The 288358-nt window shown below is 37.5% G+C and overlaps 7 protein-coding genes across 7 annotated transcripts in view; 5 read left to right on the forward strand and 2 right to left on the reverse strand.

Moving 5' to 3' along the window:
- The first annotated feature begins 1650 nt into the window (after positions 1-1650).
- Positions 1651-4967, forward strand: LOC125488817. The gene is made up of 4 exons (XM_048622308.1): positions 1651-1777; positions 2105-2779; positions 3184-3382; positions 3686-4967. The coding sequence occupies exons 1-4, from the start codon at positions 1651-1653 to the stop codon at positions 4782-4784; spliced, it is 2100 nt and encodes a 699-aa protein (XP_048478265.1). The 3' UTR covers positions 4785-4967.
- Positions 4968-5900: 933 nt separating this feature from the next.
- LOC105387629 (inverted formin-2) lies at positions 5901-107633 on the forward strand. The gene is made up of 26 exons (XM_048622330.1): positions 5901-6056; positions 14064-14189; positions 36387-36408; positions 65813-65843; positions 85397-85505; positions 86075-86155; positions 86517-86676; positions 87694-87727; positions 89263-89401; positions 89897-90076; positions 91002-91110; positions 91996-92219; positions 92604-92708; positions 98085-98245; positions 98583-98771; positions 99219-99345; positions 99882-100034; positions 100867-101064; positions 101407-101529; positions 101893-102019; positions 102921-103046; positions 103656-103796; positions 104093-104225; positions 104752-104876; positions 105187-105294; positions 105445-107633. Exons 5-26 carry the CDS (start codon positions 85404-85406, stop codon positions 106866-106868), a joined length of 4269 nt encoding a protein of 1422 aa, XP_048478287.1. The 5' UTR covers positions 5901-6056; positions 14064-14189; positions 36387-36408; positions 65813-65843; positions 85397-85403; the 3' UTR covers positions 106869-107633.
- LOC125488818 lies at positions 58265-59200 on the forward strand. The gene has a single exon (XM_048622309.1). It carries the CDS (start codon positions 58265-58267, stop codon positions 59198-59200), a length of 936 nt encoding a protein of 311 aa, XP_048478266.1.
- A 33-nt stretch (positions 107634-107666) lies between the features above and the next one.
- Positions 107667-110140, reverse strand: LOC105382979. Its single transcript, XM_011552977.3, has 7 exons — positions 109978-110140; positions 109124-109628; positions 108940-109046; positions 108701-108862; positions 108258-108472; positions 107996-108107; positions 107667-107806 (listed from the first exon to the last, which is right to left on the reverse strand). The coding sequence occupies exons 1-7, from the start codon at positions 110053-110055 to the stop codon at positions 107693-107695; spliced, it is 1293 nt and encodes a 430-aa protein (XP_011551279.3). The 5' UTR covers positions 110056-110140; the 3' UTR covers positions 107667-107692.
- A 1163-nt stretch (positions 110141-111303) lies between these two features.
- Positions 111304-117695, forward strand: LOC105382967 (trimethyllysine dioxygenase, mitochondrial). The gene is made up of 8 exons (XM_038106518.2): positions 111304-111386; positions 111819-111930; positions 112665-112777; positions 112961-113181; positions 113465-113640; positions 114028-114255; positions 114566-114699; positions 117516-117695. Exons 1-8 carry the CDS (start codon positions 111371-111373, stop codon positions 117650-117652), a joined length of 1137 nt encoding a protein of 378 aa, XP_037962446.2. The 5' UTR covers positions 111304-111370; the 3' UTR covers positions 117653-117695.
- An 8549-nt stretch (positions 117696-126244) lies between these two features.
- On the forward strand, positions 126245-128165 carry LOC105391647 (cyclin-dependent kinases regulatory subunit). The gene is made up of 2 exons (XM_011563158.3): positions 126245-126495; positions 126694-128165. The coding sequence occupies exons 1-2, from the start codon at positions 126437-126439 to the stop codon at positions 126917-126919; spliced, it is 285 nt and encodes a 94-aa protein (XP_011561460.2). The 5' UTR covers positions 126245-126436; the 3' UTR covers positions 126920-128165.
- A 2722-nt stretch (positions 128166-130887) lies between these two features.
- LOC105383499 (dystrophin) overlaps positions 130888-288358 on the reverse strand; it is a 401823-nt gene continuing 244352 nt past the window's right edge. The window contains exons 16-36 of the mRNA XM_048622310.1: positions 208872-209044; positions 201757-201901; positions 198861-198984; positions 196444-196610; positions 140277-140536; positions 139661-139819; positions 139099-139235; positions 137926-138044; positions 137533-137702; positions 137333-137414; positions 137112-137244; positions 136770-136992; positions 136523-136634; positions 136233-136353; positions 135768-135912; positions 134645-134785; positions 134082-134208; positions 133585-133713; positions 132963-133086; positions 131676-131771; positions 130888-131179 (exon numbers count right to left, since the gene is read on the reverse strand). Of these exons, the coding sequence (XP_048478267.1) occupies positions 131055-131179; positions 131676-131771; positions 132963-133086; positions 133585-133713; positions 134082-134208; positions 134645-134785; positions 135768-135912; positions 136233-136353; positions 136523-136634; positions 136770-136992; positions 137112-137244; positions 137333-137414; positions 137533-137702; positions 137926-138044; positions 139099-139235; positions 139661-139819; positions 140277-140536; positions 196444-196610; positions 198861-198984; positions 201757-201901; positions 208872-209044 (3012 nt within the window). The 3' untranslated portion in view covers positions 130888-131054. The remainder of the gene's footprint in view (positions 131180-131675; positions 131772-132962; positions 133087-133584; positions 133714-134081; positions 134209-134644; positions 134786-135767; positions 135913-136232; positions 136354-136522; positions 136635-136769; positions 136993-137111; positions 137245-137332; positions 137415-137532; positions 137703-137925; positions 138045-139098; positions 139236-139660; positions 139820-140276; positions 140537-196443; positions 196611-198860; positions 198985-201756; positions 201902-208871; positions 209045-288358) is intronic.

Raw genomic sequence — 288358 nt, forward strand, 5'->3', positions numbered from 1 at the left:
AAAAAATTACCAACATTAGCAATTTCACCCCGTTGAAGTGGTCGGACAGATTTGTGGTATATGGCGCATTTGTGTAGATAAATACAAACAATTATTATTTAAAATAAAAACTCCCCACTTTTAGGGAAAAAAATATTTTTTCCTAAAAACATACAAAATGTAAGTCAACTTTACTACAGTTTAAGTGCAGTTTGAGGCCATAGTCCTTCTACAAGCTATACCAAAATAAAACCAGCCGAGCGCAGCGAGGCATGCGACATGTAATCCTGCCTGAAAGAAAAAAAAATCCGAGCGAAGCGAGGCACTACGTATCATAATAATAAATATATTTAAGAAAAACTACGGGAAAAGTCACGTTTAAGAAGTGGAAAGCCGAGCGAAGCGAGGCAAAACAACCTAAACCTCAATCCAAAAACCCGAAGAGCCGAGCGAAGCGAGGCTAAAGCGCAATAAACAGCAAATGCCTCTGTTACTGCAAAACCGAGCGAAGCGAGGTAAAACAATCGAAACTATCATTCCGAGACCTAGAGAGGAGCCGAGCGAAGCGAGGCTAAACTTCTTTAATCACCAACTGCCTGTTTAACTGGAGAGCCGTGCGCAGCGAGGCAAAACAATCCAAACCATCATACCTCAAACCTTGGTGAGCCGAGCGCAGCGAGGCAAAACATTTCAAAACATCATACCACAACCACTGAAGAGCCGAGCGCAGCGAGGCAATACAACTTAAGTATAACCTTACCGTAAAAGAGGAGCCAAGCGAAGCGAGGCAAAACAAGGCGAACCACCAAACGATTTGTACACAAAACGATGTCGGCTCGACACTAGGTAAAGTTTACGAAACCAATTTTTTTTATATAGATTAGTTTCTCTACCGTATTTGTGTGAGACAATCCGTAACAGGAACCAATTCTTTTGAGTACGAGTACGGGATGGAGAGTTGGGATATGGTCCGAAAATTTGGATGCGTCTTTGACTTGAACACCAGAAAGATCCGCTACGTCATTGTAAAGTATACCTACCTGAATTTTCCTACTGGTATTTTTAAGGCGAAATGAATACCACTAAAGTAATTATAATAGCAACATTTCATAATAAGAAAATCATAAGCATAAAGCCATAAGTATTCTTCACTCAAATTTGAATACAAAGGAAAACGCCAGAAATTTGGTATATTATAAGTAAAGCCAGCTGACCGATTATTATACTTAAAAAACTGTTTTGAAAACAAAAACAAAAGCATCAATACCGACATGATATCGAAATTCATAATGAAAATAGTTTTTAAGGCCTTACAAAACGCAAGAAAGATTTGCTACAGTATGTTCAAGTCAATACCCTGCTGAAACCAATATTCATACTGAAAACGTATAACTACCTAAAACGAAATCATCAGTAGGTACCCCTTTAATATAGAAATTCATAGGGAAAACAGTTTTGAAGGCATAACAAAACGCAAGAAAGATTAGCTACGGTATGTTCAAGTCAATAGCTTGCTGAAACTGAAATTCATACTAAAAACTGTTTCCCACGTCAAACAAAATCGTTAGTACCCCTTTAATTTAAAAAAAATCATAGTGAACACAGTTTTTAAGGCGTAACAAAACGCAAGAAAGATTTGCTACGGTATATTCAAGCCAATACCCTGCTGAAATGGAAATTCATACTGAAAACAGACACCAACCTAAACCGAAAGCATCAAAGCACCGCGCGGCTGCTTGCAGCCCGCGCCACAACGCAACCTCTAGTTTGTTTATACAAGTGTTGGAAAAAGGGTCTAGTAAGCCAAAGGGTCTAGAAGAAAGACTTAGGGGGTCATTTTGAAAAACTTTAGTTTTCGACTTAAAATAATTCGCGAGAAAAAAGTTTTGTTGACCAATAAAGTTTTATTTAACTTTCAATCCTTTATCTTCTAGGTAGATTGACAAAAGTGTGGGTAATATTACTATTGTATAATGATTGAATTTCGAAATTTCATATCAACAAACATATTTAGATTATATCTTAGATTCGGCATTGTAATTATTTCATAATTTATTCATTAGTAATCTTATCACTTTTATCAATACGAACCTAACTGATAATTAACCGTTTCATTCTATTTCAGGAACATCGTTTAAAATGGGTCATGTCCCAATGATATGGCTGATCCTAGCGTTATGGTTTCATAAATGTTACGGTATTACTGATGTTACATCCAGGAATGACCATGAACATCAGTTAAATGATGCAAATGAGACTAACTCAACTATTACACCAAGAAAAGCTGGTTATGGCCTCGTTACGTTTGAAGACCAAAAGAATCCGGTCCATTTCGAAGATGAACAGCCAGGTGCTTACGGATTAATATCTTTCAAAGATCAGCCAGCGAACCACCACAGAGATGAACCTTCAAAACTACCATTTAGATTTGAAAATCAAGGACTAGACAACAATGAAAACGCAAATTCAGATCTATATCAAGATCCGTCAATAAACGCCGGCAGCTATGGATTGCTCAATCCTAACCATCAAGAACTAGATAACCAAAACCCTGTAGACCAACCGGGGGGTGGTATAACTTTTCAAGATGATAACAGAATAGAAAATAATCCGGGGCAGAATTCTGGACAGAAAAAGAAGAAGCGAAGAAGACGCAGAAGGAAACCGCGTTTGCAGCAATATCCGGGACAAAGCTACGGGTTTGCAGGTCAACCTCCAGTTGGAAATATTCCTGGTTATCCTGGAGGACCAGCCCCTGTGTATCCTGGACCTGCAATTGGACCAGCTGGACAGTATTACAGTAAGTTGAAGAATCTTTGTATTGGTTATAGAAAGCTGACTAGTTGCTCCTGAATTATGGATGTGTATTCTGAAGCAAACTAACTTAATTTAAGGCATATTTTTGCAGAAGTAAACTGTGTAGAATGTCTTATTCCCATGTGTAAGGGCCCGCATAATTCTGAGTGCATACTGCATATAAACCACCAGTTGATAATCAAACCCAGAATATTGAATCTAACGAACATAAAACCCACCAGAACAAAATTAACTTGACCGCCAAAATCTAAAGGCTATAACCACAACAACTTACGACACTGCTAAACAGATGTTTAGCGCTATCAAATCTGTCAAATACGGTCCTAAAACCGTTAAAATATTGTTTAGACTTTTTACCAGTAATATAGTAAATTTCCTTAAACGCAGGACCACCCCGGCGGCCGCGGCCCTCGTACGCCGAAGAAGCCCTATCATCCATCACGCACGCGCTGACGTCCATCGCCCGCCACGACGACCACCAGTGCGTGCCGAGACTCCTGTGCGAGGTGGCGGGGGGCAGGGCGCCGGCGGAGGGCGCGGGGGCGGGGGTCTTGCAGACCATTGCGAACCTGCAGCCGTTGTTGACGTGAGTATTGCGTATTTTGGGTCCTTTTTAACAATTAAAAAAAAAATAGGTTGTCAATTCGTGTGTATAGCTATATGGTGTTTTTGTTAGCCATGGACACAGGACAGGACTAGGCCTAAAACCCTTCCTTCATTAGAAGGAGACCCGTCCCAGCAGTGGGGACGTGATAGGTCGTGATGATGATGATGATGATTGTACAGTGGTTACATGTTATGTTACGTAGATGGTGGATAGCCCCATAACACTTACACTTTTCATTTTATGTAGGCAACACAACTAATTGTACTTTACTATCTGTTTCAGCCTATTAGCAGCCTACAACGGCATCAGCACGTCCCCTCTCTTCGTCTTCGGCCGAGCCGCCATTTTAGGCATGACATCTAAAGGCAACGCCGGCACCTGCAGATACGCCTACCCACAGTGTCCCACTGACCCTGAGAAGCTGGTCGAATACCTCAACAACCACAACGGGGGCTTCTTCAGATTCTTCAACGCCCCTCAGCAATACCCTGGACAGCTCGGCCAGCAGAACCTCGAGCAGTTTTACAATCATCTGTCTAATATTCCTGGCCAGTATGGTTTGCTACAAAATCAGCAATATCCAGGACAGTATCCAAACCAACCTGTTCCTTCTTATCCAAATGGGCTTGTGCCTCAGCCACATATTCAAGATCAACAAAATTATGGGTTGCATCCTATTGGGACAGGATACGGTCTGCAAAATCCAAATCAAGTGTATTCAGGGTATAGTCAACAAAATCCAAATTTACCTAATCAAGGTTTTGGATTCCAAAATCAACCAGGATTGTATTCTACTAGCCAAAACTATGGAAACCGATATCCTTATCATAACAACAATGGCTATGGTTTTGGAAACCAAAATCGTTATAAAAACCATGTCAAAGATGAAATCGGAACTAACAAAATAGAGAAACGAATTCAAAACCGCCCTGATTTGACTTATGTTGATAAGGTCCAGAATGAAAATATGGAATTCAAGTTTCCAAGAGATTCAAGATATGAAATAGACCCTGAAAAGCAAAGGTTTGGAAGAACTATTAAGTTTCCTCAAAACGACCAGACTGTGCATAAACCTAGTATAAATACGTCTGTTCCTCAAATCAATAATAAAAAAGCGAAAGGTTTCAATTTTCCTGAATCGCAAAGCAATAGACAATACATCGACTATTATGACTACCCGCCATACACTCAAGTCTTTAACACAAACAACTTCAAGCTGGATGAAAATGGATTTTATGTGGAAAGCAATAATGACTATGATTTTAATACCAACATGGAAGAGAAAGAAGAGGGGGTTGAAATAGTTTACGTGGTAAGAGGAAACAGCGATCCTAACCACCCTGAAATCGTTAAACTGAGGCCGGGGCAGAAACTACAATAATGCTCATGTTAACAAGTAAATTAGGTATGTTTCTATTGTGTGTATTAAAATTGAAAATTATTAATAACATAATAAAGAACTAAACTACCTTATCGGAAGTAAAATTATAGAGCAAAAGTATGTTAGTGTTAATAGTAAGTAAATAAGTTATTAATAAAAATAAGATCATTTTGGTTTTATTAATTCACCCGTTTCAGTAATTTTATCCATAATGTCTCCGAGTAGATATAAAACAATTTGTTATGTTGGGCATAAAACAAGAAAATCAAAACATTTATTGCTGCGCGGACGCACTAACAGCTTCATAAATTCGTCGTTATTACTTTTAATTATTCTTAAATTGATTGTGTCTTATCTGAGTGCATAAATTCATTTAATAACCGCGTCGCGCCGACGCCATCTTGTTTTGAACGTCCTTTCCGGTAGCCATGTTGGTCGTGACATTTTCCATTTTTGGGAAAAGCAACAATTTTCTTGATCACCACACTGCCAGTGCCTTGAACTTAAAGTTCAACCAGATTTTACCTTCATCTTTAAAAATAGCACCCTTTAAGAATGCCATTCTGAAAAGTGTCGGGTGGACACGTAAAATATCGTAGGTAAGCTATAGGTATATCGTATCGTAGGTATATAGGTATACTGAATAACTTACTAGGTTAAAATGTCTTCCAATTTTAAAATGATCATCATTCACTCTAGAAAAATATATTTAACAAAGCATGAAGCAGAAGAAAGGAATATTACTTTTTTATAATACCCACCTAGTTGACACCGCATGATCTAAGTGACGATAGCTAGTTATAATAAGTACTTAAGTATACCTTATTGTTAAAACTAGAAGCTAGATTCTCTATTAATATTAAACATGCACGCCTAGTTACTTAATCCATACTTGCAGTTATATAAACAAAGGAAGGATATGCAAAACAATACAAAAACAATCGACATTATGCAAGCCTACCCCGCCCTTAGACCAAAGGACTAAACACTACAAAACGTCAAACCTTATTAACCGACCATTTTCGAACTAACCTATTTAAGCGTGCGTTCCAAAGCCACAGAGGATATCGAAATAGGTTGTATATGACAATATTATCATTCTCAGTGAAAGTAGAAGGACGCTGGCTGCCAGCAGTGCGTCCCGAGCGCGCGCAACGCGTGAACGTTTCCGAACGGCGACAAAAAGGCGCGAACGACGCGCCTTGAAAATAAAAAAGTTTGACAATCCGAAACGGACGCGTTCAGGATTTGTGCGTGAAAATGCTGTTTTAAGTATGTATTTTTTTAAAGTGAGCTCTTACATAATGAGGAGCGTCTCTAGAGAATCTTCTTGCAAATCACGGAAGTTGTGTTCGTCCATAATAGCGCATTGTGTGTGACATTTGAATTTAACGGCTATTTTCGTATATTTTTCTTGAAATACTCATTGGAGTTCGGACTCCAGGTAAATTTTATTATAATTATTACGGAAGTTAATCTCTATTCCAAACAATTTTAAATTGAAGTTTGGCTAGTCTAAAATTGAAGTTTGTTCATTTAATGCTAATTAACGCGGCAATTTTTATTTAAATACTCACGTAGGCAATATTTTATTTATAATCGATAATCTATAATCGTAATTAACGAATCATTATCATCTGAATTAAGTAAATGCCTATCAGTTTTTATCAATGTTGACTTTGATCTATTCAATTTGTTTTTTCATAAAGTTGGAGAAATAAGGGTATCTTCTTAAAATTTGACCTAGAGGAGGCGTTCTATTCAAATCCTAAAACTTTCATATTTTTTTTACAAATTAAGACCTACTGGTAAGTAGTACATGTTACAAAATATTTATAAGTACATAAATTAAGTTAGTTTTATTTGTTTCTTTATTATAAACTATAACTGACATTGAGTCTTGTGCCGCAGCCCCAGGATTTAAGAGTTTGAATAATAAAATTGTTCTATAAATGATACTGTTTCATAATAAAATTTTGGATGTTACCTAAATAAGTATTTATTTGTTTTGTAGTTATATATTTTAATTAAACCTAAGTCTTAATGCAAACGTCTATTTATGGTAAGATAGTTTTAATTATGATGTCGTTCTTTTTAGATTTGTGTTAAGTACTCATATTGTTTATTTACAAATAATGCTTAAATTATTCAAGAAATTTGACTGACAGATGGCAATTTATACCACATTAGTTTGCACAGTTGCGATAACTTGTTCTAGCTATTAATATATTATGTATCTGTAGGTAGGTACATACTGGTCGCATTATTTCTATGTAAAAGGATAACTATTGTAATTCCAAAGAGGAAACTTTCTATGCCTTTTAAACCCTAATATCTTTTATAAATGAATCTTCTCAGAGGTCAAATTAAGTTCCTTTTGTGACCAATAAAAATATCAGAAAAGAGAGACTTACTTTTGGATTAAAATCGCAAGCAATGAAAAAGTTCCATCTAGAAAAGACTTACAGCGAATCCTAACTTAATATTATAAATGCGAAAGTAACTTTCTGTGTCTGTCTGTTACTCCTTCACGCCAAAACTAATGAACGGATTTGAATGAATTTTGGTATACATATGGTCTACTAGACCCTGAAAAAGAACTTTTTATCCCGGTATTCCCACGGAAAACTTTTTAAGGCGAAGGAACAGCTAGTCCATTATATTTTTTAAACATTCAATTTAAAATTTGAACACAATATAGGTATTACGTTTTTAGTTGTTACGTAGTATTTTGATTAGCTGTTAAATGCAATTCAATAATACGGCGGCGTTACATAGTTATTTTCGTTTAGGAGCTGGTTATTTAGGTTATTAGACAATTTTGTGGAGTATTTTGGTGCTATGTTACTGGAACTTTTTCATTGCTCGCGAGTGTAAAAGTGTTTTAATCCAAAAGTAATTCTCTCGAGTTCTAATATTTTTTAAAATTTTAAATTCTGTTCGATTTTCCATAGATACTCTGAAACAGAAAAAAACCTTTCGATTTGCCTCATAAATACAGTCAACAAGATAAACCTTTTTAAAATTCCACTTAGGTATATCAAGTGAAAAGCAAGATAGGTATATTAAAAATAAATAAGTACAAATTAAATCCATTACAAAACCTTTATCTAATTTAAAACCTTTAGTTAGATAACTTTTTAAAAGGAAAATTCTATAGATAGGTATTTGAATTAATCTAAATGTTGTAACTGGTCATATATTATCTTATGCTGAACATAATTATACAAATATCATAATAATGTATAGGTTAATAAAACCTTATTAGGTTGGTTTGTAATGATTGCGTTTTTTGGGGTTGCACTTAGAATATAAGTAGTATGACACAAATTTAAAAATAAATAATTACTCGAAAAGTAGAAAAAATAAAGCTTAAAATAATAAATAAATTATTATGAAACACACAAATTTTTCAGGGTGTAGGCATGCATCCACTCCAAAAGTCATTGACCAAAATGTAAACACTACTAATTTACTATATAATCGATATTCTGTAGTTACTATTGGTATTTGGCTAGTCGATCCGTCCCCTAGGCCCTTAGTGACATCTACAGAACCCGGTTAAAGAACCTGTTCCGAGTATAACCCTACCGATCGGAGATTCCATCGGATTGTTAGTAAAATGGAAAGTTGATTCAGTTAGCTATTTAGGAAAATGTTGTCCCTATAGATACCCAAGTTTGAAGACTCGACATTTCTCATGATGTTGTTTACCTAACCTGTATTATATGGAACAAATGCATTAAAAATCATTCTATGTAGATACCTACTTTGATAGTTATGTGTTATGTTATATTAATTTTATGGTTTGGTGAGTGGTCAATGAAGTTGCGAGTGCGGAAATTATTTCTGGAACCAAATTAGGGGTCAAATCATATTGTTTTACCGATTGTTCAAGTATTTTTACTGTAGTAAATAAATAACATCAAATCAACATAGATCAAACTATTTTAACTATACCTAGCTATAATAAATACAGTTATTAAAATTAATTAATCAAAACCAATGTCTCCATTTAATTAATGTTTTTAGTTTAAATATACGGTCGAATGGCGTAGTGGTTAGTGACCCTGACTACTGAGCCGAAGGTCCCGGGTTCGATTCCCGGCTGGGGCAGATATTTGTTTAAACACAGATATTTGTACTCGGGTCTTGGGTGTTGAAATTTATATTTAATATCTATCTATCTATGTATTTGTGTAGATATATCAGCTGTCCGATACCCATAACACAGGCTCTGCCTAGCTTGGGGGTCGGATTTTATTTATTTATTTATACTACATACGAATTTTATATCACTGATCGAATGCCTTAGCTTTCAAATCAAATACTAACCCTAAATAAAATTGTAGGGCACAAGCCACTCTCAACTTGGTCGGATAACCTCAGGTTCCGATATCGGCCAATCCGATCGGGCGTGGTGAATTAAACATAAGACTGTTTTTATCACCGGTTGGTGTTAATCGACTTAGAGCCTCGGATGGTGGTGTGACCGGGTCTTTTTGAGTTATATGTTGTTTGCGGGTAAACCACTTGGGTAGAATCGGATGTGGAGGCTGAAAATAGGTTGGTGGGGAAATAGGACTATAATATGTAGGTGCATAGAACTGCAGTAATTATAGAAACAACGAATTTTAACTCTATGGTCGATTTGTGGAGATATTGTTAATTCTTGAAAACTGACTCTAAGTTCTCAGAGTTCTAGAGAGTTCGGCAAATATCCAAAGTGCTCCGAACTGCTAACCGCAGTGTTTTGACTTCCTCCATGCCAGCTGCCATCCTCTCCATGTTAAAAACACCCATAATGCCATAATTAAACTAATCCAAGTGACACAATTAACTTAAAAAATGCGTTTCAAAATGTGTTTAACGAATTAAAATTCCCGCTAGAACCGCTGGCCGTGCCGGGAAGCTGGGAAAATGGAACTTTTGCGACGAAAAGAGACAAAAAATATGTTCACGAAAATAGTTCCAGGTCAACTGTTAATGAAGGGCCATCGCTTCCTCCTCGGGAATAGATCAAAGATGCGCCGGCGCAGGCTTACATTCGTTTTAGCTATAATTATGCTTTAATAACTCTAATATCGGCTTCTTCATGTTTTTATATGGATTTTCGTAATGCATTTTATTTTGGCGCCATGCAGCCCATGCAGCGGTGGCGGTTTATAGCGATGCGTATTTTTATGTGATTCGTTTGATGCGTGTGTGTAAGTTCTAATGAATTTGTGTTATTCATATTGGATAGTTATTTTACACTTTTTTTTTATAAACTTTAGTATTTGTTGAAAATATTATTACTTACTTAGGTATGTCATTTATGTGCAATGTGCATGCCGAGAGAAGCTAATTACGATTGAAAAATATATGTATGTAATAATATAGTATTTAAACAAAATAATTATTTATTAATGTTTTTAGGTTTGTAAGAACATCTGTAAACGTCGCGAAAAAAAAGAAAACAATAAGTATATACTTATTAATTATTAAATTATTTTTATATTGGTATTTTTGGACTCCTCGGCCATTCTGTATGTGTCCCTAAATAAATTATTTATTTCAGCTAGCCACTAAAAACATATTCCACAAACGGTTCATTGTCATAGATGATTCATACAATAATCCAAAAAGTTCATCAGCCCACACCACTTCACCTAATTTCGCGCCGTATGCATTCCTATTCACGCTTTACAACTTGCCTCTTATTCCCGTCCGTTACGATCCAGTTTCGTACCATGTCCTGAACGAAACGGGGATTCTATATTCGAATTGCTGTCATGCGTTTCCTGGGCGCCCCGTGTGTGCGTCGCTGATGGAACGTGCTTCGAATGGAAAGAATTTTTTCTTCTTTTTAAGGGCTGCGACTTGGGCTGCGTTTATAATGTGCCAGCTATGTAGAGAGTTTGTTGTTCGTTAGCATTGTTCTATGGTTTGCTATTTTATTGGTTTGTATCATGGTTGATGATGATCCTACGTCAGTTTTCCACCTTTTGGTCTAGGTTTTTGACAAACTTAGCGATAATCAAGTCTGACCCTTCCTACAACCTCATTCATTATATTAGTTTCCTCAGGGATTAGCACAAATTTCAATAGAAAATTCCTGAAATTCAATGGGACTCAGTCAAAAGTACGTGTTCTTAACCATGTTTCATAACATTGTTATGTATTTACTCATATTTGGGTTACAATTTTGTCATTTCTATCTTTGACCTAGCTCATCTAAAGAAATGGACCCTATCCATTTGTTTGTAGCCAAAACATCCCAGATCATTCTTCCGAGGTTCTCCACACTTCCCAGAGCGTGCAGTAAACAAGCTGGCCACATGAACGCGTAAGGTCAGTCCCAGCATTACTCACCTCACAGCCATAAGCTGTCATGGCCGCCACCATATAGGGATGCTTTTATATACAGACTGACTAGCTATTTTATACAATATGTTATAGTTTAGTACAATATGCTGTGTCCTCAGTGGTGCATTGATTGAAGTGGAAGGTTCAAATTCATTGGGTGTGAGAGTAAAAAAAAATATAGCTCGTAATTTACGGGAATTTCTTCCGTTCCAAATTGGAATATGCTTAGTTTAATATATACTTAGAATAGAATAGAATAAATCTTTATTCAAAGAAAACAACTTATGCTATTACATACCTACATCCCACAAAACCACTTGGTACAATACAATCGCTCATGCGCAAACGCTTTTGCGCACTAAATCAATAAGAGATTTTTCATTTTGTGAAAATATATATTTTTTGTTAGCAAAATAGCAACAGCTTGCTCCTTGTACCTACATAATATTTTTAACTAAACTAATCTCTTGCTACGAAGTAAATAGTATAAAATAACAAATAACGCCAAAAAAATATAGAATAGTTCCCTTTTTAAGTGAAAGTGTCACATACAATGGCGACCTTGCAAACAGCAAGCTACAGACAAACACACATTGGTATACTGCATTAGTACTTCCACTTTCCCTGGTGGTACACTCAAGGGTAGATCAAGGAATGAAAACACCTTTAAATCTTCGAGATTGGTTGGATATATCTATTTAGGTACTACTGTGGGGCCACCACCACCGAACAGTAGCAATTAACCACCCTTAAGCAGCGTTGCTTGCTTATTAAATCTGACGTAACTTGTATGGACCTGACAGATGTTTGACAGGCGTGCGTCGCTGCTAATGTGTCGGTGCCTGTTCGTGTGTGCAGTATGATATATGAGCAGTGACTGATTTCTTTACGTAACTTGATCGAAGCTGAAAATCTGTCCGCGACTGTCCAGCGCAATGTACACAAATACAGAAGTCTGAAAACCGGCATTTCCAGCCCTTTTCGAGGTCACTCCAAATAGTTACTAATGTCGGTAATTTGTTATATTTACTTTCACTAGAAATTGGTTAAAGAATCAACTGTGTGAGACATGTTTTGTTGCTTTTATTGTTTTACACACGAATGGGAGGTTTTCAACCATAGACAACGTCCATAGACAAAACCCGACAATAGATGGCGCTAGTAAATCTTCATACTGAACAGGACTGCATATTTTTTTATAACTGGCATGGATTCGAGTCCTTTCAGCCAATACAAAAATCCATGTTTATTCCACAGAATAATACTATGATTAAATAGTTTGCCTACAAGTTGCCTATTAGGCAAATATTGCCAAATACAAATGATTTCGTAGCATAACTGGTATTTGTTGAGAACGTGCAAACTACATAATATTAAGTGTGAACTAGTTGAGATCATCTGCATCCTCTGTCCATGTCCGAGGCGCGACCGCCGTGTGTAAGTATCATAATTATTCTGAGGCACGTTGGAAGTAATGATTTCTCTATGGTAGAGCAGACATTAGTAGGTGGGTACTTAGTTTTCTCTACCCACACCACAAAACTAAAGTTTTCCGACTCTCTGAATAGCATTTATAGTAGATATGTCGTCGTGTTGTATTGTAGCTTACTGTAGAGAAAGGGGGGTGCACAAAAATCCACAAAACGAAACAAGACGGGCAAAATGGATGCAAGCATTAAAAGAATTAAAGCCTGGATTAAACATAAAAAAGCATTCAAGAATATGCCCCGGCCACTTCAAACCATCAGACTACCTCTTAGGTAATACTTACTTATTCTTGCCCATTCAGTAGGTAGGTAATTAAAACAAACTTTTTAATAATAGGTAAAGTAAATCGTAATGGCAAGCAAGGGTCCAGGGGGAGTGCAAAGGTCGGTCGGGTATAGAAGTCACAAAAGTCCAAAAGAATAGCCAGAGTCGTCGAAATTATCACAAAACACAGCACCGGAGACATTCGCGTAGCTACCATAGAGAAAAAATAAACAATTGTGTAAAGAGTGCCATCTGGAGGAGTTTTTTGTCATACTCTATACGTCATACTGAGCCTACAACGCAATCTCTTTATATTGCTCAACCTCATTGTACATACATACAGGGTGCCCTGTTGGGACACCCTGTATATATAGAGATTGTTATCACAAGTTAATAGCCGGATCTCCACCAAACGATCCAATGCGATCCGATCGCCCGATAGGATATAATAATATATCTCCAACTTGGAAATTGTAATAAATACTGACGATCTAAGGCTTAATACTATGTACATAAGGAAGGCTGAGTATTCCCTGAGGGGTCACTCTATAAGACGAAAAACTAAGTTTCGGAGCTGCTGCGAGCCACGAGTCTATCCACGAGAGCTCTCGTTCGTTCGTTTTTCGTCAGTATAGAATAACCCTCCTGGCGCTCCTTGGCAGCTGTACAGTCAGCGAAATAGACAAAAATCTAGCAGCAAGCACAAATCTAACTTGCCTATCTCTATAAACGCACAACACATGTAATCTTCCACAAACGGGTTCCCGCTGAGGACGGTGTATTTTTAACCCAGATACAGATGATAAGAAGAAGGTTGCACCAACAGTGTAACTGTGATCAGTTAGTGGCTACGGTTAATTTTTGCAATTATGTTATTGAAATACCTTGTTAAGCATAATTTTAGCTTTTTTAAAATTAATGTTACTAATCAAAAACAATTGCGAGGAATAATTTTGATTAATTAGACTAAATTAAAACAATATTAGGCGAGTGGTATGTCACACACAATACAGCTTTATTTTTCAGTTTGTATTTCGTTTTTGTTTTATCCTATGTTCTAGCCATTATATTTATTTCCATTGAATGAAATAAACTAATATTGAGATAAATATACGATGTTTGTCACAATAGGCCTTTAAACATTAGACAGTGTATTTAATCCCAATCCTATTGTTTCAGGTTTTCATGGAACTTAAACTCAGTGGAGTTTCGAGATAAACGACTTTAGTTAGGTCTGAAATGTGTTCATGTGAGTGAGTGTCCCGTGTGTGAGTGAACTGTGACCGGACAAGGAGATTTCAATTGGTAAGTTTTTTAAATATATATTATGTTTGATACTTTATCATACTATCTACATGTTTGTCTGCTTTTCGCATCGCCTTAATAACTTCTCCTGTCTGGAATCCGAGATACTTACCTATAGGTATATGATAAACGGTAAACAATCTAAGTGTCTCTGTTTAATCAAAATATTAACCTAATTTTTAAATGAATACAATTAAAAATACACACTAAGATTATTAACCTTTTATGACACGTCAAAAATATAGGTATAAAACTTTATAATATTAAGTAAGGATGTAAGTGGTTGCCAACCCGGCGCCCAATAAAATATTAAACAAGCGCATATTACATTGACAGCATGTTTAGCCTTTTGACACACTAAATTGTAATCGATTTTACATTAATATAATTTTTGACAGCGAAGCAATGTCAAACCACTTTATACAATTTAACAGTATCGCAGTAATGTAATCATTTTGTGTTGTTGCTGTGGCAATATCTTGATCTCAAAGTAATTGATAGTATAATTTGTTTATAAGTATTTTTTATAGGTAACTTCTTTTGGGACGTTCGATCTTGCATCGGTTGGCAATAATTGAAACATCTTACAAAAAAATATGTAAGAATAGTTTGAATATGAAATTAATTACATATACGATAGATCTTATGTATGTATATTTTCCATGATAAATCAGGGGTGTTGATATTTATATTTAGTATGTATCTATCTATGTTTTTGTGTTGTAGATATATCAGCTGTCCGACACTCATAACACAGGTTCTGAATAGCTTGGGGTCGGATGGCCGTGTGTGAGATGTCCCCACATATTTATTATTATTATTATTATTCAAATTGGTATACTAATACCAACCGTAATCTACAATGCCAAACTCATAAGAAATTATACGATAGATAGGCAAGTTAAAATATTGTGAAAGCATATAAAGTGGTCGGGTTTAAATTGATTATAATAATGCCATAAGGTATCGATTTAAAAATTACCCGCCGGCGCTATATTCTGGTCTGTGTGGTAACAACAGTAGCTAAAACAGCCTTATTGTACAGGGTGTTGCAAAAAGGGAAGTAAGCCAAAAGAGAGTAACATGAGGGGTCATTTTATACAAGTTTTAAAAGTGGTAGAAGAAAATTTGTTCAGAACGGCAATCCCTTTACGGCTTACTATACCACTTTTGTTGCATCTTGTATACTTAAACTAAACTTTTTACGAATAATCTTGATATTATACAGGTTTGGTTCCCTCTATGTATGAAATAATGTAGCATTATTATTGTATTAAAGGTTTTGAAATTATTTAATTATTATGTTTATTTGTTGCAAACAAAGTAATTTATTATATCAGTATGCATTCGGGAATTTTTCTACTTTAGACGAGATTTTTTTAATTTTAAGCTATCATTTCTTGAGGTAGCTACGGCTCAATTTCCATTTCATTTTAATCAAAGTTATTGCGATAGATATAAGCATTGTACAATAAAGCAGTGGCTAGTTGCTACCTCAAGTTATTGATATTCATTAATCACTTTTACATTGAGACATTACGAGTTTATGCCGCGATGCCTCCCACTCGCACACAGTAATTAATTGAAGGGACTAATATTCATCATCAATCTAACTATAAGAACTTTAAGATTACTTGCAAAAGATATCTAATGTTGATGAGTTATGCTCACCTTGATTTTATTTACATTACACCACCTGAGACGACCGAATGGCGTAGTGGTTAGTGACCCTGACTACTGAGCCGATGGTCCTGGGTTCGATTCCCGGCTGTGGCAGATATTTGTTTAAACACAGATATTTGTTCTCAGGTCTTGGATGTGCCCGTAAAATGGCAATAGGCCCGCCCCCTATCACATTGGGACTAACATGACACTCTGGCGAAAAGTGGGTGCAGCAATGCACCTCTGCCTACCCCGCAAGGGAGTACATTAGTACAAGGCGTGAGTGCGTGTTTTTTTTTTTTTTTTTTTTTTTTACACCTGCTGGGTTGAATTTTATCAATGATGGAGCTGAAAACACAAGTCCACTGCTAGGCATATAGGGACCTGCTATGGAGCGTCTCATAACTGTGTGTGCGTCTAGTACGGGTTTGATAATTTGTCGAAAACTATAAAAGTTTACGTTTTCTCGCATACAAAGTGAATGTCATGAAACTTTTAACAGATACCTACTGTATGCAGGTGACAGAAAGCATAATTTTTTTTATTGTTTACTTACGTAAATTGAAAAACCCCTTGACGTACTGTGTCTTCGGCCTTCCTCGTCCAGTCTCCTTCGCTGTCTCAAGCAATGCGTTAAAGGACTACTGTAAAGTATTCCCTCTACTTGAGAATTCAACGCAAATCCTCAACTGCAGTACCTAACGCAGGTCAAACAGCCGGCCACTCAGCCTACAAACCTAACCTCAAACGCTTCTATGTAAATCAATAAAAAAAACGCATAGTACTCGAGCAGTGAGGCCGTAGCAATGACCCGTATCGCCATATCGGGCGAGTTGCGAAACCGACATTCCCGCCAACAGATGTTCTCGGCAGAAGGTCCTTGCCTGCCTACTGGCAGCAAGAGCTGAGTGTGACGGCTTTGCAGGGTTCCGATAACGAAAAGGTTAGAATGGAACCCTATAATGTCACTTTGGTGGCGTCCGTATTTCGGTCTGTCTGTCAAAAATAGGGCGACGGGTGGGGGGGGGGTTAGGGGAAATATGCCAGGCATCAAAATATGCAATACACACAATGGTATACCAAAAAGGTCGAAACAAAACGTAGTTGAGTAAAAGTTTCAAAATTGAGTAAAAGATCCATATACCCAAGACTATAATTACCTTTTTATATGCTAAGAATTACCAGAGGTAGTTCCAATATAGTACAACCCTGGCGGGATACTCTATACTGACAAAAAAGGAACGAACGAAAGCTGTCGTGCACTCAAAACGTTTAATACAACAAGATAGAGTCGTGGCTTGCGCACCAGCGCTCTGAAACTTAGTTTTTCATCATATAGAATGACCCCGAGCCTTGTCGACATCCAAGACCTGAGAAAATATAGCTAAATACTAACATCACACGTAATTTATGGAGCCCCCTGCGTTCGCCGCTGCGAGCTGCCAGCTTGACGCAAAAACTACATCAATGACATAGCAATGACATAACCAGATGACATTGACATTCCCGTGAAATGCTCCGAGTAATCAAAGTCATAAATTCATAAGTAGTCATAACAACGTAACAGCTTTTTCCTGACTGCGAATTATACTTGACATTGGGACTCTCGTTTTAATTTATGTGATGCTGGAGGCTTGTTGGTTGAACGCTGGTATGCTGACGGGGGGAACTGGATTTGATTGGAGAAAACCGAATGGAGTAGTGGTTAGTGACCCTGACTGATCTACATAATATGTAGATAGATACTGCCGAAGCCAGCATGGGCAGCATGGTATATCTAAGCCCGAAACTAGAATCAAAATTTCAAAATTCGCAAAAGAAAAACATTCTCTACAGTAAAAAGTCACGTGAGTCAAGACGCGAGTACAAATATCTGGCTTTAAACAAAATATTTGTTCCGACCGGGAATAGCAGTGACGGCCACTAACCACTACATCATTCAGTAGTCAATTATTCAACATTATTCTCCAGAACTACCTGTAAATAAGTATATTTCATTGGCTTGTTTCTTAGATACATCATGCTATAGTATAATAACATTAATAACCTACTCATTACTTCAAAATTCATGACCATCCTCAACCTACGCTGAGGATGAGACAATAAACGCAGAAATTTCCTCAAATAAATAACTATATTTAACTTAAAGCCGCCCATGCTGGGGGATCACTCTACTACTGCTGCGCGAACCACGACTCTATCTGGTTGTATGAAACGTGCCGTTTTTCGTCAGTATAGAGTAACCCCGCTGCTTACGTGTTTACTCACTGAGATCGGGTCAAGGCTCTCGCAAATTGAACATGATGTATACGTTATTGTTGACTAGCTGTGGTGGCTGTAGGTAAATATTATTTATTAATATAATTTCCATCGCTGTCAGTGATCTATCTTATCTATCTAGTTGTATCTAGCCTTTAAAAGGCGCCCAAGACAAAAAATATGCAAAGAGGAAATGCTAAAATCGGAAAAACAAAATTTTGTCCGATACAATATATTTATCAAAGGAATTATCTATATCTGGACAAGGTGTTGTTACATAGTACGTAAACCATTTCGCAAACTGACTAGGTAATCCGCGGATTTAGACCCCAAGCGCTAGATAAACCTACTTGGCATTTAAGTGGGAACCTAAGACCTAAGTAATTAATCTTGACTTTACTAAGTGTATTTTGATGTAAGGTGTTGAAGATTAGATACGTTCTGTGGTTCCCAGACTCAGGTGGTTTTCTCCTACGCCCGATATTCTCAAATGTTGCGATAATTCACAGTCTAACAATACCTAGAAACAGAAACTAAATGAACGAACAAACGAACGAAATTTTGCGAAACACAGGGTGGCTTGCACCAAACATTTACTGTGCTACCACAAAAAACTTTAAACACTGTTTAACAAGTGTTTAAAACGAAATTTGACAGATTTTGTAGGCGTTTAACAGCGCTAAACATCTGTTAAATACTGTCTAAGTTTTTGTGGTAAGGCCCTTATAATTTCATCTATGGCCAGCTTGCTCTGACACTATACTGTCAAAGCAAGCCAGCAATAGATTTAATAACATTTAAATGTTTGGTGCAAGTCACCGACAGTAATTATGGAACTTTCAGAAATTAAGGAAAAAAGACAAATTAGATTCCTGTAATGCCTCAATTAGATCTGCAGTCACGTAGCGTCGATGACATTATCCGTTTCCCGTTAAAATAACCTACAATTCTGTGCAAATTGAACAAATCATGAGTCATTATATTTTTAAACATGTAGCCTTAGCCCAGCCTTGCGGACGCGCGTAGGTAGGTAGCTGTCACCTGAGTCAGACGTATACTTACCATAACGGGCCAGTGACGCAGGCACCTAGCCCGACTGTCGTGAGCTGAGGCTGTTTTAAGTATTTCACGATCATTTCAATGTTTATTTTAAACTCATGTTGTTAAAAAAGATCAGGCAACTACCTTTAAGCCCTGTAAGTATAGCTCAGTATTTTAAGTCACTACTAATCTTGCTATTTATAAATATATATAATGAATCGATCTACGATAGCTACCTATATGCTTACGATAAACATTATGCATTTAATTTACAATCTCATAAATGTACCCAGCGAGCGGCAGACACAATAATTCTAAAAGAACATCGCCATCTATGTTCAGAAATAAAGAACTGCCTGAGCCACTCAATAAATCCGCTCTCCTACCCCAAGAGCAATAGACCGATTAGTTAAAATTAACCGGGAACGTACACTTGCTTAACAAATTAAGTGCTGTAATAAATCCACCTACAATTGGTATTGCCGGTTTCTCCGGTGACAGTCAACAGTTTTATTTCTGTCAAGAATGCGCGGGCTGTCAATCAAGCTCGCTCGTGATTGGCCAACGCGTTTTTAACAGCTTTTCCCGCGTGATTTAAAGGGGAAAAGTGTGTTTGGTTGTTTGTCTGTCGACGAGTTGTTTTGGAAAGCCATTTCCATGTGCACATGACGGCTTTTTACCGGAGAGTTGCGGAAGAGACTTGTAACTATGAATAGTTTGAGTTGTTTTTTTAAGGAAATTAATTACTTATTATATCACGGATGGATAAGTGTATATCGGATGAGACGTCACATGGTGGGAAGGTTGCATTTAGGCAAGCTACTTTCAGTTAACTTAACAGTATTTCCGTTTGTAAGTTCGTTTCTCTAGCGTTTGAAGAAGTAACTTTTTATTGTTTATGCTTTACGGGTACGAATAGGTGTACGGTGTCATGAATTACACATATCTGACAATACAATAATAGCTACCTAGTAATAAAATGATTTAAATAACACTAACACAACATAACACTAATAGCTCAAGTTGAAATGGAGTAGGTATATCTACTTAAAGTGCTCTATCCAAGTTTAAAAATAGAATAAATAGAAATTAAAATAAAAACTCTATATCCCGACCTGCCTCAAGTCACGGCTGGATGGACAGCATCACGGGATTAACAAGGATTAGGAAGTTATTTCCGATCTCGATACCAACGTCTCACTGTCAGTCATGTACGAGCAGCCATACCCAGTTAGAGTGGAAATGTAAGGACGAATAGTTTATAAATTTACATCCATAAAGTTACTAATATTACTACTATCCCCTTATTCATAGAAAAGTTACAGAACGTTTTAGCTAATGAAGTGTTTTTCCCTCTCTGACAGAGATCATTTGTTCTTTGAAAGAGAGGGACAAACCGTTAATTAGCTAAAACGTTCCGTAACTTTTCTATGAATGAAGGGGTATGTTTGTAAAACTTCGAAAATAAAACTTCCAGCTAGCTACCGCATTACCACCACTTTGGCAATAAACAATCCTTCAGCAGAATTCCTTATTTTATTAATCTGACATATTTTTATGGATGTTTGACAGATAAGCGATGCTAAGGATTGTTGATTGTTGAAGTGTCGGTGCTGGTAAGCCAATTGGAATCAAAAAACAACTTTAAAAATCCACAGCCGAACTACCAACCACAGCACCAATATTTATGACTCAATCGATAAGGCCAGTAACTATCTCTGACTAACCGACCCCTTAGTAAGCTATCCGAAGGAATTCACAGATAGTTCCCCATAAAGCAACCGTTTAACACTTCGCCACCTTATCGCAGTAAATTTACTTAACACGTCAGCGTGAAGTCTCAGTAGCTAAGTTTGAATTTGGAGCGATAAGGTTCCAACTGGGGGTCGCTGAGTGTACAAATTCCTTGGCTTACGGGCAATTGTTCAAATACGTTGGTTCGTAGAATGCTGCGCCCGCGCATAATGTAGCGACAGATTGTGGTGTGTTCGTGTACAGTGAAGGATGATGTAGTTTAAAATAGTTGAACTTCAACTTTAACTAGAGTACTGTGAGTAAGGAGCGAAAAGCATTACAACAGTCAGATAAGCATCCATCGGCCATCATTGTTTCAAATACTTATAACTCATAGACTTAGTTTAACTGATTCTATAAATCCTAGTATACCAAACCTTGCAATAGATAACAGAAGTAAGTAGGTACGAAGTCCGAATTTATTACGTCTAAATAGAGAGAACTCTTAAAAATATGTTTTGTGCTTTCCGTGTAATGTTGTACTAATATTTTTTTTCATACACGGTTTGACTGGTAGAAAATGCTTTTAGTTTTTAATCGACCTGATTGAACATTACTTTATTACATGTAAATTGTGCATCAATCATCATGAATCCATAATTAATAATTCTGCATTCGTAGCACGGAGCACGGGCAGCAAAACGCGCTAAAAAAGACGTGACAAAAATCTTGCGGCGCGCTCTCTCACTTCGCGCAAGAGTGAACGCGACGAAAAACTGTTTTGCACGTCTTGCGGCCCGTGCTAGGTATACAGTTAGTTTATCAATGTGCGAAGTCGCAAGAAATTTGTTTACAAACATTTCGTTCTCAGAAGTGAGAACGCTCACATATCGAATAATTCTTAGAAAACGATAGTTATTGTGTGAGATGATTGATATTAAGTTTATTATGTACTTAGATGATAGATAGTGCACTTAATCGATGAGATAATATATTATGAACATTGCTTATTCGATGAATTAGCTATTGGAAATGAATTTCTATAATATTACTTAAAGAGAACCCGTAAATATTTTCACTTAAATTACGATCACTTCATCATTTTATACCGACGAATGAGAATTATCACGCAATCGGCCCGTTTGATACAAATACATATTATAGAGTCGTGGTTAGCGCTGCAGTTTTGTTTTTCTTAAGCTTCGGAGCTTCGATTTAGAGAGTGAATCCTAGCCTGCGAAACTTCATGTTTAATTTTTCGTCACGTACCATAGCGAGCCTTGCTTTAAACGATTTTACTTACGTCGACAAACATACCATGCCACGGCAGCTAAACCATCTACTTTCATTCAATCATAGAGAGTAAGTAATCCCTCAATGAGTAAGCAGTCCCTACTAAGGGCGTCCAATAATGCCCTATTCCATATTGCCGTTCTATTGAGATTTATGTGACAAATACTCCGCTGGGTACAGCTAGTGAATTGGATAATCATATCGTTTACGAATCGCTTTTAGGACGGCTTTATTGTTTACTATTGCTTGTGGATGTTTCGCAAGTGGACGCTTTTCGTAATGGGTGTAGTGCACTTAGTGCATGGTTTAGGTTTACTTGTTTATGTATTATCCACGGCTGGTAAATACAGGGTGAGTCTTTCGTAGGTGCATATCCGGAAGTATGTTTACGTGACACACGTTTTTTTTTCGGGAATATCCCAAGGTCATCATAACAAAAGTTGTTCAGAAGGGCTAGTACGAGGTGCATTTAAGACGTGACAAGAGTTTTGCATCGCGCTCACTCACATCGCGCAGCCTCAAGAGCGAGCGCGACGGAGAACTTTTGTCACGTCTTATTAGCGCCCTGTGCTACATGGCCAGAATGAAAAGCTTTGTGACATACTTCCGGATGTGCACCTGGGAAAGACTCACCTGTATATTTTTGTATAATGGTAGATCTGTGTGTCTGCGTTGAGGTCGCAAAATACGGATAATATTGTCACAAAATTTATAAAAATCAGGGTACATTTCAAACTTACCTACATTAATCAAAATGCGTTTTCTGTTTTTTTTTTTACTACATTATTGGTGAAATAGCGCGCCTTTTTTCAAATTCCCAAAAAAGAAATTAATAGTGTTGCTCTAACAATTCAACAAAACACCACATTCCGATCCTCGGCGACAGAAGAACTCCAATCGAAAATAACTTTTATTACGGGACATAAAATTAATTTCCCTAAAGCTTAATCAATGGGAGATAAATTCGGCTCGACCACTGAAAAGTAGCAACTTACATGTGGTGTTAAGGTTTAATTTTCTGTGGTTGGCGTTGTTAATTGCTGACAAGTCCTGAATGAGGTTATATTTGTCGCGACAAAAAGGTGCACTCCTGAAATAGGTCGCGACAGAGCGCATTCTTGACGGTGTTGCCAGATTAAAGCTTTCACCTGAAAGTCGTGACAAATTTTATATAAGAAATAGTGACATTATTGAATGCGCGATTGTAATTGAAAGTTAAGCACGTTTTCAACTGCAGAAAAGTAAGTGTAGCTAATACTTATCTAGAAATCTGCAATGACTTTTTTATACACAGGTCACACTGTTATAAGGTAAAAGTAACATTTTCTGTGAATCTCAGTCCAGTGCTGGATCCCCAGTATGGAAAGATCGAAGAAAGGAAGCTTTAAGCTGTGAAACATCTAGAACAAAAATTTAACATACACGTAAAAGAATATTGTACCTATGTGTTACAAAATAATATTTGATACCTGTACAATGTTTCCTGAAGCCACCGTTTAGTTTTCATATTTTTCTCCACTGGCAACAATGAATGTCCGATTTTCAACTCAGAGACGGCACCTGCCCGACGCCATTCATCTTGTTTAACTTTTTTTTAAATTCCGTGCTCCACAATAACCGATTTTAATTATTGTCGTCCGCTCGGACTTCCGCGAGACTTTTTACATGATGCATTGAGGGGTATTATAGCGTTCCAATTATTAAGTATACTTAATTGTTTTGTCCTGCGTTTAGAGTTCAAAACATATTCGGACGGGAAGAATCGTAAAGTTTTTCGAAAAAAATAAACAAAACAAAATAGTTTTATGTGTAATAATAATAGTATTCTAAATTTTACATGGTAGCTTATTAAAATGTTTGTATTTAAAAATGTATAAAGTTAAATGAACTTATTATATACTTAATACATAATAACAGCATTAAATTATACTAACATATTGCTTATGTAAATTGTATCAAAAGATTTCACTGAGTATCATAAAATGTAATCATAAAATGAATGTAAATTAAATGGTTCCACTGAGAAAAGCACATAATTATTCCTAAACGGAAAAGGCTAGCTTAATAACACCTTCTGCAACATTAAAGTAAATTTAACTAAGCATCAGGATATAACCAACTAAAATCGATAATGTTTTGTTAAAATTTTAAATAAGAACTTTGAAAAAATTGGGTTCTTCTGGTGTTGGAATTTTGTGAATGTTTTCATTGCCCGTGAGTGTATAATCTAACCTGGCGCATACGTTATATTTACTTCGGTAGGTATTAATTAATTTTATATAGTTTTTAGGATGGTATAATATTTGTTTATGAGATGTTTAGAATAAATACCTATATTAATAAAAAAAAACCTGATAATAACCAACCAGATTTTGAAGTCTACGTAGTCTTATCTTGAACAGATTAACACATTTTCTTCATAAACAATAATAAAAAGCTAACTCCTATTACGGCTGTAGTAAAGTGTTATTCTCCGGAGTCTATTAGCTGTTAATTGCGCGTGTAATATTGTTACACATGTGTTATTATGTGTTTAAAGGCTATGGACAGGGCGATTATCATATACGATATATACTTGGTGAATTATTATTATTGTATACATGCTGTAAAAAACGCTATAGACATATGGTCTTTTCTGGCGGAAATGACATTAAACTTTGACGTTTTAGGTACTGGGTGTTGGGAGGTAGGTTCTAAAAATGGAATTAGCATGGAAAGGGCGTTTCAAATGTATTTTTTTCAATTGGCGGCGCTAATTTGCCATTCACCTCGGGGTTATTCTTACGATGAAATACAATGATAGTCACGTCGATCCAAGACGGCATCCAATACTATAATCACACAATATCCCGAACAAAACTTACAGCATTTTCATTCCGCTGGTGTCTCAGTTCCGTGGCACCCTGCGCAGGCGCCGGTCGCAAAAAACGTCCCACTTTCAGCTCAATGCCACCGGCCGGTATGAATGGCAACAAGTGGACATCGGCCAATTAGGAGATAGGCATCGCGCATCCGTGTTGGGCTGGCTAGCTTTGCTGGATTTAGGTCTAAGCTTTTTGTGAGCTTATTTATTTATTATTTTTGTGCTGTGTATAAATGGCTAATACTTGCTATGTAAAGTAGCAAATTTGATATATTAAACACTCACAGTGCAGTAATATGCGAGGTACCTACCATTATTCTATTCTATTCTCTGCGGGGGTGTATGTCCCTGCACCTGGCTCGCTCGAAGACCTTGGGGTTTTGCACAAAGCTTCCACATACATAAAACCGGCTATAAATGAGTGGCATTTTCTTCCATAACGTAACGTACCTAAGTACTGTAACTGTATCGAACATGATAGGACAGGGTCCGCTGTTTAAAGTATTCATCGTTATAATTTTATTTTAGTTATTTATACACACCAAAATGTAAAAGATAATAATATAATAATAATAATAATATAATAACGTTTATTTATTGTTTCAATAGCCATATTACAACGATATAATTATTATATAGTTTCACACAACTTAAAAATAACTTATAACTAACATGCAGAGCTGAATATAAACTAAACTTATAAAATTAAGAAATGTTGGGTTGTTGCAACGATAAGATACAATACAATAGATTGGCTAATCAAAGTGTACAAGTAAAGTGCTAGCGCCTAAAATAGGATAAATCCTGAGCTATAGACACTAGCGAACGCCCCTGGTGATTGTAGCCCAGTCAGTGTTAACGTTCGTAAAATAAATCATCTGTATAAAATAAGAGTGACAAAAACCACTCGTGGGATAATAAAATTTAAATATTGAATACAAGACACATATAATATGCATTATTTTTAAAACACCAATACATATAAAATATATAAAAAGGAAATATACTGTGCGTGGGGCAAGAGCGCAGAGGTGGCTAGAGCACTATACAGCGGGGTGTAAAAAGCTTTCAGTGTCAGCAAAGTTAAGCTGTTGTAGCCATTTACTTATGGTCAGTTTAGCTATGAATTTAGGGAGATGATAAATGTTCAATAATTTATGTACTCTATTATATAGAGAGGCGCCAAGATAGCAGAAAAAGTTACGAGATAGAGTAAGTTTAAAGTTCTTAGTAGGTACAATTATATGGTTTCTTTTTTGTGCATCTGATCTTATGACTAAAGTATTGTGTTTCTCACTTGAACTCACATGACCTTGCTTCAGGGATCATCCCTTGAAACTTGATCCTATTTTCCTTTCTCTGTGACCTTTTAGGTCCACTTCAGACGAATATTAACAACGATCATTATTATAAGTACTTATAGATATCTGAACATATAAAGCGATGGCTGTTATTCATATCCATAGAAAAAACTTTTAATTTATTTAAAAAAACCGTTTTATTTAAAACCCATGTGGGGTTATTCGTATACTCCGCATCTTTCAATAGGATGATCTTAGATAGGGTTTTTGTTTACCCGTAGGTACCTACTATCATAATTTTCATCTTTGATTTGGTATTGCCAACTAGTAGGTAGCAACACACCTTACATAACTTCTAAATTAATTATAAATTAGAAAAACTCAATAAACTACAACCTTTAGTAACTTTCTTTTTTCGCGAAAACCGTATGTTAACTATAATTTTTTTCTTTCTAAACTTTCCTTAGCTTGTTTCAACTATAACATTACTTAACAAGGTATCATATACGACACGTTTATGTAAAGTTAGAATGAGACTCTCCTATGTTACCGTAACTCGCAGTAATAAGGTGGGTGGGTCGCCATATTTGATATTTTAATGGGTCCACTTACCGCCATTGTGACTTTTTGCTGGCAACTTAATAAAAAATACCATAAAGTGAGGTTGATTGCAACATAGATAGTGCCTAATACATATGTATGTATGCGAGTAAAAAGTAAGTACAAGTCCCATGCAAGTACTGCTTAGAATTATGGAGATTCGGTAGGGAAAGAAAAAAGTTGTAGAGTTGAGTTTTTTTAATTTAGTAAAATAATCAATAAAATTGAAATTTACGATGTTGAGACAAATTATTTTCAGTATAATTTTAACAGTTTTAGCTGATGTATTCCAAATGACATAAAGTTATACTGAATACAATCAAAGATTTTATAAACAAGTACTAGTTAGGTACTTAAAAGTATGCAATTAAACTCCTGGAAGAATAGGTCCCGTGTGCACAATATCAATCATAAATACACTCACGAAATCACAAGCAAAGAAAAATTTGCAGTTACATATGGAACAGCAATGGCAGGTGGAACTGTTTGATTGCTCTCTAGTGCATCATGTATCATAATAGCATTAGTATCGGAGCCGGACGCCGCTCTAATTGTAATGTATGACGAATCCATCCACCGCCGCCGCTGCATGGACTCGCTATCATAATCTGTAGGGAACGTGGAGCGCGATACATGGAGAAGGCTTATTTTTAGTTGTGTAGATTTACGGTTGGCTTCAGGAGCTATATTTTTTGTGACTTGAACTGACAAACCCTTGCATTGCTTGTTTCCATGGAATGTTATTGTAGCTGATTGTGAAGTTACGGCTCACTATACAATAAAGCAAATTTTCCACAACCAAAAGAAACTTTAATTAAAAAAAAAAAACACACACACACGCACTCACGCCTTGTACTACTGTACTCCCTTGCGGGGTAGGCAGAGGTGTATTGCTGCACCCACTTTTCGCCAGAGTATTATGTTAGTCCCAATGTAATAGGGGGCGGGCCTATTGCCATTTTACGGGCACATCCCAGACCCGAGAACAAATATCTGTGTTTAAACAAATATCTGCCCCAGCCGGGAATCGAACCCGGGACCATCGGCTCAGTAGTCAGGGTCACTAACCACTACGCCATTCGGTCGTCTTTAACTTTAATTTAATAGCTCTGAATTCATCAATTAAACTTGTATTTGATTGTTTTCTAGCTCTAATTTAGGACTAGGATCACAAGGCTTTGATTCAACCCAGCGACCCACGATGAGATTTTCAAAATCGCGTCTAGATAAATTTTGCACGTTTGCAAAACCCAATTTTTTAGCAGTTGATCAACATAATCATCTTAAAAAATAGCCTTCTCTTCTACCTCCTACTCTCAGCTGATCTACTTGACTCAGGCTGATGAACTCCTCAAAGAGGAGAGCGGGCTAATTCCGGACCACACTCAGCCATGTGGGTCACATATCCCCAGTCAATTGGACACCCTATATATATGTTTGTATATAAATATGCAGGATTAGTGCTTCCGGGTATGAAACTAGGTGTAGTTTAATTTGCAGTGTAATTAATATTAAAAAACCGGTGGCTCCCAAACGGCTGAACCTATTTTTCGATACAAAAAATGCCTATGAGGCATAGGTAATGTTCCTCTGAGTGTTCTTAGCCATATTTTAACAAAATCAGCGAAGCCGGTCAAAAGTTATGCTACTTTTAGTGATAACTATCTGGGGTTTTTAACGTTGGTTAGGTTATTCAATATTCTGTTCTGTCTTGAGCTTCTTCCGATCTTTATCAAAGACACTCACCATCACCACTCCATTATTGAGGCTTACTACGCGTGAATATCGATATCATATCAGATTAATCATCTGATACCGACACCGATACGTTCTGATATCGCAGCATTGACAGATAACAGACGGCCTTGCCTCACCTTGCGCGTATTTATGATCTGTTAGTACAACATGTTTCTGTAAATCAGTTTGCCTTGGACACGACTTCGCTTCGCCATTTCTGGATTCAAATATGTCGTGTGTCTTGTATTTGTATGAGACTGGTGTGAGACAAATAAGCAGTTGATATGACTTGGCCAGTGTCGATGTGAGTGATGATTGTGCAGTTAAGTATATCAGTTTAAATTAAGCCGCGTGCCTAAAATAAAAAGTATAAGGTCAGGTGGGGTAAGCGGGACGCTGGGGGAAGAGTAACAGTAACTAGTAAAAAGAAAACTATAATACGCAGCTCTATGGTCACTACGTGGATATAACATTATTAGGCGTAGTTCAAATATTCTTGGATATACGGCGCTGGAACACGGCGACTAAGCGAGTAAAAGAGGTTTTTTTTAACTTAGTGCAAAACTGTAAAGTAAAAATTGCTTAATAACTAATAATGTAAGTAGGTACAAATGCAATAAAATAACAGGAATATTATCTAATATTTAGTCAATCTAGATTTGCCCTTAAATTACAAGTAAGTAGGTACTTAATTTTCCATTTCATAAAATTAATAATAAATCATCTCTTCAATGAGTATAAACGCATTAACTAAATCTAAAGGCAAAGCTAATCCTAGGTCTGTTCGTTTTCGAGTTCTTAGCAAATACTTCATAGAAACTAACAACTTATAGAATTGTCAGTTATTCTGACAGCATCTCATGTCACACCTCTACCCTAACCGGTTTAACGATTGAAACACAATTTATAACAAAACTATCATATATCTTAATGGTTAAATTTTATTACAACAAATCTATTAGGTTGCACGATTTAATCACATTTCTGGATTAAATATCAATCTATTTAATATTGCGTAGGAATTCCAGATTAGATTACCTGTGCTTACTGGATTACCGTGTAGTAAAATTCGCAATAGTAATCGTATTTCTGCCATAATTTTGCAATTGGTAGCCTGTCCAGTAATATGACAGGTCGGTACAGTCCGAAATAGGTAAAAGATTATTCCTACGTCTACAAGATGGAAGAATAGGTAAACGATACATAGAATCCATAGCTCTTCTGATTCTGAGGGTATAGGTACTCAAATCTTTAGCTGACTTTACTTACCGTACGTGTCAAAATCAACATGCATTTATTATTCCGTGATGCCTCGGCCATGCCACCTGCATCCCAGGAATGTGTCGGTCGCACGTCACGTCACGAATACCCTCAAACAAGGCAACAAGGAGGGTTACTCTATACTGACGAAAAACTAACGAACTAGAGCTGTCGTGCAATCGGCACACGTACGAGATAAGAGTCGTGGTTCGATACTTCGAGAGAGTGACCCCCCTGATGCTCATCAAAGCAGGAAGCTCCAACGATTAGTTACACCGTAACCACCATTCAGAGAATCCTCACGACTGCATTCTAGAGCTCCACACGTAAACAGCCAGCGCATGAAGAGCTGTGCAAAGTAAAGTGCTAGAGGGTTTAAAAGCTATTGTGGAGGTCAGCCAAGAGTGGCTGGTAAGGATTCCGTTTTGTGCAATATGCGCATAAGTGACAAAGCATTAATAGCAAGCAACCCTTCGACAAACGGCATGAATATGTAGAAGTGATGAATGGCGTCGTGTGTCGTGCCGCAATCGGAACAGAAGGAATTGTTTTGAAGGAGTTGAAATGAAAATATTATTGTTCTTTTTACCTCTGTAGACTATAGATACTTACTAGATTCATAGAATGTACTAGATGAATTAGCTGAAATATTGATGGCATCTCCATAAAGTTCAATTGAAAGCCCTTAGTTTCCCCTGAGCGCCTTTAAAGGGTTTCCCGCAAAAATTCTAGATAAATAGCCTGTTTTTAGGGTTCCGTAGCCAAAATGGCAAAAACGGAACCCTTATAGTTTCGTCATGTCCGTCTGTCCGTCTGTCCGTCTGTCCGTCTGTCACAGCCGATTTACTCGGAAACTATAAGTACTACAGTGATGAAATTTGATGGGAATATGTGTTGTATGAACCGCTACAAAAATATGACACTAAATAGTAAAAAAAAGAATTGGGGGTGGGGCCCCCCATACATGTAACTGAGGGATGAAATTTTTTTTTTCGATGTACATACCCGTGTGGGGTATCAATGGAAAGGTCTTTTAAAATGATATAAAGTTTTCTAAAAAACATTTTTCTTAAAGTGAACGGTTTTTGAGATATCAGCTCTCAAAGTCGTAAAAAGTATGTCCCCCCCCCTCTATTTTTATAACTACGGGGTATAAAATTCTAAAAAAAAATAGAGGTGATGCATGCTAATTAACTCTTTCAACGATTTTTGGTTTGATCAAAGTATCTCTTATAGTTTTTGAGATAGGTTGATTTAACTGTAATATTATATTTGCTGCTACGGAACCCTTTGTGCGCGAGCCCGACTCGCACTTGGCCGGTTTTTTAAATGTCTACCTGTGGGATAAAATACATGCTGTCACTGTCTAAAACTTAATTACAGAGAGTGTCAGCATGATTTTTTATCCTACAGCTATTATCCAGACATTGTGAAACGGGCCCTAACCTAAGTATAGGTACTAATAAGTGATTTTTTTTATTATATTATGTACTTACCTAGTTATACATATTCAAACATGTAGGCGCCGATCACATACCAGACCTGTCGGAAAGGATTAAAAATATGTTATAACAACTATATTCGTTTTATTCCATCCTTATATGAAAAGATATGCGCCGTAAAAGGGCGTCAAGATATAATAAATAACTCTGCAATTGATATATAAAATAAAAATTCATGTGATGCTAGAATACGTTATCCTTGGGGCCGTTAAGGATTAAAACTTTTTATATATGTAGGCAGTTTTATATGTGACCACCTACTTGTGCAAATTTTATTCATATAAACTGTTTTTATCACTCATAGGATTATTTCTATAATTTAAGGGGATCCCTAAAGCTAAAATGCTAAAGTCGGCTTGATATACTTGATTAGATTGGAAAAACGGTGGCTTCTATCACATTGATAAAAATATATTTTGTAGCAGAGGGTATACTGAACATGTTAGTTGCTTATAAATTGGTGCAGGATTATAATAAGTATGTTAAAAAAAATTGCAAACACACCATGTCTTTTGCCATTTTTTGACTTATTATGAAAAAACCCTCGAAATCAGAGGGCCCATTTTCGTGGAATCTTATATGTATGTGTAGGTAATTAAATTCTTAACAAAGTTACCTTAAAGAGTTGGATTTAATGGACCAGAAGTCAACTTTTTTTGCAAAAAACTAATAAATTCCGGTTTAAAAATGATGACACCGTGACAGATTTCAGATTTCTTCAGTCGTCGCCCTGGTGGCGGCCTGTTAGGAGCGATACCCACGCCATTTTATTTTTTATCAAATATTTCACAAAAACTGATTAAATCAACAAATTATGACTACAAGTATTATAATACATATGCATTTGCTATGGAAAGTTAATTTTCTAATCATTTTAGATGCAGAAAAGCCGAAAATTCTTAGAAAACATTTCGCCTTTTCGATTTGTTTACATTTTTTACTATAGAGTTACAGATGCATAGATAAAGGTAAACATTGCACATAATGACACTTATTAGATTCTCCGAATAAGAACTATACGGTCAATGCAGTATGCCAAAGCGCGAGCCTGTTTATATTCTGAGGGGTAATTTATTTTATTTTAACGGTTGTGTATGGTAGGTAAGCTACACAATATACAGGGTGTTGAAAAGTAAGTTCATAATTTGTTTTATTTGAAAACAAAAACCGTAGTTAATTAAAAATATATATATTTTAAGATGTGGTAGTCTGTACACTACAGGTTGTTAAAAATAAGTAAGTATTTTTAAAAATTGAAGATCTAAAATTTACATAATTTTTTAAATCTATTTAACAAGCTTTGCAAAAAAGCGGTTAAGTGCGACTGTATCTCGCCATGAAAAAAATGAAATGTTTACTTTAGCTATGAATTTTATGCGTTACAAGTGGAATAAAATACCGCATAATATTATGTACAACTATGTAAGAGCCTAGTTTTTTAAAAAAAACTCATAAGAAAATATTAAATACACAGGTTTTTTAACCCCTGAAGGAAATAGAGGGGTGTTATAAGTTTAAAGTAAGGGCTGAATTTTTTTTTTAAATTAGGGTGATAGGTAATGTATATTTTTTATGATTTTTTCAAATAGATAAATGTTATACCATTTTTAAATTGCCATAAAATTACCTATAGTTATAGTTATAGAAAAGGGCAGGGCTACCAGTGCCCATTCGCCACTGCAACCTAAAACACACACACACACACACGCACTCACGCCTTGTACATATGTACTCCCTTGCGGGGTAGGCAGAGGTGCATTGCTGCACCCACTTTTCGCCAGAGTGTTATGTTAGTCCCAATGTAATAGGGGGCGGGCCTATTGCCATTTTACGGGCACATCCAAGACCTGAGAACAAATATTTGTGTTTAAACAAATATCTGCCCCAGCCGGGAATCGAACCCGGGACCATCGGCTCAGTATTCAGGGTCACTAACCACTACGCCATTCGGTCGTCTGCAACCTAAAAGATCTATAAATTATGACTCCCCATGCCGAGTCTCACTCTACAGGCCCAGGTCTTTTATAAACCTGATATTACCTATACAGGATGTTGCAAAAAGGGTATACTGTGCCGAAAGGGTTTGACTCAGGGGTTATTCTGAACAACTTTTGTTCTCCAAGTTTTGGAAATTCTCGAAAAATAAATTCGGTCTCTATATAGTAAAAAGTCACGTGATCGAATAAGTTTCTATGTAAAAGGTTTTGTTACGTGAATTTTCAAAATTGTAGAAGAAAAGTGGATCAGAATGGCACCTAAATCCACTTTTGGCTAAGCTTTATACCCTTTTTTCAATACCTTGTATAAAATATCGTCAGCGTCACCTTAGATCGTAATCATCGTAACTCCTCGTGACCAAATTTTAGAGGAGACAAAAATACTGTTTTATTTGTAGTTCTAGTTGGCATACTACCCACCTAAAGTTTTTTTTAACTAGCCTAAAAATGATTTGTGTAGACAGTCTATCTTCCTGTTCAACCGCAGCCTGAGTGCCAGTGACTCAATGACTGAAAGGAGGCCATTAGTGCTCCTAAATAAATAAAGCAGGCCTGTAGATTATCTTTCAGTGTACCGACACATCTGATTGCTGTAAGAGCCTGATAAGCTCTTCGAACGAGTCATACCTCTGTGGTGGTACGGTTTCGACCTTTCGGACAGTCAGTTTGGCATCCGAAATGCGGATTCGAATAGTGGGTACAATACTTTGCGTTCGTTCACTGTCGGAGCAGGATAAGAACCACGGGCGAGTTGTTGCGCTGGCTGTTTGCTTAAAAATAGTAACCGCGTTCAACTCTATCCCCTAGAGGGCGAACCTTTAGGGCGGCTCTTGTATACCATCACTTGTCTTCTTATCTGCAGAAAATTGACAGAGGTCATACGTGTCTAACAAGTACATTAAGGATGCGAAAAGAGAGGGTTTGGTTTTCACTGAAGAAGTTCAGTTGCGGAGTTCCACAGCGGTAGGTCTTGGACCCCTCTGCTGTGGAACTTGGCATACAACGCGGTCCTGCAAATCAAGCTCGCAAACGGCGTTAGCACAGTGCATTTTTCTAATGTCACACAGGTCGTGAGGTAGGCTGAGAGCCTCCTTCGGGGATGACATCCCAATGATTCATTACGAAAAAATTGCTGCAGCTGTGCTCGCCATGCAGTGCATGGGCTACTTCCGAATCTGGGGGGCTGTTGCAAAGGAGTCCGTTGCCTCTATACGGTACGGGTTCCGTGCGATCTATGATCCTTCCGGGAGCACCTGTCTTGTCAAGTCGAAGAGAATGGCTCGTATTCGACGCAACCTGCAGTACTGGTGGGATTGGTTGGAGGACAGGACAGCAGGAAGCTGCAGCAGCCGTCATGCTGTGATTCGACGCATAGATGCAAAAAAAAGTTGAAAGTAACTTCATGTTAATAAAATATTAGATCTTAATTTAACAACATAACATTGCAAAAAAAAATTAACATTGTTGAGTATGTTATTGTAATTTACTAAAGTAGTAATAAAAACAAAGACTTATTGAATAGTTTTCGTTCACGTTCGCCTACATCGCACGTTGTATATGAGAATAAAGGGTATAATTACTAAGTTTTCTTGTTTAAAAATCACGGTTTGGGGTTTAGAGGAAAACAAATGGTAAAATGCGGAATACAGTTTTTTTTTTTCGAATAAAGAGGAAAACATGTGAATTCAAAAAACGTTTCTATTGACACCAAAGAGTACTTTTCGCCGAGAAAAGTGGAGTTACAATGTTTGCGATCTAAAGTGATGATAGAACTAGAACGTATTTTTTCAGTTCACCTGCTGTTGAGTGAAATCGTAATTAGGTAAATGACTCCTTGACATGAAAATAACCTTTTTTTATAATCGTTATAACAAAACCGTTTTTTTTAATACAGCAATATTTGTAGGTGTACTTACAGTGAGCAAAAGAGCGCAGCAAGGTGTAAATTTTTTGGTTTTTAAGAAACAAAAATATTATTTCTATCATATCCCAAATACACATAAGTACTTAAAAAAAAAAATACACACTCTCGCCTTGTACTAATGTACTCCCTTGCGGGGGTACTTACATGTTATTATTTTTCTGGTGACCTCCCCATATCCCTTTGCCAGCTACGTAACCTTTTGTGACACCCTGTATATGCAGAGTTCTGCAAACTACTGTTCTGCTTTTGAAACACCAAAAAAAACAGGTCGTCTAACTAAAAGGTCACGTGACCAAAAAAAAATTATATGAAGAAGCGTTTTTTTCATGAATATAAAAAATTACGTAGGATAAAAGTTTTTCAGAGTGACGCCTGAGTAACGCCCTTTCGGCTAACTATACTTTTTTTACTACACGGGGGCAGAGTTTAATACAACACCCTGAACTATTAAACTCTGATAATATTTTCGCGATTTTTTTACATTCTGATTTCATTTCCTGGCTTAGAAATAACATCAATAACATGCTGCACACGTAGGTTTCGGCATAGTATTAAACCCTTTTTGCAACAACCTGTATAAATATCGGCACGGGTACGACTTTATATATAATTAATTATTAAATATTAAAAATACTTTCAAATAAAAATAAATATTTTCGTATCACAAAACAATATTACTTACTTAGTATATTTTTAACAAAGTGGCATGTCTTCACTTTTATGTTTTCGAGTACTATGTTAAAATTTCATGTCATTGTCCGTAGAACGCCCCGCATACCTCAACCCCCCCTCACTAGATTTGACAGATTCTGATTTTCTTCCAGCTTTAGTGACAGCCTTAAGATATCATTGATGTGACCACTGTCAATACAGAGCTGTGGGTAGGATAGGAGTTAAGGAGACAGCTAGTACTCTGCTCTAAAATGGATTATTATCATACAAACGAGCCGATTTAAAACATAAAGCTCTTTTTAACGAAAATATTTAGAAACATTAAAGTCATCGTTCTTTATTTTTGTTACAGATGAAACTTTTGGATGATCCGGGTAAGTTACCTTTACAAATGTCATTAGGTATATTTTGCATCATTAAAATATATACATAATAATTTAGATATTATGTCCGTGATAAACCCTAGCACCCTCAAGTGCCCCTTAAAAGGCCATGGAAAGCGAAAACTAACAACAAACAAACAGACAGTATTTGTGAAGTACACAATCATGACCTCTTTCCCCACATGACCTTAACCGACGACGCTAAACAAGTGAAATGCGAGTTTGCCCACTACAAATATGGGTATAATGGTTTGTTCTATAAATTGTCTGGAATACTCGGTTTGACGAGATGTTGTCAAATTGTTTAGGTGGATGAGTCTTTATTGGAATCTGCAGCTAGACTGGACAATCTGGACACAGGCCTCTCCCCAGCCTCAACAATATGTCAAATATACAATGTTTAAAAATATGTCAAATATCTATTATAAACTTCCTACCTACTAAAACTTTGATTAATATTTTTATGGTTCGATATATTAGCTAGGTAAGTCCTTTTCGTATACTCGCATACGTTATATCTTTTCACCCAGTCACACACACATCACAATCTGTGCCTAACTCAAGTTTCAGTCAATACTGTAAAACAAAGTTTGAACCTACATAACTGAAACTTATACTTTTGTTATGTATCTGGGTACAAGAGGTTACACAACACGGCCATACATAGATAAATATGTAAATAAGTTGCGAGTAGCTAGTGAAAATAACATGTCTTGACGATGCAATGTTTACCCACTAATCCCACTATTGACAGAATTCCTAACGAAAAATTGCAACATTTTCCACCCAACTGTACCCACCTAATTTACATGCTATATTGTGCTTTATTAACATGGAATAAGAGTGGTAGTGTGTGGGAGAAAAGCCGAGGCTTTTTTGGTATTCATATTTTGATTAAGTATAGAGAAGTGTGGATCGAGCAGTGTTTCAAGGACTGTCGTGATTGTTTACATAAGATCGGACATCGTGAACAGAGGCAGATCTGTTAACTTATGCAAGTCGGCAGGGTTATTATATTTAAGAGAATCCAATGTTGTTAGCAAATATGATTAAGATTCCTTCTAGTCATTATTCGTTAAGTATACCTCGAACTTCGTATAATCTAAAATCCTGTATTGCAAATAGGTAGCTAGATACAGTAAATCCATCAGAACCCTCTACAGGGGTTCGCAAAAATCATAAAATCATAAGGATTCAGATCAATTTTCTAAAGACTGTATGTATAAGTGCCGAATTCTCACGGTGTTATGTAGGCGTTTAAAATAAGTAATATTTACACTTTGTTAAATGTCAAGAGGGCCATACTTACCAACCAAATATTCCGATATACCTAGCAACTTTCGTGAGTTACTTGAAAATAAGAAAATTGCATTATTTGTCATAATTTAATAATCGCCCTACTATTTCTTCTTCTCAGACCTAAGATATTTTCAAACAATACTTCAGCTCTACACAACATAATGTTATATTGGTGAACGAAGAAGATTACAATAGTAACAAAAAATAATTTACCTTACATAAGATTTCTTTGGGTCAAGGTTATTTAGTGACTTTGCGGTTTTAACATAAAATGCGATTACATCCTGATTTAAATTCAAACCACATTTTATTGTTATCTTAATGTTATGTAAAAACGGAATAAATGTAAAACTACATACTACAGATGTTTACTAATCAATTTGCTATCGGTACTTACTTTAAGTAAATTGTGGATAGGGTAGAATTTTATCAGTAATCCTCAGGGGTCCAGACCAATGGACTAATTCTGATCAAAAACAGTATTGAATTTGACACTAATTATTATTTGCTGTGACAAATGCACTCACAGGCAATGAAAAAGTTCCGCTCACAAAATGCTGACACCATAGGACCCTATTTTTAAAAATGTTTAATTAACCGACTTCAAAAAAAGGAGGAGGTTCTCAATTCGTCGGGATATTTTTTTTTTTTTTTTTATTTTTTTTTATGTATGTTCACCGATAACTCCGCCGTTTATGAACCGATTTTGAAAATTCTTTTTTTGTTGTATTGGGTTGAGCTTCCGGGTGGTCCCATTTTTTTTTCAGAATTTTATCTCACCCCTAAGGGTGGGTAAAGGGGTAAAAACAGGGTATGAATTTCCATTTTGGACACATATTAACCGATTCTAATGAAATTAAGAACGTAAATATAGTTCTTATAACAATAAAATATGATGGTGACCTTGAGCTGATCTGATGATGGAAACGGAAGGCAGTCAGGGGAACTCCTCAACGGTATATAGCAACTACCTCGTGTTTAGGCTTGAATGATTCGTATTGATTAGTAGGACTTTTTGGTATCATTTGCATCTTACTTTTGATTAAAAATTATTGCAAATAAACTAAAAACTATAAAATAAAATAATAATTTAAAAAAATAAAAAACCGACTTCAAAAAACCACTAAAATGTAAGTAATAATTAATGACGCCTTCTGCAACATTGAAGTTCATTTAACAGAGCATCAGGATCTTAGCAACTAAAAACAGTAATAATTATATTTAACATATTCAAATTTTTAAAAATAATAATTTAAAGAAATAAAAAACCGACTTCAAAAAACCACTAAAATGTAAGTAATAATTTAAGGTTTACACAAATTATATGTGACAGTACAAATATACCTAAGCAGGAACTGTTCTTTTTTGAAGTTGGTGCCATATTTCTTCAGATTACTTTGTCACTGCACCAACATCAAAAAAGAACAGTTCCTGCTTAGGTATATTTGTACTGTCACATATAATTTGTGTAAACCTTAAATTATTACTTACATTTTAGTGGTTTTTTGAAGTCGGTTTTTTATTTCTTTAAATTATTATTTTTAAAAATTTGAATATGTTAAATATAATTATTACTGTTTTTAGTTGCTAAGATCCTGATGCTCTGTTAAATGAACTTCAATGTTGCAGAAGGCGTCATTAAGCTAGCCTTTTCAGTTTAGTGTTTTTTGGTGTTTTTCTCAGTGGAACCTTTTCATTTCGTGAGTGTATAAATTTTACTGCCAAAAATAGCACTCGTCAATTTTATTACACACTATAATAATAATGTTCAGTACTCGCATCGAAGTTACTTGTAAATTCATGGCTTGTTTGTCTCGTAACAATGAAGGTACAGTATGATGTCATTACTTTGTTATTGGCAGTTTACGCACAATCAGGCAGAGACCACCTGTGGTGCAGCGGCGTCATCCGTGATTCCTCTGTGGGAATTTATTGAATAGAATCCTAATCCTGACTATTATTAATATTATAAATGCGAAAGTAACTGTGTCTGTCTGTCTGTTACTCGTTCACGCCAAAACTACTGAACGGATTTGAATGAAATTTGGTAAACATATGGTCTAGAGCCTGAGAAAGAACATAGGCTACTTTTTATCCCGGAATTCCCACGGGAAAACTTTTTAAGGCGAAGCGAAGCTCGCGGGAACATCTAGTAATAAATAATTTATTTCATAGCCAAACTTAAGTGCAAAAATCAAAGTTAACAAACATAGATTAGGCCATTAGGCTGTAAGCAATAGTGTATCAATAATGTGTCCCCATCTTCTCAAACTAGGTAAAAACCTGTAAGAATTGTATATAACTTTATCGGGGTGCATGAAAGGAGCCTCCTCGAGTGATATATCACCTGAAAGCCTAGCATGGAATGTGAGACGGGCACGTCAAGATGTACTAAGTCTTGCTCTCGAGGCTACGCGATGTTAATGAGCGAAATGCAAAACTTTTGTCACGTCTTGGCGTGCGCGTCTTGCACCCCGTGCTAGGACTTTTGTTCCTGATACCTACCTAAGTTTAAGAATCATTAAAATTTGTTATGTGTCTAATTTCCTTATTCTGATAAATTCGTTACTCATATTAGAGTCACAACCACAACTCACAGCACAGTAGATTCAAACCCGTCACGCTTCATACGACTTTGTTGTACTTATGTTCAAAAGGTAGCGATGTAAATATTGTATCACATTTCACGTTGCATGTCACGATGTCAGTGTCATCGCCCCTCGGGAGCGATCAAGCGCGCTGGGGACATCACTAGCAGCCTCGCTAGGGTTGGGAACTCGTGAGTTTAAAATATAACAATACTTAATTGTTATATTTGTTGATATAAAAAGCAAACGAAAGCGCCGTAGTGGCAGTTAAAAACCATCTCCACGTTTGTACAGGTTCATAAAACTATGAAACTTACCCAATTCCTCGTGAGTGGCCTAATAAAGAAAACTAAAGGAAATGTAAGTATGTAGTTAATTATTTATATTATCTGCTAGATATTACCCTTCTCGGAAGTGCAAACTCGATTTTTAAATAAAGGAGCGGTTGGCAACCCTAGATAGATGTAGGTAATCCTAATTTAAAAACGTATTATTGTTCTATGCCGAGTGAGTGACGTGCATCATGCTACTGCGATGCAATGACACGCAACAGTGCCCGATGACCCTATGTTTGAACTTTACTCGATAATGTAAACGAGCTTTGTCAAAGCTTCCAATGAGCTTTACAGCGAAGCTTATTCAAGCGTTTTCTGTATTATTTATAAACTTATGTGCTCGAAAATTGTGTGACCATGAAAAACTGTTATTTTTTTCACTATAAAATATTAGCCACATGCATCTCAATATCTCTCTCTCTCTCAGCCTTCTATAGTCCACTGTTGGACATAGGCCTCTCCTAACGATCGCCACCCCAAACGGTCACCAGCCATCTGCATCCAGCGGCTTCCCGCTACCTTCCGCAGATCATCAGACCAACGGGTTGGGGGGCGACCGACACGCCGTTTGCCGACACAGGGTCTCCACTCCAGTACCCGTATCACGAAAATTCGAGCTAACGAATAGAATCGAATCCGAGTGCGACTATTGTCAACTTGACAGCACTTTCGAACACTTTTTACCTTTCGAATGAGTTTCGAAAAGAATGACCACAGAGTACATAATATTATTCTGACAATGACCTATGGAATGATAGCTGTCAAACTTTCGCAAATCTATACCTACACCGCCATTTTGTTGATGACAGGATGACAGCACTTTCGAATAGACTATCGAATAGAATGTGCTGCGTTTTTTCCGGATCGCTCTACAGAACCCTTGTACTCTAGCGGTCGTCGGTTTTGCGGGCTACGTGGTCAGCCCATTGCCACTTCAGCGTGCTAATCCTTTGGCTATGTCGGTAACTTTAGTTCTCCTTCGGATTTCTTCATTACGATCAATGATTTCAAAAGGAAGGATACGCCCTTCAGAACATTTTACTCAAACCTTCTTCATACAAGCAAAATAACTGCCATCTGTCATAATTTGTTGGAACTATTTCAGAGCCGAGCTACTTCGTCGCAGTCGTAGAACAATGACGGATCTGCAAAACAGCAACTTTACAGGAGAGCCAGTTAAAGTTTTTAAACAACGTTTTGTTCGATAAAATGAAAACGGCTGAAGCAATTCATTTGAAATTTGGTCACATTATTATACGAATGGTCTTTTGTAATATAGCCTGTATAATTAGTCTGTAATAAGTCTAGGTTTCCTGAAAAATCAGATAGGTCATTGTTCTATGTATCCTACTATATCGCATTATATGATACGTCATTTTTTTACGGACTTTTATTGCGTATCTAATGGCGTATTATACTTTTCATCGTTGTTTTAGGGAATATATGGAAAAATTCAAAGACGGATCTTTAAATAACCTATTTAGGATGGTGCTGATTGCGCTATATTATTTTTTGTTTAGGTCCCATTTTTGGTCCCAAAATACAATTATTTTATAAAATGTTTTTTGAAGACCCCATTGTGTCCAAGCATCAGTCAATAATCATCCAATGCTAAACATAGGTCTCTCCCAAGGAGCTCCACAACACTCGGTCCTCGGGCTTCCTCATCCAGCCACTACTGGCTACCAGCCTACGGCTGTCCTTATTTGTGACTCGAGAATTCGTCGACCCCAACGGTTATCGGTTCTTCGGCAGATATAGCCAGCCCACTGCCACATCAGCTTGCACATTTTGACATTTATGTCGGTAACCTTAGTCCTCTGTCGGATACCCTCATTTCTGATACGATCCAGCAGAGAAACCCCAAGCATAGCTCGCTAAGCGACTTTAAATCGGTGGACCAGTACTACCGTCAGTGCCCACCTATCTGCCCCATACGTCATCACTAGCAAAATGCACTGGCTTAAGAAGACTTTTGTCTTCAGGCTCTAATGATAGAAGTCTTCTTCTCTGATCAGGGATGGCCGAGTAGAATATGTGACGGAGTTTCCCAACTCAATTGTGATATTTGTGACCCTTTGCTGGGCAAAGGTCTCTTCCTGGGTCTTCCAGCTATCCCTGTTCATGGCCTCTTCATTCCAGTTCCTACTAAACACGTCTAGGTCATCCCGTTCGTCTGTCTTCTTCTGGGTCTGCCCCTGTGCCGGCGGCCGTTATCGGCTACCCATTTGGTAGCATTTTTACCCTACCTATCCGGCTGCATGACACGACATACTACTCACTTCAGTTTGGCGGTCTTAGCACCCACGACGAAGGACGCTATCTCGCCCAAATAAATTACTCATTGACATATTGTATTTCCTGCCTATCTACCTCAACCCTACGTTTCGTGCTGTTGGTCATGTCTGTTGTCTTCGAACGGTTCACCTTTAGGGGTGCGTATTGCGACGTATAAAAACGAAATGTATAATTTTAACATTAATAACGTTCACAACATATAATGAACGTTGCGTATAACAACAAAATCTATATTTTCATAAGGTATAAGATTCAATTGGTATAACATACATTTTATATAATATCAAAATATATAGTACTTACGAGGACTAATATCAATTCGTATAACATACATTACGTATATCGTTTAAAATATATACTATCATTTAGTATAAAGTTCATAAAACATACTAACATACAATAACATAATCTGTGTTTAATTACCCAACACCGTCAAACCCCTTAGCACCAAAACCTAAAGATAGGTGCGACGACGAGCAAAGCGAGGAGGAGCGTGTTAGGTGCACATGTTCGTCGAAACCAAAGCGGAGCGCAGCGAAGCGGAGCGGAGCGTCTCCCCACATAGCGACAATAATAATAATAATGTCAAAACCCCTAGTACCAAAACCTAAAGATAGGTGCGACGACGAGCAAAGCCGCATTCAATACCCATCTCGACAAAAAACTCAACAGCCAATAAATCGCTATCAATTTGTTTGATTCGTATCCGAGACAATGGCAATTTCCTTGTTAACAGACTTATGTCACTTGTTCCAGTCACGGCCGCAGCCTGGCCTTGACTCGTGGTGATGGACGTCCAAACCTGATATCAACTTTTGCCAATCATGGTTCCTTTGTGTAGTAAAACATGCGTTAAAAACCGTTATTATATTACATATGTAAAATTAAGGATTAACGGGTCATTTTGTATTGGCTAGTTTTTTTTATTTTATATTGATTGAACTTACCATGATATTCGTAATCTTTCGAAATTTTTAAACAGTGTTTTTTTCGAAGTTATTAGACCGAAAGTCACGGCCAACCGGCAGCCTTGACTCCTTCGCCATGTGTTTACGTCACAACTGTCAAACTGCAAGCTGTCAAACGTCATTGTTGTCGGAATGAAAGTCGGTCAAGTGCAAGTAGCTGTTATGGTGTTACACAATCAGTTATGTATTTTCAAGCCCTCTCTTAGGGCATGCCGTGAATTTCCACTAAGGGGTTTTCGAGTATACTTGGGTCTAAATACCTACTTGTAGATTACGAAATTAAGTTGTTAGTCTGTGGATTGGGGTATTACCTAAGTAACAGTGATGGTTGTACATGTCTTTTATTTTTTTATGCGGATTTGAATTTTTTGAATTAGTAGGTGAATAATTCTTCATAATATTTTCTATATGTACCTATAACTAATCACAAGATTTAACAAACCACCCTTATCTCAAGATTGATTGGGCACTACACCCACTGAATGAGTCACTAACACATTCTAAAAATATCTTATTCACTTTTTAATGACTCGTGTCTTTAAGTTGAAGTAACATTGATAGTTTGACAGCCACAACGCTGAAGATGGATGCGCTAAGGAAATCGATGCTTTTAGTTTTTGAAGCTAAAAATAGTAAACAAATGGATTGGTACTTTATTATATGCAGTAAGATTGATGAGGTGCTACTGGTTAAAACAAAAAATATATTTGTAAACACACTGTTGATCAAATGGTGTTTTATTCCTTAAATTGTTTTTTTTGCTACCGTTTGTTTAAGGTTATTATAATAATAATTCAGAGATACATGAAATATTTGGAACGGACTGTCTGGCTGCAGAGGTTGCAAACTTATTGTATGTTAATATAAGATTTGTTTTAGCAGTTTCTAAACGTAGGTGTGAAGACAAAAAATTAAATCAGGAGACTGTTTTGTAATACATAATACGAGTAAACTAACAAATGCATGTAGAAGTCCTTAATATGGTATATAAGAAGGCATGTATGAGGTAGGTATCATGTTGAAGGGATGAATAGATGTTTATAGAGATTTAGTTACATAACTTGTTTATGTATTTTGATTGAATACTTCCTAAAATAGCACTGATTTTGAGAAAAGTTAACGGATACGTAGACTTAATTAAAGTAGGTAGTTTCATGTTGGTTGCCAATCTTTATAATTTACGATTGTCAGCAGTTACGACCGGTGTTTAAATTAATTGATTGTAAAATTAAAGTTTAGTCTGTGGTAGGTCGTTACGTAAATAAATAAGATTTATTGTTCTAATACGACCATAATAATCCCGCACGAAAACAAATATCTTAATGAGTTTATTAGTTTTTCTACCAAAAGAACTTACTCTTCACTCCTAGGGTTTTGGTCTCAATTTAATGCAATATATACTACTCTGTGTAAAAAGTATCGGGACTGGATCAATAAAACACAAATTTTTGTTATTGATCCAAATTTATTTTATCACCTTCAAGGTATGCTCCTTCAGAAACGATACACATACGCCAACGAAAAATCCAATCACAACATTTTTTTAAACGCTGTTTCATGAGTTGTGTTTGAGCCTCGAAGGTTAGGTAGCATAGATTAAACAAACCGAAGCGTTTAAGTTAAAACCTTTTAAATGTGTAATTGGACGAGCAATCAGTAGTCACCGAGACAACTTCAATATGTCGTAACATACACCGTGGTGGACTTGGTACTGACTGCAATAATGATTAACGAAAATGTCTGTCTGATAGTTGTTATTTGAAAGGAAATAAAAAAATATTTTTTGAAATTAATTTTATTTATTTACCTACTATAAATGTACTTATATTTCCTATCTCGATTAATAAAAATGACAACACTGTAGAGTTTGTAAATTTTGTTTAAATGGAAAAGTGTCCAGACGGATCATCCCTTGTGTATGTTTTGTGATCACATGGTACTAATATTTAAAGTAAAGTATGACTATAAAGGATCATTATATTATATTTGAATAATTTTATACATAATATACCTATAGAATCGCAGGCACCATGGTGCCTATTCCAAAATACACCAAAGAATATACAGGATCAAAATTATGTCTTAATCTTGATAAAATGAAGGCATTTCTTAGTATAATGTAAAAAATATAGGTAAGTATACTTGCATTGCTGACCCTCCACGAATATACACAACGCCCCATCATTAGAGCAGTAAACTACTTAGAGGCTTTAGAACAAAGCGCGTCTGATAACTGTTTGTCTAAGAACTTCCTGTGAGCTCGATACAAACTTGACTTCAACTGAGCCGCGAGCACAGGATTCGAAACCTCCGTTTACGTTGCGTATAGACAAATGTCACTGTCAAAATGTAAGGCAAATTTGTTAGTTCCAAAAGTGCATGGCATTTTTTCCATAATATATGTTTGTGTAGATTCGAAAATAGTATCGAATCCTGTGTGTGGTTTCTTCTTCATGGAGAAATCTCGGGTGACTCACTGGTGTATTCGGAAGGTTGGATGCTATGAATATGGCATCCTTGTGATCCTTGTCAGCTTTGGTGACGAATTCACATCTCAGAATTCAGAGCCGCGAGCACAGGATTCGATACTATTTTCGAATCTACACAAACATATGGAAAAAACACATGCCACTTTTGGAACTTTCATTTATTTATTAAAACCATAACTACGCTACTCTTACAGCTAAACCAACACAGTAGTGTAGATAAATAATATTAACAATTTAAGTTACAACTTAGAACATATCCTAATAACAATTAAAAACATAACAGACTATAAATTATAAATAACAAATTACATATAATGCCGTTCGTGTGAATTCACTCAGCGAGCAGTGGAAGAGGTCTACGTGATCGTGGATCCTATTGAGCAACCCCATCGCTCGCGTCAATGGCGCCTGCTGTTGGAGATTAGTCCTTCCGCTGTCAACGAGGAACAGTCGGCCCTCGCGCTTCCGGAGCGAGTCATTGGGCACCCGCAGTTGGAACCTCATGAGTAATACCATGTTATCAGCCTTACCTCGCCACACTCGAAACAAGTACGATACCAGAGATAGTTCACGCCTAACTCTTAACTGGTTATACCCCACCATACCCAGGACAAACAAAGTGGGGTACATCAACGGGTACTTAGGATATGTAGTGCCCTATGGCCTACTTATTCAATTTATTAAAATAGATACCTAAATACCTAAGTACCTAACATCTTTTGCATTAACTTAAATTCAAAATATTTTGTTAACTTACATTGTATAAAATATAAAAATAACTAGTTACAATATTTACAGTTAGTAGTAATTGTTTAATATCATAATAATATAATGTATAAAAGTAAAAATTATTATAATATAGTAAACATTAAAATAAGTGACAAACAGACAGACAAGACTAAACGTATTTTATATAGATAATTCTGTCGAGTCGTGCGCCGGCCAGCGGTAGCGCATGCGGTGACGTAGAATCCTTATCGCAGATCTACGCGCGAGCGAGATCGCATGATATTGTTCATATACTCGCACGCGGCTACCTGAGCCGGCCCGCGGCCGGCAGTCCGCTTTCGCACTCCGCCGCTAGTAGATTATTTTATTCGCTAATTATTTGCTTGCGTCGAGAATACCTACTCCGCTTATTCTTAAATCTATTGTATGTGCTATCATTTCTAAGCTATTTCTTCTACTATACTTTCTACTCCTTCTTGCTTCTTTCTAAAAGACTTTTGTGTGTGTACTTTGTGCAATAAACTTTACTTTCATTATTGTGCACTTGGGACTTTAATTGCTTATCCTGCCTACACACGCCACTATAATACTATAATACGCCACTATAATACTACCACCCCATGGAGTTTCATGTAGAGAAATCTAGTAAATTTATTTTGGATTTTCTCTAGCATGAGATTATACTTTGCTTCATGGGGTGCCCAGACCACTGCATTACACTCTAGTTTGCTGCGGACCAACGCATTGTACAGTGTTCTAGCAGCCGCAGTACTTGTAAAATTGTTGGTTGTCCTGAGAACGAACCCCACGAACGAACTAACAAACTTTCTTGGATTTAGGCCTATCCAGCGAGCGCACCAACACTTGGTCACCAGCCTTCCTCATCCAACCATCAACCATGTCTTAATGTAATTCGTATTTATTATAAAAAAAGTTTTACAACCAACATTTGTGTGTTCAATTTCGCTGAGTCTAGAGAGTCCAAACCGTGTCAAGAAACTCAAACTACAGTATCAACCCAAATGCAACATAAACACTAGTAGCTACAAAACACAACAAAACGCCATCGATATAGCCAATACCCGAGAGCATGCCATGAGACACTTCGCCCACGCATAGAAATCTCTCCAGCCACACTGACCCAGTGCGGAGCCCTACTGGACGCTGCCTGGCATAAATTACTACGGTTTGACACTTCTGCTTTTGGGATGACTTCAGTGTCAAGTTGAATTTTACCACAAATTGTGGACGGTTAATAACTACCTACTTCCATGGTCTCATAACTCTAGGTATGTATACCTAATTATAATAATATCTATCGATTAGTGACAAATTGGTAATTGCTTTTATAAAAGTTTGATGTATAAAGAAAGCTAAAGTTTGTCACAATCGTATAACCGTAGTGTTTAAACATAATGTAGAGTTATTTTAGTAGCTCTATCTACATATGCGAGTTTTTAACTGGCCGGTAACTGGTAATGTATCAGAACCTTTGAACCTGTACCTAATGCTAACGGAACATGGAAATTAAATGGAACATCGTCTGAGGGTACAGTAGGTAATAGGTCCGCCACCAAAAATAACTTTCTTTAGAAACCTATCTGTCCCGGCTTGAACAAACCTGGCAATGTCAGCGCGACAACAAGCGTGACTAACCACTCCACCGTCCGCTCTTCCTAAAACATATTAAATGTGTTTCTCTGAAACTGGCCTCAACAGTTAAATCCAGCATTTATGTAGATTTGGCCCTCCCATAGAGGCCATTTGACCGCCTTCCGACGTGCCCGAATATCACACGTGGCTCATGATAATATCTTTAGTGCCTCCCATCGATGTGAGAGGAAGTAGTATTGCATTCAGAAATATAGTCTCAGATTTCATTGGTCATTGTTATGGTTTTGTATTGCTGATTTGGTTGATGCTACCATAGTCCTACAATTTAGATGCATGCAAATCAAATAGGGCGGTGGACTCACTTCGCTTCTCTCAGCTTACAGTTGGTTTGAAATTGGGAAGTTGATTAGTAAAACATACGTCTCACCTGATTGGTTCATCACTGGCCCACATACTGATGACATTAAAATAAGTAATATAAAATTGGTAGATGCTTGAACATGCTTCTCTGCACCTAAGGATGTACCTAGTTTAGATGTCTTCAATGCATGGGCGTACCCAGGTAGGGGCAGGGGGGGGCAGCTGCCCCCCCCTAGAAGATAAAAAAACTAAAATTTTCCAGCCAAGTGCGAATTAAAAACGCTGCGCAAAATGAAGTGTTGGAAAAACAAAATATATTTTCTTTTCGGTCAGATATTTTGAGTTACTTAATATTATTTTTATCTAAGGTAAACGCAGCGATCACCGCCACCCAAAAAAATTGAACATGTCACCGCCACCTTAAAGAAAGATCAATTAACTGAGCTAACCAGTTGGTTTTAGTCATAGAACGTATTCAAATTACCTGTGTTTGTGTGATATGCATCTAATAAGACAGTAATTGGTATGCGTAGAAGAAATATTTCAGTAGTTTCCCGCTCAGCGGGGTTTACCTACCAGGTTTTTTGACAGAGTTGCAAGATCGGACCCGTAAGAACATTGGTTTCTTACGAAATAGTTTTTATATAAAATTATTGATAATTTTCTTGACTTAATACTAAAATAACTTATTTTTATTTTTCGTAAAAAATTTAGATTAGGTGATATTAACTTATTTTATGTGCCTTTTTAGCAGTTGAGGATATTTTTATTGGATAGAAATGACTATTTGCGGATAAAATCATTTTTTTTTCATGTATGTCCGTAAGGCGTTTAAATCTCGAGATATGATTTTTATGACGAAGAAGAAAAACTAAGTACCTAAAACTTTAAAATGGCCGCCATTTCTAGAAAATTGAGATTTTACCACATATGGGGGTGTTTTCTCGATGAAATTACTCGTAGAATTCATGCTTAAAGTTTGTCGGGTCCGAAAAACAACACACTGTATATCGTATACAAAAATACATTATAATATTTAATAAAACAAGGGTTTTGGTTGTTTTCGATCTTCATAGTCAAAAAATGGCTTAAGAATGGCGGTAATACCTGCGTTTACGTTATACTTAATTAAATATTGTACAACATTCGTTTCATGATTTTTTGTTTCAATATACCTGACCGACCATCATCTCGAAATAGGTATGAGCTGCCCCCCCCTAGCTGATATCCTGGGTACGCCCTTGCTTCAATGACTGCAATTAATTGCTTGATCCTTACCATGAAGCTTATCATTTTATAACAAGTTCCTCTAATGAATAAAGAATGATTCGCTACGCTTCAACGGGTCAACGACCTTGTGTTATCTAAGTTTTATCCACAAGCGCCGGCTCCCAAAACTACACTCAGATCAAATATTTGTACTGAGAGCAAGATAGACGAGACTGCGGTTCATTCATTATGTCATCTTAAAAAATATGTAGATAATCATTGACCAAAAATTGCCTGCTGTTGGGTGTATGGATCAGGGTTCCGCTCATCTCACATAATCTTTATTGACCAAAACTCATTTCGCATAACTCGTATGGTATAAACTTTTTTGGCCGAACCATCACTTTGCCAAGACTTATGTAGCATAAGGCTCGTTTCGTCTAAAACTCTTTAGGCACAATCTTTAAACACCTAAGTTTCGTTTGCTCAAATTTATGTTCGTCTATATACCTATGTGTAATCTTGTTTCTCCTAATGTTATCTTAATAAATAATATATTAAGTATGTAGTAAATGTACAAATTGTGGTATTTTTCTCCTACATCCCGAAAATCACGATATTGTATGATCAAAAAATCGAAAGTTAAAGACCAATATAATTATTACAAACCCCATGAGATCGAAACCTAAAAATAGGTGCGACAACGAGCAAAGCGAGGAGGAGCGTGTTAGGTGCACATGTTCATCAAAACCAAAGCGGAGCGCAGCGAAGCGGAGCGGAACGTTTTCCAAACAGCGGAAACAATACAAGGCACCAGTTTGCGCTATGTAGGGAGACGCTCCGTCAAAGTTAAAGCCAAACGAATATTATTACTTTGTATAAACCTATGCCATAGCATTATTAGGCTATTCAAGATTTGGCAATACCATTATTAGGCTAAACAATGTTATGCGAAATAACTTTTTACTAAGAGATCTATGCCATACGATTTTCGGCGTAACGAGACTTTGACCAAACGTTACTATGCAATACGAGATTAGGCAAATAAATCTTATGCCAAAAAAGGTAGAACCGTATGGATCATAAAAGCTCAGTTCTTTTACAATCTGCAAGAGGAAGGCAGGATGATGAAAGATGAGGATCTAAACCAAAATAAACTGAATGCGAAAGAAGCATTGTTTTTAGTTTACTTTTGCGTTTATTTCATCCCGCATATTCCTTGGGAACCCGTGGGTAAATTGCATACCTACTTCCTAAACGAATTAAGATAACTACATACCTTATGATTCTTGAGTATGTAAATATCTACATTATGCAATCAGTAGGTATACATAACTTGAACTAAGTATGTCACAGTGAGTATGTATAAATATGTAATTCTTCAAAGATGGCCGTGAAAATCGCACGCGCAGGACACTTGTGTTTTTGACCTACTTGTCCGGCCTGTGGACCCATCCGGCCGATGATTGAACCCTGTTGAAGATTGTAACAAACCACCGATTGTATGTATTGGACCTTAAAATTATTATTGATTTTACTCGAAACCGTAAAAATGTACTTGTTATTAAATATCCGTAAATTTTTTAAAGATACTAAATGATGTTTTAGTTTAGATCATTATAATTTTAAAATTGAAATTTTACATCGTTTTAAATGAAGGTAGTGAAATTTCAACTCCATCGATTCAACAATTTGCGATGAGAGATTACTTAGTCAGCCTTCAACCTACCTATATCTATTCTGTAAATTTTCAAAGTTCAGTTCGTTAAAATAAATCTTTACAGTCAGATACTATTATTTTAATGTTAGAGGCCCAAGTTCTTGGTCAAATTAAAACCGCACCAAAAGAGACATGTCCATATTACGACGCCGCCAGTACACACAATACGAGTACTTGGAGGCTCCTCAGTTTAATTATGACAAATTACTGTTCTGTTCTCGATATGCAGATGGCATGGTGTATGGCGTTGTAGGTTTTTTTAATGGGCGACGAAGGTTATGGTTATACGGTGTCAATACTTAATTATTTCTTAGAGCAGACCGTAAAGCAGTCTTGTCGAAAAAAAAAGTCATTTAACTAAAGTTGTTCAGATTGAATCCGTGAATCCCCTTTCCGTTGGTCCATTATTTGCGGGACATCCTGTATACCTGCATAGTGGTGGTGGAGTTTTATGAGTGTGGTTCCATTTAGTTGACATTCTGAGGAACTTTTAATATGGAAATCAATCTGTAATCGAGAAAACATAACAGCTGCTATATAGGTACTTTATAAGTATGTAAATTACACTAGAAGCAGCCGAGTATTTTGTTTGTGGCGCACATCTTTAAATAAACGAATTCGATTGACATTGTTTGAAATAGACTTGATAAGGTTTAGATTTAATAGTTACTGAGAAAATGTTAACTTTCTAAGAAAATAACTGTTTGATAACAAATAGTAGCTAAAACTAATATGCATATGACACTATTTACCAAACATAAGCACTAAATTTGGCAAAATAACCGTATTAATGCATTAGAACGAGGGCATGCAATACCGGAACAATTTTCAATACCGGTATTGAGTTCCGGTATTACAACTCAATACCGGGATCCCGGTATTAAAACCGGTATTAGACTTCCTTGTCATAAATGGCATATACTGTGTTTAAAGGTCGTATACGTCAAAATAAAACAATAAAATGCAATCATATTCTGTATTTTGTTGTAGATTTTTACGAGAATTAAGTTTTAGAGTTTAAATTTTAGAATAAATTATTTTTTTACATCCGGTGTCGGTGCACGCATGGTCAACAGTAGATTTCTAGCAGCCGAAAACTGCATTAAACAGTTGGGAACAAGTGCGCTTTCACAGTATATAGGAACACAAGGCTAACTAAATCTTAATCGCTTTATTTATAGCCTAAAAAAGTCCGATTCCGGTATTACTTCAATACCGGTATTAACTTTCAATACCGGTATTGAAAAAAGCGGGAATTTAGTCCGGAATACCGGTATTACGGATACCGGTATTGCGGTATTGCATGCCCTAAGAACCGTGAAAACCGATACAGCGAGGACAAACGAACATTCACGGTCGCCGCCAATTACCATTATCAGACATTCATGAAAACATTCGCTACTTTCAGACATTTTCCGGCTTTACCGGAAAACCTTTGGTAGTATTAGTGCCAATTTCTCCATAGTCGGTTAGAGCATAACCAGGTACTAGTGACGTATAGTTTATAAACCAATTCCGGTCGGTTGGATAACCGACTATGGAGAAATTGGCACTTAGTATGACAAATACACGGTATATCGTATATCTCAGCGGTTAGACTGAACAAAATGATAACAATGGCCCAGGTTCGATTCCTGGCTAGATATTTATTTATTTATTTATTTGATACTTTATTGCACAAATATGAAATATAAGTGTACAAAAGGTGGACTTAATGCTAAAAGCATTTTCTACCAGCCAACCTACAGGTGGTGATATTTGTGGTGGTAGGTACTCCGTGGTACAACAAAATAATAATATGAGTGTTTAAATCCATACGAGTTTTTATTATAGAAATACGAAGTCATCTTCTATAGAAACTCACCTAAAAATCTAGTTTAAAAAAATAAAAGACTACTTAATTATAAATCAAATTTCTAAATTTGCAATCTATAGTAAAAATTTAACTCCATTTACGTAAACGATAATTTCAGTGTCAATCTTTCAGCAATATCGGAAGTGATAATAAATCCTTGAAGCACAGAGTACTTAGTTATTTGTGTACAACCTCCCAAGAAGGGCAACCATTTTGCATATCTACATTTAATTTGGTACAGAAATGAAGCGATTACTCTCGAGTGTCGATATATTATAACCTAAGTAGGTAATCGACAAAAAATTATTAACTTTAAATTCGATTATTGTTGTCAAAATGAGTTCAAGGCAGTTGAAACAGTTTCAAGATGTCCCGATAAAAGTTACATCTGTAACATTCTGTAATAAAGAATAAAAAAATATCCTGTAAGAAATGAGATAAACTTTTTATCCCGACATTTGATACAGGCACTGTACACTTTGTACATTGAACAGTAATAATAATGTCCTCCTAGCCGAATTTCGACCACGGCGGCCAATCTCAATTGAGATCAGCCATCTACGCAGGAGTAGATTATAGTGCCCAAGTGTGTGCGCAGTACACAGGAGCACTCTCTGTTCCATCACTCTCATAGCCCAATGGGACGGATTGACCGACACGACTGGAGAGAGCTAGGCGCAGGACCGATTGCTATACATGCCCATCCGACAGCATGGATCGTTTCTGGTAATATATGTATAGGCACACAAACTAAAATATATTTTCAAACATACCAACTTACTTATCAACGACAGACACCTTTGGTCTGCTCATACTCACAGCAACTTATTCATATAAAACAGCAAACAATGCCTGAATCAGCTACTCAGAACTAAGTATGGCAACACCACTTAGGCATGCTAGAAATAGACTCTAACAGCTAGAAAGTGTTGCCATATCGATCGCGGACGGAGAAATGTTGCCAATGTTTTTATTTCCTGATTCATTTTGTAATTGAAAATTACCTTAGAGCTGTTAAGTTATTGTTCCAACTTGGGCGGTAGCGATGCTATGCGATAGTGTGTTACCTCGGAATATTCACTTAAAATTGACTTTACTCTTATTTATAATCTGAAAGTTGAAGAGGCAATTTGCAGGTTATACAGGTATACCACTGGTAGGGTAAAGTTCTGGACCTCTGGAGTGGAGACTCTTAGCGTCCCCCGGCCCTCTGCCTAGCTGACGACTTTAGACAAGTATCGGTAGTGGCTGGATGAGATACTGAGGCTATCTCTGATGGTGATGAAATTGAACTATAATGTGACACAAGTCTCTCATAAATCTAACTAAGTACTGGGCGCGAGCTAAAACTTTCTACTGGTTATTGCAAAAAGGGCATACTAAGCCGAAACCTACATGTGCAGCATGGCATATCATGCTGCACTTGTAGGTTTCGGCTTAGTATACCCTTTTTGCAACACCCTGTTTATGCAGCCTTTCCTATCCTTAAATTTTAAAGTCGCAGCAGTGAGATTGAAGTAAAGAATTATATGCCACTAAATCTGCCACTCTGGCTACTTTTGGTCTCTACTATATTATACCACCAGACCTGTCTGTTGGTGTTGGTCCGCCGGCGGTGGTCTTAAGGGCGTACCATGCTGTCATGTCAGTACCGTAGCTAAGGCGGTAGTGAAGCTGCTTCCGAAGCTGGGGGCCGCGGGTTTGAATCCCGCTCAGGGCAAACATTTGTGTGATGAGCATTAAATTTGTGTTTGCCTTGTGTCTGGTTGTCGTTTATATATTCAATATTTATCTATCTATGTATTTGTGTAGATATATCAGCTGTCCGACACCCATAACACAGGTTCTGCCTAGCTTGTGGTCGGATGGTCGTGTGTGAGATGTCCCCACATAGGTATTTATTATTATTATTTATGTATGTGTACCTGCTTATCGTTTCTCAATGTTAGTAGTGATTAGTGCTGCGATATATTTTCTATATCATATCTGTATCTGCAGCGTCACCATGACATTAAGGATACGAGCAATCTCCGCACTCCTGTCCCGCCATATAAAGTATCTCTTTGATGTCGCCGCCAGCGCGCGAGCCATTCGGTAATGCACCGTATTTGATTAGAAATAAAGTCTTAAGGGGATTACGAAACCTAAAATGCTAAAGTCGGTTTGATATACTTGATTGGATTGGAAAAACGGTAGCTTCTATCACTTTGAGAAAAATATATATTGTACCAGAGGGTATACTCAACATGATATTTGCTTAGAAATTGGTGCAGGATTATAATAAGTATGTTAAAAAAAATTGCAAACAGACCATGTCTTTTGCCATTTTTCGACTTATTATGAAAAAACCCTCGAAATCAGAGGGCCCATTTTCATGGAATCTTATATGTATGTGTAGGTAATTAAATTCTTAACAAAGTTACCTTAAAGAGTTGGATTTAATGGACCAGAAGTCAACTTTTTTTGCAAAAAACTAATAAATTCCGGTTTAAAAATGATGACGCCGTGACAGATTTCAGATTTCTTCAGTCGTCGCCCTGGTGGCGGCCTGTTAGGAGCGATACCCACGCCATTTTATTTTTAATCAAATATTTCACAAAAACTGATTAAATCAACAAATGATGACTGCAAATATTATAATACATATGCATTTGCTATGAAAAGTTAATTTTCTAAACATTTTAGATGGAGAAAAGCCGAAAATTCTTAGAAAACATTTCGCCTTTTCGATTTGTTTACATTTTTTACTATAGAGTTACAGATGCATAGATAAAGGTAAACATTACACATAATGACACTTATTAGATTCTCCGAATAAGAACTATACGGTCAATACAGTATGCCAAAGCGCGAGCCTGTTTATATTCTGAGGGGTAATAATTTAACTTTATTTTATTTTAACGGTTGTGTATGCTAGGTAAGCTACACAATATACAGGGTGTTGAAAATTAAGTTCTCAATTTGTATTATTTGAAACCAAAAACCGTAATTTTTTATAATATATATTTTAAGATGTGGTAGTCTGTACACTAAAGGGTGTTCAAAAGTATAAGTACTTTTAAAAATTGAAGAACTAAAATGTACATATTTTTTTAAATCTATGAAGGTATTTAACAAGCTTTGCAAAAAAAGCGGTTAAGTGCGACTTTATCTACATATCTACACACATACATACACTCTCACGCCTTGTACTAATGAACTCCCTTGCGGGGTAGGCAGAGGTGCATTGCTGCACCCACTACCTCTGTAGTACGTGGTGGTACGGTCTCGACCTTTCGGACAGTCAGTTTGGCATCCGAAATGCGTGATCGTTCGTTCACTGTCGGAGCAGGATGAGAACTAGCTCTTAGCTTAAAAATAGTAACCGCGTTCCTAGAGGGCTGACATCCCAAGGATTGGACAACATTTCATTTTTTTTACCCTACATTTTTATTAGCTATTCGGAAAATTTATTAATTAAAATTAAATTAGAGGACCCGTATTTTTTTATTTTTCATGTACATTTCTTTTTCCATGTTATTTTTAACTTTAAAGTTTATTATTTTAAAACCGGAAGTGACGTCACATATTAGGCTCAATTTTGATATAAGTCCTTTGCCTTAGTCTCGAAAAAAAAAAAACATAAATGACACTGACAACTGACAGGTGACATAAACTTTGTTTACGTGCCAACCAGCAAATGGGTCATTTTCAAATGACAAAAAAAGTGTGACATTGATAATTCTGATGATACAAAATACTTATCATGAAAAAATAATTTTACTAAGCATTCCAGTCAAGCATAATTGAAACACATGAATGCATAATATATTACTATTTTAAAATAAATATAATGTACTTACCCCAATTTTTTTTGCTATGTAGGCGGTGGCATGCTCTGGGACATATTATATAGCGGGTCATTCCCCCCGCTACCCGCGCCGAGTGTACAAGTAACTTCCTAACGCTCCGTTTTAAAAAATCAAAACATAAGAAGTACGCATATTTAACGCGTAAAAACAAGTGCAAACCTAAGTTTCTATCAATATGTATTAAAAGTGAACTAAAACTTACGTGAAATAGTGCTAAAAGTGAAGAAAATGAGCAAAGTTATTTTTAAAGAGTGAGGGTCAGTGTACAAAACGTAATACGCAAGAATAGTAACTGATTTCGAACTTGGTCACGTCTTGATATCATATATTTGAGAAATTCGACTTCTTTGTCAACTGTCGCAGTGGTCTAGCCGCGAACGCACCGTCCGCTCAAGACGTTAACTCGAGTTCGATCCCAGGCTCGACGTTTCTTTCTTTTGTGATTTTTCTAATGCCTCTGCAGCGTTCACCACCAACGACGCCTCAACCTCAAGGTGATATGGAGTTAAACGAAAAATCAGACGAATCAAAAATGGCTAACAGCGACACGCTTGATACTGCATCAACCCCGTTTGACCAACATAACATTGCTTATAGGAATAGGATGAAGAGAAAACATGAAGATAGCCTAAATATGGAAATGGGAATGAATGCGTTCATGTCGGAAATGAGAAATCTATTTGAAGTACAAAACAATAAAATTCAATCACTACAAGAATCATTAAATACCAACTCCGCTAAACACAAGGAAGTCATAGAGGACATGCACGCAATTATAAGTGAGATCAAATCACAAAACATATTGCTTAAAAAATCTACTGATTCAATTGAAAAGTGCGTGGATAATTTATCTACTAAACTAGATGATGTATCAATTAAAGTAAGCACACTTGAAGAGAATTGTTCTGCAAACGACAAGCAAATAAGTCTTATTGAGAGTAAAATTGAAGAACTAGACAGACAAGCCTCTCTTACGCTATTAGAAATTCGGAATGTACCTACGAAACCTAAAGAAAACCTTGATGACCTGTTGAAAATAGCAATAGACACAGCCAAAACTGCCAACGTTGAAATAAGCAATAAAGACATCAAAGACATTCGGCGCCTTCCTGGTAAACCAGAGGCGAACAAACCAATCGTCGTCAATCTTAATTCTGCCATAGACAAGAAAAACTTAATAAAAGGAATAAAGGCTTTTAACTCAAGTAATAAAAACGACAAATTTAATTCAACTCATCTTGGCCTTGAAGGGCCCTCTAAGGCGGTATATGTTGGAGAGCATTTGACAGCCAAAGCAAAAAGATTATTTTATCTCTCACGTGAATATGCAAAATCCAAAGACTACAAATACTGCTGGACATCGAGCGGAAGAGTGTTTCTCAGAAAAGATGACAATGCACCATACATATTAATCGCTAATGAGAAACAATTGGAAGATATCAATAATTTAGCACCCAATTCCAAATGACTATGCAAAAATGAATTGATTACTTGTTTGTTTTATGTAATTTTGTCTTTAATAACCTATTTTGTAAGCATGCACTACTATTGTTACACACACTCAACATCTCCATCATCCAGTACTGCTCACACAAATCATTCACACACTTTAAATCACCCACACATACTACCTTTTACACACCGTATTCTTAATATCCAATTCCAATCCAAAAAAAATTCTATGTATGTTCAACTCCAACACAGAGCACTTGCCGGGTTCAAATCTTACAAGATAACATGCTCCTGGAAACAAGTTCGTTCCAGGTTCTTTATAAATCATATTAAAAATCATGAACAATCTCAGGGATATAGGACCGAGCATTGACGAAGTCAATGTGTCTCGATCCTTCTACTTATCCGAACCCGAGCAGTGCAAGACATACATAAAGCTTAATAATAGGACAGTTACAGCATTATCTTTAAACATTCGTAGTATTTATTGTAATAAAAATTTTGACAACTTTGTGTTACTTTTGAATCAAATAAACTCAGACTTCGATATCATTATTCTTACCGAATGCTGGCTTTCACAACAACAAAATAATATTCCTCAAATTCCGGGATATGATATCTTTACTTCTAGCAATTACATTAACCAAAATGATGGCATAGTTATTTTTATTAAACATTCCCTACAAAATTACAAAGTCATTGAAGAGAAAATTCCAAACACTAATTGCCTGGCTATCACACTTGGTAAGGAATATGCATTCATAGCTATATATAGACCACCATTTAATAGGAAACTATCCGAATTCTGTGACGAACTGGACCTTATCCTTGATAAATACAAAATGTTTCCTAACGTATTCATTCTTGGAGACGTAAACCTTGACATAAAACATAATAACAATAATGAAATTGATGCCTCTTACTATCTCAATATGCTGGCCACGCATGGTTTGCTCCCAGGTCACCAATTTCCAACTCGGGATCCTAGCAATACTTGTCTTGACCACTGCATGATCAAGTCCATGAATGAGTCTACAGTAGTAGTTCTGCCACCCTCGATTACAGACCATTCACCTGTCATCCTCTGCACTGAATCCCGCACTATATGTATTGCCCATAAAAATAAAACTAAAACAAAAATTAATTATAACGCCATCTGTCAGGAGTTGGAAACAATACAATGGGACGAGGTACTCAACTCTGAGAACGTAAATGAAATAACTGATAAATTTATAACCATCGTATCCAATTTAATATCACACAATACTACAATAACTCCTATACCACGATCAAGGCAAAATATATGCCCATGGGTAACAGTTGGGCTAATGAAATCTATAGCTAAGCGAGATAAACTGCACAATAAAGTAAGAAATAATCCCAAAGATGCCACTCTCAGAAAAACCTATCTAGATTATAGAAATATATGCAAAGCAGCCATAAGAAAATCTAAAAACTTATACGACCAGGCCGAGTTAAAGAAACAAGGAGGTGATAGTAAAGGAGTTTGGAAACAAGTTAAGAGAATATGCAACACCAATAATAAGTCTAATAACTCTGATGGATTATTAAAAAAGGGAATGGATGTGAACGATTCACTAAACAAAACGAATGAATACTTTTCGACTATTGGATCTACATTAGCACACAACATCTTGTCCAATACAAAATGCACAGAAACTGAGTTGGCCCACAAAATTAAATCGGATGGATGTGCCTTGGACTCGTTCTTGCTCCTACCACCTGATGAATTCGAAATTAGCTCAATGATAAAATCCCTTAAGAGTGACTCGGCTCCTGGAGTGGACAGGATATCAAATAGGCTGATTAAACTTGCTCATGACTCATTGCTGATGCCTATAACTAAAATATGTACCCTCAGCATTGATACTGGAGTAGTGCCTGATGCTTTAAAGGTATCTGCTATCCGTCCTATTCACAAGGGCGGGGATGGAGATGACGTATCAAACTACAGGCCTATATCTCTTTTACCGGCACTTTCTAAAATATTGGAGAAACTGGTAAATAAAAGGCTGAAAAACTTCCTGGAGTCCAGAAATATCTTATCCAACAACCAATTTGGGTTCAGGATGAAACGGTCAACTGAAGATGCAGTTACTCAACTCACCAGTTTTGTTACCAGTAAACTCGACAGGGGGGAGAGGTGTTTAGGCGTTTTCTTGGACTTTGCCAAAGCGTTTGATACCGTGTCCATCCCCATACTGTTGGCAAAACTGGAAAGTATTGGAATCCGTGGTCTGCCCTTGCTGTGGTTTCAGAGTTACCTCTCAAACAGAAAACAGAAAGTGAAGATTGGTAATGACGAGGGTGACTATGCTGTTGTTAATTTTGGAGTGCCACAGGGAAGTATACTGGGCCCCACACTGTTCCTCGTGTACATTAATGAACTGTGTAAGATGACCATCACAAATGGCCAAGTAATTACCTTTGCTGACGACACAGTTCTCTTGTTTCATGGGCCATCTTGGGCAGATGTTCAGCAACACTCTAACGAAGGTTTGCGAAAAGTTTCTGCTTGGCTCCAAGATAACTTACTGACTGCAAACACAACTAAGACAAAATACATCACCTTTGCAATCACTGCACGTTCGCTCCCATCAAGTAACCTAGACCTGGTGTTGCACGGGTGCAGTAACACACTGAGCTGTAGTTGCCCTGTATTAGAGCGGAAATCTTCAATAAAATATCTTGGTGTAATCATCGATGAAAAACTTAACTGGTCTGAGCATATCCGAATCCTCTGTGGCAGAACTCGCAAATTGATCCGCATCTTTAAAAAGCTCAGGCATGTGGCAGATCGTGATGTATTAATGATGGTCTACTACGCTCTCGCCCAGTCCATACTTGGCTACTGCATCACAGCATGGGGTGCCGCAGCTCAGACGCATATGCTCCCGCTGGAGCGCGCTCAGCGCCTCCTTCTAAAAGTGATGTTTTTTAAACCCAGACGTTACGCCACAACTCAACTATACAATGACTGCTCAGTGTTATCAGTTCGCCAACTATATATAAAACATTTAATAATAAAACAACACTGTACCATTAACCTTGATGAAATGAAAGTTAAAATGAATACTCAAAGAAGAACAGATCGTATCTTTATTATGCCATCGACTCACACTGTTTTTGCCCAAAAAAAACACTCCTTCCTAGGACCTTTCATTTACAACCAACTGAGTAAAACATTAAATCTATTAAATCTAACACGTACCCATTGTGCCAAACAAATCCACAACTTCCTTTCAGAAAAGAACTACCTAGAGACAGAGGAATTCCTTAAAACAAGTTACTAGCACGAGCCATACACGCATTGGTACACACACACACACACACACACACTCATACACACACACACACACACACACACACACACACACAACACTCACACTCACACACACACACACACACACACTCACACACACACACACACACACACACACACACACACACACACACACACGCACACACGCACGCAAACACTCATAATATAGTTACTCTCCACTCAACAATGCATGTATTTAAATTATTCTCTTTTAATATTATTTATAATTTTGTGTCTATTACTAAAATTGAATTGCATATTTTTATTTAAATTATATTAATGAATGAATGAGTGTATTTGCACAAAAAACGCATGATAAGTTTATATTCAAATTTAACATACTTACCTCTTACCTAAAAGAGCTATGTTATGATAGAAGTTATCGATGTTAACATAATTTAAGTTAATTCAGTTTATAATTAAAGTTAACTGTTACTTGTCACACCATTGTAAACCGCTGTGACCCTACAATACAGGATTACCTAGTGTAGGGAACAGAGACGAATAGAATGTATATACAGACCACATTCAATATAGCCTAATTAATATTTAAATTTTTATATTATATACTGTACCTCTGTAAATGAAAATGAAATAAATTATGATTATGATTATTATGATTATCTCTTAATGCGTACTAACCATTTTATATACGATCAATAAAAAAAAAAGTCAAAAAGTGTCGGAACAGAATTTATGAAAATGACCCAAATAAACAACAAAACGTCACGATAAAACGTCAACGTCAATCAAAAATGACAGTGACAGTTACTTTTTTTTTTCATCGATAGGCTTTGAGCAACAAAATTCATCGCACCTAATGCATGACGTCATCAACACTTTTTGACTATTTTATGAATTTCTCCAAAATGATACATCCAAAAAATTCAAAAATATTTTTTTCGTGGCCTTTATAGCTAAATCTCGAAATGGTTTCCGATTTATAGCAGCTTTAGTTTTTTGAAATGTTGTCCATTGCTGGAGCTGTGCTCGCCATGCAGTGCATGGGCTACTTAGGAATCTGGGAGGCTGTTGCAAAGGAGTCTGTTGCCTCTATACGGTACGGGTGCCGTGCGATTTATGGCCCTTCCAGGAGCACCTGTTTTGTCAAGTCGAAGAGAATGGCTCGTATTCGACGCAACCTGCAGTACTGGTGGGATTGGTTGGAGGTCTGGACAGCACGTAGCTGCAGCAGCCGTCATGCCGTCATTCGACGCATAGATGCAAAAAAAAGTTGAAATTCATGTTAATAATTAGATTTAAATTTTACAATATTGCAAAAAAAAAATATTAACATTGTTGAGTATGTTATTTTATTTTAGTAAAGTAGTAATAAAAACAAAGGCTTATTGCATAGTTTTCGTTCACGCTCGCCTACATCGCACGTTGTATATGAGAATAAAGGGAATTACTAAATTTTCTTGTTTAAAAATCACGGTTTCTGGTTTAGAGGAAAACAAATTGTAAAATGCGGAATACAGTTTTTTTTTCGAATAAAGAGTAAAACAAAACATGTAAATTCAAAAAACGTTTCTATTGACACTAGGGCATACAATACCGGGAACCCGGAAAAAAAATAAGTATTTTTCAATACCAGTATTGAAGTAATACCGGAATCGGACTTTTTAGGCTATAAATAAAGCGATTAAGGTATAGTTAGCCTTGTGTTCTTATATACTATGAAAGCGCACTTGTTTCCAATAGTTTAATGTAGTTTTTGGCCGTTGGAAATCTACTGTTGCCCATGCGTAAACCGACACCAAATATTTTTTTTCAAATCTATCATTTTAACTCTAATACTCAATTGTCGTAGAAATCTATATCTATAATTATAGAATTTGATTGCCTTTTCTTGTTTAATTTTGGCCTATAGTCCTTTAAACACAATATTTGCCATTTATAAATAACAACAAGAAAGTCTAATACCGGTATTAGTACCGGAATCCCGAAGTAGTAATACCGAAACTCAATACCGGTATTGAAAATTATTCCGGTATTGCATGCCCTAATTGACACCAACTGACACTAATTGACTTTTCGCCGAGAAAAGTGGAGTTACAATGTTTGCGATCTAAAGTGATTATAGAATAATTAGAACTATCTATTTTTTTTCAGTTCACCTGGTGTTGACTGAAATTGTAATTAGGTACTGACTCCTTGACTTGAAAATAACTTTTTTTATAATCGTTATTACAAAACCGCAATTTTTTTTATACAGCAATATTTGTAGGTACTTACAGTGAGCAAGAGAGCGCAACAAGGTTTTATTTTTTTTTGGTTTTAAGAAACAAAAATATTATTTCTATCATATCCAAAATACACATACTTAAGTACATATTATACCTCACCCAGACCACCCCATATCACCACCTTTGCCAGCTACGTAACCTTTTGGGACACCCTGTATATGCAGAGTTCTGCAAACTACTGTTCCGCTTTTAAAACACCAAAATAAAACAGGTCGTCTAACTAAAAGGTCACGTGACCAAAAAAAATATATGGAGAAGCGTTTTTTTTTTTAAGAATATAAAAAAATACGTAGGATAAAAGTTATTCAGAGTAACGCCCTTTCGGCTAACTATACTTTTTTTAATACAACACCCTGTAGTCCCTCTTATATTAAAATCTGCCCCCAAGTGAGGCTATACTTAATTCGCGAAAAAAAAAAACGCGAATTTTTACATTCTGATTTCATTTCCAGGGTTTTAGACATAACATCAATAACATGCTGCACACGTAGGTTTCGGCTTAGTTTAGTATACCCTTTTTGCAACAACCTGTATAAATATCGGCACGGGCACGACTTTTTATAATTAATGATTAAATATTAAAAATACTTTCAAATAAAAATAAATATTTTCGTATCACTTACAAAACAAAGTGGCATGTCTTCACTTTAATGTTTTCGAGTACTATGTTAAAATTTCATGTCATTGTCCGGAGAACGCCCCGCATACCTCAACCCCCCCTCACTAGATTTGACAGATTCTGATTTTCTTCTAGCTTTAGTGACAGCCTTAAGTCGTTTGGGTTATTCTTCAGGTAGTCGCGTGTGTTATGTTATGTATTATGTCAGAGTGTGGAGTTAGATTTAGAATTAGTATTAAAGAGTCTTTGTCTGTCATTTTAATTAAGTACTAAGTTTAATTAAAACTTATTAAAATTCAATTTTTCACTTGGTACTTAATCTTTTAAGGCACCTTTTTCGATGTATAATATTGTGTGTTGTGCCTCTATCCACGAGAATATAAGAAGATCACTAATCAACTGTTTGAATTGTTACAGATTTCCTAATGACTGAAACTGAAAGATAAACGTAAGTACATACACTTTAGATTTCTATAAAAGTATTTCCCGTTGCCGGAAAACTTAATCATACGATTACCCAGAGGTTTAGCTCTGTTAAATGTTTCGGTTAAACCTGTATTTTATTGTAATGCAGATAAATTCTGAACGATTTCTTCCTGAAAACTCAATTTACTGTATAGAAACCCTCGTAAATGAAATTGAAGGGAACATGGTTTTAAAAGCCTTAGTTTTGCGTCTATTTACTGTCTCAGCAATAATAATTTAGTCCTAAACCTTTAGCTAAACTGATTTGAACGAAACAGAAAGCTTAGAGAATTTAAATAGGTAACATGACTCCACAATTCACCTATATTTACTCCATTTATATCAAAATTATAACACAAGACGTATAATTTACACTTAATACCCTTTTTCTCCCCAACAAGGCAATTTGCTACACATTTAGCATTTTACACATAAAAGTGCCCGTGTAATGTAGTAAACAAGATGGTTATGTGCCGTATATAGCGATATTACACTCCGTATATAGGCCGTTATATGCTTCCTACATTACTGGTGATACCCTCACGTGTACCACCGATATGGAAGAAACTTATTATGTTCTGTTTTAGATTGTGTGATAACACTGTTTACTTATGTAAAGTGTAAATTATATGTGTCGTGTTATAATTTTTACTCGACTACCTATCATATGCATAATAATATGCATATACAGGGTGTTTTAAGTTCGTTTTGTTTATCAATATTGGTCTTAGGCCTTTCAAACTATCTCAACATCTGGGTCAAACACAACACGCTCGGGCATACAAACATACATTTATATTAATATTTACACATTGGTCCTGAGGTAAGGTCATTGATATTATATCCGTTTGTCTGACTGTCACAGTTAAGTTGACATTTCCGGTGACCATCTAGGGTTGTCACTATTTGTATCTATACTACATCGTCTCAAAATTCAAATCCTTTTTTGTGAAAAAATCGTTTCGTAAGCCTAAGGAGTATTATTCAATGTGTAGTAGATAGTAAGAAAAGTTTACTTTTACCTTCTTCTACTTTCACAGTGGGTGGCCAGAGGTTTAACCTATACAATTATGTGTAAAGTGAGGTGATGTTAATACTTAACAAGTATAAGACATGTATTAATTAACTTAACACTTACTAACCACAGGCAAACCACCCATGTAAGAGCTAAAACCACATGAAAACCAACTCAGCCATACTTACACACATCACACTATTCATTACCCGACCCTTAATACGGGTGGGGTACGCGTCTAACTATGTATGCAAGTGTCACCACTGAACTAGTTAGAAACTGGTACATAATTATTGATTTAAACGTGTAAACTATGATTTAAACCAATTAGTAAGCTCTAGTTAGAGATTTTTAATCAATATAGACGGAAGGGGCCGATTTCACTGGATTTTCTTATCTCGTTCTCGCGTCGGTCGGGTGAATTTAATGAGGGCTAGTTGGTATTAATTTGTAAGTGGTGTCAAAACTTTGGTTGTCAACGATCTGACGGGCGAGAACGTCTGGTACGTCTAGTACAGGTTTGACAGTTTGTCGAAAACTATAAAACTTTACGTTTTCTCGCATACTAAGTGGCGCCTCTAATGGAAACTAATAGAAACTTTTGACAGATAATGTATGCAGATGACTGGAGAAAACGTAAACTTTTTTCGTTTTCATAAATAGCAAAACCCGTACTAGAGGGTCTGTTTGAATGTTTTTTATAATATTTAATATCGCCAATATTTTACGTAAATATCTTACTTTTTATAGAAATTTATTGTGTGTTCCTCTTGGAATTAAAATATACACAACAAAACAGCAGGTATTATTAACGATATTATTTATTCGTAATTTGTCAACCCTAGCTCAATGGGTGCGCGTGTCAACTCATAAGTGTGAAATGAAACAAAGATTCATTGTGCCGGGACCGTTACCCCGCCGGCGCATCACTCCAGAATAAGTAGTAGGGTAAATGTGGTTATAGTCGGACAGTTATAGACGCCCTCTCGAATTGTTATACATTTTGGTGCAGTTGTTTTATATGATGACGACCGAATGGCGTAGTGGTTAGTGAGTGACCTGACTACTGAGCCGATTGTCCCGGGTTCGATTCCCGGCTGGGGCAGATATTTGTTTAAACACATATATTTGTTCTCGGGTCTTGGATGTGCCCGTAAAATGGCAATAGGCCCGCCCCCTATTACATTGGGACTAACATAACACTCTGGCGAAAAGTGGGTGCAGCAATGCAGCTCTGCCTACCCCGCAAGGGAGTACATTAGTACAAGGCGTGAGTGCGTGTTTTGTTTTATATGATTAGAACCATTTCGTACAGGTAAATAGCATTGACTAATGGCCCTTTTTATAACGGTATCGATATATTTTTAGAGTAGGGATATTTGAAATAGGTTAGGCACTTTTATCTCGGAAGTCTGTTTCCAATGTGCAGTTAACATTAGTATTAAAGAGCTTACGAAACAAAATGTAAAACAGATATTCATTCAAAATTGCTGAGTGAGTATGACTGTCGGAATATAGATGAATGGTGTCCATCTTAAAACGATTTGTTACCATTATTTAGTATTATAAGTGAGTACAGTGAGACTCTCAAACACATGTTTGTACTTCGCAGCCCTCAATCAAGATGCGCCCACGCGGTACAGGCGGCGCCACTATCTAATAATCCAGTAGAATATTTAGAATAGAATAGAATTCTCTTTTTTACACCATGAAATAAAATATTACAAAAATACAACTTATAAATAAAATTGAAATATATGTATTATTTAATAAAATTGTACAATAACGCGGCCTTATTGTGTAAAGCAATCTCTACCAGACAAACTTTGGATAGAAGACACAATTTTAAAATAATTTACCCTATCCTTGGCCAAGTTAAAAATCCCATTTTATTATATTATTTTAAAAAATATACTAATTTGATTTTAAACTTATCTTTATAATATGAGATAGGTAGATAATATGAAAACTAGGTTTACGGACAGCTGTGGACTGTTCAAGTGTTCAATAGTAGAATAGAATAGAATAGAATACTCTTTATTTTGCACCATTAAAGACACATTACAATTCACAACTTATATACATAAAATAGTACAAAAAAGGCGGCCTTATTGCTTAAAGCAATCTCTACCAGACAACCTTTGGATGGAAGAGACAATTTTAACATAATTAATGGGAGTAGAGGTGCAAGGTATACTACTAACTAAACTATTAAAAATCTGTATGAAAATAACTATTGTACCAGTGTATCACGGGTTCGTTATCGACGAAGATAAACGTATATATCTCTATTCGCCATAAATACAGCGCTTTTATTGGTAGAACGGGCATTAAATAAGTGTATCGACGTCGATAACGAACCCGTGTAACGGCCGCTGGATGTCCGGGATACTGAATAAATGGTTCTACCTTTTTTGGCATAAGATTTTTTTGCCTAATCTCGTATTGCATAGTAACGTTTGGTCAAAGTCTCGTTACGCCGAAAATCGTATGGCATAAATCTCGTTTAGTAAAAAGTTATTTCGCATAACATTGTTTAGCCTAATAATGGTATGGCCAAATCTTGAATAGCCTAATAATGCTATGGCATAGGTTTATACAAAGTAATAATATTCGTTTGGCTTTAACTTTGACGGAGCGTCTCCCTACATAGCGCAAACTGGTGCCTTGTATTGTTTCCGCTGTTTGGAAAACGCTCCACTCCGCTTCGCTGCGCTCCGCTTTGGTTTTGATGAACATGTGCACCTAACACGCTCCTCCTCGCTTTGCTCGTCGTCGCACCTATTTTTAGGTTTCGATCTCATGGGGTTTGTAATAATTATATTGGTCGTTAACTTTCGATTTTTTGATCATACAATATCGTGATTTTCGGGATGTAGGAGAAAAATACCACAATTTGTACATTTACTACATACTTAATATATTATTTATTAAGATAACATTAGGAGAAACAAGATTATACATAGGTATAGACGAACATAAAGGAGAACGGCAGTGGGCGTACCGCCTTTTTTTTGGCGCGTTTCAGAACCATGTTTTCACCATTTATTAATACTGTGTAGATAAGGTATTTTCAGTAATTACAATATTTTTAGAAGTCGGGGGAAAAGAAAAAATGATAAATGAAGAATATTTAAATCTAAGCATAGTGGAACGTAAAAACAAACATATAGAGAAAGGAACGTAACAACAGTGGTGCCAGACCTCGGAATATTACCAGCAAATCCGAGCAAAAAAGTAATCGAATAGAAATATCGATACATTCTTAAATACAAAAAATATTTTATTTATCAATAAATTACATGTTCTGGTACTATTTGTGCCACAACTAGTACATTTGGTTTATAAAATATCATTATATTTAAGTCTTGAAGACTTTTATCTATAGTAAACCATTTTCTTTTTCTCTTTATTCGATTCACTATAATCGATATTTTTTGAATATTTAAATCTAATAACACTGAATCTTGCTTGTCAATCTTGTCATAGTACTTGTTATTTCATTTTCCATTACCTAACCTAATTATTTAATATTTTGAATACCGCTGAAACTGCTGAAGATATAGAACAAATGTGACAAAGGGGAGAACCAGACCCGGTTCCTGTTCCACCTCCCCGGCAGGCTCCCGTCCCACTTCTTCATCAGGAACCTGCAGAAGCAGCAGAACAAGAACACGCAAAATCCTGACAATATTTTCTATGAACCATAGGATGATAAATACCTAAGTCAAATATGAGAAGAGCAACTGCGTTCTGCAGTTCGAATCCCGGCGCTGACATGTACCAATGTGTTATTTGAATTTAATTAAAATGTATACCATCACACTTACAGTGAAGGAAACCTGCGTACCTATCTAGATTTAGCACATCTAGAGAGCCAGGTGCAGGTACTTACACCCCAACAGAGAATAGAATAGAGTAGGTAATAGGAACATAAAATTCCTAAAGTTGATTCCAGGCAAATTATTATGTTATGTAAATAAAACAATGATCTTTTAAACAGTATATTTTATTTCATTACATTACTCGCCAAATGCATACCCATATAGGTAGTAGAACCTTTACAAATAGCATTTCGAAATGGCATAGCAGATCCCTGTTGCGGAATGGCAATTTAAAACTTCAGAAGTTGGATAAGTATAACATTATTCCATGATGAAAGTAGTAGCCTGATCTAGTCGATAATATTAATAAAATCATTATATTTATTATGTACGTTGCACGTCCCGTATTTATTAAACGTAAACATATAACTTAATATACCTAACATATTATTATCAAATTATTATTCACGTTGTTCGTCTTGTGTTGTTCAAGTGTTGACATGACATGGTGTTGACGTTTAGTTGTTGACATGACACATTTTTTTATCATTTCAATTTTTCTGCTCTGGTTTGTCAATTTTTATCATTATACTGAGATCCAACCTAGACATTTATGACGTAAATCATAGAGTACTTGGCATAAACATTACTTCACTTGACGTTCCATTCTTCCTGTATGAATGTTTACGTTCCATTGCGACTACATTTTAAAGATTATTTTTTTCCGTTTTTCTCTTTTCTCCCAGCTTCTAAAAATCTAGTAATTAATTGACTTGTGTACCTGTACAGTGTCTCTCTAATCATGGTACTTTCATTACGGAACCCGTCATTTCCATAGTGGTACAAATCGTCCTTAGAACCCTGCCTTTGTCCTTTGAGCAAACGAAACTTAGGAGTTTAAAGATTGTGCCTAAAGAGTTTTAGACGAAACGAGCCTTATGCCACATAAGTCTTGGCAAAGTGATGGTTTGGCCCAAAAAGTTTAGACCATACGAGTTATGCGAAATGAGTTTTGGTCAATAAAGATTATGCCAGATGAGCGGAACCCTGAATAAATATACCCCCTTATTCATAGAGAAGTTACAGAACGTTTTAGCAACTTAACTGTTTTGTCCCTCTCTGTAAAGAGTGTTAAGAAACAATTTGTTCTCTGACAGAGAGGGACAAACAGTTCATAAGCTAAAACGATTTGTAACTTTTCTATGAATAAGGGGGATAGTGTCGCCGCCTGTACCCCGGGTTCATTAGAGGCGCTCCACAAACACGGGCAGTGGGCGATTGCATCACGGACCGGTCGGCGGATCGCTCGCCCGATCGGTCGCGCGACTGATCAAGGTCAATGTGTTGGGGCGACCATTGGTCGCGTGTGGAGGCTGCAAGGTTTAGGAGATGGCGGGCCATCATTTATTTTTACATTTAATTACACGAAATAAAAGATTAAATTGGCTTTCTTAAAAAAATTCGTTTTTATCTACATTCCATATTAAAGTTGGTCCAATACAGAAAGTTGTTGAGTTTGTAATCCATTTATCCATTTCCTAGCTAAGTGGCTGTGTGAGTTGTGACAGACCCATAGGTCAAACCTCTATCAAACTTATAACCTTTCCTTTATTTACATCAAGTTAACACGAGGAATGTATTTAAACATACCTGCCCTATCATCATCATCAGCCTATAGCAGTCCACTGCTGGACGTAGGCCTCTGCCAAAGCACGCCACTGGATGCGATCTTTAGCTTTCCGCATCCAATCATAACCAGCCACCTTTCACAAGTCGTCACCCCATCTAGCCGGAGGGCGTCCCACACTGCGTTTGCCTAGTCGCGGCCTCCACTCCAGAACACGTTTACCCCATCGGTCATCGGTTCTTCGACAGATGTGACCAGCCCACTGCCAGTTAAGCTTACTAACTCGGTGAGCTATGTCGGTGACTTTAGTTCTCTGTCGGATTACTTCGTTCCGGATGCGATCTTTCAGAGAGACTCCAAGCATAGCTATTTCCATAGCTCGCTGAGTGACCTTCAGTTTGTGAACCAGTCCCACTGTAAGTGTACATTTCAATACAAAAAGAACAAAATATCGCTGTGTCCTGTGTCTCAGACCACAGCGTGGCTGCATCGAGCATTCCGGTATTTCCGGAGTCCGCTGTGTCACTCACATACAGACGTTTATGGAGAATGACACTCATATTATATGCAGGATAAGTAACTTTACTTATCTGAAATCTGTCTCATGTGGACACACTATGTACGAGTAAGATTTGAATATAAATCTACATTATACAAACGCAAAACAAACTACTTTAGGGGGAGCCTGTTGTATTTGATTATGTCTATAGTCCTAATGTCGAATGTCCGAAAATAATTTAAGTATCTTATATTAGAAAGCTGTTCCCGCGAGCTTCGCTTTGCCTTAAAAAGTTTTCCCGTGGGAATCAAAAGTAGCCTATGTTCTTTCTCAGGGTCTAGACTATATGTATAACAAATTTCATTCAAATCCGTCCAGTAGTTTTGGCGTGAAAGAGTAACAGTCAGACAGACAGACAGACAGACTGTGAGACCTCGGCCCAGTCAGAGTCAGAGTATCTAACCACTGCACCATCCGGTCGGTACCTTTACACAGAGTGCTATTTAAATCGTTATCGAATTCAATAACATGTCATACCACTAATTCTTATTAAAAATTTAACCAATCTTTGATCAACAGTTTAACCTCCTTAAGTCCATTTACGCATCCTGATGGCCCCATACTTAGCTACAACTTAGTCACAATTTAGATAAAACACCTATTTTAAACGAATAAATAATGGTGATAAGGTCCTTTTGTGTTTAAGTGAAGGTAACGCAATGGTGATAAGAGAAAAAGGTGGTTTTGTGTCCGTCAAACCATATAATATTATGTGAGTCAATACACACTTACAATGTTTTTTGGAAATCCTTATTAAACTGGCTTTAGTTTGCCGATTATGATACCGAGCTTTCAGTGAATATAAGGCATAAATCACCCCAGAATTCTGCAGGACAAATTTCAGTCTCCCAAACAACAAAATTACCACATTTCGACCAATCCGTTTCAGTACTGCACATACACACGGGTTCCGCTCATCTGGCATAATCTTTATTGACCAAAACTCATTTCGCATAACTCGTATGGTCTAAACTTTTTTGGCCGAACCATCATTTTGCCAAGACTTATGTGGCATAAGGCTCGTTTCGTCTAAAACTCTTTAGGCACAATCTTTAAACACCTAAGTTTCGTTTGCTCAAATTTATGTTCGTCTATACCTATGTATAATCTTGTTTCTCCTAATGTTATCTTAATAAATAATATATTAAGTATGTAGTAAATGTACAAATTGTGGTATTTTTTCTCCTACATCCCGAAAATCACGATATTGTATGATCAAAAAATCGAAAGTTAACGACCAATATAATTATTACAAACCCCATGAATCGAAACCTAAAAATAGGTGCGACGACGAGCAAAGCGAGGAGGAGCGTGTTAGGTGCACATGTTCATCAAAACCAAAGCGGAGCGCAGCGAAGCGGAGCGGAGCGTTTTCCAAACAGCGGAAACAATACAAGGCACCAGTTTGCGCTATGTAGGGAGACGCTCCGTCAAAGTTAAAGCCAAACGAATATTATTACTTTGTATAAACCTATGCCATAGCATTATTAGGCTATTCAAGATTTGGCCATACCATTATTAGGCTAAACAATGTTATGCGAAATAACTTTTTACTAAACGAGATTTATGCCATACGATTTTCGGCGTAACGAGACTTTGACCAAACGTTACTATGCAATACGAGATTAGGCAAAAAAATCTTATGCCAAAAAAGGTAGAACCCATACACACACAACAAACTTTAAGTCTATCACCTCTTACAGTCCCGAGTGGTATTCATAAGTAACCTATTATTCCCACACGAGTATTGCGCAGCTCTGGGTGCAGGCGATGACAAAAGCGGCATTCGCCTGCCCGAGTGAAAGTGACCTGTGACCTAGCCTTTTAGGTCCCACTGTACTGTCGCGACGAACATGTGGGATAAAAGACATGAAAGACATGAATAAAACACAATTACAGGGAGCTTGTCTTTTATCCCACAGGTGGCCATTATCCAGACATTGCCAAAAGGCCCTAGGCCTGTTCCGCCGCCGTAGACATCGCCGTATCAGTCTGTGAAAGGGCTGCTAGATCAAGTACAAGTTACATATTTTATGTCAGATTGGAGTTGATGAGCACCTTTCTAAATAAAATGTAATTTTATACTAAATAAAATAAAATAAACGTTGTTTACATCCATCAGGGAGGGATTACAAGTTACAGTGTTATACAAAAGTGATTTATTATGTAATGCATATTAAGTCCTATGTAATAATAATGTTTTGTAGCTAAACCCATTCATGGATAAATAAATTAATTCATACAAGAGTGTGTTTTCCTCCATTATAATTACACGCCATATTTCATACCGATTTGGTTTGAGCATGTTTTAACCTATACACGGATAAGGATACTGCGATTACAAGTTACAAGTTATTTCGTTTGATTATAATTGTTAGTTATTTAAATACGTACCAAGTAATAAATAAGTTGCTATTCTGATACATTTCGAAAAAAATACAAACCGTTTTCAACTTACTGTGGACTATTCCGACTTTGTATTTATTATTTTATTACAATAAGTTATAATGACCAAAATAACGATTTTGATAAAATTTAAATGAGCACATTCTCAATCAAATCTTACAACCACTCCTTAAAAACGAATATTTCATTTAGGTACATATTGTGGCAACAGACCGAAGCACACTTCAAATTTATAATATCCCTCTTTTTCGATCACGGTGTGTAGATCTTTGCGCGCGACTGTACGCAGCCCGGGGCGCTGATTGGCTAACTCGAGCGATTTTCTTGCTCGTATCTCCCAGACTGCACCAATCCATATTTTTCCATATCCATACTAATGTTCTGAATGCGAAAGTGAATGAGTTTCATCAGTGAACCTCCCGAAGGCAGGGCAATGTACCCGACCTATTGAACGACGTTCACTATTACTGCGACCAACTCTGAAATTGCGAAAAAAACGGTGGTTTCAAAAGGATAAAAAGCATCAAACAAAATGTTGCATGGAATACTTACGATGCATTTGAAAAAAGGTTAATACGAGTATACCTGATAAGCCGAAGAGATGAGACTGGATGACTATATAGTAATATCAGAAACTCATAATATAATTCTATGTGAAATATACTGTACCTATATATTTTTTGCTTTAACTAAAACAACTTTTTAAAACTAAATTGAAGAAACTGAATCACCCCATTTCGTGTAAGTAACTATACCACTTTTGTAACGATTGATTGATGAAAGTATAAGGGAGTGATTCTTCCAGCTCTGTAAAAATATGGAAAGTACTTTAAAAGTGGGTTATCGTCTCAGTAAGACTAACTGACCAGTTAAAGGGGTATTGGGTTACAATGAACAATTACTTACAGGATCTGCCAGGTTTAGGGACAGACGCGCAGAGTAGAATAAATAGCTTCCTCTAGCCTATTTAGTTAACTAGTTGCAACTTCACTTTGAGGTAGGCAGATCGCATTATTAGTAGGTGGTGCCATTGTGCGTTGAGTATTTTAGGCATTAGGTACATTGTGTCTGTTAGTCCTGAAAAGTTTAAATAGACTATGAAGAGGAGCTTTTCCTACCCAGTCATTCAGGAAACTTGCCGCTTTGGTATTACAGAGTTGAAATCATTATGAGAAACAGTCTTTCTGCTTTCTTGTATGTGGATTTTTTGGATATTTACTTATCTTATGCACAAATATACTTAGTAACGGATATGGTGGACTCCAATTTAGCCATAACTGGATCGATTTAATCAAATGACTCAATTAACGAACAGTCTTTGTCCGTCTTATTTTGCTTTTTTATTATTTGGTCAGCAGAAATTTAAGGATCAGGCAATTTGGTACCAATCAGCTTTAACTGATCGAATTAGGTTTAATTTTCTGTAATTGGAATCTAAAATAAAGAAAAAATATTTCGATTTCAATGGAAACATTACGGATCCATTTAATTATGCTTTCAATGTGTGTATTTTTTCAGAAAAAAAAACTAGGCAGTTACAAACGTTTACTGGTAACAGCAAGCAAATTCTTGTGGCCAATTGATTGGTAGAGATTGAGAGAAAACAACTGACATTCGGTGGCAAAAAACTCATAATAAAAATGAACATACAATTTCTCTACACTCAACATCCCAGGCGCTGCCGGAACGGGTTTCAACGAAAATATTGTAATGTTTTTAAAAACAAACCTGCGACCAGTTTCCGATGACCTTTCCACTGGCAAGGTCGGCCTGCTCCCGATATGGGCAGCGCGGGTCAACCACTGTAAGCACACTGTTTGGGGTAGATAACCAGGTAGCTGACTCGTACCACACGCCTTTGAAAGCTTACACGAAAAAAGGTATACGATCACGACGTTTATCTTCAGAATTTATGTAAAGGCGTATGCGCAAAATGTCTATTATGATTTCTGACCGATCAGTGGAAAAAAGCTGTGATTTTTTTTGTTTTGTGTTACAGGCAGCGGTAGGTACTTAATTCGGATTAAGGTATAATAAATGCATTCAAAACAGGATTATGGGAATACATTTTAAAAGGGTTTCCTTTTTATTATTTTTGTATTAACCAACATAAGTTAACTGAGCAGAGTTATAAGTGTGTCTGTGGTGGTGAGCTTGTGAGTAAATATTAACCGATTTTATTCAAATACTTAATTATTTTTATGAAATTTTACTAAACTTTATTGTGTTTTTTTACTAATGTGTGTTTATGTTTTTCTAGTAAGTAAGTAGATAATAATTATGATAAAACATGGTGTCCCTGATCTTTTATTGACTAATTATATTTTCTTGTCTCAACATTAAGTATCAATAATATATGTTCGTTCGTTGGTATAATTGAATTCCCATGTACCTATCACACAATCTATTGAAGATTAGGAAACAACATTATAGCTTATCGTACGTCCATGACATTCGGATCTGCCAACTTAAAAGTAAATTAGATATACGATATTTCATAAGAAAATCATTTTTGATGCCTTCAATCAAATATCAAAATTATGATTATTAAGTATCATGTGAATTTTATGATGATTAAATACTTGGTTAGAGCTGGCTATCTAATCCTAATCCTAACTAATATTATAAATGCGAAAGTAACTGTGTCTGTCTGTCTGTCTGTCTGTTACTCTTTCACGCCAAAACTATTGAACGGATTTGAATGAAATTTGGTATACATACGGTCTAGACCCTGGGAAAGAACATAGGCTACTTTTTATCCCGGAATTCCCACGGGAAAACTTTTTAAGGCGAAGCGAAGCGCGCAGGAACCGCTAGTATCCTAACTTATCCTAACTAATATTATAAATGCGAAAGTAACTGTGTCTGTCTGTCTGTCTGTCTGTCTGTTACTCTTTCACGCCAAAACTACTGAACGGATTTGAATGAAATTTGGTATACATACGGTCTAGACCCTGGGAAAGAACATAGGATACTTTTTACGGAATTCCCACGGGAAAACTTTTTAAGGCGAAGCGAAGCGCGCGGGAACAGCTAGTATTTTATAAAACAACGCAATAAGAGTACCTAGTGTACCTACGAGTGCCTATATTATATCTGTCAAAACATATTTTAATTACGTTTAGCGATTGCTCAATATACCTAGACATACCTACTTACTTAAATAATTTACATTTTTACTTTACAATTATTAAAATTGAAAAACAGCGAGACCGCCCGTACAAAACGAATATTTTTTTTAGTAATTAATTAAAAGTCAGCTAGTAACACATTACTTAACTAAAGTTAATCGATTGTATGTACTTATCCTCTTAGCTGCGTTAGGTGTAGGTGGCAGCCTTCAAGGTAATTCTGATTCCTACTTGTACCTAATAAGAGTTACACTTAGGACTTGGTACCACTCATAATTAATCTGAGTCCTAAGTTAATTAAATTTTATATTTATAGAAAGAGCTCAAAAAGGCTAAAGAGTCTGTAGACGTTATGTTTTTCAGAATTAGCTCGACCTATGTCAAAAATTCATATAAATAATCTTTTTTTGACTCACAACAACCACAAATAAATCAAAAAAAAAATCAGCTGCCCCTTGTAAGATCATCGCAATCAGCTCACCTTATTGATTGTAACTTAATTAAAACACTTTTTTACAACATAATGCAGAATGACTGCAATTTAATTGAACTGTCTATAGTCCGGATGCCTATTTGGCAATAAACACTAGACCTGGCCTAATACAATCCCAGCTATTTGCAGTAATAGAGCCATGATTGCAAGCTATTCGCAGAGAGCTGGGCCCCAAGTCTGCTAAAGAATGGCGGCACAGTTGTGTGTCGGCAGCATGGGTTTCGCACTGTAGGTATTCATTATCTGCGTTTTAGGAAACATTTATTGCATCTTTTTTAAAGAACTAACTTTAATAAACAGTAACAAGTGTTAAGTGTTTCATATTTCACTACTGGGACTCACTAACCAAGAGAAAACAGATACCTAAAGTCGGAAAACCATTCAGACGACACAGCATTGAGCCGACATTCATTAGCAGACTTGAGGCCCTGTCTACCTGTTCGAATACTGCGGGTTCCGGACACGGCATTTCTTTACCGGACAGACGTCTAGAATTTATTCCACAATGCTATTTAATTATCATAGGAACCCGGGCGATGTGGCCGAAGGTTTGCGATTGGTGCAAGTTGCAAGCTTAGTATCATAAACATAACTCAAAAGAAGTAAAAGTACCTATAACTTTTACTGGTGCTACAGTATCTAGAACTTTCAATATTTAAAAATAGCTAGCATTAAATATTTCAAGCATAACTTAGCCAGTGATATCATTTTTGGGGTGTCACAATCAAACAATGACTGTGTGGTAAAATATTTATTGTAAAAATTATAAAATCTAATTTTACCGCTTATGCCACTTACAATCTTGAAATATTTATAAGGGCCGGTTTTTCAATGCCAGGATAAAACGTCAAATAACTATCTAACGAATAATTTTATTTGGCTGTTTATCGGCCTGGTAGTTGCTTAACCATTTTTCAATTGTGATTTATTCCATAGATAACTATCTTACCGATTTTTCTATTTGAACTCAGGAGAGATGAAACAAGTATATGCGCAGACACTAGTGCTAAAGCAGGACAGACTACTATTTCAATTGTCAGTGTCAACTATCACTGTCAAGCAAACAGCAATCAAGCCACAAGCCTCATTGACTGTTTCGTTTGATTATTTTGATTTTGGTATTTAAATTTATTATTTTTGAATCACAATGGTTTCACAAAAAAGAGAGCGTTTAGCGTTTTTAATAATGCTGAAGTTACTGTGTAGTGAGTTTGGTAGATGAAAAATGAAAATGAAAATGAAAAATTCAAACATGTCATAGAAAATAAAAAGACCGATGCTGCAACAAATAAAGATAAGGAGACTACATGGAAGAAAATTAAGTTTTCTTTTAACTCCAGTGGTATAACCACAAGTGTCCTGTCCGCTCATGGAAAACCCTTAAGTTAAAGTACGAGGGCATCAAAAAAACAATGAAGAAGAAGTCTTCCCTGCAAAGGCAGGAGATGTACAAAACTGGAGGTGGGCCCTCAAATGCACCTCCATTTATCGATGTAGAAGAAAAGGTGTTAGGCATTTGCTGCAACATTACCATTCAACATATCCTTAATTTAGAATTAACAAATAAAAACTGAAAGAAATAATTATAACACCTATGTTTTATTATCAAGTACTGGATGATTTCTCTCTTTTCTCCTCAGCCTATAGCAGTCCAATACTGGACATTGAAGATCATCCCGCCAAGCCGGAGGGATGTCTTAGATACTTATATATAGCATAGGTTACCTACTTATCGTAAAATGAAAAACTATATGTACCTTAATATTTTTTTATGAAGGAAGTGCTGCTACATTCCTGTTTTATAAAATTAATGATTGATAAAATAAATCAACATAATGTTTCTAGTCTGGTGCCTTTCGGCGATGAAATTCTTTTGCATCCCCCATACTATAATGATCAGGCCTCGTTTTGACGACTGTGACTTTCCTTTCAAATGGATTAATATATTCGTTCATTACTGCCTCTTCTTCGATCGCCATATCATCAATATCATCGAAAATATCCATTGAAAATGACGATTATTCTCTGGGCTCGGTAGTTTAGAATTGGTATAAACGCAAAAAAGAACTTACAATAACCTCAAATGTCAAATTATCAATCGAATAAGCCCTATCTGGCGGCCCAAGCAGCAGATAGATATATTCTCCAGTTAACTGAGTTATTGGACGAATAAGCTCTATCTGACATTTGAAAAATGTAATATTTCGCTATCTGTCGAATAAACGCTATCTATCTGTCTATCTGAGCATTGAAAAATCGGCCCTAAATAGAATTAATCTTCCAGATAAGATAACATTCCAACTATAATAACTCTTTAGTCTATATCAAGACAGTGTACATGAATAAATACAAAAAATAGCTAACCTAATCCGATTAAAATGTATTGAATCTTGACGTAGGCCCGATAATCCGCGTCGTATTTATAAAGCCGGAAATCGTAAAAAACTATGATAAAACTATTCGTTTTTATAATTTTCTACACTTTTTAGCATCATCATCATTGCATTTGTCAGCCCGCTGCTTGTAGGTACTTCTCTATGTTCCAATAAGAATCAAGGCCCCAGTTCACACTCATCTAGTTTGGTCTGTTTACACTACTTTAAGATTTAATGTAAGGTTTTTCTTTAATTCTGGAGAAATATAATTCGAGATTTTTCTGATGGTATGGAACCGCTTCTTCCTGTAGCTTACGCCAATGTCAAACAGGAGGCACTGTACGTTCCACTGTCAGGTCCTATGTGCGTGTAATAGACACGATTATTGTTGGCAATGGGCTGTCTGTGGAGATAGGACCTCGAGGATAAGGGACGGTAATTTGTGTCCTTTGAGAAGGCTGCTGTATTTGTCAGTTCAAGTGAAAATAGTTATACTTATTGTGTAGTTTTAACTTTTGCCAAAGTTCCAAGAGCTTACCTTCGCTCTAAAGACGGGAAGTTAACAATTTGTGTCAGTTATCTGTCTACCAACTTCCTATAAGTACACAAAATAATAAATATATCCTTAAATGTTGTGGTGTGGAATATGTACTTAGAAACTAAATGGGCAACAGGGGTTCCGCTCATCTGGCATAATCTTTATTGACCAAAACTCATTTCGCATAACTCGTATGGTCTAAACTTTTTTGGCCAAACCATCACTTTGCCAAGACTTATGTGGCATAAGGCTCGTTTCGTCTAAAACTCTTTAGGCACAATCTTTAAACACCTAAGTTTCGTTTGCTCAAATTTATGTTCGTCTATACCTATGTATAATCTTGTTTCTCCTAATGTTATCTTAATAATAATATATTAAGTATGTAGTAAATGTACAAATTGTGGTATTTTTCTCCTACATTCCGAAAATCATGATATTGTATGATCAAAAAATCGAAAGTTAACGACCGATATAATTATTACAAACCCCCTCAGATCGAAACCTAAAAATAGGTGCGACGACGAGCAAAGCGAGGAGGAGCGTGTTAGGTGCACATGTTCATCAAAACCAAAGCGGAGCGCAGCGAAGCGGAGCGGAGTGTTTTCCAAACAGCGGAAACAATACGAGGCACCAGTTTGCGCTATGTAGGGAGACGCTCCGTCAAAGTTAAAGCCAAACGAATATTATTACTTTGTATAAAACTATGCCATAGCATTATTAGGCTATTCAAGATTTGGCCATACCACTATTAGGCTAAACAATGTTATGCGAAATAACTTTTTACTAAACGAGATTTATGCCATACGATTTTTGGCGTAACGAGACTTTGACCAAACGTTACTATGCAATACGAGATTAGGCAAAAAAATCTTATGCCAAAAAAGGTAGAACCGGGCAACAGTGATCCTACTGATCAATAGACCGATCGTTAGGTACCTATCTCATAAGTTTGTCATTACGATTACGATTGTCTGTTTGTATGTCACCACATGCTCCAAGAAGCGATCGTAATGTTACCGTCTTCCGGTTCAAGCTAAACGTCAGGGGCGGTGAACACTTGGTTTTGTTTGTTCTCCCGTAAAAGAATTACAAAAACCATCCATACGTACTTACAATATTTCGCGTTTATAATATTAGTAGCATAGCTATAGTATCTACATTATGACTAACTAACTTCAGTTCATAATAAGTACAAATTACGATTGCATATCGCCTGGAGGAATAATTATTACTTATTATATGAAAAAGGTATATTTATATATAATACTCACAATTCAAAGTTTCTTCATCATGAGTAGTTAGACGTCTACTGTCCATACAATTTATAAAATGTTCGAAGTCCCACTGTGTCACTGTGTTATATCTTTAGATTCTTCGATAGGCAGGTAAAATGTAAACTAAACTATAATTATGCCTATTATAGTTACGATGACAAGATAATACGACAACCTTTGATGGTTATCACAACATACAATTAAAGTTATTTACGTAGTTAAAAACTACATAAGATTATGACTTTACGTAAAACGCCGTATTTTAATTAATGCTTACTGTGCAGCATACTGGTTATTACTACATATTTTTTAAAGACTGGTTGTATTTGTTAGACAGTATAATTTGCAATTTTATACCATCGCATACTTACTTATTTTTATATTGAAATATTCTTTAATCATAAATTCACAAAACCAAACTTTAAATCGTGAGCTGATAGTTGCGAACCCCTGATGTTTAAGCACTAAAGACGTGACAAGAAAGCAATATGACAGATTAACACTCTCCCCATCTCTTTCAATCAACAGCTGTCAATTGTTTATGCTTTGCAATCAATCTAAACTCAAGTTTATGCCGCCACAATAGAGTTTAATTTTGATTTGAAATCATTGATTTGATATTTATCAGGAATATTTTGACGGGCCTTTGTGAAAATATAAGTAAGGAACTTTTGTTTGCCAATTTTCGTTTGTCACGCACTTTGTTATGACTGCAGACTTCTATTAAGTATAGCTTTTATTTGAAAATATATAATTTTTCAAATTGTTTGCCTTTTATTAGGTACTACATAATTATGCTCATGAATATAATCCCAGAAGGGGTAGTCAGAGTCACCCGGTTTTCGCTGTACATTTGTACTCAGGTGATAGGTCGCGAGCCGTATCGCCGTTTTTCTTATAAGTAGGTAGGTACCTACTTAAAACCAATACAATGAATATTTTCAAAATTTTTGCGTTTAGATCAGTTTTTGTTCTCACTGAAATAAAATCATTGATTAATATTATATTAACGATTAGAACTAGTTCTTAATTATTCCAAATGAGATACTTTAGGTGTTGTAAAACGCTCGAGCAGCCGAGATAATAAACATAAACAAACTGCGAATATAATTAGCATAAACTATCTGTTGCCAGTTAAAATACTGCTAAGAGAGGTAAATTGAGAATTTCTTGCTTCCCATTCCAAATACAACTTTTGGTCCTGGCTGGCTGTAGTCAAAGTTCTATGTAGGTACTATGAATTCATAGTACATATAAATATAAAAACAATTTGATAATCATCCATTTTTTACAAACTAATTTCCGTTTGAGGGCTTTTTGTCTAATTAGGGTAGATCTAAATCAAGGAACATACCTCTAAGTATTTGTCTAACGAGAAAAATAATCCAAAAAGGTATCGAAATTTTATTTACATAGGAAATAATTTATTATTAAATAAATTATTATCCGTCAATTATATAAATATAAACCCTCAATGGTAGGTACCTAGTACTAAAATATCATGTGAATATTTATGTTTTACGACATTATAAATGTCTGTTAATGGATCAAAGCAATTACAAAAATGAGATAAAAATCAAAATGCGCAGTAGTGATCTTCAATAAATTTGTAATTTTATAGTCTTGTCCTTTTAGCGAATAGGAACATAAGTATAAATATAACTTGAGTATTTATTTATAAATGAATATTCAATAGATTACCGATCGATAAATAACGATGCGCCAATAATTATCAACGAGAGCGGTCGTGGTACCTCAACTCAGGTAAGCGCCCGCTTCTTACATCAGGGATGCGGGTTCGATTCTCGACATTGACATGTAACAATGAATTCTTTGGAATTTAAATATGTACAATATTTATGAACGTTCTTAAGGTGAAGGAAAACAATCATGAGGAAACATCTAGATCTAGCAGTAGCAGGTATGGATGTGTTAACTAACCAACCCTCAGTGGACCAGCAATGTAAGAAATGGACCAAAATTACGAAGGGAGTTTAGATCTTGAAAATTTATATTCTAGCTAGGTGCAGGCCCACAGTCCCACAAAGAAAATAATAGAACAGTTACTAACATGATTTTATAAAAGAAGTACCTACTTAAACTCACGAGCAATGAAACAGTTCCACTTACAAAATGTCCCCAACAACAAAACCCAATGACCCCATTTTTTAGAACTAAATGTTATTATTTAAGATTAATTTGATGCCATTATCAGTGGAACTATTTTTATTTTTATTTTAAAGAACACATACCTACCTACCTATCTAACTGACCCTCGTTTCCCCTCGGCCCAGGGTCGGCATGGAGAGCCGCGTGGGGCTGGACTACATCGTGGAGCACGCGGAGTACGCGGGCAAGCTGGCGGCCGCGCTCGCCTCGCCCGCGCAGCCCGTCAAGAAGCAGGTCAGTGTGTCTCTGTCACTCTTGTAGCTAAGGTGAAGGAGTGAGTGGGACAGAAGGTCATGGAGAAACCAGCGGTGCAGCCCGTCAAGAAGCAGGTCAGTGTGTCTCTGTCACTCTTGTAGATAACGTGAAGGAGTGAGGGGGACAGAAGGATACGGGCAAGCTAGAAGCGGTACTTGCCTCGCCAGCGCAGCCCGTCAAGAAGCAGGTCAGTGTGTCTCTGTTACTCTTGTAGAGGAGATGCATGAGGAGGTGGGACAGAATGAGAGAAGTATGCATGCAGCAAGTCAAGAAGCAGGTGAGACTGAAGAGATAAGGAAGTGACCAGCGGCCGCTACATGGGTTCGTTATTGACGTCGATAAACTCGTTTAATGCGCGTTCCACCAATCACAGCGCCGCATTAATGGCAATTCGTGATATGGTGACGTTTATCTACGTCGCGCCGCTAATGAAACGTTGTAGCGGCAGCAGGAAACATAGTAAACTACAGCTCAAAAATTTGCTAGTTTTATCCTTGTGTATTTTAGTTACCTACTTTATGTATAACTTTTACCCTTTGTAACTTCAGGTATTCGAGCTTCTATCTGCGCTGTGTGTCTACAATGCTGATGGCTACGCACGGGCTGTGGACACTCTCGACCGGTATAAGGTGTGCACCTAGATTTTCAAATTTAATTTACATACAAATAAAAAAAAACTTATTTGGAAGTTCCCTAAGTGACGACCTTCCTCTTCTGACAGTTCTGACTCATCATCACCACAGGGATCTCCTTTTTAGCATCCCTATTCATAATATCTCCTATAAAATCTACAGCAACTGTGTCATATCACAATGTGATCCAAAGTTCCTTCCCTTACATTACCCTTACATTACCAGCACATATCTCCTTACCAAATCTACTTTCCACCCACCCCGAATTAAACATCTACCCTCACTTCCAACCTTACATAACATAATACCACAAATTACCATACGTACTCACTTATATACTTTGAAATTCCTCCCCCAGGCCCTTTCAGGCTCCCGCTACCGCCTCAGCGTGGTGGTGGAGGAGCTGAAGTCCGCGTCCACCACGGACTACAAGACGGCACTGGTGGCCTTCATCAACTGCCTCATCATCTCCGCGCCGCGCCTGCCCGATAGGATCCGCGTGCGGAATGAGTTCATCGGTAAGGATTCAGGCTTTCAGAAAGGGTAGGAAGAGCGGTGGTAGCTCAGTCGGGTAAGCGCCCGCTTCTCATGCCAGAGGTGCGGGTTCGAATCCCGGCGCTGACATGTACCAATGAGTTCTTTTCTGAATTTAAGTACAATGTATACCATCGCTCTTACGGTGAAGGAAAACATCGTGAGGAAACCTGCATATCTAGATTTAGCACATCTAGATATGTGAACCCACCAACCCGCAGTGGACCAGCGTGGTGGGAAATGGTCCAAGCTTAGGAAGGCAGTTTAGACCTTGGGGATATGCACAAAGGTTCCATTCGAGAGAGCCAGGTGCAGGTACTTACACCCCCACAGAGAATAGAATAGAAGGGTAGGACAAGACGCAATTAAGACGCGACAAAATGTTCTCCGTTTAGCTTGCTCTTGAGGCTGCGCAATGTGAGTGAGCGCGATGCAAAACTTTTGTCATGTCTTAAATGCGGCCCATGCCAGCCCTCGTTTTCAGGATATATTTAGGTAGTTTTCTTTCATTAAGATATGAGTTCTGTTACCTTTTCTCATGTTTCATTAGAGTCTTCATTACTAGAATACTTAGTTCTGACCTAAAGAGCTATACTTTTACAGATTAATCAATCTTGTGTTTCTTTTTATCAGTTTGCCGATTTAACGATTTTGTCTCATGTATCATGATCAGTATCACCATTATCAGCTAACGTAGTTGTGACCAAAAATGCTATTTTTCAACTGAAGAATTAGTGGTCAGGAGCTTTCTGCTAGTGCTAGTTTTACCATTCATTGGTCATATCACATCAAACCCTTCAATCAATCAGAACTATGTGTTTTATTTGTATTAATTCATAGAGCTGTTTTCTTCGTTGGATCACCATATGTCCACAGATTTGCATTTAAAATAAGAAAATGAGCTGATTCATCCAGGCCTAATGATCATTACGTGTTATTTCGCAAAACGTATGCGTCACACAGTAATATTGTTACTAATAATCTTTTTATGCGTTCCTCAGGGCTCGGACTTCTACCCACGTTGAACAACTTAAGGTGAGTTGTCGAACTTATTTGTAACTTTAATTGTCAAGTTTTAATTAACTTAGGCCAAGGCCACGCATTAAAGTTTTTGTACAATGTTTTTGTCCAGATTGATTTGCTTCAGTAATCTGCTATGGTACCTATAACGAAGTGACCTTAAAGTGGACAAAGAAATTGATACGGTTATGGTCGTAAAATTTTATTTTCGTATTGAGTGACAGTTTTGATCTTGGAATTTTAAAAGGACTTTATGATTGATGATGTTTGAATATGTGTATCCTTTGAAACAGGACAAGAATGTTGTTATAAAGATAAAGCATGTTGACAATAGTGGTCCTGTAATGACCACTTAGAGGATTTTTTGTCAAGCATTATAGTATTATTGATACTTATTCCTAAACGACCAGCCAGGCTAGCTAATTATGCTCGAATTACCGAAATCAAACCAAGCATTGCTTTTATATTGCTGTGACAAATTGTTCTCTGACCATTCTTCTCAAATATCTGTAAGCAGGTCCAATTTCAAACGGCTTTCAAATTATATTCTCGTCCCGTGTCCTTCGCTCCAACCTGTTCACTAAACCTGCGTGGGTGGCACCAGACATCCGTCGTCACCCTTATATGGACGTCCACCATTACTTAGATTATCGTACACTTCTTGCTAACCACAATACCCTTCCCGTATTACATCTAAAGCCTTGATAAACAAAGAAACTTTGAACTAGGCACACGTGCTTTTGCTCATCGCAGTTGTTACAAATAAAACGCAAACTAAAGGTTGATTATCCGATAAATCTTGCATCTTTAATGAATAAAGTTTTTGCGAACATAATGGCTTATTATGTGATATTATACAATGGCATAAAATTGCCAGTAGGACAAGTTTTTTGCGGTTGGTAATATTTTCTTCCTAATATGGATTTGAATGATGGAGTGATGTAATCGGAATAGAATCGATGAAGGAGACAATAATTGCAATGTGTCAATTTAAATAGCAGATATTAATCAAGATTGACAATACTACTTAAGTGGTATGGTAATGCAATTATGTTGTTAGTGTGATGATTCATTAGAGGCAATGTTAACTATAAGGATGTTTATTATTATATTGATTTTCGTTATTATCGAAATTATATGTTTAGCAGACATAAGTAAGTAGTTCAGTAGATAGATCAGATACGTCAGATATTCTAACCTGCTACACCACCACACATAGCAATCAACAATCCAGCAGCATTGTTTATCTGACGAAACTGGCGTGATTAGTATGAATCTTACAGACATGTTTGATAGTTAATAATTGCGGGTTGGTGGACCCCAACACAAGCAAGCTTGTGCTGAGAGAGTTGCCGGGTAAGTGGGTAACCCGACAGTCAGATGTTTTCAACCGAAGGCTTCTGACTAGGCTTAACTAACGTAACCGACAAATAACTCCCCTGAACACCCCTGGTTCCTCTCACGAGTCGTGGCTCGGCTTTCGTCTTAGAGAGTGTACTCCACTGAGCGTAACCGACAAATAATCCCTGATCCCTGGTTCCCCTCACCAGGCACGAAGCGCGCGGCCATTCAGACCTGGGCGTGCAGCTGGACGTGTTCGAGGAGCAGCGCGAGAGCGACGAGGCGCACGGGCCCGGCGGCATCAACCTCAACTCGCATTTAGATGTGTTCTATGCGATCTTGAAGCAGGTTTGTTCGGCGGCATCAACCTCAACTCGCATCTAGACGTGTTCTATGCGATCTTGAAGCAGGTTTGTTCGGCGGCATCAACCTCAACTCGCATCTCGATGTGTTCTACGCGATCTTGAAGCAGGTTTGTTGGGGGTTCTGGTTTGGAAGATGTGTAGGAGCTGATTTTTGATGATTTGGATTTTTGGTGGTGTTTACTTGTAAATATCTGTTTATTTCTAGATAAAGTTTGAGAGAGTCGATGTGTAAGAAATCGCACTCACAGCGTATCGTGCTGATTGATCGTAAATTCTGATGTTCTTCTGGAAAAACTTATGCATCGAAACATGCCTGCGCTTGACTTTAGTTCACATCGTCTTACCCCATCTAAATGGACTTACTATCTAAACTTAGAGCCCTACATATTATCATAATCTAATATTCATACCCTAGTTGATATTCTGATTCTTTCTTAATCCCAAGGTTCTCTCAATTCTCACATATATTTCTCTCCAGGTAGCAGACACGCCCCAAGAGATCCCGTTCCTGAGCATCTTACAGCACTTACTCCGGATAGACCCGAAGGAGGCGATGAGTGACGTCGTGTGGGACACGGCGGAGACGCTGCTGCACCGCGCCACGCTGCTGGAGACCAGGGAGGATGCTGCTAAACTGCTGAGGGCACCTAGCGTTCAGGTAGGGAGACTGGTAACTTTGAGCGCTTTTTGTAGGTTGCCAAGGATGACAAGATTCTGTACGGATGGTTGCGTTAAGGGGACTGGATCTCTGGACAAATTGTAGGCGTTTTTCAGACGCATTTACTAAAACGACTGCTAACCTTTGGTTCGATATGGTAGCTTACGAAGAAGTAGGTATTATGAATAAGAATAAAGGGTTCAGGGTTGTTGCGTAAAGGTGAATAAAAGTGCCGAAACAGCTCTTCAAATCTGCAAGAAACAATTGAAGTTTGCGGAGCTAGAGCCCAGATAGCTGAAGAATCGATAACCGCTGATGTAGAGCATCCTGAACTAGCTGCTCCGGATAGACCCGAAGGAGGCGATGAGCGACGTGGTGTGGGACACGGCGGAGACGCTGCTGCACCGCGCCACGCTGCTGGAGACCAGGGAGGATGCTGCTAAACTGCTGAGGGCGCCTAGTGTTCAGGTAGGGAGACTGGATACTTTGGGTATCTTATAGGTCTTTTTCAGAGGCAATAACTCAAATGCTTGCTAACATCCGATAGGAGATGATACCTAAAGAAGAAAAGATAATGTATTTTTACCAGAAATGGTTACAGGATCCAAGTTTGTGTATACCTATAGATCGTTAAGGTGACTAAAAGTGCCGAAACAGCTCTGCGAGCAGCAGTGGAAGTTTTCCAGAGCCAGAGCCCAGATAACTGAAAAATCTATAGCCATTTATGTAACGAGATGGCTTTATGTAGCATAACTGACAACCGTAGACAGGTAGCTGATAGCCGTTGAAGGAAGAAAGCCGAGCACAGAGAGTTGTATCTTTCATCGGGTGAGACTATAATACCTAGCGATAGACGCTAAATGTGATCAAAATAATGACGGGTTTCCCTTATATCTTAATAAATTCCTTATGTCCCGTCTTCCAGGCCAAGGTGGGCTGCACGTGCCAGCACCGGGACGTCTCCACAGCTGGACGCAAGCAGAGCCTGCAACGCGCGCTGTCGCCGCCGCCGCCGCCGCCGCCTGCGCCTATTGGTATGTCGACAAATCTTTGTTAACGAAGTACCTACTTATGAACAACTTAGTGAATACATAAAAAATTGTGAAAGTAGGTAAAGGTCTCATTCTATCTCCCTGTAATAGATATAGATTTATAGTAACAGAGTCGTCAATTCTCCATCCTTCCCTTACAATATCCTTATATGCCAGTCACCTGTGGCCCTGTGACACAGAATAATAACCTGTGGTAGCCTTTCGTGTGATTTCGAGTGATCATTTAAATTCTTTATCGACACACAATTTGGTTTTTAAGTATATTTTCCTAGGTAAAACCTTACAAAAGCAGTTCATTTGAGTGAACCAGGTGCATTAACTTATAATTCACTCTATTATCATGTCTTATTTCAAGACCAGTATCGTTATACGTAATGTAATGGTAGATAATATCAACATCAGCATTAGGAGAACCATTAGTGTAATCTTTTGTGACATTTATCGTCACTTTGCATTTAGCACCTCGATTTATATCACCATTATCATTTGACCTTTGTCTTCTAGCGGTTTACGTATTTCGCAAGTCCAAAAGTCAATGTTTTAGGCACCCATTGTAAAACAGAAGCTACCTACTACTATTAAAACATAAAACATGAATTTGAAAGATGTATTTGTATTACGAGTAGGTGTTCGACATACTCTTGACAGTGTTTAGCATGTGCCAAAGTTTTGGTGTTGTAATGCCCAAGATTTTTATAAAGATCACTGGTTTTACATAACTAAGTATTTCTTGCACTAGGTGCAGAATGCAGATACCTCCAAGGGTTAATTAGTATCGACCTTGACTAAACCATATGCCTGTTTCCGCAAAAGCCGCATGTTGAAAATGTCTTGCAAGTATTTATACCTGTCTAAATTCTATTCCAGCGCCGCCACCGCCACCACCTCTCATAGCCCCTCCCTCCCCCCCCGCGCCGCCGATGCCGCCCTCACTCCCCTCACCGCCATCACCGCCCGCCTGCCCCCCTCCCCCGCCGGCCGCCGCCGCGCCCCCGCCCGCGCCCGTCACCGTCAAACTGCCGCAGCAGGAAACACCCATACCGAAAACCAAGATGAAGACGATCAACTGGAACAAGATTCCTAATAATAAGGTTTGTGGAGTGGTTTAATTATTCATAGCAGAAAACTTATTTGATAAGTTTCATGCCTTAGCTTTCCCTCAACATGTAGGCATGCAACCTACATAAGTGCCAAAAGCAAAATGTGTCTTTCAAAATATTCCTACCCAAGGTTCGGAAAATTATTTGCGATGAACTGCATCCTCATCTATCATCTTAGATGTTTCACATTTATCGTTATGGTTATGATGAGTTCTTGTATTTTACTCATAATATATCCTGTTATTGTGGAAAAAACATACATATAGACGTATGTTCATCCTCATTTTTTTTCGAAGTCGGTTAAAAATTGTTTCTATGTATCTTTCTATTGTTGCCCAACATCCATATAAACCTTAAATTTATTGAATATTTCAGGTGGTTGGCCAGAACAACATCTGGTCGCTGGTGGCGTCCAGCCACAAACATTCACCGAAAGCTGAGTTGGACTGGTCCGAGATCGAAGGACTGTTTTGTCAACAGGTAAAATTTTATCATACAATACTTTCTAAATATTATGTTTAGCCCAAGTACCACCATTTTATTAATTCTAATATAGCTTTAATCAAAACATCATAAATCAGAAACATCAAATGACGCAGAAGGAAAAATACTTAATTGAATAGTGCATAAACCATTCATGACATTACATCTCATTCGCTCACAAGTGGTATCACCGAACGCTCGTCTTTTTGCTAGCAAAAATCAGTGGTTGTCAACCTTTTACTTTAAATAATTTATCAAGTCATGTTGTGTGCCGACTGCAATACGACATCTGGGGACGGCGCCAATTGCTCCAACTGTCACAAGGATTTGTGTTTCTCCTGTTCCAACCTCACGGAAAGGGGATACCGCAACCTGGGGTCCGAACGTAGAGCAACATGGAAGTGTCCGAAGTGTCGTATCTCGTCCCCGAGGATTCCGAGTCCATCTCTGCAGAGGAACGATGGTGCCCTCGAGGAAATCCTCAGTCGGCTCGACCTACTGACACAAAAGCTGGATGTACTGCCCAAACTTATTGCTGATGTCAATGACTTGAAAACCAACATGCAAGAGGTCATTAAAAGCTGCGAGTTCGCATGCCTCAAGGTGGACGACTTCGCGACCAATATATGGCCATGCGCGTTACGGATATCACAGTACTGCTGTAGGTTGCAAGTATTAATAGCATCAATGAAATCTACCATATAATCAGCACATAAATTACTCGGTATAAAACCATCATGCGAAGGGGACCACGTTATGGAACTCATGTTGAAGTCGCCTACAACCAAAAAAATATCCGTTTCGTTATCACTAATAACATCTGATAATTTCGTGAGATAGTTATGTAACTGCGCTGAGAAAGATAAGTCTTTTTTGTCGGAGCATAGGTACAGCAGACAGAGTTGGATATTAGGTGACCCACCGCGCGGCCGTGTGTCGGGGGAGCGAATCGTCACCCATATATCTTCGGCTGAGGACTGATATTCCACCCGCCGAGATGCGTGGAGCTCACTCTTAGCTGCGATCAAGACCCCCCCGCCCCTGGTCTGCCCAGTAGCTGCATAGTCGCGATCACGGCGCCATACACAATACCTTTCGTCGAAAAGTTCACTATCTGATATGCCATCCAGCAGCCACGATTCAGTTATAGTTATGATATCATAGTTATTAAGTCTTACATTGTGTTTAAAAGTGTTAGTTTTAGTACGAAGCCCGCGGGCGTTTTGATAATAAACACATAAATTATTCATGGGGATAGATTATTACAGCAATACTATAATAAACGCAAATTAAAGTTCCTAGTGATATTCTTAAATGATAACGCAGAACATCTAAAAACGCATAAAAAGATTGATGTAAGTCACAACTAAAGTCGGTAAAATTATTATAATCACAGTTCGGCAAAACAGCATTAGTACACCAAAAAATATCAAGTACGGCAAGTAAGCTAATATAACACGTAATACGCAATGCAATTGAAGCTAATATACTATTGGCATGATTTGTTAAAAAACAAGTAATGGGCGAGCGGTAGCAGGTAGCGATCACGAACAAAAGGGTTTCGAGGCGAGCACAAAAGATAAGAAGCGGCACAAAAAATTGGTCAAGCGATAGGCAGACAGAGGTTGCAAACAATTTGGAACAATTACAAATGTTAACTTTAAATAGAAATAGTGAGATTTTATATATATGGTAACTGACTACTTGTATTTGTTTAAATCACTCAATGATTTAATGACCAAAACGGGAGACATTTCGTTTTTGCGGACATGGATTTTGGCATGTTTTACCCACACGTATTGCCAATTTTTTTCTTTCGCCAGTAACTTAACTTCGTTTAAAAGTTTTTTGTTACCTGATGATAGGTGATCATTGACGAATATGCGTTGATCTGAGTCAGCAAATCCGATGTCAGAGGCTAGTATGTTTTTCTTCCCTCTGGCCGCCGCAATGAAATCCTCCTTAATGTAGCGATTAACAAAGCCAAGTATGATTGATTTATCTTTGCCATGAAAGGATGGGATGCGAGAGACAAAGTTAATTTGAGACTTAGAAATGCAGAAATTAGTGTGCTCACCAAGTGATTCGACGATCTTAAAAAGATTTTCAGTGCTTTTCAGTGGCACACCCTTGATCTCCACATTATTCAATCTCGACCATTGGTCTCTCTCAGCGCTCTCCTGCTTCAGCGAGTCTACGGCTACCTGTGAGACCTCCACCATCTTCTTGACTTCCTCCAACTGGCCAACACGGCCGCTTAGGTCATCCAGCTTGGTCGCGAAGTCGTCCACCTTGAGGCATGCGAACTCGCAGCTTTTAATGACCTCTTGCATGTTGGTTTTCAAGTCATTGACATCAGCAATAAGTTTGGGCAGTACATCCAGCTTTTGTGTCAGTAGGTCGAGCCGACTGAGGATTTCCTCGAGGGCACCATCGTTCCTCTGCAGAGATGGACTCGGAATCCTCGGGGACGAGATACGACACTTCGGACACTTCCATGTTGCTCTACGTTCGGACCCCAGGTTTTTTAGATCTGGTCTAGTGCACCCGTACGGTGTCGGTGCAGGCCTGTTTGGACCCGCTGGTGCCCGAGGATCCCCACCATAAGGCTCTAAATATCAATGCATCATTCGGCAACTTTAAACCGTTAGCTAGTGTTCCGCATAAACGGTATTCGTACAACCGGGGGGATTATTCGGAAATAAAGAAAATTATGAGTAAGACAGACTGGACCACGCTGTTGAGCGCACCTGATTTGAATAACGCGGTTGAAGTGTTCTATAAACTTATTTTTGATTTAAGAGATATCTACATTCCTACCCATAGTCAGTCTAGGTTAAAGTACCCGCCATGGTACAACAGCTCCCTCATAAAGATGATTAGAGAAAAGTACAAATATTTGAAAAAGTTTAAAAACTACAATAATTTATCAGATGAATCATCGTTTCGCCTTCTGAGAGACCGAGTTAATAAAACCGAGCGACATTGTTTCTCAGCCTATATTTCTAACATTGAAAATTCTATCAAAACTAACCCTAAGGCATTCTGGTCGTACTTAAAAAGTAAAAATAATAATAGTACTTTTCCCTCTTGCATGTCTCTTGCTGGAGTAACCTCTGACACTGGCCAGGGTATTAGTGAACTTTTTTCATCTTACTTTCAGTCAACTTTTTTGGACCACTGTAATTCTAGCATTGCTAAACAGAATTTTTTGAATAATATAGCCCCTTCTAACTCAAATTGTGACATTGGCTCAGTTGAAATCATTGAATCTGAGGTTGAGAGACTACTGCGGTCATTAGACCTGACCAAATCAGCAGGTCCTGATACCATACCAGCCGTTTTCTTAGTAAACTGTGCATCAGAGTTAAGTGTACCGGTCGCATTACTTTTTCAACGCTGTATTAATGAAGGTATTATGCCGTCCCGCTGGAAAGTCGCCTTTATTTCACCAGTACATAAAAAGGGCTCCAAAGACTGCGTCGAGCACTACAGGCCTATATCCAAACTATGTCTACTGTCTAAGATACTTGAGCGCATTATCTACACGCAGCTCTACAGCGCTCTGAAGCATACCTTTAGTCCAGCCCAACACGGTTTTCTAAAACAAAGATCCACGGTCTCCAACCTTTTAATTTTTAGTGACTTTGTTACAAGTAAGCTGAATAATGGTGATCAAGTCGACGCAATATACACGGATTACAGCAAAGCGTTCGACCGAATAGACCATTGTTTACTCCTGAACAAGCTTCATCTTGCTGGCATTAGAGGTAATTTATTCAGATGGTTTACATCCTATGTAAGCAATAGGTCTCAGGCGGTAGTACTTAATGGTTACACTTCTGCTTGGAGAAACATCCCTTCTGGAGTACCACAGGGTTCTCTGTTAGGTCCATTGCTGTTTATTGTTTTCATCGGCGACATTGACTCCTGTTTTAAAAATTCCTCCCACTTACTTTTTGCAGACGACATGAAAGTATTTGCGGTCGTCAACAATGCTGCTGATGCCTTACGTCTCCAAGAGGATATCTGTAGACTTGACCACTATTGTGCGAGTAACAAGTTAGACCTAAATGTCACCAAGTGCTACTGTGTTACCTTTTCTAGAAAGAGACATTTGTTCGAAGCTTCTTACACAATCAAGGGTCATAACCTAGCAAGGGCGCTCTCATCGCGTGATCTAGGTGTCACCTATGATAGCAAATTGCTATTTGACCAGCATATTGACAATATTGTTAGTAAAGCCTCCAAATCTCTTGGCTTTATCATGCGAGCCTCTAAGCCTTTCAAATCAATGAAGACTGTAAAGCTGCTGTACTGCGCGTATGTCCGAAGTCATCTTGAATATGCCAGTCAGATTTGGAACCCTCAATACGAGGTTTATATTAATAGGCTGGAGAAGATACAGAGGAAGTTCACACGCTACATCGGATTTAAATTTAAGATTCCCTACACCGACTACGAACACCGCTGTGAACGACTCCATCTCCTTCCTCTTAAACTCCGTAGGACAGTAGCCGATGTCATTTTCTTATTTAAAATAATTAGAGGCTACGTAGATTGTCCGGAGCTGCTTCAGATGGTAAACTTTAATGTCCCAACCAGACCATCCAGAAAATTCAAAACCCTCCACATACCCGCTTGCAGCACTAACTTCCGGCAAAACTTCTTTTCTATACGAACAAGTAATGCAATTAACAGTCTCTGCAACTCAAACGAGGTCGATATATTTGGCAGTAGTTTAGAAACGGTTAAAGCCACTTATATACGCAAATTCGTATCGTCTTTGGCGTAGCGGCAGTAGTAGTGCTATCTTATCTTTAAACCATGATGTTTTGTCTGTGTCATGTTGCTTTGTATAATTGTTTTATGTATAAGTTCTATGTATGAGTTAAGTAGGTAAGTATACATTTAGACTTGTTTTTAATATAGTAAGGTACAACCTACCACTATATTAACTGTTGATTAATTAAGTTAATTAGTTATAATCATATTGTAGTGTACTAAATTACTATTTCAGTCTAATAACAGAATCAAGTTAAGTTATTGTTAGCATAATTAAGTATGAGTGTACAATCTTGTGCTCTTTATTATTAAGTTTTGTATCAGTGAAAACTGATAATTGGCTTTTAGCTATACATTTTAATTGCTATCCAACTATTAATAGCTGTAAGTTTTCCTTAAATGTAAAATAAAATAAAATAAAATAAAATCTTCAAAATTGACCAAGGACCTTTAGAATTTTGGGTGCCATTAACTTAGATGGAGCGAGGGCAAAATTACAGCCATATATCGAACGATGTAGCTGAAGCTTATAGGAACGAATTAAAAACAACAGCAACTTACCGTTTTTATCTTCCCTATCCCCCCTAGATCCAGCCGACTGGCTCAGCCGGCTCGTCCCCCCGCCTCGGCCGGTCCCCGATCTGCGACTCCTCGGGAGAGAGGAAGCCGAGGAAGGAGTCTTCAGAGATCACCCTGTTAGATGGGAAAAGGAGCCTCAATGTGAACATCTTCTTGAAGCAGTTTAGGAGGTAATTTGGATTATGGAGCTTTTTGACAGCGATGGACTCGATTGTCTGGCCAATGCTAAAGAAAAATGTTACTAATGAAATAAAAGAGTAGCATGCTTTGGAGGATTTTAATGTTAAGCTTAAGCATGATATATTTCATCACCAGAGATTTTTCAGTCATCCGATTGCAATACGGAAATAATTGGCAATTTATCTGTAAAGGGTCTAACTAAAAGAGAATCGTATGGTTAACATTTAAAATCCATCGGCAGAATTCGTACTAACAGTAATAAGTAATTAGGTATATTCATTCTCATTTAACCACAAAATTAACTTTAAGTACTTACTTATTCCTTAGTTCCAATGAAGACATCATCCAAATGATTCGCGACGGAGCTCACGACGACATCGGCACTGAAAAGCTGCGCGGCCTGCTGAAGATTCTGCCTGAAATCGACGAGTCTGAGATGTTGAAGGCTTTCACTGGAGATGTCACCAAACTTGGCAATGCTGAGAAGTTTCTACTGCAGCTTATACAGCTACCGAAGTATGTTTACTCTATTACCTAACTTATTGGTGCATCCTATACGCTTACCTTACTTTATACCTAAATATTTATTTTATTTTTATGTGCATAAAAATGCACCTGATTCTGAAGGGCAAAAATGCACCTACCTGCTGAATCCCCTTTCAAAAGCCAAATCTTTGAACTGAACATAACGAAGCTCTAAGAATCTATCAAAAGCGAAATATTGGTTTCCAAGATAAATAAATATCATCTTCTATTTAAGTAGGTATCTACTCCTAGTTTTTCCGTCCTGTGCCGCTCTTATCCACTGTTTTGAAGATACTCGTAGGTCATCATCATCACAATCCATCACGTCCCCAGTGCGGAGGCATGGGTCTCCCTTCCAATGAAGGAAGGGTTTTTAGTCCTAGATACAGAAAGTTAAATCTCAATACTGATCTTTGACATTACCAACCTTCCTTCCAGCTACAAGCTCCGCATCGAGTGCATGCTGCTGAAGGAGGAGTGGGCGTCCACGGCCGGCGGGCTCGAGAGCGCCATCAACGCCATCTTGGTCGCCGGAGATGACCTGATGAGCTCCCGGGCGCTGCAGGTTTGTGCGCCTTTCAAGTACTTACATATGGTTTAGGCGGATGTTTGCTCTGGGTGTTAAGGGTTTGTTGGGTGGATCTAACCTAGATGTGTGGATCTCCAACCCATCAGTGAAGAGATTATGACAATAACCTTTCAGTGTTGGAGGAAGCCTTTTCTTGCGGGATTATTACGGGCTGTTGGCGCCTGTTTATTTATTCGCTATCACTTGAAACTGATAGCTCTCAAGGCATACAGTATGTTCAATGTTAATACTTATATTTTTATTTATGCCCTTCATTTTATCTCTGATACTTTATCATAAGTGACCTAATCTGATTCACTCCACATCCACACTCAATAAAATTCCCTTTCATGCCACCCACCCATGTCTACTTGGTCTACCTCTTCTTCTCCTTCAAATCTCATATCCATCATTTTCATTCCTCGGACTTCTTGGTCCACTTCTATTTCAAATCTCATATTATCTATCCCCAGTAGGTTTTGGTCTACTTCTACTTCTAACCTCATAATATTATCCATAATTTCCACCCGCAGGAGGTGCTATACATAGCGCTGGTCGCGGGCAACTTCCTGAACGCGGGCGGCTACGCAGGCGGCGCGGCGGGCGTCAAGCTCTCCTCGCTGCAGAAGCTGGCAGACATCCGCGCCAACAAGCCCGCCATGAACCTCATGCACTATGTCGCGTTGGTGAGTGTGTTGATACGTACATATAGGTAGTTAGGGCTGTGATCCTGAAAGCTACCCACATTTCGCTACGGAAACTAACGGCCATCAAGCCGTGGATGAGTCGATGCACTATGTCGCGCTGGTGAGTCCATCGTTACTCTAGTTCTACAAAAAGCTCCTCATATCTGCAAGGTAAAGTGGTAGTGGCCTGGCTATGACCGATGACCGGTGGATGAGTTATCAAGCCAATAAGCCAGGCATGAACCTCATGCACTGTGTCGCGCTGGTGAGTGTGTTGTTATGGTTTCTTACTCTACGCACATGCATATAGCCGGGGCTGTGATCGTCGAAGGGGTAGTCAGAGGTGACTCGCAAGTCACCAACATTTTGGTACAAAAGCTGGCAAACATAGGTACGGGCCAAAAGCCAGGCATGAACCTGATGCACTATGTCGCGCTGGTGAGTCTATTGTTAATCTAGCTTTACAAGAAGCTCCTAAAATCTGCAAGGTAAAGTGGTAGTGGGCTGTTTTGATCGATGTCCGGTAGATGAGTTATCAAGCTAACCAGGCATGAATCTGATACACTATGTCGCGCTGGTGAGTCTGCTGCTACGGTTTATTACTCTGAACGTGATACCCGAAAGGGTAGTCAGAGGTGACTCGCAAGCGAGCCATTACTGCATTGAATGCAACGAGATAGAGTCGTGGTTAACGCAAAGCTGGGGAAACATAGATTTTTGAAAGCTAAAGAGACCCTGGACCCGATGGGGAAATAGGAAGTATACGAATGTAATTTGATCTGTCTTCAGAACTTCTGTGACTTATTTAACCATATTGTTATTCTCTTTTCAGCAAGCAGAACGCAAGAACAAAGAGCTAGTCCACTTCGCGGACGACATCAGAGTGTTAGAAGAAGCGGCTAAAGCCAGCGTGGAGCAACTTCACAACGAGATCAAGACCCTGGACCAGAGGGTCGGCGTGCTGAAGAAGGAGATCCAGTCGCCGAACACACAGGGAGATATCAAGGAGCAGATGGGGGATTTCTTACAGGTAATGATTATTTAAATTTATAAAACGGTACCCTTTAAACAGTAGAAATGGAGATAAGGGATAGTGCTGGATTTTAATGGAGTGGAGACCCTACCTATGAACCTTTGGGATGCTATAGGACTACAACAACCCTGAAAAGAGAAATATCTAGGGACTAAGTATCAAAAGGTGTAAATAGGATAGTCATCATAGGATTCATCTTCTAAAGTGGGGTCGATCAATCGTAATAATGTTTGATAATGATAAAATTGGAGGCTGGGGTTCAAAAATTTCCAAATTTATATGAGGTAATTTGTGAAAAAAACTGACGAAAGTACCTATAAATAAATGTTTTTTCCTCAGGTGGCAGAGAGGGAAGTGTCAGCTTTATCTAAAGACATGGAAGAGGTGGAAGTGACCAGGACGCAGCTGGCAGAGTTCTTCTGTGAAGACCCCGTCTCCTTCAAATTAGAAGAGTGCTTCAAGGTAAATATACGCCAATAAATACCGATACCGATGTTGAAAAGTAAAATTTTATAAGAGTTAGTTACTCTTGAATTGACGCAAAGAGAAAGAATCAGAAGTCTCAGACTAAAAACCTCCATTATTTCATGATCATTTAATTTTGTTCCCTACAAAACTGCATCAAAACCAAACCTAGACGCATCATTTTCACCACATGGTCCTAAAAAGACGCCTACCTTTCCAGTCGTTCATTACGTTCTGCATGCATAATAACCCCTGACGCATCACTCTTACATAATGCACCTTCTTATTGCAATATTTATTTTCTTTTCCATGTCTGTAATACTGTTTCTGTTTGGTTGCAATTAATCTTCTTCTCCGCAGATCTTCGTGACATTTTGCACGAAGTTCCGCGCGGCGGTGCACGACAACGAGCGTCGTCGCGCCAACGAGGAGCAGGCGGCGGCGCGGCGCCGGGCGCGGGACCAGGCCGCTAGCCGGGTCAAACCTGGTACGTAATAATATAATATATAATAATATGTGGGGACATCTCACACACGGCCACCCGACCCCAAGCTAGGCAGGACCTGTGTTATGGGTATCGGACAGCTGATATATCTACACAAATACATAGATAGATAGATAGATATTAAATATAAATATCTACACCCAAGACCCGAGTACAAATATCTGTGTTTAAACAAATATCTGCCCCAGCCGGGAATCGAACCCGGGACCTTCGGCACAGCAGTCAGGGCCACTAACCACTACGCCATTCGACCGTCAAACGTGATAATGTAGTATACATACCTAATATGCTCATGACTGTAATCCCCGAAGAGGCCGTCAGAAGTGACTCGAGAGCGACTCGCGAATAGTTAGTTTCATTGGACAGTTGTCATGTACAGTCAGCTGCATAAGTAGCTATAAACATTTCCTAGTTCAGAGCAGTATTTCACCTACCTTTAGCATTAAGATTTGACCTATTTTAAAAATACTACCTATAGTTTTCTGAATAAATATTATTCTTATTCTTACATTTGTACCTTGTCAATCTAACGAACCGCCTATAAGGTACAGAAGTGTATTGCAACTTATGCAGCTGACCGTACTTCTAGTGTGAATAGGTCGGACGACTCAGCGTTGTTGTCACGGAACAACAATTTCCCCGTGACGCTGTTCTGTCGCTATCCTACTATAATTATAAAGGCGAAAGTTTGTGAGTGTTTATGTTTGTTTCTTCTTCACGTCAAAACCGATATTAACGAAATTCGGTATGCAGTTAGCTGAGACCCTGGATTAACACATAGGCTACTTTTTATCCCGGAATTCCCACGGGAAAACTTTTTAAGGCGAAGTGAAGCACGCGGTAACAGCTAGTATTTATATATATTTTTTTATAATTCCTCCAGGAGGCAGCGTGTGCAGCACGCCGGTGTCGGAGTGCGAGTCGCTGATGGAGTCGCTGCTGCTGGACATCCGCAACGGGCTCGGCCGCCGCTCGCTGCGCCGCGCGCACGACGCCTCGCCCTCGCCTGGTATGATACTGTCTTCTTCATTATCTTCCAGCGTTATCTTTATCTGGCCATCATTTGGTATGATACTGTGTTCAACATTGTCTACTTCTTCTTCTAACGTCATCTTTATCTAGCCGTCGCTCGGTATGATACTGTCTTCATCATTATCTACTTCTTCTTGTCACCTGGTATGATATTTTGCGTCAGGATTCTGTCTTCAACATAAATATTAACTTCTTTTTCTAGCGTCATTTTTATCTCGCCATCGCCCGGAATGATACTGTCTTCAACATCATTATTAGCTGGTCCAGGTCCCAGCAAGATGCCTTAGGTCGTCGGTCCAGCGGTCTAAAGAGGGAACCACGCTATATTGGCCTGTTTGTGGTCTCACCTTGTTCTCTGATCTAGCCTTGTTCATCTCACCATCATAGTATCCCGTATTGAACTCTCATTGACTCCAACGCTAACTTAGAATGCAAGTTAGTCAAAATAAACAACGTTCGACTTGCTACGTTTGTCGCATCGTCTTCTATCGTCTCTAGCTCAGCAGTTTAAACAACGCCCTGACTACATAATCCCACTTGAGGCTTTACAACTCCATTATTCACTAAACTAATCCTTCCTCTTCAGACGTGACCCCGACCGGCAGCCTGCGGCGCCGCAGCCGCGCGAGCCCGGGCGAGGGCGACGAGGAGGGGCTACTGGAGTTCCTGCGACACTCGTCACCAGCCACTAATGATTTGAGGGAGCGCAGCGCTTGGGGGAGTTTGGGTATGTATTGTTTTGGTTTTAGCTCGACAGCCGTAGATATTTTGTTATACCTAATAGATTTTGAATTGCTTCTTTCCGTGTCCATAAACGTCACTATATTGCGATTTGCGCCCAGTAGTTTTTGAGCACAAAATATAAATCTTTCTTCTTTATAATATTAGTATCTTCTTCTTTTTCTAGCGCCGTGTTCAAGCGAAGGTTGGCAATCATCCTGCTGATTTCCGTCTTTTATTATTAGTATAGATGGCTACTAACTACACACTAAAGTTTAGTGACTAAACCAATAATCATTCCAGACCGCTCGTGGTCGCGGCGCGCGCCGGTCCGCGCCCGCCTCGAGCTGCCGGAGCGAGAGCGCGCGCCCTCCCCCCGCGCCGCGCCCGCCCCCGCGCCGCCCACGCCCGACAGCGACAACGCTAATAAACCCAAGTATGACACTTGTAATAATGGTAATCAAAGGGTTGGTTATAGGTTCCTTAGTGCCAATTTCGCCATAGTGGGTTAGATAGAGCATAAACCAGGTATTAGTTGGTTGACTTTTGACAAATCTGTCAAGAATTTTATATGGAGATGACGTATAATTGATCAACCTTTCCCTGGTTACGATCTAACCGACTATGGAGAAATGGGAGCTTAGTCAACAATAACCATTAGTCAAGTCACGTGTCAAGCGTGAGTCACATAAATTTTGTCGGTGTTTAACTAATGGTTGTGTTTTGTGACCAATGTTTAAGTTACCTGATTGCGGATCATAAAACTGGCCTTAAGTGAATGCAATGTATCTGTTCAGCTACTGGTACTCGTAGTGGCCGCACATTAGCAATCAACAATCCTGTAGCATTGGTTATCTGTGAAATCTTACTTGTATTAATCTAACATTTTATGAGGTTAGTTCATATATATAAATGAAACAAAGTAGACCCCCAAAACTAACTAGATTCGATTCTTTTTTCAGGGAATGGCGGCAAAAGATCGAGTCATGGTTGAGAGCGAACAGTCAAGAAGAGAAGAGGGAAGCAGAACTGCGAGAGAGAGCGAGACGTCTGCAGGCTAACAGGCGGTCCTTGGAAAACGACTCCGGTATGTATACCTGGCTTCACTAGACCTAGCTCCAGGGTTTTAGCAGATTGACTTAATTTATACTTACGTATTTTATGTAATTTTGACTGTATTGATATTTGAATATCATTTGACACAAGAGTACATTTGTTGAAAATATATAAATCTTTATAACATCTGAAAATAAATTGTGCTAACGACTGTAATTAGAGCATTACCAAATAATGTATCTTGACGATATACTATTACCAAAAATCAATCACAACTAGGAATCAGACATGAATCTGTTTTGAATCAGATATTTTGATGTGTTATTGTTTTATATGTGCAGAGAGCGAACGAAGTACGACTCTGGACACACTGCCAGAGAGCCGAGCTGATTGGAGGCCTGCCGTGCTGCAGGATAGTGATGTTGTGCGAGCCATCGAGACTGTTGAAGGTATGTCATTTGTAGTTAGGTATTAACCAATTTGTTTGTCACCAATACGCTAAGAAGAAGTAAGCTGTTTTGTGTGTACAATACATAATTAATTTAAAAACTATCTGCTACTTTTACTTCTTCTTATAGAACCATATTATCTTGTTACAGATGTGCAACCACAAACTAAAGACCGCGTACCGTGGAGAAAGACGGAAGAAAACGAAGAGATGAGAAGACTTCGTAGGCAAAGGTCACGACCACAGTTAGAAGCTCAACCACTAGTCTCCATCACAGAAGAAGATAAAAGAAAAATGCCGGATATAAAAATTACGAATGATATTATTAACAAAGAAAAACGGGCGGACAGGGTTGAAATTGATTCGGATAATATAGAAACCCCCCCAGTTCAAAGGAAAATGTTTAATCCACCACCAGAAAGAGAACCGTGCAGGAAATTCCAACCAAGTGTGGTTCCAAGTAGGTTTAACAGCCAAGACAAAGCTCAGGCAGAAATGAGGGATCTATGTCAGGAAATCTTAGGGGACGGACAGTTCGATAGGTTTTCGGCAGCTAGAAGGACGAGACGGTACAAGAAGAGTGCCGATTCTAGTTCTCAGGATGAAGAAAAGAAGCCTGAAATTCAGGAACTTGTGGCTGAAACTCAAGTACTCAGACCATCCAAACTGGAAATCCAGGCCTCATACACAGTGGAAGCGCCCCAATCTGTAGCGAAACCTTTAGAGATTGTAGTCAAGGATGAAAAGGAGAATAGGCTCAAACGTTGGCAGGACAGACTCAAAAACCAAAGCGTAGAATCTAAACCAACCACACCAACCAAAGAAACCAAAAGCGTTCCTTACTCAAGAATGAGAAGGCAAACGTCAATCAACCAGGAAGACGTACAGAAAGCTATCAGAGAGCTGAAATCACCCACAGAAACACCAACCGGAGTATGGTCCAGGAGCGCTTACAGAAGAACAACACCTAACAGGGTATCTTCAGTTGTAGACGGGGCTACAAAAGAAAGAACAACATCTCCGAAAATCCCTAAAATTAAAAGCGAACATGAGTTGAACGATGAAGGTTTCGAGGAAACACAAAGTTTGAACTCAGAGAGCGCCTCCCAAGGTGCGTCTTCGGGATGCAATATAGAATGCGACTCGCCCACACCGAAACCTACCAAGACCCTTGATATTCCAAAGAAAATTTCTGCCAAAGAGACCCGAACACCCCCAAGGACTCCCCTAGATCCAAAACGAACGCCATTAAAAAGGAATAACGCTTTGAAAGTGGAACGTTCTCCATCCAGAGCTTCGCTTAGGAGTTCCCGTAGCTCTTTAAATAGCTCAGTGTCGGTCGCGACTGTCAAGAAAGCCCCGGTTCCTGTGAAACCTGTGCCTAAGCCAGCCCCTCCACGACCTGTGGTATCCAGGATGCCTGCATCTAGGTCTTCTTCTAGTGGCAGCTCAGTGGGCACGTCTAGACCTCCCTTGAAATCATCTAGAACCTCCGGTTTCATGAGACCTACGCAAGCGTCCAAATTCAGAGGAAATACAACCACCGGAGTGAAACCTGCAGTCAAACCAACTTAAATTTAAGTGAGGTCTTTGCTGCATGACGTGGAGTCTCATTCTACAAGAGATAGAATTATAAAATGTGCCTTATTATTTGCAGGCTTTAAAGTATCCAGTACTAGGTAGATGAATACAATATGTACAATATAGATATTGAATAAATTATTGGAATCTTCAGATGTTTAATAGGTGCTAGAATCTCAACTTTATTTGAAGGTTTCAATGACTGAAATCATAGGTTTAATTTTGTTAATTACGATAATTAAATTATAACCAAGCTAACTTTTGCATGTTAGTTATTGTACCTTAATTTTGGACCACTTATATGAAAATTTAAACCCCAGTATTGCTCACATAGTATAGCTTTGAGCTTAAAATTAGATCACAAATTATTTTTTTACAGAAAAGGTGCCACGTTAATTTACGGGTAAAATTATTTATAAACCCCAGTTATATTTATTTTTATAGGACAGACCCTGTGTTGAACCAGTCATTACTTTTTTGTAAACCTAACTAATACTAATGTTTTATAATTACTTAGTTTAAGATATTAGACAATATATTAATGAAAGACATCTCAAAAAGATCTGAATACGTAACAAGTTTATATTGGGCCGATATTGACAAACAAAAAGTTATATTTCGTCACAAAATAAATATGTCTATATATTTTTATTCAGTAAATTAAATTAAAGTAAGATTTTAACAATTTTATTGTATTAGTTTACGTACTAAACAAAATGCAATAAATTATATTGGAATAAACCACTCTTTCACTCAACATGTTCACTCACTCTAGTTAATATACATATATGTATATTCGTCTGATCTTCAATTTGTTTTCATATAACTCCTTCATCGACTAATTCTTGAACCAGGTCGGTTATCTTCTTTCTGCACTCTTCATTTGAAGTAAAAACCGGTTTTATACATTCATGAGATGGAGCTACACTTTCCTGAAAAAAAATTAGACATTTGCGATTGTTCTACTTAGTTAGTACTGTTTACATTCTACAGTGTGGACATTTTTGTTACAGATTGAATTTTGACAGCAATTAATTTAACTTCACAATGGGATCCCGATTTCATTTATTTCTTACCCACGACGTAAAATATTGTATGTTTCAAGTCAAAAAATGGTTTACCTTAGCCTGGTAAAGGTTAGGCGCTTCGTTACTATCGCATGTCATAATTGGTAACATATCCAACGCCAGGCCCAGACCAAAACGACTGCTACGTTTGAATTCCGATTGCACCCTGAAATCCAAAAATTGTGTTACATCTGAAGTAAAAGCCAATACATAGACTTTTGTCTGGTAACTGAGTATTTACGTACATCATTACCTAATTACCAAATCAGGCTTCTACTCCGATCAAATTCCCATCAATAGACAAAAATATACTCACAAATCCCACAAAGCCTTCTTATTCAAGGCGCCACTGAACACTGACTCATCATCACTGAGCTCCAGCAGTCTCTGGTGCAGTTGTTCTGTGTAGTACTCCAGCAGAGACGTCAGGTGTTCCTTCCTCTGCCCTCGGTCTAGGCACAGGTACATCAGACTGGCCAGATCTAGGGTGGGCGAGGCGTAGCGGGCCAGTTGGAAGTCTACCAGGTACATCTGGAAACATCATGTTAGTTATTGTACTAAATTGTCTTATTCCACGATGTATAATTATAAAGAGACTACATTACAAACTACCTATGGCACAAAAAGACACAGACGTAAAAGAGTTGGGGATTTGCATAAAAGAAAGGAAAGTACGTAATTCATCAGATATAAGAGTACAAACTATAAATATAAATGTAATAAATGGCATAACTTCGGTAAAGCTAGATACTAACTAACCTCTGCTATATCGCCATCGACGTATCGGAACAGTAGATTGTTAGTCCAGCAGTCCCCATGAGTGATGACCGCTAAGTGTTCCTTGGGAGTTACCAGATCCACCATATTCTGGAAGAAATGCTCCTCACTGCAGAATTCCTTGAACTTTGAAATGTACGTGTCCTGCAAAATACTCAGTTTTAGTAAAGTTTCCATGATCATGGTTATTAAATCTATAATAATTTACATTGAAATTTTACCTTATCTTCTGAATTCTCTAATTCTTCTTCCACCATAGCCACTGCATTTACGGCTGCTTCACGGTAATAGTTTTTGTAATAATCTTCATTTTCCGCTACGAAAAATACTGAAAAATCATATCACCTTAATTTAAAGCTTATGGAAACATTTATACAATGAGGAAAGTACGTGAACTAAACCTACCTTCAGAGATACCATCCTGGATATTCAGCAGTTCATAAAACCCTTCAGGATTATAATACTTCATGGCCAACGACAGCGCATGAAACTGAGCAAGATGTTTCATCACAAAGTAACATTGCTCTATACTCAGTCCCTTCCTTCTATCCGGCATCACAAACCCCAATTCCTTCAAATCCTTTAGTATAACCAAGTCGTTCTGAGCCAGGTAGCACTTTGGGATACTTTTGAACGGAAACTTGAGTTTGTACGACCATTGGTGTTGGAATTTAGAGAGTGTTGGCCAGATTTTGTTGTAGAAGGCAACTTCATTGCAAAAGAGTTCATCGCTTTTGAAGGCTTCTCGTCTGAGGGTGCTTTCAGGGAGGCACTTGTAGATGATGCTGCCGTGCCAGGGTTCCTCGCGCTCGCTGGACCCGTCGGGCTCGATGGACTTGCGGGTTCCTGTCAGCGTGATGCGGTACACCATGGAGGTGTAGTTGTCTCCGCGGTTGGAGCCTGGAGCACCCTGGAATGAGAGGGAGTTTTAGCATTTTCTTCATCAGTATCGTCTACAGCGAAAGACAAGGATTCTGGCTACCAATGTAACATAGTGAAATAAGACCAGGCTGTGTGGAATAATGCCCTTTGCCTTTACCGTTCAAAGAAAAGAAACCTTCAAAATTAAAAATAAGTAGGTAGGGTAGTTCTGAAAAAGTTTCAAAAGAACTTTAGTTTACGCTTAAGTATGTTGATTTGGAAACATGTTGAAAGTTATCTTAAACTATTTTTTATTGTGCCGCGAATATAATCTATCACCTGCGTCCCCAGATAAGTTTTAACCACGAAATCTTTCCAAATATCCTCCTACAACTCACCTCAAAGCTGGTGACCGTGACATCAGGCAGCTCCTCCCGAAGCAGTCCCTGGAGGAACCCGAGCGTGATGTCCGTCATGTCTGGTCTCCCGAGGGGATCCAAGGGTCTCCGAGGGTCTGGTCTCCCCAGGGTCTGTCAGGGGTCTGTTGGGAGTCTGGCGCGAGAGCACACTGCAGCCGGGACAGTGCGGTGGGAATGTTTAGGATTATTTCATGTGTAGGGTTACCATTTTTACTGAAGGTATTGTATTAGAACTACTACATGCTTCCTCCTGCTCCTCCTTAAATTTTTACCACGGAAATGCCTCCTTTTTTAACTAAAATTTAAAGTGTGCAAGTTGGCAGGAGTAAATTGTAGCTGCCGAAGTGTTGGCGTAATACGCCAAAATAAGCCTCTGTTTCGATATTCTCATAAATCACTCCCCATAACGCAATGGGTCGGATGTCCTGCATTTAATAACTAAAGGGCGATTCACACACGACTTAGTGGGAGTGTTTAGTACACGTACATTTTTGGCCTTTTTTATAGTATTTTCTCAACTTTTGAGTCTGTCATAAATACTCAGCAATATACGTCTACTAAACACTAGCACAAAACAGTGTATGAATCGGTCTTAAGAGATCTAAACACTGCTCCAACTGCTTTAACTTAATGCCTAGATTGTACCTGGTAGAATTTCACCCGAGAATCAAAACCAAGAAGAGAAGAAATTTATTCCTCTCTACTTAATAAAATTCGTGTCCCGCTAGTTGTTAGTGAACTCATGGTCACCGCGATCCATGAGGGGGATTTGATGAAATAGCTGACAGGCCAGGGGGGACGGGATTGGATAATGTCCAGCTTGTTTCCTCATCAATAAGTATACTTTAATAAATAACTATGTCATTGTGACACGTTTCGATTGCACAACATGCACGTTCATATCATAGAGGTATATCTGGCCTAATACACGAAGTGAAGCACCCTGGGCATGTGTACATAGTCAGCAACAGGCACTATCTGATTAGCTATCCTTACACCATGGTGATAAAACCTTAGTCAGATCTAGTGTTCATCACCGACACAAAAAGAAGACCTAGCCTTGATGACGCAGCATAAAGAGCTCGATTAGAATAGGTTCCTTGTGATTGAAAGTCAAACACAGGGTGTGTTTGACTCAAGTTAACGTGTTAAAACATTAACGGGGTTACTAAACTTTGATAAAGTTATTATTTAAAGTTATCTTGAAAGAGAAAGGAGGCGTGTGTAAATACATAATTGTTTAGCATAACTAGCTCATGTGACCTTTGGCCAGTATGTTATTGAATAGATAACACGAGTCAGTAGGCCGGCTCGATCTTGTCAATTCTTCTCAGTATTGTTTGGTGTTTAGTGATAAGTGCTGGCGGAAAACATGGATAAATTAGCTGGTTTGATCATCATACTTTATTTTTTTTTGTTTTTCTACATTGCAAAATATATTGCCAAAATTATATTATCAAAAAGGGGTGGAACAGAATGATCATTCTCTATAAGTACTCCGAAAAGAATGATTTTATCTAAGGGCTGACGAACACGGATGCCATCCCATGCTTGAAGCTGGCTAACTAAATAGTAACAATTATGTCTCCTGTCGACAACATCTATCTACTACATATAAAGATCGTGTAGTAAACTTTAATCACATCTACCATGCAATGTTTAACTTGAATAAAAACCCATAAATAATTTAACTTGAATAAAAACATACAATCGAAAAACATTACCCTCCTCCTTCGGCAGTCGGGCAAAAAGGTATAGTGTGCGCTTAGCTTATAGTTCTTAACTGAATAGTGTGCACATAATGTTTCTGTGATTTCCAGAGACTCCTCCTCTGATAAGCTCCGCTGAGCTGGTGGACCAAGCTGTCGCCGTGGTGTTCAAGGATGGCCGCTCCCTGTCTTTCGAGGACTGCTGGCTGCGCGATCAATGCAGGTTTATTTACTGACTACCCTTATTTTCATTTAGTACTTAAGTAGGTACTTAGGAGCTTAGGCCATGGATGGGTCTTTAAGTATATTAAACTATAACTGTACTACCACAAAAAACTTTAAACACTGTTTAACAAGCGTTTAAAACGAAATTTGACAGATTTTGTAGGCGTTTGACAGCGCTAAACACTTGTTAAATACTGTCTAAGTTTTTGTGGTAAGGACCTAATAGTCCGAAACTTGTAGGAAATCCCGTGTGGGGAGGAGGTGTATACGTAAGTACCTAGATGTAATTAAACGCGAATTACCCGCTTGTGAGTCGGATCTAACTAGTATTCTTGTTTTTTAGGTACTTATAGTTCTAATTAGAATCCGTCTTACAAATATAGGTTGTAGGTAAACGTATAGGTACGGTCAGGTGCAGAGAAACCTGACCCCCCCTCTCATACTAACAATGCTTCTGAGGGGGGTCAGGTTCATGTACTTATAAGACGGATTCTAATTAGAACTACCTAAGTAGGTAGGTATACGTAAAACATACAAATGGTATAAGACGGCGCGGCGTCGCATTAACAAATTTTGTTCCAATGCAATACATGAATCAGAAGGGCTAGTACGGGGCGTATTTAAGACGTGACAAGAGTTTTGCATCGCGCTCACTCACATCGCGCCGCCTCAAGAGCGAGCGCGACGCCTGAAAGTAAGAATTGCTGAAATATCTGAAATTTCATGTTTCAGATGCACTACATGTTACAACCACACGACTTTCCAGAGAGCTACGCATATTCTAGACATTCCTGACTCGAAAGTGGCAAAAATCGTTTTTGACCCTTCTCAACTATCTTTGACCTGTAAGTAAAGTTTGAATATACTCACTTGTTTCCCTCTATTTCCAACACCAACAGGCTCATAATTCCCAGTTAAACAGATTTTAATTCGCATCAAAATGCACTAACTTGTACTTTTCATCCCAATACCCTAAGTAACTTATTAACTACCAACTTAGTCTAATCCTTTATTTCGTAAAATTCCAGGGAATGACGGCCACGAATCCAGCTACGCCGCGGAATTCCTGTCCGAATTCGACTACGCAACGTGGAAGGACAAGTCACGCCTGCGGCCGGTGCTGTGGCGCGGCGCCGACGTGGCGTGTCGAGTGGCGCGGGTGCCTGTCGATAAGTTTCTCAACTCTGTGGACGCGCAGAAGAAAGTGTTTCAGTCGTTGTTGGATTATGGGGTTGTGCTGTTCGAAGGGGTAAGGAGTTTTCTTCCCGCTAGATTTAAGTACTAACTACCTACTAATCACATGCTACCTAGAGGTACTGAGATTCTTCTTATTCCACCTACTGGATATCTTAAACCTAGCCTGGCCCATACTAGGATCACGAGGCCCAACCATCTGTAAGTAGGTAGTACATCATCTCAACACACGGCATATGGACGTGCAAATAATATACCTATAATACCTACCTACTTAATTCAGAGAATTTCGAGAGAGTGCTTACCACCACTATCCTAACCTTTCCTCCCCTACCCAGGTGGAACCGACCCTCGACGCCACCGAAGCAATCTGCAGCGCTCTGGGCGGCGTGCAGCACACGCTGTTCGGCGGCATGTGGCGCTTCAGCAGCGGCCAGCAGCGCGCGGACACCGCCTACACCAGCCTGCCGCTCGCCGCGCACACCGATAACACCTACTGCACTGAGGCCGCTGGGTAAGTACCTACTACTTCCTTTGATCGAAGTTTACTTTGACTTTGACTTTATACCTAGATACGATACCAGTATTTTCATCACCGGCAGCGGCCATGAGCGTCTCCTGTTATGTGATTCGCATGTAATAATAATGCATCCGAGGTAGGTAGGCAGGTACTTGTGTGGACATTCTTCCTACTGATGGACATAGCATAAACCTATAAGACGGTAGGTACACACACTCTGTCCCAGGCCTTCCAGTGGAGATAGTCCCAAGTGTAGTGAAAGCCAAACTTTTCTGGATGGGGAATACCTACGGTACTTATGTAGCAATTTCCGCCAGTCAAACTTTCATATAGGTACCTATAACTTAATTGTAGCTTTCAAATCCACCTATCATCTTCCAGCCTCCAGATCTTCCACTGCCTGCAGCACTCGGGCGGCACCGGCGGGGAGACAGTCCTGTCTGACGGCTTCTTCGCCGCGTCCCAGCTGAAGGCAGATCACCCTGAGGACTTCACCTTCCTCAGTACCTTCCACCTGCAGGCTGAGTATGTGGAGCCGGGACACCATCACGCCTGCTCGGCTCCCGTGATCAGTGTGGATGAGAGGACTGGCGATTTGAAGCAAATCAGGTTAGTTACCATTTTGTTATAGTTATGCTGTGTGTAAAGGTTTTGAAGCATCTAAGTACATGCGTCTGCTGAAGTTTAGTAACGGATATAATTATATACTTATATTATTATATAATATCCATCACCAAGACTTTTACTGGAAAGTAAACCTATAAAAATAGGTAAGGATTCGCACCTATAAAACAGTGGACGAACTACGCCAATGACTGAGGATAATTTATAGCAGCACCAATCTAGCCACGGTAATAATTAAGTGTTGATCCATTCACTTGAGAGTTAAACTAAAACTTTGAATACCTAATATTTCCAGATACAACGTCTACGATCGTTCCACAATGGCGTTTTCTTCTGCAGAGGAATGTAGAAGCTACTACAGATCTCTGAGGTCCTTCGCCCGGTATTGCGAAGATCCGAAGAACCAGTGGATTTTTAAGTTAACACCAGGTAACGCCTCATCTTGAACACTTTTGACGTGATTCAAGCAAACTTCCTACCAAATAACTAAGTTTTAAATGAGTTTTTTCGGAGTAGATAATGTTCTAGCGCCTTAGCTTAGTTTACATAGCATAGCAATGTTTTATTTTGAATAGTGTGCACGTTTAATCGTACGTGGGTGGTCTGAAAAGTTTCCGACCTAACATAGGTACAAGATTTTTTTTATTAAATTTTATTTTTATTCTTCTACATAGTCTCTCATATAGTAATTAGGCGGCGCCAAAACTCGGATTTATTACGCCTAAACTGCGCCAACAGAGCATTGGAAATGTTCATTCGAACACGTCGTTGGTCTGACGTTAGCAAACGCGGCAGCCAACGCGCGGACAGCCTTCTCATGCCTAAATCTTGATTTAATATGTGACAAACACGTTCTCTGGACATTTTCATTGCCTCTGCTATCTCTCTCACTTTAATTCGGCGGTCGTCTAACACCATTTGGTGAACTTTAGCGATGTTATCGTCAGTAGTTGCAGTTTTTGCACGTCCCGAACGTTCATCATCTCCGAAGCTCTTACGGCCACGTTTAAATTCGGCTGCCCAAAATTTTACTGTGGTAAATGACGGTGAAGAGTCCCCGTACACAGAATCTAACTCATCTTTGATTTGCGTAGGGGCATTTCCTTTCAAAAACAAATATTTTAAGACAGCTCGATACTCGATTTTTTCCATTTTCACAGAAATGCTCACATCGACTCACTCAAACGACTGTAAAATAAAAACCGCGCGTCAAAAATGGTTGAAACTTTGAAGTGTTGCTGTCAAAAGCTGACTTTAATTGATGTGTGCTACCATCTTCACGTTGAGGTCGGAAACTTTTCAGACCACCTACGTATAAGCATAGATTACAAATAACATACAACCGGGGTTACTAAACCTAGCAGCCCTCTTTTTTTAACGAAACCAACCGTTTTTATTTCCTTCTAGTAGTTAATTAGCACGGCTGTCTCATTTTAAAACACAGTAACAGCCATGAGACAAAATGTTCAGGAGAGCCAAAAAACGTTTTTGTACCTTCATTTCAATGCCCTGGTAAAACTATGATAGATATCTGAACAAATGTAAGCTTAAAAGAAGCGGCAGAACCTAGGCTTTATATACAATACTATTTCATTTAAATATGACTAAAATTGTTGCTGTAATGCACAAAAGAAAACACTTACTAGGTTTTATATGGTTTTCTCACCCTAAAACCGCCCTCACTGACCATTATTTCATAACCTAGTAAGGGCCATTATTGTGTCATTTAAGACAAGTTAAGTATATTGAAATTGCAATAATTGCGTAATAATTTCATTTTTATATGTTTGGGATCCTTCACATATTATAAATCCAATTTTGCAACACTTTTACACGACGGCACTATAAGTAATAGCTGAAATACGGGCATATTTTTATGTTTGTTTTTTTGTTTTATGTAAATGAATTAAATAGCCATATTCAGAAGGCTCTAACATGAAAATTATTTATGGCTGCCTTCAATTAGACAATATTTCCTAAATTTCTATCTAAAAATCAGTTTTCTCTTATTTATAACTTGTTTTTTTTTGGTTTATGCAAAATAGGGCTAGTAGAAAGGTTCTGACGAGAAAGGTCTCTATGGCTTTTATAAAGAAGACAAAATTTACTTATGTTCTACTTTTAATTCAACTCTCTAGGTCTCATTGGTGCAAAGATACAGGTTCTGAAATGTCTGATATTTTGTTCGAAAAAAGTGTTAGTAATAATGTATGCCATTTGTGACTTACTAAAATTAACGGACGAAAATTGTCCTTTGCTGACCATTTCAAAACCTAGTAAGCGCCATTGACCATTTTAAAACCTAGTAAGTCATTTTCACTTACTGTGTTTTAAAATGGTTGGTGGCTCTTACTATGTTTTGAAATGGTTTTCGTGGCATTTTTGATTTCGCAGGGTGGAGTTACTAGGTTTTTAGAAATTTTATTTTCGTTTCTAAGCGGTTTTTTGATATTCTGACAATGCAGTTTTGTGCGGAATCGCCTAAAATAATGTATAAATCAAAGACCCGTTTTTTTTTAAAGTTGGCGGTTACTGTGTTTTGAAATGGGACAGCCGAGCACTCTTCTTTGGTTAACTTCTCCGCAGATCCGAAGACGGTCAAATGGCGTAGTGGTTAGTGACCCTGACTGCTATGCCGAAGGTCCCGGGTTCGATTCCCGGCTGGGGCAGATACTCGGGTCTTGGGTGTTGATATTTATATTTAGTATCTATCTATCTATGTATTTGTGTAGATATATCAGCTGTCCGATACCCATAACACAGGTTCTGCCTAGCTTGGGGTTGGATGGCCGTGTGTGAGATGTCCCCACATATTTATTTATTTATTCATAATATATTTTTATTATTTCCTTCTAAAGTCTAAAGTGTAAGTACCTACCTAAGAAAAGTCTGCTTTATTTATCTCTTAATGGACAGATTCTGAACGGTTCGTCAATAGTCGATTGTACCGCCATTAAGTGATGTCTATTGGCGGTGGGGCGGCACAATCGACTGTTCATGAACCGTTCAGAATCTGTCAATTTAGTACATGAGACTTAAAAACAGACTAGGGCCACTTGCAGAAACATTTAAATCTAGATTTAGTGTCAAATCTCGATTTAGGAAATGTCAGTCCATATAAAATTTGACACTAAATCGAGATTTAACACTAAATCTAGATTTAACACTAAATCTAGATTTAACACTAAATCTAGATTTAATATGTTTCTGCAAGTGGCCCTAGATACCTACTATTTTCCTTTCAGGGCTCGTCCTAGCCTTCGACAACTTCAGGGTGCTGCACGGGCGGACGGCGTTCACGGGCGAGCGGGTGCTCGGCGGCAGCTACGTGGCGCGCTCCGATTGGCTGGACCGCGCGAGGACGTTGAAACTCATACATTAACAACTGGCCTAATAATAAAATAATGAATTTATTAAATAAGTTACCACTCTGTTTCATTCCAATGAATTTACTTTTTAATTTTGATAGTTGTTATTCTGAGGTCTGAGCATTGTTCACTGTTATACTGCTATAACGGACTAGCTGATACCGCGAGCTTCGCTTCGCCTTAAAAAGTTTTCCCGTGGGAATTCCGGGATAAAAAGTAGCCTATGTTCTTTCCCAGGGTCTATACCATAAAGTATACCTTTCATTCAAATCCGTTCAGTAAAATGTTATGTTTTCAGTTGCTATTAATAAAAGTAATTTAAAATTCCAAAGAATGCAGTAATCATGGCATTGTTAAATAATATTATAAATATTAAATAGAATAGTTAATTATTATAAACATTGTTACTTAACAACTTAAATTTATGAATACAGTAGGTACTTAACACTTATTTAAATATTTCAAAAAAGGAAGTTAGGTTCGACTGACTCCGGCTTCCGCCTCTAGGGTTTAAAGTATCGGCGTCCGGTATCGATACCGAGTACTCATGATTGTGATATCGAAACGAGGGTATCGATAGCGAAAACGTATCGGCCCAAAAGTATCGATACTACTCAGTATCGAGTACTTGCGAAATCGTTAAATTATGGACCTTCACCAGCTTGAATAGACTAGAACCAGGATATCTCCGACTTGAGCGTTTTGTTTTTAATTTTTTATGGCCACATTATCATAGACTAATTAGCTGTCATAGTCTATGATAGGCAATGTCAGTATTTTGTAAACAAATAAATTCTTCAACAATAATAGTTTATTAACACCGTAAAATATGGATAGAAGAACAAGAAGTAACTTTCGAAAGCTGCTACATATTATGATAAGCAAGTTTAAAGAAAAACAAGAAGAAAAAGAAGTTTAATACAAAGATTCTATTCTATTCTATTCTCATAGGGGGTGAAGTTCCTGTACGTGGCTCTCTCGAGTGGAACCTTTGTACATATCCCCTTGATTTCAGCTCAGCCAGCCTAGCTCCCGAGTAAACTGGAGTAGCAGGCCTGGGTGTTGTAATAGCTGAGGTAGGCGCTCTGTTGGTCCAAGAATAGATAATCTTGTTTCTGTAGTAGGTGGACAAGCTAACAAAATATGTTCAACCGTCTCATCTACTTCCTTACATGTCCTACATAAGGGACTAGTTGAGTTACCTATGGTATATAAGTGTTTATTCACGCAACAATGTCCTGTTATTAATCCTACCATTAATGATATATTACTACGGGACAGGTTGAGTAAGTAGCGTGTAAGTTTATGGTTGTATGATACAATAAACGCTTTACTTTGTCTGCAATCTACACGATTTATCCACTCCTGATTGTGTTCAGATAGTGTTTTATCGGTGAGACATTGCCTTATTGCCTTTGATGACAAACTAATAAATGGTTCTGGCCCTATTGGTAGGGTATTTGATCCCATTCTTGCTAGTCGGTCAGCCTCGCAATTTCCTATGTTGTCGTTATGACTTTTAATCCATTGTACTGTTACATTATTTGAAATGCTTAGGTTTTCAAGTGTTCTGTGACATTCTAAAATTAATTTAGATTTTGTTACAGTTCTGCCTAAGGCACCTAAAATTGCCATACTGTCTGTGTAGAAGCAGATATTGCAATTTTTTGTGTCTTTTATTTGTGTAGCTCCGTCAAGTAGGCTGGCAGCTTCTGCCTGAAAAACAGTAGCTTTGTTCCCGAAGCTGACAGAGTATTGTAAATTAAGTTCCGGGCAGAAGACACCTCCACCGCTGCCCTTCTTGTTCTTGGCTCCGTCAATGTAGATATTGATGTCGTAATTGTTTTCGTCTGATGTGCCACACTGATCTCGCTGGATAGTGTAGCTTCGGTTGAAGATAAACGTCTTTATAGTAGTGTCGCTGCATTCAGTATAAAGACGTTTATCTTCAACCGAAGCTACACTATCCAGCATAATACAAAGAAAAACAACAATGTTTACAGGCGATCTCAGATATTATAGGTATAGTTAGAGAGAAATACTGTGTATAATCTTGATCTTTGAAGGATTATTATTCGATTCCACTTAGTTATTTATTATTTTTCTTATGTTAATAGATAATCTTGGAAACACTAAAGGAATCAACGTAATTAAATTTTCATTATTTGATTTGATAAAAATAAAGATTTGGATTATATACTGGCGTGGAGTCAAAATCACGGTTTGAAAGTCAATCCAACCAAAACTCAAGTCATTATATTAGGCAGCCCCAGATTCAGCTCATTTGTTGACTACAATGCCCTACCTCCAATAGTTTTTGATGGTGTCCACATACCTTGGAGTAAACAGGTGAAAAACTTAGGGGTCTACATGGACAATGCTATGACCTGGAAGACGCAGCTTGATGAGGTCAGTCGGAAGGTGTTCGCTTCTGCAGGATCACTCCGCAGACTGCGAAATTTCTTGCCCACAGCCACCAAAATTGTGCTTTCTCAATCCCTACTTCTTCCTATTCTAGATTATGCCGACTCATGTTATCCCGATCTTACCGAAGAGCAACTTAACAAACTTGAGCGCCTCCAGAATGTCTGTATACGGTTTATATTTGGTTTACGCAAGTATGACCATGTTTCAGAGTATCGCGCTAAGCTCAAGTGGCTCCCCATTCGCCTTCGCCGGAATACTCACATTCTTTCACTTCTCTACTCAATACTGTTTAACCCAGCGTACCCCGATTATCTCAAAGAGCGATTTCACTTTCGACATGAATCCCACAGCCGGGGATTGCGTTCTTCAGAGAACCTTCGGCTGAATATTCCACCCCATACCACTAAATTCTTTAGTAACTCTTTCACCATACAAGCAATCACCCTATGGAACGATCTCCCACTTAGTATACGGAAAGCACCGTCATTGGCCTCATTCAAAAGGATGTTAAAAGACCATTTCCTCGGCTCTTGATTGAAGATCACTATATCCTCTTTAATATGCTTATTATTATATATAAGTAACATGGTATGTAGTTTATTATATATTAATATATATTTTAATATATTATATATTATGATGCTAGGTATATAAATTATGTATGTAAATATATTGTAGGTAGTATATTTTAGTATATTAAATATTTATTGTATATTCTTTATTCCTGCTACACTTTACCCTTTACATCTAAATATCCTTCCACCCCAAAGGTTGTCTGGAAGAAATCGCTTTAAGCGATAAGACCGCCATTTGTACATATGTGTTAGATTAAGTTTTGTATTGTTGTCAATATTTTTGTGTGCAAATAAAGAATATCTTATCTTATCTTATCTTATCTTATCTTATCTTATCTTATTTGGATTTTCAAAATGATAAGTAAATAATTCCGTATTTACTCTCCTGGGTCTTAGACCCATCTGTTCAACCCGTGCGTAACGAGCGCCCTCCTCTATGGTTGCAAAACGTGGAAGAAAACAGTTCAACCACTAACAAACTACAGGTTTCATAAATAGATGCTTACGCAAAATGGCTCGATCCGGATCTTTATCTCCATCGAAAAATGTTGGCGCTTTTGTTCCCCGTCAAATATTGGGAATAAGTAGGTGTTACGTATATAAGGTTGAGTTTCGCTTGTATAGGTGTAGGTTTTGAGGAAAACACGTCTCTAAGCAACGATGATTTATTAGCAACTAACTAACCAACTTCATACACACTGAATTTTGATGATACAAAATAAGTAAGTAGATGAGTAGTACAGCCGCACGGAGCGTTTTTAAATTTATACAAGAAAGCTAGGCACAAATAGATGAGTAGGTAAATATGTAGTTTAAATCACAATAAGAACAAGATATAACAATCAACAGTAGGTAACAACATCGAATCAAACCCAGATATATATCCTGTTTTATTTTATGTGTAGTAAGTTAGAATAAATGGCTGTTAATTATGGCTCTCTCAAAACTATTAGGTAAGAGTAAATCATTGTCAAATGGACAGTCGTAGTGTAAAAAATACTCAAGTATCAAATCATTTTTAAACTACACCTACCTTCAATAGACAGTGATACCACATATAATTTTTTTGAATTATCTGTGCTTTCTTCAGGACACGCATTGGGTAGCCAGACTCTATCTACTTTTCCATGGCGAAAAATAAAATGGTTTTAAAGATGCAAATGAATACCTATTAAAAAAAACATTCTATCTTTGGGCGTTGGCATAAAAATAAAAACTTTTTTAAAAATCAATAGATGCGACTGCCTATTCTGAGGTTTTAACGGATCGGTTTTGTTTTAAGACCTTTTGAGAAAGAATGTTGTTAACTACTGAGTGTACGTGTTCCTATAACAATTTCATAAAAAATATAGTAGTTAAGTAGGTCGTTAATGTACCGTCGCATAATGTGATGACAAAGTACTCGATACCAGCGATTTGCGTACCGAGACGAGGGTATCGATACCGAAAAAGTATCGGTACAAAAGTATTGAGTATCGCGATCGAAAGTATCGATACTTACTTGGTATCGAAAGTATCGTTCTATCTAACCCTACTTCCGCCATATTTTTCAATACGCTTGTCAGTTGTTTGCGGGCTAAAAGTAAAATAAATTTTGTAACCATAATATGCTTGATGGATAAAACAAGTGAATGTGGTAAACGTTATAACGTAATCTCTAATTTTTAATTGGAAAGAATTCTGACATTTTATAAGTGATGCTACTAAAAAAGTTCTTTACCGAAAAAAGGAAAAATTGCGATCCATTTCTGGGCAATAATTTTTTCTTAATATTTTTATACAAAAAGATAAATCTAAATATTTACTTGCTCAAGTAAACTAATACAAAAATAAAAAAATATTTAAATATAATAGCTGTTCCCGCGAGCTTCGCTTCGCCTTAATAAGTTTTCCCGTGGGAATTCCGCGATAAAAAGTAACATATGTGTTAATCCAGGGTGTCAGCTAACTCCATTCCAAATTTCATTAAAATCGGTTCAGCCGATTTGAAGTGAAGAAGTAACAAACATACACACATACATACATACATACATACACACATACACTTACAAACTTTCGCATTTATAATATGAAGTAGGATCACGACTCACGACCAATGTATCGAATTATTTTAATTGCTTTATTTTATTCTTTAGCATGGCATCACTTCCTACTAAATTCAGGGATAATAAACCTTTTTAATCAATTTCAAAAAAAGATTGTCTATTCGGTAAGTACATATTATATGTTCCGTATGTATGTAAGATTATTGGAACTGCACCATATTGACATATGACAATATATTAGGGCTAATAAACAAATATTCAAAATTTTATAAATGTTTATGTACCTATGTATGTTTATATGCTTGTTGGTATGTATGTTTGTCCACGCATATCTCCGAAACGATTGATCCGATTGTCACTATTCTTTTTGAGGGTTCCGTACCTCAAAAGGAAAAAAAGGAACCCTTATAGCATCACACTTTGTTGTCACCACCCTTTTTCTCGGAAACGGGTAAAGATATCAAGCTGATATTTCGTATTGATGTACATAATTATGATGAAATTAAAAGGAAAACTACCTCAGGTAATTAAGTAGACTTGTACGGAACACTCAGTGCGCGAGTCCAACTGGCTCAGTCGGGTAAGCGCCCGCTTCTCAAGCAAGAGATGCGGGTTCGAATCTCGGCGCTGACATGTAGGTAACAATGAGTTCTTTGAATTTAAGTACAATGTATACCATCGCTCTTACGGAAAAGGAAAACATCTAGATATGTGAACCCACCAACACCGCAGTGGACCAGCGTGGTGGGAAATGGTCCAAGCTTAGAAAGGCAGTATGGAGATGCTGGAGGCGCTTCCCCATGGCAAAGGGAGGATCCTCCGACCGTAGGAACCAAGTGTAGGTTTCATCAAAATCGGTTAGTGAGTTTTCAAGATATGGACGTGGAAGTGCTATGATGTAATACTTTATGGTGATAGCTATCACCAAAGAGGTTTATGAGATATATTTTTTCTGAGGTCAATGACTGTCACGATGCATCTCAAGGGCGTACCCACGTAGGGGCAGGGGGGGGCAGCTGCCCCCCCCTAGAAGATAAAATAAAGTTAAATTTTCCTGCCAAGTGGGAATTAAAATTTAAAACGTGTTACCTACTAAGACATTAATAAAAGCACCTTAAATCGTAAACCTCGTAACTTCACTTTTTGGCGAAAAAGACTTTTTGGTATCAATAGAAGCGTTTTTTCAAGGCGCATCTTTTCGTATTACTCGTAAATCGATAAAATACTGAACTCAGAGCAAATTTAGTTCTTTTTTTCTCCTAACTCCAAGTCATGATTTTTTAAATAAAAAAAACCTCGTAACTCCTACTCCCATACAACGAGCAATGTAGGCGAGACTAAACGTAAATTTTTCTAATAAAACTTGGTTTTTAACTTTATTTTTATTAAGTACTACATAAATAAATAAATTATAGTACTTAACATTGTTATTGGTCAATTTAAAGTAAAATTTTGCTGTTTATTAGCATTCGAGCAGAGGACCGAGTGTTGTGGCGCTCCTTGGGAGAGGCCTATGTCCAGCAGTGAACGTGTGACGGTGAACTAACGCAGAAGAATTTCTACTTATACTTATTGTATCATTTCGTAAGCCAAACTGACAATTCGAAAGGTCAAGACTGTTCAGCCAGGGGTGTCACTAGTTTAAAGAGCTTGTCAGCCTCTTACAGCAGACAGATGGGTTGGTATACAGAAGAAGAATCTGCAGTACTGTCTCTTCAGGAGCTTTAACGTGGCCTCTTTCCAGTCAGTGGAGATTTCACTAGCACTCAGGCTACGGTTCAACAGACAGATAAACTGACAGACAAACCAGCTCTGAGCGCCAGCACCCACACACGGTCTGGTATGCCATCGGGGCTACGAACCATTTTTGTGCTCCGTTCCAACTCTCGATCTGTCACTCCTTGCTCGTCATTTTGTAGTCCCTGGGAAACAGCGTGCTTACGACTAGATAGGGTTTCAACGGCGACGTCGGGACCATGGACTCAGCTTGCCTAGTACTGATTTATGATCTCTACTGCTTATAAAGATGATTGCTGATTATATAATCATTTTATTAAGTACATTAATAATACTCAAAATTTTAAGTAATAGGTAAAGGTATGGTTTATCTATATTTGAACAGCGTAAGTCCATCATAGAGAAAAGTATTTTGCATAATTGATGTCCGAAAAACTCGTAGTTCCAGGAAAAACACGTATCTCCAATAATAGTATTCAATTCACATAGAGATTGGCCAAAGATCGTAAGTCAGTAAAACTAAGTAAAATAGCTTATTTTTCATAACGCCGTTGAATCCGCAACCACTTTTTTAGTCTAGTAACAAAAAAACATTAGGGGGTATCCTAAGTAGAAGTACATTTTTTTTTGTCTTCTGTAAAATTTGCTCGCGCGGAGTTAGGATGTTTATGATTTAAGGTGATAGCGTGCTACCTACTAATGATACATTGACTCAAACTAAAAGAATTTTTCATGATTTTTTGTTTAAATATACCCGACAGACCATCATTTTGAAACAGGTATGAGCTGCCCCTCCCTAGCTGAAATCCAGGGTACGCCCTTGATGCATCTGTCACATTGACTGATTTTCATTAGGCTACGTACTACGGCTACCGTTTCAAAAAGAATTACTAGTTGTTTATAGATATATTTTCTACGACAGCGATAATTATATAAGATAATTGTATTTTTCACTGTTTGTGATATATTTAGGTACGGTAATTATTTCTTACCGTAGGTAAATCCCCTTTTAATTTGGAGCGCCGCACTTAATAAAATGGATACAGGGACTAAAAAATATATATTATAGTCTCAGATGTCCAGACTCGTATTGAAAAAGTGCCCAGCCCAAAAAGGTTTGTGATCTCTGATTTGTCTAAAATTGATAACTGTCAGAATTCCGTAAGATTATTAATTACAGTGTAGTTAATAAATAACTTTTTGGTAACAAGTGAGTTTTACATCGGTGAATAATTTCTACTGGATTCGTCAACAGTCTTTTGGTCAAAGTGTTGGAGAAGGCAAATCATGTAGGTAAGTTTTAAATAAACTAACGTTGCTATGAACGGGCCTAAGGAGTGAGTACTGTAACTACTCCTAATAACAATAACACTATCAATACCTAAATTGATAAAAAAAACATGCGCATGCATTCTTCTATTTAACAATTACTTTATTATACCTATTAGGTACTTACCTACCGTCTGTCTTTATAAATTAGGTAGGTAACTAGCTAGGTAGGTATATAAAGTATTAATTTGTGCTTTGTGCATGTTGCGAGTGACGGTACGGTCATTCCTTGTTATATTTTTAGGAACACTCATAAGAGTGAACTAGTTTAAAGTGGAAGTAGACGAGATCGAAGAAGTCAATTCATGATGCTGATGACTGTGTTTCGGAGTCCTTTGTCGGTGCCAGTATAACGATAACGATTCTAAGGTTATTGCAGTAACGGATATATTGTCAAATAACGAGTATTTTTTTTATGTAAGTTTGAGTTCGAAACGAAAGTTCGACACTGGCAGAATGCTATGACAGTTGACTTGACAAGACGACCCGCCAACCATATTTTGACGTTTTGAAAGTAAAGAAGAAAACGAAAACTCTTCTTGAAATAAATTTTAACTTGAAATTCTTGTTAAAATTACTATTTACTAGTGAACGATTATCCTCCTTCGGTTATTAATATATATTATTATTGTGTTGATGATACAGTGAAGTCGAGGTGAAGTGTCCTACATTTATCGCTAAAGAAATGCCGGTGGATCAAATTCAGTATTCCGAAAGATATCAAGACGATACCTATGAATACAGGTAAGATACTATTTTTATACCCATTTAAATGTATATGAAATGCAAGTTAATACACTGTTGCCCAAAAAAGTCTGTATCTAATGCATTAACCTCTTGATGTCTTATATTATCCAAAGGGAATAGGCCTATACGAATTTACTATCCTATTATCTCTTTAAAGCCAATGTAGTAAACAATTTCTTAACCATTTTATTCCAGACATGTGATCCTGCCACCAGACATCGCTCGCTTCGTCCCCAAGTCCCACCTCATGACGGAGACAGAGTGGCGGAACCTCGGAGTTCAGCAGAGTCCCGGCTGGCTCCACTTCATGGTGCACAATCCAGAGCCCCACGTGCTGCTGTTCCGGAGACCCCGCACCGACCTCCCCCAGCCCGTCGTCAATGGACTTGATAGTAATACGAACTCAGTGGTGAGAGTATAGTGGTTGTGCTATTAGGATTTTGGAATTCATTTCGGTGATACTGGTTATGTTTGTGGATGTATTCTTTTGAACACCTATTAAAGTTTGTAAGTATTCAATTATGAAAAGGTTTTTAAATAAAATTACTTTCACTGAGAATGTACACTGAGAGTATAAATAAAGAGATATAGCATTTAGGGCAATTTGCACCAATTTTTTTTACCTATTGCTCTCTTTGACAGTAGAGTGAGAAGGACAGCAATAGATTAATTTTTGTTTCAATATTTGGTGCAAGCTGCACTTTATACATATGAAGATATAATCAGTGTCACCAAAATATTTAGTAATAATGGGCTGTAGATGCATTTATAAAGATTATATAAGTAACTAAACAGTGCCTTAGGTCTAATGTTTTGCTGCCCAAGTAGATTGAACATGTATATTGTATACTTTTAAGTTCTGATTATGATGACAAATTGGTATTTATGTAATGAAACATATTCATACATGCCCAATGGAATGATTTCATATCTATGATATGAAAGTATGTATCAATATTAACATTTTAGCTCCATTTAGCAATCAAAGTAGCAAATATAATTCAAATTTTCAAAAATAATCTCTAACCAAACTATACTATGATGTACCTACTTATACATAGTTTAATAGTTTTTATGAAATTAATTGTGTAAATCCAGATGGACCAATACTGCATACTTGCACTGCACAGTATGCCCAAAAATCTGGTCCTCTGGCAGTATTTATTTTTCAATTTAACTTGGGTTGTGCCATTAATGACATAATTTTAACTTTATTCATGGTTGTATGAGAAAAAAATACACAATAATGTTTAGCTTTTGCACAGCAGTGTGATACTTTAATACTACTTAAAAATAAAAATAAGTTTTTAGCCACTCTCACACACAACTAAGGTCCACAACTGAGTACAGCTGATCAATAAATTTAATCAAGTAAGAAACATGTAGTTATTGAACTGTTTGCATAATTCATCATCATCATCATCAGCCTCATACCAACCAAGGTGTGCCTTTCCCTGTTTTTCATTGTTGGTATGATTTATGTATGAACGCATATATACTTCTAGTGATCCATATTCTGCTTGTGATAAGTAAATAGGTACTACTAAGCATTTAAGCTTTACTGAGACATGCATCGTCAGCATCTTAATTAAGTTAACTAAAATATAAGGATATATTTTATACTTGTTTGCAAGCAATTTATAGGAATAAATGTTATATTATATTTACAGACTTTTTCAATGTTCCACAGTCTTCCATACAATATGTAATTCGTAAATTAGCTTAATCTATTCCATCCCCTTTTTTGTCCTCATCATCAATGTCTCTTACCTTCTCTCCTTCCCTAACCGTGACGATGACATCTATTATATATAGAAATTTCCACATTTCCAACCATAAGCAGCCCTATATGGGATGGTACATATCTCTAGTCCACATATCCAGTTTTATGTCGATTAGTACATTTAGCACCTTATAATTATATTGATTTAGACTGTGTGTTGTTCTCAGTCAGATTTTGATTAGAGATCAGAGAAGGAATTTGTAATAAATACAATAGATGCGTCGCGGCCATCATTTCACGTCAATTATTATACTTTAGCTACTTCTATAGAGGAGGATAAATTCAAATAAAACAGAAATTTACTATGTTGAATGTTTATTTGGATCCATTTAACTTCTAGAACATAAACATAGTAAAAGTATACAAATAAATGCAGAAATTAATACGTCTTCCATTATACATGCCAAAAAATCCAAAAATATTTAATTTCGAACAGAGAAACAATACTACTTTCTATTCATAAACAAAATACAATAAAATTATTAACAATATATTAGTGTAGATTTATTTATTCGTTAAAATAAAGTATAGATTAATAATTGTGCTTTTTCCCTTAATTTCTAAATATTAGCCAAATTAACAAAATTAATTATAAAAGTCTCTGGTGGACTGAAATTTCGAATGTTGCCAGTTTGAAAAATTAAATACTGGCCAATCAACAGCGTTCTTTCCAAATTCAAAATGTCAGCACACCCATTGACGGAAAAGTTAAAACCGTTGATATGGTTAGATCGGAAGTCCTTATATAAAGTTAGCTTTCAACAGATTATACTTAACATTTGTATAAAAGTCATCTCTCCAATATATTCTTATCTAAAAAGGTAGGCAGCTTCTTACGAGTAGACACACGCTATAAAACGTCAAAATGACTGAGCGAGACAAAACACTGTCGCGTTCTCATTTTAATCCTAAGTATAAAGTGTCGTATGCCGAGAAACTGGATTGGGAGTATTTTTTTAACAATCTCACTTGATAAAAAATCGGCCCCCAAATATTGAGTAGGTAAGTTATATTAAGAATGGAAATGTCTGATATATGCTGAGTCCCTAAGACAGTTAAAACTACATTTTATGAATAAATCAAATGGAAGTTTTGGAAAGTAAATTGTAATCAGCTACAGCTCTGCTTTGAAGCGAACTCTCGAGTAGTAATATTTTTCTAACGATACATTTTTGGATTAACTCGTTATATAATGTAACATACACAAACATGCCTAAGTTATAACATGCCCGACATTGTGTGGCTACTACTACTTCTACATGCGAAAATCGATAACAAATCCTTTCATCTACCGCCAATTATGGCATTAAACGCTTAATACAAGAACACTATTATAAAGACAGAATATGAGTTTTGTTAAGGGTGTATAGTTATAATTATCTTTATAATAATACCATTGCTTTCTATAACGAAGACTGGATATTTCTATAAGAAACTCTCAATGCGTAGGCCTTCATCTCAATACGGATAGGATAAACCGGGCAATAACCGGATCGAACCGGTCAAAAACGTCTCAAAACAGGATTTTTTAAAGCTATAAATTGTGATTATTTTAAAGCTTTTGCCGAAATCAGCAAGACCCTTACATTTATCAATTTATGTTCTCAACAAATTCGATCGATTGATCGCGCCAACGTAATCGACAGCGGCCATTTTATTTTACAAAACGAAGATAAATTTATACACAGCAAAAATGATATGGGAAATTTACAAGAAGTGATATGATAGTTCAATGGGGAGGATTGTACTAATAGATATGTACTTAAAATATGTAAAGTATAGACAAATTTGGTACAATTCTAATATCGTTTATTTTTGTCTTTTATCCAATGCATTTTATATGGCAACACTGGTGACTTACAGCTGAAGATAGAAGAAGTAGCAAGATGATAATGTGAAAATCCCGAAGCAACAAATAATACATTGAGTGCTATCGATATTAAAATACCGCCCCCGGATTTTTTTAGTTTAAATAATAAAAATAAAGTTTCTGATAGCACGAAATTTAAAATTTGCTGCTACTGATTTAACCACATTGTTAAATGACTCAATCACGAATCGTAGTGCAACTGGCATGCCCTTATTATGATTCAATAAGCGTTGCATACGATTGGTCGTTCGGTCGAACTGTTCACAACTACAACCAACTAAACCAGTTTAAGGGTTAGCTTTTCATAGCTGCTGGCATTGTCAAAAAGGTTTTAAAGTCATCATACTCAAAGTATATGTTAGGTTGTCTTGAAACTCTGTGAAAGTTCAAGGTTTGCGTCAGTAAGTCAGCCTAGTTCGACCGTTTTAGTAATAAATATGAATGTATTGTTAGAACTAGCGGCAAGCGAAGTTGCAACGGAGCATGCGCCATGTGTTAGTGATGAGTCGAAAGTTAGCTTATTAGACCTCAATTTTAACGTCAAGTTTCCAAAATCCTTAAAACAATGATGTTGATTCTGAAGGCAGAAATTCTAATTTTAACGCTGTCAAACTAAAAAAAATGCTAGCATAAAATGACATTTACGGAAACAATCATAGAGTCGAATTTGAAACAAAGAAATTAAGGTTTTGACATCGCTAAATTTAAAATTTCTGCCTTCAGAATCGATATCAATATAACCACCAAATGTTGCCACATAAAATTCATAAAAGTCACGATACTGCTAGTAAATTTTCTCTGCTAGCAATACAGACAATCGGTTCAGAAAGCACCAAATGCGCGTTGTATATCTCGATGTTGCGAGTTTCGTTTAGAAATGCCGTGATAGGTCACTTGAAGAGCTTAGTTGTCGTTGTTTGCCGGCTTCCCATTGGTGTATTGAGGCGGGGCCGTCGTCGTGGTGGTCTGGTTCTGCTGTTCGTCCGTCATCACTGACACCAGCTCTTCAACTGCTCGCCCTAGGTCATCTGGAAATAAAGAAAAACCAAAATACTATTAATTTGGTGATCATTAGGCAGAGAGCGACGTAAGGATGATTGGAAGGGAGGCTAGGTAAGTCCGGGCCCTGAGTGAGGCAGAGTGACAATAGTACCTGAGGAGGTTCAGGTTCTTTGGCCCAGACTGTAACTTTACTGTCGCTGGAAAGTAATCTGTAAAATACTTTACCTCACGGTATACGTCCTGTCGAAGTTAGCATGAACAGAAAAATACAATCGGTTAGATTCGAGAAAACGAACAACAATTTTCATAAACGAAACAACGACATGCTCAAAACCATGCAACACAGCAACGCCTAAAACCTAACAACAACATAAAAATTCGAAGCAAAACCTTTATACAACCAAAATGATACAATCTTTGAGTCTAAAAAAGTAGCCGGCTATATTTTTGTTAACAGCAACACTAGTGACAAAAAACTCTAGCAAATCAAATATCCAATCAGCAACAGTTCTATTTTCAAACCTGCGCAATGCATCAACGACTGCACGTTGTGCGGGGGCGGCGGCGGGCGCTCCAGCGAGTCGCGGTCTGGCATCGGCGCGCCGTTCCAGCGGCCATCTTGTTTAAGGAATAAGATGTCAAAACGGCGGCTTATATTGACGACTCGATAGTTTATGTTATTATGTTGAAAAGTGGAGCCTTAGGAAATGTCATAATCATAATCTATCAAGATGTCTTACAGCTTTAATAACTCCATTCACAAAAAGAACAAGTCCAGGTTTTTAATATCTATTTATTTTTATTTATTTATAGATAACCAACAGCGTTATGAAGAAGATTATACAATAAGTAGTGTGTTTAAGATAAGGCCAGTAATAGGTATCCTTAAGTGTATATAAAAATACAATGATAAACAGAGTGCACATAATATAACTGCATTAATATGTAGGTACTTAAAGAAGGAAAAAGTCAGAACTTACTAACTTAAATAAACTAGGTAACCAATAAGATAAGTATATGTTTATATATATTATATGTATATATATTACGTTGTATGTTTCTAAATAATATGTAATAAGAATGTACCTATACAATTACAATTATGTATGTAAATTATATTACTAGATTTGTAGAGAAAAGAAGACCTATAATTCACTTTATTATTTATAAAATTATGAACTTAAGAAAAAGAAAAAATGTGGGAAGATTGTGCTACTCAATATTGCTATTGCGCCCTTATCAATGCGTCTGATCTTTATCTATCAGCACCTTTATAATAAGGTTTTTAAAAGAAGACTTAGAAGGACAGAATATATCTATATCAGTAAAAAGCTTGTTGTAGGTGCGGGCTAGCCGTGTGAGTATCTCATTACTGGCGTAGTTGGTGCGGTGCGCAGGCACGTGCAGCAGAGGCGTGTGGCGCGTGCGGCGCCGCGGGGTGCGGTACGCCACGCCGCCCACCAGGCCGCTGCAGTCTACTCGCCCGTGTACTATGTCAAATAATAGGCACATATCCAACAAAGTTCGCCGTTCTTCTAGAGATGGGACATTATTTATTCGACAACCGTGAATATACGAGTTATCGTGCGGCATTGTAGGTAATTGTTACAGATGCCGAGGAATCCCACAAGAGCAATAAATTCCGCGTGGTATCAAAACACCTAACTTCTCCTCAACTTATTTAAGTGACTGTGTTTTTTGATCCCAGTAGTTCAAATTGTACAAGTTGGAACAAATAAACTTGTCTTCATCTGACAGCAGTCACCTGCAAAATCCCCAAAAGCTTTATCCAATCAAGATAACACTTACTAGTCTGCCCCTCGTGGTACAGTCCGTTGTGCATCTTGGCTGGCGAGTCAGTGGCGAGCTGCGAGGCGGTGACGGAGCGAGTCTGCAGCGTGCCCGTGCGCGCGGGGGAGGAGCCTTGCTGGGGCTGCGGAGAGAGGGGGGATGTGAGATTAGGCGGGAAATTTGTCTTCTTGGAAAGGTATTGTCGTAGTAGTGAAATAAATGACAGTTGGTTTAACGCCAGTCTTCTTCAAGTGCTAGACTAGGGTTTGTCGATGTAGTGAAAGGATTGACTGCCCACGGTGCGTCATGACACATCACGCGAGGAAGTTTATTTTGAACTCGAAAAAATATGGATCTTTGTTTGGATCAGTTTGGATGTAGATTTTTATGGGCATATTTATTTTGTTTATGGTGCCTTGACGATTTCAACGACCAAATGTCCTTGAGTGCAGCGATTACAAGATTTTCGAACCTCCGTTTACGTTGCGTATCGTTAACTGACACTGTCAAAATAAAAGGCGATTTTGTTAGTTCCAAAAGTGACTACGTTGGCGCTGTTATTTTTCCATAAATGTTTGTGTAGTATCGAATTGCTACGTTAACCAGTGATAGGCCCTCAGTTTCCTACTCGTTCACCTACCTCATCTAACAGCCGCCGCAGCCGCTGCAGCTGCGCCTCCAGCTGTCGGTTGTGCTCCTCCAGGATCTGCATGCGCGCCTCCAGCCGGCCCTTGTGCTGCCGGAGCAGCCGGGCTTCTGCCATCATGTCCTGGAACGGACAGGCAATAATATTTAGTTGGTTCAATTTTTTACGACCTTCTTCCTTCTTTCTTTAGTATTCTAAAGATTAGAAAAAATAGAAGTAAAATGATTCAAAGCCATATTTTCAATCCTAAAGAGAGAGGGCAGGCAGGTTTTGCCTGCTAGGTGGCCTGGTGAAAGCTTGACGTGGAGGTTAACGGGATTGCTTTAAAAACTGCAAGATGAATTATTTTAGTTTGACTGCCGAAAAGCCATCGGAAAAGACAAGCTCTCGAGTGTAGACAATAACGGAAGCAAAAATAACGTGAGTGTTTTACCGGTTCTTGCGAAGGGACCACACTGCATTCTGCGGCATCAATGATGATGAAGACTTACCTGGTCAGGCGGTGCGTTCCGGTTGTCGTTGACGACATGCTGCTCCTCAGGAGTAGACCCTGGGGTGGACTTCGCCTTCAGACGCTCGTACTCCGCCTGCAGGTTCGCGTTCTCTTCTTCTAGCTCTCTGTGGAACGGTACGGATTGATGTTGAGAATTTATTTGTAGTTGTTTTGTCGAATTTGCATTGTTGTTTTAGAGAACAGCAAGAAGTCGTTGGCATAGAAAAACAAGGAAATAATGTCCATTACCGTAGCGTGGATTTGGGAGTTTCACAAGTTTTAAAGCTTGCACTGGCATTGGGGATATGCATAAAGGTTCTAATCAAGAGAGCCAAGTGCGAGTACTTACATCCCTAGAGAGAAAATAAAAGACCAGACACCTGATCTCGAGCTCGTGCCCCTGTGATGTAAACGATTGGCTCCAGACTCAACTGACTCTTATCCCTCCACAAATAGACCACTTATCCAGCTCATTCCTCTGGGATTGAGTTGAGTTAAGTGAGATTAAGTCTTAATCCAATATCTAGACAAAACCAACCCTTCCACAAAAACAGTACAAACCTGATCATAGCCTCCAACTCGTGCCTCTGCTCGCGGTGTATAATAGACACGACTTGAACGGGCGAGCGCGGAGCGTCGTCGCTGTCGCCGCCGCCGTTCAGCGACTGGCAGTACTGCGCTATCAGCTGGTGCTCCTCGTCACTGGAATGGAAAAGAATGGGATTAATGGCTTGTTGTGTAAGGGAGTTTAGAAAACAGTCAGGTGTCTGAAACATAGAACAACCCGGACGCAGTTGGTTCGAAAGAAGATTTAAATGAGTGACGTATCAACTGGACGTCAGCGTATATGTGTCGGGTGCACCCTGGTTACCAACACGCAAATATAAAGAAGGGAAAGAGGGAGACAGCTGGGTAATGATTTGTTCCATGTGAAAATGCATGATTATGATTTGTATGCGGATAGTGTTCAGGCGTTTATTGAGAGGCGTTAGTTATGAGTGGACTTATGTTGCATCACATTTATGTAACTTTATAGACATCGCCTAGGTTACTTCGATTTCACTAGCAGATACCTACCTCCTGCTAAAATTACACCTTCTGATAATCGACCTAAATTAGTGCATAACAAAAATCTCACTGACTAGAGTGACACAAAACAGTAACTATTATAGATCATCCATACTTGGTTTCTTCGCAGTACATCACACTATTAGAGCTGTCCTCTTACCTATCAGGAGTCTCATTAGGCCGGTTCCCCAGCTCGACCTGCGCGAGCCTGGTGGCGTACAGCTCGAGGCGCGAGTGCATGTCGTCGCCGCCGCCCATCGTCGACCCGTGGAGACTCTAGGGAGTCTCCTGGAGTAATGGTAGTATGGAGATGTTTTTCACGGGGTCACCACTATGGGGATGCGCCACTATAGAGATGCTGGAGGTGCATTCCCATGGCAAAGGATCCTCCGACCAGGCCGTGTGGCGTGGCTGGCGGGCAGCTGACCAACGGCTAGTGTTAGGGCTTTGTATATGATGCAGTGTAGCTGTGAAACATCGATACCGCGATGTAGGATTTCATAGAGATTGGCTTCGTTTCCATACTTCGTTCTGTTTGTTGCGTTCCGAGCACCATCTGTTGATTGTGTGACGAGGCGTCCGCCCCAATAGTAATAAAATAAATAATAAAACTCACCTATCAGGGGTCTCATTAGGCCGGTTCCCCAGCTCGACCTGCGCGAGCCTGGTGGCGTACAGCTCGAGGCGCGAGTGCATGTCGTCGCCGCCGCCCATGGTGGACCCGTGCTGCGGGGATGGCGCTGGGGACTCTAGGGCGTCTCCTGGAGTAATGATGATTGTTTGTTTAGACTAAGACAAAATAGGTTACATAAATTTTGCTGTAGGTAGAAGAGTAGATGAGTATGAGTACAGAGCAGTTCAGTAAGAATAGTAGACTAACTATACCTACTAGTAAAGCAGTAAAATATAGGATACAGGATACCCGCACTAGGCGCAACATGAATCGGGAGACCCGGTAGGCAGCAGGTATTCAAAAATAAATTCGATAGTGGTAAAGTAATAATAAAGGAGTAATGGCTAAAGCCTTCATTATTTAGAAGTTGAAAATAAGTAATTAAGTAGTGGGTAAAGATCGTGTTACCTTCTAGAACAGTCTGGACCGGAAGATATCCGACGCGCGGGTGTTTCTTGAAGTACCTAGCCGACTTGAACTTGTTGCGGAGAGCGCGAGTGAAGTCGCGGACATCCTCGCCTGATGTTGTCTGAAAAAAACAGAGTTTCATCAAAAACCCATGGCATCAATTTAAATAACTTATGGCTTAGAGCTTGACTTTGCGTACACAAAAGGAAGCCTATACCCAACGTGGGCAATAATGGTCAAATGATGATGGTTCAAGAGATATAATAAATGTAGTAGTTTTAAATACTTACAGCGGTGCAATATTCTTGCATGGGGTGGGTCAACTTATGGTTCTTCGCCTTGCGTCCACTGAAGAAGCATTTCTGGCACATATCGAAGTTGAAACATTTGAGGCAACGGTATCTGCAAAAGATAAATCAAATATTTGTGAGTCCCAACATATCCCCACGTCCCTACATGGAAATGTAGACTAGAATGTTTTTGCGATCGTATTTAAGTCATAATCTACATATTTTCAAGTGTTTGCTTTCAACATACCTAAACCCAATGATGGGGTACTCCTTACAGATGTTACATTTGGCCTGGTGCTTAGCAGTCTCAGCTGCAGCCAGCCTATGAAGAACTGGCAGCCAGACCATAGACTGGGGCTCTCTTTGCAGCCATTGCAGGAATTGGAAGGCCTCAATAAACTGGAGTTGGCCATCTGCATCGCGTTCTAGTGTTGCTGGTTTTTCTTTCGTTTCCGCTTCTTTTTCTTTGTCTGAAATTATTGTAATAGCATGTTTAAGTATATCTTGAAGTCCATCCTTTTATTTTTCATTTTAGTAACTATGTATAATTTTTGCGTTTGGTTTTGAACTAATGTATCATCGGTGTTACCTTGTTTCCTATCCAAAGTGTTGGTCTTGCTTTCCTTGCCGGTGGCGGCTGAGGCTTGTTCGAAGCAACTCCTTACTGACGGTTCAATGTTGGAGCCTCCAAATGCTGCTACTTCTCCAAGTTGTCTTGGAACCTTGAAAATATAATGAAATCATAAATCTCGGACATATTATTACGATGAATATACCGAAAATCATGGATGTTAGGATTTTTATTCATACCTGTATGCAATCGTGGAGTAGAAGTCCTAGTTTTCTTTGATCAGCTCTGCATGATGGGTCAGCTATGAGCCGGAATAGATATCTGAAAAAGAATACCCGAAATTACTTGCTATTCCAAATAAAATGTAGCAAAATTCACGTCAGTAAAACTTTGTCCATCAAATTGTATTCTGACTCTTATAGTTATTAAGATTTCTCACCTGTATTTCTCCTCAAGGTGTCCCTTACACAGTAAGACTAGTCCAACCTTGAAGCTCAACACTCGGATCTGTCCGGTCCTCTGGCTGTCGTACACGTTCAGCAACCAGTTGATCGACATGTCGAGGCACAATGGCACATTCACCACACTCGGGTTTTCTGCCGCTATCACCTGAAATAATTATGATTTATGCATTAAGTAAAGACCAATAGTTCTGTGAATCAAATACGATATGAATCAAGTATTACTATCCATTCGATCTACTTTGTGCTTTCAATAAAATGCACGAACAAGAGAATCGCTTTAAAAATCTTACTATCACTGTAATAAATGCATTTTTCAGCCATACAGCCGTCTTAACTTGGATTGAGCTTTGAGATTTTGCGTTGCTTACCTCGTATAAAGACGTGAGAACGGTGATCATGTCAGGTATGTCGATGAGCCTGTCGTTCTGTGCTCTGAGGCCGTGTGAGTCGAACGCTTCCAATGCAGCCGGCAGTTGCAATAGATGCACTGGAAACAAAAAAATAAGTTTATTAATAATAATAATAATAATGTCCTCCTAGCCGAATTTCGACTACGGCGGCCAATCTCATTTGAGATCAGCCATCTACGCAGGAGTAGATTATAGTGCCCAAGTGTGTGCGCAGTACACAGGAGCACTCTCTGTTCCATCACTCTCATAACCCAATGGGACGGATTGACCGACACGACTGGAGAGAGCTAGGCGCAGGACCGACTGCTTTACATGCCCATCCGACAGCATGGATCGTTTCACTGTTTCGGACATCAGGTGATCAGCCTTCTATGTCCTAACCAAACTTAGAACCACAATTTAGAAACACAAATTGATGGTCCCACCCGGGAATCGAACCCGGGACCTCTGGGTCATGAAGCGAAGCTTCTACCACAAGACCACAGAGGCAGTTAAATAAGTTTATTAAACAAGTTATTAAAAGTAGTTAATGTAGGAAGATTTTAAATTATAGCTAGTTAATATATTTACAGTTACAATGAAAATTATATCATTGGTACACCATTAAAATAAACAACCCAGACACAGCCTCTATCTACCCAGATAAAACGGTGTGGAAAGATTTATTATTAACATAAAACATATCGTAAAAGAAAGTTAACAATCCCTCTTTATTGATAATTATGTCGCCATTAAAATTTAATGCCTTACATGACAAGTGCGTACCACGCGCTTACTGCAAGTATTTATGAAGATCGTTATCTTATGAACACGGTCACTTTCGCTTCCATATTTGCCTTTTATGACAAAATGTGTCCCTAGTTTTGCAAGTTTTCTTAAACCTGTAGACTGTAGATTTTACCCTTAAGAAAGTTTGCTCTAGATTCTGATACTTACATGTAAGTAGAGGTTTGTTAGGGAATATACTTAAGATATGCAATAATTATTAAAAAAATGTTCGATTTGTTTTTGGACGGGAAAATGCCTTAAAATTTTTAGTACGCTAAGACCTTTAATTTACACATGGGCTACTTTTCATCCCGGAATGCCCAAGATAAGCTATAAAAGCCTAGGTAATGCTGTAAAACTCACTGCAAAGCGCCTTCTGCACAGACCGCAGCTTCAGCGCCGTCCTGTACGCAGAGAAGCGGACCTCGTTCAGCTCCGCCAGGGAGTTCATCAGCTCGATCATCTTCGGGTGGTCCCAGTGGGTAGTCTCGAGCTCGTGGCTGTGGGGGGTTGTTCGTGTTAGCTGATTTTGAAGTGACAGATTCTAACAGGTGTCGCATCATTAACGATACAGTTCATAAAGTCTACAGGCTGAAGTGCCAGTGGACCGGGCAACACTGTTGCAGGCACGCATGCTAGCCCGTAATCAATTTAATAATCCACTGCAGGCAGAACATAAGCCCCATCCGATACAGAAGGGTCGTTGCCATGATCTCCACGCTTGATATAACTCTTGGGGTAGCTAACTAGCCAACTAGATAATAAGGGCCTCTGGAGACCACGAACAGCAAACCTGAACTTACGGTACGTAGCCGGTTTGGATTAGGAAGTACAGAGTATTTTTTCGATTCTTGGAAAAGATCCACTAAGACCACTAGTTGGACAAAGGAGCCATTAAAAGGATTTGCTGATGATGCCCACTAACTTGATATAATACGGCACGTTAGCCGGCGTGACGGCTCGCTCCCAGGGCGCGTCCACCGACCCCGCCAGGAAGCCCTGCGCCGCCCCCGCGCCCCCGTCCCGCGCCACCCCCGCCAGCTGCCGCGCCCGCTCCTCGCCGCCGGAGCAGAGGGCTGATACTCTGGAAGATGGAGGGAGAGGGTTGAAGAAATGCTATTGACCCAGGGAGGGAAAATAGTTGAAGAGAACACTCGGGTACAGTAGTACGGTCAGGTGCAGAGAATCCTGACCCCCCTCTCATAGTAACAATGCTTGCGGCCCATGCCATGGGTCGCAGTACCTGCCATGGTACTGCCTTGTACCATGGGCCGTTGATATGGTGTGTATATTTAGGTGCCTATATTGAAATGTTTTAAATGAGACCAATATGAAAATCCAATGAGAATCTTATAGTTTTCTGGCAACATGGTTACGCTAATAATATACATTTATAAGTAGGTACTTAAACCTCCCGCAACCGATACCTAGATACCTCTCGATGATGTATCTCAAACAATATCAGATCCAAACTATGGATATCGGAGTTCTACAAAACTAACAGATCTTTGGCACTAAAACTCCAACTCCATCCAACTCACCTGGTATTCAAATCATCCAGCTTCCCCATCAGATGCTCCGGCAGCTGTATCTTCTCCCGCTGCAGCGCCTGTGCCTGCCCATGCAGCTCATCAGCCAGACGCCGCAGGGGGGGCAGCTGCGCCCGCACCCGCGCCACGGCGTCGAGTTGCGCCCGCGCATCCCGCGCGTCGCCCGGCCCGCGCCACGTGGAGCGCGCCGCCTCGGCCGCCTGCACGCGACCGGAGAGCTCGTCGAGGGACGCCGTGAATGTGCGCACGCGCTGGGGGGGAGGAAAAGAGGGGTTTAGTTGGGATTCCAACCGTAGGAATAAAAAAAAAAGTTGGTAAACATTTTCCGGGTGTTTAAAATGGTCTATATTATTATTTTTATTATAAGGCATTTGACGCGTTAAACATCTGTTTATGTTATTGTGGTAAGGCCCTAAGGACCCTAAGACTCTAGGAGGGTGCCCGAATAAGAGTGTCTGTCCCCGATGCAACTTCTTCCACGGCAGTATTATCGACGTAGATGAACGCCGCTAAATCGCGATTCGCGATACACACATGGCGATGTTTATGAACTACGTCGATAATAATGCCGTGCTACCCGGTTTGTTGGAAGTTGTAGATTTGTCTTAGATATTGGCAGAACAACGAAAGTATGTAGGTTAATAACACGATTTCAGACAAAGTTAGATGCTCTTTGCCCTTGTTTCACCGTAGTCACATTATATGAATAGGTAATAAAATAGGTTACCTACCTACCTACTCGCAATTGCAATTGACCAAATGAGGTCACAGGAAGCCTCTATTTACTAACTATACCTAATTAATACCGATCGTTCATATCAATCAATACTGTCAGAGTCGCAGACTCCTTTACTTGGCAAAGCAGGAACCAGTTGTAATACTCGCAACCATCATGCTTGCAATAAGTTATTTCTTTTTTTATCATACGGATGTAGAACATCTTGAATTTATTCCAACATATCCACCAACATCTTAGCTGTTTTTATTGCATTGACCAGCCAAAAAGCTTAGCCAAATAAAGCTTTTTGGTGGATCTTAAAAAGTCTTTGATAATCCAGGGTGTCTACCTCCTACATACCAAATTCCATCAAAGTTTCCCATGAAAAATAACAAAAACATTTGCGTATATTTGATAGTAGCAATGGTAGAATTAATTCAAAGGAAAATGACCCTAACTGCACTTGCTCGCGTGTCTGGTGGCCTTGCGAGGGCGATCTCCTTGACAGTCGTGTCGGGTGACACTGGACACATTTCCTCACTAGCGTCGGCTGTTTATGCGTAGGCTCGGGTAGATAGGAGCTTCTGATTGTTCAGTGATGGCAAGATAAATAAATTAACCAACGTTAAAACCCCCCGACATTCGACACTTGAAAGTCGCATAACTTTTGTACGGCTGCCGGTTTCACAAAATATGGCTAAGAAGTAAGAACGCATTACCTACATAATTATGACTCAATCTTTTTATCGAAAATATTTTCATCTGTTTGGGAGCTAAGCTTTTACAGTCTCTTTTTCGTTGACGGTTAAAAATATCAAAAAATTCTTGTAGTCCTACTCTTATGTCTTGAAAAACTTTTGTAAAAATCTAGAGATTTTGATAATACCTATCTACCTACTAAGTATTCTATTTAGGGTGAAATTGAACGTTTATCATCAACCGCGCATTCCCAGCTTTTCTTTCCATTCCAGCCCCCTGAGCCTACACTAAACATGTCCAATTTGTGTAGGCATATTAGCCAAGTGTCTCGAGCCCTCAGCGGAGGGTCCCCAGGGGCCAGGGTAATCTGGCTGCGTCAGAGTTGACACAGCGTGACGTCAGCATCATGACATGGTGTACATTGATTGGCTATTAGGTATATTTTTTGTGCCGAAACACCGTATTTTGAAAATATCCATACGTGTATACATACAGTATAATCTGCTCTCCTCTACTAGTATGCGTTGCCGTTGTTCTGAAAATCATTTAATTGTCTGGCAATTTGTACAACTACAGTCATACCTATCCAAATATATATGCAATCCAAATCCATTGAAATCCGAAAAGCACTCAGCTCTATACTTCAACAGGGTGTTCCGAATCAGAATTACCAATAGTCAATAAGTCGACGATTCGTGGTACAACTATACAGGGTGTTAATTTTGCACGCGGAAGCTCGATAGCGCTTAGTACGAGTTTTGGAGTTAAGTCCAGCTTTCAGTCAGAATTTAGGGTTGTCAAAAAATGATAGTATTCTCATTCCTGATATTAAATTCTATTTAACATGCAATAAGTATTTGGAAAGTTTTTAAAACCATAATTGTGTATTAGTTTTAAAAAGAAAAATAATAAATGAAACTATGTTTAGATAAAAACACTGACCATTTAAAATTTGTTTCAATCGATGTCTTCTAACACCAATAAATGTCACTCCAAATTCCTAGCGCCATTTCCAGAATCCCTAATACTCACCTAAGTCTTCCGTCAGCCCTAACCCTAACTTTAGAATAGTTTAAGTCTAATCACGTAGTTATTGGCGACCGGGGTTCCATTCAGGCGATGCTCGCAGTTTAAAGTCTTTAGGAACTAAGCTGGAACGTTCTAGACGCTAGCGACAGCATGTTACGTGGCCAGGACATTTGACATTTTTCGCTACAGATTTGTTTATTTATTTAACGCGGTGTGTTAACCATGACTGTGTAAAATGAATAAAATTTTATGTGCGGTGCGAGGATTAGTCTGATATTTCTTGGCCTGTGTTTATGGCTGTCACTATCTTATATAAAAAAAACTTCTGTTTCTTATCCATCTCTTATCATATTTTCTTATCATATATCGTAATTTGGAAATAAATGATGGAAAGGTTCCACAATTTACTTACTGACTCTGCATGTTTGCACGTCGTGAGCTTGGCAACTTTTAATCAGCCTGTAGTTATAATCGACCAACTTCACTTAGGTAAACTATTTAGACACAATTGAACGCCAACACAAATTCAGCGACAAAACGCCCAAATTCCTCGACAATACAGCCTAAAAGCCTTAACTTACTAGCTACTAAGACCCTCTACATTATACCCGGGTAGTTATTCTAAAAGCACGCCCGGCTATTCCCTGGCCGTTCCTTCAGTAACATCGGACGTCAGATGGTATTTATGTGAGAGCACGGACAATATTAAGCGGATTTATAGCACGAAAAGTGACCAGACGGTGGAGAATTATGCTATCGACTTTGAGAATATGGGTCTTGGAAGACATCGGGGAGCTACGCAAACTGGTGTCGGGTTTTAAGCCGAAGCTTGGCGGGTTATAATATATTATTATGGACTTTAGAATAGTAAAGCAATAGTGGTAGAAATACAAAATAATATGAGTAGTTTTATCCATCTTCAGACACAATTGATGGGCATGATTTCAATAAACTTTATTTGAAACTAGTTGATTATACTAGTCTATCCTCTAATATAATTAGTAATTAATTAGTCTATACTAGGATAGTCCATTGCAGAGTACCCACTTTTCGCCGTGGCGAGCCTATTGCTTCCCAAACCCATTTCTTACAGAAGTAAGAAGTCGAAATACCACAAACCACAGCAGCTTCACACAATTAGCCCGACAAGCCGGCGGTCCCCAGGAGTTGGGGCTGGAAATTAGAAACAAACAAACAGCGACACCACACCTGCCCCAAGTTGGGCGTAGTTTGTGCTGCAACTCGTCGTCAATATACTTGCTATAGCTGGGTAATTAGGTTAGCAGTGTTGAAGTAGAGTCTTAGAGTTGTTGTAGATTTGGGCTATTGTTTAGAGATTTTTCTAAGTACTTTTTATGCTTATTTTAGATAGATTTGTAAACTTTATCACCATTGTGAAACTTTTATTAGGTACTTACTCTTTTAAAGTAAGAGTTATCTCTATAGCATTAGTTTTATTTTCTACCGTAAGATTTAAATCACCACTGGAACAAACTTTCTCATGCTGTAAAGGATTGTAACAGTGATATTATTTACTTGTGTAGGTATTATATTATTGTTTTTCTAGACACTATGCCGGAATAAGCTACTTCCACGCATCTTTGCCAAACCTTGTCAAGAACTTAAATTCATTTATCCATGTCATCATGGCATTAACACCAATGGCAATAACTTCAAAGCCTACCGGCAGTAAATTCCCACAAATGCTATAAAGCAGTCATGTACCTAATATTAGTCTTCGCGATCGCATTACTCGACCACCGGCGAGGGCGGTCAATGTTGAGTGTTGTTAATTGTAACTGATATCGAATTAAGTTTATTTTGATTTTATTATTTATGCGTTTAGAGATGTATGGATAGAAAGAAAAATATAGCGCTTTGGTTTGTGATTATTTTAATCTGAAATCCGATACTTAAAATAATCAAATCAATCTGACAAATATAAAACCTTGTTAAACTATTTCTGAGAGTATTAAACGGCGCCTAATATTAATAATCTACTTGCACGTTCCATTAGCATACCTTGATAACCTATATAACTACCTAAGTACTCAATAATGTAACCAAAGATAGAGTCTAATCCATGGATAAAATTTCATTCGTTTCAAAAGATAAAACAATGATTGTAAAAACTCAAACCATTTAGTGACACCCTATATTACGCACCATAACCAGCTATAATTAAGTTATAAAAATAAACACCCTGTAACGAAACTAAATAGGATAATTGTCATTTAATAGGTTTTTAAAAGGAAAGGGATATAAATAAAGACCATTAATTTTATTAGGGACTGTCACTGTCACACTGTGCTCTTTTATTGTTTTTACCAATGTTTTTACGAACTTAATACCGTCTGAGCTTTTGAACATAGTAACAGAGTTGGTAAAGTAAAGTGATATTGTTCAATCGGTCATTCCCATAACTTCAAAACTTCTGATTTTACATATGTAGTACTTTTTAAATAAACCTAGTCTTGGACAAATAAGTGCATACATTAAACAACAGCATTGAGCAGTGTTAATTCTTTCAGGAGTTGCGATGTCCGACAGAATTCCAGCTAAGCAGATACAAACATCAAACTTATAGGTAACATTTTGGACTAGGAGTTAAAAACTTGAGCTAAGTACGTGAGTAGATCAGTCAGTCGTGAGATGCTCGCTCCAGATACATAGACCACACGCGGTCATATTTCGTCACGAGCGCGGCTGAAGCTCAGAAGAAGGTTTATGTTATTAAAATCATTATTTACATGCATACTCTGTGACGTATGACTTTCATCTTGTAGAGCGAAGCGCGAGGCTGTTATTATTCTGAGTCTTGTAGCTTTGCAGTTGCTACTAATGAAAACGAAAGGGTGGTTTGCTCATATAATGCTGATGCTATTTGGCTTTCATGTGATGAGTTTTCGTTTATTTGGCCGTGTTTTATTACCTTACGCGACGAAGGTGGTATTTGTCGTGGAACAGCTATATTTAGGGTTTATTTTTATTACTCTATCTGAATCTGAACGTAGGTATTAAGATGAAGCGTTATAGCAATACAGCTTAGGCAATATAACCGTATACATAGAATATACGTATATAGTATAAATTCACAAATATAAACCCCGCCTCGCCAAACCGTAGAGTTGAGGGGCACCGCAGTGTCATGCAGAATGTACTAATATCCGGGGTCCGGATATTAGCCGGGTACCCGGGCGGACCGGGCAATGTACCGGACCGGGCCAAATATTGTTCAGAGAGATCGGTCACGTGGGTCGCCCGTCTGATGGACATAGTGTATTTACGACGACGCTTTTGATGTTTTGTCATCTTAGTCGATAGGTTTTTTCCTATCCTGTTTTAGCGATGAAACAAGGATTAAGCGATAAATCGACGTTATTTTGTAAATATGGTCTATAAATAAACTTAAGCCTCAAAATGCTGAGAAAAATGGACAAAAAAACATAGTTTCAAACTTGAATAGCCAAATAACAAACGCTTATCTACCCGGACGGTTTTTTCTATCGTATTTTTCAGCCGCCCGCAATAGACACCCTTAGGGAACGACCTTTCATATGCGGTCATTGTGGACCGCCCGCTGATAGTCATGACTTATTTTATTCCGCATAAATATCTTTGGTAACACTGCTTGTTTAGTTTAGTTATTGGAGAGGTATTTGGGAAACTTTATTAGCTTTAGTGTTTACTAAATAAACTTCGTCGACGTTCTTGTTTCTAATAAAAAAATAATTAGTATTTAAAATGAGCTAACTATGTAGTTACCTAATGTACATTGTACAGTAGGTATTCGATGTGACCAATATAAACATACCTAGATACCGACTTATAGGTACCTAATTTACCCTTATTTTGCTTTAGTCAGTAAAAAAACAAGTGTATAACTACTGCAGCATTTTTGCCTATAACATCTACTGAAGTATATTTGCCTATTTGAGGCAAAACTATCCCAAAAAATATGTGATAACAAAGTCCTCTAAATTTTTCCGTAGCATCCAGCCCTTAGGGATCAAACTTTAGGGACAGTGGGTCTGTTTCGGTTTTCTTATTTTATTATGAAGATAAGACAAGGGGATAATAGTGGGGGCTGCTCGGTCTATTTTGAGGTTTTACGACAAAAAAGTGCTTCAAAAAAGTTTAACAGAGGTTTTTTTAACGAGTTTTTCATAGCTGAAATATTAAATTAAACAGAATTTAAGCTATTGCGGATGTAGGCTTATGTTTGTTTACCTACTGCACTCGGTGTTCTGTTAACCGTGAAGAGGCAGTTTGCTGAAGTTAAGATATAGTTATTTAATGTAAGTACCTAATGAAACTGCAAAGCTACTTTTAAACGTGATAAGTAAATAGGGTTAACTTTAGTTTACAAGAAGTACCGTAAGCAAGTTATTTAACACGCGGTGAACGCTATATACTTTAGTAGGTACCTATACTTATAGTCTAAAGATAACTTAGCTAAGTTGGTAGCAGGTATAGATATAAATTTTATGTTTTTTGCCGCTATAATGTCCATTGAACATTATTAAGCTGAACTAGCAACTCCACAAAGGTGTCACAGTAAGCAGTACCTATCGTATCATAATAACAAGTAAGTAAATAATAAAAGATGTAAATCATTAGTAGGGCAGTTTCACAATATGCACGTGCGGTGTGCCGGAGCGGCGCAGGCGCCGGCGGACTATTCTGGACCAGCGGGCGACGCTACTGCGATCTGACATCTACCTAAATATGTAGATAGATAGAGTACTCTATATTTGTACTTCACCAAAAAAAAATTAACAAGTTGCAACTTAATTAAGATACTTACAAAAGGGAATTAAGGTTTAAATAGATAGATAGAATACATATATAAAAAACAATGATTTCAAAAGAAAGGATACGCCCGTCAGAACGTTTTGTCAAAAGAAAATGGCACCCGCGCGCTGGCCCTAATTTCATACAAATTATGACAGATTTATGAGGTTTTAGGGCCAACGCGAGGGTGTCATTTTCTAGAGCGGTTGGGCCTGTCCTTACGCTAGTAATATATAAGTCAATGATAAAAAAAATAACAAATTGCTACTTAATTACGGTACAAAGGGCGGTCATAAAGAGATCTCTGCCAGACAACCTTTGAATCTACTCTACTGAATCATTCGATAATAGCATATCGCCGATATCTCTGATAAGATACGGTGTTACTTAAATAGGAACAGGAAAACTTAATATTGTAAACTGAAAGAATTAATACTTACCTATGTATTTTGGTAATGTTCTACATAAGTCTTATATGAGGTCAAAGTAGTTACTCGAAGTACATGAAGAATAGAGATTGTGGGGCGTGATGGGTGAGAAATGGACGAAGCCATTAAACCTTGCCGTTCAAGTTAACAGATTTCGAAGTTCCTCGTATATTTTTAATTTATCCTAAAACAAAACACAAATTATGACCTGTCAATAAAAACGACAGTACAATCTATCAATAATACAGAAATAATATTAGTATCCCTCTCAGAATAGGGACACAAGTTGAATGGTTTATAAATAGAACTGTTTTATTTCACTCGCCTTATCTCGAGGCTTATCTTGCGCCATGGGGTTGGCGAGTGCGACTTGTGTACCATTTCGAAACTACTTTCTAAGTAGTTATCAATGAAAATATTTACGGAATGGTGTTATATGTTAGTACTATTAAGTAATCAAAACATAAACAACTTAACTTGGTACATCGCTACATCAAATAAGAAAAAAGTAAAACCTTTTTCAGTGAATCAGAAATGCTATGCTAGGACAAACTTTGAGAAATTAATTTATTATAAAACAAAAAATCCCTCTCTTAGTTTTCACTCATAAAAGACCGCCTAAGTTTTAAATAAAAAAGTTGCCAACAAAAGTTTTTTGAAACGGTAATAAAAACTTCAAGTAGGTAGACTAGACGTTGCTCTAAGGTCTCACAAAAATAGAAGAGTTTTATTTAAACTAAGTAGGTATACTTTATCTAACAAAACTCAGACTTAAGTAACTTTCCTACCATATTATATTAACACATATACGAATGTAGGTATATCAAACTGAAATTTTAAAAATGTACATCTTAAAATAATAGTTTTTGAAGCTTCATGTTAACAAACTGCATACTAAATAAAAATAAGATATCATTAATTAATAAGCTATGTTACCTTATGGTAAGTATGATTCGGCTAGTTGCGTAAACTCATAGTCCTAATCTGAACAACTTAATTAATCTTAAATTTCAATCAACATGGATCTTTAAATTGAACTTGGCACAATTCTCTGCAATATTACGACTTTACACCACGAGTACCTACTACCTACCCAGAATAACTTAATCTCAAGTTCAAATCAACATGAGTCTTTTAGTTTAACTTAGCCCATTTCTATGACACTGCAATATTGCAACATTACACCGCGTTTATAAGGCTAGTACCCAGCTATTAGAGGTCACCGATCTTTGTTAAGGCGTGGCCTGTCGCCATGCATTTGTTATTTAAGTGTACGATCGCTGTAATCATAGGATTTGCATTCCGTCACGACTTGAACTGAGATTTGAATAGACAATTTTAATTAGGACTAGAATATACAGGGTGTTGAATAAAGGGTGTAGCATGGGGAAAAGGAGTGTAGTAAATTTCCGAAAAACAAATTAAGCTTCTACATAAAAACTAGGCTTTTTAGTTTGGTAGTAGTTTTTTTTGCGAATTTAACAAAGTAGCAGTATCTTTGTGAATTTTCGCCACGCCAGACTTGAGTTTCATGATAGGGCAGATTTACTCACGTGCGAAACTGGGACTTAGATTTATCCTAACTAATATTATAAATGCGAAAGTAACTGTGTCTGTCTGTCTGTCTGTCTGTCTATCTGTTACTCTTTCACGCCAAAACTACTGAACGGATTTGAATGAAATTTGGTATACAGAAGGTCTAGACTCTGAGAAAGAACAAGGCTACTTTTTATTCCGGAATTCCCGCGGGAAAACATTTTAAGGCGAAGCAAAGCTCGCGGGAACATCTAGTATTAAATAAATTATTTTGATTTTAAGGCTTCCTTAGTTACCCTATTAAAAAAACTAATAACAACAACAAAAATATAATATCCAGTTTTACGCCAACGCCAATCAAGCAAGTTAAGACCACTATTTATAAACACAACACAAGCATCTAACCGCAGTGTGTGCCGATGACTCCCGCAATAAACATTCCTCTCTCCTCACACAATCACAATTAAACCCAACACATTTTGCGCACAAACAGACAAACAATTAAATTTTCCATGTATGTATGAAGGTACAGAATGAAGTTTTATCATTGGCATTATTCTAACTGGTTTATTTTCATTATGTGACGAACGCAACCAAAATGTATGAAAATGTTTTTTTTTTAGTCCTATAATTAAAGTCTCGGTATGACGGTGAGGTACTCCTGCTTACGGCATTGTAATTGATAAAATTCAACCCTATTCGTGAGTGCTGCGCCTTAACTAATACGCAAGCGAATGATATGGTGTTATCGATATGCAATTATTGGACAATCAGTCCTTCCTATGTAACGAATGTGTGTTGTATATTATGCACAGTTGGTTATGTATATGTTTGTTGATTGAGATCATCTGGTGCGTAGTATTCGATTAGGCGGTACAACAGTCGTGGAAATTAGCGGAATTTATGACTAGAAATTGAGCTATAATTGTTTATGTTACCTGATCGAAAAGAACAGTGTTACAAGTTTATAATTTAAATTATGTAAATTGTATAAATGTATGTAAATTGGTGATATGATCAAGAGAGTAGTTAGCTATACCGATCCTGTCCCTGGTTAAGTATATCATTTATAAAAAAGACTAATCTATCGTGCATTTATCAATTTTACCAACAATAACAGTTGTCTGCAATGACGAGTTGTGTGACTATCTTTTGGATGTGTACCTTAAACCACGGACACCCTGTATGTTTAATCAAAATGCTTCCTCTACCCTTACCATTAATATTTATTAATATATATTATTATAATGGCTCCATTATCGACTTTTTATTTATTTCCTTTAAGGTACCTTTTTCTTTTAAGGTAGGTATGATTATAAATAAGTATAATAATATTGTCTGTATTCATGGTTATGGCAACTCCGCCGGGATGCCCCGGCTAGTTTTTCCCGGCCACAGAGCGGCTACCGTTATCTAAATGGGTCGTCCAGCTAAATTTCCATGCAAATCGGTTCAGCAACCTCTGTCTGGACCAGACCCTCTGGAGCAGTGTCGCATTGACGATATTTTCAAAATCGTTAATAGAAATTTCGTAATATACAGGGAGTTGAAAAAATGGAATAGTAAGCAAGTAGTTGCATAAAACGTAATAATAGTACTTATGTAAATAAATAAATTTATTTAAGACGATTTGCCTGAACATAACACTTTCCCGCAAACTATTTGTATCTTCAACAAATTCAAGAATTGCATTTCCATGTCCACTAAGTGAAAACCAATAAAATAACTCTCTAGGCACACCTTTAGACAAACAACCCTTATTCCCTTAGACTCAAGGTTGAAAATGTTCAAGTTTGTGGTCCGTTTGAGTCTTCCCACGCAATATGTTGGGAGCTTACAAATAAGTCGCCAAGGAGAAGTATCTACCGTAAACTGGAATAGTGCCAATTAGTGACTCAACTGGTCCCCGGTTCGACTCCCAGCGGCGCCAGTACAACCACTAGCCACTATAGGTACATTTAGTTATGCTAGGGTCATAATAATTCAAAGTTTCAGAGTATGATTTTTGAAAATAAACATTGGCATCAAGAGTTGTCTGGTTGAGATTGATTTAATTAAGAAAAGGCACGTAATTATTGTTTATTAATTGAGCTCTTATGTGTTAAAGACATTGTGTAAGAACAAGCAAACGTAGCGTGGGACGCCCCCTCCGACGGGTGAACGACAGATGGCCGGTAGTGGCTTGATGAGGTCGGCGGAGGACATTGTCTTTTAGGGCTCCTTGGGAGAGGCCTGTGTCCAGCAGTGGACGACAAAGGGCTGACAAATCAGTGTAGGTGCAGTTTCAGTTGTATTCATTAACCCTACAGAAGGGCTAGCACGAGGCGCATTTAATACGTGACAAAAGTTTTGCATCGCGCTCACTCACATCTCACATCGCGCAGCTTCAAGAGCGAGCGCGACGGAGAACTTTTGTCACGACTTAATTGCGTCCCGTGCTAGCCCTTCAGGTGTCTAAACACGACAAAAGTAGGTAGTTCTGATTTCCCGGCATCCGAGGACTTTTTAATATTCATATTCTTAAAAAATCTCATAGTATTTTGAGGTGTCCATAAAACTAAAAGTTTTGGCTTTGGTGAAACTCTCAAAAATATAAAACGCTCTTAAAAAGAACTCTGGCCCTAAAATTTTTCATCAAGAAAACAATATTTCAATACAGTTTAGTATCAAACCCGGGGCGGGGCGTCTCGTTTTATGTGCAAATCTGGATTTAACCGGCTTGCCCGGGTGTAAAACCGGATATAACCGGAACACCTTTACAGCGTCATTGAGTTGTAAATTTTTTTTTCTTAGGTTAATATTGAATAAAAATAAAATTACTTATAGGATAGATGAGTACTTCCAGTTAGTAGTAGTTAGTAGGGCTTCCAGTTTTTTTGTGAACTATCAATGAACAATGTTTATGGTTTGAGTGAAAAACTATGAATAAATAGATAAATATCTTTGGTATGAGATACAATCGATCTATCTATTCGGTTATTAACAATTTTGAATGTGAGTGCTAGTTAGGTTTTTGATTTAACGTTATATTTTGGCAAAACTGATGGTTTTTCTGGGTTAAATCTGCCTATGACATTTATGACAGTACTTAGTTAAATAAGGTTGAGTGAAAGTCGTTTGCATTTGTTATTTTGTTGTGTAATTTTTGACCTTTTTGTCACCGACATTTCAAGTGTACAAAATATCACAGGTTGCCAAACTTGTAGATCTGCAATATGTTTAGTACTTAAGTACTTTGGTAAGTACCTATTCATTTCAAATTAGAAAGATTCTTATAAGTATAATATAATCTAATCAAACCCCTACACTGCAGCAATGTCTAGATACAATTTATGTAAGTACTTATACTAATTTATTAAATATAATATCAAATGATCTACACTACAGGATAAGGATCACATAATTAAATAATTTTATGGAATAATGTTTTGTGGTATATACCTACCTAATTTTTTAAGCTGTTGATTTTTACCTAATATTTTTAAATATATAAATAACTATCATTTGAACTGATTGTAGTTTTCCTATTTACGTCAAGACGATGTGAACAAGTCAGACTCAGAGTTCCGCCGTGGAGGCTGCACAGAACAAGAGCGAGACTTGTCGATTGCAAATTGTGATGCTATCTGTATCTGATGTAGGCACAGCTGGCATTCAGTGAGGAACTATTAAATATAAGAATATGCACTTACTGTGGTACCAAAAATATATACACCAGGTTTATCATGGAATTTGACAGATTTTATTTAACGAATGTCCAAATTTAAATGAGGATTAAATAACGGGTGATTATTTTTGTTCAGAATACCGATCTAAACTTAGCTGAGTCCCTCCCTTTGGAATTGTCATTTATACTACTTTAGCAATACCATTTACTGTATAATATACCTAACCTACCTATTTTTTTACTTGTTTCTGATCCCACTATATCACCCCCGAGCCTGTCCCGCCCCCGCAGGCGACGCCGCGGCCAACAGCTAGCTATCTACAACCCGCTCTTTATCTCTCCCTGTTTGTGACTTGTTATTGTTTGTCTTGCTCATTTCATTTTATGTATATGTAGCTATAAAGTTAAACGTGGCTTTTGTCTGTCCCGGCAAAGTGGTTTTGTGATCCGGTCTCGGATATTTTTGCGAGTCTTGTGTTTTACCGATGGCGGTAGGAGGAGGGTGTTGTGTGGATCGTGTGTGTCTGTCTGTCTATCCGTTGAATCATCGAGATCGAATCTAAATCAATGTACTTAATTGTATGTTACACAAATTTCTATATTGTTACATGTTTGGTTTATTTTTAAAATAATACCTATTATTATATTTTTTAAGAACACATAAAACATCACCAATAAGGAAAAATCGCCGCGAGGACTAAACACAACTCTGAAAACAGCGTTTAAAAAATGTTGTGATGATTGGTTATGGGTATATTGGGTATGTGTATCGTTTCTGAAGGAGCATACATTGAAGGTGATAAAATAAGTTTGGATGAATATCAAACATTTTTGGTTCTATTGATCTAATCCCGATACTCTTTACACAGAATGTATGTACCTATAATAAACATTGTAAAAATTACATAGGTACCTACTTTACACAGTCATAAAAATCTTTTATAAACTCTATAGATTCTTAATGAAATGATGAATGTACATGATTTGCAATAGTAAATCATAAGAGGACAGTTTCATCCTTTCCAAGCGGTGTATAGCATGAATAAACGGCAATAGCACGAGATATCTAAACTAGATCTGTCGGAGCACTAGGTTCTATTATTAGTCTAAGTCTGATCTTAGATCAAGAAGCATAGACACTCTTTTCAAATTTAAATTGTATGTGTTTTATACAGCAATACTTTGATTAAGCCGTAGAAGAATGTTTGTAAAATATAAGGATCAAAATAAGAGAAACTCTATCTAAAAACGGCTTATCTTAAAATATAATAATTCAAAATTCTATAAAAACTGTTTGAAGATAGTCTTTTGAAGAATATTATTTTGTATCTCTTATTATTTTAGCAGATGAATATTATGTTCGGCTCTTAATCAGTACTCCAACTCTTTCGGACGGTTTAGTCTCTAGCGCAAGACCTAAGCCCTAGGCATATAAGATAGGAGCTAGGAGATGAGTGGTTAGCTAGCAGGCTGTTAGATTATGGTCATTAACTACACCCCGTCTATAGTCTGTCCTGAGGCTTCGTGTGGCTATCGAGGCGCCATCTTGAGAGCATATAATGCATACGCAATATCTATGCATAATATACATATATGTATCTTCATGTATTTATAAAAGTAAAGACCAGACATAGGTAAAGTTATAAATTACTGGAAGAAACAAAAAGCAAATAATGATACTTTATCCTACCCCTACCTTACTTATTAAAGTAAAATTTTAATAATGGAGTAAAGTTAGTTATAGGATTAAGCCTCTTAATTATCTTCGATTAGTAAAACCTTGCGAACTTATACTTACCTACATGTCATTTTGTACAGTCAATCAGACATACCAAAACCTTTATATTATTTGCTTACCTGAAACAAACAGAAACACACTTGTTAACATAAATATGATATTATTGAATCCTTTTACGAGTTGCAAAGTCAATTCCATTTGCCAAATCAGCATACAGTACGTGCTGAGAAACAGTCATCACTTGTTAACAGATCTCGCAGCAAAACAAAGAAAATAAAACAAAAAGCAAGTGAGTCATCCACGCACATGTATGTGACACAAAAGTCGAGGTATTGTTGTTCGAACGCACAGATTCGAAATTCAAATGTGACATGCGCGGGCGCAAGACACTGACAGATCGGCCGCCATCTTGGATCCGTTACAAATGAATTATTTTGACTAATACGCTCCGGTTGTTTGTTGAAAAGCGACAGGCGTGAAAATTTGACATAATTACTGGCCTAAACTGTGCTATGGTTGTTTTTGAATATTCATAGTTTGTGATTACAATTTTAAATTCAGCATTACGAACTGGTGCTATCGATGTATGTATAGGTTGCTATATGATAACTACCTATAAATGTTTATTTAAGTTGAATATTTTTTCTGTTGCCTTTTGCTCATTATATAAGTAGGTAGCAATGTAAGTAATTTTAACAAAAATAGAGCAATTTCTCAAACCATTTCCATACATAATCACTATAATACTGCATCCAAAACAGTACAATTACAAAATAAGGATACATTATTAACTTGAAAATGAGCTGAAGGAAGAAAAAAACATCCCACGCAGAGATGTTATTGGAATATGAGTAAAAAAAATAAAAAAGCAAGCAAAGATTGCGTGACCAGTCGAAGATATCGTGAGAAAATAATGTTGTTCAAAATGATCCCTTTCTCTCTGACATCTTGTAATATGTTTTCCGCTATAAGTGATTTGTTATTATTGCCATTTCGGTTTTCACCAATACCAGTAATTACATTCATAAATTGCATTTTTAGTATCAATACCTATGTACATGTACTTACTGTACCTACTTATATTAAATCTCAATACCTATGTACATACATACTGAACTTATTTGAAATTTATAAGACAGACTGTGGTGGATGTTGGTTTATGTCTCTCGTCTTCTCATCTATCTGTTTAGCAAGTTTATGTTCGTATAGATTTATTAGTAACATAAAACATGGATAAGTAATAAAACTGCCAAACACGGAAATAATTCAAATCGAGAAATGCAAAACTTATGTAAGTATACCTATTTCACTATTTAAGAATAAACTTTGATGAACGCCAGGATTTTGAATAACATATAAAAAAACAAATGGATGATATTAAAAATTCGTTTGGAATTTTGAACAGTGCTTTTGGTAATACCTAGAATATTCTCTAAAAAGCTGAAAAAACGTATATAATTATGACCTCAATAACCAAAACAAAAGCCGGCATTTTTTCTACCACCTTCATGCAGGATTTTATAATACACATCCTTCTTGGTATCGAGTTACAAATTTTTGTTCTCACGACCAACACGCTTTTTTTACTAAACTGTTTTAAAGACGACTTTATGCTTACGGGTTGCTTTTTTATAATATGTTTTATAAAATTTTGTTGTAGAAATTACTAAATACATAGATTGCTCAACACAAACTAACTGTTTGTAAACAACATTCCTTGCGAATTTTACTTTTGATATCAATTTTAAAACTGGATTCAGATAAAACTGAATAATTATATAAAAAGTGTGCCAACGTATGCAAATAAATGAACATTTATTATTTACATATTATATGGATAATTATTTTCAGAAACAGAAATGTTTAATGTCTAGAGGCTTTTAAAGAGAGATCTCGCAAAAGCGATAATATCGTTGATTTGAAAACAAATGTGTGCCCTGTAATCTCAATTAACGTAATGTGTTTTTTTGTTTTCAACAGTTAACCAACCGACTTTTAGCATGTGGTAAAACATGTGCTGATGATTTTGGTGCTTTTGCGGCATCGAATTATTAGCGTTTGCTTTTGTAAATCTTATAGCGTTGAAATTAATCTAATACTTCCCCAAGTAATATAATGAAAATGTATACCTACGTTTCCCTATAATAGGGAATATTAAAATAAATAATTATGACGTAACGAACATTTTGTTCAGTGACTCCTAGATGGCGATAACTAAAACAAGATTATACAACTGCTAGCTACAGGATTCTCTTTGCAAAGGATCTCCCCAATACTCTTACCTCGACCTTTTTCACCCAACCAACTCTTATCTAAGGTCACCGATCCAGCGTTCCGAAACTTTACTTTACCTAAATATGGAGTCTCTTAAGTACTAATTAAACAAAAGACTGTACCATTTCTTCCTCTTCAAGAGCTTGTATAAGCTCATAGTAAAGCATTTCTGCCTCGGCCGAGATCTGAACCTTCTCCATATCTCCATTGTGATACGAGAACTCACTCGCTAGCTCCGTTTGCAGATGCATTTTCATATTGTTTCGCTTCACTTGTTCACTGCACTTGAATCACTTGTTGCACTTCTATGGTTATCACTTCATCAAGTAACACTTAATCCATTAGTAATTTCCTTGGTAACTTTACCACTGTTTTTGCTGTAGCAGCTGTTACCACTTTTTATTTTGCGGATGTTCTCACTTATCACTTTTTAGAATCACAGATTTTATATGGCTTTCTTTTAAAATATATTTAGTGTAAAGTTTCTTTGGTCAATACGCTTGCACTGAAATTAGTTTTGATTATAATTTCGTGTTTGTCTTTCTTTCCGATTTTAATCTGTCTCAGAAAATAGGTACTGGTTAGTGTATCTAGTTGTGTATTTACCATCTGTTAGCTGTGTACACGCCTATGAATGACAAAGATAGACCGATTTTAAAGTAATTAATTATACATACTTTGATGAATCACCATCGTGGGTATTTGAAACTATTTGTCACCTAAACCTATAGATATTTTTACGAGCTTTTATTGTATGTTCCTATTTGAGTTACTAGACCTACGTAAAGCAGGTTACAATAGACAAAATATTTTTTTTCTTTTACAATAGTCTCAATATCACACAAACGCTTTGTCTGTCAGTAGCCAAAATAACCTGTCACAACTCACAATTCAGTCTGCATATCGGTTAACATGAGAGACAAGGAGTAATGACCTGCGACGTAAATATAACGATTCCTTATGAGACAGTTGACGTGGACTTCATTAATTTTGAGAGGTTTTCCTTCAAAGTAATGTAGCCAGGGCATGACTTGGGAATCTCATTTTAATATATGTATATGCAAAAGGTGGATACCTATTGGCGGTTAGTAATATAATGAAAGATAATGGTGAAGTATAAATTGTTGTGTGATTAAAAAATGTTTAGGCAGCAATAGGAATGTTGGTCAACTTGCTAATGACAAAAGTAATTTACTGGACCTAGTTAAGTATTGATCTATACTAGTTCACATCTATTGTAAAAATATTATACGTCACGACCAATAATTTATTCTTAATATTCTTATACATGTATATGGTACAATGATTACTCACTAAACACTCTACATCCAATGAGTAGACGATTTTCCATAATTATCTCAGAAACTGCCAGCTAGCTTTTTCAAACAGAAAGAAAGCGAGAAAGTGCCCGTCATAAAGTACTAAGTACAGTCGGTGACAAAAGCAACAAATGAATGGAACGTCGGACCAACGACTTGCACGCCAAGTCTAGAAATAGGATATTATTTAGTACCTGCTCGGGTACCTAGATCTAAGCACCGCTGCAGTCCTGTTGTGTATTGTTAGCGTTTGTTTTGAAAACTGTGAAGCTAATTCTGTGGCCATTTCCTTGGGCTCTGTGGGAAATGTGTTGTTTTCCTTGCATTTATTTTGGTCTCCAACTATTAAAACAGTAGTTGCATCGTTGGCCTATTCTAATGTTTTGGTATTTTACACTATGAAAATTTTGCCATTTCATGGAAAGTATCAAATTAGAATACTCATTATTTTTAAATTCTGTTAACGTTTAGAATGGCTACATTCAACGTGCGAAATTGAAATGCACTGCAAATGCCACTTGACTCCCTAATAAGTTGATGGAAATAACTTTGTTTTGACATTCCATACATCATGCTCTCGGGCAGCCAATAAAATTCGTCTTCACTTCGCCCTAAGGTCCTCGGTGCAGGAATGTCATTTAAGTTTAGATCCGACGAGCCAATTCTGTTGAAGCTTGTTGCGAAAACAGACACGTGAATGTGACTCACAGGACTCAGGCATGGTTTAGGGTATTCGTGTGATCTTGGACATGTTTGAAATAAGAAAACATGTGCTAGGTAATTAAAGTTGTGTCGCATTTGTTCGTATCAAATAATAATTAATAGCGTTCTCTATCAGTGACATTTTGAACATGGCGAATTATTTTCTTATTTCAATGTGGCTTATTTTTTTCAGGATCTTGAAAACATATACCTATTAATCTAAATTAATGTAATTGTGAGACGTATGAAATAAAGAAAAAACACTGTTGGAACATTTAGATATCTCATCAAATATGTGTTTCATACACTTTACTCGTATAGCCCTAAAGATGCAGACAGAAGTAGGTAATTAAGGACATGTTAAAATAAGAACAAGTTTTGAAATTATTTATTCTTCTTATTCTGGACGACCGAATGCTACCAATTTACCCGAAGTGTTGCCAGGCTTAAATATGATTTATTACTTTGGAAAAGAATGAGTAATGGTGAGGTTGGAATATAAAATGATTAATTAATAGACTTGTGGTTGAATGAAACTGGAATCTAGAGGAAACGTATATCCTGATACTAATTTAATGGCTAACTAAAGAAGAATTTCTTCAGTGTTTTTTGAAAAAATAGTTATCAGTATTGCAGTAAATTATAATTTTAAATTTAATTTTGGTTGGAAAGCATGATCAGAAGTATAGAGACACGATACCAACATAAAGTGAAAAGTGTATCTAAATAAGAAGGTTTGTAAACACATAACGTGTCGGTTTAAACCCCTCCATAGAATCGAGTTTCTGAGAGCGGCGATGACAGCCGACATCCTTGATATCTGCATTTCGTCCTCGACTCCTCCACGACCCGCGTCTATGCTGCCAACCTTCGCATACAAATTGCCGAGAGATCTCAGCCTATATTTATTCAGAGCGGCATTCGCGGTAAATGTGGACCGATTTATTTTCACTCCTTTTTTTGCTAAATTCGCTTTCTTCTATAATGTTTTTTTTTGTACTGTCATTTGTTTTTGTTTTTATCGGTTTCGCAATAAATTTGTATCTGGTTAGGTTACAAATAGATGCCTTGAAAGGGCAGGAATGTGTAGGCATACTTTTATAGTCTTTTGCTTCCCCAGTGCATTTTAAACTGTAATATCTGGTGAGTTAATGTTGAATTTGAGTGCCGAGCATACGCAGATGATCCTGATTCCACAACAGTTGACTTTGAAAACGAACCGGTTATAAAACGCCCTCGAGGGTGACGTCATAGGTAACTGGATCAGGCACGCTGGTTTGCAAAAGACTGGAATTCTTATGGTAAAGTTAAAAAAAATCAATGTTTTTTCTCATTTTAATGAACTAAGTGCTATCTGGCAATTCAGTTACACAGATTAGCACTTCAATCATCTTATGATAAACACTAACAGTTGAATTTTTGTTACAGAATATCGAAGAATAGACTTGTTAATGAAATTAGTGTCACGCAATCGTTAATTATTATAACAATGCTTCAAGACACTTAGTTGAAAAAAGGTTACTTATATTAAACAAAAACGTATTCTCGGCATGAAATGAATAGCGAATGAACATCACAAATTATAGGGGTCAATATTCGCAAAAAGTAAAGGGTAAAGGTAGGTCAAGTAAAAAAACACACGCTTACATACGACGAAAGTACCAGGCGCACAAGACTGGTGAAGAAGTGAAACATCACGTAGGTGCGTGACGTTAGTCCATTGTATCGAGCTAAGCGGAAATGCGCGCGCGGCTGCCAACTCTACGTGACTCATGTTACCTTAGTACAATTCATTAATTTCTGTGCGGCATAAAATTAGATTTAGGACCATTTACTTGGATCGTAACTTCTACTTTGTTGTTCCTGTTTAAACTTAATAGTTATTGATTGCTAACAACTATTTCAAGTATTTTTACTTTTGTAGGTTACACAGTTGACAAGTCATTAATAAGTTAACGGTTAGACTGGGAATAAATGGCGCGTTTATGCAATATTTGTCGTATTAATAGATTCTCGTATTATACCTATTAGTCCGCGTAAAGTTAATGGCCACCAAATCGATACCACATAATTCACAGATTTGTCCGCATAAAATTATTTATTATACAGTGAGCTTTGAAACATAAACAGAAAAATATTCTTTAATCCTAATACGAATCATATTATGAACATTCTTATCAGAATTCATGATTGCGAGATAGTGAGATGAAACTATAAACTGAAGATTATAGATGAATAGGTGATAAGGTTACATCATATTAAAATACCGAATGTTCTTTATGACACGTTTGTCAGTGCGGACATGATGTTATGTAAAACATTCCCTTTTAGATAATTCCAATCGGGCACTTTACTGCTTCCATGTATTGAATATTAATAAGAAAATTCAGTGTCAATGTAACTGCAGTAATTTTTTCGGTGAAATGAAACAAAAGATTTTCAAAACTGTAAACCTTCATACATACACATACAAATCTAAATAAATGTATACGGAATAGGTATAACTAATAAGGAAACTTATTTCTTTGCTATCTTAATGAGACTAAAGTCTATTATTTCTAAATAAGCTACAATAATATAATATCAAAAGACTTTGCAACTTCAATCGTGCCTGTGTAAGCTTTATGAACGAATATTCACATTGGTCAACTCCAAAAAGAAAAGAAGAAGGGACAAACATAAACACCAATCTAACAACACTTGACGTCACCCAAGAAAAGTACTAGGGAGACATGAGCAAACAAGAAGTTATTTGTTACAATCATCCAATGGACACTTACGTACTATTTGAGCTGGGAACTTGTACTTTGGTCGTGTTTGGAATAGTGATAGGTGAAAGAGATAGGGCATTGTATCCATACTAATTCAGAGGTTGAGTTTTGGGCTTACAAGAAATGTTTAATAGCAAGGATTGTGATAGAAGAGTAGAGAGAACATTGTGGCCAGGAAAATGAAGTGTGGGACGCTTTCCATTACGCTAAACTTGGGCTATTGTATGATATTTTGATGCAGCATTATAAACAAATGCATTTAATGATTGATGATGTCAATAAATACTATAATTACTAATCAATCACTCATATTATGATCTGTTGGTGATCTAATTTAGACAAATAACTAATTTGAGTAGAGTACCTAGTATGTTTATAATTAATTTAACATACAAAACAAATACATCCATAATCAGCAATACAAATTCAATTGAATTTAGTACGGTAATTACAGCAGTTTACGTACTTAGTTTAAGTTAAAATTTGTATTTTGCCGACGATGGGTATTCAAAAGCTGCATCGTTATTTGTTTTAAAAGGCACACGTGTGTGTTTCAAGTTTCTGTTTGAGTGAATCATTAGCGAGTTCATTGGAAACAAAATCTCAAATTGTATTTTCGAATCTTAAAACTTTTCGAATGCTTTAAAAAAGATATTACCGAGGCATCATGATCTTGACCGCAATAAAAATCTCCATGTGTAAATATACATTCAGAACTGAATTTTAGTAACATAATTATCTTTCTACTTTATTACCTTTTTACTGAAAAGTTTTAGCTTTACCATATTCGTTAATTAGTATGCTAATGAATTAGTTATATAATTAGCCTTAGCCGAATGCCTTGCTCCAATTCTCTCCTGGAATCCCAACTACAGGCATATCGTATGAACCAGAGAAATCATTCAGCCGCAAATAAACGATTATCATTCCAGTTCCAAAATCGCCTCTACATCTATTGTAATAAGAGCAAGAATAAAACTGGTTCGATACAGAAATACGATAAGCCTACAAGATACCCGACAGACAAGGCGTAATGTCGGATATGTGACCCAATATTGATATTGATGAATGTAAAAATATTCTACGAGTATTAAAGTATAGAGTTGCTACCGTATGGTTAACTGTAAAAGTTGTATGGGATAATTGGACCTATATACGAGAGGTAGTTACAAAAACCTTAATTATTGTGTAAAACTTTAAATAAATGGTTCGGTCTGACATGGTTTTCGTAAAAGTGTAATTAATCTGCATATTTTCGATATTAAATGTAAAAAAAATAAAATAAAAACTTCAGACATCCCGCTGAGGTCGCAATAAAAGACAAACACAGAACAGCTTCAACCACAACTCACACTCCACTAATCGCCACAGATAACAACAAAAAACTAGAACGCATACATTTTAAGACTGGCAGTTTATAATTTTATTTCGAAGAAAAAAGTTCGATTTGAATTTTCAAGATGGCGGGTGGCGCGGACGCACGCGCGGGCCCGGCGGTCGCCATCGCACTGAGCACAGAGTAACATAACACTGAGGTTCACATGCAAACGCGGCTGTCTGTTTATGTTGGGGGCAGATCCTGCGCATGCACATCAACAGATCTCTTTCAAGGAGTTTTGATTATGTTTTGGCAGTCGGTCGGTGCAAATTGGGTTGATCTTATTGGAATCTTATAGGGGTTATTGCAATGAAATACAAGGCGCGCCGCATGTTGATTGTTGACCATAGAGAGGCAAACAAAAACTAAATTTTAACGGTGTTGTGCATATTGTTTTTCTAAACTCACTAAGTACCACATAATCCAATGAAATAACTTTCAAAACCCAGTCTTATCTGGGGTTAAACCGTTTCAAGTATTTACATTTAATTTTAGAAGACATCAGTGGTCTGGAGCTACACATAAAAGTTTCCATTTCGGTCTGAAATCCGAGAATTCTCGTTACTATTTTCTTATCAGGAGGGAAATTTTAGTATTCTAGACAGTCGTTTGTGCATATTACACGATATTTTATAACAGTTTCATATTGCAATGTTCATTTTACTACTATACTTACTTCTATTAATGCAAAGATTTTGAAAAGTAATAAGCCTAAGTACTTTTTCAGATCTAAATCAGGTACCCTCAGCATAACTATCACAGTTACAAACCATCCGGTCATCTTTAATAAATTCAAAGCTTGCAAAACAAAAAATAAAATAACCTTTTTACTTTTTCACACAAAAAAGTTGCTAACTGACAGCTGAAACGTCAATTCTCCCGCCAAAGCGCGGCCATAGAGCACCGGGCGACTCTAGAGGTTTTAATTAAAAGCGATTCACAGACCAATAAGGGATGCCACAATTTGGTGCGCCTCGTTATTATCTACGGGGGAGTGTTGAGCGCCGCGCCAATCAACCGGATTGTGTGAATACCAGCAAATTGTCGAGCCGTGACGGTTGGCCCTTTCGACCGGTTGGTTTCGTCCTTTTTTTTTTAAAAACTTAACTCTATTACTTTTTTATAAAATATTTATAAGGCTTTTGACATCCAAGATATAGCCTTTAGCATGTGTCTAAGTTTTCACGGTAAGGTCATAAGTATTGTAATACTCTACATCTACACAAAATACATATTATTACAAAGGTAAAATGTAGTAACCTGAATAATATTTAAAAAAAATCCTAAATATTTTCATGTACTTATATTGTATAAGCAGGTATTATAACACTTTATGGCCGCTGAATGTAATCAAATTACCAAAAGTTTGTTTACAACAGTTTAATGATCACAAAAATATTAAAGTTACGAGCGGTTCACCACACCCATCCACCCATGGGTATGGTGAACCGATGGGCCATGTAGGGGCCGATGCGAGGTACCCGTCGACTCCAATCAGTAAAGTCAGTGAGGAGTTTAGTTCACAAAATATATTAACCCGCCAGTGGTGACGTATATGTCTGTGAGACCGGGTGGTTCGAAAAAGTCGAATAACTTTCTCACTAGCCATCGATTTTTGTTGTGATATCGGGTAGCTGCCTCATTTCCCATCCCCCATCGTCAGTCCACCCCGCGACGGTGACTCGTGCGCAGGTTTCGGAGTTTTGGCGCCAACCCGGTGCGTGAGACCGGGGTCACCGACTATGTAAGTCAAATTTAAAGATGTTTTTTAAATTTTTCAGACATTTTTTTTATTTTTCTTGACTGTATTTTTGTTTTGTGATTGTAAATTTCATGATTGAACTATTTTTAATAGATAGTTGTAGGTATTTATACAAATATAAGTACTTAATAGATTTCAATAAGTTTTTACAGTAATATCAGCTAGTTTCAGCATGTCTTTGAAAATGACGACGGAGATAGCTGGACCTTAAAAAAATTGTCAATGTTATGAATGTGGATAGCGAAAATAACAGAAAAAAATAATATAAATCACAAAATGTAAGAAATATATGTGGTACGACCATGTAAGTGCCGTCTTGCAGAGACTGTTTGGCTGTGGAGAAACAATGACTTTTAGTGTATTTTTTTTTTTTTTTTTTGTAGAAGTATATAAATTTTTGTTTTATCTTATGAAGTTCGTAGTGTTATAAAACTATAAAAGGTGGACTTAGTTATAAAAAATTACATCATTGTTGTATTTTTTTAATTTTTAAGATGATAGGTGAAAAATTATGTAAATATTAAGTGTTCTAAGTACCATGGTAAAAGGACTAATAAACGAGCCGTGATTTATGATAATGCTTTGTTTTATTGTCAAACTTACTTATCTTTAAAATTAAACTAATTTTAAGTAGCATGTGTAGTTAATTAAGTACAAAAAAATAAGTTTGAAAATCCCGGTGCGTGAGACCGGCGTCACCAACGATGTAAGTCAAATTCACGTCACCACTGGCGGGTTAAATAAGTATTACAGAAAGATGGACTGTAATGGTTCAGTTGTAAGTGACGACTGATCTAACTATGTAAGATCTAGGTTAAGTAAACTGCTGCGTAAGACAACATAACTCTAGGTATGTGAAAAGGCTGTAGCCTGTACATGCTCCCAAGGGCACAAAAAAGGAAAAAAAATTAAAGTACCTTAAGTTTTAAAAATCTCTAGTAAGTAAGTGTATATAAGTTAAGTTATTATATTACCTAGCTAATTACAAAATTAACAATAAAACTCTGAACCATATCAGTTTACAAAGCAAAAAATTAAGTAAAATAATCAAAACTAAAAATCAAAATTAAATCCTTTTGAGTTCGCTTGCTTCTGCGACTCAATAGGAATAGCTCTCTGGTGCATAATCTCCTGTAACTCCATTCCTTGGTTGGAGTGAGTGTGTCGACCCGCGCCGCCGCCGCCGCCGCGTGCCGCCGGCCTCCTGCCGCAGCGCGCTCGCATCCACCACCAGCATCCGGCTGTGGCTGCTATCACCAGTAGTATTGACGACACCGCGTAGTTGCCTATCTCATGCACGGATATCGAGTTCAATGTCATCTCGTGCTGCTTCTGCTCTAGAATTCGCTCCTCAAGTTCACGATGATTCTCAGTCAAATTTAGTATTTGTAAGTTTTTATCCACATGCTTCAAATTGACGGTGACCAGGTTGTTAGTAGTCTATAGTAGGAACTTGTATCCCGGTATCTACATCCACTCTATTGTTTCCATAGGTGTTGTATGCGTAAATAATTTCATCCTCCTTCTGCATTACGCAATCCTGTCCAATCACAATCATTCCGGTGTTATTCAATGTTGTACTGGTTTTCACCTGACCCCCGCACATTATGCGTAACAAATATGAATCACAACAAACAAATATCCAGTGATTCGGTTTGTGCAATTTGATCCATTTTTCCGAACATGTGTCTTGAGTGTAGTTGCATTGTAAGGCATTTCCCTGACTTAACAATTTAGCTTCGCACGGAGCCGCTTTATTGTATAAGTTGTATATTGGGTGCCGCGCGTGACATAATATATTGTTATCGTCTGTTGTTATACATTGCTGCACTTCTAATTCATCCATGGCTATGTAAGTGTTTTTGACAAAATTAGTAGCGATGTAATCCATGTACCGCCTTATCGTTAGTTGACTCTGTCCAATTTTCATTGGTACCGGTATAGTGCGATATAAGACATATTCGTCATCGCTTATTAGTGGTATGTGCAGTTCAAATAGCATGTAGTTTGTTATTCTCGCTTTGACGTAGATCAACTTGTAAAGGTTGTTTATGTCTTTCCGTAGGTCTTTGACCGGAAAGGAGAGTCTTTTCTGTAATGTGGATGAAATATGACTCAGTTGATCAATCAGCTGACTGGGTGTAAACAGTCTCATATCCAAGTGTCCTCGGAGTACGTCAGTAAGTGCGTTGGTAAGCATTTCTTGCTGTTGTTTCAAGTCTGCTATTAATAAGTTCGCCGTCAGTGATTCAGCATTTAACTCATTCATTACTGCTAGTTGAAGTAATCGGTTTTCAATCTTTGAAAAATCCGATTCAGTTTCATTTATGTATTTATTGATGGTTTGGAATTGGCTGTTGATAAACTTCTCATGGCTCTTGATAAGTGAATTCTCCGCTTCAATTATAAGTGTTTGATTCCTCATCAATTCTACTTGGTAGTCATCGTTCATTTGCAGCTTTTGTATGTCTTCTGCGTACTTATCGGCAAAGTTTTGATCTAGTACGCCAAATAAGGTTCGTGCGAGACTTCCTACGCCGTTTATGTAGCCTCGTTTCTTTCTTGATGAGTGGTCAGTTAATAACATCATGTTGTTTTCTGATATCATTTTTATTTCATGTTGCAAATGATCTGTCACTTGACTACAGTACCCGACTTCTATTCTTCCACACTGCTTGCTTAAGTGATCTACAAACCGCTGAACCTTTTCCGTAGTTTGCCAGTAATTTGTTAAGTTGTAGTACACCAGTACAATCCATTCGTCGTGTATGACTTGAACCTTGGCTATTTCATCAAAGTACATTGGTCGGTTAGCTTCAAATGGCGTAACTTGGTATTTCGCTGATGTTTGTGCATTAACCGTCGGGAATATCATAAGTGTCAGCATAAGTGTTGTTATAAAGTTACACAGTCTGCTCCTTTTGGTTCTAGGCTTCAGTTTGTTAGCAGTATCTGTCTCTTTTGATTTATGTTGATCCTTTTCAGTTGGTAAGTTATTGTCAGTTTTCATTGGCAATGGAGTCAGTTTAGTTATTGGGCGCTTGACAGTGTTATTTTGAGTCTTCAGTGTGACAACTCTAACACATCCGTCAGCTCCTGGATGAACTTCAGTTATTCTTCCCAGTGCCCATTTGCCTGGAGGTAAGCCTTTCTCTTTCACCAAGACAAGATCTCCTTTTTCTAGATCTTCTTTTCGCGTCAACCATTTACTTTTGGTCTGCAGTTGATGAAGATACTCACTGGACCATCGCTTCCAAAAATGCTGATGCATCAGTTCTACATACTTCCATCTATTCCTTAGATCCAAATGTTTTCCATCGGTAAGTTCTTCCTGTGGCAATGACATTATTGGACCACCAGTGAGAAAGTGGCCTGGAGTAAGGTATTCCAGGTCTTCCGGATCTTCGGTTATGGGGCAAAGAGGCCTACTGTTCATACACGCCTCAATCTGGTGTAACAAGGTCGTGAATTCCTCATAAGTCAATTTCTGCTCCCCGAGGACTCTTTTCAGGTGAAACTTCATCGACTTCACTGCCGCTTCCCATAGTCCGCCTGCACTTGGCCATAATGGCGCATTAAAGTGCCAGTTAATGCCTAGTTTATTCACTTCTTTGAAAAATTCTGGTGACATCAGTGTTTCAAACTGTTGAAATTCTCTTTGTAATTCTTTTGCTGCTCCGACAAAATTTTTCCCGTTGTCTGAAAACATCGATTTCACCACTCCTCTTCTTGCGCATAGTCTCTTCAAGGCCATAATAAATGACTGTGTTGTTAAATCAGACACCAGTTCTATGTGCACCGCTTTAGTAGACATGCAAATAAATATCGCTATATATCCTTTGCATGTTCTGACCCCTCGTCCCTTGTTAATTTTAACATCGACGTGTCCTGTGAAGTCGACACCAGTGTTCGTAAACGGGCGCGACGGGGTTATTCGTTCATTAGGTAAATTTCCCATTATTTGGTCAGTCTTCGAAGCCGCGTATCGCCGGCACTTCATGCACAATCGAATTATTTTCTTGACAGCTCTATTTCCTCCAACAATCCAATAGCGTTGTCGCGTCTGTGCCAATGTTAAGCGTGCCCCTCCATGAAGAGTCAGTTCATGAGCTTGCTGTATAACTAGCTCGGTTAATCTCCCGCCATGTGGCAATATCATGGGATGTTTAGTTTCGCTAGGTAAGGCGGAAAACTGCAATCTTCCACCCACTCTCAGTACACCATTTTTATCCAAAAATGGGGATAAGTTTAATAATTTACTCTTGGAGTGCACCAATCCAGTTTTCAAGATCATCTCGATATCTTCTGCGAACGCGTCTCGCTGTACAGCTCTGATAATTACTTCAGTTGCGTAGTTCAGTTCCGATATAGATAAGTATTTATTGTAAGAGTCATTAGTTAATTGCTTCTCCCAACGTAATAAATAAGCAATTACTCGTGTTACATATTCGAGCCGACTATTGTTGTTTAGCAACGTCATCACTATGCACTCGCCGGCGCTTGTAGCTGCGGTGTCTGCACCTTTTGTCACAGTGCAAGTTTGTCGTAGGTCATGATCAGTTGAGTATGATTCATCGGTCTTTAAGTTGTCTGGACTCCATTTTTTCAGCCACTGTGGACCATTCCACCAGATTTTTTCTTCAACTAGCTGTTTCGGTGATAAACCGCGAGTTGCACAGTCAGCAGGGTTTTCTTTAGTATTCACATAACTCCACTTTGATGCCGGTACTAAGTTAGTTATCAGTATGCTTCGGTTAGCAACATATCTATCCCATCTTGTTTTATCTCCCTGAAGCCACGCTAAGACCACTTGTGAGTCAGTCCAGCAGTAGGTTTCCAGTTGAAGGTCAGTTAATGCCATCTGACATTTGTTCATCAGTTTAGCCAGTAATTGCGCACCACAAAGCTCTAATCTCGGTAATGTAGTTTTCTTTTTCGTAGGCGCGACTTTAGTTTTTGCTGTCATTAGTGTAATAACGGCTTCTCCGGTATCATTCGTCGCTTTACTGTATATGACGCAGGCGAACGCCTTTTCGCTTGCGTCGCAAAATCCATGCAACTCGGTCACATTGTTATAACAGCTGATCCACCTCGGTATTGTTACATCATTTATGTTTATTATTTCGCTTCTTATCAGTTCCCACTCTTTCGACGAGCTTTCGGAAACGTTTTCATCCCAGTTCAGTCTATCTAACCAAAGTTTTTGGAAGATTAGTTTTGCTTTGACGGTCATAGGTGATAACCATCCTAGCGGATCGTAGATTTTGCTGATGTTTGACAGTAGTACTCGTTTAGTGAGCCTTGACTTTTGCTGAGGTAATTGCCAATTGAAAACAAATACATCTTCCGTAGTATTCCAGCTGAGTCCCAAGGTTTTCATTGACTCGTCTTGTTTAAAATCGATCGTATTTTGTTGACGTTTATAATTGTCAGGTAAGCCTTCCAGGATCGATGCTTCGTTAGTTGCCCACTTTTTTAGTACAAAACCACCTTTCAGTAATAGGTTATAGAGCTCATTTTGTAGAATTTTTGCTTCTTCAATAGTATTTCGCCCAGATATGACGTCATCCATGTAAAATTCTGACATTACGGCTTTTCTTGCTTGAGGGTAAGCGTCTCCCTCGTCGATGGCCAGTTGTTTTAGCGTACGCATAGCCAAATATGGGGCAGATTTACTCCCATAAGATACAGTGCAGAGTTGCATTTCTCTCAGCTTATCAGTAGGTGTAAACCTCCAAACAATCTTTTGTAACTGCTGCTGATCTTCATGTATAAGTATGCCTCGGTACATCTTCTCGATATCGGCGATAACAGCGTATCGGTAAGTTCTCCATTTGATTATTAGAGTCAGTATGTCGTTTTGCAAGTTAGGCCCCTTTTCCATGAGGTCATTCAAACTGTACTTGCTGCTAGTTTTCATAGACGCATTGAATACAACTCGTAGTTTTGTTGACGTTGACGATTCCTTTATTACACCGTGGTGAGGTAGGTAAACTTGCAGTGTCATAGTATTCGGTTGATTGACCGCCGGTTTCATGTGACCCAGTTCAATGTATTCTTCGATGAATTGTTTGTACCGACTTGCCAATTTATCGCACCTTGCCATTCGTTTCTCTAGCTGGTGAAATTGACAGATAGCCTGAGGTTTTGAGCTTCCCAGTTTGGAGGCTATATCTTCCTTGAGAGGCATCTTAACGATGTACCTGCCATCTTCTTGCCGTTCAGTTGTTTCCGCGTAATACTTTTCACAGTACGCTTCAGAATCTGTGAGTTCGGTGTCCTTTGTTATTTCCTCTGATTCCCAGAATCTAGTTAACTCCTCTATCTCATTGAGGGTTACAAAGCACTTGAATGTTTTGGTGTTCCCGCAGAGAATCCAGCCCAACTTGGTCTGCTGCGCGACGGGAGAGTTTGAATCCTGCTTCAGCACTCCCTCCAGTATAATCTCGGAGTAAATATCCGCTCCGAGCAATAGATCAATAGGGCCAGGAGTGAAGTAATCGGGGTCAGCCAGTTTAATATTGTCTAGGTGCGTCCAGTTTGACGTGGTTAGTTTAGTGTTGGGTAAGTTATTAATCAGTTTTTTCATTATGAGCACCTTTGTAATAAATGTATAATCTGAATGTATTGATTTACACTCCAGTGTCAGTAAGCCTTTGCTGCTGCCCATTGCTGATCCAACTCCTGATACGACTGCGTTTCCCTTTTGCCTCGCCAGTCTGAGTCGCTGCGCCGCGTTCTCAGTGATCAGTGACACTTGAGATCCCTGATCCAGTAAAGCTCGCAATACTATATAGTTCCCATCAGTATTTTTAACCATAATTTTCACGGTGGTAAGTAAAACTTCTTCTTCCTCTTTTTTAACAAGGTTAGTATTTTTCTGGGGTGACCACGAAGGGGTTGATGTTGATTGTCCTTTGAAGTTAGTTTCGTGCAAAAATGTGTGGTGCGATTTGTTACACACTTTGCATTTTTTATTAGAATCGCATTGTTTACCGTAATGGTCGAATAAACAATTTCTGCACACTCGTAATTTCGTGACAGTTGCAATTCTGTTAGGCACGTTCGTGCTTAAGAATGTTGGACAATTCATGAGGACGTGATCTTTCTTGCATAGTGGACAGTTTTTAATAGAAACATGGAATGATTTGCTGCCTTTTTCCGCGTTCTTGAAGTTCGGCGCCTTGACCTCGTTATTCTTGTAATAACTTTTCACCGCTGGGTGATTAGTTTTGACGGTTTCTAAGGCCATGAATTTGGATTCTAGAAAGTTTAGTAACTCCTTTAGCACTGGAAACTCTCTCGGTTTTTGTAAGCCTTGCACGTAGTCATTGTAAGTGGCTGCATCCAGCTTCTGTGACAAGAGGTGAACCACTATCGGGTCCCAAGTCGAAGTATCCAATCCAATGTTCTTTAGCGCGTTCAAGGCTTCTAATGTCGTATCATGCATCCTTTTTATTTGATACGCATTCGGTTGCTGGACAATAGGTTGGTTTAACAGAGTATTGATGTATGATGAAAATAGCAGTCTCTTATTGTCAAACCGGTTTTGAATAATTTCCCAACAGCACTCGTAATTATCTGCTGACACAGTTAAATGCTGCACCAGTTTCTCAGCTTCACCCCTAAGTTTTGTCTTCAAATGCTGCATTTTCTGTGTTTTACTGATAAGGGGGTTGTTATGAATCGTTTCCATGAAGATATCTTTAAATGAAACCCACTGAGCGTACTCGCCAGAGAATTCCGGGATTTCTACTCTCGGCGTAGACTTCTCGTAGTGTAAGTTGGCCCACATCTTCTTGTTGATGACCTTGCGTAATTCTTCATAGAGATTCTCTAACCTGTTATACTCCTGCTCATATAATTCGTTAGATCCGTTGAGCCAGTTGTCCAATTCCCAATGAATTTTGTCAATAGCATTCCATTTAGTCTTGAGAATATTTAACCGATCTTCCAGGTCCCATTTTTCCTCGATGGTGTCGATGTTGACCTTGGTAGCGGCACGTTGAAAAGCTTTGAAATTACCTTGTTGTTGTTGTAACAAGACGCTCTTCCTGTCAGTTAAATCAGTATTTATCCCTCCAAATATGTCTTGCACTACGCCGAACGTCCCGGCTGACTCTCCTCTCTCTTCCTTAGACGTTCCAGCAGTCGGTTGTGGTTGAATCTTCATTAGTTCAGCTACCCACTGCGCTTGTAAAGCCACCATCTGACTTTTAGCTCTAAGATATTTCTTCTGAGCTTTCACAAACACGTTGCTAGTAAAATAAGATAAGTTTTTCTCCTCACCCGCGTTCAGTAACTTGTCAGTTTCTGCAAATTGTTGCCAGTGCGTATCGAGAGCTTCGATTCTCTTCTTAAGATACTCCAGTGTTTTTCTTTCAGGAGCGTCCTTGCCGAAATTAACACATATCCTCTTGATGCTATCAAAGCAGTCCTCTTGACGCTTGATCAGTGCTTCGGTATTCATTGTGTTGAATGTCGAAGTTAGTTTTCTTGGTAAGTAGTTAGTTTTCTTGATAAGTAGTTAGTTTTCTTGATAAGTAGTTCGTTTTCTTGATAAGTAGTTAGTTTTCTTGATAAGTAGTTAGTTTTGCTGGTAAGTAGTTAGTTTTGCTGGTTGGTCGTCTACACGATTTGTTTTCGTGTCAGTTAAGATTAGCTGGTACAAACACGTTCAGGTATGTGCGATTTTCCTTGTCTCAATACTCTCGGGGAGGTCCGCTGGTGGAAGGCCGAGAATACCGATTCGCTACCGTCACAGATGCACTTCACTAATCACTTAGGTTCTAAGGACCATAAACATGTAGGGGCCGATGCGAGGTACCCGTCGACTCCAATCAGTAAAGTCAGTGAGGAGTTTAGTTCACAAAATATATTAAATAAGTATTACAGAAAGATGGACTGTAATGGTTCAGTTGTAAGTGACGACTGATCTAACTATGTAAGATCTAGGTTAAGTAAACTGCTGCGTAAGACAACATAACTCTAGGTATGTGAAAAGGCTGTAGCCTGTACAGTGGATATTACAGATGCTATAATAATATTATTATTTTTATAACATAAGTTCCTTACACAGAACACTGTGGTCTAGGAAAAGGGCAAATATGTGGTAAAAATCAATTAAAGGAAAATATAAACAAAAGGGACGGAACCAAATAAAGATTTCAGATAATTACTAATGCTAAGTCCAACCTCAGTCTCAGAATAATAAATCTCGGTCTTGAGCATATTATAAGGGCAAGTTAATCTAATTTGTTGCCTGTTTTCTCGGCTGTGGTCATTAGTGTGGGCCCTTTCTCGGCGATAAAAATAATCTTCGCAGAAAAATACAGTAGAGAATCATCAACATTCTCTCCTTGTTAGAAAGTTGCTTGTTCTAAGCCTAGTTTTAGGTTAAAAATAAACAAGTTGAGTTCAGAATAGTTAGCTTGCTAAAGATATTTAATACTTACCTTGTTAAAATTTAGTAGGTATTACAAGCAAATAAAGTACCTATTCACTTCCGTGAATTTAGTGACAGGACCAAACTGTAATAGCTACATTGAATAATTAGTTGTTACTTGTTACTGAAATTGGAAAATCACATCTTTCACACAGCCCTTCAGCAACTTCCTCGAATCTGCATAAAAAGATCAAACTCGAAGCAGTGAAAGTATAAAAACGAAAAAGGTAATAAAATAAGAACTAACATTTGAGTGTTTCAAATCTTGTACGATTCAGGTCGGATTTGTTTAAATTAACCGCAATGGTTCTGTTTACGCTATCGTTGTATTTGCGTGCACCTGACACAGCTCTTTTATAGATGGACCACTATGTTTCCGTGGTCGTTCCGAAGCCTGGTCTTTTGGTTTAAATGTATAATTATTTGTTTCGTTCTGTCTGTTGTGTGTTTATTCTGAAAAGTGTGATGTCCTTCTGTGCGGTTGAAAAATAGGTTTTGTGTATTTAGTAACCTACTCATTTATACTACAGTACGAAATTGGACAAAGCTATAAATAAAAAAATTATGAAGATGATGAAGAATTAAGTGCGTGAACTATCTGCCGGTCCTGGCTGTGGCTTGCTGTTCATGCTTGTGCTCAGATATTACCTGACTCAATACAAGTGTATGTTTTATATCAAATATTAAGTGCATTGCCATGTTATTTTTACATACTTGCAGTATATTATAGGTACTTAATTGATACAATTTCGATGTACCCTTTTTAAATTCAATAGTGTATTTCTTTTAGATAAGCAGATCACATTTTGATAATAAAAATCATTGATATAACACGACTTTGTAATCGCATCACTATAATGAACATGATTCTAGACCGGTGTTAAGTTTGTAAGCAGTTGTAAGATATATCAGAAGAGAGATAAAAAGCTGGTGGTATCTCATCCATGCTGGCCAATGGCCATCACTAATGTACAGTTTATGACGAAATTTCATTCTAAATTGAAATTTCAGAGACATTTATATTAACTATTTATGTAATGTGGTATATTTTAGCCCTAATTAATTAAGTTTTTAATATTCTTATCTGAATCTGTCTAAAGCAATACAAAACTATGATAACTTTATGATTTTTCCCCTTGGAAATAAACTTTAGAATAAGGATAATAACGTATCTATCCTGGTCTAATGTACTGAATGATAAGAGATACATTTCTTAGAAACAAATAAGTGACAAATAATGGAGATATAAACTGTTTAAATAGTACATAAACCGTCACCTTAAATCGTAAACCGCCTAACTCCACTTTTTGGCGAAAATGACTTTTTGGTATCAATAGAAGCGTTTTTTCAAGGCGCATCTACTCGTATTACTCGTAAATCGATAAAAAATCTGAATTCTGAGAAAATTTAGTTTTCGTTTTCCTCCTAACTCTAAGTCGTGATTTTTAGGGTTCCGTAGCCAAAATGGCAAAAACGGAACCCTTATAGTTTCGTCATGTCCGTCTGTCCGTCTGTCCGTCTGTCCGTCTGTCACAGCCGATTTACTCGGAAACTATAAGTACTACAGTGATGAAATTTGATGGGAATATGTGTTGTATAAACCGCTACAAAAATATGACACTAAATAGTAAAAAAAAGAATTGGGGGTGGGGCCCCCCATACATGTAACTGAGGGATGAAATTTTTTTTTTCGATGTACATACCCGTGTGGGGTATCAATGGAAAGGTCTTTTAAAATGATATAAAGTTTTCTAAAAAACATTTTTCTTAAAGTGAACGGTTTTTGAGATATCAGCTCTCAAAGTCGTAAAAAGTATGTCCCCCCCCCCCTCTATTTTTATAACTACGGGGTATAAAATTCTAAAAAAAATAGAGGTGATGCATGCTAATTAACTCTTTCAACGATTTTTGGTTTGATCAAAGTATCTCTTATAGTTTTTGAGATAGGTTGATTTAACTGTAAATTATATTTGCTGCTACGGAACCCTTTGTGCGCGAGCCCGACTCGCACTTGGCCGGTTTTTAAACAATAAAACCTCGTAACTCCTCCTACTCCCATACAACGAGCGATGTAGGCGGGAGTGAACGTACATTTTTGCAATAAAACTATGTGTTTGGCTTTGTTTTTATTACTACATAAATAAATTATTGAACTTAACACTCTTATTGATCAATTTATAGTTAAATTTTGCTATTTTTTAGCAATATTATGCTCTTAAATTAAAAGTTACGCGTATATCACAAACAAAATATTTTGTATATTTTGGTTGGAATCAGCACTTTACTACATACTAATATAGGTTTTTTGCAAACAAGGCAGGACGGCTGCTGCAACCCGTTGCTGACGAATCCATCCATCCTCTAACCGATCTCATCACAGTCATTCTCTTCGACTTGACAAGATAGGTGCTCCTTGAAGGGCAGTAGATTGCACGGCACCCGTATAGATGCGATGGACTCATTTGCGAGGGCCCTCAGATTTGAAAGTAGCCCGTGCACTGCATGGCGTGTAGAGCACCAGCTACTCTTTGATTCTGGGGAACTAACATCTTGCAATGCTCCTTGAATGACCAGCAACTATCTACGACTAGGCTGAGGTAGCACATGTGCCGTTCTATAGCAATATGAACCTCACTAACCCGCACTGACAGATCTGTTGGCTCCCTGCTCATTAGGAGTTTGTAGGATATCAGGAGGGGCGCTGTTTTAAGGCCTAGGCGGTGGATCATGCCACTATCGTCTTTGATAAATCATCCTCGATGAACGCTCTCTCAGCCATCTTCAATGTGACACACATTGAAGATGGAGATCAGCAGAATGAATTGTGCTAACGCCTTTTGCGAGCTTCATTTGCAGGACAGTATTGTATGCCAAGTTATATTGCAGAGGTGTTCAAGACCGACCCCTGTGGAACTCCACAACTGACCTCCTTCTGCGAACATTAACCCTCTCTTATCGGGAATATCGGGTAATTATTGTACCAGTTGGACCTCTGACTATTTGCTGGAGGTAGGATCGGCCGATGGTATTCAAGAGAGGCCCTGAAGGTTCCTCAAGGGATAGAGTTGAACGGGTACACCATGTCTAATCCTTGGTCTAATCTAACACGCAGCGCAACTATCCCCGCGGTTCACATCCTGCTCCGACAGTGAACGAACATAGAAGTACTTCTACTAATACGTAATGTATCCACTATTGATTGTACATTTCGTAAGCCAAACTGACAATCCGAAAGGTAATGACCGTTCATCCAGGGGTGTCACCAATTTAAAAAGCTTGTCAGCCTCTTACAGCCGGCAGATGGGTCTGTACATAGAAAAAGAATCTGCAGGACTGCTTTCTTTCTTCAGGAGCTTTAACGTGGCCTCGTTTCAGTCAGTGGACACCTCAATGGCACTCTGGCTGCTGTTCAACAGACAGATAAACTTTCTGTACAAACCAGCTTTGAGTGCCAGCACTCACACGCGGTCTGGTATTCCATCGGGGCTAGGAACAGTCTTTTGCGCTCTGTTCCAACTCTAGATCCGTCACTCCTTGCTCGTCAGAAGATAGAATAGAATAGAATACTCTTTATTTTTCACCATTAAAGAAAACGTGATGATGTTCCTAGTCCCTGGGAAACAGCGTGCTTACCAGGGATTCAACGGCAACGGCGGGACCATGGCCTCCTAGTACTGATTTATGTTTTTTACTGCTTATAACGATGACTGCTGATTATATAATCATTTTATTAAGTACATCAATAATACTATAAATTTCAAGTAAAAGGAAAAGGTAAGTAGATTTATCTATATTTGAACAGCGTAAGTCCATCAAAGAGATCAATATTTTTCATAATCAAAGTCCGAAAAACTCGTATTTCCAGGAAAAACACTTATCTCCAATAATAGTATTCACATAGAGATCGGGAAAAGATCGTAAGTCAATTTTATGTATAAAGCGATAAAAATAACTAATTTTTCATAACGCCATTGAAAGCGCAACCACTTTTTTAGTCTAGTATCAAAAAAATATTAGGGGGTATCCTAAGTAGAAGTACAAAATAAACAGTTTTTTTTGTCTCCTGTAAAATTTGCTCGCGTGGAGTTGGGCGGTTTACGATTTAAGGTGACGAAACACTAAGTAGATTAGATAGCAATATTGTTCTAAAGTTATATAGACTTATGAGAATTTTATTTTAATGATTGACTACAAACTTATCGATAGTAAATTATTAAAATTATTGATTGTACCCGAATGTTTCAATGCTAATTAAACTTCCCTGTAAGCTTTAACTGTTTTACCACAATAAAAACTTTAAACAGGCTCAGTTAGGTAATACCTACATAATGTATTTAAAATTTTAAAATCAAACCGCTCGTAAATTTCATACAGTTAGATAGTTTTGACCATTGTATAAAAAAAAAAACTCATAGAAGACTTAGACCATCTGATCAAAATGCAAGCTGAGCAATCAAAACATCGATACAGCGGGTCGTTGACCCCGCCGAGGTGTGCTCTGTATACAGGATGCTCCAACTCCGCACATACAGGATGCTCCAACAATGCCTCCCGCGGGACGGCAGCGGCGGCGGCGGCGCGCCATCTCCGACCATAGATCATGATAATTAAATTGAGACTTCAAATTGAATATCGAAATACCCGCGTTCGGAATTTGAATTTCGGGTAACGCTTTTTGGCGCAGCTTTTTTATGTGTGGTTGTGAGTGAGAGCTTTTTTTATGTAGGTACGTTGTGTGTTTGGCCTATAGGGAATTAGGTAGGTACTTTGGCCTGCGCCTAAAAGTATACAGGCGGAGTTTTTAAAATAGCGATCCCTGATGATGAAGGGACCAGCTACATCTGTTATAAATCCGGGGACGTGTTGTGTGTGATGTGTGTAGCAGTGGTGTTTATGTGGATGTGCTTGAGCAGCATGTGAGCTTGAGATAGCTATTTTAAAAACTCCGCCTGTATAGTTTTATCAACATAAAATATGCTCTATACTTGGACTACTTGGTGGCGTGTTAGTTCTTATTTAGACTTGCGAAACATTTCGGCTTATTAATCTTTTTTACTTTATGTTGGAAATGTTGGAGCTTTTAAGAAACTTGGTAAATAGGTACGTACATTTGGCCGCAGTGGCTGCCCCTTATCAACACAAGTGACATCAACATTGCGACTACTTTTTACTTAAGTACCTATCTAACTCAAAATAATTTTCAAATGAATTTATATGAAGCAATAAAATAAATAAATGCAATTACAACGGCGAATTGACGAATCAAAAGCGGGCATTTCTCAGCCCCTTCTATTAACACCATCAGTTAATAGGGTGCGTATTGCGACGTATAAAAACGAAATGTATAATTTCACATTAATAACGTTCACAACATATAATGAACGTTACGTATAACAACAAAATCTATATTTTCATAAGGTATAAGATTCAATTGGTATAACGTACATTTTATATAATATCAAAATATATAATACTGACGAGGACTAATATCAATTCGTATAACATACATTACGAATATCGTTTAAAATATATACTATCATTTAGTATAAAGTTCATAAAACATACTAACATACAACAACATAATCTGTGTATAATTACCCAACGCCGTTAAACCCCCTAGCACCAAAACCTAAAGATAGGTGCGACGACGAGCATAGCGAGGAGGAGCGTGTTAGGTGCACATGTTCGTCGAAACCAAAGCGGAGCGCAGCGAAGCGGAGCGGAGCGTCACCCCATATAGCGTCAATAATAATAATAATGCCAAAACCCCTAGTACCAAAAGCTAAAGATAGAGGTCTCTATAGCTTTTATAAAGAAGACAAAATTTACTTATGTTCTACTTTTAATTCAACTCTCTAGGTTTCATTGGTGCAAAGATACAGGTTCTGAAATGTCTGATATTTTGTTCGAAAAAAGTGTTAGTAATAATGTATGCCATTTGTGACTTACTAAAATTAACGGACGAAAATTGTCCTTTGCTGACCATTTCAAAACCTAGTAAGCGCCATTGACCATTTTAAAACCTAGTAAGTCATTTTCACTTACTGTGTTTTAAAATGGTTGGTGGCTCTTACTATGTTTTGAAATGGTTTTCGTGGCATTTTTGATTTCGCAGGGTGGAGTTACTAGGTTTTTAGAAATTTTATTTTCGTTTCTAAGCGGTTTTTTGATATTCTGACAATGCAGTTTTGTGCGGAATCGCCTAAAATAATGTATAAATCAAAGACCCGTTTTTTTTTAAAGTTGGCGGTTACTGTGTTTTGAAATGGGACAGCCGAGGTGCGACGACGAGCAAAGCGAGGAGGAGCGTGTTAGGTGCACATGTTCGTCGAAACCAAAGCGGAGCGCAGCGAAGCGGAGCGGAGCGTTCCCCACACATAACACAATAATAATGAAAATACGATACGACAATCTTTTATACTTTTTGTGCATTATACATTATGATAATTATATCCGTTGTAGAATATATGTTATAAACGTTATGCATTTTAATCGTTATATCAATTGAAATTATACTTTTTGAACGTTATTCTTTACGAAGTTATGTATTTAGTAATTATGCCTTTCGTTTGTTATGCACAGTGATCGTTATACTTAATACATTTATATCATATGGGCGTATACCTTGTGAATGTTATACCATTCGTTTTTATACCTCGTATTACTTACCCCAGTTAATATACAGACTGCTCCGAATTTCGCAACTTAAATAACGTCTCGAACTTTGAACAAACGCTTACTTAGCTCGCACTTAATTAAGTTTAACTCTCAAACTGCTCCGATAGAGAGACGGCTAACGGCGCATAGTCGGGAGAGGAATAAGTATAATAATAACTTTATCAATTATAGGGTACCTATAGGTCATTATAGGGTACCTATAGGTCTTTCTAGCGGGCATATAGGTCCATATAGAGCACGTATAGGTGCTGAACGTCGATTATAAATACAGATATTTTGGTCAATTGCGTTATTTATTAGTTCAATAACTATTTCGGGGAGTGCGGTCAAAGGTCATTCTTTTTAAATGTTTATTAATTATCACGTAAAAATTTTTCAAATATTAAATGTGTGTAGGTAGGTACGTGAATTATATTTGTACTTACATAGGTTACAAGCAGATGTAGATCAAACCAAAAAATCTAAGTGATTCTAGATAGGCTATACATAGGCTTGTATAAAATATAAAGTACCTTTATTTAAATGAGAGGCGGGAGTCGGCGGGACCTCCTAGTGCGAAAACAGGAAGTGCTTATGTAATAAATAACATTAAATGTACCTTCTTTCTACTTAATAAATCACTGTACCTCTAGGTACCGGTACTGCGAAATATTTATTTAATTTAATGCTTTTAATGTTAATTTTTATAAAAGCAGAAAATATAACAACGCAAAATCCATTCCATAATCTCAAAAATGTTTCAGTTCTCAAAAAACTTCAGCGACTCTCAAATATTTGTTAACCTCTCATCTGCGAGACTGCACAGTGGGCGAAATACACGAAAAATGTAGAAACCATTATTTATTTAGCTCGCCGTAAGTGGCTCTCCAAACTGAGTCTTAATTAACCAGAAAGCTGGAATGCAGCTGTGGGGAGTAGGGGGGGGGGAGGGGTAGGCGGCGGATTATTTTAGCAAGGGAAGGAGGTGGAATAAGAGAAGTATTGAAAATGAAAGGTGTCTACGGTACAAGTAAAATATGTAGTGAAACACGCTACAGGAAATTGAAATGCTTGTACAAATGATTCATTTGATGCATAATTTTCAATCTGGGTAGCATATCCGACGCCTGGAGGTTGATTTAAGAGATCTAGCGCAGATTGAGCACGATTAAATGTGATTTGTGTATAGGAAGTGGCATTACAATAAATTCCCGTAGTAGGTTTGCAAGCATTGATATTTTGTGTGAGATTGACTGGAACTCGTTGGTAAAACTAGATAATAAGATAAATACCAGTTAGTATTCTTTATTGCTAGTTCTTCACTTCACCGGTGGCTCACAGTTCACCGTCGCTCATAAATTCATAATTTCATTCGCTATGCAACTTCAGCGTCAGTCGTATTATTTAATTTCCGCGGCTAGGTATGATCTCGTCGAGGAAAAGTGCATTTGTTACTGCATTTCCCGACGTAATATCTCTGTTAACAATATAAAAGCCTTAAACCAAAATGAATTAACGGCATGTAGGTGTAAGTTGAAAAGTGTTGTGTAAATTAAAAAAGTGTTAAACGATTGGACGACCACTTCCGGAAACCAAGTGCACTCATTGAGTGATACACGGTCGAGCGCGTTTTACATCACAGTGTTGCACAGTTAAAACACAAATTGATGGTAATTTATATGAAAAGGTAGAAGACAATTTAGTGACGAAATAAATTACACCATTTTAACGCATGAATGGTTGCCATCCGGTCGCTCTGAAATGATTTTGATCAAAGATCTTTTAAATTTTATCTTCTTCGCTGCAAAATTTACAGCTGGCACGGTTTGTACATGGTATTTCTGTGTATGTATACTACGTTTATTCTTCGTAAAAAGTGCGAAACCAACATTGTATTGTTTGTTATTCGATACAGTATTTTTTATCGAATCACCGCATAAAAAAATCAACCAATAATAAATTCTGTCTAAAAGACATTTTCTATGAACACCACAGGATGTCTTTTTTATAACAACTCTTTGTTGCGAAGCCAAAGTTGTAGTGAACGGAAAAGTTGGAAGACTACTGAAAGCCAATTTTTGTTATCATTTTTGCAACAAACTTATACATGGCAAGTTTGTGCAGTTTAAGCAACAATGTTCTTTAAGTCCTCATTTATAGTAAAATTCAGTTGTAAGTATAAAATAAAATACGCTTTTAGTACACCAGCTGCTGTAAGATTTAGTAAGTAAATAATTTTGTCATTCTAAACCTCTTAAAAACTAATTTGTAATAAATTTTTGCTACAATTATTTGACCAACCAACGAGTCAGTACTTAACTTATTCTATCGTTCAAACTGAACGTTGTGTGTTGTCGGTAAGCTCTAGTAGGTAATCTAATCCGCCGAAGGTGTGCTAAGTCGATGCCCCATGCCGCAGGCGCAGACCCGCGGGAACGATGACGTCATGTCTCCGTCAACCTAATAACGTGTCTCGCCCCACTGTGCGCCGGGATAATGCACCGCGGGTTGCACAGCAACTTATGATAGACTTAAACGAGTAATTTTGACGTAAGAGGTGAAGCTTTTAAAGCTAGTAGAGGCGCTTTTTGGTACTTACAATTTTTTAAGTTCATTACTGGTCTTTTCCCTACCCGAGTCATTGGCCTAATAATGTGAATTTCAGTTTAGGTAAGTACCTGCATAACTTATTCTGCTAGTCATGCGGTTGAAATTAACCTACACTTTTTCCGTTGATACCTATGCAAACACGACATCGGAATTAAAATTCAAATAGGTACCTGCTAGATACAGCGAGAAAATTCAAAGTCCTCAAATGCACAATCAGCATAAAAGAAACGATGTCCAATTCTGGCTCGCGGCCAATCGGCCCACTGTGCCGTCGAGCGCCACAGATTAACATATTAATGCGATACGTTATTAGCTAGCGAGTGATGCGAGACTGTGAATACTCTGTGAGCTCACAGAGTAACGAGCGTAGAGTAGATAGAGTACCGTCAGTCATGATCAAACTATTACTAACTTCAGGCGTGGTTAAGTTTGGTCTAAGTTTTTAGTAAGTAACATATTTAAATTAAAATTTTAATCTGAAGAATGTTTTGAATATGACCTACGACATAATCATTAAACTATTATTTCAGCGAAGTCTGCTGTAGATTTACGTGCGTGTAAATTTTGCGATCACCAATAAGACAGACAGACTGAAAACTATGTACCTAAAAGCGATGAGAAAAGCTAATGTATTTAAAGAGTATCACAGTAGTGGTTCCACTGACTTAACTTCGTCTATGAAACAGCATCCGACAAGGGATGGTATAAGATTGTTGACATTGCGTTAGCTTGCGTATACTATGCGTAGAGACTCAGGCAGTTGTGTAGATCTATGCAAATGTGTGTATGTTAAATTTAATTAGAACACCTGTGATGCCAAATGTAAACCAATCATGACATGTGGAGTGCTGATAGCAGACTGCTGAGTGATTTACATAAACCATTGTACGGAAAATCAATATCGAATAAGATTCACTAGTTGGTTAAAGAAAATAAATACGTCTCCGCCGTAGATATAACTGGCTCCCTATTGCAAATTGGTTTTGCCAATGATTTTTGGATTCAAATATTATATTGAATTTGACACTTAATTACTTCGTGAATGTCACTTCGTTGTGACGTCACGATTATAAAGTTATTATGGTGACATCTTTAGCTATGGTAGATTTATGTCTTCATAAACTGCTTTGCAGAAATCAGTCTTGGGCTATGAATATAAATCTTTGAAAAATATGAATTTTCCTACTTTAACTATCGTCGAAAACGTCTTCCTTGGCTGTCAAAAGAGTCGTTAAATTCCCATTTTGATGACTATTAAATAAAACGATAGCGTCTTCCAATCGATTTATCGATAACCGTTATCGTTTTAGATGCGATTGGACACGTATTATATTGGGTGCTAAGATGCAACGTGCTTTAGTATATAAGTATTCATTGCAGTAGTAAATATGATAAATGACATAGGCTATGTATAAATAATTCCAATTACCTAGGTAGATAGTTTTATTTCGCTTCATGACTGTTTCAAGCATCTTTGAATTACTTACATACATCTGATACAGTCAATAATGAAATAATATTAAAGTTTTATCACTGTGTGAACCAAAGACAAAAGTTTAAAACCTACTAAACTTAACAACGGATATTTACATATTAACTCGGTAACTATAGGTACTTACGTATTTTGTAAGGTTGTGTGTGTCATCATAATTCAAATCTACTGCAATTGAGCATTTTTCTTACCTGTAACAAAATAAAACAGTTCTAAATAATATTATATCCGGAAAAGTAAATAAATTTCAGAACATGTTCAATCTTAAATCCTAATTTGTCTAGCTTAGATGGCCGTGTGTGATATGTCCCCAGATAATTATTTATTTATTTATGTTGCAATTTGCTGATAAACTTTCAGGACAGCTTTATTGTGGTGCAAGAGTCAATGAATGTATCCGTGAGACAGTCGAGTGTAATGTGTGTAATTATCACTTGTCCTGTGCAGTTACAACTGATATTTATGCCACGATTGTGCGACTTGTGCGTGCCATAAATATGATTGTAAGTTTACAGGATAAATGGGCTATGCCGAAAAAAAACAACAACGCTCATAATTTTTCTGATGAAAGCAATAACCCTCCGTATCATCCTAAAAAAATCTCAGATTTTTTTCTACTCGTTAGTAATTTTATAAAAATAAAAACGGGGAAATTACGGCACTCCAGGACTTTTTCCATCGATTGATCGATACGGATTCCTATCATCAGAAAAATTATGAGCGTTGTTTTTTTCGGACATAGCCCATTGGTGCCTATAATAAACTTTTTTGACGTTCGTTGGCATACATTTTAGTGTGTCCTACTCCTTTGGAAAGTAAGCATTTTCTCTGGTCTCTTATCATGTTTATGATTGTAGAACCTTTATGAAATGTTCTACATTCTAGATCAAGATCCTAATAAATTATTTTAATTCAAAATACATGTTAAAAAGCAACATCCATTGCCACATGGATACATGATGACAAAACACAAACAATAATGACCAGCGGCCCACAACGCCGCAAAATATATTCAGTTTTCAGCAAAAATTAATTTCAGTATACACGGATTAATTCAAAATGGAAAATATCACTATTGTATTCCGTTATTTGTTCTGTAACCGCGGCTTGGCTGGCGACAAATTATTGTTTCTATTTAGTTTTGTAAATAATATGTGTTATCGTTATTTCATTGTTCACTTTAGCACTGAGATTTGACTATTAAAAATATTTTTTATAAAAATATTATTATAGTTTTGAAATATAAGATTACTACAAATATGCTAACAGTGACTTTCTGCGAACGTCAAGGTAATAGGTAAGTAGGTTCTTAAATGAAGTATTGGAGCGCTATGATTGACTGACTTAAATATGTCGTTGAAGATTTAAGTTCATTGCTAATGAGGAACTGCGCCTATTTTTTTTTATAAATACTCGTCACAACCCATCAAGTCCCTACTGCTGGCCCACGGACCGCGGGCTTCCAATGAAAGAAGGGTTTTAGGCCTTTGTCCACCACGCTGACCTAGTGCAGGTAAAACTTAAAATGCGAGTAAAACAAAAAAAAATCAATCAAAACTCAATTCCGCGTAAATAAAACCCATCTTATCTAAAACATATTAGGCACACAACACATATCTAAAACCTAGACCGTCGTCAGGGTTACCTACCACCTCCGAGAACCTAAACTAAACATTTAGTTCGCCGCAACTGCCACTAGATGTCGTTAGTGAGATCCCACCGCGCCCGGGCGCTGCGGTCAGCACATGTCCGTATGGGGGAAGGGTTACTCTATACTGAAGAAAAATAAACGCACGAAAGCTATAGTCGAAGCTTTTATTCTCTATTCTATTCTATTCTCTGTGGGGGTGCACCTGGCTCTCTCGAATGGAACCTTTATGCATATCCCTAAGGTCTAAACTGCCTTCCAAAGCTTGGACCATAACCCACCAACCGGCAGTGGACCAACTGGGTTTGGCACATAGCTAGATGTGCTTAATACCTAGACGAGGCTTGCGCAGCAGCGCTCGGAATGTTTCGACAAACATATACATACGTATAGAGGGACCCCATTGAATCATGGTACGTATGCGACAGGTATTTACTTAGCTTGATAAATTCGCACAATCCGGTGAAATGGGTCTCGTATGACCATGGCTGGTAATAGTTTACAAACTAGATTGATAATTATAGCAAAATTTATTTTTCTCACCTTATTGACTGAGTTTTTTCGATACCGCGGTAGATTTTCTTTAATATTTTTATTAAAAATCAAGTATTTTATCCATTGAAATGTTTAAAATTAATACCACCCTGTCTCACAAAAAAAATTGTGTGACTCGGCTATGATTTTATAATTTTCATAACTGATTTTATCCAATTTATTACTGATTAACATTTATATACTTTTAATTTTAGAATTATAAAAAACTTATTTTTATTATACTTACATAATTATAGTAATTTAGAAAACAGCGAACGTAAGCACAAAAACCGCAACAAAACTCATCTAGCAGCTTCACACGCGCGCCACTAGATGGCGCTGGCCGCATTGCGGTTTGCAAATGGCGGCGGCGACGGCCGAACTAATTGCTACAAGATCAAGCTAATGAGTCGCGCTCCGACCGCCGCCGCATAAACACCGCTGCATTTACACGTCGCAATCCCGCCTAATGGAACTACCATTTTTAACCGACTTCAAAAAAAGGAGGAGGTTCTCAATTCGTCGGTATCTTTTTTTTTTTTTTTATATTTTTTTTTTATGTATGTTCACCGATTACTCCGCCGTTTGTGAACCGATTTTGAAAATTCTTTTTTTGTTGTATTGGGTTGAGCTTCCAGGTGGTCCCATTTTTTTTTCAGAATTTTATCTCACCCCCAAGGGTGGGTAAAGGGGTAAAAACAGGGTATGAATTTCAATTTTGGGCACATATTAACCGATTCTAATGAAATTAAGAACGTAAATATAGTTCTTATAACAAAAAAATATGATGGTGACCTTGAGCTGATCTGATGATGGAAACGGAAGGCAGTCAGGGGAACTCCTGAACGGTATATAGCAACTACTTCGTGTTTAGGCTTGAATGATTCGTATTGATTAGTAGGACATTTTGGTATCATTTGCACCTTACTTTTGATTGAAAATTATTACAAATAAACTAAAAACTATTAAATAAAATAATAATTAAAAAAATTAAAAAACCGACTTCAAAAAACCACTAAAATGTAAGAAATAATTTAAGGTTTACACAAATTCTACTCGTATGAGACAGTACAAATATACCTAAGCAGGAAAGGAACTGTTCTTTTTTGAAGTTGGTGCCATATTTCTTCAGATTACTTTGTCACCGCACCAACATCAAAAAAGAACAGTTCCTGCTTAGGTATATTTATTTGTACTGTCTCATACGAGTAGAATTTGTGTAAACCTTAAATTATTTCTTACATTTTAGTGGTTTTTTGAAGTCGGTTTTTTAATTTTTTTAATTATAGTAGAGCTAATTACATTGGTTTTTTGTTATAAAAGAGGTAGCACTCTTTTATTGACAGCGTTTTTTTTCTTCAGATAAATACAAACGATTGCATCACACTCGGCCAGGAGTTACCCTGTATCACGGAATACGCCGTGCCTACTGGGGGACGCAGTTATTAAGAGATAGAAATAAAAGACAAATTTGAACAAAATCTTTTTTTACTTATAGAAATTAAAGGAATTAAGTATTTTGTTCTGATTATAAGTACCCATTAGGTGTCGACAACCGGTTCTACCTTTATTGGTCTAAGATTTATTTGCCGAATCTCATATTGCATACTAACGTTTGGTCAAAGTCTCGTTTCGCCGAAAATCGTATGGTATAAATCTCTTTTAGTGAAAAGTTATTTCGCATAATCTTATTTAGCCTAATAATGGTATAGCCAAATCTTGAATAGCCTAATAATGCCATAGCATAGGTAATACAAAGTAATAATATTCGTTTGGCTTTAACTTTGATGGAGCGTCTCCCTACATAGCGCAAACTGGTGCCTTGTATTGTGGCCGCTATGTGGGAAACGCTCCGCTTTGCTTTTGACGAACATGTCTCACCTATCTTTAGGTTTTAATCCCATGGGGTTTAATGGCGTTTGTTATAATTATAATGGTCATTCATTATCGACATTTTGATCATTCAATATCGTCGATTTTCGAGATGTAAGAGAAAAATACCACAATTTGTACATTTCCAACATACTTAATATAGTATTTATTAAGATTATATTAGGAGAAACCAGATTATACCAATATGAACAATTTGAGCAAACGAGACTTAGATGTTTCAAGTTTGTGCCAAAAGAGTTTTAGACGAAACGAGTCTTATGCCACATAAGTCTTGGCGAAGTGATGATTCTACCAAAAAAATTTAGACCTTACGAGTTATGCCTAACGAGTTTAGGGCAATAAAGATTAGGCGAGATGAGGGGAACCCGTCGACAACCACTTATTTAACTTGGCGACTTTTAAAAATATTATTTATCGGATGATGATTGTGTCTAGTATTTAAGTACTGTAAGCTATAAGTAGTAAGGAAAGTATATTGAATACCAATAAGCTGATAAATGCGTCAATAAACTTTGACATAGACATACGAGTATATAGACGAATCAAACATGAACAAATGAACGGGAATAATAACAATACCACACTGCACCACACACAGTTGCACTTTTGTTTTTATTCCAGCAAAATAGAGCGGGTGCGTGTCCAGAATCACAATTTTGTAAATTTATTAATATACTTTTGTGTTGCATAATAATATTCATTCTACATGTTCAAGTAGGTATATACTATGTTTTAAAAAAATACTCAACTTCTTCTTCCTTGCCTTATCCTTATTTAGGGTCGGCTTTGTTGGTCATGTCACGCCATTTTACCCTATCCTCTGTCATATCCTCATTCACTCCACACTCTCTCATATTTTCTTTCACGCAATCAAGCCACGTCTTTCTTGGTCTTCCTCTCTTGCGCCTTCCTTCGGGTCTCATTTCCAACACTTTCTTTGTCACATAATCATCTTCTCTTCTCATAACATGCCCAAACCAAGAAAGACGATGGCTTTTCATCTTCTCCACTATAGGAGCCACTTTCATACTTCCCCTTATATACTCATTTCGTATTCTATCTTTTCTTGTAACACCACACATCCATCTCAACATTCGCATCTCTGTCACATGCATCCTTTTCTCATCGCATACTTTGGTTGCCCAGCACTCAGCCCCATACAACATCACCGGCCTTATGACGCTTTTATATATTTTGCCTTTGATCTTAATTGGCATCTTGCGATCACACGTCGTGCCGGTGAGTTGTTTCCATTTCATCCATCCTGCATTCATTCGTCTCGTCACATCCCTGTCAATACTTCCATCACTCTGTAGAAGGGAGCCGAGGTATCGGAAATCCTCACCTACTGCTAGTGGCGAGGTACCCAGAGATATCGACGCAGCTGAAGTAGGCCCTCCGAATTGACAGAACATATATTCTGTTTTGGTCCTACTCAGTCTCAATCCCACACTCTCTAGGGTATCTCGCCACTGGTTCAGTTGCGCCTGTAATTCATCCCCACTCTCATCGACAAGCACGATGTCGTCTGCAAAGAGCATGCACCAGGGCGCCTCCTTCTGAATTGCAGATGTTAATGCATCCATTACCAATAAAAATAGGTATGGACTCAGGGATGAACCCTGGTGCACGCCTACTCTGACCTCGAACCTGTCGGTAACCCCGACTGCGGTGCGGACCTGTGTGTTGGCACCTGCGTACATGTCCTGAACAATACTTATGTACTTTACGGGTACACCCTTGTTCTGCAAGCACCGCCACAACAGGTCTCTCGGGACTCGATCGTAAGCCTTCTCAAGGTCAATGAACACCATATGCAGGTTTCTTTGTACAGCTCGAAACTTTTCCATCAATTGTCTCACTGCGAATATGGCGTCCGTTGTACTCCTTCCAGGCATGAATCCAAACTGGTTTGCCGATACTGTCGACTCCCTCCTAATCCTACTTTCGATAACCTTCTCATACAATTTCATCGTGTGTGCCATCAACTTAATTCCCCTGTAATTTCCGCAATCTTGAATATCTCCTTTCTCCTTATAAATTGGCACCAGATAACTCCCTCTCCAATCAGTTGGTATCGACTCCTCTGCGAAGATTTTATTGAAAAGATAGGTCAACCAATAAATACCATCATCTCCCAATAATTTCCAAACTTCTACAGGTATGTTATCTGGGCCAACAGCCTTCCCATTACCCATTTTTCGTAATGCAAGCTTGACTTCCCATTCATTAATCTTATCTACCATTCCTAAATTAAGGCCCTGCGGTTCCGGTAAACCAACTCTATCATTCTCTACATTCAGCAATTGTTCAAAGTAATTCTTCCATCTCACCTTTATTTCTTCATCTTTTGTTAATACTCAACTACAACTAAAAATACAGTAAATAATAATTTTCATAGATTCATACAATACAATATAACTTTATTGAAAAAACACACAACATACATAACATTCTTCATAGCCACACGTCCTCCAATCTTTGAGCTTATACAACATATCCGATCCCGCAGTCAACAATTTTAATTAAACCAACACCCAGTCACATGCAAACTATCACACACACACACACACACACAGGCACATATATGTAAATTTTGCACTCCCGACAATACAGTGTATGAAATTTCGTCCGCACCGCGTCGCATGGGCTCTCCTCCTAATATATGCGCGTACACGCGCGTCTGTCCAGCGTGCGTAATAGGCAGGCCTTGTGACGTGAAAAAATGGGGGTGAAAGGGGGTGAATTGTCACTTTTTGTGGGGATAAACAGCAAGAGGTTGCGCAACGGTAAACCTGAAAATATCTAACGTAGTCTCCGTAAATCGCATACTTTGTCAAAAATAATCTACGCCAATGTAAGTGACGGAGTTTATAATATTTTAAATATGTTGCTAAAGTGTGTAAGTTCATTTATTATTTATGATTCATATGGTCGAAAATACCTCAACTACCCACGTCCAAATTAACATTATATTTTCCAGGCCATATTATGCAATACATATTTCATAAAGTCTCCTAAATTCACAGAATGACCACCACACACTACACGGAAGCCGTAAAGGCAACGATTTTATCATAAAATAAATAACATATTCACTGCCACAAGTGAAAAGCAATTTCAGTGATATTCGCGCGGACATCATAAAATATAGAACAGGAATACCTATGAAAGCTTTTAACTGAAAAATAATAAAATTACAGTTTTTGTCCAGCAGTTAAAAGGGATGGAAGTTGACACTGAAATTGTTAAAATTTGATGAAAATACCAGGCACGGTTGGTTGTGGACCTCCTTAGGAGAGGTCTATGCCCAGAAGTAGACGAATTTTGAGTGATAAATGAGATATAAAATAAAAGAAGTTGTATCAGTCTCTCATGAAAGATGTAGGATTATTTTAGTAATTTTAGGGTTGTCTCGAGAGACAACCCTAACGAGCTAAATGTAAATCTACGAACGCTAGGGTTGTCACATCATCAATGAGGATCCATAAAATAAAATGTAATGGAACCTACTTGATATATTTTTTTTCATTAAATATTATACCTATTACGTATGTAGGTTTACCTACAACTCGTTTAGAAACGGGATTCGTCTATAATTGCACCATGGGGAGGTTAGCTGATTTATAGCCCATTGGAGATAGTGATGTTTTTAGGTATTATTAAGTTCAACCTAATGACAACCATTGTACCGATTAATAAGGTCACAAATCTTGAAACCAAACTAATTCAAAATAAGAGCTCAGTGGTAGCAGTGGGACAAACAAATAATCAAACAAAATCAACCAACAATGACAGACCCGACCGCTCGCTACCAGGCGCGCAGAAATAAATCAGAGAACTATTTTAATTACAGACCCAGTGCGGTCTATCTGAAAATTGAGAACAAACTTGAGGCGAGCGGCGAGCGCGGTTGTAGGATTAATTCGGACTTAGACCGCGACTAAGAATGTTATGTAGTAACCTGCCTGAAGTTTTTGCTGCTAACTTCTTCAGCACCCATTAGGGTAAGACACGGGGGCGAAAAATACGAGCTTAGATGGCGTAGTGGCTTTGGAAAGCCTTTTTGCGGAGATTAGGAGACTGGTTTAAATATAGGTGTTAAGGTGGCGTTCACATAGATTACAATAATAAACTAAAAGCTTTTCCATATATTTAATATGGAAAAAGTGAGAGATGTACCTAAATTAAACAATTACGAACTAGGCAACTGTCGAATTTCTTAGCAAAGACTATCATAACATTCAGATAGGACACAAGCAGCTGAGAATACTTTATCAGGATTACCCACACACATACCCACACACACACACACATACACACATGACACACACACACACACACAAACACACGTCAAGTAGTCGTCACAGCCGCGTGCGTCTGAATAAAGGCCTCCTCAGATTGTTCTACTTGTAAATGCAGCTATCCTCAATTCGGTTCGCTCCGAATTCAACAGGATACTATTATAACCCTCTGCAGTGTGTAAGAAAAATAATCTACGAATAAAGTAGTACTAGTAAGTACCTAAGTACTATACCTACTTATAAAAAGTTGATATTTTGAAACACACAAAAACTGTACTTTTCTCGTAGCAATATTTTTACAATACATTAAGTATACATTTATTGAAAGAACACACAACACATATTACAATTTTAATATTGAAATGTTTAGTACAATATGCGGCCTTATCCTAATCACTTCCAAGCAACTTTTTTTTTAAAGTAAATGATTATAATAATATTGACTAACATTTAATATAGTCAACATTATCTTTTACCTAACTACTTATAATTACGCTACCATTAAATAATATAATTTGTGAATCCCTTCTGAACGAAATAACTGCATATCGGCACTGTCAGCACCCTACTCCATCCATAAACAGTGAAGCGGTAATCGTCAGGAGGAAATTGTGGGACAACGGACTGTCAGTTCTGTCGCCGGATCGATGGGACATAGAGTAGACACCTCCGACGTAGATGAGACATTTGGGCATCGTGGTTGACTTGATCTTGTTAGGTATCAACTCAAATTACTACTAAATAGTTATCCTAGTCCGTTACTAAAAATGGCATGATTGCAATAAAAATGAAGACATTAACAATAATGAAGTGTAGGTACAGTCAGCAAAACAAACTACATACATTGGTACTTCATATAGTTTTAAGATTGGTATGTGCACACACAAATTGCACATTATTATTGAATTTTATTTATATAGGTGTAATTGTGACCGTTATGAGAACCGTTACTTATTGTTATCTACAATATTCATTTAGGTGAGTACCTAAATAAAATAAAATTATTTTGCAAGTCCATATTTTACACGTTATGATATCGCCGCTCATAATAAAAGGTAAAAGTAACTAGTCAGCTATAATTTCTAATCCTTCATAATCGTCAATCTATTAACGATATTTCGAAATGAGGAAGTCGATACACAATAGACAATCGACGCATTAAATTATAAATACCTTCAGTAAGCATATTCACTACACGATTAGGTCCCTTAAAACATGTGAACTACCGATAGACTTTCATCTTTAACACGAACACGTAAGGTTTACAAGATCATGAGCCAAAGTAGTCCAAAGATGAATTAGCGCAGATGTGTTATAGCAACAATTAGGTAGAGATGTAGAGCCGGTCGATTGAGCTGTAACTATTCAGAGCGGATGGGCGTGAGCATCTGAAAGCCAGTGGGTATTATCTATGGATGCTGTGTTAACATCCTGCTTGGATTGTCAAAGAGTAAGTCCTAGGCCCAGATAAATAGACGTTGCTTAGCACTTGCTCAAACTACTGCTTAGCCAAGTACGACTTCACCTGAACTAAGTCGAGTTGCAATGAGTCTCTAAAATAGACACTACTTAGCGTTTGCTCGGCTAAGTCACTGTCTTAGAACCTGTTATGTCAAATCTGCGTCAAATATATATTTATTTATCTGTGGTCATGGTTTCATTCCGTAGTTTTTTAGCAAATTTGGTATAAATGTGGTCTGTGGATAGCCTGAGAGCTTAGAATAATAATTTCCTGAGAGTGTGGCAGATGTGACAATAGACAAAATTGTATGTATGCTAAGCAAGGGCCAAGTCTTGACAAATGTGAACTCGAACTCGGCTAAGTGAGAGTGCGAACTTACTGGCATAGTCTGTGCTCAAGTAGTGTCTATTTTAGTGAATTCGTGTTCTTAGCATGTGCTTAAGCTAAGACTCCGTCTTAGTTTCGTCTATTTATCTTGGCCCTAGTGTATGGAGCTCACCGATGTGACTTGCACTCAATGAAACTCGTTAGGCTTTAAGCTTTAGTCAGATGTTATGTGACTGGTACTGGGTATATTGTAGGCGGTTGTGCACTGTGAAGGTTTCTCTATTCTTTGTCGTACTTATTACGGGCATCTTAGTTTTACATACTTACGCAAATAAATATATTTATAAAATGTTTAAAAATTAACCCAAGTACCACCTACACCTACGCACTATGTACCTAATGGTTATTATATTTTGATGTACTGTAGTAATGCAAAAGAGCAAAAAATATATAAAATTTTATAATTATTAATTTACTAAAAGTGTACCACACGAAGCCTCTAAAAACAAATAAACGACCATTATTGTAATAACATATTCAATTTATGTTTGAGAATTACTTATCAAAGTAAGGCTTAGTGCTGCCACCTAAACCAACATTAGAGTAACTTGCCATTCGTCTTTTCACAATGATCGATACATTCAAACGGTTTCTATTGGAAAGCAGAGATGGCGCTGTAACCGCATTTTATCACTAATACCTCTAGGCTGACACCTCAATAGTCATAAAAGTGGTAGTGCCTGGATGAATTTGATCAAAATATTAACATTTTTAGTCGGTAATATTCTGGTGCGCTGTTAAAATGTACCTACTTCAATATTGCAGACGGCGTCATTAAGCTTGCTTCTTCAGTTTAAGAGTTGTTTGGTGTTATTGTCACTGGAACTTTTTCATTGCTCGTGATTTTAAGAGATAAGTACATATAATATTATGTCTAGAAATCTGAGATTAATAATAATAATAGAACATACCTGAGCAGCGTCATCCAGACACCTTGCCCACGCGTCGCTCCGGTCCACCAGTGAGTTCCACTTCTCCGCGAGCTTGGCCACCTCCCGCCGGATGGACCGGGCCAGCTCGCGCGCCTGCTCCTCCGCCGAACGGTACCCTCGGCTGTCACCCTCGCTGTCACGAGTCGCTGCAAGAAAAACTAACCTCAAAATCCGCAACAAAACTAACCTCAAAATCGAGGAAGGATGTGAATAATTTAAAGAGGGGACAGGAAGGGTGGAACGATGTTTACCTAAAGAAAATACGAAGGAATTCACAAGACAAGAATACCCCAAAAAGACCCATCCCGACCCTAACAATGACATAACATAAATATTTCCTCGACACGCCACATGCCTAACCCTTTACCGATGACGGCCACTCTATAAACTAGTGTCCCTTTTTAAATCATGTTTTATCAACAACTCAAAGGGTCAAACGGGTGGAAACGCCGCCGGAATGTTTCCTCGGTTCTATGTTGACATAAATTTGGAAATGGAACGACTTCCCGGGACCAATGGGCGCGGGGAGAGAGCGCGCGACCGTTTCACCGCCATTTTTGTCGATAAGCGCGCGTAAATTTTGACGTCTACGGCTTCTGACGGACGACAAAGTGTTTTTGAGGAGTGCTCCAGATTTTTTGCTCTTATTTCTGCTTTGTGAATTGTTGAAATAATTCTTTACAGGGTTGAAAAAAATCTTGTACCCTTTGCATTAAAAATAAATAAGTAAGCACGGAAAGTAATATCAAAAGTAAGTTTCTACCTTCTTCATTTTCACTGACGTAGGTGAAAACAAAACCCTTTCAACGTGCAAACGGAATTCGCAAGAAGGCTCAAAAGCAAGACATATCCTCGCCAACTATCCCTCCCGCCCCTCAGCGGGGGTAATGACGTAATTATGAAATTCCCGCGCTTTCCGTGCCCCTTGTTCACGCTCCAGATATTGAGTGGCTGGCGCGAGTGTTGCCAACGGAAAATATTTTATTGCGGCGTTTCAGAGATTTACACGTCAGAAAGAAAAAAGTTGGGTTCGCGAAATGTTTGTGGTTTCTGCGGTTTTTGTGCAAGCAGGCGTGGGAGAAGGTTGTATTTTTTTGGAAATTTCATGGAAAAGTTGTACATAGGAAGACCACATAAGTTTGAAGCATGCAACAGGCAAAAATTTATGTTGGTGCCTATGTAGTGAAATTCAAACCTCAAAGGCTATTTAAATGCGAGTTTCAAGTTTTGCCATAGGATAAACATCAGTTTCTTAAGTTTAACAAATTACAATTAACTACCTTTTTGTAAAGATTTACTGTTTTTTTCAAAAATTTGTTCATAGATACATGCATGCATCGCATGTATCAAAATGCAACAGTCATCATGTTTCAGATCACTTCAATGCACAGCCAAAGCTCACACAGTATGTGTTATGTTGCAAATTGCAATATCAGCTTCTGCCAAGTAGCTGTCGTATAGACGCGTGCCACTCAATATTGTTGCCTAGTCAGATGCCATCTGAGAAGATACATAACTGATTGATAAGCCTGTTCATATTAATTACTGGTGATTGTTGTGAGATTGACACTGCCTACAGGTGAATTTGAGCTGTGTTTAGTTTGCCATGATGTGCATCTACCACGGCATAATGGTTTAGGTAAAGAACAAAAAACTTTCTTATTAATTGGGGTAGTTCTAAAAATAGTGAACATTTAACTTACGTGTCTATTAATTTAAAAAAGATATCGGGTATAGGGGATATTACAGAATGAAGGAACATCATACAAAAAATCATCCCAAATTAGAGCCCTACATAATTTTACCCTCCTCGGACGAGTCTTGCTCTAATTCACAAATCTACTGACAAAAGGCCTCCCTTACGCTCAAACTGATCTTACAGCCGAAATCTAATTACGGAGCCGAGTGAACGATTGAATGAATGATGGAACGGGATCGGTGAATGATTGAATCGGACCGGCTAGCGATCCGCCAATCGGAATTCACAATTAACGTGGAATCAGGTCATCTGTGATTGGTGTAGGAAGATAGATTGTATAATGTACAGTACGTGTAGCCAGGAATGTGTAGGCTGTTGTGTTAAATTGTTTCGGCTGCGAAACGTTTGGCCTTTAGACTAGCAATGGAGTACTGTTTTAGATTTCTGGTTTTGAATTTCGGCATTCCCTTTTAATCATTAACTTTAGTACAGTCCACGATATCGAAAAAACGTTTGAGTTTGGTAAAATTGTGGCCTTCTAACCCTTAATCGTACAGGACTATTTAAATTATTATATGTATTGATTTTTCCCTAAGTCAAGGAATTGAATTTCAAAACAAGGCTTCAACCATACACCCCATGACAAATTGAGGGTTAAACCGACTCCACTACATCATAAAGCCACATCAACACTCACGCTCGCTGTCACTAGTGTCAGACAGCGGCGGCTCGTTGGCGATGTACTGTCTCCCGCTCAGCAGGTTGCTCTCCACCACCGGCCGCTTGTCCTCCAGCTGCCTCCGGAAGGCTCTGTGGTCGTCCTGGGGAAGAAACGGAAGGTACATTAGAGATTATACTCTTGGTTTGGTCGAACGATGGACGAACGTGCTCGGGGTAGACCTAATTGGATGTGAAGAAACTATCTGAACAGTTATTTTCCGGAATGGCGTCAAGAGGTCCACAACAGCAGATCTGTTTAGTATGTATGGGAAGCTTTTGGCCAGCACAGCAGTAAGATACTTACAAACAAAGTTAAATAAAATGCAAAACAAATAAATAATAATGGAGGTTGATGCGAAGTAATTCCAATAAGTAGGTCGATGTCTACCAGTGGACTACCATGAAAGTAAGAGAGCAAGTAGATTGTTCATCTTTTAAACATATTAGATATGATTTAACCAATTCCATCCATAGGAGGGATCCTATTTAGAATAGTAATTCATCAGTTGTAATTTAAAATAGAAACAAATTCGTGACCATTTAGATTTTTTATTTCATTAAAGTTCATGGTTAAAGTTTCGTAATCAAAGTAAAACATGCTGTCGTCTAATGCGACCTCCTCGTTATTGAATCACATACAAAAGCCAAAGGCATTCACAGAAAAGTTTTCGCAATGCCAACAGTTTGGTGAACAGCTTAGCGGAATTCCAGAAAAACCTTTTAGTACAGACTTGTTAGCGGATGGAGAGAGAAATAAAATGATAAAATGTTGTAAGTAAATCCTTATTTCAGACTGCGTACAAGCTTTGGTCCGTAGCCAAGAATTCATTGATTCAGGTTTCATTTCTCCTGTACAATTTGGAATTTTTGAAAAATCGCGTTTAAAAACTGTTGTTAGCAACAGAATCTTCGTCTATAGAATAAAGTTTTCAGTATACGTGGAAACCCCATTGAAAAGCTGTGACTGGAGTTTATAAACACTATTGTTTTAGATGCTTCCAAAAAAGGTAAATATAAACTTTAAAAATAACGACTTTATAAATACAACCACCGCATGTAGAGGTATAAAATAAAATAAACCGGTAGAATTTCCACTAGGAAAGCGTCCAAAAACCACCTACAAATTTATGGCTGCATGAGTCAAAAACGACAAAACCACATTTTTTATCGCTCCCAAAGGCATTTACTTAAAAGCCTTGGCTTATAAAATCATAAAACATGAGTATTATCGACTGCTAGCCGCGCTGGCTCGGGGAAGCCATTATTTTTGATTTTCATTTTCCCTCACGAAGTGCCGCAGGCGAGTGTCGCGTCTGCGACAGTTCATTTCTACCTCCTCGCGCATCACGAAACCATCATTCTATCAATAAAGCAGATTCGGAATGAATTCCCGAAGAGGGAGACATAATTAGGTAAGGTAAACAGCTACTCGAGTCGGAGAATGGTCCCCATTTGTAATTTACATCGCGGCGGGTTGAAAATGGCGCGCCTATTTATGTTAATTGAATTCTTGGCATTGCTTAAAATTTTAGTTATCATTGAAGCATAATATAATAGGTAATTGGTAGGAAGCCTCCTAATCGATATTAGATAATTAATCACGAGCAAACATGTTTATAGCCGTACAACGCTTAGCAACAACCATTTGTCAAATCATGTAAATGCGTCGCAAATTACCATTTAAGGATATTAAGCTCATTACCATGTACCGGCTAATTCGGATCAGCAATAAATAATTTGGCCACGTGGCTAATCCTGCCGTGTCATCGGCCGCGCGGCGCGAATCCCGGTGACGCGTGGCGGCCATTTTGGTTTGCAGCGAACCACAAAATGGCCGCTCCTCCCGCACGTAATTGTTACACGGGAATGCTAACAGGCTTCCGCGACAGATTGCTTTTAAAATTAATTATGATGGAGCAGTTTTAGCATTGGCATTCTATTTTAATTTTTCTTAAAATGTTTCAATGGAATTTTCGGTCTCCCGCAAAGGAAAATTTCAAGCTGGTTTTGGATAAGTATTAACTATTTTTACGTGAAAGTAAAGTCGAAAGTAGAAGCATTATTTTCATACCAACTTACGATAAACCTAGGTTGCCTAAATGTAAATAACATGAAATAAAATTTAATTTCATAGTCCGGTAAGAACACTTGAGTAATTCAGTAAAAAACAGGCTCATTGGGACCGAGGGAGCGTAAAAAGGCATGTTTTCCGAGTTGGTAGTGAATGTGCGGTCGATAGCGGTTTCGCGATCTACCCGCGTTTAATCAACAACTCACATCTGGCTGCGTTAATGCTTAATTTCAACAGGGTATTTTTTACATTGGAAAAAACCTGTAAAAAGCTACTACGGAATATCTACTGTTGGACGGGGTTGGCTATATTAGCTTATTGACATCTAGATAAATTAGGTAGGATAAATTGTTGGCTGTATTATTTATTTGTTGGTAGTAAGAGGCTGCACTATTGAAAAATTACTGAGTGTTGGCAATTAAAAAGATTTTATTCAGAATTACCCCCCTGAGTCTTACCATTTTGTTAAGCCCTTACATAACCCAACCATTATTACCCTCACGTGCAATGAAAAAAAAGTTCCAGTGATAAAAGTACCAAATTAGTCTTTTTTAAACGATGATGACGGACTATTACATTTAACTCCATCAGAAAATTACCCACTATAATAAGCCCCAGTTTTATCATATTCAGTTAGATCTTAACCAGGGATTTAATATGAAGATGATGTATAATTGACGCACTAATCCCTTGTTATGATCTAACCGGAATTTTTTACTACTGGAACTTTTTAATTGCTTGTGAGTGTATTAGGTAGGTATATTTGTTGTACCAATGATTCTAGTCATCAAAAACCACGTACCTGTTGTTTCATAAGCGCGGCCAAGTCGCCGCGAGGGGGCGCCAGCGCGGTCAGCTCCGTGTCCTTGCGGATCACCCACTCGGTGAGCTCCCGCAGCGACAGCAGCAGCGCCGACCAATGCTCGGCGTTGCTCTCCAAGCGGTTCCTGGAACGGACCAATCAGAGCGCGGGGTTATGCTGCGTCAGACGGTTGTAGTCTGGGAGTGTGGATAACTGGATACGTAGGTAGTAAAAACATAGTTTATGTAAAAGTAACCACTAATTAGAGGAAAATGAGGGATTTTTTCACGGGAAGTCACTATCACAATCAAAGACATCGACACTGAGTCCGCGGTATTCAGTGACAATGCGACCAAACCTTCTTCACTTCAACACTGTTCAAAGTTCATGGCTAGTAATTCCAGAACATTCCTCATTTGAGCTGGGGTTACAACCTCACAGCGACGGTTAATAATTAAAACACAAAGAGAGTTCCGGTTTGAAGGGCCCATTGAAACGAGTGGCGTCTGAAATGTATTCGCTGACGGCTGCTTTTGATTTGGACCGCGACGTTTGACCCGAAATGGAGAAGCCACTTCATCAGGTTGAAAATGTTGTTGTATTTTAATTATCGTTCGCTTTTGACGAATTTTATTTTTATTTAAGTATTATATTTTCTAATAGTTCATTACTTTTTTAAGCGAGCTTTCCGTAACAGTAAAATAATGCTGTCTATGTAGGTACCTATACAATGACAGTTTGGACCTTTGGGATATGCACAAAGGTTCGATTCGAGAGAGCCAGGTGCAGGTACTGACACCCACACAGAAAATAGAATAGAAATAGAATAGTAGGCATACAATACATACTAAGTACATACTGTTTAAATATTATAAAATAGGTTTCCGAGTCTACGTAGCCAACATTTTCATTTTCACGAGACAGATTTAAATCTCGCCCGTAAAATCGGTACAAATCTTGCACGACGATATAATTGTAAAAGTTGGCAGACCTACAAAGATCTTAATAAGTATGATTGTATAAAATTTGGCGGCGCTCCACTCCATAATACCTTTTATCCTCCATCTCAGATCTTGATTATAGAGCTGCGTATCATATAAAAGATTTTTCTGTCCTGTGAATCCACAACACTTTTCTTTTCTCACTCAACATCTTCAGGGTACTAATACTCAGTCATGTAACAATTCTATTCAGAATATACGACATAAATCAGCATCATAATAATATTAAGAATAGAAATTGACGGGACTATTACAGTATTTTTTTTTTTATGGACTTGCACAAAGGGGTTTCCCCATGCAACTTCCTTATCCGGCACACCCTAGGAAATCAGCGACTAAAAATCCTCTTGGTGACAAAACTTGTATCAGCCATAGAATTATACTCCTCCATCTTGAACATCCGTAACCAAATTCAGTTTTCACTTCAACAAAACTCGTGGCATCGATAAGCGTAGCCACATCCCTAGCACCTCAACTGAAGATCTCAACATTTAGCCTGGAAATGGGCAAAGAAACTTATACCCGACAATTGTAAGACAACTTCAGTTGAAATGTACAAATTGTGCCGTTTTCATGTTTCAGTCGCGGCACGCAGTGTCGGGAACATTAAGCTCTGAAATGGGATGTTTAAATCGAATTGCTTTGAGTGTCAAGGTTACGTAGCATGGTGTTGAATTTTTAATAAGTTTTAAAATTTAAGAATCGAATCGCATATCCATATAGGTCCTATATCTTATTCTTTTATCTCAGATACAGACCTCCTGACCTGACCACTGACCATCAGTCAGATTAGCGTAATAATAATAGGTTTAAGATGTCAAATGCGATCAAAAGAACGTTGCATACCGTCTCTGCCAGCCACATATTATCAAAGACCCTCCACAGTCCACATTTCCCCAAAAATAACTTTAAATATATTAAAATCAAATCCACACGAGTACCGCAACAGAACGTAATCCTATTTTACAAAAGCGACCACAATCCCGTTCGGTCCTGTTGGATTTGCCCCTGAGCTGATTCGCGGTCGCAACTGGGTCAGCAATGAGCTTGTAAACGGGCCCACTTACCTACTTATATGATTTGGGCTGCGCTCTTAGTGAATAGTTGAGTATGTTAGCAAATCGTTTTGGTGGTAAACTGGATCTGATGTTGTGCAGTCAGTAAGGTACTACAGATATAGTGTAAACTATAGCTTCTTAGTCTTATAGCTTCTTAGTCTTCTTAGCGTATAAAGCGGTGACAAACACCAATGTTTTTGGTGAGGGTGTGTAACCGTGGAAGGATTGGCGTCTTATTGATTTATTATAGATGTCATATTTATTTATTAAAGTATAAGTACATATATTTTAGTTTAGATGACCTATTCTTTGGATTTACAGGATTTTATTCCATAATGTCACAGTATTTTTACTCAACAGATCTTGTTGAGGATGTCGGTTAGAAATACCCTTTCATGCCTCCGATCACTAATAAAACTTCACCCTACAGAAATGTAGCTTTTAACGTCTCCTTAAAACAGCCGTTAGCCATTTGAACCGCAGTTCTATCAATTTAAGAGCTTCAAAGCCGCTGATATATGTCTTTTCCGATACATAAACCTCTGAGATACACATTACAACCGTTCCATACTGTTTTATTTGGTGATAAACCAGGGAATAAGGTCCGTTTAAATTGTTGGATTATTTATACAATGAAGTAGTTCACCTCAGGAGGACTATACCGCCTTATCCATGCTGTGCCATAATAATATCACCATTAGCCTGAGCAGTAATTTGTTATCTTCAAAACCATGAATTGTTTGTTGTTGATGACAAAAACGATGATATTGATTGATTTAGTTAATAAATAATTTATATGTTAAAGTTTGGGAACTTTGGTTTCTCACAAACAAAACAAAGAATATTATGATAAATAAAAATTTAAAAAAAAAAAACTCTAGAAAATTTAAAATTTTATAAACCTTAGTCCTGAAACTCCCGAGTCATGAGTAAAACAAGTATTAAACAGAGACAGTAACCTCAACCTCACGGAAAATCGTAAAATTTATGCCAAGGTTTAAGTGCTAATGGTTTAATCCTTTATTATCTAAATTATATCACTTCTTGAGTCATAAAATAAATTCTAAATGGTTGCTTCTCTTATCATGATCATGAGAGTGTCAAATACACGTAGGTATTTTGTGAAGGGATTAAAAACTGGAGCTAAATTCTGGAGGTATGGAGATTATACCTATATCCGTCGAAAACAGCCCTAACATGTCCGCCTATACTTAATCTTAACTTACCTACATGTTAAATGAAATATTTTTTTACGTAATATGAATTTTTTTTGGAGATTATATACTACTCTTCGTACCTCGCAGGTATTAGGATCGATCTCCAGATAGAATAACAACCTTATTTCAAATAAATATTATATTGATGTGCACAAAATATAATTATAATTAATACGTATAATATAAACCAAGACGCGAAACATAAGATTACTCGAGATCGAGATGTAAGTAGGTACGTACGTAAGTAAAATATAAAAACGACTTAGTGTTTCAAAAGTCCAACTGGGAATTTAAAATGTTAAGCAACTACATAAAATGTAAAACAGTTTCTAGTATTCTAGACTAGGATTTAAGTAAAGAACCCGACATCCAAGCCTGTAACATGAATACTTTAAGCTGAGATAGAATTTGAAATTGAAAAACTTACTTATTTAAAATCTTATGTATTTTTTGTTACATTAAAACTAAGCTTGCTACGGAATATACATATATGAATTCCATAATATGAGATATGCTTAACGAATTCATTACCTACCATTAAAACTTTGTGCATTTAACCGTTCCTTCGTGCTTCGGATCTAAATTTTTAATTCTAATTAAAAAACTACGTAAATGTGACATACAGGGTGTGCTTCCCTGTAGTACAATAGTACATGTCGCATGTAGCAGGGCTCTGTGCGGATCCGGGCAAACACTGAATTGTCTGGTTAGTGCCGCCAGTGCGCCGGGAGATAGCCGGTTTAGCCGCGGGCAGGCTCGACTGTGTTTGTTATTTTATTTTGTTCTGATTGAACTGTGACCGGCTTTATTTATTGTCATAACTGTTTAGTAAATATCTGTAGGCGCTTTGTTTTCGCAGCACAGCAAGGTTTTATTCTCTAAAGACTGGTTTTTTTTTAACATAACTATGCGATGTTATCATCTCAAAACTTGCCATATATCATTTTTATAAATGAACTCAATTAATAAAATCTGTAAGCATGGGTTTCACAAAATCATAAATTAAATTAACTGTCCAATAAATTTATGAATGCAATTATTTGCGTTAATAAGAGAGTCGCGGAAACAGCATTATTTGTATTGTATTGAACAAGGTAAACAGGAATCCAATAATCCAACTATCAACCTATTATTGTAATTAGTTACAGTCTGATTGAATATTCCGGTGCAGATTTTATGTCGTCACTGCTGTCACAACTTTACTCTGTGAAGGAAAATTACATCAAAATACAACATTTGTGCGATACTTGTTCACTAATCTATTCACAAAATACCCTTATCAATTAGTTAATTCATACATAGGTACCTAGGTACTGCAATAATACTTTTGTATTTTTTTATTGGTTTTAAATTCTTACCAATTTTTTATTTATTGGTGATTGAAATTTTAATGATAACATAACATTGTTGTGATTCTATTTTCAAAAAGCTGTGCATTTCAGATACTTACGAGTCAATTAATATTTGCTCGCTTTACACCTGAATCAGTCAGTCCGTCAGCAAACATGCCTACTCTGTGTAACTAATTAGTTAATCGGTGGCAATGCGCCAGCCGCGCTAATACTAAGTAGCCGAAATATTGGTCACTATCAGTACTTAGCTTAATATGAAACATGCTATTAAAACTGCAACGGGGAGCAATTTGGCATAATATTCTAATATTCACAGAGAAGAGTCGCCTATTTGGTAACCAATAAGCTAGTTTGCAAGTAATTTATTGGACATTTTAGCCACATAAATTGGCACTTAATAATAATTAAATTAATGATTAAAACTGAACACTAAACGTTGCATTAAATAGTAAAACAAATCTATAACAGCAACATTATCATCCGCTATGAAATATTCGGCGCGGGAAATATTTTTACAAGAATTCCGTTACTCTGAAACATTCTGTATTGAATTCGCAAACCTCTGAAATTCCTCGCGCAAAGTTACGATACCGATGTGGAAAATTCGGGAGTTGTCAATTTGGGCATTTGGGGGAAATATTAATTTCGCACTTTGCCCGCCACTCAGCACTGGCCGCGGCGCTGTCCACTAATTGACAGCCCTGGGCGAGGCGGGCGACGACTGTCACATTCTGTACAATCTGTACTTCTGTGTTCCAAATTTAAAAATAGTTTTTTTTAAACTTTTAATATTTTCAGCCAGGCCGTATTGTGATTGTTAACGGCTCAATTTATTCAAAAGATCAATGCCTACAATGTTTAAACTTATTCGTTTCTGAGGAAAATAAATGAAATTAAAAATCATATCCAAAGGATAGGAAAAATACATTCAGACACTCCTCAATAGATTATTATCAAACATGGAAAAAAAAATATTAAAAAAATATGAGTGACGGATGCACAGCACTTTCTAACCTCGACGTGATGAGTACGGAAGCGATTAGACTGTAATAACTTAATAATATTATCAAATTCGTAGCCACTCCGCCCGCAGTGGGCCGCAAATTATGGCCGCAGGACTTGCACGATATTTCATTAAGTGTGAATTAATCTGTTAACTCCTCACTGAAGTGGTTTGAGTTCAGGTTATCTAGACAACTGCATAGACAAATATCCAGAAATGCAAACGATAGTATTTTAATAATTTAAACACGAATGCAAAATATCATAAATTTTATTTATAGCCCTCACGGAACTATCCAATAACAACGACATGGAAAAAAAACAAACGTACCGTCGATTAAGGACGACACGCAGCGCGTTTCAAAACGCATTTTTAACTGTCAAAGTCCGAATAACAGATGGCAAGATGGCCGCCCAAAAAATACGCGCGAATACGAAAAAAATATAACCTAAAAATGCTTTCTCGCAAATTGCAATGCGTTTTAACTATGGACTGTTGTTTTAACCGTTTTAGAAACGTATAACGGTCAATGTTCCGTGCAAATGCAAAGTTTTGACTCAAAAATAACGAACAAAGTTGAAGAAATATTGCATGTGGCAGTGGCCGTATGTCAGGCGTGTCGTGTGCGATATGGCGGTCCACCGAGTGGCAAGTTTCCGTAACATTTCGTCCTCACTCAGCACTCTACACCTAGTTTGTCGGACCAAGTCTCTAGGTGATAAAGTTTCCAATAAGTATAGAAATATTTTATTGAACGCTCGATAAAACTGAAATTTTTCAAACACTTACGTGCAACTACATTTTTAAAGTGGCGATTACATTAATCATGGATACCCACTAAAGTAGTATTGAACTGGGTGTACTGTAGTAAATTTTACCAGACATATTGACGTACTCCTAAATTACTTCTCTGTCTGCTACAGTAGGTACTTGTTTATTTTTCAAATAATTATACCCAAATGTCTATAAAATAACCCACAATTTTTCCTATCAATAGTATCCTTTGTTTTTTTCAGTAAAGAATTATTGGAAAATCGCTGTGGAGGCCGGAAAATGCTGCCGTAGCCATAAATAAGGTTTAATGGGGTTGTTCGCATGTACACAGTACAGACAGTATAAATACTGGTTATTTATTTTTTAAACTACCTCCTTTTCGCACTAGAGGCAACGGCAAAGGCGGGTGTTTTAAGTCGCCTTGTTTCTCACCGTAAGCTGTTTTAAACGGATATTTATAAGGGTTTTATTATTTATTTTATTGCCACGCTCCTGCATAACATTAGGACACCGTACCTTTTGTATGTTTATTTATGTGGTCCTGTTCTAATCTTTAAACCGGAGGTTTTTAGCAACCATAAGAGGGATTCAATTCTTACTTTTGTACAGTAACTATATCAAAATATTAAAATCCTCCCTCATTTCGGAGCCGCTCTGAAATGCAGTACGGTTTACAACTGCCCTATTCTTTACATCCCAAAAGCACTGACCTGATAGCGCAACTCTTGGCCTTCAAATGGTGCCACCGCTGGTTCATCTCGTCCAGTCGTCTCTGCAGCATCACGGCGTCTTCCTGTGAGGAGAGGGAGCCGAGCAGGCGACGGCCCGTGCCCGTGAGCGATGCGTACACATCGCGGTGCGTCTCGATCTCCGTCTGGAGGTCCTGGGGAAGAAGGAAAGGGGTTTTAGAAGGGGGAGGATAGATGGTGGTTGGCTGTGGTGGTAAATGAGAAGGCTTAGGCAATTGGGTACAGCCCTCAAAAAGTTGCTTTAAATTTGCATGATTCCTCAGTGATGTGCGTTCATTGTGTTGTTAATGACGATGACAGTATCATGGCTTTTACACATTTATGATTTCTCATAATCTTTTAAAGGAAGGCGGGGCATAGGAACACAGGATACGAGACTTTTGCGTATGTCTCGTTCAACTATCTCAGTTAAAAACCGCAGCGCGAAACCCCGAACTATTACAGTTATAGTTGAAAGTTCATGAATGCGATACGGCGCCTGAACTAACAGTTATAACATCGAGACATCCACATCCCGCCATGCACGACGAAATACCGCACTATTTGAGCAGAGAAAATAGTTCTTTCAAACTCTAACGTACGGAGCGGAGTAAGTGGCCAATTTATTACGAGCTCTGAACGCGAGTAACAAATGTCGCACTATTTGCACTCATAACATACATTATATACAACATGCGGAATGAAAAATACGGATCACTTTGTTGTCCGTATTTTTAGGCGCCGCGAAATTTTTGGTGTCTCGTGTAGCTAGATGGAAACGCTGCAATTTCATGATGCTGCCATTTTGTTTGTAGCATCTTGATTTTCTGCTGAAGTTACAGTCGATAATGTAGCTTGTTTTATACGCATTAATTATAATTATTATGATAATGATATCTCCAGCTAAAGAGGTAAGTATTATCAGAAACGACGTTCCTGTGAACTCAAATTTAGCATATATTTTAGCTACTCAAACAGTAGGTTTTCATTAGATATACCTACACATATTACACATAAATACACGCAACAGAGTCACAATGTAAATAATCCTTGGAAATTAACAAACTTATGAGATTTGTTCGTACCTAATTGCAATAACAATGATGAATACCCTTATAATATTATAACGTGGTTGTTCATTAAAAGTCGCCTTATTCACAGCCAATGGGGGGTCACTCTATATGACAAAATACGAAGTTTCAGAGCGCTGCTACGCGAGCCACGACTCTATCTCGTTGTATCGAACGTGCCACACGACAGTTCTCGGTCGTTATTTTGTTGCCAGTATAAAGTAACCCTCCTAAGCTCCGGAGTCGCCCCACACATTTCATTCAAATGATCCACATTTTAGGCCGTAGAATGCCGAGAATTCATTGTATGTGACAGCGTACGCCGTTTTGAATAAGACAACGTTTTACAGGCGATGTTATGGTTACGAGGCCAGGACAGGGTATTGTGAGTAGCTGCCTGAATTATAATATTCATGGTTTGTTATTTATTTATGACGAAGTTAAGGTTGACTAATATAATTATCAAGGAGACTTGGTATTTTTATTCAAGTGCATTCTACACAGGGGCACGCAATGCAACATTTTGAAAATTCTTTACATGAACTGAAAACTTGCGATAAAGATTTTTTAAACATAAATAACTAACTATGCCTAGTGCGAAAAAGGGGCGAATCCAATAGGAAACTATTGATGGTTATTCTGTCTACATTTTTTATCCCCGAAAAGGGCAACATTTATACCCATCCCGGATAACGAAGATAGATTTAGTAATATCTGTGTAGGCTCGCGCGGAGATTTGCAAGACGAAGACCGGAAACAGGGATGATGGAAAATGGAGGATGGATATGGCAAGTCGAAAGAACATGTTTATATGTAGTTTGTACAGAACTAGAGAGGTTTGAAACAGACTAGATTTTTTGTTTGTGGTAAAAAGGTACCGTAAGAAAAAAACAAAGTAAGTATACCCATACCTAACGTAAGTTTTCTAACGTGAATAAAGATACGGCTATTTATGTACACAATAAACGCATATATTTTGCGGCGGAGGGTCATAGAATTATGTTACTGAAACAGCGGGATTTATAAATTGAAGAAGACATTGTTTTATGGGGTTTTGAAAGCTGATTTACTGTGTGTGTATTTTGAGAGTTTTACTAGGTTTTTTTACATAACAGAATAGGTACTAAAGTAGATTTTTTTGCCAGTCGTAGCTTTGGCTTTGTCGTAAGACCTAATACCTTACCTAATATGTATCATAAAATATTATCAATAGGTATACCTAAGGTATTATTTTTGTGTAGTGCTTATAATACCCATACACAGATCATACATTTTGACAAAATACAAGTCGTTTTAAACACAACAGGTTTAAAATATGAATTCAACGTTATCACGGCACGGGAATAAGTCAGCCGTTTTTCAGTTTTGAGGAGCTGCTGAAGCGCGGAGGATCCTCGCATTAACTCTCTGTTGTCTCACTTCAGTTCGTGACCTCGTGTTGAAGGGAGTAGAGATGGGACGTCATTTTAATACTTACGCGTTTTTGCTATTGCTATGTTAGACTATGTATGAATTTAATCCTAAGCTCATCGTTGAATATCAGAGCCGCGAGCACAGGATTCGAAACCTCCGTTTCGTTGCGTATCGTCTACTGTCACTGTCAAAATGTAAAGCAAATTTGTTAGTTCCAAAAGTGACATTTGTTTTTTTCCATGTTAGGTAGAATTTCACCAAACGTTAAACATATTTAGTAGCCTGTCATACGTCTGTCAGTTAGTACAAAATGTATTTAAAATTTGATTTAAATACTATTTTATAAACGTTTAGCGTTTGGTAAAAGTGACGCTCAGTGTAGTTTCGAAAATAGTATCGAATCCTGTGATCGCGCTCCAGCAATGTCAATGTTAAAAATAAAAAGTAATATTTTCGTTTCGCATAGATTTTAATGGCCTTAATTTTTATTTTTACAAAATTACCTGGATAATCCGTTAGATACTTTTATGTCAATACCTAGTTATATAAAATTTTCTTAATTTTATTTATATTTAGTAGGTACCGTTTTCCGTTTAATAACTACTATAACGTATTTTTTTACTTCTATATTGATACAAATACGGATACGTAAAAAAAAATGACACCATCCCGTCCCATCACTAGTCCCGGGTTCAAGCCATCACACATTGATGTTGTCCCGCTATCGGCTCAGAACAAACCCCAGTGCGTTATCGCAAGCGTTTTACAAACAAACCAACAGAACATTCAGGATCTGAAGACCTTTTTTTGTATAGATGATGTATTTTACGGATAATAATGACAAAAAGGAAAGTTGTTTCACTTATTCCATAGTTCATATCAAAACCTGTGCACTAGTTTGTAGGTATCTAGTAATACACAATATTTTTCGTTTTCGTAATAATTATATTCAGTCATAACCTAGACGCAGAGGCGAGGTTACCTTACGGTCACTGTATTAGTCAAAATCTATGATGGGCTCCCAACATTACCCAACACAAAGTAACGTTAGCTTCATTAAAGACATCAACAATGTATTCAAACTATTTCAAACAGGGAAAATGCAGTCTGAATAATATCCACTTCACAATATTAGCATTTCATGCAGCTCATAATGTCGTAAATTATTTAGTACAATGTCCCCTGCACTGCCTGGCAGACAACTACGGAGAATGGAGCTTGTTAACTAACATTATTTTGGGGTAATGTGTATTAAGATTAAACTAGACGCCTGTTTACAATGAGCACCTCGATCTTTATTATGATTAACAATATACGCACAAGATGTTGTGTCACATACATACCTACATACTAAACCAAAGCAAAAAAAACTGTTCGCATTTGGTTTACTGTCAAACCGTTTTACAGTGCGACAAACTTATCTGTTCCGGTGAGAGCGAACTAAATTGATCCATATCTAATTATTCAAACTCAAACTCTCAAACTCAAACTCAATTTTTTTTATTCATCGTAAAAATATAAAATTTTCTGATGAACGTCAATTTTTACAAAGTACTCTCCGTTCGGATAAGGGGGGCTCTTTCTGTCTAAGGAGAAGAACGGAGGCAAGAAACTCCTGAGCCATCTTTTAAAAAAAAAAGACTTAATACTAGTTAGTATACAATACTTATAAGCTTAATAATAATAATTATAATAATATTTACTAATGAATTATATATTGATATAGATTAGATGGGTTTATTGAAACCACAAGAGCGAATTACCACTACTGGCAAACTTAAAATCACCGGAACAGATAAGTTTGTGGCACTGTAAGTGCAACCTATTGTACCAATATATACAGACACAAATCTACTAACCGAACTAATTCAAAATATTATGACTTCAGTGGTAGATGTGGGGTGTTGTCGAGAATTTTCAAAAGTCGTACGAACAAAAGTTGTTTTGAATGGCTCCCTGAGTCACCGTTTTTAACACCCTGTACCTAGCCTAGTGTGAATAAATTCTACCATACTATGGTAGGCAAAATCACTATCCTCGCCGTCCACTATCCACTGTGTTTGTGTATGCAAATTCAGTTACCCGTGTGTTGGTCAATCTGTGTTGTTGTACACTGGGGGACTAAGGGTACCCCTGTGGACCTTGAATGGTTCTTAACTTGAACGCCATAGGAACTAGATTTAGTCTGCTAATGGTGAGGTGACTAATGTATGTAAGCAGAATATTATCTCAGATGGTTTACTTACACATAATATTATTATAAGACTGTGATATGTGTCCGACAGTCGAAGTGCCTAATTACAAGGATATTTAGTTGTTCCGATTGATAGGTGTGACATAAATTCCGAGTTAATCATAATAAGTTAATATATAATAAATATATAAAAAAGAAATTATTTTTGCTTACTAAATATAATGAATAATGCATTTTTTGTATTAGAATGAAAATACAGAGGGGTATAGTTTTTATAAATTTTACATAAGTCGTAATACAGATATAAATAACTATCTAACACCAACAATATTTATTTATTAATGTCTAAGCTCATAATACCTATTCTCCGCAGCATAGACAACAATAGACTCTCTACTACCTCCACTGAAATAGCCGCACCATTAATATTCTTGCTAAAACCGTGTTCATTGATCATTGTCCATCTTGATACCAACTCAACAATTAATATCAATGTTTCCTGTGGCACCTGCGCACAGCCACGGAAGGCAGTAGCGGCATTTCCTACGAATAAACCTGCCATATTCTATTCTATTCTAAGGGGCGGTGAAGAATCTGTACGTGGCTCTCTATGTATAGTGGAACCTTTGTTATTATTTATTTTTATTTAAACTCTTTATTGCATACACATAGAAACATACAAAGTAGGTACAGATCATTACAGGTTGACAGTCTATGTACACAAAGGCGGACTTATCGCGTTATCCCCCTAATTTCAGCTCAGCCAGCCTAGCTCTGGTGAGCGTGTAAATGAGAGCAGCAAGCCTGGGTGTCGTAAAAGCTGAGATAGGAATAAACCTGGCATAATTATGGAGTAACTATTCTATAACTGCTCGCTTTAGGCGGCTGTAGAAATAAGAATCACTTGGAATACTCACACTGCACCGTTCATAAAGCCTTAGTAGGTGCTAATGTAGCAAAGTAAACGTACAGGTCTATGGTTGCAACTTGTCATACTCACAAACTGTTCATAAAAAAAATACGGTCTGTTAAGTTGGCAGTTCGACCAGGTACAAAAGTGCAAAGCTTAGCAGTACTGTACCAGAGTATTGCTGGAGTATCAATAACCCTTGAGATCAGAGACCCAAAACAAGAAAGGATGTAGGTATACACGGTATAACGAAGTGCGAGAATGATTATTTTTCTATGGAAGTCCATACTGCGTTTTCATTCGCGGGTTTAAAAAACAATTAACGGACAAGCAAATAATTATTAATGTAGATACCCGGCCACTGAAACGCCGCAGCAAAAGGACCTCTGATTAAAACTTTCATTCGACACGGGTATTAACGAATTGCAACCCGCGATGCGTCCGCAATGACTCATTCCAGTCATTCGTTCATTCGTTCACTCATTCATTCAATTGCGATTTGTTTTCATTGCGCAATATCGAATTTTTAAATTAAAAGTGAGACTGCTCTGTTACCGCTGGCTGTTATGAAACGGTGCAGGTGAAAATTAAAATAGCTTTTTTTGTTTAATTGATTTTCCGACGTTACGCCTGCACGTTAATTAGTTTTATCGTTTCTGCTCAACAATTTTTTATTTGAAGTATTTTTCACATGAGTACCTTACAGGAAAATTTCTAAGTAGATACTTAATTATGCGAGTAGTAAATAGGACTAGCTAAACGTTTTATTCCATAAAAACATGTAGGTACACCCTGAAGCCTAAAAAAAGAGTAGAAAATAAACAGACCAAAGTAAATTTTGCACAGATTCTTTATTAAGTACCTACTATCTAAAATAATATAATGGTAATAAATAAATTACTAAACACTAGCTAAAATAAGTTTAACTTTCCGTTTTCCACAGTTATTTGCCATACCTACGGGAAAAATTTGAGAAAACTTTTTTAATTTCAAAACGAAAAGACATATTTTGCGGATGTCGATCACGTCCAAACAATGTTGCTATTTCAACCAAAAAACAAGTGCCGACAACGCAGTGCGGGGCGCGTCCAGAAATTTTAATTAAAGCCAAATGCGCAACTTCATTAAAAAAATACTCGTTCGCAAATCTCGAAATTAAAAAACACGGAACGCTAATCGGTAAAGCGGGCGCGCGTTTTTGAACGGAAAACTTTTTTATTAGCGCCAGCGAAATGCCCGCCTTTGCTACGCACGGGGCATTTTACAAAGTACGCTAGCTTTGTTTTTTTTCAGCTTGGCAAAGGTATTATGTGTTTATACAGCCGGGAAAGTATAATTTTCTTAAAGTGAATGAAAGGATGTGTTTTCAATGGACAACATTTCAAAAAACTAAAGCTGCTATAAATCGAAAACCATTTCGAGATTTAACTCTAAAGGCCACAAAAAAAATGATTTTGTATTATTTGGATGTATCATTTTCGAGAAAATCATAAAATAGTAAAAAAGTGCTGATGACGTCATGCATCAGGTGCGATGCATTTTGATGATCAAAGCCCATAGATTTAAAAACAAAGTAACTGTCACTTTCATTTTTGATTGACGTTGACGTTTTATCGTGACGTTGTTGTTTATTTGGGTCATTTTCATTAATTCTGTTCTGACACTTTCGTACTATTTTTTTTTATTTTTATTAAGAGATGACCTCTATATAATATGTCCCAGAGCATGCCACCGCCTACACAGCTGAAAAAATGCTTCTGCTTATTTTTTTACATGATAAGTACCTACTTTCCATCATCAGAAATATCAATGTCATTTGAAAATGACCCATTTGTTGGTTGGCATGTAAACAAAGTTTAAATGTCACTTGTCAGTGTCATTTATGTTTTTTTTCGAAACTCAGGCAATAGACAAAAATAAAAATTGTGCCTAATATGTTACGTCACTTACGGTTTTAAAATAATTAACTTTAAAGTTAAAAATAACATGCAAAAATTAATGTATATATACAAAATAAAAAAATACGGGTCCACTAATTTTCTATAAACTTTCCGAATAGCTAATAAAAATATAGGGTAAAGAAAATGAAATGTTGTCCATTGGAATTTATTGGAAATTTATTTATTTATTTATTTATGCTTTTATTGCACAATTTACAAAAGTAGATGTACAATGAGGTGGACTTAATGCTAAGAGCATTCTCTACCAGTCAACCTGCAGGAGGTTCAGGAGCAGAAAGTAGGGAAGTGCAAAAAAAATAACAAAAATCACAATCAATCAATGAATCTCACAAAAAAAATCCTACACAAAATCTACCATAATTATACCTACATATATAAAAAATATATATATAAACCTATACCTAACATTCTAATAATATATAATAATACATTTATATATACTTATACATACACATATATATATAAATATTAAACACTAAAACAGAGGTACATGAAAAGGCTGTAATTAATTATATCCTAACTTGTTGAGGTAATGAGACCGAACTAAGGATTTAAAAAGTGCACGACTGGGAGCCTTCCTGATAGACTCAGGGAGATCATTCCACAGACGGACTGCTGAGACAGAGAAGGAATGTAGCATAAAGCCAGACTGATGTGATGGTAATGATAATAAAAGGTTGTGGGAGGAGCGGAGGTGTCGGCTATGAGTGTCAGACAAAAAGTTAAACATGGACTTTAGGTATGGAGGGGATTTGGGTTCATGGAGGACAGAAAACAGAAGACAGAGAATACGTAAATTTCTCCTATCTCGGATAGGAAGCCATTTCAACTTGGCACGGTAGCTGGACACGTGATCATACTTCCGTAGACCGAAAATGAAACGTATGCAGGTGTTCTGCAAGCGTTCCAGTTTATTAAGGAGTGCCTCGGTCACATCCAAATAGCACACGTCAGCGTAGTCGAGAATGGGTAAGAGAAGAGAGGTGGCCAGAGAAAGCTTAGTTTGAAAAGGTAAAAAGTTTTTAAGGCGTAGAAGAGAGTGCATCGAAGCGTAGATCCGACGCGACACACTGTCAACCTGTGGGACCCAACTCAAATGTTCATCGATTATGATTCCAAGGTCTTAGACTGTAGATGTAAATGGAATATTACATCCATCGAAAACTAAGGGAGTTGAAACTAGGTCATGGTTTGACATTAATTAAGAGCTTCCAACTATTATTGCCTGACATTTCGTAGGGTTTACCATAATGCCGAACCGATTTGACCACTCTAGTATCCTGTTTAGGTCTCCATTTAGGTGACTAATAGCCGAGACGAGGTCATCAGGATTAACTTGACTGTACAGTTGCAGATCATCAGCATATAGATGGTAGGAACAGAAAAGGTTTGAGGAAACTAGATCAATAAAAATTGAGAAAAGTAGAGGAGATAGTATACCGCCTTGAGGGACGCCAGCAGACAGATCAGACCAGTCGGATAGTACCGAGCAGCTCCGAATAGCCTGCCGACGACCCCGAAGATAGGAAGAAAACCAGCTGACAGCAGCGAGAGAGATCTTGGATTTTTCTAGTACAGCTAACAAAAGGTCATGGTCCACAGCATTAAATGCATTGGTGAAATCAATAAGAACAAGCACGGTAATCATTCTTTTCTCCATACCGCTTCGTATGTCCTCTGTGACTTTCAACAAGGCAGTCGTCGTGCTATGCCCAGCCCGAAAACCAGACTGGTATGGGTTAAGGAGACCACCATTTGACAAAAACGCGGTGATCTGGCGGTGGACAATCGACTCCAGGACTTTGGACAGGAAAGGTAATATTGATATGGGACGGTAATGGTTAAGAGAAGAAGGATTTGCTATTTTAGGGAGAGGAATAACATAAGCTTTACGCCAAAGATCAGGGAAATGTCCAGAGGTAAGGGAATGGTTGATGATGTGAGTGATGGCAGGGAGAAGGATGTCGAGTAGATTGACCACCATAATGCGCCCAATGTTGTCGTGACCTACCGCCTTAGATTTAAGGGACAATATAATTTTCCTGATCTCTTCCGCTGTTGCCGGTGCGAAATTGAAGGTATCGATGTCTGGCGTGGGCATATTTTGAATATGGTTTAGAGTTAATGTTTTAGTAAAGGTGTCGACAGTGGAAGAGGATGCGAAGTGTTTGTTCAGATTGTTTAAGTCGAAAGGGATGTGCTCATCTTGTTTGGGAGGCTTACCCACGCCAAGAGACCTAAGAAATTTCCAAATGCCTGCAGGCGAGGATAATTCAAGTTGCTCAGCGATGTATCGGCGTTTGGCGTTCCTACACATCTGGTTACACCGATTTCTAGCAACCTTACAAGCAGTCCAGTTTTCGTCAGTACGCGACATTTTGTACCTACGAAAGGCTCTATCTCTCCTAACCATAAACTTTCGGATAGTGTCATTTATCCAAGGAGTTGGTCGATGTTTGAGTTTTACTGGTCGAACAGGAGCATGAGTATCGAAAAGTTTAATGATGTTAGTGCAGAGAAACTCAACTTTGTCATTAACATCAGGCAAGTCCTGCATGTCACTCCATTGGATTTGTGCGGCATCGGATCTAAGCTTCTCAGCATCGAGCTTGGTGAAGTTGCGTTGAAAAAGTACCACTGGCTTTGGTTTGGGAATGCGTAAGCGATACGAGCAAAAAATTAAATCGTGTTTGGAGAAACCAGGCGCGAGATATTGCCCGTGGCGAGCTATGAGAGAGTCATCAGAAGTGAGGATAAGGTCAATTGAGGTGTCAGTTGTGGAAGAGTGGTGAGTGGCCGATAACTGCAGAATTTTTAGGTTCACTGAATCGACAATTGATCGTAATTTTCGGGTGCGAGAGTCAGGAACGAGCACATCCGTATTAAAATCACCCATAATTAAGTGATGTGAGTAGTTGGGGGTTATATTTTCAAGCACAGCTTCTAATGAGGGGAAATAATTATTACTTGGGGGGCAATAGGACACTCCAAGTAGAACCTTGACGCCCAGATTAATTTCAAGGAATAAATATTCAGCGGGGGCATTACTGGACGAAGGAGACTGGGCAATGACTGAAAACGGGATATCACTTTTCAAGTAAATAGCTACTCCTCCACCCGCTCTTCCCACGCGATCATTACGAACTAGGACATATCCAGGGAGACAGTACGCATGAGAAGATAAGGTAGGTTTTAGCCAGCTCTCAGATACCAAAACTGCATGAACTATGCCCGATGAAAAAGTATTTCGCAGTTCATTGTAATGTTTGGGAATGCTTTGAGCATTAATGTGGCAAACGTTAAAATTTTTGGGAAGCGAGGAGAATTCTTTAATTAAAATATCACCTAGACACAGGCCATCAGCATCAGCGCTAAGATAAGATGAAGAAGAATCAGCCGATACAAATGATTCATCGTCAGACTCATCAGACATAAGTGTTTAATAATAAAATATATATTAGTAATATACTTAAATAAATGCTATACTAATTAAATAAATAGGTAACTACTATAGAATAAAATAAATAAAGCTTATAATAATTGCGAGTAAATTATATAACTCTAAAATTGATTTAAATACAGCAAGAACACAAGTAGAAAAACTACCTGCACCGTCCTCCTGCTGGCCAAAAAGTTAATAATACTGACACTTAAAAATATTAATAACAGAACAAGTGTGGATTTCTGAACGCAGCCAATACTTTGACAGTTGACATTGACAAAAATTCAGTATCACAGATTAAAAATAAAAATTTGGCAGATTGAAGCTGACACGAGAGAAAAGTTACAAAATAAAAAACAAACTTGGGTGAATTGAGAAAAGATAAATAATAAACTACCTTACATTAATTAATAATCTCACCTACAAAGCTACAATCCGCTAAGAAAATAAGAAATTATCCACCGAAATGCGTATTGATTTAAAGCACAACCGAAGTCAACGCTTGTGAACACCGGCTTTACTTCTGGTTATGGGAGCAGGCTGCGCGACTGGGGGCTGAGGCGCCGTGGTTGGAGTCACAACTCTGCTGGAACCAGGCTTCGAGGCGGGCTTGGTGCCGGGCGTCTTGCGAGCCGCGGGGGCCGCTGCCACCGCCGGGTGCTTGCTGCACAGCTCGTCCAACTCCAGCTCAGACACTATCTTCACCCTGGTGTCTGGGAGCTTAATGAAGATGGCACCATTACTTGTCCAGCAGGCCCTGATACCGAAGTGCTTGCGGGCCCGGATGAAGATGCGTTGCCGTGTCCTGGTCAGGAATTCACGGATAATGATGGGACTTGATTTGAGTTGCCTCTTGTTATCCCATACTACCGACCTGACAGATGGTGTAGAAAACCTCACCAGAATAGGCCTGGGCTTTGCAGGATCCTGTATGCCTCCGATCCGAACACACTGGATGATACTAGACTGATCAAAGTGTGACTGACCCAGCTTGGTGACCACTGTGTGTGTAATCAGCGCCGTGGGGTCTTCTTCCTTCTCCTCTGCTATGCCAGTGAAGAGGAGGGCATTGTGACGGCTCTGAGTATCAATTTCATCAACCTGCTTTACTAGGCCAGCGATCTGCTCGTGCATCAGGCGCAGGATGGGCATGACTGAGTCCTTGAACAAGCCGAAATCCCTGGAGAGATCATCAAGCTCTGGCTTCCTGCTTGAATTGGAGGACTTCAGCTTTCTCTCGAAATCATCCATGCGATCCGCAATCATCTTCTCCATGTTTATTTGTTGCTCTAATAGTTCTTGTGTAGAGACCATAGTGCAGTTGTCAGTGTCAATAGTGTAGAGTATAGGTATTGACCAGCAGGTAGGTGCAGTTTCAGGAATTACTGCATATAATTGCCAGATAACAATTATTCACTGGATTTGTGTATGTAAATAACCAATTTATGTTTGTAAAAACTTTGATTTTTTTTAAAAGCTATTTAATTTATTAAAAACTCTACAGTGCAATGTTGTCTATTTATTTGCAACTACCCGAAAAAAGCTTCACCCGGAAATGGCTTCTGTTAAGTTAATTCATTATATTTATTCGGTTAGGGTATATCTTACTCGATGTTTTTTTCATCTTATTATGAGCGAAATTTTATTCATACCACAGAATTATAACTATTCATACTAACTTTATGTCACACTCGCAAAAAATGGCGCAAACGAGTCCCAAATTACCCTCGAACTCGGCGCCCTATTAGTATGCGGACCCCTTATTCTGTACGGACAATGATTGGCGCCGGGACAAGTCGGGACATCCCGGGACATATTATGTAAAAACGCCCACATTAACCGATGTCCCGCCAGTTTATGAAGTGGCTGGCTGTGTGAATAGCATGTCTAATGGGCTGTGTGAATATTCAATTTATTTATTTAAGGAAGTAAAAGTTGGTTTGAAAAAAAATCAAGACTTGGGTTCGATTTGCAAACTGTCTTTGAAAACTTCAATATTATATTTAAATATTTTGTTATTATAATAAATGTATAAAAAATATATAAATAGAAACATTTACCTAAACTGCATACAAGTAAATACTTTTGATGTAGAAACCTAGCTAAATGAAAACTTCAATATTATATTTAAATATTTTGTTATTATAATAAATGTATAAAAAATATATAAATAGAAACATTTACCTAAACTGCATACAAGTAAATACTTTTGATGTAAAAACCTAGCTAAATGTCTCTATAATGCCTAGTACAACCCGGTTCCTTTTGTCTTTAAAAGTTATAACTATAACCGGTTTAGTTAATCCGCTATCCAGTTTCAACCGGATTATTCCGAACAAAATGGCGGACACGACAGTTTTTGCTTCTAATTAGACGATTCATTATGAATTTATAATAAGCTCTGCGTCAGTCTGTGGACATGAATTTAATTTGTTGCTTTAATTCGGTTTTACTTTTGGGACGAGGCTCCCTTTGTTCGGTTTAGCGGATAACGTGCAAATAAGCTCCTCATTTATTAAAATATCAATTATTCAGTGTGTTTCACTCAATTGCGGCAATTTTTGAATTATTCAGGCAAACTACATTCATGCATGGCAATGCTTTCACATAATAATGTTTTAATCTTTTTACTAATTGAAGCAAGTAAAATATACTGAGCTTAACACTTAATTTTAATGAAGGCGAAGAAGACATCGAGAAAAGAAAGTTAAGAAGCAAGGCAACATAAATCAGACACTAAAACCGGGGGAAACTTTCTCTGAGAAACCTTTAATCCACTCAACGTACACCACCCTTTAACAGTCGCAAAGAACTCCCTAACTGCTCTCCAATCAATCTTGCCAGGTACAACGACGTCGCACCTTGATCAGAGGAAACTTCAGTCACCGGGCAGAGACTCCGGAGTGAATAAATCAAGACGTAACGACTATGCACAACCGGATCAGCGAGTAATCCCCTCCCGGGTAGTCGGCTTGTAACCGGATAAAACCAGATTTAACCAGATTCAACCGGATCCGGGCGGTTCGGGGCCACCTGCGATAACGAGCGAGAAGGGCGATCTGCCGTCTCGCTCCAGTGGACTCGATTTGTTCAGTCTTTGCGTCTTTGCTGCGGGTTTCTGATTGTGACTGTACTTCGGCGGATTTGTAAGGATTTTTGCGAAGTTGTTAATGTAATTGTTTGGCCCGTGTGCTGGGTTCAAATCGTGTACGCTTCACTTATAATAGAATTAGGCAATCACTTTACTATCTATAGAAAAAGTTTTGTAGGTATGTCTGTTGTCTGTATGACTGTATGAATATTGCGCTTTTAAGCCTACACAGCTGCTAAAAATATATTTAGATAGTCTCAAGTCTATCTCCATCCATCTGTCTATTGATTGCTAAAATCTCCTCAACTTAAAGCCCAACAATATAACCGTAAGGATACCCCAAACACAGTGCGACCAAACTCTCTTCCATTCAGCGAAACATCAAAAGGGCTCGCTATCAGATGAATGAGTGAATGAAGTCGGCAGCTGCGCCGGTCAGGATCCGTTCTATTGTGTGCTCAATGTTATCGTTCTTCTGAGGAACCGTTCGCGTATTATTTTGTGCGTTTGATAAGTATTCTTGTTCATCGGTTTTTTGGTCGTTTGTTGTTTTAGATCGGGTCAAATACAATTAAATTTTATTATACTATAGAAATAAATATATAATAAATTATTAAATTGAATATGGTAATTTAGAAACCATAACATTGATAAAAAAGAAAACATTTATGCCTACATGAAATGATAACTTGTATAAGTAAGATAATTACTTTAATTACCTAGATATTAAAACTTAGTTTTAAGTGACTGTAACTAGGCTTAAAATCTGTGTTTTTTAATTCATTAAATAAATTATTATTATTATTATTATTATTATTACATTTGGGACAAAATAAATCACTTTTCCAATCGGTATAAAGATCAATTATTGTGGTTGATAATCTGTTAAAATAAAACACCAGTATATAAAATTTCATGATTTCTCGTATTTAGAACTCCTTCTACATGAGAGTTTTAAGTCTCCACATAAAGTGTATGATGCAATTCATATGCAAGATGAATGAATGTAGACTGCAGAACATTAACATGTAACATGGAGGCGGCAGATAACCGCTACATGTGCAGAGCGGCACGTGAGGTCCCTATCTATCGCCGCGTGGTTCGTAACTCTATGTCATACCGCAGACATCTTTACTACTCTTCTATTCCTCTACGGGGTCTTTCTAGCTTACGGAAAACTAAGTTTCAGACTTGCTGCGCTAGTCTCGGCTCTTTCTCGTTGTATTAATTCTCTTTCCTATTGCACGACATCATGTCGAGAGTAAATTTTTACAAATTACAAGTGCGAGGAACTAACTCATATTGTAGAGCTAGTGGTGCGAACTTTTATTAATGGCATTGTTTAGCCATCATTTAAAAAATATTTAATCAACGCAAACGCTTAAGATTGTATTTTATTTATATCGCCTATAGCAAGATTGGATGGTTACATAAAAGTAGTAAATACTTATGTAGTTTGTTTTATGTATGGCGGATCTTGACTTGATTCTTTTTTGTACCTATGTGCTACGCCGGTCCTAAAAATTACATTCTGACACTTCTTATGCAATTTGCTATATCGCAAGCCACTTGATAAAGTGTGACTCGATACTCTAATGCAGTGAGTTGGATCCCACAATTTATTTAACTATGCACTTTACCGTGGCGCGTGTAAAATTGCCTTTATGAAATTCTAGTTGCCGTGTGGTGTCGGAGGATAATGTAATTTATTACTGTGCAGTTTCATTGAGTTTTGAAGTGTTGGGTAAGGTTGGAAAGATAAATATAATACATTTTATAATATTAACCTAAAATAAAATTTATAATTCTGTTTTTTTCTATACTTATTAATTAATTTTTAACTAAAAGACTACTTTGACTAAGGCGGGGCAAAACCGTAAATCTTTCATACGACAACAAAACAGTAATAATGCGTTTTTTAGACTTTCCATCACACCTTCTTTGTGACTTTGAAGACCAAAATCTATTTATATTGACGCCAGCTAATAAACCATTCCCACTGAGCTAACCAAATCACAGTCGCAGGGCTGTGTAATTGCTAATCTCGACTCGCAGGCACTCGCTGCATTATCACATTTTTAGCGACAGCCCTAGGCTCTACTCAATAACGGTAACCGAGTTAGTGCTGATGCGGTCTGCTGCAGATCACACTAGAGGGGGGTGGGGAGGGGATTGGATTAGCCAATAAGATTTTACCTATACTTGTGCCATTTTATGAATGCAGTGATGGGGGACTTTAAGGTGTTGCTCTATGTAGAGGGGTTTCTATACGAGATTGATGGTATCTATGTATACTAGATTGAATCTGATTTGAATGTTCTTACAAGCCCAGACAGTATTATGTGAGGCGATGGCTTTCCTGGAGGATTCTTTCACATAACTGAATGAGGATCTAAGAAGTTAAATGTAAAACTTGTAACTTCGTACACATCTCGCTGTGTGAGTCGTACTCTGAGGTCGTACGTGTAATTTGACGGAAACGTAACATGTCGGTGTCACAGCCACATCCAAGTTATTAATATTTTCCCTCAAGTCGCAGGTCCCTAATGCTCAGTTTCCTTGAAGGCGCAATAATTCTCTCAAAATGAACTAACAGTGGAGTGAATACAAACATTAATATTCACGAGCTGCGTGCCCGAGATAGCTGGGCCGCATATGTCAAGCCTCAAATTAATTCCGTTAAGGGGTAGCACGTTAAAATGTGGCGGAAATTTTAATTGGATCGGTAATTGAAATTCTGGCGCCGTAAAAATATTGGCTGGCTTAAGGATCGGTGTCGGTTTTGGAGTCTCCGTGCGAATATGATACGAATGATTGTAATTATAATAAAAATGTACTTAAAGAGTATCTACTTAATAAAAAATATTATTTAAAAAACAACGAGTAAACGTACGTTTGCTAAGTTATTTGATGGATAAACTAACTACCAACGAGGGAGATTAGGATTAACACAGGTAAGCCGCCAGCCGCCCGAATATCCATTAGCCCAGTAACCGAGTTAATTGAATGTAAAATGGCTTGCCCTTAACACAATTTGAGCTACACCGTGGCTCCGTTAATCTATACAGCACTTTATCTGTAGGTAATACGGACTTATTTATTGGTTGATATATTATACGGAGATTTTTCCAACGATATTCTAATTTTAAGTCATAATTTTCTAAATGGACCGAAACGGGTCATATTTATGTGATATTATGGCAAATTATTCAATCTGTAAAGAAAAGCGTAGATACTGAAAATACTCACCTTTTCAAAATGTCGAAACTCTGCCAACAGCGCATAGTTGATATGAAGGAACCTGGCGTCTTCACAAGACCTGGCTTTTCTTCGAAAGCCGGGCTTATTATAATAATACCTATAACCCGTATACTCCGAACTGTTCACGTCCACTTTGAGTGCACCCTTATAGTCCCAGTCACCGCCGCAGCCGTAGCACAGTCCCCTGGTTATATACTTTTCCCAGGCGGAAAAATGCTGTGGCGGCCATTTTGTTGCGCCGCCATTTTGTGTCAGTTTGACAGCTGCCGCCCCCGCGCGCGCGGTGCGGGGGCGGCGCGGCCATGTGCCCGTTGGGCTGCGCGGCCCTGGCCCCTGGAGGGGTCTTGGCAGCTTCCACTCTTCACTGCCTGGACTATCAGCTGTAGGTCTGAACCTCCATTTTGAGATCACTCGTGTTTTTTTAATCCACGGCCTTAGTTAGTCCTGGTTGGCATCGGTTCTGGTGGTTTTTCTGTGGTTTTGTGTTTTTTGGCTGCACTTCCTTGTTTTCATTTAGACCTGGTTTTGAGCGGTTGTTAATATTTATAGTTGGGTTTGCGTGGCGTCATTCGTTGAGAGATGTATCAATGATATTTATTGCAGTTTTAAGGTACTATTAATACACAATGTTCGTTATAATCTTAACTAACACTTTAATAATAAAGCCAGGCTGAAGAATACTTGCATTTTTATATTTCCAAGCTAAGAACCGAATACCCCTTAATCATTCTTGTTGTGTTGCTACTCATTAATTAATGGAAAATGGAAAATCTTAACCGAAGGAAACTTACAGCTCAAAGAAATCACTAAATCATCGTAGGATTCCTTACTGATCATATAAATTTAAGAAAGATAAAAATGACAAGCTATACTATAACTCCTCCATATAAAATTTCAATATTTGCAATATGCGTTAAACTAAGTAATTTTTCATACATAGGTAAAACTTTACTATACTGTGCCAGTAATATAATACTTAGGTACACTGCTAATAATTAAGGAGGTACCTACACTACATGTAAGGTCTGTAATTAGTATAAAAATAATAAGCAGCAAAAATAGCAACAAAATGTACTTATGCCTAAAAAAAATATTTTAAAGGTAAAAAAATCGTGAGAAATTGGCGTTTTAGTCATCTTATTCGAAAGATCTTCGTGTTACACAGATAACAATGAAAGCCGACACAGTATCACCTCAGACGATCTACGTGATCCGTTGAGACTTCCCTAAGAGGCTCGCCTCACTGCCCCTCCCCCTTCCCCCCTGCAACCCGAGATTAGCGAGGGCCTATTAATCAAATTAATCAAATAACACTCGGTGATTAATAAGAAAATTCCTAATTACACTCCAATAGATGCAATTAAAAGTCTCGGAGACCTGTCTGGTGCAGGTTGTGTGGTTGTGTTTTTTTTTTTTACTCTAGACGGAAACAGATGGGTGTTATAAGTTTTACTACTGTAAATAACTGCAATCTGTGGCATTGCTAAAGAATAATTATGGTGGTATCTCAATTATTAGTCGATATTTACCTATATATATATTTTTGTTACTTATGAACTAGGTGACTTTTTCGGTACTGATTTACCGCTTATAATAATAATTAAGAATATCGCTAAAGAAATAAAAAAAAACAAAAATAAATGCAAATATTCTTGCACACGACACTAGCGAAATTCACAGTAAGAATATGCAGAAACTAAACTTAGAGAAACAATTTAAAAGGGGAAACTGTACAAAGGTAATTATCAAGTGTCTGGCGGGCGGCCAGCAGAGCTTCGCCTTAAATATGCCAGACGAGGAAATGGCTACCAGTTTTAAACATTGCCAACGTCCTAACCTTTAAGTTATAACAAACGTAGTTTTTGAAAAAGAAAAGAAGAAAATGAAGATCGATTTTATTGGTTAACAAACTAAGCTTCGCCTTATAAGGTTTTAGCGTGAAATTATTGGAATGTCTGTGGAATCTATCTAGGCCCTAGATTCTAGGCTGTCTACATGCCAGATTTCATAAAACATGGCCATGGAAAATTTATGTTCCCGTGAAAGATTATTTATACTTACAAACTTTCACGTTTATAATATTATTAGGATTTAAAACAACTATCCTTTTGGCTTCGAAAGTTACGTGTAACTTATAAAAAATGCATCAACCCCATAAATAATTTTTATTTTTTTCCCTGGCAACCCTACGAACCGGGTGTCAAAAAAACCAGCTGATTTAATTTATTTTAATATTACTAAATTTAATGTGTAATTACGTTTAAAACTAGTGTTAACTTAAAGAATATAGTGTTATACAGCTGTGCAAATGAAGACAAGCCTTCAAACCCTGAAATAAAACACTTACGGGACTCGGATATTTGAAGCAGCGGCACCTGTCAAAGTTCGAATTTGCCAACGGATATCTATCAGGGGAGTATTGTTAAAATTACATATTTTTACTAGTATTACTCATTTAAAATCATAATCACTAGATTATTTAATCATTATTCATTAGTTTGCTGCATACGTGAAATGTTTTTCACACTTCCTTAACCCACTTTTAGACTTTGTCATTTTCAAACTCTGTTGTTTTCATTTCTAATTTTCAAACTTTCTATTAGCTTTTGTATCCCTTATTCCCTATTATTACTATACCATAGTCTCCACCTACTTGATTGCTATTAGTACTTCATTGAATAATGATCAAGTGATTGTTTTTTTGGCTTAAAGTTTACATAATTCTAAGTCAATAATACCACTGAGTACCTATTCATTTAAGTAACATATTATGCATATTACTCCCTCCCCACCCATAGTTTGTGTTCATGACTACATTGTATATGATAACTAACAAATAAGTTACCTTTTGATCATTTTTACATAGACTTACAATATATCAAGTTTTGATTGGTTTGATCAAGTTATACCTAAAGAGGGTTATTTTGTATATATCTTGGATAAACATCCTCTCAATTCTACCTATCAACATACTAACGGGTAACCCCGGGTGGTTTCAGACATGTCGAGGATGACGACCCGGAAGGTGCAGAGCCGTGACCTGGAGATCCAGCTGAGGACAGCTTTGGAGGATCTCAAGGCATCTCGTGACCTCTCAAGCCAACTGATGGCAGAGCGGGAGGACAATGAAAAGGAATTTGATTCCCTTTTAAAAAAGAACTCGGACTTAAAGAATGACATAGCTGAAATGGACATCCAATACCAAGACTTGCAAGGCAAATGTGATGAGCTACAGATTGTACTTAGATCATACAAAGAGTGTCAGGATTTACATGAAGCTGCCTTGTCTAAGATCTATAGCCTAGAGCAGAAATTGGCTGAAGCACACGCAGAGATCCAGCAAATAAATGAAGCACATGCAAGCGAGGAAACAGATAAGACAATGGCATTGTACGATGAATTAGTCACCCTACACCCCACCCCTATGCCAACAATAGACCTCACAACTCCAAGAAAATCAACCAATATCACAGGTGCAAACAGGCTTAAAAAATATATTAAAATAAAGAAATATATCAGGAAGTCTGAGCGAGCATTGAAAAAGCATAAGACGCACCTTCCATTGACAAAGGATAGAGTGAGACTTCAACTACTGGTGAATAAATATGAACAAGAGATGTCAGACTACAACCAGAAGCTCGCAGACAACAACCAGGAGTGCGAGTTCAACATTGCCATGCTACAGTCTAGGCTGGCCACACTGAAGTCTGCCCTAGACCAGAGAACTCTGGAATACGAAAACCAGCTGCTGGTGCTGAGTAGTGTGGGCTTAGTTCGGGTTGAGATGCTGCCGGAGAAGTCTTCACCTGCTGAAGCCACCACCGCATCTCCGGAGGCCACCACCACCACCTCGGAGGCCACAAACAGCATCCCGCTGGCCACCACTGGACTCTCGGGGACCACCACCATCCTCCCGAGGGCCACCACCACCTCGGAGGCCAAAAACAGCATCCCGCTGGCCACCACTGGACTCTCGGGGACCACCACCATCCTCCCGAGGGCCACCACCACCTCGGAGGCCACAAACAGCATCCCGTTGGCCACCACTGGACTCTCGGGGATCACCACCAGACTCTCGGGGACCACCACCATCCTCCCGAGGGCCACCACCATCCTCCCGAGGGCCACCACCAGCCTCCCGACGGCCACGCCATCCTCAAGGGTCATCCAGAGTAAATCGGCTACAGCAGATGTTTTTCCGACCTCCAATAATAAATTACATAGGATACCCACCTATGCTCAGGCAGCTAGTAGAATAGTAGGTAATAAGCAGTTACCTAAGATGTCACCCACTTACTTGACAAGGCTTACTACTGATACAAGTAGTAGCAGTTCAGCCAAGGATTACAGCACAGTTGTATACTCCGATAGGCTTGGCAAGGATTTCGGGCACATGTTGGGTAATCATGTAACTGGAAATGTTGTTAATCATTGTTACCCAGAACTTTCATTCGCACAAATAGTACAACTGATTTCAGAGAGGTCGTACACCGAAAAAACTACTATATTAATTATGGTGGGAAATAGTTTAGGTGTGTCAAATTCTGATATAAATAGAAGTTTTGCTATATTAGAAAGCATTCCTGCAAAACATATATTTGTTTGTGCATTTCCGTATTCTTGCACACTGCCTGACAAATACAATTATATGACATGTAGCCTAAATAAAAATATGTACAATGCGTGTTATAAATCTGACTGTATCAATTTCTTTGATACTAATTTGTATGTAGACAATTTTAAGTTGACCTGGGACAGTTTATTTCTGTCCTTAAATCAGAAACGACGTTTAGCTACAGAAGTAGCTCCTCTTATTAACTCAGTTATAAGCATTATAACGAAGAAAACTTGTGTCCCTATTGACACCGTCAGTAGTAATACTGAAAATAGTACAGTAGATTTAAATTAGATTTTCAGACAACGGGAGAGCATCATAGCGTTGATATAAAGATTGATTCAGTTCACTGCTCTCTCGGCTCAAAACTATCGAAGGACAAGACATTTAAGAATGAATTTAAATTGGTACATCAGAATATTCAGAGTATTTCTTCTAAATTGTTAGAAATAGAACTATTTTCGGAAAAATTTAACATTGATTGTTTATGTATCACAGAACATTGGTTAGACGAGAATAAAATGATGTTCCAATTAAAAAATTACAAACTTATAAGCTGTTTTAACAGAAATATCAACGAGCATGGTGGGTCACTTATATTTCTTAAAGAAAATTGTAAATGTAAAGAACGAAAGGATATAGTTGCTCTTTCTGTTAAACACCATATAGAAATTTCATGTGCAGAGCTTAATAAGTATATAATAGTATGTACCTACAGGCCACCTACTGGTGATTTTATTACCTTTGAGACTGTCATGGAGGATGTTCTAAGGTTAGCTTCCAATAGTAAAAAGGAAGTAATAGTGTGTGGTGACTTTAATGTTGACCTATTAGGTGACTCTCCTAATAGGTCGAAATTGTTGTTACTTTTTAAATCATTTAATCTTTTTAATGTTTTTCTGGAACCAACTAGAATTACACCCACGTCAGCCACTTGTCTAGATAACATATTCTGTAACTGTGAGTTTAAAGACAGTAGTGTGATTAATTGTCTGAGGTCAGACCACAGTGGGCAGACCATTACCTTAGTAAACACTGACAAGACAAATAAAACTAAGGTGAGATGCAGACCGATTACTACAAAGAAAATTGACAATTACTTGAAGAAACTAGACGAAAAACTTCCGAATGTTAAATTAGATTGCAATTCTAATGAGATGTATAGTAACTTGTTTAAGATAATAGCTGATGAGTTTGAGAGTAATTTTGAAACGAAGGAAGTTTTGATTGACAGTAAAATTAAATTTTGTGACTGGGCTACAGAGGGTATTCGCAAAAGCAGGGCGACATTATATGATCTGTATGAGATGAAAACATTCATACTCCGACCTGACTTTCAATCTTATGTGAAGAAATATAGCAAGATGTATAAATGTGTCTGTCACTGTGCGAAGACAATTTTTATTAATAACAAGATTAAAGACTCTGCTAACAAATCTAAGGCCGTTTGGACTATTATTAATAACGAAACGGGGAAGAATCGAACACGCGAGACAAATTTATCTTTGAAGGTAGGCAATGACATTATAACATCGAATGATGCGGTGGCGAGGGTCTTTGAAGAGTTTTTTACGAACATTCCTTTAGAGACTACGTGTAACCTGGATTCTTCGGCTGCAGCAGCTGAAACCCTGACGAAGGAGAACGCACCTTCAACCGATAAGGAATTTAAATTCAGATATATTAATACATTAACTATTATAAAAACATTTAAGTCATTAAATATGAAGAAAACTGAAGACTTGTGGGGAATGTCAGTTAAATTTGTTCTTTCTATTATTAATAAAATCGCCCCAATTTTAGCTAACATCTTTAATAAATGTATCGCTGAAGGTGTGTTCCCAGATCTTATGAAATTTAGTAAAATTATACCTCTGTTCAAAAGTGGGGATATGGAGGACCCTGCAAATTTCAGGCCTGTCTCGGTTCTTCCAGTTTTGAGTAAAATATTTGAGAGGGTCATACTCAGTCAGATGCTTTTGCATTTCAATGATGCTCGATTGTTTCATAGCCAGCAGTATGGTTTTACAAAAGGCAAATCAACAGCCGATGCCGGTACTGCGTTGATTAAGCACATATTTGACGCCTGGGAAGACCATCACGATGCTATTGGAGTCTTCTGTGATCTGTCGAAGGCGTTTGATTGTGTAGACCATCAGACTTTAATTTCGAAACTTAGATACTATGGAATAGGAGGAAAGGCTTTAGATTTGATATCTTCATATTTAGACAAGAGACAACAAAGGGTCGATATTAACAATACTAAATCACAGGGGGCTCATGTAAAAATAGGCGTCCCTCAAGGATCTATTCTAGGACCATTTTTATTCCTCATTTATATTAATGACTTGCCTTTTATGGTTGAAAAATTGACTAATATAGTTTTATTTGCTGACGATACTTCTTTGCTTTTTAAAGTTAAAAGAAGAGAAAATAATTTTAATGAAATTAATTCAATTCTATCTGACATACACGATTGGTTTACCGTTAATAATCTTCTATTGAATTCTAAGAAAACGAAATGTATTAAATTTACACTGCCGAATGTTAGACAATGCGATACTAACATTATTCTAGATGGGAATAAATTGGACCTAGTTAATGATACTGTCTTTCTTGGGATGACTATAGATTCAAAGTTACAGTGGGGACCTCACATTGAAAAATTGTCTGGAAGGTTGAGCTCCGCAGCTTTTGCTGTACGGAAAATTAGACAGCTGACCGACGTTGAAACCGCCAGATTAGTTTACTTTAGTTATTTCCACAGCTTATTATCGTATGGCATTTTGCTTTGGGGTAGAGCAGCTGATATTGAAACTATATTTGTATTACAGAAAAGAGCCATCCGCTCTATATACAAACTTGGTTCCAGGGATTCATTGAGAGAACTATTTAAAGAAATTAACATCCTTACAGTTCCATGTCAGTTCATTTTTTCCAATTTAATGTATGTACGAAAGAATATTTCAACTTTTGATACAATTGGCAGTAATCATGACATTAATACTAGGAACAAGCATAAGCTGGCTTTTCCAGCGATGCGTCTGGCGAAAGTTAATAAATCGTTTTTAGGGTACTGTATTAGATTTTATAATAAGCTTCCAGCAGAAGTTGCTCAAATGCCAGAGAATAAGTTTAAGTGTTACATTAAAGAGAAACTCAGTAAAAAAGCTTATTATAAAATTGATGATTACTTAGAGGACGTTAATGCATGGCTGTGATAAGTAGTTAGCTCTGCTCATATTATTATAATAATAATTATTAAGCTTATATGTATTGTATACCAACTAGTTTTAAGTCTTTTTTTTGAAAAGATGGCTCAGGAGTTTCTTGCCTCCGTTCTTCTCCTTAGACAGAAAGAGCCCCCCCTTATCCGAACGGAGAGTAATTTGTAAAAATTGACGTTCATCAGAAAATTTTATATTTGTACGATGAATAAAAAATTTTGAGTTTGAGTTTGAGTTAAACTTAAGGGTAGTAACTTCATGAAAGGTGGTGGTTCAAGAGCGGTGGTAGCTCAGTCGGGTAAGCGCCCGCTTCTCACGCCAGAAATGCGGGTTCGATCCCGGCGCTGACATGTACCAATGAGTTCTTTTAACTTAAGTACAATGTATACCATCGCTCTTACGGTGAAGGAAAACATCGTGAGGAAACCTGCATATCTAGATTTAGCACATCTAGATATGTGAACCCACCAACCCGCAGTGGACCAGCGTGGTGGGAAATGATCCAAGCTTAGGAAGGCAGTTTAGACCTTGGGGATATGCACAAAGGTTCCAATCGAGAGAGCCAGGTGCAGGTACTGACACCCCCACAGAGAATAGAATAGAATAGAATAGAACTTCATGAAATGGCAAAATAACTATTCACAGAGTTCCCAAACATAAAACCGCGAGAGAAATACGGCCATTTTCTTCGCCCGTCCGAAAGCAGATTGAACCGGCTTGTAAGACGCTTCGCAAAATCAAAGGAAATTAATAGTTCCGGAGCCTTACTGAAATGTTTTAATATCTATCTACAGGATGTTCAAAAGTGGTAGAGTAAGACGAAATTAAATAAGGTGCTGTTCTTATTGCATCCGATTAAATCATTTGCAAATATACATCGCAATTATATAGTTCTTAATTATGATTATGGTCCTGGTGGATTTGTGATAGTACTAACAGTGTTCTATTTCATTTTTATTAACCGACTTCGAAAAATGGAGGAGGTTCTCAATACGTCTGTATGTTTTTTTTATGTATGTTCACCGATTACTCCTTACCCCTGCATTTGTTTTTACAAACGACCGAATGGCGTAGTGGTTAGTAACCCTGACTACTGAGCCGAAGGTCCCGGGTTCGATTCCCGGCTGGGGCAGATATTTGTTTAAACCCAGATATTTGTTCTCGGGTGTTGGATGTGCCCGTAAAATGGCAATAGGCCCGCCCCCTATTACATTGGGACTAACATAACACTCTGGCGAAAAGTGGGTGCAGCAATGCATCTCTGCCTACCCCGCAAGGGAGTACATTAGTACAAGGCGTGAGTGTGTGTGTGTTTTTTTTACAAAAGCAAAATTTTACGTTTTCCTTCAGTCAAAAATAACAAAAACAGACCATGAAATAAACAACTGTAAGGTCCCAGCATCGATCGACCATTGGTTCTAAAACTTGGGACTCATGAGCTCCGTGCTCAGATAAACAATATACAAATAAGATGGAGTGTCAGTGCAAAAAAACTCGATAAATAACACCCCACTTCTACCACAGAGCTCTAATTTTGAATAAGTTCGGTCAGAGCAACTTAAGTAATTGATTCATTGGTTGTCATTAGATTGAACTTAAAACGGTTTGCCAGTAAACAAAATGGAAAATTTTAACAGTTTTTTATCTTTGTTTTTGTATGTGACACTCCATCTTATTCGTATATTGTTAATCTAAGGCTCCGTGCAATAGCCTCACTACACTTGCCAGATAAGTTCAGCTGCTGAACACGGCTTAGACAATCGCAGGATTTGAAAGTGCTTAATCTAGAATTTAGTTGCAGGTTCTTAGACGATTCAGCTTCGTAGGATTACTTTCAACTCACGAACGATCTGTTACCTATGTAACGGTTGTTTATGTTTACAAAATAGGAGTTTGAAATGTTTCACAAATAATAATACCTTTTACGCCGTCACGACATCAAAAGATTGTCCCGATTGTCCGATTATAAGACAGTAAAAGTCACAAAAATAATGACCATAAAGCATTGTAAAGACAAAGAATTAATTTAAAATTCCAAACATAACCTATAAAATATTCGCAAAGGTAGAAATTCGAAATGCCCTCCGAAGAATATCTCTTGTCGGACATCTGGGACTGCGGATTATAATTTCAAAGTCGATGGAGATGGAAAAAATTACGTAATTTCATAAAATGAAATTCTTTTGCTGGACAAAAAAGATATTTGTAAAAATTAAAACGATATCCTGTCTGTAATAATCTTTGATGCTGACTCTGGAATTGAATCTGCAAGTTAAGGCCAAGTTTATTAATCGAAAAAGTGACAAAATGATAAAAATATAATAATATTATAGGGTTTTCTTGATTTTGGTGGCCAAGTTTAAACCAAGTTTGGGAAATATAAACAAAGACGAGATAAAATCAACGAGATTATATATCAATCTGTTTATAAAAATATACAAAACAAAAAGGCAAAAGATAATAAAATTTGACTTATCAAGTTAACCGTAGTCCACCCATGGAAATAGAAAAATAAAGAAAACTTGGGAATACGAAAAATTATGACCAAAAATTATGAGGATATTTCCAGTGGCTAACAAAGGCTTCCCCTTAACCCCTCTTGTAGTCAGTCGATCCAGTGTATCTGATCGATTTGACTGAATTATTAAACAGCAAGCCAAGTTGGGAACCACTGGTTTGTTTTTGTTAGAAATGTTGGTAATTGCTTTATCTGTTTGTTTGGTTGCTTATGTTATTATTTTATTTGCGGAGGTTATTGTTGTTCCTATAACTTCCAGGGGATGTTCTCCTAAATTTATTTGTTGTGCTATGATTTGAATAAGAAGTGAGTATTCAATACATTAATAATGATAAACAAAAAAAGAATAATTGTGGGTTTTGCTAAGCAAGGATTAAAAACAAGAATCTACAATTTGTAAGTACGTGAAAAATATAAAAGAGTTATTACTTTAATTTATTTTTCTCAGCATAACTTTTGTATCATTTAAATAGAATTAAAATGTGTAAAATAAAAGATTTAAATTTTAACGAAGGCAATCTAGGTCGTGTCCAGTTAATGGTCTAGAAAAACTGGTGTTGTCTAGGATTTTAAGCGCGAAATGCTCGTTCTATAAATTTGCGGCTTTAGTTGGTAAAAAAAACTAAGTATTCATATTTATATCTACAAACCGTGTAGTGTTACGAGATTGGCCTTTTTCATTGTGAATGTATGTACCTGCAACAAAGAAAGGTTTAATTAGCATTTTATGTCCATGTCTTTGAAGACATAATTATGATTTATGGATGTATGGACAAGTCTGTAAAAACTCTGTCCTCGGTCTTCCTCATCCAGCTACTGCCATTGACAGTTCATCGTCAATATTAAACTCATGGGATATGAAAAAGTTCCGAATTCCGACACCAAAAAACGTAAATTTTTTTCAAAAATTAATTTTAAATTTGAACAAAATACCTACTACCGTTATTAGTTGATAATATAGGATCAAACGAACTTCTCAAGTGAAGTTCGATCATTATTATATGAGTCGCTTCATTCGAAGATATAATATTAATTAACCATGTAGTAACCTAAGCCTACAAGGCGACTTCGCACGATTTAAGAGATAGTCAATTGACTTTTTACCAACTGGCAGATGTCAGGCAACTTCACTCCCATCCGTTTCCCTTCGGTCCCTTCCGCTTACGGACTTCATTCTTTAGAGATTTATTCAAAACTTTCTGCACTATGGGGGACATGGGAGGGTGGGTTATTATATCTTCGAATGAAGCGACTCATATAATAATGATCGAACTTCACTTGAGAAGTTCGTTTGATCCTATATTATATTTCGTCGCTTCATTCTCGATATAATATTAATTAACCATGTAGACTTTCAGAGAAGAAAGTTTTGTGTTGGGTAGATCTACTTACTTAAGGAAGATTTTAAAATAAAATATCAGACCAGAATGATTTGTATAGTTTTATTTTATAATCATACATAATCATCTTAATAGCTTACAATCAACCGATTCAACATATCATGTTCTACACATACAATTAACTAGGTGAGCCTATTTAAAACTTAAATCATTTAGGTAAACAGACTGATTCTGCAAAATTACGTTCATCTAATGTGATTCTATTATAAAAGCGGGCAAAGGTGTTAGATGAATTTGCCCACCCAGCAGTCTTTCTTATTATATCAATACTGACACCAGCGGCATGGGCCGCTGAAGTCGACGCGTGCCTAGTACTGTGTGCCGTGAATTTTGTTACGTCAACTCCGCTGTCCGCCAATACCTTTTTAATCCACCTACTAATGGACTGGGATGTAGCAGGTTTATGTGGTTTTTTGTATGTTAAAATCAGCCTACCAAGGTTTTCGGTACGAAGAGTTTCAGTAACTGAAATATAATCTTTTAAAGTAGTAGCCGGGCAGATGGAAATATTGTCCATGAAAAAAGGTAGGTAAAGGACGGGTTGCTCCCGTCCCACCGCTGATGTCTTTATTATATCTGTAATTCCGATCTTTACCCCATTTTGGTTTATAACTATATTTTCGAGCCTAATGAGAGAGAGCGTTTGAACTCGGTGGGCTGTACAGATTGCTAACAAGACGACTAGCTTTTCGGTTATTTTTTCTAAACTGAGATCGTCATTTGGATACCAATTAGATACGAAGTTTAAAACTTGCTGTGGATCCCAGGTATATGTGTACTTAGGTCGACTTGGTTTCAATCTGTACGCGCCTTTGAGCAATCTTTTCACGTCCTCGTCCGATCCGATTTTACCATCTAAAATCAGGGAGAGGGCGGACCGATGACTGTTTAGCGAGCCATATGAACATCCGGAATTAAATTGTTGGGTCAAAAACGATAGCATAGCACTTTTGGTTGCTTTAAAAGTGTCGATATTATTAGTCATACAATAATGCCACCAGAGCTTATACGTTACATTATATTGTTTTAGGGTGTTACTGGATAGTGACGATAACATCAAATTTATCGTTTCTGGTGGACAGCCACGTTGGATGTAGGCTTTCCGCAAAGTTTCGCTGCACCCAGGGTAAGCTTCGCGTGCAGACGGTGGTGTTCCCTGGAATTAGATTGTACTAGATCCTTACTAGGTTCAAAGTAAACTATTCTGGATATTAACAAATCATGTAGCAGCGGAAACCAGGGCTGAGATGGCCAATTAGGGAAAATAATAATGCCTGTTGCATTATCATCAATAATTTTTCTCAGACATTTCATTATAAGTGAAAATGGGGGAAATAGATAAAAATATTGATTGCCCCAGTTTACAGTGAAAGCATCCACTGCCACCGCATCGGGATCTGGCTTCCAGGAGATGAATCTGTCGCATTTGGCATTGCAGCGAGACGCAAATAAATCAATTTGAGGCATACCAAAGTGAAGGACTACAGTTTTGAATGCTTTATCTGATAACTCCCACTCCGTATCTGGATTAACAATTCGGGAGTCAACGTCAGCGATGTTATTTTTTGAATTGACATAAGATGCAAATAACCATAAATTTCGTGTCTCGCACCACTGCCAAATGGATCGAGATAAATCGCTAAGGTGCTGAAACTGTATACCACCCATACGGTTCACGTAGCTAATAGCGGTAGTATTATCTACCCGCAGGAGTATTGAGCAGTTGGTTTCATTATTTATAAAACTTTTGAGACCTAGGAATACGGCAAGGAGCTCTAAGTAATTTATGTGGTTGGACTTTTCAGATGGCTTCCATCTGCCATGAACACGTCTATCGCCACACACAGCCCCCCAGCCAGTGCCTGAAGCATCGGTGTAAATTTCATATTTGTATACTGGATGTCTCATAGGACAATGTGCGTTGGGTATGGTTTTCAACCACCAACGTAAGTCATCCAGAATGATGAGTGATGGTTTAAATTTTGCGTCATAGTCGTCATTGTTTATTAATGCCAAATATTTTTGCCTTTCAAGTTTTTTCGTATATAATAAACCATATTTAACAGCGGGACAGGAAGCTACTAATATACCTATAAGTTGAGCAAATTCTCTAATTAAGCACTGTGGAAGATCTAAAAACCTTTTAACCATTTCGACAATACGGTGGCGTTTATCAATAGGCAATGACAGTGTTAAATTTTGGCTGTTAAAGACAAATCCGAGGAATTTAAGTTCTTGAGTTGGTTTTAATGAGCTTTTTTCAAAGTTTATAACAAAACCTAGGTTTTTTAATAATTTTATAGTTTCGTTTACGTTATATGAACATTCATTGTAAGTGTCACCGACACACAAAATATCATCGAGATATATGACCGACTTGAGACCCCGTCTGCGTAAATCCGATACTACTTCTTTCATAACTTTTGTAAATACCCACGGAGCTACAGAGAGGCCGTATGGAATAGCTGCAAACTCGTATGTAATATTTTTACTTGAGTTTGGGTGTCTATATTGAAATCGTAAGTATTTTCTGTCAAGCGAATTTACTGGGACTAATAGGTAGGCTTCTTTTAAATCGATAGAAGCCATATAACCATTTTTCGGAATCAATTTGGATGCTGTACGGTAATCTTCCATTTTGAAGTGGTGGGTAGGTATAAACATATTCAACGGTTTTAGGTTTAAAATAAAACGTTTCAATCCATTCGATTTTGGAGCCAAAAAAATTTTGGAAATGAATTGGTCCTTGACTGGCTCACATACAGAGATGGCCCCTAGATTTATAAGGTTTTGTATGGCATTTTCCATTTCAAGTTGCTCAATTGATGTTAAATTATTTTCTGGTATTAAGTATTGTTTTACTTTTTTACAGAATGGAATCTTGTAGCCGTCTCTAATCCAGTCAAGCACTAATGCATTAGAAGTAACCTTATTCCAATTATGATAAAAGTGGCTTATTCTACCCGCATGTACCTGGACTATTGGTTCGAAGCTCGGGGTCTGTAGTAGGAGGAGGTCGCTGGTTTGTACGTTTGAGCCGCATTGTACGGTCGGCGACTGCTCTGCATCGTCTTCTTGCCGCCTCTCGCCCCCCCCCTGTTCGACGAGTACCGAGGAGGAGCTGTCCAGTTTCCCGAGTACGTTGGTCGAACAACAGGTGTTTGTATATGCGTTGAAGACGAAGGCTTTGGATTCGGCGCTGTAACTTTCTTTATTTGAATGCCCTGTTTCTCTATTGCTTTAGCAGCCTTAATTTTTTCCGATAATTTGTTGCCAAATATCGTCTCATCACGCTCAGCATCCTGAATGACATGTAGGAATGATCGGTCAAGTCCTGGTGTTATAAGTTTTATTCGTGACTGCGTGTTCATATGATGCAGGTCAGAGAGGATTCGACAGGCATTGCTTAGATGCTTTATAGCAGTAGATGTGTCCTGTCCTTTTAATAGAACTTCCATAGCTCTGTTTATAGCTGTTATGCCGGAACCCAATTGTTGTTGGGGCACCGTCAAATTTTTATCGCGGTTCCTTGGCATGTCCTGTATTGCATGAAATATTTCAGCATTAAGTGTCGGTGCTTGCAAAAGCCGACAATTATCGGGTATATTATACTCTTTTAATAGTTTTTCTTTTGGTTCCTTAGATAAACCTTTTTTAAGCAACGGAAGCCATAAATTTGCGAGATTATCGAGTATTTTCTCTCCATAGGCTGGGGTATCATCTGTTGCTTCACCCAATGCTGATAGAAGTTGTGGATCTAACGGCTCTACGGGTGGAGCGACCTCTTCGGGATTATTTGTTGGATCAGTAGCGTTGTGAGTGTCATCTAACGTCTCGACCTCGGTAGTATTTTCTATCGAGTCGTACTGTGGAGCATCGTCTAATTCGATATTGGCCATCGTCCTCTCAGGTGATAAATTAGTACCATTTTGCGCTGGCGCATGGTTTTCCACTAAAAATAATGAAAAATAAAAATTATTAAAATTTGAGGGTACTTTGTAAATTTTCGCAGGGCAACGTGTATCTAATTAAGATTACACGTATTTTCTGCTAATGAATCGTCGAGGACTCGCAGTCCACTCCGATGTATGTTTTCATTGTTGATGACTCGCAGTCAACCCCAATGTAATCCAAAATTAAATTTAATCACACTTAAATATTTAAGAAATTGCTTACCTTCGCTATCCGAAGAAGACGAATCACTTAAAACTCTTATTCGTCGACGTTCAAGTTTTCTTATTTTATTTTTGTATTTCTCGATCTTTTTATCTGCGCTGCGCTTAGGCATTTTTTATTTTATACGTTGGTAGAAATAATCCGAGCGCAGCAATCGAGACGTGTGCGCTTCGTCGCCTCGCACGAAAAGGAATGAAGTCCGTAAGCGGAAGGGACCGAAGGGAAACGGATGGGAGTGAAGTTGCCTGACATCTGCCAGTTGGTAAAAAGTCAATTGACTATCTCTTAAATCGTGCGAAGTCGCCTTGTAGGCTTAGGTTACTACATGGTTAATTAATATTATATCGAGAATGAAGCGACGAAATATAATAACCTGATGCTCTGTTAAATGTACTTCAATCTTCAATTAAGCTAGCCTTTTCCGTTTAGGAGTAATTTGGTGCTTTTCTCAGTGGAACCTTTCATTGCCCGTGAGTGATGTATTTAAAGAGTTCGATGATCAATCTCATGTTTTTCATACTACAGTGCTTAATATGGAGAATATTTGCGTTGTTCAAAATATGTCAAATGAAACCGACTAAACAACGTTCTACATTATGAAGTCATATATTCATTAAAAATAATAAAACAAGTAGGTAAGTACAATGGAAGTTAGTAAATTGAGTATTTTAAAATACAATTTATAATTTCCACGGCCAAAGCTCCCATAAACTTGAAAGCCCTTATGATTTACTACTTCCTACAGAGTGAAATAGAACTCTTAATTTTATAGCTAAAATTCAGGAAGCACCTACTTCAGGAACAAAATTAATAAAGAGTTTCAAAAAACATACTTAAAGATGTTATTAACTCTGTATAGTGATACAATTGTGTATGTAAATTATTAGGTAAAAAACTAATAAGTGTACTAACGTATTTATCAAGTTTTTAGTGTATAGCGTTACAAAAGAAATGTAGTAAAGTATATAAGAAAGTATATAAATACCAAAGAATGTAAACTATTTATACAACAACTGTGTTTCGTGGTGAACACTTCAGGCTACGTAGCGCGCGCGTAGCGGAAAGATGCTACGCCGCAACCGCCGTAGCAAATTCGTAGCACTTGCAAGCTTTTTCGTAGCAAGAGCTGTTTTTAAGCAAATAATAGTAAGTTAACATCATCAGTTAAAGCTATATAAAGTTATATATTTTAGCATTAAGTCCACCTGATTGTACATAATTACATATGTATATTGTGCAATAAAATAATAAATAAATAAATAAATAAAATATATAAATGGTAAAAATATAAGCAATCCAGATTGATTAGTTAGCCATTATAAAAACTTACAACATTAACCCGAACCGAACTGTAAATTAAGTACAGTCGAGCAAATATATCGATCTGTTCCCCGAATTCAGATCAACTCAAGTTAATTAAGAGTTAAGAGCAAACTGAAACTTCGTGCGAGCGACCAACCGATCCGTGACTCCAGAGATGAATTTACAGACAAAAGTTAGTTCTTCAGTTTTATAACTTAACTTGTACTGCTACCTATCTGCTGCTGAATTAACTGAGGATACACTCTGGCTCGTGTTCAAATTGAATGAAAATGAAATATACTTCGGAAATATCGAATTTGACTGGCGATCTCACCGCAGCAGCGTTTGGGAATAATTGCTTTAAGCAATAAGGCCACATTTTGCACAATTTTAGTTGTAATGTGTAATATGTTCTGTTACGGTGAAAATAAAGGCGATTGTTATGGCAATATTTTGTTGTTATTAGTAATTATTATATACTTAACATGTTTTTTATGATTTAAGATTTATAAATGTAATCTGAAATACCTTTTAACATTTATTTTTAAACCATGGTCCGTATTGCGGATTTTGTGAATAAAACTTACGTCTTAGACTATTCGATACTAAGGTACCTGTTAGAGTTAACATCTAAGCATTAGTTTGCATTTACTTAAACGTGTCGACCTACTTAGACTTAGCGACAATTGTACCTACATAATCATATTTCAGTGTTCAATATACCGTTCACACATTACGACGTCTTTTCATTATCATACGTCACGCGGCGGTTCGGCACTCACCCTATCAAACTATCAATTATCAATAACTATCAACCCCGTTGTTGTGGGCAGCAATCAACCCCAACAGTACCTATTCTATTCTATTCTATTCTCTGTGGGGGTGTAAGTACCTGCACCTGGCTCTCTCGAATGGAACCTTTGTGCATATCCCCAAGGTCTAAACTGCCTTCCTAAGCTTGGACCATTTCCCCACCACGCTGGTCCACTGCGGGTTGGTGGGTTCACATATCTAGATTTGCTAGATCTAGATATGCAGGTTCCCTCACGATGTTTTCCTTCACTGTAAGAGCGATGGTATACATTGTACTTAAGTTAAAAGAACTCATTGGTACATGTCAGCGCCGGGAATCGAACCCGCATCTCTGGCGTGAGAAGCGGGCGCTTACCCGACTGAGCTACCACCGCTCACTAAGGTACCTAATAATACCCGATAATATGAGCACGAGCAAGTCAAACTAATATGAAATGTGAAACTAATATCAAACACACAAGTCCATATCGATGTCGACATTCAATTCACGATAGATCGATCTCGTGTAAAATGTTAAACCAAATAGAACATCATAATATATTATGAAAACACAATTTTATTATTTGAATATATCACTTCCCACTCTTTAATTATGTCCCAGTCTCTGAAGGAGGAAACGCGTATCTATGACTAACCTTTCCTTCTAGACTTAAACAAACGTCTAAGGCAAACATCATTAGCAATTCCGTTTTCGTAGCATTAGCTAGAGCAGACAAGTAATTTAGTAAATAAAGCAGCGCCGAGTTCGACGCTGAAATGGCTTTCGAGGTACCAGGAGCGCATGGCTGACGAAGAGTCTACATTTTTCATAAATCTGAACAGAAGGAACTGGTCTTTCGAGCGGACCGGGGTTAGTCTAGTTTAAATAAATACGAACAAAACAGAACTGTCGTGTATTCCGTAGTATTAATGTAACGAGATATAGTAGTGGATATCCATCCACTACTGCTAATCCAGCAGCATTCTGAAACTTGGTTTTTCAGCTAAAGTGACCCTCTGGGCACGGCACGACACCAGCCGTGGTCTAAGGGACAATAGATTGCGAGTTAGATAAGATAGATACCTAAATCATTTATTTGCTTTAAGTTTACCAGAAAAGATTACATTAAGATTAAATATTACATAAATACACGTCATTAATATAACAGACAGACAGAAAGACATTAAAATATAGATGAGGGACATGTATAATGTATATCCATATGTACTTGACTGTACGTCTAGTACAGGTTTTATAGTTTATAACAATATTTATCTAATACATAGCTACAATAGTTATCTGCGCCGTGTGTGTGTACAGAGGAAGAGACTCGCTACTCACGCCATTTTGCGCCGCGGCAGACAGGAAACGGCTGAGAGAAATAGCTCTCAGGAAATAGCTTGGAGGCGAAATAGCTCAGTGGGAATAAGAGCCGCACCGCTGGAGGGTTACTCTATACTGACGAAAAACGAACGAACGAGAGCTGTCGCGCAATCGGCAAGTTTTTTTTTTTTTTTTTTTAATAAATGATTATCGCTCCACAGACTTTATGTCCGTGCCTTTTGAAGAGTGGTAATTTTTATGAGATAGTTTTTAATTCTTTTATCTACTTTCTACTCGGTAAGGAAGTTTCATTTATATATATTCTATCTTTTATATATGTATTGTTCTTTTTTTCTTTCTCTTTTTTTCTCTTTTTTTTTTCACTGCTGGGGGAAAATCCACATGGACACCTGGGAAGAGGACCCAGGTAGTGTCGGGCGTTAACCGACTATCGAAACCGGCACGTTTAATACGAGGTAGAGTCGTGGCTCGCTCAGCAGCGCTCGGAACTTAGTTTTTCGTCATATAGAGTGACCCCCCTGCGACTCGTCATATGATAGCAGTGCCATCTAGTGAGAATACTGGCAAAATGCAGAACAATTTTCTGGTTTCCTAGTCCTTTGATGTGGAGTGTTGCCGAATAAGAGGATGGGTCTGCTTCTGAATGTCAAAAACGTTGTTTGGAATTAGAGTTAACTAGAGTCAACGCTAACTTTGTAACAGAAACAAGAGTGTCGACGCAAAAAAGTAGGTATACCTGTACATATTTGACCTGTTGCAAAGTTAGTCCGTTATCGGACCATTCCATGATATTTCATTATGATAAATTGAATTTTATTGTTCCTGGGTGGAACGATAATCTTGATTTACACCAAATAAAATCCAATCTGAACAGATTCACAAACCACGTACCAAAAACACAATCCCAACACAGGCAATAATGTGCCGATTCTGTAACTACCCGCGATGCCATTCCGGCGAACAACTGACAAATCGCTTTTGATTCGAGAACGAGAGACCGATGCGATGTTCTCTGAGATTGATGGCCGAGATACTTACACAACGGCAACACGTATTCAATTGTTACGCGAAATTGGGTAGATTGTTTTGATAAGGGAGTGTATCTCGATACATCGATGGTACTGTGTATCTGATTGATTATGGTATTAATCGAGTGACTTGTTGAATGCCGGTATCCGCTATGGAGGTTATTGTTATTTGTCAGTTATATTGTTAGTTAATGCTTATTGCATGACGTAGATATCATAAACAGGATAGAATTGCCAGTAATGCCAGCTGAAGATGGCGAGGAAGTACTCTTTATAATGTAGATAGAAATTTTTACTCAAATAGCACACAGTTATTAAATGGTACAAAATTAATGGCTTAAACTATAGACAACTTCCGAAAATACTTCAATCAATGTTCAGCATGAAGCTTGCTGCTGTTCTATCAGCAAACGTTTTTTTCAAGCTTCATAAACAATTAAGTGACCATGCAGTAAATATCATTATCGTTCCAACAAAATACGCTGTCAACTCGTTGACAAAACAACCCCGGCCTGAAAGCGACGGAAGAAAAGGAAAAACAATTTATCCAAACGGAAAAAACCCTTGTAACAAATAAAACATTAGTGGCACAATCTCTGGCAACGAAACAAAAGACGACTCGGTAATGACTCCACATTATCTGTCACTCACGGTCCATGCACCGACCCAGGGCCAATGTGACCCAACTGATAATACCTACCAAAAATATAAAACTTAAATTGTACCAGCTGATATTCATAGATAGTGGGTGCAGCAGAACTTGAGGATCTTAAATGAACTGTTTTCTGTGCAACACCTTCCGCATAATTTCCTTTTATATTTTGTCTTCTGGTGGTGGGCATGTTACAGTGCTGGGGAAAGTGGCTTTTTAGGTTAATGTTTTATCGGTGACAAATACTAGAGCTGGTATATTGCTCATCAGTATTATGAGATGGCAATCAATAGTTATGATAAAATCTAATTTAAAAAACCCTTTTTCTCATCCATTCATACGTAACGCACTCCAGCCCCCAATTCCCCTCCGATAACTAACTATCAGGACGGCAAATATTCCGAACAGATCACTGCGTGCATGATCTGTGCGCAGATCCGTAAAGTACACTCGCTCGGCTGACAAACGAGTGGCGATCGGGCGCGGACCCGCGGACGGGGTGACTAATAGCCCCGACTGTCCGCGACCGAGCGTGGACGACGTTCCACGGACGGACACGGGACGGCAACGAAACGGCACGAGAAACGTGATCTGGGGAATTCATGGCGCGTTTTTGAGTTTCTTAATTCTTGAGAGGGCTGATGATGAGAAGAGAGTTTTTGAGTTTGATTCGTGTGCATTGCATTGTATTTCTGTTGTCGTAAGTACGAAGTTCTGGTGGCGTAAGTATTTAAGAATTTTTGGAGGCAATATTTTTTGTTGTGATTATAAGTAAGTAAACCATTTTTCGACAACGCAATATCGCTGTTCAAAAGTTATAGGCAGATTTATTATGTAGCATATATTTTATGTATATTCTCTGGTTTTTATACTGCACTTTATTATTCATCATAGACGGCATGTCGCTGCCTGATGTCGTGACGTGTCGATCAGTGGTAAATCGTTCAACGGGACAAAAACTAGCAGACAGGTCTGGCGTGGCGGCACTCGGGAGGTAAAAACTCATCGCGTCGAACATTGGATTGGAAGAGGACTGAGAGATGATTTTTTGAGTTTGTTTGTGGTTTTACGTGTGTGGTATTTGAGGCATTCGGTTATAATTATGATATTTATTTTTTATACGTAGTTTGTAAGTAGGCCTGTGTGCAATTTTCATGTTTAAATAACTAAATAGTCATGGATTATTTCAACCAATTTCGAAGAAGAAGAAGCGCTAACTTGTATTTATTACAAAAAAAAAATACCAATACAATAAATCCGAATTGGTCGCATCAAAACAGCCAATTTATACAGGGTGGCCTCGCAGAATGTAGCGCTGATGGCCGCGCGTGTAGCGTAATGCCTCGAAGCCTCCACGGAAAGACCAAATCAGGCAAATCGCGCGCGTTAGTATAAACAGATAGCTGGGACCCCAGTGCCTTAGTGAAACATCCTGGCTATTTTGGAAAATGGCTGACATAGTTTGCTGATGTTATTATTGAGAAGTGTTTTTTTTTAGTTTCGTGTGTTTTGAACAATATTATTGCCATTTTCCAAAATGGCTGAGATAGTTTGCTGATGTTATTATTTTTTTAGTTTCGTGCATTTTGAACAATTTTATTTAGAGCTTGACGAAATAAAACAATAAAAATTCATAGTTCTAATAAATAAAATTATCCCAAAAATAGAGCAATACTTATACAAAAAGGTAATTAAAGTTTTCACAAAGTAGGTTAATAATGATGTGTGATAATAATTTAATCACTTCATTATACCGATTAGTTGCAGTAAAACAGCAATGTTACAAAAAAAAAACTAAATGCAAATCAATGTTAAATTGAATACCCAATTGATTTAAATAAATATTAAATGAATATGGACATTGTACTTATTCAGTGGATAATGCAATATCTTGAGAAGAAAAAATAATTGCTCTAACTTAAAGTAAACTCAATCTTTCTCTATGAAAGTTCAGTCCGATACCACCCGAATTTATCGCGCCGTCCACTGCTTGCCCAATAAATTGGGACACCGGATTCCATACGTGATTTAGTGATGGGGAAATTGGTGCATAAGTTACCCTGCACGCCACTTTGCGCTTATTTGACGCTTCGAATGTATGGCACTGCGGGACCAGCGAGCAATTAGGGTTCCTTGAGGCATATCGTATAATGAAACTGATGATTTTAAGGTACAGAAAATAACGCACGTGTTATAATTGTACTTAAATTCCAATTAAATATGCCAGGATTTGTAGGAATTATTCGTCAACTCGCGAGTGGGCGTGGGTTGGCACCTTCCGTTTTTTATGTCGTCAACTCGCTTGCACATTTAAAGTACGGTCAGACGAAAACGGTTTCAACCCAAAACTAGTCTGGCTGGACCCTATCAAAAATATCCCGTGCGCAACTCTTTGTATGAGCGTGTTTGTTTGCAGTGAACACGAGCGAAAGCTTCAACCGTACGCTTTAAGCACCGATAGTTTCTCCGATAGTACCTACATGGTGGTATTGAACCGGGAATGCTCACTTCGTATGCGAGAACGCGTATCTCTAATGGCACTGGGGTCACTCTATATCACGGAGAACTAAGTTTCGGAGAGCCTGGACTCTATCCCATTGCATTCAAAGTGCCGATTGCACGACAGCTCTCGTTCGTTCGTTTTTCGTCAGTATAGAGTGACCCTCCCGAAACGGCTGCGTATAGGATAGTGATGTCTCTATACCGACATTCATCGAATATTTGTAATATTTGTATTGATAGTTCTGTGGTAATATGACTGTGAAAAACGAGTTCTTGGCAGCCTGTTATACTTTACAGTTTACATATATCAAAAGAAAAATATGTATAATTGGACTGCCAGTGCTTCAAAAAAAACTGAATTAAATTTAATTTTAAATCTTAGTTAAAACTGCTGAAAAGGACCGTCTTCAGATAGAATTTCGCAAGACTACAGAAGTGAACTGTTGCAGAATATTATCTCGCAAACTGGAAGGATGAAAACGGAAACAAGATCGCATCCTATCTTTGAAAGCCCTACTTATATCTAACAAGACTACCTGAAGACAATAGCGGGCCATAATCGAGACGTCCAACAATACCGTCGATATCGATAACTTACCCCACCCCTAGCAGGTGCAGGCGTACTCCAGCTTGCGAAAAACGAAGAATCAAAACACTTCCGTGCTAACCACGACTCTATCTTGTTGTAGCAAACGTACAATTTGCATGGAAGCTTTCGTTCCTACGATTGTGAAGCTAAAGTGACCCCTCAGAACAAGCCGCGATCAATTAGTCGATAAGCGTTACACAGACCGAGTCGAGGCTTACTATCGATATATTTGGGGGTATTACTTCGGACATCGCTGCGTAGTTCTATGTCGATAGGTGCTAAGTTATCGGTACTGTTCTTGTGAAGTTAGTTATGGATACATGCTGGATAGAGTCGAGAATCCTAACATGGTTGGTGGGACTATAGAATAAGTAAATTTGAGACATAGGTGGAAATGTTGAGTATGTGGAATGCTAGGTCCTCCACGCGCTCTGTTTTGAAAGATTTAGTAAAATTATTTGTGAATCCTTGTCTTGGAATATACAATAGGTATCAGCTGTAAATTAAAAACGTCACAAATAAAACTTGAGTACGTATGGAATGTAGCGCTATGATTGGCTGATTGTGTTTAGCAGGACTTCATTTATGCTTAGATACCTAAACAAATTAAATAGATACAATAAATACAATTAAGAAACTGGTCCAATCGTTGTAAATCTGTATATCTCAAATATTTATCGATAATTTAATATTTATACAGCAGAGGTGTAAGAAACTCAACGGAGGTATAAATAATGTACCGAAAACAAATCATTAAATTGACCTGCAGGCCACACTTAAGTTACAAGAAACGGGGCAAATATCTTACTTTAATAGTTGCAATTCAATAACCTCGCCATTAGGGTTCAATAGTGGAACGATCCAAGCCGTCTGTAATTGCTACCGAACCCTCTGATTTAGCGATTCGGTGTACTTAATAGGTTAAGTGCCGAGGCGCCGTATTGTTTGATTTTAGCTTTTGTAGGATTGTGATAACTTTAGAGTAGGTATGTAAGATCCCTGTTGTTCGATCGTCCCGGGTTCGAATCCCGTTGCGGGTAGGGCATCAGATATATGCGGGGCAGATTACAGGGGGATGTGTTACAGTTAGTGCCTGCTCTTTTTAAGGGAACCTTTTAAGCATATCCCCTGAGGTCTAAACTGTCTTCCTAATCTTAAACCATTACGCATCAGGATGGTATACTGCTGGTCGTGAAACCGTACTAAGATGTGTGTCTTTTCAAGTATTTTTCGGTTGTCATAGCGATCGCGATCGTAAATATAGCGATAGATATGAATCATATACAATAATTCCTCAATGATAGTTGGATCTGAGGTCCACAGGTCACGGTTGTGAGGGGCCGGTTGTGATAGCTCACTATTATGTTTTGTAAAGTGAAAGCATGGAAAGTGGAGTATATTGTTATAGGACTTGAGTTGAGTAAAGATACCTGCATATGTATACTTGCCGTGTTTGGAAAAGGGTATTTAGTGTATTCAAAGAATCAAAGGGGGGTGATTCTGGTAGATATTTTGAGTCTTCAAGTACTTTGTAAATGAACTGGCATACTTGGTAAACTAAAATTTATCAATTGATATCATATTGATATCTAAAGGCAGTCTTACTGCTTTATTTAATATTTTGTGATTAATTTTGGACATTTATCAGCCTTTGCATATTGTAAGAAATATGGAAGATGGTGGCTTCTCCTAAGATTGCGACAGCAAAGTAAAACGTAAATACTTTCACAAAAATATAACGAAAGAAATGTTGCAATGAGTGGAGTTCTAGCCCTTAATGCCAGTATTAAGGAATTAAGAGAGATATTATTCTGAAGATACACCACCATCTTTTCTAAGGAGATTATGAGATAAACGAAAAATATTACTCTAAAAAGATTTTGGCCTTTTCATCTTGCGCTATAAATATGTATAATAACTACAGTTGATGAGGCAAAACCTTACATTATTTCAAATATCCACTTAAAGTATCATAAATAATAAAATAAAGTTTCATAAATCCTACAAATGTAAAACGCAAACATGAGTATGAATGAGGTATGGATTGATGCTGCATTTTGATGATTTTGCTAGTTTCTACCATCGTGGAGTACCGAATTTGGTGCCAAGTCTCTGGAACTTTGGTGAGTGTATTTTGATGTAACTACTGTCCTTTACAATTATTCATAGGTAAGTATATTTTTTTGCGTAAACTGAAAGCTAAACATAATTCATGGGCAGTGATTGATGACGGTACTTAGGACTAACAAGAAGGACTCAACCAAATGGTACGCAGGGTTGTCACAAACAGCTTTGTATTTTATTAATGATTGTAGCAGCTACTAGAAGATTGTTTTATAAGTATTCCAAAGAAATATGAAAAATATTAACCAGAAACCGCTGTTTTTAGCGTTTGTTACATTAACATCTGCATTCTAGATAAGTACTGGGCATTGGGAGGTAGATTCTAATAAATTGAAGAGGGCGTGAAGCGTGGCAGTAACGAGAAAGACGCTTTCGGAACGGAAGTTAATATAATTTTCTTTCAATTGGCGGCGCTAGCTGGCCTTACACTGCAGTAACTTTGTTTTTTCACTAATAACAAAAACGTGTCTCATAATATTTTTATTTTCTTTACAATGCGGACCTGAAATTAAAATTGAGCAAACTGGAAACATGCCTACTGTCAGAAGTGTGGCAACCCTACCGGAAACAGCAAGAAACAAAGTACTGTTCCGTGTTCGGCCGCGACTTCTTAATCCAAGGCGGCTCATCCGGGCGGGGGCACTGACCGCTACACCCGGCTCCCGGATCGCTAGTGATAACGTTTTTTTAGAAGGTAATGAATTGCATTGACAACCCTATAAAAACAATTCTTTGTTCTAGGCTTATAGTGTCTCAGGACCTACCCCGTAGGGTTGCATGGTCTAGTGGTAGAAGCGAACCCCAAAGTTTATGATTCTAAGTTTGAATAGGACATAGAAGGTTGATCACCTGATGTCCGAAACAGTGAAACGATCCATGCTGTCGGATGGGCATGTAAAGCAGTCGGTCCTGCGCCTAGCTCTCTCGATCCAATCCGGTCAATCCGTCCCATTGGGTTATGAGAGTGATGGAACAGAGAGTGCTCCTGGCATTACAATCCACTCTTGCGCAGATGGCTGAGCCAAATGCTTCCAAATACCCATACTTTAAAGGCTTTTCTTAAGGATTAAACACGAACTAACAGGCTAAAAACTACATATCCTACCACCAACATTAGACCAGCCGTGCATGTTTCGGTCTAATGACGTAGAAGTAAGTCGGTAATGTTTGCCAAGAGATTAGGCCGTGCTAGCGGGCTAATGCATGGTGGCGCCATCTAGCTGTGGGTTTCGGATTTGCGACTGTCAGCTAAGCAGGGGTTGGTTTTTGTGCATTTGATGACATCGCGTAAATTTTTTAACACCTAAAATTTAACGGCTGGCGGTTAATCCATCTAGGATATACAAATGGGTTTGTGTCTGTCTTTACTTTTAATGTCAGATTCGTCCCAACTAGATCTAAGAATTCTGCATTTCATAAATATGTGGCTTTAAAAATTTACAGAAATAATAAACAAATTTTGATACCTATACTCAAATATCCGATACAATGTCACCCAATTCGGAATACAACACACAGTACAAACTCAAATCTTTACCCACAGAAAACGATTTTTCGAGTCACTTTACGTACCTATATATTTTATTCCAAAATATAAGTCGGAAACCTTGTTACTCATATTTTAACGACGGCTCCACTAAAGGCTCCGTCACAAAGGCTCATATTTTCTGGGTCCTAAGTCCCTCTGTCAGTTTTAACCCTTCGTGCGTAACTAATGCACTCGCTAGTCGCCAGCTCGACTAGATAAACGACCACTTTTTGCTCACTTCGCAAAATGCTAACACATTTAAGGGTTAAAAAGTGCAGAAACTAACTGTTGATTTTAGTCTTCGTAGATATTCGGTTTAAAGGGATACCTAAACCCGATGCGATGCTCACATGAAAGAAACACAGCAATATAGCATTGCATACATGTTTTTGTTTGTTTCTTCCATAAGCTTTGTACATAATACTCCTGTCTTTATCGCCATCTACAAGAAACTTGAACTAACCATATTACTAACTCGACAATCTCATCAACAAACAAAACACGCGCGCCAAACAGTGCCACTCCCATCGACAAAGCCGGTATTCCTGAAACGAAAGGGCAATTCAATGAATTTAGTGGCAATAAGTTGCGGTGCAACACCCGGCTGCATATTGCCGGAAGGAGCCGGCCGTTTCTCAAAGAGCCCGGTTGTATGCGCGTCACGTGACATGGCGGCGGCTGTCGCGTGTGGCAGTCAGAGCGCGATTTTCAGCGCTCCGAGGATTTCCCGGTTGGTTGATATATTTGAAGGTTAATTGAAGCTGAAATTTGAAATGAAATAAGTTGCCGGTTTTAAGTTTGTGTGTGAGCTGAATAAAACTGAGTTTAGAAGCAGTTTAAATGGAATATAGTCTGCCTTTAATTTTTAATGTAATATGACAGCCAATAGTAGATTGATACTGATACCGAAATATTTTTGCCAGTAATTTGATTTAAACTGTCCTCTATGATGTAAACATTCCTCTTTCCACTGAATCTCATGAAAAAAATAAACGTTTCTGCCAAAAAAAACTCACGCATGGTGATGCACTGTTCAGTATTCTGCGCATACATTGCCGGGGGCGTGTGCGCTCGCCGAGTTATGTCCGGCACTTACCGAGCAATGTACACCGAATTTGTGATTGCGCTCGTGCGGTGCCGTTTAGCTTGCGTTTTTTTACTGCGGAGGCGGTTCTTGAGATACTAGTTGAGATGTTAAAATAGTTAAGTGTACCTACTTTATCTCTCCAATGATTATTTTCAGATTAGTTTAGAGTTTAGACCTACTTAAATGATTATAGGTATTCAGAAATATTTTGAAACATGTACTAATTGAACCGTGTAAAATTTTTTATCGGGCTGCGTATTTTTCTGATGATAGAAATAAGCTAAAGCAAAAAACCTGTTCTTTATGTCTAAGTTTGAGGCATCTTAAAGTGATTGTAGCGAAAAGCTCTGTAAATTTACCAACAGACAAACATAGGTATACAAACGTTAATAACTTATAACCTTAATATTTTCTCTCAGTTTCACCGTTCAGCTAATCGTTAGTTAATCGGGCACGTGCTTTATCTCGGTTTAATCTTCGCATGTTATTATTTTACGAGGATATCTGCCCGTTATCTGGAGCTTAAACAGCTTGCAGTCGTGCCCAAGTTATTGATAGTTGAACGTAAATAATCCCTGTTTAGTCACGCTGGACGTGATTTCATACTTAATACTCAGACTTAAAAAAAATACTTTACAGGTATTTACTGTAGTGAAAAAGATGGTAGATTATGTAAGTACTAAAAAAAAAACAAAACATAAAATAATTATTTATAGTAAAAAAATACCTATTTAGAGTAATTTTTACGACTCAACTCAAAAACAATCCATCAACCGAAATACTTTTTTCTCTATGCCTCCTCTTGTACCACCTATCACTTTCTTCTCAATATCGAAAACTGGTACGTACATAATACTATTAGCTTCAAGACCTCTAATATCAAAGATAACAAATGAGTAAACATATCTGACGACGTCGCGACATGTTGACACCTAACTCGACGCGTCACATTACAGATTCCACCAACTAAACCCGGGATTAATTAGCGATTGATCCGGGTGTAGTGGTGACAGCGGCCCCGCAGAGCGCGGAGTGTGCTTTAACTAACAAATTACTATCGTAGTTATAGAGAGATTCATATACCTACCTAGAATATTGTGTGTTATATTATTATCAAGATATTTAGTAATTACGTGCAGTAAAAAAGTTTAAGTGAGAAAAGCACCAAATTACTCCTTAACGATATAAATAACTAAGTCAGCAATATTTTAGTACATTTAACGGTGCATCAGAAAAAAAAACGTAGGTTTAAAAGTTTTAAAAAATTGGAACCATTTGAAAGTAGGACTGTTTCTTTGCTCGTGAGTGTATTTAAAAGCATTTAAATCTATTGCTATATATTTATATATTTTATTTATTTTATATATTTTTCTGCCACTAAACTGTAAAAAACAAGCCAGCAATACATTTAAATAATAATAATAATATAATAATAATTTATTTATTTTTCAACCAACATGGATCAAAGTGTTAGTAATACATGTACAAGAACAATCACACGACTTAGACATCTATTGTTAGTATAAAAAAAATATAAAAGTATAAATGCCTACGTTTAAATTTTTGGTGCAAGACACCCTTAATGTGGGAACCTAAAACAATAATAATATCTTCGGAGAGCTCCCTAGTACCCTCCCAGGCACCCCCATTAACCCACGGGAGGATATCGACAGCCGCAACGGATGGCTCTCGGACACACCTCTTTCAGGTCATTTGAATAGAGCTAGTCTAGCTCCGGGTCGTTTGTCTAGATTTTTATAAAACCGCATACGAGAATAGGTTGAGTGTGTTCCCGTGTAGTTCCGCCAGCGGTGCCGGTTTGGACAGAGATATATCGGTGAATACAGGTGCAAATACTTTCTTAGGAAATGGATAGCTATTTCTGGGGTGTTTTATTGAGAGTTCATTTTGGAAGGAACTCAGTGCCAACTTGGTTGGAGCAGAATATAAACACGCTTCAGATAGATAAACAATATAATTTTATAACAACTCTTTTTGGTCGCAATGGTTAAAAATTTACAGGCTGTTTAAATTTAAATCAACTTCGGTAACAATAGGCCCTCAAAATCAATCGCCGGTGCACCAAAGAGGATATAATCACTACGTGGCTACCACAGAGGTAATTGCTATTTAACCGGCTAGTTCAATATCGGTTATCGGTAACCGGTAATGGCGTGATCTAGCCGGATCCAGCCGCTCGATCCGGATAATATCGGTTAGCACCGGTATGGATATTGCAACGGTAATTGTTTGACGGGTGTTTTCTGGTTTTAGAGTGCCGTTAGGATCTTATTAAGTTGTTACAGGATAAAATCGTAAAGGATATTAGTTCTTTCAGTAGAATTCTACTTCTTGTATAATAAAATTTCTCTCCTCCGAGGTAGTCTGGAAGAAATTACTCTTAGTAATAAGGCCGCCATTTGTACCGTCTCGTCTATGTTGAACATTTCCCTGGGTAATTTCTGTCTGTGTGTGCAATAAAGAATGATCTATCTATTTACTCTTGAATTTAGTTTCCTGTGGATGACATTTAAAAATAAATGCTTGTGCCAATAAGTGTTTCGCAATTCCGAAAACCGGAGCCGCCACCGCTAAATCCCGCTCTCGCGTAGTTTGTTAACATTTTGACCCGGCCGCGGCTTAACCTGTCGGTCCCGGATTATCCGGGTCGACGAAACACCGGTGACCGGCCGTAAGTCTATTGTCCCGGTCGGATTTGATTGGACGCAACGAGTGGTAGACAAATAGAACATTTGTCTAACAACTTATTTTGGGTAGCAATCATCGGTTTATCTGTGAGAGTCCGGAAATGTGAATTGAAAAATCATCAAATAATACTCAATATACGACATAATAAAAGATAAATTGCTATTAATCCTTAGCTTAGAAAATATGCAAAGATTGATGTAATCGCTTTTATGTTTTAATGTATTATATAGTCACAATATACTCGTAGTTAAGCCATGATAAGAATGAGGTAAGTACCTACCTACATTGATTTTTGTACAGAAACACAAACTTACTTTTCCCATGATTTCCAAAGGGTACATATGTCGCAGGCATTTTGTAAGATCTCGCCGTTTACAAACGGCGTCGTCATTTTACAAACGCTCGCTGTTTTGTAATATGCCGAAGGCAAAATGTATATTGCCGTGTCATTTTATAGTATGCCACAACATTTCATTCACAATCCATACGCCGTTTACATAATGCCGCGGCAAATTGAAGAATTTAGTTCTGGTTCTTACCACGCGCGGCGCTTTTGATCACAACAACAAAAATGGAATCAAGTAGTGGTTCTGTGACTCAATAAATACTTAAAACAGTGCAAATATTACGAGTGTAGAAGCATTTTCACCAAATAATTGTGACTTTAAAGTCATTTATTATAGTGCAGGAGCAGTAAAAAGGCCGTAGACAAACGACAAAGTTTTTGAGGTTATCCCGCACCTAAAAACTACTACGTTATCCATAGATCCCGGTGTACGGAGGACACATGCAGGATATTAATTTAGAGCTTCATAAATTGTTTAGTAAAGGGTTTAGCGTTTTCCTAAGTTTAGTGCATTCGGGCACCAGTGTTTGTTTTTATCTGGAAATGCCTAGGTTTATTGTTGTGTATAAATAAGTACGTATTTATTTAAATGTATCTTTTTATTAAATATTTAAACTTATGAAGTACCTGCTTAGAAAACAAAAGTAAAAAGTCTTACTTGAAATTCTGAAATAAAGTCCGATTTTTCCATTTGTTCAAAGTTCAAACTGTGTTTTATCATGGTCACCCTAAAACTGCAATTAACGTCGAAAACAGAACGATTGAACGAGTTATCAATATGCCTTCGGCAAATTACAAAACAGCGAGCGTTTGTAAAATGACGACGCCGTTTGTAAACGGCGAGATCTTACAAAATGCCTGCGACACATATAAGTACATACGTATGATAATTATAGGCAACATTTAAGCCACGCTTAAACTGCACCGCCGTACGAAGTGCTGGGGCCACAAAATTAATCACACATGGGCAGTTAACCGTCGTTTAGGGTTTAGCGCGCGCCGTACGTATTACGATAATCGGCTCAAATTGACGATTTCAATTACAGCGGGTGTGAGCGGCGCGACGCTCAGTTAACTTTAACTAGAGTTGGTAAAACTTGCCCTCAAACTTTAGATACCTATTTGAGTTTATGACATATTTTTTTAATAGCTTCTTGGAAAACTACAGATAACTGTGAGTTTTTTTAGACTTATTTAATTTATAAAGAAATCCCTAAAGAATTAAACAATCCTTCAATGACTTATTATTAGGGCAACATCGTTATTTGACACTATAATAATTACTGATTCAGGGCAGATCAGAATCGATTAAAACCCTTACAGCCACTCATTTGAGAAGGTACATACTATAAACATTATTCAAGATGTGGCCAAGTTGTAAGCCGAAAATCGGTTTAACGCCGCTAAAGACGGTACCTCGAACATTAACCGGCAGATCACGGCGTCATCCAACCACTCTGATCCTATTGGATCTAATTAGAAATGTTTCCCAGACGACAGCCATTTAGCGTATAACCTCCAAAAAACTTAAACTTGTTTAAAACGGATGGTTGTTAAGAACGGTGTTAGTGGGCTTATTTGCAAGGCGTTTGACAGGATCTTGGCAGCGGTATGTGTTTGGTAAGGTCTTTAAGGTTTACAAGTAGGACAACCATGAGGTTTACTCGTAGAAGGATCCGCTATTGCTGAATCGACCGTCATAGTCAGCCTCCATAGGAACTGACTCCTAACTAAACTTGGAACCAAAATTTATCGGGATCGACCATACCTAGGTATCATAATGCAAAACTTCCTATTATAATTGCACTCTTACGCCACAAGACTTACGAAGCCTAATTGTATAGCCAGTACCTAAAGTACTATGTATAGGGTTGGTTCAGCTGCCTTTTCATTGAATTAGCGGAGAGAATATTCAAGTTTGTGTTAATAGAATGTAGATGGCGCTAACTGTGAAATTTAAATGAATCTTTGCTGACGACCGAATGGCGTAGTGGTTAGTGAGACGACCGAATGGCGTAGTGGTTAGTGACCCTGACTACTGAGCTGATGGTCCCGGGTTCGATTCCCGGCTGGGGCAAATATTTGTTTAAACACAGATATTTGTTCTCGGGTCTTGGATGTGCCCGTTAAATGGCAATAGGCCTGCCCCCTATTACATTGGGACTAACATAACACTCTGGCGAAAAGTGGGTGCAGCAATGCACCTCTGCCTACCCCGCAAAGGAGTACATTAGTACAAGGCGTTTGTGCGTGTTTTTCTTTTTTTCTTTGCTGAAAACTGCCTGGTTACAGGCTCGTGCGAGATATAGTACATGGTGACAGATAAGCACAGTACCTATATAAGTAAAAATAAAGCATGCAGGAGCAGTGAAAAAGTTGATTTTTCAGAAAATAATCAATTTATAGAAAAAAATAACTTCATAGCCCTTAACTAATTGAGACCTCCCACTTCGTTCAATGCGGAAAATACATCTCATTCAAGCATTGGGATTGTGACCGGTACATTATTGGTATTTCTTTATTTGCTAATCCTTCCACCACTACTTCTCATATCAACAGTGCGAGCTAAGGAAGTCAAATAGACAGTCACACTAGAGTAAACGGCGACTGTCGGATTGCATTGAGACAATACGCTAATACGCTCACTACGCTCACTACGCTCCCAGCTGCGTCTTCCGAACAATGCTGGGACGAGATGCACATTTGCGCTTCAGAGATTTTGTCTAAATACACAAATGTACTTACTTGTCTGAGTATACATTGTGTTCATGATGTACTGTCAGCAAAATAGATATGTGTCCAGAAATAATACTTGAATTTATAGGTTACATAAAAAATATTTGTATAGTCAATTAGAGCGTCTGTGTATGTATCGAATACATAATATTATTCAACTGATATCCTAGTAGGTAACTCTCAAGTTATTTTTTGCTGACTTTAGTTGAGTGTATTACAATTTCTTTTACTGAACAAGACTGAGAAGCAAATATTTGTAAGGTTGTTATTAGTATAAAAAATGTTATTGTTTTTAAAAAAGTGTGCTTTGTAAGTTACATTATTTTACGGAAAAATCTGAAAGCAATTATTTTCAGATAGTTACGGTGTATAACACTTTATCATTATTAACATAATAGAATCTATTAAATAATGCAATACAGTCACAATTTAAGAGTTAAGCTGCATTTATGAAGACACTATAATCTACCATTTGCTAGTTCCCTCTTCGAACACAATACAATAAGTAAAAGCGCATTATTTCATTGTCGCAACACAGACCGCCGCCATATTCAAGACCTAGGTAAGTTGTTCTCTTCGTTTTTATCTTGTAAAAATACTGAGTAGGTACCTAAATACATTAACGAGAGTTATGAGCAATAAAAAAGTTCCAGTTACAAAATATCGACACCAAATGATTTGAAAAACTTAAATTTTGAGTTTGATCATACGAGTTATACATATTTACGTTTCAAGTTCGTAATATTCTAATGAGCTGTTGAGTATGCTTCAATGCTGCACACGGAGTCTTTAAACTGTTCTTTTCCGTTCACTGGAACTTTTTAATTGCTCGTGAGTGTATAATAATATCTTCTAGCAGTATTATGACAGCTATCTAAATTAATGTTCCCGTTACGGAATGCAATTCCAAGATCCCAATATCTCTGCACATTCCAGAATACTGGCGTTCGCAGTTTACGAGTCTATTTGCATCCGTCGCAGCTGCGCGGGTTTAAACTAAGTTTAGAGAGCTCCAGTTAAGTGTGGGGAGGATTAAGCGTGCGGTGCAACTGGCCCCAAAGGTTTTATAACGTGCGATGTAAGTATTGATTTTTCCGTATTGGTATTATGTTGTTTAATACATTGAGACTTATAAAATGGTTAAGGTTATGTTTTATATCTACGTTAAGTAATAGGTTTTTACGAGTCTGAGTCAAGTAGGTACCTATTTGTCGTATCGTTTGAGATTGTTACTGTCATTTAGTGACTTCGAATAAAGGAGAAGGTTTTCAATTCGTCTGTAATTTTATTTAAACGTTCGCTTAAACAAAACTAGGAACACATATTATCTATGTTAAATGTCCGATAAACCTGGTTTTACAGACCGCCAATGTTTGAATGTTGTTTGAATAGATAGGCGGTTTGTCAGTTTGACAAGGTACAAAAGCGTATAACTAATTATGGATCTGACTGTACCGGAGTGAAGTTTGTAATCAGCCCGTATAATGAGTGCTCGCGCGGACCGATCACCCCATTGTTTTTGTGTAGTCCTTATGTCAATGCTTTTAGCCCTAAATTAGCGTGCAGATAGAAATGTTCATTTATTTTTTATGAAAGACGTAAGTATACCTAAGGGTTGTTTGTTAATTTTAATAAGTTTAAATGCTAACATAACACTCTGGCGAAAAGTGGGTGCAGCAATGCACCTCTGCCTACCACGCAAGGTACAAGTACATTAGTACAAGGCGTGAGTGCGTGTGTGTGTGTGTGTGTTTAAATGCAAAATTTTAATGTAAAGAATGGACCAAAAAATACTATCTAATTTATAAGTCACACGATAAATTTTGTAAGTATCTGTTATGAAAATAATTTCTAAATTTATTCGGTGTAAAGTTTTTTTCGAAAATTTCGTGATATTATGTTTTTTTAAGAATTTGGACAGTGAAACCTAATAAAAAATAAATATAAGATAGTGTGGCAAGTGGCTGCGTGCATGCGGCAACCCTAGCCCGAACCCGCATTTGCGAAGAGTCCATAATCCTCGTTTATTTATATGCAAATAAAGACCGACCATCAATGAACATTTTATCACGATAAATATAGATAAAAATAGATTTTTGGATTTTGCCTTTTAAACAATAAAATTATACAATCCTCTTATCCAAACAAGTGAGTGTCACCGTCATATCGGTTCAGTACGACGAGTCGCTCGCAATAGGGAATATGCATATAATTCAAATAAAAATCAAATATTATTTTTAATAAATCTTGTTATTTCTAAATTATTATTCCATCAATATTTTTGATTATTATTTATTTTTGAGCAAGTAAATAATTGTTGATAAGTGGAAAAAACTGCGGTAAATTCAAACTTTAGAAACGTCACGCATTTTCTTAGGGCGGATGTGACGTAAAACATAAGTAAGTATATGTCAATTTCAGAATAATCTATGCCCATAGAACTGAGCGTAGCCGAGCGTATTATTCTGCGCCGTGAAACGAAAGTGTGACGTCACACTTAGCGCGCCATCATGACGGGTGTTTATAGTGGTCGTGTCGGTAGTAAATTTTTAACTTTATTTAAGATGATTTTTTATAATAATAAAGCAAAGTAAAGCTATTGAATAGGAATTTAAAAAAAATACATGCATATTCCCTATTAGCAATGTTACCTACCTAGTCAGTTTCCCTACTGGGAACTTCAACCATAAAACGCTCACGGATAAAGTTTATCCTTTTACTGCGTATAATGAATGTGTAAGAAACTATTTTATTAACATGTCAACAGGAAACTGAAACTTCTACAGCTCTCAAGTTATTCTTATCGTCTCTCGGAGAGTATTAAAGTGCATTTGTTTCTATATTATTAGCTTTTCTCTTCCGTTTCAGTTGAGAGAAATAAGTAAAAAGTTAGTTTTACGTTCTGAGCTGTATTCTAGTCTTTTCATAACATCCTCTGGGGTTTATTTGACACTAGGAACTAGGGTTTCAGAAAATGTGGGTACTTTAAAATCGTGCTCACGCTTATTTTGAAAATAGAAAGTTTAAGTTAGCACGAGCACAAAATGAAAAGCACTTTTCTCAAACTAGATATTTCTGCCAAGGAGCTCTTTTAATACTCTGTCCTCAGCTTTCCTCAACCCATCACTCAATTTATAGACGAGGTTCTAAAGCTAAAGGTACTTAAATACTTTTTGGTTAGGTAAACCAAGCTTAATTTTAACCTAAATATTATTAACGATAATAACCCAAGTTAAATATGAAAGTAAATATTTTAATATGCAAAGTTAATATACTTAGAGGGATGTAACAAGTAAAGTAAATATGCAATGCCAAGTCAGGGGCTCTTAAATGTAAATTATGCGGCCCGCGGCCTAATTTGACCCTATTCATATCTGGCAGCGCTCATTTTAAAACGTTTGCGGGCTGCAGCAATTAATTTTATTTGTGTGTTGAAATACTGAAATGCTCCGTGTTATTTCGTTACTATACAAGTCACTGGGTGATATGCACGGATTATTTTGTTTATTAAAACTTATTTGAGAGTCTACATTACTTATTCGCATATCCTATATTTTTTAAAGTAGTGTTAAATTTAGATTTTAAATACTTATCAATTTTTTTGCACTAACAATGTAGTTTATGTGCGAAAACTTCAATAAAGAATGTAAATGCACAAACATATCAAAAAAAATTAATCAAAATTGATTTTGTAATAAAATAAAAAAATTTCAAGATAATAATATGTATTTAAGAGTTCTCATTGACTTGTTTCACATAATTGACCTTTGTTCAGCCCATTCCCGGGTCCCCAGCGAGAGGCCCGCTACCGGCGGGTTGGCAGCCCCTGACTCCACTGTTTGTTCAAAATTAAGGATCAACCATGTTTCAGGGGACTCACCATTTAGTGCAATAATATTTGCATTTATATTAATTTGAGGACGCGTTCTAAACTCCATTTTGTGTTTATTTAAACTAACGGTTTTTGTAGATTTGATAGAAATGTGTTTTTTTTGTTTAAAGTAATTTACAGTAAGACTTGTATATAGTATTGAATACTGTGATACATAATAAAGTTTTATACGTATTACTATTTATTTACTGAGACATTAGGTAGGTATAGTTAGTTACTTAGCTTGTACGCGGGAATAGTTCAAGCACTGTGGTTGATCGTTATTTCACGGAGGCACGAATTCATCAGGCTTCGTCGACGTGAGTCGGCATTCGACATATTTTCATACTCAGTTCGGTATAATATGTCAGGGAATACGGGTTAAGTTACAATATAATTAGGTAAACCATAATAGTTATTATACCCATTGGAAAGGGGGTATTTATAGGATTATGTTATGACGACCGAATGGCGTAGTGGTTAGTGACCCTGACTACTGAGCCGATGGTCCCGGGTTCGATTCCCGGCTGGGGCAGATATTTGTTTAAACACAGATATTTGTTCTCGGGTCTTGGATGTGCCCGTAAAATGGCAATAGGCCCGCCCCCTATTACATTGGGACTAACATAACACTCTGGCGAAAAGTGGGTGCAGCAATGCACCTCTGCCTACCCCGCAAGGGAGTACATTAGTACAAGGCGTGAGTGCGTGTTTTTTTGTGTGTGTATGTTATGAAATATATATTTTTTCCTAACACCTAACATACTTTATACCCTAATACCTACGAGTTTTTCGTTGTCTTACAAAAATGTAAGTACTTATACAATTACTTTACTCATTAGTAAACAATTATGTATTTACCCTCTAGCTTAGTGCCGCTGTAGGTACTTTCGAAACATACCTGTAACAAAAAAGAATAAACTATTCAGTATTTTTCATGAAATCACAAAAGTTGTATATGTAGTTCAAGGAAGTAAACGGACTGTACCTAAAATAATATTCCTAATACCTACATCATTATATGTATGTAAATATAGTTGTAGGTGTTGAATGTTAAAATCAATTATAATCCTATCAAGAGTATTAAAATTTACTCTCCTAGAGTCCCACACCACATACTTTGCAATAGAAACAAGTGCAAACACCAAAAAAATAAGAGCAGCCATTTTATTGTCCTTTGTAATTTCTGACACTGATGTATAATATGATAGAGTGGAGGCCGCGACTAGGCAAACGTAGTGTGGGACGCCCTCCGGCTAGATTTGCGAAAGGTGGGAAAAGCTAAAAACCGCATCGCAGTGGGGTGCTTTGGGAGAGGCCTACGTCCAGCAGTGGACTGCTATTGGGCAGTTCTTCTTTTTAACCTACATAATGCATAAAAAATTATCCCGAATTTGAAAAAAATAACTATAGCTTTTTGGTGAACTCTTATAACTTTTATGATAGCTACATTTCTATTCTATCGAAAAAGGTGGTTGGCCGCGTAGTTTACGTATTTTTTCAAGATTTTCAGAACATAATACGTGGATAAGGCAAAGAAAATTACACCTTCGTCACAGAATCTTTTTTTTTTTTTAACGAAACAGTCTTCGTTGATTAAAATGAAACTTTTTTGATACATTAATAAACAAAATACCATTTTAGAAAACATATGAAGGAATGGATTTTTAGTATTATAAAAGGATTTATTAAGTAGTTATTACCACTCTGTCACAATTTCAGCTAAAATGAAGCTTGTTTTTGTTATAAATATTTTTTCGCTACTAATTACAGTAAAAAATTAACAGATAGACGTTAACATCAATGACTAAATTTAATATGATTTTTCCAAAGTTGCACTATTTATAACATAACATATAAACGACCATAAATAAGTTGATTACCAGGAGACACCAATCGTTACAGAGTGGTAAACGATGTGACAGAGTTGTTATTCTATTAAACATTAGGCACCGTTTTGGAATAAAATAGTTTTATTTAATAATAATTATTTAGTAACTTACATAAAAATCATTATTGTTTCAATTTAGTCAAAGAATTAAGTGGAGATATCTTTATAATTAGTATAACTAATAAAATCATACTTGGTAACCTCTGGAGAGTGAAATATCCGTATTTTAGGAACTTAAAGGACAAATTTGTTCCAACTAAATAAAATAATGTTTAACTGCACAAATAATATTTTCGACAACCTAAAATTTAAGTAACATAATGAAAAATTACTTAATTTGTTAAAGTTTTAATCAGCCATATTTCGAAAATACAGCAGTGGCTCTTAGAACTTGAAAAAAATACTTTTTCCTTTTTTAATTACCTTAGAAGCTGGAAGGACTTTAATGTTATCATCAAACATGCGATAAATCATTCTCCACTTTATTAAACAGTCTACCAAATTCATCGTCTGTTCTTCAGAACAATAGCACGAAATCACCTTTTTCACTAACGAAACTTTTTATTACTGCAGCGCAAGTGTATTGGACGTTCCTTTCGCTTCGTACTTTGGCCAAAACGTGTAGTTTCTCTTCAATTTTTCTTTGATGAATATCCTCAGGTTCAAGTATTTGGTAAGAATGTGACAGATTTGTCGTGTGACAGAGGGGTAAAACGTGTTGCAAAGTCGATTAGTATTTAAACAGTAACATAAAGTGTGTTATTCACATGTTGATGGCAAAATAATCGTTATGACCAATGAGTAAATAACAGAATAATAATTTTATTGTATTTTATTTTAACAATTATCTACGTGACGAAGCTGTCGCCGAATAAAACCACGCACCTCCTGTCACACTTTGCGGGTGGCCGATACGCGGTGTCTGGATCTCAAAGGGGAAATCTTACCAAGGAGAAAAGGAGACCTTAAACTCTGATCGATGGCAATAAGGACGAGTGGCTCAAACAAATATTTTAAATGGCAACCTACGTGACAGAGTGTAACTACTAAAACATTAGGTAGTAAAAGACAAATTTTCAACAATTTTTTTAAATATTTCAGAAATAATTTAAAAATATACATTTTGTTTTATTAAATAGGTAATATCTTCTGGAGTTTAAATAATTTTTTATATTTTATGTCGTCATATATATTTTTTGTAACATTATGGAATATACGCAGGATGAAGTGGCGGGAGACAGACAAGATTCGTATGAAATACACCTCTGTCACGCGGATGTACCACTCTGTAACGTAATTTTAAATAGAAAAATATAAATTTATATTTATTTAAACGTGCACAGCCGTTGTATTTTTAGTACAATGCACGTTGAAATATAAATAAATAAATAAATATTTGTAAAACTCATGATTTTTTATTCACAACTGATGGAGACACCTTTATGTAGGTTAAAAAGAAGAACTGCCCTATTATGAATGATGATGATGTATAATATGAAAATAAGTCAATTTGTCAATTATAAATGATGATGTATAATATGAAAATAAGTCAGCGGTCACGAAACTGCTCACGATACGACTGACACACAGTAAACGTATGCAACCTCTCTGTCTCTGACGGTGATTAAAAACGTAGACAATATTGCCCGCCGTAAATTCTTATCACGGCCAAGTTATTCTCCGCGTGGATTATTAAACGCCACCGAGACGACGTACAGCATGAGTTATATCCACCAATCTAGTTACTCAGATGAGTTAGCAAGGGAGAAATTACTTAGAGACCGACTATGCCGACTTTGCAACGGGTAAAAATGGGAGATCTGGTGGCCCTAAATGCAAGAAGAAGAGTTAGACGCCACTTTTCAGTGTCAGAAATTACAAATAAATCTTTAGATGTTGTTACCCTTATAGGATAAGAGGTTGTCAGACTTTCAATGTATTACAGCCTTATTATTCTTAAAAAATAACTATATACTTGTAATAAAAACTACAATAAAATCCCCTCCATACTTTATGTATTTGATAAAAGCAGTGCTAGAGCCTGCTACTGTCAGCCTCCAATACCAAGATGGCGGGTGTCAGGCGGAAACTCAATAACAACTTCGCAGTAATAAAACCTTAACACAGCTGATGCTGCGAGCGGCGAGCAGGGCAGCGGCGTCATTCAATTCTTGTATTTATTAATCCCCGACAGGAAAAGAGGGGTGCTATAAGTTAAACGTGTCTGTGTGTGTATCTCTCTGGGGTTGCGTAGCTAGCTACCAAACCTCATGTTACCTCAAGTGTTCTTAGCCATATTTTATGAAAACGGCTTAGCCATTCACAATTTATGCGGCTTTTAGTGTTCAATATCGGGGATTTTAACGTTCGTTAGATCATATTTATTAAAATCTAGGTGTTCTGTGGTGGTTTTGTGTTAGTTTAAAATTCATCCGTTTTGAGGTCGTGACAGGCAGGAGCGTTTGGCCACTTTTTTCTTTCCCAGAGCACACTCTAATGGCCTCGCTCATTTACCCACGTTCTGAGGAAAGACATCTTGCTTCCTAACTCTCCGGTAACCGCCTCGGACAGTCCCGTGGGACGCCCCGCGCCCGGCGGCGTCCCACGCCTCATTTAGCAGATTGCCGCGGCGCTAATTTTCCTGATTGCAATCCCGGGAACCCGAAAATTGGGATATTTTTTGATGAGTTACTTTATACCTACGTAGCAGGTAAAAGTATCAAGTAATAAATAAATGAGTTTTCTTTCTTTCAAGTTACCGGTAGTGATTGACTGAGGAAGGCCAATGGCAGAGTGTATTAGAGCTCTTTAGGAGAGACCTATATCCCTCACTGGACGCTTAGGTACGGCTGATATGATAATGATGACTTTATATTTATTAATTAGTTTAGTTTATTTACTACGCATTAAAATTAAAACTGGAATAATCTATTAGTAGTTTTTTTCCATTACTTGAATGTTCAATTAGAAGAAAGCCATTATTTCCGTGACCCAGTGTACTTTCCATTGAGAAATTGAAAATGGAATCGAGTTTAAGTTGAAATAATAAATATCCGTTTGAATTAGTTCAGCAGCTGCTGCAGTAGGGGTCCGCGGGGAGTTCATTAGAACCCTCATATTGTAGATTAATCGTGGAGGGTTCATTGCTTTGAACCTTCAAGTTGATGGTGATAATTTGTAAACGATGTGAACTTTCATCAAGAGAACATAATACCTGATCGTTGATTTTCAATTTTTCTTCTGTGACGGTTTAGAAAAAAATAAATCAGTAACTTGCTTCACTTAACTTTTAATAAATACTACATAAATATTTTAAGCCACACATAAACGAAGCCAGGTAAGTACTAGTTATTATTCTGTGACGAAGCACAAGACAATAATAAACCAACCAACTACCAATCATTTGACACCAACCAATCAGCGCCCGCACCCCTCGCTCGAGCGCTCCTATTGGTCGCTGATTGACAAGCGAGACGAGTTCATAAATCAAACGACGAGCTAACCCGTCAGTGCGCGCGCCCGTCACCCGCGTCCTTAGATTAACAATATTTGAACTAGATGGAGTGTCAGTGCAAAAGAAACGTCTCGACAAATAACACCCTACTTTCAAGATAGAGCTCTTATTTTGAATTAGTTCGGTTACAATATTTGTGACTTTATTCATTGGTACGATGGTTGTCATTAGGTTTGTTGAACTTAAAGCGGTTGTATAGTAAGTAAAATGCGGACAGTTTTTTATTTTAATTTTGTATGTGACATGCCATCTTGTTTGTATAGGTATTGTGTTAATCTAAGGGGGCGTTCTACATACGCCCATGTTCTGTGACACGTGTGTTGTTGTGCACTGACGGGCTTATCGAGTTTTTTACGGTGTTTGCATAGGTGGCTTAAATCTTTGCTGATCTACTTTATAATTCTGTTATTCTTTAAGAAACGCTTAAATATGTACTCTCAACTAACTTGCTTTAATACGCAAAGCAAACACATGAAGTACGCAAAATACTTGAACAACTTTAAGGTAAGAACACATTAGTCACCCGGCGGCGCGGCAGTTGTCACAGAGACTGGGGTGGGCCCCGATCTCCGTCACAACTGTGTGACAGTTCGTGACGTGTGACACTTCGTGACATTTTGTGACGTAATCACAAAACTTGCGGGCGTCTTGGTATGCTGCGTGTATTGTTGTTAGTTTACGACACAATAACATTAACTATACCTAACCTACAGAATAGTACAATAACATTGACCATAAAAACCAATCGTAATGCGGTTATATTCTGCATCGAGTTAAAGGTGGAACGTGTCAGAATGAAAGTAAGCAATATGAGTTTCTGAACACAATACAGATTAATAATATTCCCGGGCGAACGCGAATGAGAAAATAAATCAATGGTCTGTGAAATTTACGAGTGTAGCGGATAGGTTTTACAGAGCCCGAACATGAGCATACGTAAGTGAAAAACGCGGTAAATCATCTCGATCTTTCGTTCGGAAACCGAAGCCCGTCCCGAGCCGGTTCGAGACTCGTGCGATAAATTAACGAGATTTCCGAACACAAATGAAGTTTTTCGTTTCCAAATTCGAAAATCCGCGCCGATAAATTAGCCGCCATCATCGGCCGACGGCCCGCGCACAACAAATCAAAATTGGAACGTAGGCCCGCATCAACCAAACAATAAATTCTGTTATCGGAAATTGAATATGAAATCTGCATAGCGACTCTGCGTACAACGGAACGGGCCGCGCCGCGCCGGCCGAATTTCCGTTTTAATAGACGCGGGATAAAGTCGGGATTCGATTGAGGGGTTTTGTTAATTTTGTTTTGGTGTAGGTTTTCGAGATACAGTTCTATTTGATATTGATTTTAGTTTTTCGAGTGTATTCCGTCTGTTTCTAAAAAGCTTTGGGCGTTTGGGCCTTTACTCTCTTAAAACTGTTACATTCAAACACTATACCAATTTCGATGGCTAAAATTCTAACAACTACCACTCACACTAGATGTTTGGATATGAAATAATAAAGGAAAGTCGGCCCTCACAAGGTGGCCGGTCCACATACCGACATGTCCCCTGACCGTTAGCTGGTTGCAGTACCACGGATTCTGGTGCCATATTCGGACATGGTCAGATTACACAGAGTCGGGGAAATACAGTGATGTACACACTACACAAACACACACATCTAAGAGTTTATTGTAAAAGTGGTGGGATAAACGGCAAATGTTGAGGACAAATAGCCCTTGGGAGGTGTCCCAGTTCAGTATTCAACTATTATTGGTTATAATGCCGTGCCGCAAGATTTTTTCATATATTCAGTATTTTATAGAAAAATACCGAGCTAAAAAAATGAACATGCAATTTAATTCCGATTAATAAAACCATGTACCTCGTTAATTAAGCCTGGTATAAATTAAGCCTGGTATAAACATATTTAGGCCCTGTAGTTAGGGTTTCCCACTGTATTTTCTATAATCTATAACCTCAATAGGTCCATGACCGCTTCACACAGGAAAAAGGGATTTTTAGACCGTGTGATGACGGATCCGGAATCTAATCTCTGATACGGTAAGTAGGTACCACAGAAGGAAGCTAGATCAGCAGGCCTAGCACGAGGCGCAAGACGCGCACGTCAAGATATTACAAAAGCTCTCGAGAGTGAACTTAGACGCAAAACTTTTATCACGTCTTGACGAGCGCGACTTGCGCCTCGTGCTAGAACTACATATTTACTTTTAACTTTGTGTAGGAAATACTTTCATAATGGTGTTTTTGTTTTGATTGATCGTATCGTCAGGTCGGTTATTCGTCAGAAACTTCTTATTAATGCAAAAACAAGTCTGTCATCCGTAAAGTTTTGCATTTTAGTTACATATTTGACTACGGAACCCAAAACTAGCTCGTAGTGACATTCAGACTAGAGGATTTCCTCAGCATGCCGACATCCTCAGCGGTCCTCCCTGCCGGCGTACATCACGGCGTCAGCGGCTGACATGTTGACTAATTGTTATGGTTTCCACACCATAAATCCGCATTCACGTATGTTGAACTATGGCCTGGACGGATTAAGGGAATGCTACCTTACCGGGATATTTAACCTTGATCGAAAATAGGGGTTGTATAAAATTTATGTTGCTGTTTGCCTGTCTGAGGCCATTATACGGATGCATCGAAAAGAATAACCTTACTTTATATTCAAATGTTCCAATTACTCACAACACGTGTACGTTACGAGTATTCAACAATTCAAATTTAGAACTTCATTCGACGAAAAATTCCAATTTTGGGTCATTTCAAATTTGGAATTCCAGAGATTACCAACCATACACGGATTGGTTAGTTTTATGACTTCCGTTTTCATTTTGATAGCTTCGAATTAAACCATAACTTTAATACTTCCACCTTCCTATTTCTATACTGTGTAAACAAACAAACAAACATACGAATAAATCTTATTGGCTTTGTATATTTAGCTACATTTCTCACTATTTCTCTACGGCTTGTGGGTGGTCAGTAAGCAACAACAAACTTAAACATAATATTTTACTTTTGGTTTCTGTTTATACAATTCATTATTCGTGTCATTGACCTTTCTTACTTCCCGTTATTGAAAAGGTTTAGATTCTCTGGATTTCAAGCTACATTTGAATATTAATTTGTAATTAAAACAATTGTAACCTATTAATAGGTATACCTATACCGTTTTTTTGTTTCAGGTTGCGTAAATGCCTCGTAATAAAAGTAATTTACTAACACTTTGTTTAGTAGTTTTAAGTATACGCTATTTTATAATTTTTTTTTATTTATAATGTACAATACATTTATTGATTGTATCTTAAAACAATTAAACCGCATTTTAATTAATTGAATCATTGACTATGTGATTTCATAAGGTACAAAAATGTTTAGCGACTAATTTAGCAGACTGTATACAACGAGGTAGTCCGCAGAATTGAGTAAGATAGATATCGAATAAATTATTCATCTCTAACTATCCAACTATCTGTGAACTTTCGCTAAACTTACATCTATCACAAAGTGAGCGTTGTAGGTATTACGAGAATAATTCTCATGTTATTAGGTACCATTTATCAAAACAGAGACTAACTTTTTTACCCGAAGAGGATAAATAAAACAATAACAGTAGCAAAATTACCGATTGTAACAACGCATCTCTGCCTACCACCCAAATATTGGGATTCTTATAAGAACTGTCTAGGTGCCTAGTATTTATCATTATATCAATTGGATTCCAACATTTTCAATTGGAATACTGTTAATGAAACGCACAGTTAACAAGCATGGGTAAAGATTAGGTAGAGTTTGTTATATATATATATATATATATATATATATATATATATATATATATATATTATATATATATATATATAACAAACTCTACCTAATCTTTACCCATGCTTGTTAACTGTTATATACATATATATATATATATATATATATATATATATATGTAACTCATACGATAGGTACTATGGCGATATAAAAAGGGGTACAGAAAGTTAAAGAAATAAATCTAATAATAACTTTTGTTCCACTAAAATATTTGGAATAAAAGACAACTTGCATATTTAAAAGTCTTCCTTACTGATGCGAATCATCCAAAAAACTAACTAACAACCATATTATGCTAACCCTTCATTTAAGATTCACATAAAAAACAACGAAGCCCATCCATTCAGTCCAAAACGGGAAAGCCTTCAATTCCAAAATAGAGAGCGGAGACCATAAATAGAAAAGTCGATAGTCCACTAAGGATATGAGCAGGCAGTCTCATATTTCACGTTGTGGCGAGCCGCGAGTGCGCACTTACACCGACTATCTGTGTCAGTTAGTAATAGGGCCAGCGTCGGCAATAGGGCCACTGCCGTGTTGGTCTTAGATTAACAATATACGAACAAGATGACATACAAAAACAAAGCCAATCATAACCCTCCTTTTCACTTCGCCGTAGTCTGGTGAAACTGACCGCATTTTGTTAAATGTCAAACCGTTTTTAGTCCAACCTAATGAGAAGCATTGTACCAATGAATAAAGTCACAAATCTTCTAACCGAAATAAGTCACAAATAGTTACAATGCGAGCGTAGTGGTAGAAGTGGGCGTTATTTGTCGAGACTTTTCCTTTATACTGACACTCCATCTAGTTCGGTTTCAAATATCTTTGTTGTTGGTAATAGAAGCCGATATAGGGTCCTTAATTCGCTATGGGGCATACACTTACTGAACTGTGGGAAAGTGGTTGTGATAACAAGTTCCATATAGTTAGAAGTTCGAAGCGTGACAATGATAACAAATGAGACGATTTTGCTTTTCAATGAAGTCCCTTTGCAAATAAAATAAAAAACACTTTTCATTAAAAATAAGTTGAATAACTACCCTCTTTTCATGAAACATATCCAATAAGATTCAATGAAAATTAAAACTAATGTGTAGGATCCCACTAAACTCTCGGCTACAAAGACAACAAAGCAAAGGGCAAACTTCAGTGAAAGCACTGGACGTACTGTAATGTAACACCGACCTAATTCGCACCTCAATATGGACATCGCGGCAGTAACTGTATATTTTTAACTAGACAAAGACCATTGTCTCTGGTTTAATTTTGGCTTAAAAATAGAGTGAAATACCAGTGCCAGTGGTGTTGTAATAACACTTCAAAGAACCCTGAAAACAACACCGATCATATTGACTCCTATTAATATATTGCTGTATAAACACAGAAGCTATTAGGTAATAAATAAATATAAGTGATAATACTAACACAACACAAACAATCATTCAATTGCCCAAAATATTCCAGTTAGAGCCATCAATAGAGCGCGCACAGCGCCGTGTAATCATGAATGAAATCTCTCAACGCGCATAAAGGAGCGTACAATTAGGTGCAGCACGAGACGGTATCGCCGCACGGGCGCGCGCGCATACGACGTAGTGATGCTCCGTCGGAGGCGGCGGATAGTAGCCACTGGAGGACATGGGTCAGTTATTGTGTATATGGACACAGCTTATAAATACTGAAACCACAAAACAGACTGTTGAAAAGTAGGAGAAGAATCTTATAATTTTTTAGAAATCGCCCATTCGACTAGTCGATGGTCCACAGAGTGTCAAGAGTCACTAAATCGACGAATGAACGAACACACATTTTCACGTTATTGCAACGAGATTAGAGCCGTGGTTAGTGCATTCCGTTCAAAACTATACTATAGGATCATTTGACGTCATTTTCGATAGTCGGGGGTTTTAACTCCAATATAAGTTCTTGTCGTTAAATGATTATACCCATGCCTAGTGTCGGGTCAAGCAAGCTTCTTCCGCGTTCCCGCGCCGCCACCACACAACTATTGAATAGGAATATTGTACGGAGCTTGTGTATGCGGAGATTGGTATTGAATAATAATATCCTAGGGGTTATAACTACACGCTTCAATTAGTTTTTCTGTATTTTAAAGATACTTACTCAGCTTTTAAATCTATATATTACTTAGATACCTAGTAAATGTTAATTCACACATAAGTACCTAACTAAGCTAACTACTCTGATAATCAATAAAAGTTTTCATAAAAAAGAACTCTACAAGATTTATATTCTTACGCCAACCAAAGTAAACTAACACTTCCCAGTCAAGATAAATAAAATATCCCGACTACCTGTAACATTGGCCACGAAGAGTCGGGGGCAATAGCGAGAGTGTGGAGTGGACACAACACACACAGACCAGGCGCCAAGTTTGATCTGTGGCGGCAGAGAACTTGTGTCTGTGAGACAAACAAAAGGAAATAAGCGCTAGGCAGTTATTATTCTTAGATTAGCTGTTGGTAGCGAGCTTTTAAAAAGAAACAGTAAAAATTCCGGGATAAAAATCATATTAGTTATGTGTTAATTCAGGCTTCCTAAGTACAAATTTTCATTAACATTGCTCCAGCCGTTTTCCCGTGTAAGACTAACAAACGTCATCCATCCAAACTTACACATTTTCAGGTTAACACCTATAAGATACCGATGGCTCCTTTCAAAAACCCAAAATATTTAAGGTAATAAATGCTGTCTAAACTCATGAGCCACTTCGCCCCTCTCTAAAACTGTAAGAGGGGGTTCCCGTATAGCCGTAGTGTTTGTGCAGGCCGCGCCGCCAACTCAAATATTGTACGAGCAGCACCAACAGCCTGGCACTTCTATAGTGGTGGGTATTTGACAATGAAAATCTATCGATTACACTTTTTGAAAACTTAAATTCAATTCACTAACCTATTAGTGGAAATTATTTTTGCTGATAGTAAATAAATTATCTTCTGTTTCTTCGCTAAAAATGCTAGTAGATAGATCAAGTTAATAATTCCATAAATTTCCATTTTTTAAACCCTTTAGAGGAGTTTTCTGCCTTTCTATTGGATACCAATACATTAAGTTATTAGTGGAATTAAGTACTTGCTGAAAGTATTCGGACAAAAAACTATCGATATCGATAGATCCTCCATATGGAGTAATCCTCTCGGTTCGAGTGTCGTTTTACATGAATCCTCGACCATTGAAGGGGGGGGGGGTTAATCAGGTGGTCCTCACACGAGTCTTTGTTTGACCAGATGTTGCCTTTTTGTGACGAAAACGTTTTTTAGGTCAAGGTGGTTCTTCGGTTGTTATTTTTATTAGTTTTATTACATTCTTTATTTAAATTTGTATAGTTCAGCAACGCTGAATTTTAGACGGGGTGATGAAATTTTATAGGATTTTTAGATTTTACTTTCCAGTTTTAGAATTTTCCAGCTTTGAAAGATTTTCCAGATGTAAAGGATTTATAGTGAGTATATCAGGCTATTGTGTAAACTATCTATCTAAGAATTATTCAGATATTTTAAATTTCATATTCGCAACTTACCTACAGCCACGGAATACTTACGTGAACGTTAATTGAACAGTAGACACAATAACTTCACGACAAATTGTAGGACATGGCGAGGCGCCAAAGCAACAATCGAACCTCGTAGTGAGAAGTATCAAGTGAGGCACAAATTGACACATCAAGCGATTCCCGCGGCCCACAGACTATAAACCAACTTCTATCTACATTTAAATACAAAGACAAAACGAGGGAAAAAACAACGAAACAAACCGCCGAAATCAAATTCGCTGTGGGCGTTTAATCGACCGGCAATTAGTATTGAAAATAAGCAGCCGCTGACAAATTGATTCATTAACATAAATACATACTAATCAGTGGCGGCTATCTGCTGGTTTCCGAATGCTCTCCCTTCCCCGACGAATCTAATTTGGCTGACAAAAGCCCCTTCCATTTGCATATAATGCTTTCTTAATGGGTCTCAGATACTTTTGATGGGGCAAGGGTACATCTTAGGTTTGTCGAGGACAAGATTCGATGCCGGGAAAGTTCGGTTAATGGAGTATAAAGGACTCGTCACACCAGACGGAATAATGGGCGAAAAAGAGCAGAGGTCTGAGCTGAGATAATCTAATTAAATGAGCTTTTAAGTGCTTTCCCCACACGGAGTAACTAGATCAGGGAAACTGACAAAGCCGTAACGTAAAGCTTTCAAAAAAGGTTTTCAATTTTATAACGCATAGATAAATTCCGAATGGTTTCATGGTTAGTGACCCTCACTGCTATGCCGAAGGTCCCGGGTCCCATTCCCGGCCGGGGCAGATATTCATTTATTATTATATTTATTTAAATGCAGATATTTGTACAAAGCTATCTCTTTTACTGACTGTATATTATTCTGTATAATATCATGCCCTAATAGTTTGTAACTGATCTCTTCCATCGCACTTTTCGTCACTAAATCCGCTCTAGTGTAGAGCGCCGCTGTGTTTGCTGTTGGCCATCATCTATCAGTGTCGATGGTTTAAAAGTATTCCCTTTTATAAAAGCTCAACAAAAAAAACTCGCTAAGGATTTTAGCTGGAATTTTACCAACATGGTTTCAACCTAAATTATAAAATAAAAGCATTTTTATTTTTAATATTTGTAAATAACGAATTGATCCAAATCTATGTAAAGCTGTAGTCATTAATGAAGTAACATTCAATAAACTGCAATGAAAATCATGAAATTATTATTGTAAAGGTTTTACAGTCAAAGGTATGACTGTTCCATATATGCTTTAGGTAATGCATGCATGTACAAAACAAAACTGCCACCGAAACGACGAGTTGGTAAGTTCCATTAAAGTCCCATAAAATACGGATTGAACCCATAAACCATGCTTACTCACAATCGGATTTAAGCCCTTCTGTACGGTGATAAGATTCAAAATGTCTCATTCCGCGATCAATTAACTCGTAAGTTATTTCAAGTTGGTAGCAAAATGTTTAATACCGATAATTACACGAATAAGTGTCCTCCGGCTATTTGGGAAGATAATACGAAACAGTTTCGCTAAATACGTTGATTCATAATCATGAGGTGCTATTGCATATTATTGTAGTGTAGGTACTATGTGTGTTTCTTTTTAAATAATTTTCATAAGTTTTAAGTACTACGGTGAAATAAAACTGATAATTATCATAACAAATTTTCATTTCATTAAGACTTGTTTGTTTTTTAAATCTTTACTAAACATACCAGTAGTTTTATTTTTATCATTGACTTTTATCTTGAAACTTTTGTCATACCAAATCCCAATTAAAATCTGAATTTAAAAACCTATCTACTTAACTTCAATCCACTGCCGAATGATTCGTCGGTGAAATGCCCAAAAGGGCACATTTAAAGAAATTTCCTGTACTTAAGTCAAGATTCAAGATTCACACACGCCATATAAGACCGGGAGTTTTTTGTTGCCAACCTAACGGGATCAAAATTCGTACATCTGAGAATGCCGGCCTCTGATTGGTGCATTAATTGTATGTTTCCGTATCCTTCTTATGGCAATTGTCCAGACATATTCGCGCACATATTTTAATATCAACCTAAATTACCAACAGCATTGCCATAAAAGTACCATTTATAATCATAAATCATAATTTATTCATAACCGACCAAAATTGTTTTAAGTAAGCTTGATTCTTTTCAGTTTTATGGGACTGGTTCTATATTATGTAGCTATGAATATACCTAATTCATGATTTACCAACGCAGCCGTTATGTACGGAGGACTTACCTGAAACAAATAAAAAAAACAGATTAATAATTACCTACGTCAGAGATATCTACTGTTATAAAATAAAACGAAACATACCTAATGGACCAATCTATAGATACTGAATACAGTTTCTAGCTGCTAGAAAAATTTACGAAAAGGCCAGTTCAAAAATATTACCTTCTTGCAAAGTCCTAAAGGTGGCAATAAGTTTATCGTCAAAGATTTACGCAACACCTAATGCTATTGTAAACTAATAAATAATAGCCCTTATTACAGGGCCATAAAGGCGCATGTGTCGGTGTACAGTGAGACAATGGAAGCGGGTCACAATAATGGTCCGTAAACTACGCACTTAACGGCCTCTTTGACGTATGGCCTAAGTTACAAAAAACCTTTGCTTTATGCGAAAAACAAACAAAACCAACTAACTACGGTAAACAATTATGGTTATGTGTTTGAATATATACGGGGTAATGATTTTAGTATTTTAATGAAAAATATAAAATTTGAGATCCTATCATTGTGTATATTTTACACTAGGTAGGTATATATATTGTTCAAGATAATTTAAAAAGACCGATCAATGATGAAATAAACGTTCGGCTCGCAGCTCGCCCACTTATAAAATTCCTCCCGGTAGCCTTCTATCTCATGGATTAGACCACTCAGTAAGATTGCTTCTTGAGCTTTTAAAAATCGTAAACAGCGCATGAGCTTTTTATTGGACATTCGTCTTTAATGGCGCAGTCTCTGACTGCGGTTTATGTCGAGTTTGCCATCAATTTGCTTGGTGCGGATGATTATTTTCTGTATATTTTTCTATTATAATGTGAATCTTATAATTAACTAGCTGTTCCCGCGAGCTTCGCTTCGCCTTAAAAAGTTTTCCCGTGGGAATTCCGGGATAAAAAGTAGCCTATGTTCTTTCCCAGGGTCTATACCATATGTATACCAAATTTCATTCAAATCCGTTCAGTAGTTTTAGCGTGAAAGAGTAACAGACAGACAGACAGACAGACAGACAGACAGACAGACAGACAGACACAGTTACTTTCGCATTTATAATATTAGTTAGGATGATGTGGTAAGATTAATAATATAAAATACCCCACTATAAGAATACCCCACGTTATCTATAAGTGCAGTACTCAATAGTTTTTTAACAGGACAAAACCTCTGACCAAAATCTAGGAATTTCCAGAAGCATCCTCTAACGTCATGTAGGTAGGTACTTTGCAACATGTACAGAAACTCATCGATCTTTTGTCTATCTATAGGTAGATACACACATGCTCACGATCAATAATCATGCATGGGTGAGGCGGAGGGCTTACAACAGAAAGAAATTGCTCTTTTTTCACCCCATCTGGCAGGCTCCGTAGGCCATGAATAAAAAAAAAAAAAAATTCACAGCATTCCACTTGAGTGACGTTTTATTCATATCCCGACGTCTTTCATAATAATAAATGCGAAGATTTTGAGGGAAAAGGGATGAAAATCTTAATGCTTATAAAACGAGATATTTTTCATGAGGACCTCCAGTGTCTACGTAATATCCGTGTATCCACACCACTGAAGAGAAAATCAATAAAAATGTTGTTCCAAATTTGGAAATGGAATTAAGGCCAATTTAGGGCATACAATAAAACCTATTGTGAACGAAACAAATATTGTATTTCTTCCCGATTATTGCTAACATAAAACTACGCAAAATGTAGAATTAAGTTAAATTTGCGATAAACAACCGCCTTGCTGGGATAGCGGTGCAGCTGCAGTGTTGGTCGGAGTTCGAATCCCGGGGGGCAGAAGTTAGTCGGCTATCTAGTTAGTTCACTTTCACGATAAATATACAAATAAACAATATGGTACATACATGATATGAGGTAGAAAACGTTTATATATATGACAAAACATTGTGATGGATCAACACAATAGCACACCCTCAATATTATACATAATGTTTATAGTATTGAAACCGACTCTTTGCTGCGACTATATAAACTCTATATCCTTGACGATACGAAAAACTAAACTATTAAGATTTATTTATATATTTCGAGCATGATAAACTAACCTTAATTAGTTTATATGCCATAGGAAGGACGTCTTTTGTTTGTAGTTACTTCACTATTGCCTCACACCAGGCTGTGGTATTTGGTGCAAGGACATGGTGACATCATTATAGTATTTATATGTGTACCTAGAAGACCTAGTTTTATCTTTCAGCTGAGTAAAACTTAAAATAAAATATTATTTGAAACTGGTAAGGCTTTTTGTTAAAACTATGGTTTGAAATCTGAGGTCACCAATTAGTTTATAAATACTAAAATATTTTGATGATGAATAATGATGATTCATGATAATATTTTTTAATTAACTTTTGTTTTCTGGTGTGTGGTCGGAGTCTTTTATTCGATTCTTAGTCATAATCTTGTAATATAATTATAATTAATTCGAATTCAAACATAAGGCTCAGTAACTATTTCCGCACAGTTCCGGTTCTATGGAAGTCTGAGATTATATTATCAGAATTTGTGTGTGTCATTCCCATTCCGAAGTGATCTCATAGCATATACGAGTACATTAAAGGTTGAACACATACCATGAAGATGTTAATGAAATAGTATTTTCGAGATTGAAAAATAAGTCTCCAGAGTTTCTTGCCCTAATAGACTAAAAGGAATATTTCAGTGAAGATTAAGTAAGTAGGTATATTTGACTTTCGTTCAGAAATATTACCTACTTTCACTTTTTTTGTAAATAACGAAGTATCTGTATAAATTTTCCCTAATAACAATATAGTTCCAAAGCGAAAATCTACTTAGTAATCATTATTGACCTACCAACAAACTTCCCATAGCAAAACAGTTAAAAAACTAAATTAATTTCTATTAGTTAACCGCTATTTTAGTTTTGTTTTAATGATGATCTAACTGTAGCTTGACATCGACCTGCGGTTTTGTTTAATCACAATCTGACAGATGATTATAAAAAACAGATAGCCGACAAGGAGTCACGATGTCAGATAGATTATGATCTACACCGACATTTTAGAAATATTTTGTAGGCTGTTGAGGAAAAAGTAACGCAACGCTGCTATATTTATCAGCCGAAAAAGTTGGCTATCTTTTTTTTATGATGCTGCATAATTCTACAGTGGTGGAAACTCGTATCATCATCATCACCATCGTCATCATGGCTGGACTTTTCTTCTAAATACAGACCATGCTATGTACTCATCGGCTGCTTCCGAATTAGTTTAAAAGTTGTAAGTTGTATAAATGATCAGTATTATTACACATAATGCTATTATTACAGGAACCCAGGAAGCAGATCTTTCCAAATCCCCTGAGGACTTCACACGACACACAATAAACTGCGTCCATGAACACAACACAAATCTAAATTTCACCAGCGACCAACACCTCATTTCGCGCTACAAACGACCATTGCCCATATTTCTCAGCCGGCACTGAACCTGCAATCTTTCCGTCACCCCGACACCTGGCTGATTAACAACTGTGCCATTACCGCCTTACTCTGTGGCCCTGTGTGATGAATATTCATCACAGATTATGTCGCACTGCCTTATCTGTGATCAGGCTGATATGAAATACTGTACGTAGGTATATTATTCTAACTACTTAATTATAGGTTTTGGTTTCTAACGTGGGAGATATTATAGAATATTATAGATCGTACCTAGTTTAATAAATGTGTTTTTGGTAACTAGTTATTTCCTTCCGTTCCGTTTGATGTTTAGATAAGTTTTAGTTCATTTAAGCAATACGTTCTGAGATAAACGTAAATTGATAGTGGCGATACTATAGTTTTTTCGGCAACACTAATAGTTAAACTCATTGAAACCCCCACTGTACTTGAGTCAAGTGGTTCAACCTTCTGTATCTGTGTGTCGTGATGCTGATGAAGAGCGTCCGCCTCAATTTCATTGTAGCTGTCATTTGGGACAGATTTATGAGATATGGTCCTTGATTCAGCGACGCAGAGGCCCGAGGACTTAGTCGTTATGAAATCGATATAGTATTTATCTCCTTTAGTGTCGGTCTAGTAGCTAGCGGAGTTTTACGTCTTAGTTGGCGAACTTCTCAAGTTTATTTACAATTACAGCCTATTCTGTGCCCGTAAGTGGCCTCTTGTGTTAGGTAAATGCGACTGGTGCTAGTCCAACTGGCTAAACATTAAACCACAGCCAGAAACCTTATATCAGCTCTAGTTTTTGCCATCAACCCCCTAAAAATAAGGTGATGAGGGCCTACTGGACAGAAAATCTTAGTACTGTCCCTTATGGCTGAGTACTACCTAGATGACCAAGAGCTGAGATGTGGAAAACCTGTTGTTTATAGTGTGTACTGTTTCAAACATCTACAATAGCAATAAGTTTGTTCCTACGCATAAGACAGAGATCGTTTTTTTAGGTAGCAGTATCTATTTGAAACTGCCTCTAAAACGTAAGTATCTGAATCGGGTTTGTTTAGTGGTAACTGTGTGTCGGTCTATTATTATTTGATTTACAAAAAATGTCAGACGCAGTTAGCTGCTATAGTTTATCTACACCCACTTTTATCACACAGTTATTTATTTATTAACGTGAGAAGGTATAGGCTTTGAATTTTGTACCATATGAAAACCATTTTTTCGTAGTACCTACATTATTTATGAGATTAATATGGCCTATTTATTTAGCAAAAAAAATAAAAAAACATTATCTTTTTTTTTTTATTTTTATTTAAAGAAAAAAAAAACTTTACATAAAAGGGATAATATAACATAGGATGGAGATTTAGGGCCAATCTCCACTCTGTCTTCGCGTCAATCCATCACTCTAGAATTGGGGGAATCCCTTCCCTGTATCTATCCGTCTTTTGTTTTTCTATTGGAAATGCGATCGTTCCTATTTGTTTTCTTTCAACGGTTGTAACCTTATATTAACAATTGACAATTTGTATGTGACACACTATCACGGCGCTATATATAAGGCGCAAGAGAGGAAGACCAAGAAAGACGTGGCTTGATTGCGTGAAAGAAAATATGAGAGAGTGTGGAGTGAATGAGGATATGACAGAGGATAGGGTAAAATGGCGTGACATGACCAACAAAGCCGACCCTAAATAAGGATAAGGCAAGGAAGAAGAAGAAGAAGAAGAAGACACTATCACGTTTATTTATTGTTAATCTACTATAGAATTGAACCAGCCTATACGGCTTACCATGTGGTGTGTTGCTATACTTTTGAGTCATGTAATGATGTAGTGAGAAACTTTTTCACATTAACATTGCAGTGCATAATTATTATCGGTTTAGTTTCACTGTATATATTGATAAGACGCTGCGCTTACGGTTATTTTTAACCTTTTTCAGGTATTTCTCATTCAGGCATCACCCTTGGTTTTATGTCCAAAATGGCTCGGAAATATTGTGAAAAATTGTAGTCTTCTCCTTTCAGTACGAATATCGCCGTATATTCATGGTGTAATGGTTCAAAATTCAATGAGGATATTTAAGGGTGTAGCCCTTATTGTGAAAGGCATAAGGGTTCAAAGATAGTTTCTGACGTAAAATCATTAGTTGTCGGTTTTATTTCCTTTCATGTATTTTCCTGCTTTATTCGAATGTTTGTAGGTAGTTTTTTTCTTTGATTCGTTCGTATTCGAATGAATGAAATGTATATTATGGGCTTTTTAGCATTATTGAAATTTGAACGAATTCGTTCCGAATTGAAATGGTTCCGTAAATACTAAAGAATATTATAGCGAAAAGTGTAAAGGTTAGTTCTCTCTCTCTCTCTCAGCCTTCCGTAGTCCACTGTTGGACATAGGCCTCTCCTAACGATCGCCACCCCAAACGGTCACCCGCCATCTGCATCCAGCGGCTTCCCGCTACCTTCCGCAGATCATCAGACCAACGGGTTGGGGGGCGACCGACACGCCGTTTGCCGACACGGGGTCTCCACTCCAGAACCTTTCTACTCCAGCGGTCGTCGGCTCTGCGGGCTACGTGGCCAGCCCATTGCCATTTCAGCGTGCTAATCCTTTTGGCTATGTCGGTAACTTTAGTTCTCCTGCGGATTTCTTCATCAAAAAACAAAAGTTTTCAATCATTGCGTGTTGCCAGTGATGACTTACGGAGCCGAGACGTGGTGCTTCACCAAAGGGCTTATCCACAAGCTCAGAGTTGCTCAGCGTGCTATGGAAAGGGCTATGTTAGGCGTGTCCCTGCGAGATAGGATTCGTAAAGGTTAGTTGCTATAATGTAATAGTCAAGCCATGCTATATGTACTATATAGCCGAAGATATATAACAATATAATTATTAAGTGTGTAGAAAGTAGTATAACTAAAGTAAGTTTAAACGTATAACATTTAAAATAAATGAGTACATAATTATCATAATTTTCATAAATCGTATTCAATTTGCACGTCAATTAAGTATAAATAAAACTGGATGTGAACGAGTTTATTAAATCAAAGAAGGCGGCATGAATAAAACAGTAATTAATAAACTACGGCCAATACTTCACAAAGTGCAATAGTGTATATGTATGTATAAGTAGGTAGTCGGTGTGATAAATACACACGCACTCACGCCTTGTACTAATGTACTCCCTTGCGGGGTAGGCAGAGGTGCATTGCTGCACCCACTTTTCGCCAGAGTGTTATGTTAGTCCCAATGTAATAGGGGGCGGGCCTATTGCCATTTTACGGGCACATCTGTACGCACACAAATATCTGCCCCAGCCGGGAATCGAACCCGGGACCATCGGCTCAGTAGTCAGGGTCACTAACCACTACGCCATTCGGTCGTCAAATATTGTATACTTGCTTTATCGGTACGATAGTAAATAGTAACGTCATTACGCAGGTTCCAACCGTGTGTTTATTGCAAAAAAAAAATATTTTGAGTTTTTTACACTCAGGAGAAAAACCTTAGGAAAAAGGTTCCACTGAGAAAAGCACCAAATTACTCCTAAACTAAATAGGCTAGCTTAATGACGCCTTCTGCAACGTTGAAGTACATTTAACAGAGTATTAGGATATTACCAAATAAAAACGGTAATATTTATTCAAATTTTAAATTAAATGTTGGAAAAAAATTGGGTCGTTTGGTGTCGATATTTTGTGAGTAGAACTTTTTCATTGCCTGTGAGTGTATATTATTTTCCCACTGCTGAGCAAAGGCCCCCGCTTTTCTTCCACCTTTTGAGGTTACCTTTAGGGCTTAGATTATTTAAAAACAATGCGAATCGCCCAGTTTATGTCCATGTAGGTACCTACTTACCTTCTAACCTTCTCCTAATACGATAATGAATGCTAATAAAGTGTGAAAACAACGGACATAGCCATTAGCCACAAACCAAGTACCTGGGTATCGTCAGCGCCAAGTCAGATGTTACTTACAGTTCGATTTTAGTATATAACTCTGAGGGAATAGAAGCGTTTAACTTGTGCAGGTGCAACCTTGAATTGTATTTAGAGCCGGTCTAATTATCAACTTGTTATTGTACTTATTGTGTATGTAGGTAGGTATCATATTATAGACATAGAATAGAATAGAATAGAATAATACTTACTTACAAAAAATCTAATAAACTAGGAAAATTGAAAATTAGGCGGCCTTTTCGCTTATAATATCTCTTACATGCAACTAATACTGGAGGTTTTATGCCGTGTCGCATGAAATTATGCTTTATAAACCAGTTCATCATCATAATCATCATCAGCCAATAATCATCCACTGCTGGACATAGGCCTCTCCCAAGGAGCGCCACAACACTCGGTCCTCGGCCTTCCTCATCCAACCACTACCGGCTACCCGCCTAAGGTCGTCAGTTTAGCGGGCAGGAGCGCGTCCCACGCTGCATTTGCCTGTTCGTGGTCTCCACTCGAGAACCCGTCTACATATAAACCAGTTAAATCATAATAATTAATTAATTTTTTTTCAGGATTGTTGTTTATTTGGAATAACCCTGCAGCTTTTAGTAAATACTTGGAGATATAAACTTTTTGAGTTTAGTGTTGTAAATTACCACCAAAATGGTTCAAATATCTTAGGTGAGAATGAAAATGAATTTAGACCAACTAAAATTCGGCTACTTTGATTTCCCATCGATTTTATTATGCGGCTGTCGTAATAAATAATACATTTTATGTCGTTTTGATGGTTTCTTGAAAGTAATTTGTGAGATTATTGTAACTTTTACTGCTTAAAATTTCTACATCCACACAAGAAGTGGCTCTATCTAATGTTCGTTTATCAATTTCTTTATTTTGGATTTTATTCAGCGACCTTTTGACAGTGCTTTTAAAATTTTATACAGTACTTAACTATTTTTTTATAAAATAATTACAAACATCATACACTTATTAATCATTAAAACCTCACTTCCTCTTGTACTAAACCTTCTGTGTCCTCGGAGTCCTCAACTGTCCTCTGCTTTCCTCATCCAGCCTCTACCGGCTACCTGTCAGCGTATCAGTCTAGTAGACCGGAACTTAAATGAACATTGAACACCCACATCGTCGTAACAAAAACATATACATCGAACATAATTT

The sequence above is a fragment of the Plutella xylostella genome, chromosome 7 (assembly GCF_932276165.1).
Source record: "Plutella xylostella chromosome 7, ilPluXylo3.1, whole genome shotgun sequence".
Classification (NCBI taxonomy): Eukaryota; Metazoa; Arthropoda; class Insecta; order Lepidoptera; family Plutellidae; genus Plutella; species Plutella xylostella.

Excerpts from the sequence above, each read along its gene's own strand:
- LOC105387629 (XM_048622330.1), top strand. The coding sequence starts at position 85,404 with ATGGAGAGCCGCGTGGGGCTGGACTACATCGTGGAGCACGCGGAGTAC. Across the intron at positions 89,402-89,896 it reads TCTATGCGATCTTGAAGCAG|GTAGCAGACACGCCCCAAGA; the intron begins GTTTGTTCGGCG and ends ATTTCTCTCCAG. Across the intron at positions 105,295-105,444 it reads AGCCATCGAGACTGTTGAAG|ATGTGCAACCACAAACTAAA; the intron begins GTATGTCATTTG and ends ATCTTGTTACAG.
- LOC105382967 (XM_038106518.2), top strand. Across the intron at positions 113,182-113,464 it reads GGGTTGTGCTGTTCGAAGGG|GTGGAACCGACCCTCGACGC; the intron begins GTAAGGAGTTTT and ends TCCCCTACCCAG. Across the intron at positions 113,641-114,027 it reads TACTGCACTGAGGCCGCTGG|CCTCCAGATCTTCCACTGCC; the intron begins GTAAGTACCTAC and ends ATCATCTTCCAG.
- LOC125488817 (XM_048622308.1), top strand. The coding sequence starts at position 1,651 with ATGGAAATTCATACTGAAAACAGACACCAACCTAAACCGAAAGCATCA. Across the intron at positions 2,780-3,183 it reads ACCAGCTGGACAGTATTACA|GACCACCCCGGCGGCCGCGG; the intron begins GTAAGTTGAAGA and ends CCTTAAACGCAG. Across the intron at positions 3,383-3,685 it reads AACCTGCAGCCGTTGTTGAC|CCTATTAGCAGCCTACAACG; the intron begins GTGAGTATTGCG and ends TATCTGTTTCAG.
- LOC105391647 (XM_011563158.3), top strand. The coding sequence starts at position 126,437 with ATGCCGGTGGATCAAATTCAGTATTCCGAAAGATATCAAGACGATACC. Across the intron at positions 126,496-126,693 it reads GACGATACCTATGAATACAG|ACATGTGATCCTGCCACCAG; the intron begins GTAAGATACTAT and ends ATTTTATTCCAG.
- LOC105382979 (XM_011552977.3), bottom strand. The coding sequence starts at position 110,055 with ATGACGGACATCACGCTCGGGTTCCTCCAGGGACTGCTTCGGGAGGAG. Across the intron at positions 109,629-109,977 it reads TCACGGTCACCAGCTTTGAG|GGTGCTCCAGGCTCCAACCG; the intron begins GTGAGTTGTAGG and ends CTCTCATTCCAG. Across the intron at positions 108,863-108,939 it reads TAGAGAATTCAGAAGATAAG|GACACGTACATTTCAAAGTT; the intron begins GTAAAATTTCAA and ends AGTATTTTGCAG.
- LOC125488818 (XM_048622309.1), top strand. The coding sequence starts at position 58,265 with ATGGCTAACAGCGACACGCTTGATACTGCATCAACCCCGTTTGACCAA.